General features: G+C 47.6%; 2 protein-coding genes and 1 long non-coding RNA gene across 3 annotated transcripts; 2 read left to right on the top strand and 1 right to left on the bottom strand.

The window, feature by feature from the left end:
* Positions 1-19,035: 19,035 nt before the first annotated feature.
* Positions 19,036-125,383, bottom strand: LOC134932918 (uncharacterized). Its single transcript, XM_063927774.1, has 4 exons — positions 125,370-125,383; positions 20,407-20,466; positions 20,119-20,331; positions 19,036-19,741 (listed from the first exon to the last, which is right to left on the bottom strand). Exon 4 carries the CDS (start codon positions 19,728-19,730, stop codon positions 19,074-19,076), a length of 657 nt encoding a protein of 218 aa, XP_063783844.1. The 5' UTR covers positions 19,731-19,741; positions 20,119-20,331; positions 20,407-20,466; positions 125,370-125,383; the 3' UTR covers positions 19,036-19,073.
* LOC134935455 (uncharacterized) lies at positions 44,962-46,619 on the top strand. The gene is made up of 3 exons (XR_010180153.1): positions 44,962-44,992; positions 46,259-46,345; positions 46,534-46,619. It is a non-coding gene; the product is annotated as an uncharacterized LOC134935455 (long non-coding RNA).
* A 380-nt stretch (positions 125,384-125,763) lies between the features above and the next one.
* Positions 125,764-215,522, top strand: NFYB (nuclear transcription factor Y subunit beta). Its single transcript, XM_063927775.1, has 7 exons — positions 125,764-125,927; positions 195,361-195,454; positions 196,292-196,425; positions 203,795-203,992; positions 211,361-211,442; positions 214,196-214,275; positions 215,039-215,522. The coding sequence occupies exons 2-7, from the start codon at positions 195,361-195,363 to the stop codon at positions 215,069-215,071; spliced, it is 621 nt and encodes a 206-aa protein (XP_063783845.1). The 5' UTR covers positions 125,764-125,927; the 3' UTR covers positions 215,072-215,522.
* The last annotated feature ends 37,911 nt before the right edge of the window (positions 215,523-253,433 follow it).

Below are 253,433 nucleotides of genomic sequence, written 5' to 3' on the forward strand. Positions count from 1 at the left end.
CGGTTACTGCCTAAATTGGGTGCAAATTGCAATATCTACAAAAAAACTATGTCTTGATGTAATTTCTACATTAGTACAATATCTGCAAACTTGCAGGTTTAACATTTTTGTGAACATTTATCAAAATAGATTACTTCATTCACTATGTTTACTCAAATTAAAAAACAACCCTTTTTAAAACTGTCCAGTTGTGATAGCAGATAACAGTACTGTATGTGTACGGGTGCACAGACCTCCTACTACCTAGTCACTGGAATTCTGTCTTGACCAATGTCACACTGCCAGCAGTAACTATGGAGGATGGAAGCACAGATATGTGTGCCTCAGTTCCTTTGAAGTGCTGCCCGATGGATTTCCTGTCTGCTGTCAAGACTTTTGCTGGGAAGCCTGCTGCTGATGAATCTCCATCTCCCTTCTCACCATTGGGGTTCCTGCCAGTGGGCAGGGCCGTAACTACGTGTGTGCCAAGGGGGCTTGGCACACAGCGCAGTTGCCCTGAGGGCGCAACGGCCAGCGGCATGTAATGAGTCAAATTGACTCATTACATGCCGCCGAAGTCTGCGCCGTGCTCCCCGCTGTGTAGGGAGAAGAGGACCAGCGCCGGGCAGCGGAGAGAAGGAGGAGGAGGGAGGGGGAGCAGAGAGCCGCAGCAGCGCTATTTGATTGGTAGTAAGCGCCGCTGCAGCATCCCCCTCTCCTCCTGTATTGGCTGCCCGGCGCTGCTAAGGATGCTGGGATGCGGTTCCCCAGCATCCACAGCAGCGCCAGGCAACCAATACAGGAGGAGAGGGGGATGCTGCAGCGGCGCTTACTACCAATCAAATAGCGCTGCTGCTGCTCCCTGCCCCCCCTCCCTCCTCCTCCTTCTCACCTCACACAGCCTGCACCGAGAGGAAGCTGCGCGAGGAGCCTGTCAGCGGGGAGAAGGTAAGTATATCCCCCCCCTCTCTCTCTCTCTCTCTCTCTCTCACCGTCTGCCGCAATGTGTAAAATGGGGTCTCGTCTGCCGCAATGTGTAAAATGGGGTCTCGTCTGCCGCAATGTGTAAAATGGGGTCTCGTCTGCCGCAATGTGTACAATGGGGTCTCGTCTGCCGCAATGTGTAAAATGGGGTCTCGTCTGCCGCAATGTGTAAAATGGGGTCCCGGCTGCCGCAATGTGTAAAATGGGGTCCCGGCTGCCGCAATGTGTAAAAAGGAGGCCTGGCTGCCGCAATGTGTAAAAATGGGGACTGGCTGCCGCAATGTGTAAAAAGGGGGACTGGATGCCGCAATGTGTAAAAATGGGGACTGGCTGCCGCAATGTGTAAAAAGGGGGACTGGATGCCGCAATGTGTAAAAAGGGGGACTGGCTGCCGCAATGTGTAAAAAGGGGGACTGGATGCCGCAATGTGTAAAAAGGGGGACTGGATGCCGCAATGTGTAAAAAGGGGGACTGGCTGCCGCAATTTGTAAAAAGGGGGACTGGCTGCCGCAATGTGTAAAAAGGGGGCCTGGCTGCCGCAATGTGTAAATGTGTATGTCTTACATGGGGGGGGGGCGCCACTGTCGTTTCTTGCACACAGCGCTAAAATGGCTAGTTACAGCACTGCCAGTGGGACTCCCCTCCCTACAGGCTAGTAGTAGTAAATCGCGGGCATAAAGAATAGTGTAGGGGGCGTGGCCTAATGCCGCGAGTGGGCGGGGCTACGAGCATGTTCCGAAAACATTTTACAAAAATTGATCTGGGGGGTGGGGGTGGGGTGGAGGAATGCATGCCAGAGGGGGAAGGACCGAGGATGCTGCATGCTGCAGTGGCAGGGGGCGGGGGAGGGGGGGGGGAATCCTGTCGGGGGGAATCCTGTCTACAGCAGCAAAGTCATCTGCAGATGCAGTGGGCCTATTTTGGAGGCTGGTCCTGGAGCTGCAGCTCCATCAGCCCCATTGTTAATCCGGCCCTGAGCGTATGACACCATGGGGTGCGTGTAGATAGATTTATGTGGGATGAATGTCCTGTAGCATCAGACACTAGTGGTCCTTACCTGGCCACTGAGTAAAATAATATGTTCAAAGATAGCGGTTACTGCCTAAATTGGGTGCAAATTGCAATATCTACAAAAAAACTATGTCTTGATGTAATTTCTACATTAGTACAATATCTGCAAACTTGCAGGTTTAACATTTTTGTGAACATTTATCAAAATAGATTACTTCATTCACTATGTTTACTCAAATTAAAAAACAACCCTTTTTAAAACTGTCCAGTTGTGATAGCAGATAACAGTACTGTATGTGTACGGGTGCACAGACCTCCTACTACCTAGTCACTGGAATTCTGTCTTGACCAATGTCACACTGCCAGCAGTAACTATGGAGGATGGAAGCACAGATATGTGTGCCTCAGTTCCTTTGAAGTGCTGCCCGATGGATTTCCTGTCTGCTGTCAAGACTTTTGCTGGGAAGCCTGCTGCTGAAGAATCTCCATCTCCCTTCTCACCATTGGGGTTCCTGCCAGTGGGACTCCCCTCCCTACAGGCTAGTAGTAGTAAATCGCGGGCATAAAGAATAGTGTAGGGGGCGTGGCCTAATGCCACGAGTGGGCGGGGCTACGAGCATGTTCCGAAAACATTTTACAAAAATTGATCTGGGGTGGGGGGGTGGGGTGGAGGTGGAGGAATGCATGCCAGAGGGGGAAGGACCGAGGATGCTGCATGCTGCAGTGGCAGGGGGCGGGGGGGAGGGGGGGGAGAATCCTGTCTACAGCAGCAAAGTCATCTGCAGATGCAGTGGGCCTATTTTGGAGGCTGGGCCTGGAGCTGCAGCTCCATCAGCCCCATTGTTAATCCGGCCCTGGTAGCGGCTGTATTGTGTGTGCTAGTATGCTGCGTTCGCACCCAGGAAGGATGCGTTTGCATCATGATTGACAGGCGACAGGCGTCTAAGGGCAGCAACACGACGTGGGAAGGGGGGGGGGCAATAAATGTAGGTGTGTCATAGACGGTTTTGGGGTGGCCGTTGAGGTCTCTTACATTTCTTGCAATAGGAAACATGGCACAGGACCACCTGTTATGCAGCCATGCTGTGCAGGCAGGGGTCTACCTCTATTTGATGTGATTGCAACTGAACTGCAATTGCATCGCGGGGTGGTGCCACACATGCTGGGCGGTCACAAGCATGTGAGTACGATTGCAGTTTTTGCTCCAATCAACTCTGAATCACCCCCAAGATCACAATATCCAACATCAACACCACTTGAAAAAGGGACGTATGGTATATTTTTGTGACTAACATTATATGTAATAGCACCTTTACCTGTGTTTACAGTCTCCCCCTTAATTAATGCATTGTTATTTCTAAGGGTGTGGGGACGCACTTTTGGCTGAGTAACACAAATTTAGGCTGCTTAGCGCACATTTTGAGGATTGTGTATCATTAGACTACAGTACTCTGTAAAACCCTGTGGAGTAGGTTGGTGCTAAGTAAATGAAGGATAATAAAACATCTTGGACATATAACTCTGTTAATTCATACAATAATTATCTAGTCTTCAGTAGCGACTCCAACACACTAGGTTTTCTAACATTTCTTATTTAGTCACAAATTTATTAACATGGAATATACAATTATATAGAAATATTAATTTGTCATAAAGCTCATTGATGGAAATCAGCCTGCAATGACGAGCACTGCACAATTGATCTTAAGAACTCATTGGCCACAAGTTCACCATGTACATGGTGGAAAGCACTAGGAGATTGGACAGTTAATTCTCCATGAATGTGGTGGAAAGCTCTCTGGAGATAGAACAGCTGAGTCCCCATGCGCATGGTGTATAGCACTTGGGGGATTGGACAGCTGCTCCCCGTATGTGGTGGAACATGCTCGTGTTACTGGACAACTGGATTCCTATGTGCACGGTGGAAAGCATGGGCTGCGGCAGAGGTCAGTTGAGGTTTATCCGTATCCACTGTGCAAGGCATGAAAGCTGGAAGACGTGCAAAGGGCAGCTTAGAGACTTCAGTGTCACTTTTATACTCCATGATGCAGATAATACATGAGTCTTTTGCTTCAGCCTCTGTGTAATGGTGACATGGCAATCTGTCTCTTTCTTTTATCTGGATAAAGATCTCTTGCTGAGTGGGAGTTTGTCTTGGACCTGAGATGACATTTGGTCTTGGTGTCACTATATTCTCAAGACCTCTGAGCATGTAGCGGACTTGTGGAGGGAATCTTCCCCTTTTCTCTCCTCTGACAGACCCATGTCCTACATCTCAGAGTCCATTCTCTCTGCCTATGATCTTGTTCTGTTTCTTGTATCATGTCTCGCTCCTGGATTGTGATCTGAAGAGATCGATCTATATTACAGCTATATTACAGCTATAATGCCCATAGATAAAATGTAAAAATCAATGATGATAAAGAACATGAGCTGCAGAAATAATAGGATTTTAATTACCTACCGGTAAATCCTTTTCTCGTAGTCCGTAGAGGATGCTGGGGTCCATATTAGTTCCATGGGGTATAGACGGGTCCACCAGGAGCCATTGGCACTTTAAGAGTTTAACTGTGGGCTGGCTCCTCCCTCTATGCCCCTACTACCAGACTCAGTCTACAAACTGTGCCCGAGGAGACAACATACTTCGAGAGAAGGAAATACACAGATAGTGGCGAGATTCATACCAGCTCACACAACAGGCAAATCCGGCTAACATGCCGGAAAACTCAGCAACAGCTGAAACTGTACTAAAACAGTAAATAACGCAGAACTTACCTAGGAACCAGGCAGTACTGAACTATAAAACCAATGCAGGTAAACGAAGCGCTGGGCGGGCGCCCAGCATCCTCTACGGACTATGAGAAAAGGATTTACCGGTAGGTAATTAAAAACCTATTTTCTCTTACTTCCTAGAGGATGCTGGGGTCCACATTAGTACCATGGGAATGTACCGAAACTCCCAGAACGGGAGGGAGAGCGCGGAGGCTCCTGCAAGACCGCTTGACCAAACTTGAGGTTATCAGAGGCCAAAGTATCGAACCTGTAAAACGTAGCAAACGTGTTCGACCCAGACCAAGGAGGCTGCTCGGCAAAGCTGTACAGCTGAGACACCCCGGGCAGCAGCTCGTGAAGAGCCCACCTTACGAGTAGAATGGGCCTTCACAGATTTTGGACACAGCAACCCTGTCGTAGAATATGCATGCTGGATGGTGAACCTGATCCAGCGTGAAATCGACTGCTTAGAAGCAAGACACCCAATTTTCTTGGGATCATAGAGGACAAACAGAGAGTCAGATTTTCTATGACGAGCTGTCCTCTTCACATAAATCTTCAAAGCCCGCACAACATCCAAGGCCTTTGAAGCAATTGAGGAGTCAGTAGCCACTGGCACCACAATAGGTTGGTTGATATGAAAGCTGATACAACCTTAGGCAGGAACTGTAGATGAGTCCTGAGATCCGCCCTATCTTCATGGAAGATCAGATAGGGACTTTTACAAGACAAAGGCCCCAATTCCGATACGCGTCGAGCAGAAGCTAAGGCCAACAAAGTGACCGCCTTCCACGTGAGAAACTTGATTTCAGCCTCCTGTAGAGGCTCAAACCAATCCGATTGCAGGAACTGCAACACCACATCAAGATCCTAGGGTGCCGCCGGCGCCACAAAGGGAGGCTGGATGTGCAGAACCCCTTTCAAAAAGGTCTGAACCTCAGGGAGGACAGCCAATTGTTTTTGGAAGAAAATGGACAAAGCTGAGATTTGGACTTTGATGGAACCCAATCTCAGGCCCATATCCACACCTGCTTGCAGGAAAAGGGGAAAACGTCCAAGTTGAAACTCCACCACAGGAAATTTCTTGGATTCACACCAAGAAACATATTTTTTCCAAATTCGATGGTAATGTGTAGACGTTACCCCCTTCCTAGCCTGTAGCAGGGTAGGAATAATCTCACTCGGGATATCCTTCCGAGCTAAGATCTGGCGTTCAACCTCCATGCCGTCAAACGTAGCCGTGGCAAGTCTTGATAAGCGAACGACCCCTGCAGTAGCAGATCCTCCCGAAGAGGTAAGAGCCTTGGATCTTCCAGCAGAAGATCCAGCAGATCCGCGTACCAAGCCCTCCTTGGCCAGTCCGGAGCAATGAGGATTGCCATAACCTTTATTCTTCTTACTAGTTGAAGAACTTTTGGTATCAGAGTAAGTGGAGGGAACACATACACTGATGTGAACACCCACGGTGTTATCAGTGCGTCCAACACCACCGCCTGCGGGTCTTTCGACCTGGAACAGTACCTCGCAGCTTCTTGTTGAGGCGGGAGGCCATCATCTATGTGAGGAACCCCCCCCCACCAACCGGTTACCTCCTCGAACACCTCCGGGTGGAGGCCCCACTCTCCAGGATGGAGATCGTGTCTGCTGAGGAAGTCTGCTTCCCAGTTGTCTACTCCCAGAATGAAGATTGCTGACATCGCCACCGTGTGTCTTTCTGCCCAGAGGAGGATTCTTGACACCTCTGACATTGCAGCCCTGCTCTTCGTTCCGCCTTGTCGGTTTATGTAGGCCACTGTGGTCATGCACCTGAACAGCCCGATCCTGTAGAAGGTGTGCTGCTTGCAGAAGGCCATTGTACACGGCTCTTAGCTCCAAGATGTTTATTGGGAGAAGGGATTCTTGATCCGACCACCTTCCCTGGAAGGTTTCCCCCTGAGCGACTGCTCCCCAATCTCTTAGACTTGCATCTGTGGTTAGAAGGATCCAGTACTGAACTACAAACCTTCGGCCTTCCAGAAGGTGTAGTAGTTGTAGCCACCAGAGGAGCGAAATCCTGGCTTTCGGTGACAGACGTATCCTCTGGTGCATATGTAGGTGAGATCCCGACCACTGGTCCAAGAGATCCAGCTGAAAGGATTGAGCATGAAACCTTCCATACTGCAGCCTCATAGGAGGCAACCATCTTCCCCAGAAGGCGGATGCACTGATGAACCGATACCCAGGCAGGCTTCAAGACATCCCGGACCATTGTTTGGATCACCAATGCTTTCTCCACCAGTAGAAACACCCTCTGCACTTTGAGAGCAATGGATCTTAACAACTTCTCCCTGGACGACGCCTTGATCAGGAGATCGTCCAGATACGGAATTATGTTCACCCCTTGCTTGCGAAGGAGAACCATCATCTCTGCCATCACCTTGGTGAAGACCCTCGGTGCTGTGGAGAGGCCAAACGGCAGTGCCTGAAAATGATAGTGATCGTCTAACAGTGCAAACCTGAGATATGCTTGATGCGGCGACCAAATGGGAATGTGGAGGTGCGCATCCTTGATGTCCAGGGACACCAGGAACTCCTCCTCCGTCAGTCCTGAGATGACAGCTCTCAGAGACTCCATCTTGAATTTGAACTCTCTGAGATAAGGGTTCACAGATTTTAAGTTAAGAAATGGCCGTACCGAACCATCCGGCTTCGGTATCATGAAAAGGTTCGAATAGTAACCTTTGTTCCACTGATGAGGTGGAACTGGAACAATGACCTCGGACACCACCAATTTTCGGATAGCCTCCAGAAGAATTGTTCTGTCTGCCGGCAGAGCTGGCAAGCCTGATTTGAAGAAATGGTGAGGTGGGAGAGTTTGAAACTCCAGCCTGTACCCCCCCCCGGACACTATATCCTGTACCCAAGGGTCCAGGCTGGATGGCATCCAGACGCGTCTGAAATGCCAGAGTCTCGCCCCCACCTGACCTTCCTCCAGGCCGGGCTGTCCACCGTCATGCGGAGGACTTTGGGGTACCAGAAGCAGGCTTCTGGTCTTGGGAACCTGCGGGAGCAGGCTTCTTTCCTTTAGCACGACCACCTCTGAAGAAGGTGTTAGAAGGCTTGTTCTTTCTAGGCCTCGCAGGCCGAAAGGACTGGGACGTGGCTGGTGTAAAAGGCTTCTTTGTAGCCGGTGCAGCTGAGGGGAGAAAAGGAGACTTACCCGCGGTAGCCGTGGCAATCCACGCATCCAGCGTCTCCCCAAAGAGAGCCTGACCTGTATATGGTAGGCCCTCCACACTCTTCCTGGATTCCGCGTCCGTAGACCATTGGCGCAGCCAGAGACCCCTGTGAGCCGAGATGGACATGGAGGAGATCCCCGCAGCCATGGAACCCAGATCCTTCATGGAATCTACCAGGAACTCTGCAGAATCCTGAATATTACGTAACAATAAATCAACGTCACCTTTGTCCATCGTAGTCAAGCCCTCCTGCAGAGTGACTGACCACCTGGCAATAGCTTTAGAAATCCATGCACAGGCAATAGTAGGCCGCAGTATAGCCCCTGAAGCCGTGTAAATAGATTTTAGTGTAGCATCCACCTTGCAATCTGCCGGGTCCTTCAACGCAGTAGATCCCGGGACTGGTAAAGCCACCTGTTTTGACAGCCTGGAGACAGAGGCGTCAACTATCGGCGGAGACTCCCACTTCTTTTTATCTTCCTCGGCCAGGAGGTAGAAATACTTTGTACCTTTGTTCTACCTTCCCCTGGCAGTTCCTCACCCGCCCCAGCATCAACCACGGCAGGCAGCAGCTGAAGCCACTGTAGGCGCCGGGGTGCGGCACCGCACCGCATTACAATAAAGAAATACTGCATAGGGGGGCGTGGCCTGGCTGTCTTGGAGAGTGGACGTGCTCTCCTCAGCTCCTGCACATCCAATCTCCCTATTACCCCTCTCCTTCCCTTGACCTGCACCAGGCTGCCCCGAACTCCCTCCTGTGTCTCCCTGTATGTGCCCGCAGCTGCTGTGGGGAACCCGCGGAGTCGGGGAGTGCTTTTAAGCACTCCTGCGGATTGCGGCCTCCCCCCAGCCTGAAACCAGGGACTCGAGTTTGGCGCCGGGCCGAAGTGGCGGACCGGACCCGCGATTCTGCCGAGTGCCGCGGCCTCTCTCCCGTTCCGCCTGTACCCCCCTTTACCCACACCTGGGGACTGAGGGCTGCCCGGCTAGAGGACAACTCCTGGAGGCCACAACACGAGCGGCGGCCGCCTCGCTGGAGGACACCGGGGGGCTGACTCTGCGGCCGGAGAGACCCGACACTGACGGCAGACAGCGGGACCCCTGGGGTATGTACTGATCCCTACGGCCCCTGCCTTAGGACCCGATCCTGGGGCGCTGTGGAGGCTTCCGGCGGTTCCCGGAGGTCGCGGCCTGCTCCCCGATCTGAAGCCGGGACCTTGATTTTGGCGGCGGCCCGCCCGGGAGCTCCGAGCCCGAGTTACACTCGCGGGAGGCTCCCGCGGGCGCCTGACGGTCGTCCCCCCCCTCCTCCGCCCATACCTGCTGGTTGCCCGAGCCCCCGAACACCGGGGACCCCCCTGGGAGGTTCCGGAGCTACGCCTCGCAGCACCACTGGCGGCCATCTTACAAGCCTCCCTCACTACCTACAGGCTGGGATCCCCCAGCCCTCTGGAGCACACATCATACTCCACCTGGAGGCCGTTCCCGCTACTACCCACAGACCTCCCTTCCCCCTGCTGTCCGGCCCTGGTGCTGCCCCGATCACTGGCTGGTCCATGCCCGGGGCTCATCTCTGCGGACCCTGAACAGAGGTGGTCCTTCACAGAGCTCCGCCCCCTGCGACCTCTGTCTGTTTGCCTACTCTCCGGGGCCACATGGGCCCCCTGCTCTCCTGGGGCTCCCTGGACCTACCTCACCTGCCGTGCTCGGCTGAACACACCATGATGCCTCCTTAAGACCCTCGCCTTGCCTTCCCTGGTCCTGAGCCTCGCTGCTGGAGCGCCACATTCACTCCCCACCCTGCTGTCCACCTCCTTTTTCATATGTTCACGATGACCAGAGGTGGCAAAAAGTCACAGGGGTCCGACTTCACACCATTCCTTACCAAAAAAAACACCCCGGCCAAGAGCTGATGCTCCCGGACCCCCCCCCCCCGGGGTCCCTCCGACTCGGAGGCCGAGGACGACGATCTCACGCCCCTCACCCGCAAGGACTTTCTCTCCCTCCTTAAAGAGATGCGGGATGTTTAGACCTCAGTCCAGGCTCTCCACTCCCTGAAATCCGATATTGCCGACATCGGCTCCAGAACCGATCAACTTGAACGACGAGTGGAGGAGGTGGTGTCGTTCCAGCAAACGGTCGAGACCGACTTCCATCAACTCCGCCAAGATGTCGCCCACTTGCGGGAGGAGCATGAGGACCAGGACAATAGGGTGAGGAGAGACAACCTGAGGATCCGGGGTGTCCCTGAGGAGGTCGAGGCGGCCCACCTTGACCTCTACCTCAAGCGCCTCTTTGCACATCTGTCACCTGACACCCCTGAGGAACATCTGCTCCTGGATCGAGCGCATCGAGCCCTGCGACCTCGCTCTCAGGACTCCTCCCAGCCCAGGGATGTCATTCTCCGCCTGCACTACTTCACTGCGAAGGAGGCTGTCATGAGAGAGGCCCGACGACTGGGATCTGTGACTTTCCAGAATACCCCTCTTCAGATTTTCCAAGACTTATCTCCGCTCACTCTGGCCAAACGCCGAGACTTCAAACCCGTTACTTCCCTGCTCTCCCGTCATAATGTTAAATATCGCTGGGGTTTCCCTTTTCGTATCCTGGTCTGGCACCAAGGGAAGCTCCTCTCGGCCAGGGATCTATGCGAGGCCCAAACGCTGCTCTCCAAACTGGGCATCCCCACAGCCGAACAGGATATCCATACTCAACGCCTGCCGCCGCGGACACAGCGGGACCCGATTCAGCCCCCTCGATCGGAGTGGTCTACGGTCCCGGCCTCTGCAGCCTCCCAGGCTCCGCCTCCGGTTCCCTGATGGACTTTCAGCCTTCTACTCCAATGGCTTCTCTACTTAATTTGGGTCGACCCTCCCTGGTCGCACTACCCTACCCGGGGTGCTGTTCCACTTTAGGCTCCCCATATCCTGATCTCCCGGCCCCTTAGTTACCTCAAGACTGTTCTGTTGTTATCCCCTGTTAAAATGTTATGCTGCTGATATGTTAACATGCTGAAACTTGAGTTTTTGTTCTCCATCTATCCCCCCCCCCTCTCCCTTTCCTTCCGGAGCTGGCGCTCCATCTGTCTTCTGTTCCTGTCTTCTCTCCAGCTTTCTCCCTCAGGTATCTCCAGGGGAGGCTTGCCTCCTACCTTTCGCCAAGCGGTTTGTGATCCGTAGCCCGGACCCCATGCCGCGCCCCCTTAGGGCTTTGAGCCCTCTCGCTGACCTAGGTGCCCTCCCGACACCTAGTACCCCTTTCCCCTGTCAGCACTACCGGTCCTGGCCTCTACTGCCGGATGACCAACCACCCTCCCTCCCCTCCCGGTTTCCTTTCCTTCCCCCCTCCCTTCTGACCACACTCTCTCTCGCTCTATATCCTTCTTCTCTATCTTTCTCTCTCCTTCTTCTACTTTCAGTGCTCTCCGCTCTTTCCACTCTGCCTACCTCACCGATGCTTGCCCATGGGTCTCCGGGTACTATCTTTTAATGTAAAGGGCTTGAATAGCCCCCAAAAGAGAGGTAAGCTCTTTGCCTCCCTTAAACTCCATAAAGGTGACCTGATCTTCCTACAGGAGACTCACTTCCTACATGACTCCCATCCTACCCTGCAATGTAAACCATACATTGACTCCTTCCATGCCTGCGACCACTCGGCCAAGAAACGAGGAGTTGCGATTTTATTTGCCCGCCACCTCACCTTTGAGCTTCTAGACTCATATCCCGACAAAGAGGGCCGGTTTCTCGTCTTGGTGGGGAAACTTAATAACAACCTCTGCACCCTAGCCAACGTTTATGCCCCTAACCAACGACAGGAACGATTCTTTACAAAGCTAGATAACCTACATACCCGAGTCCGGCAAGGCGACCTCATACTTGCTGGGGACTTTAACTCCGTTTTGAACCCACAGGTAGACCGCTCTCCCTCTCCCCCTACTGCGTCCTCGTCGGACTCCCTCCGCTCCAGATCTCTCCTCCGTCTCATGCGATCCCAGCTTCTCTACGACTCCTGGAGGATAAAATACTCCTCTGCCCGCGACTATACTTTCTACTCTGCCCCTCATAATTCCTATTCCCGCATTGATATGGTCCTGCTCAGCCACGATCTCGCCTTAAATCTCCACGATGCCCATATTCATCCACTGATCTGGTCAGATCATGCCCCTATCACCTGCGATCTCTCGGGTCTGGTCTCACGCCCTCGCCCCATGACATGGCGCCTTAACGACTCCCTCCTTCACAACCCTGAGATATGTTCCCATCTTCGGGACACAATCTCCGACTATTTTACCTTGAATGATACCCCCGATATCTCTAGGTCCACTCTCTGGTTGGCACACAAGGCAGTTCTTCGTGGCCATGTTATCAGCCTAGCGTCAAAAGCTAAAAAACAATCCCTCTCTCAGTTTAACAAACTCTCTATTAAACTCCACTCTCTTGAGACTCAGCATAAGGCGTCCTCCGACCAGGCTATCTTGTCCGAACTCCGTACTGTTAAGGCGGAACTTGATCTCCTTCTCACTGCACGGGTGGCCAAACGTCTTAAGTGGCTTCGCCAATCCTTTTATGAGAAGGGAGACAAAGCGGACAAGATCCTAGCGGCACGACTCCGTTCCACGAGAGCCAAAACTAATATTGTCTCTATCAGAAACTCTCTCAATCAACTTGTCCAGGACCCCGCTGCCGTTCGAGCTGCCTTCCAATCCTACTACGCTGACCTGTACAACCTCCCACCCCCCTCACCTGGTTCCTCCCCTCTCCCCCACTCCGATCTAGTCTCCCACTTTCTTTCTGCTTCTAACTTGCCTAGACTACCCCAGGACGCCATGGACCATCTTAACAGTGAGATCTCGGTGGAAGAAATTGTCCAGACTATACTCATGCAAAAAGTCGGTTAATCCCCGGGCCCGGATGGGTTCACGGCTCTTTACTACAAAAAATTCTCTGCTCTTCTCTCTCCCCACCTTCAGTCCCTGTTCAATAGGATTGTCCATGGCGACTCCTTTCCTCCTGAGATGTTGGAGGCTAGAATTGTGGTGATCCCCAAAGAAGGCAAGGACGCCCTTAACTGCGCTAGCTACCGCCCTATATCACTCCTGAACTTGGACTTGGAAAATTTTTGCTAAGATCCTGGCCAACGGCCTTAACCCATACCTCCCCTCCCTTGTTCATTACGACCAGGTGGGGTTTATCCCGGGCCGTCAGGCGAGAGATAACACCAGGCGCGCTATTGATCTTATACATATCTCGAACTCCAGGGGATCCCCCACTATCATGCTCTCCTTGGATGCTGAAAAAGCATTTGACCAGATCTCCTGGAGTTTTCTGAGTGCCGCCCTGGAGGCCTATGGCTTGTCCGGTGGCTTTCTCACTGGCGTCCTAGCACTATACTCCGCCCCCTCTGCTACAGTTTTAATCAATGGTGTCCCATCAGCCCCACTTAGCATCTCCAATGGCACACGTCAGGGTTGCCCCCTCTCGCCGCTAATATTTGCCCTCATTATTGAGCCCCTCGCTTCTCAAATTAGAGCTCACTCAGATATACACGGAATACAAGTAGGCCGCACCGACCCTAAAATCTCCCTCTTCGCTGACGACATTCTGTTTTCTCTGACCCAACCCCTTATCTCACTCCCAAACTTATTCTCAATCCTACATTCTTATAGCCTTATCTCAGGCTACAAGATCAACTACTCCAAATCCGAGGCCATGCTGCTTCATATCCCTCATCGGGAGGCTGAGTCCCTTCGCGCTAACTTTAATTTTAAATGGCAGCCCACAAAGATTAAATATCTGGGGATATACCTGACTTCTCGTTATGATTCCCTCTTCCGAGAAAACTTTCCACCCCTCACCAACACACTCCCTGACCTGACCTCCTGGAACAGTCTTTTTATTTTGTGGCTGGGCAGGATCATAGCGGTTAAAATGACCATAATCCCCAAGTGGCTTTATCTTTTCCAGACCCTCCCGGTGGCAGTCCCAGCCTCCTTACTTCGCACTATCCAACGAGCCCTTGTGCGTTTTATTTGGAACCACAGACCCCCCCGCATAGCCGCCAATACCCTGAAAAGGCCAACCTCCGCGGGAGGTAGAGGCCTTCCTGACGTCAAACTTTACTATCTCGCCTCTCACTTATCCCATATTGTAAGCTCTTATGCTCCTCCGGGATCTGTATCTTGGCTGGATATTGAAGCAGCCTTCATTGGCCTCCCGGACCTGACCCCCTTGTGGGGTCTGCCCTCCGCCTCCCGACCCCCAACCTCTAAACTTCTCCCCACTATTAAAATTAACCTTAAAACATGGGACTCCCTCTCCCTGAAGAATGGTCTCACCACTACCCCCTCGCCCTTGACCCCTATCTGGCAGAACCCTATGTTTCCTCCTGGACTCTCAACTGTGAGGTTCCGTCTATGGTTAACGCTGGGCTTCAAATTCCCGACCAACTTTGCCGATCGGGGCCAATGGCTGTCCCTGCCTGACCTCCAACAAAACACCCCTTCACACCCACTTAATCCCTTCCAATTCCTACAAATATGCCACTTTCTAGGCTCTCTCCCCTCCGACGCCCTACTTCGTGTCCTTACCCCCTTTGAAAGCTTATGCATCAACTCCCACCTCTCCAAGGGCCTAATCTCCCAACTCTACTCTCTTTTACTAGATGCCTCCCTTCCCCCCTCCCGGCCCCATGAGCTTGCATGGGAACGTGATCTTGGGCCCCCACCAGAAAGTGAAGACTGGGAGGACATGAGACTGGGGATTGCTAAATGCTCTATTGCCACTGCTTTTAAGGAAACGGCCTACAAAGTTTACTACCGTTGGTACTACACCCCTGACTGACTCAACAAACTGTTTCCGTCTTCCTCCCCTAATTGCTGGAGGAACTGCGGGGCTAGAGGCACTATGCTCCACATATGGTGGACCTGCCCGTCCATTGCTTCCTTCTGGAACCTAGTCCACTCCCTCAATTCGCTTCTGTATTCTCCTGTGCTGAAAGATCCTGTGCTGAAAGATCCTTGGATCTTTTTGCTATGCTACCCCCCCCCCCCCCCCCCCGCTAATAGCTCTTAACTGGAAGAGCCCCTCTCCACCCTCCCTTAAAACTAAAATTTGGTACATTGCCTCAATGGAAAAGATTACATACTATCTCCACGACCGAGGTCACATTTTTGACCAGGTCTGGGCCCCTTGGCTCGCTGCTGAACGTAGATTGCCATCCCCCTTCTCTTACCTCTAACTTCCTCCGCAGACCCATGGGCACTGCCTACTACTCCTCCTTCAGACCTTTCTTCTTTTCTTCTCTTCTCTCTCTTTCTTCTCCTTCCCTTTTCCCTGTCTTCTCTCGTCTCCTTCTTGACCCCCCTCTTCCTCTTCCTTCTGATCTTACTATTTCTAGGATATACACTGTGTACAGATTATACCGTGGTTCTCTCCCCCCTTATCCCCCTCTCCCTCCTCTCCTCCCCCCCCCCCCCCGAATTCTACATTTGAATCTTACTGTTTTTCCTTCATTGACTAACTTTGTTGTCTATTTGAAAATTTGTGGTTTATGCTGGACGCTGGTTCTGATGGCCAACTGTCCCATGTTTTCATGTCATGTTTTTTTTTTGCTATACTTAGCCACGTATAAATAAAGAATTTCAAAAAAAGAAATACTGCATAAACTACAGCTCCCAGCAGCCCTTGCTGCCGGAGCTCACAGAAGTAAGGGCTGCTGGGAGCTGTAGTTTATGCAGTGTTTCTTTATTGTAATGTGGCGCGGTGCCGGACTCCGGCGCCTACAGTGGCTCCAACTGCTGCCTGCCGTGGTTGTTGCCTGTTGCTGGGGCGGGTGAGGAACTGCCAGGGGAAGGGGGAACAAAGGTGCTGCCTCTTCACGTCCTTCCAATGCCCAGCATGAATGTATGTGTCTTGCCAGACGTGTGTGCTCGTTCTCACTCGGCTTCCATCTCCCTGTGTCCGTCGCGAGTGGCCAGACGGGTTCGGCTTACCGGCGCGGTGTATGGTCCCGGCTTCTGCACACAGCGGTGGAGGTTTGCCTGGTGGATGGTTTTATGCTTACAAACTGGCCCAAAGAGTGGGTCAAATTTGGTACGAGAATATCTTAACCTGTGATGTGTGTTTTTAATGATGCATTCATAAAATAAAAATGATCTGCACTATGGGCGCATTCTCCTAAAATTCTTTTTCCAGACATTTCTGCTGAAAGGGATTCTGAGCCCCTGGGGAATTGCTGCGGTGTTCGTTGCATCAGTGCTAACAGTCCAAGGGATGATCACCTGTGAACTGTAAACGATTTAATTGAAAAAACACCAGCGCACCTGTACATCGTTTTTTTACAATATATATATATTGCTCAAAGTGGGCCAGCACTATGAGCACTGACAGTGAAGACACCTGTCACCACAATTTTTTCTAATTTGGCGTTATTCACGCGCCAGTTGGAGCTCTTGAACCGGCAGCCAATCAGCTCCTGCATTTAAAGGTCTAAAGCATAAGCCTCCGTTATTAAGTGTCAGTAGGGGTCGAAACTTGAAGGACTTTCTCCTCAGACCGGATCTGCGTCCTGAGCCAGTAGAGAGAATGAACTGGCTGTCCTGTACCAAAGGTTACTTCAAGTGCCTTGGCTGTAACATATGTAGAGCAATGATTTCCGGAAAATGTTTCTGTCATCCGCACAATGGGTGTAATATTAATTTGAAACAAAGGCTCACGTGTCAGCTTGATCATGTGGTTTATTTTCTCAGTTGCCCTTGTGGCTTGCTATATGTGGGGAAAACTATACGCACTTTTAGGGAAAGGATGACCCAGCATCGATATACCATCCGGTTAGCGTTAGAAACTGGTGTGTCTGACAAGCCCGTAGCTGTACATTTTATGAAGGAACATCACCAGTTATCTCAATTGCGCTATATGATCATAGATTGGATACCTCCACTGACAAGTGGTGGTGATCGGGACCTCTTGTTGTTAAAAAGAGAAGCAAGATGGATCCATGTACTTGATACAGTTGCCCCAAAGGGCCTGAATGAGATGTACCCCTTGAATATGTTTTTGTAAAAAAAAAAATTTTTTTGATCAGGATCACTCACACTGAATCTATGGGGTATATTTACTAAGCTCCCGATTTTGACCGAGATGGCGTTTTTTCTTCAAAGTGTCATCTCGGTAATTTACTAAACACTAATCACGGCAGTGATGAGGGCATTCGTAATTTTGTGCAAGTCCAAGTTTAAAATTACGAATGAATACACCATCGGTCAAATTACGCCTGTTTAGATATGAATCACGGTCATTTACTAACCATTCGTAATTGTAATTGCTGCCGCGAAAATGCTTTCGCGGCCGCGAAAAATTACAAATCGTAATTTTTTCCTAAAAAAAAACGCGCCAGCCTTTGAAAACCGCGTTTGCATGTGTACTCAATTATCCATTACTCACACCTGAATGTTTGGCCCTATAAAAGTGTTTCAGCCACATTCTGAACTTCTCTCACTCTGAAATGGCGGCTGTGGTGTGTGGCAATGGTTTTTTGTTTGCTGTGGGATACCTTAGACTGCTCCATGAGGCTTCCAGGAATCAGGCCCAGGTAAGTGAACATGGTCAACAGGTTGTCCAGGTACCGCGGAGGCTGCGGCAGCCTCGTTTTTTTAGAGGGCGTTTAAACTTAAATGCATTGTCCGATGATAGGGTCATACAGATGTTCCGCCTAAATAGAACCAACATTTTCCACCTGTATGACCTTGTCAAACTGGGCATAGACCCTGAGACAGCACGCTCTCGCTCTGTCTCAGGCCTACACAAACTCCTGGCTGTGTTACACTTTATGGCTACTGGGAGCTTCCAGGCTGTGGCAGGCGACGTCATTGGTATCTCACAGCCCACCTTTTCAAAATATTTGATGCAGGTGAGTCTAAAAATACATATGCGGTTATGGCTAAGTGTTGCTTCTGTAAGTTGAAACACCACAGTATTGTAGAGACTACCTAACATGACACTCACCTTAGCTTCTTTAATGTCCACTCAGGTTTTGGATGTGTTGGAGCCACACATTAAAGCCTCAATCTGCTTCCCTACCGAGGAGTCGGAGTGGAGTGCTGTCAGGGTAGCTTTCTATGAGCTTGCAGGCATGCCCAATGTGCTGGGGGCCATAGATTGCACACACGTCCAGCTGAGATCACCTAAGGGCCGCCAATATATCTATACTAATAGGCATCTGGATCAATCAACTAATGTCCAGGTGGTCTGTGATGCAAAATTAAAAATTATGAGTGTTGTTGCAGGTTACCCTGGTGCCTGCCATGACTCCTTCATCCTCAGTCAGTCATCGCTCTTCGATAAATTTGAGGAGGGACAAATGCCTGATGGCTGGCTGTTGGGTATGTTGAAAATGTTTTGTGTGTATGTCTTTTAACCACAAACTAGAGTTTGGATGAGGTGAAAGAATAATCTTACATATGTACTAATGTTGACTATATATGTTTTTCAGGTGATGGGGGTTACGGCTGCTACTCTTGGCTCCTTACTCCATTGTCCCTACCTGATTCTCCTGCTGAACACAGTTACAATCATGCACATAAGGCTACGCGGAATGTGATAGAAAGATGTTTTGGTGTGCTGAAGTCACGGTTTCGGTGTCTGGATAAATCTGCAGGCCTTTTGTTGTATAGTCCCTCAAAGGTGACTAGAATTGTGTTCTGCTGCTGTTTTCTCCATAATCTGTGTTTAAGTCAACATCTGGCACATGATGAGGGAGAAAGCAGTCAGCAAGCAGAGGAGTTAGATCCATCTGGTGACAGTGTGAGTACAAATGTAGGGAGGCAGGTACGGCAAGAAGTGATCCAGCGATATTTTACAGGTCAGTTTTAAAAGGCTGTAATTATCCTTGACTCAACACTTTGCACTACTTTCTATTGTGTGTTTTGTAACTTACTGTTTGTTGTTTAGAGTGGAGTGTCCATTGTGCTTAGTTTATGCTAAAAAAACATTTGCAGTCATTTCCCTAGAAAAACATACATACATACACTGCTGCTTCGACAATGTTGGAGACGGACACAGGAAGTTGTGTGTTTGTCAAATGCAAAATTTTATTTGTAAATTAACAGATTTTTTACTTTTTGCGCTTGTGTGTGCTGGGTGCTGTATCACTGGCACGTGCTCTTGAGGAACGCCGAACAGGGGAGGTTACTGGCGTTTGGATAGGGGTCGTGGTCCCCGAGCTGGAGGTTACTTGCTGAGCTCCCATCAAAGAAATATTACTGCTTAAATTATTTAGGCTGGCAATCAGCTGAGTGTTAGTAGCAGTGTGGCTGGCTACAATCCTGGATAAGGACTCATTCACCACTTGATTGTGTTGAATGAGCTGAACGAGTGCCTGCTGATGGCGCTGTTGCTCATCTATAATGCGGGATAAATGGGCAAGCATTTGGCTGTTGTCAGCCCTAATTTGCTCCATTGAGGTAGCCATTCGCCCTACTTGTACTATCAGTCTGCCCGAGTTGCGACTAATACGCGGTAGATGATGGGGCAGACTGGCAAGGTGTTGTGTATGTGCGGTCAGGCTGGCATTGCTTTGGACCTGTTGGCTTGTCCAACTGGCCCAAAAATCATCTGGAATTTGGCTGGGAAGCGGAGCTTGTGCCAGTTGTGGACTGATGGATGCTTGGGGGATATCCTGCAACTGTATTGGCTGGCTTGGGTCAACAGCTGTAAGTTGCAGGGTGATGGTAGGCTGTTGGTCTTGGCCCTGCTGGTCCTCGTCGGCCATCAAGCTGTGCTCTGTATGGGGTGGACAACATGCAATGTTTTAATTTATTTGAATTTTCAAGGCTAATAATACACATTACTACATTTATAATACTCCTTTTTTGACTTATTAACACTTGATTTTACCTTTTTCATTTTTTTTTTTTTTTTTGGCGAAATGTTCCCGTGTGTGTGCTTAATTTTGAAACAAATCAGAATTTTTCAACCAAAGATGTTGTCGAGAACATCCACTAAGACCTTATATATTTGTAAAAGACCACCTTTAGCAATTGAAGACGGAACAACACATTGCTTGTTCTGGAAAACATGTAAACTCCAAACCAACTAACAACATATTAACTGTACTGTGTATATTATTGCTTATGTGTAAAATTTCTGATTTTACTCACCAGATAACTGAGGTGATCGGGGCTCATCACTCTGAGAACTCGCCAATAGTGCCAGTGGTGGCTGGGGTGACACTGCAGAAAGTCTTCGCCTGGGTGGGGATGATGGAGCCGCAGAATCCGAGCCAAGACGCCGTGACTTACTTGGCCTCCTGGGTAAGTGGCCCAAGCCCTGTGATGGGCGCCTTACAGGAGGTCGGCTTCCAGAAGCAGAACCTAGGTGGCCAAAAAAAAATTAATATTTTGTACTTCTATGTTTTTTCAGAATATGTGACTACAGTGAAGACTTACCTGCAATCCCAGCATCATCCTGACTTGGCTGAGGCCTGTCTGGGCGGCTGGTCTGTGTGACTGTTGAAAAAGAGACCCAAACATTATTACTATGCTTTTGTATACAAAAACCACTGCAAAGCATTATTGTACTGTAACCATCTATTAGGTTTTGATTAACCAAATTTATTTAGCTTAAGAGCTTCAAGCTTCATGATTTGGAGTTGAATATCCAAATGTACATGATGTGGCCCACAATAAATATGTTTCATTTTTGTATTTTGACTCAGATATTGCAGAGATTAACTACTTGCAAATGTAAAATTAAAAAATTGGGTTTAAAAATGCCCCGCTTTTCTGTTAGTTTTTTAAAAAAGCCTTTTTTTTAACACCAAAAAAACACACATGTTCAAGCATTATCGCCAAAAAAAAAAAATATTTAAAAAAAAAAAAAGCACATGTTTTGGCACTAAATTAAATTGTACAAATAGCCTAGGCAAGGTGGAAAAAACACATTCTAAACAAAAACACACCTTAAGGGAGCATAGGCCTGCAATATTTTTTCATTTTAAAATAAACATACTTTACCTTTTAAAAATGACATTATCTACATTTTACGGACATTTTACAAACAATATAACAAATCAAACTTACCATCCTGCGTGGGTCGGTCCGAATTCCGGACATGAGTAGCAGACACCACTTCGGAAGGAATCAATGCCCGCATAGGCTCCTCCCAGTCCCGAAAGCTTACACGGAAAGGTGGGCCACCTCCGGTTTTCCTTGCCAATTTGGCCTCTTTGGCCATCTTGGCCTTGACACGCCGCTTAATATCATAAAAACGCTTGCGGCACGTGTCCTCAGTCCGCCGCACCACACCCTCACTATTCACAGCAAGTATTACTTGCCCCCACAGGACAGACTTCCTGCGGGAGGACACCTTGGCAGCATCCTGACCAAACAATTGGCGATGGTGCTTCATCAGCTCACGCACCAACGCCATGTTTTCAGCATAGCTGAACTTTATATTCCTGCCAGTCTTGGTAGTGGTGCGTGGCTGCGGAGCCACAACACCATCACTATCACTGGAAAATACAGCAACAGGCACCCCCTCCTCCTCCTCCTCACTAACCTCCTCTCTCTCACTACCCCCCTCCACCTCACTACCAGCCTCCACCTCACTACCAGCCTCCACCTCACTACCAGCCTCCACCTCACTAACCTCCGCCACCACACTGACCTCTGAGTCGGACATGACAAACAACAAAATACACTGAAAACTCAAAACACACTCCTCCACTACTCCTACTACACACCACACAGCCAACACACACGCTCACTCACTCACAAATAATGACAAAAGACTGTAAAAAAAAAACAAGGACAAAAAATTAGACAAACTGTGAAAAAACAATACTACAAAGATCACAAGACTACTAACACACACAGTACAGCACTCAACAATCACCAAACTCCTCTCCAAATCCTCCAAAAAATCCACCAAACTCACCAACTCCAAATACACCTTCCTCTCTCCTCTCCACTAGCTAAACCCACGAGGTGCGGAGTGTTTGGGGCGTTTTTATAGTAATATGCACAGACACTCCTCCTTCACGAATACAACCAATCACGGCCGCGTGACGTAAACGAAACTTAGGAGTAAAAACGCGGCAGCAAATTCCAAATCACTGCCGTAATAGACTTGTGACGCAGTCGTAAAAAAAACACAACAACGCGGCCGCGAAAGAGCAAACGCGGCCGCAATCTACAGCAGAAAAGCACGAATGACATCGACATCGGAAGATACGGAAAATACGAATACGACAGCTTAGTAAATGAGTCGTAATCAATTCAAAAAGTTGCAATTTTGCACTGTCGATGTCAGTCGTGATTGAACTTGGGCATGATTTTGAAAAATACGAATCTTAGTAAATTTACCCCTATGAGTCTCTAAAATCTGATAAGTCCTATGGCTCTATAGTATGTATAATATGTTTAGTGTTCTGTGTTTATTGGTTTTTTATATTGGGTTTTTTACACTGTATTTTGTACCTGTAGAGTGCTATTGTGCCCTAACATTGTGCCCACTCAGTATAGATACGTGGTACCGAGTTCCATTTAAGTATAGTGGAGCGCTGTAATGTGTGCTGTTACTTCCGGGTGGCTGGTTGGCAAACGCACTAAGTGGCGGGCGGAAGTGATTTGAAGCAATTTGCTTTGTTGCCCTGGCTGGCGGCCATGCTTAGTAGCGGGCGGAAGTGATGAGCGGTAACTAATGTTGATGTGCTTCCTGCTGTGGATGTTCTCATAGCTGAGAGCTACCAGCAGCTGAGTGCTGTGGAACTATGCGTTGAGTATTCTTGTTTCTCTGGGGTGAATTGTTACATGGGAGACCAGGTGCGATTCACTTCCGGTATCCGGGCCTGGAACGCAAGTTAGTTGTTTTATAAGATTGCTCTGTAGGTTCTTTGCTATGGCTGTATACATTGAAAGCACTATATGCATAAGTTGTATTGAATAGATTACTTGGAGTTAATTACGCCCTTAGTGGCTTGTAATATGACGAAGGACTATGGTGGTCATTCCGAGTTGATCGCTCGTTATTTCTCTGACGTCCTAGTGGATGCTGGGTACTCCGTAAGGACCATGGGGTATAGACGGGCTCCGCAGGAGACTGGGCACTCTTAAAAGAAAGATTAGGTACTATATCTGGTGTGCACTGGCTCCTCCCTCTATGCCCCTCCTCCAGACCTCAGTTAGTATCTGTGCCTGGCCAGAGCTGGATGCACCCTAGGGGCTCTCCTGAGCTTCCTAGAAAAGAAAGTATTTGTTAGGTTTTTTATTTTCAGTGAGATCTGCTGGCAACAGACTCACTGCTACGTGGGACTGAGGGGAGAGAAGCGAACCTACCTGCTTGCAGCTAGCTTGGGCTTCTATGGCTACTGGACACCATTAGCTCCAGAGGGATCGAACACAGGCCCAGTCCTCGGTCGTCCGGTCCCGGAGCCGCGCCGCCGTCCCCCTTGCAGAGCCAGAAGAACGAAGAGAAGTTGAAAATCGGCGGCTGAAGACTCCGGTCTTCATTAAGGTAGCGCACAGCACTGCAGCTGTGCGCCATTGCTCCCTTAGCACACCACACACTCCGGTCACTGATGGGTGCAGGGCGCTGGGGGGGGGCGCCCTGGGCAGTAATTAGATTACCTTACTTGGCGAAAAGCACATAATACAGTCTGATAAACTGTATATGTGCATTAACCCCCGCCATTAAAGTACATAAAAGGACAGAAGCCCGCCGCTGAGGGGGCCGGGCCTTCTTCCTCAGCACACCGGCGCCATTTTCTCTTCACAGCTCAGCTGGAAGGAAGCTCCCCAGGCTCTCCCCTGCAGTATCCTGGTACACAAAGGGTAAAAAAGAGAGGGGGGGGGGGGGGGGGGCACATAAATTTAGGCGCAAAACTGTGTATATAAGCTGCTATAGGGGGAAAATCACTCAGTATAGTGTACATCCCTGTATTATATAGCGCTGTGGTGTGTGCTGGCATACTCTCTCTCTATCTCTCCAAAGGGCCTGGTGGGAGAACTGTCTTCAAATAGAGCATCCCCTGTGTGTGTGGTGTGTCGGTACGCGTGTGTCGACATGTCTGAGGTAAAAGGCTCCTCTAAGGAGGTGATAGAGCGGATATGTGTGTGGGAGGGTGTCTCCGTCGACAACGCCGACACCTGTTTGAATATGTGTAAGTGCTGAGGTAAAATGATTGCACAAAAGGTTAGGGAACAGAAAGGAAATCTACCCTGGTCTGTCCCTATGTCACAGAGTCCTTCAGAGTCTCTCTATGGCCCTCATTCCGAGTTGATCGGTCGCAAGGCGAATTTAGCAGAGTTACACACGCTAAGCCGCCGCCTACTGGGAGTGAATCTTAGCTTCTTAAAATTGCGACCGATGTATTCGCAATATTGCGATTACTAACTACTTAGCAGTTTCAGAGTAGCTCCAGACTTACTCTGCCTGTGCGATCAGTTCAGTGCTTGTCGTTCCTGGTTGACGTCACAAACACACCCAGCGTTCGCCCAGGCACTCCCACCGTTTCTCCGGCCACTCCTGCGTTTTTTCCGGAAACGGTAGCGTTTTCAGCCACACGCCCCTGAAACGCCGTGTTTCCGCCCAGTAACACCCATTTCCTGTCAATCACATTACGATCGCCGGAGCGAAGAAAAAGCCGTGAGTTAAAATACTTTCTTCATAGTAAAGTTACTTGGCGCAGTCGCAGTGCGAACTTTGCGCAAGCGTACTAAGCGGATTTTCACTGCGATGCGATGAAAAAGAACGAGCGAACAACTCGGAATGAGGGCCTATGTTCACTATCCAAAATAACAAAGTATCGACACGGAGTTTAACTCCACTGTCGACTACGATAATGCAAAGTTACAGCCAAGAGGGCTAAAAGATATTCAATATATGATTATTGGAATAAAAGATGATTTGCATATCACTGATGACTCATCTGTCCCTGACACGAGAGTACACATGTTAAGGGGAAGAATGCTGAGGTAAATTTCAATCCTCTCATGAGGAAAAAGAGCGGGAATCTCCAGACAAGAGACGGCAGCTTCCCACAAATGAATTCTCAGGCTGTATCCTTTCCCCACTAGGGCCAGGATGTGTTGAGAATCTTCCCCTTGGGTGTCCTGTTTGCACTAGCTATTCTCAGGGATCCTGCAGATAGTGTGCACATTCTAGTATACTACCAAGACCGGCGATTGTGTCGGCATGGGTTTATAGCGCTGTGGCAGTGTGGACAGGTACCTTATCAGCAGAGATTGAGACCCTAGTATGCATATATATATTTTAAGATGCTGTCTTAAGTGATAGATATATAATTATAAAGCATGCCCAAAGGGACATGAGTATTCTGGGTCCTAGAGACAAAATCTATGTCGATTTCTGCTTGACGTGTCCTGTAGAATATACATTGGACAGATGATGCCGACTCAAGAGGCATATGGAAGGCTGTGGATTGTGTGGAGAAAGGTTCTCGGGCCTGGTCTCCACAGCTATAGCTGGTAATTCTGATATTTTGCCTTATATTCCTGCACAGCCTAGGAAAGCACGACATTATTAAATGCAGCTTTTCGAATAAAGAAACAAGAAAGTCTGAGGTGCGTCCTTTCTTGTCAGAGCCGGGGGCAGAGGAAAGAAGCTGTACAACACAGCTAGTCCCCAGGAACAGAAGTCTTCCCCGGCCTCTACAAAAATCCACCGCATGTCGCTGGGGCTCCACAGGCGGAGCTAGGCCCGGAGGGGACACGCCTTCGTAAGTTCAGCCACAAGTGGGTTCATTCCCTGTTAGATCCCTGGGCAATAGAAATTTTATCGCAGGGGTACAGGCTGGACTGTGAGAAGATGCCCCCTCACCGAGGACCCGGCGGGCTTCCCCCCAAGAGAGGGAGCCAGTGTTAACTGCAATTCTTAAATTGTATCTTCAACAGGTGGTGGTCAAGGGTCCCCTCCTTTAACAAGAGGGTGTTATTATTCGACCATGTTATAATCCCAAAACCAGACGGTTCAGTTAGACCCATATTGTATTAAAATCCCTGAACATATACCTGAAAAGGTTCAGGTTCAAGATGGAATCGCTAAGAGCGGTCATTGCAAGCCTGAAATGAATCGGGACATAAGGGATGCATACCTTCGTGTCCCCATTTATCCACCTCATCAGGCGTACCTCAGAATTGCGGTACGGGATTGTCATTACCAATTTCACCAAGGTAATGGCGGATATGATGGTGCTCCTGCGGAAGCAAGGTGTCACTATTATCACATACTTGGATGATCTCCTCATAAAAGCGAGATCAAGAGAGCAGTTGCTGGACAGCGTATCACCTTCTCTGGAAGTGAAACGGCAACACGACTGGATTCTATATATTCCAAAGTCGTAGTTGGTTCCTACAGCTCATCTGTCTCGCCTAGGCATGATCCTAGACACAGACCTGAAGAGGGTTTATCTCCCGATAGAGAGAGCTCGGGAGATCATGACACTGGTCAGGAATCCATTGAAAACCAAAACAGGTGTCAGTGCATCACTGCACTCGAGTCCTGGGAAGGATGATGGCATCATACGAGGCCATCCCCTTCGGCTGGTTCCATGCAAGGACAATGGAACTTACTGGACAAGTGGTCCGGATCACATCTTCAGATGCATCGGTTAATCACCCTATCCCCCAGGGCCAGGGTGTATCTCCTGTGGCTGCGGAGTGCTCACCTTCTCGAGGGCCGCAGATTCGGCATTCAGGACTGGGTCCTGGTGACCACGGATGCAAGCCTCCGGGGGTGAGGGGCAGTTACACAGGGAAGAAAATTCCAAGGTTTGTGGTCAAGCCAACAGACTTGCCTTCACATCAATATCCTGGAACTAAGGGCCATATACAACACCCTAAGTCAAGCGGAGTTCCTGCTTCGCGACCAACCGGTTCTGATCCAGTCAGACCGCAGGGGCTCATGTAAACCGCCAGGGCGGCACAAGGAGCAGGGTGGCGAGGGTAGAAGCCACCAGAATTCTTCGCTGGGCGGAGAATCAAGTAAGCGCACTGTCAGCAGTGTTCATTCCGGGAGTGGACACGACCTCCACCCGGGAAAGTGGTGACTTCATCAGGAAGCCTTCACGCAGTTTTGCAAATTGATGGAAACTGCCTCAGGTGGACTACATGGCGTCCCACCTCAATAAAAAGATAAAAAAGGTTTTACGCTGGGTCAAGGGACTCTCAGGCGATAGCTGTGGTAGCACTAGTAACACCGTGGGTGTTCCAGTCGGTCTATATATTCCCTCCTCTTCCTCTCAGACCCAAGGGCTGAGAATTGTAATAAACGGAGGAGTGTGAACAATATTCTTTGCTCCGGATTGGCCAAGAAGGACTCGGTACCCGGAACTACAAGAAATGCTCTCAGAGGACCCATGGCCTCTGCCTCTCAGTCAGGACATGTTGCAACAGGGACCCTGTCTGATCCAAGACTTACCGCGGCTGCGTTGGACGGCATGGCGGTTGAACGCCGGATCCTAGCGGAAAATAAGATTTTACTCACCGGTAAATCTATTTCTCGTAGTCCGTAGTGGATGCTGGGAACTCCGAAAGGACCATGGGGAATAGCGGCTCCGCAGGAGACTGGGCACAACTAAAGAAAGCTTTTAGGTCACCTGGTGTGCACTGGCTCCTCCCACTATGACCCTCCTCCAAGCCTCAGTTAGGACACTGTGCCCGGACGAGCTGACATAATAAGGAAGGATTTTGAATCCCGGGTAAGACTCCTACCAGCCACACCAATCACACCGTATAACTCGTGATACTATACCCAGTTTAACAGTATGAAAACAACTGAGCCTCTCAACAGATGGCTCAACAATAACCCTTTAGTTAACAATAACTATGTACAAGTATTGCAGACAATCCGCACTTGGGATGGGCGCCCAGCATCCACTACGGACTACGAGAAATAGATTTACCGGTGAGTAAAATCTTATTTTCTCTGACGTCCTAGTGGATGCTGGGAACTCCGAAAGGACCATGGGGATTATACCAAAGCTCCCAAACGGGCGGGAGAGTGCGGATGACTCTGCAGCACCGAATGAGAGAACTCAAGGTCCTCCTCAGCCAGGGTATCAAATTTGTAGAATTTTGCAAACGTGTTTGCCCCTGACCAAGTAGCAGCTCGGCAAAGTTGTAAAGCCGAGACCCCTCGGGCAGCCGCCCAAGATGAGCCCACCTTCCTTGTGGAATGGGCTTTTACTGATTTAGGATGCGGCAGTCCAGCCGCAGAATGCGCCAGCTGAATTGTGCTACAAATCCAGCGAGCAATAGTCTGCTTAGAAGCAGGAGCACCCAGTTTGTTGGGTGCATACAGGATAAATAGCGAGTCAGTTTTCCTGACTCTAGCCGTCCTGGAAACATAAATTTTCAAGGCCCTGACTACGTCCAGTAACTTGGAATCCTCCAAGTCCCTAGTAGCCGCAGGCACCACAATAGGTTGGTTCAAGTGAAAAGCTGATACCACCTTAGGGAGAAACTGGGGACGAGTCCTCAATTCCGCCCTATCCATATGGAAAATCAGATAAGGGCTTTTACATGACAAAGCTGCCAATTCTGACACACGCCTGGCTGAAGCCAAGGCCAATAACATGACCACTTTCCACGTGAGATATTTTAGATCCACGGTTTTAAGTGGCTCAAACCAATGTGATTTTAAGAAACTCAACACCACGTTGAGATCCCAAGGTGCCACTGGAGGCACAAACGGGGGCTGAATATGCAGCACTCCTTTCACAAACGTCTGAACTTCAGGTAGTGAAGCTAGTTCTTTCTGGAAGAAAATCGACAGAGCCGAGATCTGTACCTTAATGGAGCCTAATTTAAGGCCCATAGTCACTCCTGCTTGTAGGAAATGCAGAAATCGACCTAGTTGAAATTCCACTGTTGAGGCTTTTTTGGCCTCACACCAAGCAACATATTTCCGCCATATGCGGTGATAATGCTTTGCAGTTACATCTTTCCTGGCTTTAATCAGCGTAGGAATGACTTCCTCCGGAATGCCCTTTTCCTTCAGGATCCAGCGTTCAACCGCCATGCCGTCAAATGCAGCCGCGGTAAGTCTTGGAACAGACAGGGCCCCTGCTGCAGCAGGTCCTGTCTGAGCGGCAGAGGCCATGGGTCCTCTGGGATCATCTCTTGAAGTTCCGGGTACCACGCTCGTCTTGGCCAATCCGGAACCACGAGTATTGTTCTTACTCCTCGTTTTCTTATTATTCTCAGTACCCTTGGTATGAGAGGCAGAGGAGGGAACACATAAACTGACTGGTACACCCATGGTGTCACTAGAGCGTCCACAGCTATCGCCTGAGGGTCCCTTGACCTGGCGCAATATCTCTCTAGTTTTTTGTTTAGGCGGGACGCCATCATGTCCACCTGTGGCCGTTCCCATCGATTTACAATCAGCGTGAAGACTTCTGGATGAAGTCCCACTCTCCCGGGTGGAGGTCGTGCCTGCTGAGAAAGTCTGCTTCCCAGTTGTCCACTCCCGGAATGAACACTGCTGACAGTGCTAGTACGTGATTTTCCGCCCATCGGAGAATCCTTGTGGCTTCTGCCATTGCCAACCTGCTTCTTGTGCCGCCCTGTCGATTTACATGGGCGACTGCCGTGATGTTGTCTGACTGCATCAGTACCGGCTGGTGTAGAAGCAGGGATTTTGCCTGACTTAGGGCATTGTAAATGGCCCTTAGTTCCAGAATATTTATGTGTAGGGAAGTCTCCTTACTCGACCATAGTCCTTGGAAGTTTCTTCCCTGTGTGACTGCCCCCCAGCCTCGAAGGCTGGCATCCGTGGTCACCAGGACCCAGTCCTGTATGCCGAATCTGCGGCCCTCTAGAAGATGAGCACTCTGCAGCCACCACAGCAGAGACACCCTGGTTCTTGGAGACAGGGTTATTAGGCGATGCATCTGAAGATGCGATCCGGACCATTGGTCCAACAGGTCCCACTGAAAGATTCTGGCATGGAACCTGCCGAAAGGAATTGCTTCGTAAGAAGCCACCATCTTTCCCAGGACCCGCGTGCAGTGATGCACCGATACCTGTTTTGGTTTCAGGAGGTCTCTGACTAGAGATGACAGCTCCTTGGCTTTATCCTCCGGGAGAAACACTTTTTTCTGGACTGTATCCAGAATCATACCCAGGAACAGTAGACGTGTCGTCGGAACCAGCTGTGATTTTGGAATATTCAGAATCCAACCGTGCTGGTGTAGCACCTCCTGAGATAGTGCTACTCCCACCAACAACTGCTCCTTGGACCTCGCCTTTATTAGGAGATCGTCCAAGTACGGGATAATTAAAACTCCCTTTCTTCGAAGGAGTATCATCATTTCCGCCATTACCTTGGTAAACACCCTCGGTGCCGTGGAGAGTCCAAACGGCAGCGTCTGGAATTGGTAATGGCAATCCTGTACCACAAATCTGAGGTACTCCTGGTGAGGATAGTAAATGGGGACATGCAGGTAAGCATCCTTGATGTCCAGGGATACCATGTAATCCCCCTCGTCCAGGCTTGCAATAACCACCCTGAGCGATTCCATCTTGAACTTGAATTTTTTTATGTATGTGTTCAAGGATTTCAAATTTAAAATGGGTCTCACCGAACCATCCGGTTTCGGTACCACAAACAGTGTGGAATTGTAACCCCGTCCTTGTTGAAGTAGGGGCACCTTGATTATCACCTGCTGGGAATACAGCTTGTGAATTGCCGCTAGCACAGCCTCCCTGTCTGAAGGAGTAATCGGCAAGGCAGATTTTAGGAACCGGTGGGGTGGAGACGCCTCGAATTCCAGTTTGTACCCTTGAGATACTATTTGCAGGATCCAGGGATCCACCTGTGAGCGAGCCCACTGATCGCTGACATTTTTGAGGCGGCCCCCCTACCTGGCTCCGCCTGTGGAGCCCCACCGTCATGCGGCGGACTTGGAAGAAGCGGGGGAGGACTTTTGCTCCTGGGAACCTGCTGTTTGTTGCAGCCTTTTTCCCCTACCTCTGCCTCTGGACAGAAAGGACCCGCCTTTTCCACGCCTGTTTTTCTGAGTCCGAAAGGACTGTACCTGATAAAACGGCGCCTTTTTAGGCTGTGAGGGAACATGGGGTAAAAATGCTGACTTCCCAGCAGTTGCTGTGGAAACTAGGTCCGAGAGACCATCCCCAAATAACTCCTCACCCTTATAAGGCAAAACTTCCATGTGCCTTTTTGAATCTGCATCCCCTGTCCACTGGCGAGTCCATAAGCCTCTCCTAGCAAAAATGGACAATGCACTTATTTTAGATGCCAGCCGGCAGATCTCCCTCTGTGCATCTCTCATGTATAAGACTGAGTCTTTTATATGCTCTATGGTTAGCAGAATAGTGTCCCTGTCTAGGGTGTCAATATTTTCTGACAGGGAATCTGACCACGCAGCGGCAGCACTGCACATCCATGCTGACGCAATAGCTGGTCTAAGTATAATGCCTGAGTGTGTATATACAGACTTCAGGATCGCCTCCTGCTTTCTATCAGCAGGTTCCTTGAGGGCGGCCGTATCCGGAGACGGTAGTGCCACCTTTTTAGACAAACGTGTGAAAGCTTTATCCACCCTAGGGGGTGTCTCCCAACGTGACCTATCCTCTGGCGGGAAAGGGAACGCCATTAGTAACTTCTTAGAGATTACCAATCTTTTATCAGGGAAAGCCCACGCTTCTTCACACACTTCATTTAATTCTTCTGATGGGGGAAAAACTACGGGTAGTTTTTTCTCCCCAAACATAATACCCTTTTTAGTGGTACCTGGGTTTATATCAGAAATTTGTAACACCTCTTTCATTGCTTCAATCATGCAACGAATGGCCTTAGTGGACATTAGACTAGACTCATCGTCGTCGACACTGGTGTCAGTATCCGTGTCGACATCCGCGTCTGCCATCTGAGGTAGCGGGCGTTTTAGAGCCCCCGATGGCCTTTGAGACGCCTGGACAGGCACGAGCTGAGAAGCCGGCTGTCCCGCATTTGGCATGTCGTTTCCATAAGTCCATCCACTCAGGTGTCTGCCCCGCAGGGGGTGACATCCCTTCTATAGGTATCTGCTCCGCCTCCACATCATTATCCTCATCAAACATGTCGACACAGCCGTACCGACACACCGCACACACACAGGGAATGCTCTAACAGAGGACAGGACCCACAAAAGCCCTTTGGGGAGACAGAGTGAGAGTATGCCAGCACACACCAGAGCGCTATATAATGCAGGGACTAACTGAATTATGTCCCCTATAGCTGCTGTTATATATACTGCGCCTAAATTTAGTGCCCCCCCTCTCTTTTTTACCCTTTTCTGTAGTGTAGACTGCAGGGGAGAGCCAGGGAGCTTCCTTCCAGCGGAGCTGTGAGGGAGAAATGGCGCCAGTGTGCTGAAGGAGATAGCTCCGCCCCTTTTTCGCTGACTTTTCTCCCGCTTTTTATGGATTCTGGCAGGGGTAATTATCACATATATAGCCTCTGGGGCTATATATTGTGGTATTTTTGCCAGCCAAGGTGTTTTTATTGCTGCTCAGGGCGCCCCCCCCCCCCTAGCGCCCTGCACCCTCAGTGACCGGAGTGTGAAGTGTGTATGAGGAGCAATGGCGCACAGCTGCAGTGCTGTGCGCTACCTTGGTGAAGACTGATGTCTTCTGCCGCCGATTTTCCGGACCTCTTCTTGCTTCTGGCTCTGTAAGGGGGACGGCGGCGCGGCTCCGGGACCGAACACCAAGGCCAGTTCCATGCGGTCGATCCCTCTGGAGCTAATGGTGTCCAGTAGCCTAAGAAGCCCAAGCTAGCTGCAAGCAGGTAGGTTCGCTTCTTCTCCCCTTAGTCCCTCGCTGCAGTGAGCCTGTTGCCAGCAGGTCTCACTGTAAAATAAAAAACCTAATTATATACTTTCTTTTTAGAAGCTCAGGAGAGCCCCTAGTGTGCATCCAACTTCGGCTGGGCACAAAATCTAACTGAGGCTTGGAGGAGGGTCATAGTGGGAGGAGCCAGTGCACACCAGGTGACCTAAAAGCTTTCTTTAGTTGTGCCCAGTCTCCTGCGGAGCCGCTATTTCCCATGGTCCTTTCGGAGTTCCCAGCATCCACTAGGACGTCAGAGAAAAGGGCATTCCGGATGCAGTTATTCCTACGCTGATAAAGGCTAGGAAAGACGTGACAGCAAGACTTTTTCACTGTATATGGCGAAAATAGGTTGCTTGGTGTGTGGCCGGGAAGGCCCTACAGAGGAATTCCAGGGGGGTCGATTCCTGCACTTCCTACAGTCAGGAGTGACTATGGGCCTAAAATTAGGATCCATAAAGGCCAAGATTTCGGCCCTATCCCTTTTTCTCTCAAAAAGAACTGGCTTCACTGCCTGAAGTTCGGACGTTGTTACAGGGGTGCTGCATATTCAGCCCCTTTTGTGCCTCCAGTGGCACCTTGGGATCTTAACGTGTGTTGGATTCCTAAAATCCCACTGGTTTGAGCCACTTAAGACCGTGGAGCTAAAATATCTCACGTGGAAAGTGGTCATGCTTTTGGCCTTAGCTTGGACTAGGCGGGTGTCAGAATTGGCGGCTTTGTCATGTAAAAGCCCATATCTGATCTTCCATATGGAAAGGGCAGAATGGAGGACTCGTCCCCAATTTCTCCCTAAGGTGGTATCATCGTTTCATTTGAACCAACCTATTGTGGTGCCTGCGGCTACTAGGGACTTGGAGGATTCCAAGTTGCTGGACGTAGTCCGGGCCCTGAAACTTTATGTTTCCAGGACGGCTAGAGTCAGAAAAACTGACTCGCTATTTATCCTGCATGCACCCAACAAGCTGGGTGCTCCTGCTTCAAAGCAGACTATTGCTCGTTGGATCTGTAGCACGATTCAGCTTGCACATTCTGCGGCTGGACTGCCGCATCCTAAATTGGTAAAAGCCCATTCCACGAGGAAGGTGGGCTCTTCTTGGGCGGCTGCCCGAGGGGTCTCGGCTTTACAACTTTGCCGAGCTGCTACTTGGTCGGGTTCAAACACTTTTGCAAAATTCTACAAGTTTGATACCCTGGCTGAGGAGGACCTTGAGTTTGCTCATTCGGTGCTGCAGAGTCATCCGCACTCTCCCGCCCGTTTGGGAGCTTTGGTATAATCCCCATGGTCCTTACCCATCCCCATCCACTAGGACGTCAGAGAAAATAAGAATTTACTCACCGGTAATTCTATTTCTCGTAGTCCGTAGTGGATGCTGGGAGCCCGTCCCAAGTGCGGACTCTCTGCAATACATGCTTAACTAAAGGGTTATTGTATGAGCCATCTGTTGAGAGAGGCTCAGTTATTGTTCATACTGTTAACTGGGTATAGTTATCACGAGTTGTACGGTGTGATTGGTGTGGCTGGTATGAGTCTTACCCTGGATTCCAAATCCTTTCCTAGTAATGTCAGCTCTTCCGGGCACAGTTTCCCTAACTGAGGTCTGGAGGAGGGGCATAGAGGGAGGAGCCAGTGCACTCCAGATATAGTACCGAATCTTTCTTTTAAGAGTGCCCAGTCTCCTGCGGAGCCCGTCTATACCCTATGGTCCTTACAGAGTACCCAGCATCCACTACGGACTACGAGAAATAGAATTACCGGTGAGTAAATTCTTATTTTTTTTTCCGCAATGGAGCGATTAGTCGCTAATGCGCAATGTCCGCAGTGCGACTGCGCCAAGTAAATTTGCTATTAAGTTAGGTATTTTACTCACGGCATTACGAGGTTTTTTCTTCGTTCTGGTGATCGTAGTGTGATTGACAGGAAGTGGGTGTTTCTGGGCGGAAACTGGCCCGTTTTATGGGTGTGTGCGAAAAAACGCTGCCGTTTCTGGGAAAAACGCGGGAGTGTCTGAAGAAACGGGGGAGTGTCTGGGTGAACGCTGGGTGTGTTTGTGACGTCAAACCATGAACGAAACTGACTGAACTGATCGCAGTGGCAGAGTAAGTCTCGAGCTACTCAGAAACTGCTAAGAACGGTCTATTCGCAAATCTGCTAATCTTTCGTTCGCAAATCTACTATGCTAAGATTCACTCCCAGTAGGCGGCGGCTTAGCGTGTGCAAAGCTGCTAAAAGCAGCTTGCGAGCGAACAACTCGGAATGAGGGCCTATGTGCGGCCTAGTTCCTGTGGGTGTGTCACATGGGCGGGCATTGTGAGTGCTCTACAGGTATGAATAGTTCCATTTGGGCCAGAGGTGAGATATGCTTTTTCCACTTGTGTTGAAAAAGGGACATGCTGGGCCCGAAACGTTGACATGTGCACATTTAAATATGATGTACAGATGTAGCCACCTTTATCTTGACTGTTTCTCCGCCGAGACGGGCGTTTAGTCACGCTAAGGCGATAGCTGAGTTTAATCACAGGTAGGCGCGTTGAGGCGATCTAGATACTCATCATGCATTACACATCTCCACCACTGTGTGGCTAATGCTCCACTAATCCAGTACTTTCGATCGTACAGTATAGCGGCGGATTGATCTACAGCTCTGGCAATACTGTAGGCGTAACGGGAGGCGGTGGAAAAAGTATGGAGTACTGTACTGTATGTGTATGGAGACGCAACTACAGTAATTGTGTAAAAGGAAGAATGTACAGTACAATGTATAAACACCGTGCTTTTAAAATATATGAGCGTCTGAGTTCGCTAATGCATAATGGGAATGGAGGACTGGCAGGAGGCGGAGGAAAACACTGTGCTTTACAAATGCGAGCGTCCGAGTCCTCTAAGGCATAAACCAACAGCAATGGGGCGGGGGCCGGGCGCTGTTTGCAGTACTTTCACACATGAAATTGGAAATTTCTCATGAGGCGTCGTGGGCTAGGGGTGAAGGCTCCCACCTCCCTCGCTGGGGGACCAGGGTTCGAGACCTGATGCGCTTTTTTTTTTTTTTTTTTTTTTCTGTAATAATACACTGTATTATTTTATTTACATTGTAAGACAGTCAATGGAAGGATGCACACAGGTTTCACATAAATCAAAGTACATCTGCAGGAGCGATTCTTTACGCTAAATGCACCTAAACAGCGGGAATGAAATGAGTGTATTCTGACGCTACCAACTGAGCAAAACAGTACTGTAGATCTTCAGCGTTTGTGTATTGCACAGGACCTGAATTTCCTCCCTGTGCAGGCTCCCAGGGGGGAAGGGCGATGGGGGTAGGGGGGAGACGATGGAAAATACTGTGCCTTTGAAATGCAATTACATGAGCGTCCGAGTACACTACGGCATACTGTAAACCAACACCAATGGGAAGGAAGTGCCAACCTTATTTTTAATGTGTTCCCGTGACATTCACTTTAACATTTTTTTTTTCTCTCCAATACAGTACTGTACATCCAATGGAAGGATGCACACAGGTTTCACATAAATCAAAGTACATCTGCAGGAGCGGGGCGTTTGTGTATTGCACATGACCTGCATTCCCTCCCTGTCTACTGCATGATCTGTGCAGGCTCCCATGGGGGAAGGGCAACAAGCTGGCAGGAGGCGGAGGAAAACACCGTGCTTTACAAATGCGAGCGTCCGAGTCCTCTAAGGCATAAACCAACAGCAATGGGGCGGGGGCCGGGCGCTGTTTGCAGTACTTTCACACATGAAATTGGAAATCTCTCATGAGGCGTCGTGGGCTAGGGGTGAAGGCTCCCACCTCCTTCGCTGGGGGACCAGGGTTCGAGACCTGATGTGCTTTCTTTTTTTTTTTTCTGTAATAATACACTGTATTATTTTATTTACATTGTAAGACAGTCAATGGAAGGATGCACACAGGTTTCACATAAATCAAAGTACATCTGCAGGAGCGATTCTTTACGCTAAATGCACCTAAACAGCGGGAATGAAATGAGTGTATTCTGACGCTACCAACTGAGCAAAACAGTACTGTAGATCTTCAGCGTTTGTGTATTGCACAGGACCTGAATTTCCTCCCTGTGCAGGCTCCCAGGGGGGAAGGGCGATGGGGGTAGGGGGGAGACAATGGAAAATACTGTGCCTTTGAAATGCAATTACATGAGCGTCCGAGTACACTACGGCATACTGTAAACCAACACCAATGGGAAGGAAGTGCCAACCTTATTTTTAATGTGTTCCCGTGACATTCACTTTAACATTTTTTTTTTTCTCTCCAATACAGTACTGTACATCCAATGGAAGGATGCACACAGGTTTCACATAAATCAAAGTACATCTGCAGGAGCGGGGCGTTTGTGTATTGCACATGACCTGCATTCCCTCCCTGTCTACTGCATGATCTGTGCAGGCTCCCATGGGGGAAGGGCAACAAGCTGGCAGGAGGCGGAGGAAAACACCGTGCTTTACAAATGCGAGCGTCCGAGTCCTCTAAGGCATAAACCAACAGCAATGGGGCGGGGGCCGGGCGCTGTTTGCAGTACTTTCACACATGAAATTGGAAATCTCTCATGAGGCGTCGTGGGCTAGGGGTGAAGGCTCCCACCTCCTTCGCTGGGGGACTAGGGTTCGAGACCTGATGTGCTTTCTTTTTTTTTTTCTGTAATAATACACTGTATTATTTTATTTACTTTGTAAGACAGTCAATGGAAGGATGCACACAGGTTTCACATAAATCAAAGTACATCTGCAGGAGCGATTCTTTACGCTAAATGCACCTAAACAGCGGGAATGAAATGAGTGTATTCTGACGGACTGTGCATCTTCGGTATTTGTGTATTGCATTAGACCTGTGAAGGCTCCCAGGAGGGAAGGGCGTAGGGCAAGACAGTGGAAAATACTGTGGTCAAAGAAAGGGCATATTCAAAACCAAGGGAAACTGTCACAAAGTACAGTTACTACAGTACTGTACGTTGAATGCCTGGAACGCACGACGTCTGAGACGCACGACGTCTGAGACGCTCATTGAGCATAAGGACGGTCATGGCTGCTGTACGGGACCGTCCCTATGCTCTGGGTGAGCTGCGTCTCCTCGTTCGCTGGCGGGACAGAACTCTCGCCAGCAACGAGGAGAAAGTTACAGCATACAGGAGGGCAAGTAGGGCTATCCTCCGGACTTACAACCGGAGGAGGACAGTGAGGTCTCTCCAGAGGAGATGGAGTGACCTCGTGAGGAGGACCCCAAGACGCCTGCAGGCCATAAGGGATTGTAAGTACAGTACATTACTGTAGATTACTGTACTTTAAGTTACTGTAGTTACAGGTACAGTACATTATAGCAGGGGCTGCTGTAGCAGCAGGTATCCGGTCTATACAGCACTGTACAGTATTTGTGGTAAACAAATGGTTAAACAAGGACCAAACATTAACCCGGGTCAAAAGGTCAATTTGTTTTTTGGCGTCGACCTAGATGGTGCGGCTTTTGAAATTGGTTGACACCAGTTACTGTAGGTTGACATGGTCGTTAAGTTGACATGGAAAAAGATCGACATGCGTTTTACAAAAACAATTGTTATTTTTTTAAACTTGTGTATATACAGTAGTTCTTTACAATCCACGTGGTCTACGATTGTGCAGTGTACAGTATCATGCAGTGTACAGTATATGCAATGTATCACAGTGTATCGTGCTGCGTAATTGCAGTGTGTCATGCAGTGTACATTCAGTATATGGTATTGTGCAGTGAGTGTAATGCATAGTGAATCACATCGTGCAGCAGAGCCGGCCTTAGGCATAGGCAAACTACAGTAGGCAAATGCCTAGGGCATTTGCTATGCTTAGGGGCACCAGCAGCTTCTGCTGATTAAAATGATATGCGGCATGCCTATATTTTGCGTGACTGCGGCTGTATCTGTATCTGGCTAGGGCCTGCACTGTCGTGCAGTGTACTGTATACACGTGGTAATTGCAGTTTTTTGTGCAGTGTACATTGTATCATATTTTGCAGGGAAATGTGCAGTGTAATGTGCAGTTTGTCGTATCACGCAGTGCATACACTATGCAGTGTCGTGCAGTGCATTGTGTGGTTTAATTGCAGTGTGTCGTGCAGTGTGCAGAAATTTGTGTTTCAGATAGTACAGTGTTCTAAGGGATGTTACTTTGGCAGAAATTATTCTAAGGGATGTTACAGTGGCCTAATGTGTTCTGACGTGCATTACTCTTGCATAATATGTTATAAGGTTCATGACTGTGGCAGATCTCTACTTTGTGACGTAATGTGGATATACTACTGCACTACTGTGACGTACAGTACAGTAACGTGAGTAAGGTGCTCTACTGTGTGACACAACGTGAATCAAGGACAGTACTGTGACGTGAATACGGTGCTCTACTGTGTGACACAACGTGAATCAAGGACAGTACTGTGACGTGAATAAACTGCACTACTGTGACATGACGTGAATAAGATGAATTCAGGTGAGTACTGCATCATCTGTCATGAAATCAATTTATACTGTAATGAATAGTACTGAGATGGTTAAGGGTGGGAGGGCTGCATGCTGATGTGTGTCATAATGTTTATAAGGGCAATGCTAATGTGTGTTACAATGTCTATAAAGGTAGTGTTCTGTCTAATACCCTGGACCTACTGTACTGTAGCGATACTGTAAGTGTACTGTATGTCACATTTAGAAATGTGCCCCTTAAGTTTTGAAGACAGTACAGTACACTATGCCCTCCTGAGTGATTAGGTGCAGGGTACTAGAATGAACAATTCCATTTATTGTGATGTCATAAAGATGCTGTCAATGTTGAATTTCATTGGCTGTACAGTATGCTGCCATTATACTGTATATATATTTTTACAGGGCTGGTAGCACGACGGCACAGGAGGCGGGACAGGCGCCGCCAAGCTGGTAAGTATTGTCAAATACAGTAGTGTACAGTACATAGTGATTTCTATAGTCCCAACCCCCTGTCCTGACCATCACAGATAACTCGCTGCAATCCGTTAATGTTAAGAATGTCTGTTTACAAAACTAAATGTAAATATTAAACACAAAGTATAAATAACATTGTAGATAGCTGAATACCCGTGCTTCGCTACGGGATGAGGATGGTAAATTCCAGTGATAGTTGTTTGTTAATTTACGTTTGTTGGCGATCTAGTATACAGTACTGTATACTTTAAGCATACTGTATCTTGCTTCTCTGATGCAGATTGTGTAGTGGCCGGACCCCTTTTTGGTCCTGGATACTGTACAGTACATGTTTCAAATTGACAGCTTCACTTACAGTACTGTTATTTTTTTTCCCACAGTACCACCACCACCACCACCACCACCACCACCACCTGCTGCGCTGCCAGGTATTGTGTAACGAGAATTCTGGTGCTACTGTCATCGTTACACTACTGTACATGTGTCCTGGATACTGTACAGTACATGTTTCCAATTGACAGCTTCACTTACAGTACTGTTATTTTTTTTCCCACCGTACCAACACCACCACCACCACCACCACCACCACCTGCTGCGCTGCCAGGTATTGTGTAACGAGAATTCTGGTGCGACTGTCATCGTTACACTACTGTACATGTGTCCTGGATACTGTACAGTACGTTTCCAATTGACAGCTTCACTTACAGTACTGTTATTTTTTTTCCCACAGTACCAACACCACCACCACCACCACCACCACCTGCTGCGCTGCCAGGTATTGTGTAACGAGAATTCTGGTGCGACTGTCATCGTTACACTACTGTACATGTGTCCTGGATACTGTACAGTACATGTTTCCAATTGACAGCTTCACTTACAGTACTGTTATTTTTTTTCCCACAGTACCACCACCACCACCACCACCTGCTGCGCTGCCAGGTATTGTGTAACGAGAATTCTGGTGCGACTCATCGTTACACTACTGTACATGTGTCCTGGATACTGTACAGTACATGTTTCCAATTGACAGCTTCACTTACAGTACTGTTATTTTTTTTCCCACAGGACCACCACCACCACCACCACCTGCTGCGCTGCCAGGTATTGTGTAACGAGAATTCTGGTGCGACTCATCGTTACACTACTGTACATGTGTCCTGGATACTGTACAGTACATGTTTCAAATTGACAGCTTCACTTACAGTACTGTTATTTTTTTTCCCACAGTACCACCACCACCACCACCACCTGCTGCGCTGCCAGGTATTGTGTAACGAGAATTCTGGTGCGACTCATCGTTACACTACTGTACATGTGTCCTGGATACTGTACAGTACATGTTTCAAATTGACAGCTTCACTTACAGTACTGTTATTTTTTTTCCCACAGTACCACCACCACCACCACCACCTGCTGCGCTGCCAGGTATTGTGTAACGAGAATTCTGGTGTGACTGTCATCATTACACTACTGTACATGTGTCCTGGATACTGTACAGTACATGTTTCCAATTGACAGCTTCACTTACAGTACTGTTATTTTTTTTTCCCACAGTACCAACACCACCACCACCACCACCACCTGCTGCGCTGCCAGGTATTGTGTAACGAGAATTCTGGTGCGACTGTCATCGTTACACTACTGTACATGTGTCCTGGATACTGTACAGTACATGTTTCCAATTGACAGCTTCACTTACAGTACTGTTATTTTTTTTCCCACAGTACCAACACCACCACCACCTGCCCACCAGCACCAGACTGGCACGGAGGAGGCGCCGCCACCATCCGAGAGCTCCGGAAGTGGTAATAATTATTTTTGTTACAGACACACTAGTTTCCTACAGTATTACTGTAATTTTTGTATTTTACAATACTTGTTATCTTTTACACACAGACCGCCTCGTAATTGATACGGAGGCGGAGGAGGATGTCACTTACGTTGAGTCGGGGGAGGAAGAGGAGCCAGAGTATAGTAAGTACAGTAGGATTTTCTCAAGCCCATTCTTAAAAGTATTGACCAAGTCCACTTTTATTACTTTTCAGGCAGGAATTCCAAACATGTACTGTACAGTATTTCCCTCACTGTGAAGACCCCTTTTCGCCTCTGTGCGAAATCGCCTCTACTTCAACAAGAGTTACTGTGCACGTGTCCTCTGTGTCCATCTTATCAAAAACAGTTCCTGTGTATTGTCCCCTTACTGTATACAGTATATTTGTAAAGGTTAATCATGTCCCCTCTTAATCTCCTCTTTTCCAATGTAAACATGCCTAGCCTGCCTTTCCTTGTATTCCATCTTCTCAATCCACTTCATCACTTTGGTCGCCCGCCTCTAAACCTTTTGTAGTTCCACGATATCCATTTTGTATTATGGTGCCCAAAATTGTGCATCCTACCCACCCTCCACTAGCCTAACCCTCCAATCATACTCTGAATCCACACTCTGCATTCTGAATGTCGGGATCCAGACAGCAGGTCTTTTAAATACAGTACTGTATGTCCCCTACCACTGGACAGTCATTCTGCTCCTACTGTATTATGAATATATCTCTGCCTCTTGTAGCACTGTACAATTTTGTAGTAACTGTACTCTACTGTATTTTGTTTATAATATTTTTTTATTTTCCACTCAGTAATTATTGACAGTGAGGAGGAAGAGGAGAAGAAGCCCTCTCCCCAACTTGGTAAGTAAACTGCAGTATTGTACTGTACTGTACATTGTGTTAAACCAATGGGTTGGGTTTGCGTGACCAGCAGTCAGGATTCTAGCGGTCAGGTGACCGACAGTGGCATCCTGATTGCAGCAATCCCAACAGGGTGAGGTACGGTATCCTAACCCTCCTCTACTACCCCCTGATTCTGGCCTCGACATTCTCGTCTCTGTGTGCGAAATCTACTCTCCTCCTCCAATTCCTGACTGAATTTTTGCTTTACTGTATTCAACACAGAATACAAAAGTATATTTCATGGAATTTTTGCTTTCACAGGCCCTACACTGTCACAGGCGGTGGCGGAGGAGGAGCAGGAGGACCAGGACTCTCTGTCCCTCACCACACTGCACCCATTAAGTAAGTCCAGTCCGGTACATCTTGCCTCTGTAGAGCCAGTTTGAGCAAGGAGAGATTGATTGCTTCTTTTTTTGGTGGGGGCCCAAACCAACCAGTCATTTCAGCCACAGTCGTGTGGCAGACCCTGTTTATATAACATAAGGGTGGGTGGGAGGGCCCAATCACAATTCCATCTTGCACCTCTTTTTTTTTTATCTTTGCATCATGTGATGTTTGGGGAAAATTGTTATAAGTGCCATCCTGTCTGCCACTGCACTGCCACTCCTAAATGGGCCAGGTGTTTGTGCCGGCCACTTGGGTCGCTTAGCTTAGTCATCCAGTGACCTCGGTGCAAATTTTAGGACTACAAATAATATTGTGAGGTGTTCAGAATAGACTGGAAATGAGTGGAAATTATGGTCATTGAGGTTAATAACACTATACAGTAGGATCAAAAATACCCCCAAATTCTACGATTTAAGCTGTTTTTGAGAGGTTTTTGAAAAAAAGCACCAGGATCCAAAACAAGTCCGAATCCAAAAGCAAAACACAAAACCCTAAAAATTTCCGGTGCACATCTCTAGTTTTAATAAAGTCCAGGAGGGAAACATTCTCCTAATGAAGACACTGCAAGCAATAGGACACGAGGATGTGCACGGAGACTGGAGGGGGGCGAGGTTCAGGGGGAATTTTAAGAAAAATTACTTCACAGAAAGTGCAGTGGACAAGTGGAATAGCCTCCCATCAGAGGTGATAGAGCCTAAAACAGTAGAGCTACAATATTTAAACATGCATGGAAGAGACATACATAAGGATATCCTTACAAAGAAATAAGGATCAAATAAGGTTTGATGTAAAAAAAAGGTTAAAAAAAAGAGGCAGATTAGATGGGCAAAGTGGTTCTTACAGTATTTGTCATCAAATTCTATGTTTCTGTATGCAGACCCTCCAACATGACCCGCCGCACTGCTCTGTTTCTAGACTTCCCTCTTAATTTATGATTTCCATCACCTGTGTTGAACTAGTTAAATGATAAGAATGCTGTTTCTTCACAGGTGATGGCAATAATAAATTAAGAGGGAAGTCCAGAACCAGAGCATTTTGTACCTAGTGGGGCGGGTCATGTTGGAGGGTATGTGTATTTCCTGGAATGAACCTTTTTTTTTTTTTCACATTAATGTTTTTTTTCACAGGCTTTACACTGGAACAGGCCACGGAGGAGGATGATGATGATGATGATGATGATGCGGCTGCATTTAGTGGTAAGAATTATTACTGACATTGATCTGATGCCATCAGAGTAGCACTTTTCATCAGATTTTTCTGGCAAATGCGTAGAAATCGGATGAAAATTGTTTTTGTTTGAACTGGTGATATTGCCCATACAGTAGCAACCGATCACATTCCACATTAACATTTACAGTATCTAGTTACACTTACAGACGATAATACAGTACAGTAGGTAATATTTGATTGGTTGCTACTGTATGGACAACATCCTGTTCTAAAAAAAACACCCATCTTACTCAATTTCTCTCTCTCTCTCTCTCTCTCTCTCTCTCTCTCTCACCCCTTGTCACTGTCTCTCCATTCATCTCTCTAGATACTGTCAGTGATGAATTTCCCATTAGGCACGAGAGGCACGTACTGTACCTAGTGGCGGCATCTGTTTGGGGGCCTCAGTTGGATGCTTACAGTATGCTAATACTGTCATCCCAAAAATTACCACTACAGTAACTGCTAAATATTTTAAGTGTACTGTACAATATGCACATACAGTACTGTACAGTATACATAATTCAAAGCAAAAAAGAGTTGCTACCTTATTCTAGTCATAATCACCGGCATACGGGCCACTCACAAATTTTCTGATGGTCTCTGTGGGGTCCCTTGGAATCACCATGCCTGTCACAAGCATACCTTTTTTTACCCACCTGACACTGGGCCTGGACACTAGTGTACTATTACTATACTTTTTACTGTATACTGTATCTTATAATATTCTTCTCTTTTACCCACAGACGACGAGCCAGAATACATTTTTGGTAAATATACTGTACAGTAGCAATAGTTGGTACTGTAATTACAGTATTTTTTTTCTCCAACATTATTTTAAGTCAAACTGATATGACTAACTGTATTTTATCTTTTTACAGTCCGTCGCCAACCAGTGGAGGAGACACCTGGTAATAAAATATAAATACATAATGCACTGTACTGTATTCTAACTTACTGTAACATGTATAACACTGAGCTGATCATCTTCACACCCTCTGACATAACCTTACAGTACATACTGTACTTTCTCTCTTTTTTCACCCTCTTCACTCCACAAATGCATGCTGCCTTTCCTGACTACTGATATAATAGTGTGCAGAGCGTAGCGAGGCACCGTGCCCACCGCGTGGCGAGCGAAGCAAGCATGCAAGGGCCTGCGTTCCGCTCGCCGCCCCTGTCGGGATTCCGTCGTCTGTATTTTGACCACCGGGATCCCGTCCAGCGGGATTACGTACTGATCTCCAGTCTGAGCCTGCCCTAGGCATAGGCATACTTGCCAAATGCCTAGGGGCACAAGCAGCTTCTGCTGATTAATATGATATGCAGCATGCCTACAGTATATTCTGTGTGTGACTGCGTCTGTATCTGCATACAAAATGCATTACTAATGTGCAGCATTATGTGTATAAGGGGTACTACAGTACTTTGTTGTGTAACATATACTGTAGCAAGGGCACTACTGTGTGGTCTAATGTGAACAAAGAGCAATATGATGTGATGCAATGTGAATAAGTGGGAATACTTTGAGGAGTAATGTGGTACTACTGTGTGATGTAACGAGAATAAGAGACACTATTGCATGATATGTTGTGAATAAAGTTGCAGTACTGTGTGGCGTCATTTCAGATTGGGGAATTACTGTGTGGCCATGCCCCTTCCCAGCAAGAACATGCACCGTTTTGGGATGCACACCGAATGTGCACACTGTTGCTATTTTAAACATACAGTAGGTTGGAGGAGCACCAAAACGAGGACTGCTATGGTTGAGGGGTGATGGTGCTGGGAAAGGGGTACAGGCTCAGAGGCGGAAATAGCATCTGTGCAAGGGGGCAGCATCCAAAAACTTGACTAGGGAATCATATTATTTATGGCTGGCTCTGAGTACAGTCCACTATTATTGATAGTACTCCCTACAACACCACCTACAGTACTGTAACCCTCTTTTTTCTGAAGCTGTCATGAAATGTCATGACTGCTAATACATAAATGTCTACAGTATTTGTACTGTGGTGTTTTATTCCTTTGACAATTTGTTTATGACCTATTTAGGCTAAACTCTTGTACAGTACTTTCTATTTTGAATACCAGCAATACAGTATAATACTGTACCTACAGTATACAGTAGTAATTGTATAGTATTTGAATGTGACTAATGTTTTTTTTATCCAATATAGAGCCAATGATTTATGGGGGCCCAAGACAGGGCCATGAACGGTGGGCTGGCCCAGAAGCGGGCAGGCAGCAGCCCACTTACACAAGAGGTAAACTAAAGCAATGTTTAAATTACCTCGACAGCATACAGTAGTGTTTGATTTACTGTACTGACAATACAGTACTGTACATTGTAAATAACAAGATTGTCTAATATAGAGTAAAGTACTGTATTGCCATTACTACACTGTAAAGTATTCAGTATTTGTTTTGTAATACTGTCCTTTTTTTCCCACAGAACAGTTGCAGCGTGCCATCCTGCTCCTGCGGGTGGTGGTCCACCTCTTAGTGGACCACTTTTTTAATATATTACTAAGATCGGTTTAATTTTATTTTTGTTTAATAAATATTTTTGTTATTGTACTCCATTGTATAGTATCTTTTTCTACTGTATAAGATAGGCATACTGTACACCATACAATTATCTGGCAGATAATCTGCCAGATCTGGCTGTTTGGAATGAAATTCTGGTAATGGATGAGAGCAAATGACAATCATCCATTACCATAATTTCATTCCAAACAGCCAATGTACAGGCAGCAGTTGATTGATACTGTATGCACACTTCTCCGTCTTCTTACTGTTTCATACTGTACATCTACCCCATGTGTGCTTTACAAGGAATGCAGAACGATGCATCAAGGGACATGGCAGCAGTACAGTACAGTACAATGCAAGGGACTAGGACACTATCTCACAGTACATTGAGCATACTGTACATTGTAGCAATAGCATACAGTAAGTGTGACATGTACAGTATAATACAGTGGGTGGCATGTACTGTATCACTGGGAAACTGATTAGGATCAACTGGTAATGTACAGTACCAATGGTAACCTACTGTACTGTATATACAAAGTTGTATGTACTACAAAGTGCTAGTACAGTAACAGTATGACCCTGCCTGGATGAAGCCATCAGAAGCCATAGACTCATGCCCAGTAACAGAGGGATAAAATGGGGGACACTTCTACCATGCCCCTGAAATGCCCAAGTATTCTGCCCCTCAGCAAGCTTGTGCATACAGTACAACCCCTTCTCTTGAGTCACAGTGCTCCCCAGGCCGCCACAGACACCAGTGAAACAAGATGCCTAACCAAGTTGTTTTACATACAGTATACCACTCTTAATTGAATTCCCATCATACAGTAGTACTAATTTATACAGTACAGGAAGTTGGGAATACAAACATTGGAAACCACGTCATGTTTATTTTAAGAAACACTTTATTTACGGACAAAATTTAACATTTTTATAATTTGTTTTTTTGTGGTGGGGGGTGCGGGGTAATGGTTTTTGTACTTAATTTTTTTTAGTTTTAGGTTTTATTTTTTTGAATTATTTTTCGTTTTTGTCTTTTGCTTTTTAACACTGTCGCATACGGACACCAGAATAGAGGACTGACAACAGCAGCCCCTGGATGGAAACGCAGCCCAAGGCCCCAGATGGACACAGCACAATGGACTCGGCTGCTACTGGATAGATACAGTAGCGCCCAAAAAATCAACTGGTGACAGTGAAATAAAAGGGGCAACTTGAACCAGGCCCTTACATTACCAGGAATGTGGTGAGCCAAGTTCATGCACTCCCCTTTGAGTAACCGTGCTGCTCCAAATGGATTCAGCACAGTGAATGCAGCCCCAGAAAATGTACAGGTCATACAGGTACATTGACACAATTTTTTAGCTTCAGCTGTGTGAAGCTGATGTGCTGAAGCTAGGAGGTAGGTAATGATCTGGTTTCATCATAGTGGAGCTTCCAAGTAATTTTCCTCCTCATTCTCAGCGCAGCGTTTATGGTATCCCTTATCTTCCTCTTTTCTGGAGCACCAATCCTCACGCGGCGTTCACACCTAGCCATGATGTCATGTACCAGATTTTTGGGCAGCGGAAGTTTGCCCTTGGAACCATCAAAGTTCACACGATTGGCCCACGTCAAGTATTTGTCGTATTTTACATGGTACTGGAACAGAGAATATGCATATTTCTGAATATGTCCATTTGAAGCTCTGTACAGATGGTCGTCCAGGGAAGTTGAGATGACAGCCAGGGCAATATTGTTCAGAGATCCTCCGAATGTATTGAGAAGTGGCCTGTGAGCAGGTGTGCTGGTCATCATTGGTGTTCCTGGCAACAGCACACTTGAATCCAGGCCTATTCTGCGGTCGTCCAGGCCTCCTCTGCGGTCGTCCAGGCCTCCTCTGCGGTCGTCCAGGCCTCCTCTGCGGTCGTCCAGTCTGCTGCGGTCGTCCAGTCTGCTGCGGTCGTCCAAGCCTCCTCTGCGGTCGTCCAGGCCTCCTCTGCGGTCGTCCAGGCCTCCTCTGCGGTCGTCCAGTCTGCTGCGGTCGTCCAGGCCTCCTCTGCGGTCGTCCAGTCTGCTGCGGTCGTCCAGGCCTCCTCTGCGGTCGTCCAGGCCTCCTCTGCGGTCGTCCAGGCCTCCTCTGCGGTCGTCCAGTCTGCTGCGGTCGTCCAGGCCTCCTCTGCGGTCGTCCAGTCTGCTGCGGTCGTCCAGGCCTCCTCTGCGGTCGTCCAGGCCTCCTCTGACGTCGTCCAGGCCTCCTCTGACGTCGTCCAGGCCTCCTCTGCGGTCGTCCAGGCCTCCTCTGACGTCGTCCAGGCCTCCTCTGACGTCGTCCAGGCCTCCTCTGACGTCGTCCAGTCTGCTGCGGTCGTCCAGGCCTCCTCTGACGTCGTCCAGGCCTCCTCTGACGTCGTCCAGGCCTCCTCTGACGTCATCCAGGCCTCCTCTGCGGTCGTCCAGTCTGCTGCGGTCGTCCAGGCCTCCTCTGACGTCGTCCAGGCCTCCTCTGACGTCGTCCAGGCCTCCGCTGACGTCGTCCAGGCCTCCGCTGACGTCGTCCAGGCCTCCGCTGACGTCGTCCAGTCCGCTGACGTCGTCCAGTCCTCCTCTGCGGTCGTCCAAGCCGCTGACGTCGTCCAGTCCTCCTCTGCGGTCGTCCAGTCCGCTGACGTCGTCCAGTCCTCCTCTGCGGTCGTCCAGTCCTCCTCTGCGGTCGTCCAGGCCTCCTCTGCGGTCGCCCAGGCCGCTGACTTCGTCCAGTCCGCTGCGGTCGTCCAAGCCGCTGACTTCGTCCAGTCCGCTGACTTCGTCCAGGCCTCCTCTGCGGTAGTCCAGGCCTCCTCTGCGGTCGTCCAGTCTGCTGCGGTCGTCCAGGCCTCCTCTGCGGCCGTCCAGTCTGCTGCGGTAGTCCAGGCCTCCTCTGCGGTCGTCCAGTCTGCTGCGGTCGTCCAGGCCTCCTCTGCGGTCGTCCAGTCTGCTGCGGTAGTCCAGGCCTCCTCTGCGGTCGTCCAGTCTGCTGCGGTAGTCCAGGCCTCCTCTGCGGTCGTCCAGTCTGCTGCGGTCGTACAGGCCTCCTCTGCGGTCGTCCAGTCTGCTGCGGTCGTCCAGGCCTCCTCTGCGGTCGTCCAGTCTGCTGCGGTCGTCCAGGCCTCCTCTGCGGTCGTCCAGTCTGCTGCGGTCGTCCAGGCCTCCTCTGCGGTCGTCCAGTCTGCTGCGGTCGTCCAGGCCTCCTCTGCGGTCGTCCAGGCCTCCTCTGACGTCGTCCAGGCCTCCTCTGACGTCGTCCAGGCCTCCTCTGCGGTCGTCCAGGCCTCCTCTGCGGTCGTCCAGGCCTCCTCTGCGGTCGCCCAGGCCTCCTCTGCGGTCGTCCAGGCCGCTGACTTGAACCGCTTGGTGGTGTGTTGCAATTATGGTGCGGCAAACTCCAACTTGCCATTCTTTCCTTGTTTGTTCAATGACTTTCTTCATGGCTTCTACCATCTGTTCCTTTATGCCTTCTTTAAGGCCAGCCACATCGGTCTGCAGCTGATTGACCTGTCCACCAAGTTCTGCCTCCATATTGGTCACCTTACTGAGTAGCTCCTTTAGTAAAACAGGACAGGTACACTGGCAGTCCTGCACTTTGGTGTTCACATCTGTGAAATGCAACCTTCTTCGTGGTGAATGTGTCATGTCTTCTTGTCCAGGGGTGGCTACATGGTCCAAAAAAGAAGCTTCCTGATGCTGCGTGTTTGTCACGTCCTCTAGCACCGGTATTTCCAGATTCATTGGCTGAACACTGTGATCTGCAAGAGATGGAACAATGACATCATTTGCCACACGACATATCAGCCCCAACTTATTATTCTTTGCCTTGGCATTTTTTCGTGGTTTCACCACATTTTCTTTCTGAGCCGCCTTGGCAGTTTTCTTCTTCTTTTGTGGGACTAATGCAGCAAGTTTCTGTGCCACTGAACAACAGTAAAGTGCAAATATTGTACAGTATTATACTTTTTTCCCTGTGCCTCCCAACATGAACCTCTGCAGGAGGGACAGAATGCTCTGTTACGGACTTCAGTTTAAATATACAGTATGATTACCATCACCTGTGCGAACAACTACAGGTATACTGTACAGTAGTTACTGCATTTGATAAGATACTGTGGGGGCAATGTATCTCTGGCACAGTGGGGGCAATGTATCTCTGGCACAGTGGGGGCAATGTATCTCTGGCACAGTGGGGGCATTGTATCTCTGGCACTGTGGGGGCATTGTATATTTGGCACAGTGGGGGCAATGTATCTCTGGCACAGTGGGGGCATTGTATATTTGGCACTGAGGGGGCGATGTTACTTCATCATTGGGCATTGTGTGTGTATATTATACACACAATGTCCAGTGATAAAGTAATATGTTGCTCAGAGTCTGGCCCTGCTCCCGATCCCAATTCCCACATTGCAAACGAAAATGCAGGCTTTTGTGCATGCACTAGACATATAAATAGTTTTCACCATCGAATACTTTTGATGTGATGGTTAGTAACCATTGCATCGAAAGTTTCAATGGTGGAGCATTGCCATCATATGATGGTTTGCTTTCGATGTCCATCCCTAAGATACATGCACATTACGGTATACCGAGCTGGATCGCTTAGCAACCTGACAAAATGGCCGCCGACCGTGAACCCCCAGCACGTGGCAGCGCTCGGATATGGAGTGAGATACAGTATGGTATACATTGTAGAGGCCAGGGGGCAATGCTGAAGGAGCGTCACAATCCCCTAGCTCAATTACACCGGGATAAGCGAGGTCTATGCACATTACGGTATACCGAGCTGGATCGCTTAGCAACCTGACAAAATGTCCGCCGACCGTGAACCCCCAGCACGTGGCAGCGCTCGGATATGGAGTGAGATACAGTATGGTATACATTGTAGAGGCCAGGGGGCAATGCTGAAGGAGCGTCACAATCCCCTAGCTCAATTACACCGGGATAAGCGAGGTCTATGCACATTACGGTATACCGAGCTGGATCGCTTAGCAACCTGACAAAATGGCCGCCGACCGTGAACCCCCAGCACGTGGCAGCGCTCGGATATGGAGTGAGAGATGGTATACATTTTAAAAGACACTGGGATAAATTGTACAAGCCAGGGAGCAATGCACAGGGACATTCATCATTTACGTATATAAATAATTGTAAACCGTAAATGAAAGAATTACCGGTCAAATACTGTATGAAGAAACTGTGTGAATGAGCTGGAACACGTGAGCCTAGCAGAAGTTTTAAAATGCAGAAACCGAGAGCAAATTATCAGGAGATTTCGCAAAGGTCGGAGACGATCCACACAGCAAGTCTGCTTACGAGGAAATAGCTTTGCAAAGTGGGTAGCGGGCGGTGACTGAGACGCTCTTTTATTCACATTCAAAGTACAGTACAGTATGCTTTGTGATTGGTGTAGGGATGAATGCGCCTATATTGGCACCAATCACAGCGGTAGGAATTCCTTTTGTGTGAATGTGAATAAAAGAGCGTCTCAGTCACGGCCCGCTACCCACTTTGCAAAGCTATTTCCTCGTAAGCAGACTTGCTGTGTGGATCGTCTCCGACCTTTGCGAAATCTCCTGATAATTTGCTCTCGGTTTCTGCATTTTAAAACTTCTGCTAGGCTCACGTGTTCCAGCTCATTCACACAGTTTCTTCATACAGTATTTGACCGGTAATTCTTTCATTTACGGTTTACAATTATTTATATACGTAAATGATGAATGTCCCTGTGCATTGCTCCCTGGCGTGTACAATTTATCCCAGTGTCTTTTAAAATGTATACCATCTCTCACTCCATATCCGAGCGCTGCCACGTGCTGGGGGTTCACGGTCGGCGGCCATTTTGTCAGGTTGCTAAGCGATCCAGCTCGGTATACCGTAATGTGCATAGACCTCGCTTATCCCGGTGTAATTGAGCTAGGGGATTGTGACGCTCCTTCAGCATTGCCCCCTGGCCTCTACAATGTATACCATACTGTATCTCACTCCATATCCGAGCGCTGCCACGTGCTGGGGGTTCACGGTCGGCGGCCATTTTGTCAGGTTGCTAAGCGATCCAGCTCGGTATACCGTAATGTGCATAGACCTCGCTTATCCCGGTGTAATTGAGCTAGGGGATTGTGACGCTCCTTCAGCATTGCCCCCTGGCCTCTACAATGTATACCATACTGTATCTCACTCCATATCCGAGCGCTGCCACGTGCTGGGGGTTCACGGTCGGCGGCCATTTTGTCAGGTTGCTAAGCGATCCAGCTCGGTATACCGTAATGTGCATAGACCTCGCTTATCCCGGTGTAATTGAGCTAGGGGATTGTGATGCTCCTTCAGCATTGCCCCCTGGCCTCTACAATGTATACCATACTGTATCTCACTCCATATCCGAGCGCTGCCACGTGCTGGGGGTTCACGGTCGGCGGCCATTTTGTCAGGTTGCTAAGCGATCCAGCTCGGTATACCGTAATGTGCATAGACCTCGCTTATCCCGGTGTAATTGAGCTAGGGGATTGTGACGCTCCTTCAGCATTGCCCCCTGGCCTCTACAATGTATACCATACTGTATCTCACTCCATATCCGAGCGCTGCCACGTGCTGGGGGTTCACGGTCGGCGGCCATTTTGTCAGGTTGCTAAGCGATCCAGCTCGGTATACCGTAATGTGCATAGACCTCGCTTATCCCGGTGTAATTGAGCTAGGGGATTGTGACGCTCCTTCAGCATTGCCCCCTGGCCTCTACAATGTATACCATACTGTATCTCACTCCATATCCGAGCGCTGCCACGTGCTGGGGGTTCACGGTCGGCGGCCATTTTTAGTGTGCATAGAACTCGCTTATCCACATAGGCCCCTGTGTTTTTAACTACTATATTGAGATGCACATTTCTAGGCCTACAGTATTTAATATACAGTAAGCAGCATTGTTGTTAGGCAATAACTGAAGAATTTACATACAGTACTGACATGTACTGTATGTAATGCTTGTACATCATGTCAGTCGCCCCTTATGCTGTACACTACTGTAAGTCTCACAGGGCCCATGCACTTCCAAGGAGGGTTATTTACTGTACTGCATCTGTTTCATACAGGAAACTAATTGCAGTCCATAACACTGAAGTGGTATTTTCAGTACTGTACAGTATACAATACTTAAATTTGAACATCAGGTACTGGATAGTAAACATGTACAGTATTAACTTCTATCATAAAACTCCTATGCATTTTCAGATGTGTACATTTTAGACTACAGTATTCACAAATGTTTTTTCTCCATACAGGAATTATAGTTGGACAACATGCCAGTAACTATCAACAAAACGATGAGCAAGATAATCGCCAACATGAAAAAAGAAAATAAAACCATCAAAGAGATCCATGCATGGCTCAAGGAAAGTGGCATTATAGTCACTTTAGAAACGGTGCGCTATCATGCATTCGAAAGAACAACGCCCAGATTTGTATTTCCTACAAAATGCACATGGTATGTACTGTACACTACTGTAATGTTTAAATGACTTGCTTTGTACCATAACAATTTTTTGGAAATAAAAAAAAAAAATAATCTATTGTAACTGTGATTGTGCTGTTCATGAATTCATATTTTTCATACTGTATTGTACTGTAGGAGAGTGCAACAAATTGTGGAGGAACTAACTCGTGAGGATGATGAGCGTACTGCTTTGCAAATAAAACAAATTCTCCATTCCAAGTATGACCTGGACATATCGGCCACCAGCATCAGAAGGATGCGACGGAAAATGGGATGGACCTTTGGCGCAACAAGGTAAAATACTGAAAGCAGTATAAACCATACAGTAAATGCACTGTTAATAATCCCTTGATACGTGATATAACAATGCCATAAATCATTATACAGAGTGTGTACTTTATACTACAGTATATACAGTGTGTGTGTATATACTGTATATATTCTATCCCAAAAGAGATACCTACTGTATAGGCACTCAGAGACAGCAATGAAGCATTGCCGGCTTATTGTGATGATTACATACTGTATACTGTGTGTGTGTGTGTGTGTGTGTGTGTGTGTGTGTGTGTGTATATGTACAGTATGTATATATATATATATATATATATATATATTACTCTGTATGTACCTTAATGTATGTACAGTTTAATGTATACAGTAGGTATATAATACAGTATACTGCACATACAGTCTACTGTATATACAGTAATCTGTAATTTCATAACTGTATCTGATTTCATTATTTTTGGATCTTCACAGGATATCTCCAATGATAAGAGATGTGAATAAAGAAAAGAGAGTGGAACAGGCACGGCGATGGATTGAGAGTGGTGAAACATTTGATGATGTCATTTTCACAGATGAATCGTCTATTGCCCTTGAGCGGTTCTCCAGAATGTCATTCAGGAAACGTAACCATATCTCATTAAAACCACGCCCAAAGCATCCATTGAAAGTCCATGTATGGGGAGGCATATCACGATTAGGAGCTGGTCCCCTATTATTTTTCGAAGGTACAGTACTATACTTTATTCTGTGCCTGTGTTCTGTAAAAATACATGCTGTACTGTAGAGTACATGTAACTGCACAATAAAAGGAGAAGCTTATTAATGAACAACATTTTTTGATTTCTGTAGGGATCATGGATAAGAAATTTTTCCAAGAAACAATAGTAGAGGAATGTATGGTGCCATTTGTGAATAAATATTACCCAACTCACCATAGGATATTCCAAGACAATGACCCTAAACACTCCGCCTCAGCCAAATTTATGGAAGAGAAAGGTATGAATTGGGAACGCACACCACCAGAGTGAGTATTCTTTCAACAGTGTACAAGTAAAATTTTAGATAGCACTCTAGTACTGTAAATTTATTTTTTGTTTAATAAACAGTACAATATTGTATGTTTAATTTTCTCTATTTACTGTAATGTCATTAATTTTTTCTATACGCTTTTTTTTATTTTTTATATAGATCACCAGACATGAACCCAATCGAATTAGTGTGGGCTCAATTGAAGAGGTACATTAGGAGTGTTGCAAAGCCAACAACAAAACAGCAACTGTTGGATGGGATAAGGAAATTTTGGCTAGAAGTACTCACACCTGAACATTGTAATAATTACATAAATCACCTGTATAAAGTATTACCTGTTGTAGTCGAAAGAAATGGTCAAGCCACAAATATGTAGTTCTGTACTGTATTTTCTGTTTAAAATTTTAAATTGGTGCATTATTAAAAAACATTATAAAATTGCCTTTGTCTGATTATTGCATAAACTAATGTAGAATATTATACAGTAGTAATGTTTATTGTTGTGTATGAACAGTTATTTTCAGTTTTATAAGTCCTGAATAAGAGTACTGTACATTTTGATCAGTGCAGTACATGGAATCGGATGTTGTAATATGTACTTTTTTTTACATTAATATTGATGCTTTTCCAATAAATATTCAATTTTACACTATGGTACGGTACAGTACATCAGGGTACCTGTACAATATGATACGTCATTATGGGGGAGAAATACTGTATCCACTAAATGTACAGTAAAATGTTTTTTTATTATTACAAACACACAAAGGCATCTCAGATGGAAATACAGTATGCTATACACAGCAGATAGCTTATGGTGACATAACTTCCCTACTGTATCCCCACCCATAGTCGTGGTATATTTTAGATTGCCTAATGAGACACTCCTGCAGCATTGCCAATGATTCATGTAAAACCTGTGTGCAAACAGTATCTGTATTGAATGCAAAGTACAGTAAGAGTACAGTATTATCAGAGCCATACCTGACCAACATGATGCCCTAGGCTAGATTTTGGCTGATGCCCTCTTGCACAGATGCTACGTATTGTAGTTCCGCCTCTAACCCTGCACCCCTTTCCCAGCACCATCACCCTTTTTGGCGCTCCTACCCCCTATAATCTAATTAAGAACAATGTGCACATTTAGTGCCAGCCCAAAACAGTGTACAGTATGTTCTTGCTGGGAAGGGGCATGGTAACACAATAATACCCGAAGATGAAATTACACAACACAGTACTGCAACTTTATTCACATTATATCATGCAGTAGTGTCTCTCTTATTCTCATTACATCATATCATAGTACCACATTACTCCTAACAGTATTGCCCCTTATTCACATTACACCCCACCACATTCGTCTTTATTTACATTAGACCACAGGTTCTCAAACTCAGTCCTCAGGACCCCACACAGTGCAGGTTTTTTTCTCACAGAATCACAAGTGAAAAAATTAGCTCCACCTACTGTATGGACCTTCTAAAATGTGTCAGTTAGTAATTAATACACCTGTGCACTTGCTGGTTTACCTAGGACCGAGTTTGAGAACCACTGCATTAGACCATGCAGTAGTGCCCTTTCCTTATGTTACACCAGAAAATATTGTAGTACACCTTATACACATACTGTACAGTACAGTAATGCCACACATTAGTAATGCATTTCATATTTACATTTTCTGATTTAATTTCATAGAGCCGCAGTCACTCACAGAATATAGGCATGTACTGTAGCATCTCATTTTATTCAGCAGAAGCTGATTATTCCCGTTTGGCTAGTTTGCCGTCTCTGTACAGTACAAAAAAGTTATAGTGTCAGTGAAAAAAGCACCTCATGACAGATACTGTACACAAGCGCATGTCTAAATACTGTATACTGTAAGCAGTGACATTAAGGGGTACAGTATATGCAATTGCGGTCGAATTCCGTCAGGAATACGAAAAAATGGACACGGGATCCCCCATCTTTTTAGAACCAGCACAGGGCTCTGCGCCTGGTCCTGGTGCAAAAACTAAGGGGGACAAAAAAGCGTAGGGGTTCCCCGTATTTTTGACCGGTCCCTGCGGCCATGGCATTAAATACCCAACTAGTCACCCCCTGGCCGGGGTACCCTGGAGGAGTGGGGACCCCTTAAATCAAGGGGACCCCCTCCAGCCACTCGATTATCTCTATCGCCCCTGTGTATTGTAGCTAGGGGATTGTGACGCTCCTTCAGCATTGCCCCGTAGCTTGCAAAATCTGTGCTGTTATTTGCTCCATACTGTAGCTGAGTGCCTCCTAGGAGCTACAGTACAGTAGGAGTCACAGGCGGTAACCATTTCAATTGAGTCTGCCCTGCTATAGAATTGTATGTGTACCGTACGGTGCATAGAACCTTTACAGTAGAAACTCTCCTGCAGCTTGGGGGACAAAAAGCATAGGGGTTCCACCTATTTTTTTAACCAGCACCGGGCTCCACTAGCTGGACAGATAATGCACAGCCGGGGGACACTTTTATACCGGTCCCTGCGGCCATGGAATTAAATACCCAACTAGTCACACCTGACCGGGGTACCCTGGAGGAGTGGGGACCCCTTAAATCAAGGGGACCCCCCTCCAGCCACTCGATTATCTCTATCGCCCCTGTGTATTGTAGCTAGGGGATTGTGACGCTCCTTCAGCATTGCCCCGTAGCTTGCAAAATCTGTGCTGTTATTTGCTCCATACTGTAGCTGAGTGCCTCCTAGGAGCTACAGTACAGTAGGAGTCACAGGCGGTAACCATTTCAATTGAGTCTGCCCTGCTATAGAATTGTATGTGTACCGTACGGTGCATAGAACCTTTACAGTAGAAACTCTCCTGCAGCTTGGGGGACAAAAAGCATAGGGGTTCCACCTATTTTTTTAACCAGCACCGGGCTCCACTAGCTGGACAGATAATGCACAGCCGGGGGACACTTTTATACCGGTCCCTGCGGCCATGGAATTAAATACCCAACTAGTCACACCTGACCGGGGTACCCTGGAGGAGTGGGGACCCCTTAAATCAAGGGGACCCCCCTCCAGCCACTCGATTATCTCTATCGCCCCTGTGTATTGTAGCTAGGGGATTGTGACACTCCTTCAGCATTGCCCCGTAGCTTGCAAAATCTGTGCTGTTATTTGCTCCATACTGTAGCTGAGTGCCTCCTAGGAGCTACAGTACAGTAGGAGTCACAGGCGGTAACCATTTCAATTGAGTCTGCCCTGCTATAGAATTGTATGTGTACCGTACGGTGCATAGAACCTTTACAGTAGAAACTCTCCTGCAGCTTGGGGGACAAAAAGCATAGGGGTTCCACCTATTTTTTTAACCAGCACCGGGCTCCACTAGCTGGACAGATAATGCACAGCCGGGGGACACTTTTATACCGGTCCCTGCGGCCATGGAATTAAATACCCAACTAGTCACACCTGACCGGGGTACCCTGGAGGAGTGGGGACCCCTTAAATCAAGGGGACCCCCCTCCAGCCACTCGATTATCTCTATCGCCCCTGTGTATTGTAGCTAGGGGATTGTGACGCTCCTTCAGCATTGCCCCGTAGCTTGCAAAATCTGTGCTGTTATTTGCTCCATACTGTAGCTGAGTGCCTCCTAGGAGCTACAGTACAGTAGGAGTCACAGGCGGTAACCATTTCAATTGAGTCTGCCCTGCTATAGAATTGTATGTGTACCGTACGGTGCATAGAACCTTTACAGTAGAAACTCTCCTGCAGCTTGGGGGACAAAAAGCATAGGGGTTCCACCTATTTTTTTAACCAGCACCGGGCTCCACTAGCTGGACAGATAATGCACAGCCGGGGGACACTTTTATACCGGTCCCTGCGGCCATGGAATTAAATACCCAACTAGTCACACCTGACCGGGGTACCCTGGAGGAGTGGGGACCCCTTAAATCAAGGGGACCCCCCTCCAGCCACTCGATTATCTCTATCGCCCCTGTGTATTGTAGCTAGGGGATTGTGACGCTCCTTCAGCATTGCCCCGTAGCTTGCAAAATCTGTGCTGTTATTTGCTCCATACTGTAGCTGAGTGCCTCCTAGGAGCTACAGTACAGTAGGAGTCACAGGCGGTAACCATTTCAATTGAGTCTGCCCTGCTATAGAATTGTATGTGTACCGTACGGTGCATAGAACCTTTACAGTAGAAACTCTCCTGCAGCTTGGGGGACAAAAAGCATAGGGGTTCCACCTATTTTTTTAACCAGCACCGGGCTCCACTAGCTGGACAGATAATGCACAGCCGGGGGACACTTTTATACCGGTCCCTGCGGCCATGGAATTAAATACCCAACTAGTCACACCTGACCGGGGTACCCTGGAGGAGTGGGGACCCCTTAAATCAAGGGGACCCCCCCCCTCCAGCCACTCGAATATCCCTATCGCCCCTGTGTATTGTAGCTAGGGGATTGTGACGCTCCTTCAGCATTGCCCCATAGCCTGCAAAATCTGTGCTGTTATTTGCTCCATACTGTAGCTGAGTGCTTCCTAGGAGCTACAGTACAGTAGGAGTCACAGGCGGTAGCCATTTTAATTGAGTCTGCCCTGCTATAGAATTGTATGTGTACCGTACGGTGCATAGAACTTTTACAGTAGAAACTCTCCTGCAACTTTGGCCTGCTTTATGTAAAACTTGTGGTTTATCAGCTTGCTATGCGATCGAGTCCGGTGTAACGTACTGTAATGTGCATAGACCTTGCTTACAGTATCTCTGTTTGCTAGGGGATTGTGACGCTCCTTCAGCATCGCCCCATAGCCTGCACAACTTATGCCATTTCTCATTCCATACCCGACTGCTGCCTGCCACGAGGTGGGGGTTCAGGGGTAGTGGTCACTTTGACAGTGTGCTACAGTATGCGATTGAGTCCGGTGTACCGTAATATGCAATCCTACAGTATAGTAACTTATCCCCATCGCCCCTGTGTATTTTGGCTAGGGGATTGTGACGTTACTTCAGCATTGCCCCATAGCCTGCAAAAGGGTTCAGGGGCGGCGGCCATTTTGCCAGTGTGCTATGCGATCGAGTCCGGTTACCATAATGTGCATACTGCTGTATGTATTTTAGCTAGGGGATTGTGACGCTCCTTCAGCATTGCCCCATAGTCTGTACAATTTGGACTATTACTTGCTCCGTAGCCTAGGGCCTCTGTGGGGCAAGGAGTCATACTGTAGGTGGTAGCCATTTCTATTGAGTCTGCCCAGCTACAGAATTGTATGTGTACTGTACGGAGCATAGAACCTTAACATTAGAACCACTCATGCAGCTTTGCCCTGGTTTACTGTATGTGAATAAAAAAAATAATAAAGTGTATGAAAAAAAACTAACATGCATTCGTACTGTACTGTACATGGAATCGAACCCGGGACTCTGAGTATAGGAAGCGAAACACTTCACCACTTCGCCGCAGACAAATGTATAAATCCATTGGTTTTGATTATGCTGTAATGGCTACGGGATTAGGACGATAACATACAGTACTGTACAAAATTCCGAATCTTGAGAGGCAATAGTGAACTTCTAACACACATCCATTTGCGACAGTGTACACTACTGGTTTTATGTTTTGCCTGCGGGACTTGGACGCTCACATACAGTATTCATAAAGTATTGTAGATGGATCATATACTGTATGCTGTACTATTTGCGTCTGTGTCGTATATACAGTACTGTATTAAATAATGCAGCGTAATGAGTATTTACTGTATGCAGCGTAATGAGACGCCTTAGTAAAGTAGTCCTTATTATGTATTCCAGTATTGTATTTTACGGGAGACCACACGCATGCGCAGTGGTGATTGTAAAAAGCGACATCTGGTGGCTGATCGCAGGTATTACACGTAAAGGTAACGCCAAACGCCATGTCTGCCTCCGTGCGATTAGGTACGCCTCTCTGTGACTAGGCGCGCCTCCCTACGCTGCATACGCTCTATCGGGACAAACGCCTCAGCCAGTCAAGATAAAGGTGGCTACATCTGTAAGGTATTAAAAATCATCTTGAATTTAAAGAAAGAAGACTGGTGAGTGCTCTCTCTATAGTTTTGTGTGTGTGTGTGTGTATATATATATATATATATATATATGTGTGTGTGTGTGTGTAATACACACACACACAAACATAGTTACACCCACCTTCCCTATATCAAACAAGAGGGGAGAGGGGGACCCGCATGGCCGCTATGTGTGGCCATAGCCTTACACTGCTCTAGAGCTGAAGTGTGTCGTAAATAGCAGGCACGGTTTGAACTGCCACCAAGCTCATGACCCCTGGCTCTAAAGGCGGCGTGTCCGCTCTTATGAAGAAGGCTCTGTTGCTGGACGGTCAGAGCTGAGCATCTGCCTGTCAGCAACGACATCAATCGCAGTCTGAAGCCCTTTGGGGAGTGCACGCGCACCCCGGGAGGCCCAGTGAGATGCTAAAAGCATCTCAGGGCTGCGATTGCCTCTGCCTGATTGACAGGCAGAGGCGGTCGCGTAGGTAAGAGGGGGCGTGCCAACGGGGTGGGGTGCGGTCCAGGCCGTTGTGGGGGCGGGCCTGCATAACGTCACACTCAGCTGCTGTGTCCAGGGAGCGGACTAGCCCTGTGCTGGGCGTACCCCCGCATGTCTGAGTAACTGATCGTAGATGTGCTAAATTAAACACATCTACAATCAGGTCTGAATCACCCCCTGGGTCAGACATGTGCTTGAGTCTGGACAGGGGGTGCAGGAGAACCCAGCATCATCCCTGGTTGAAAAGTATTTGTATATGACGTTGGCCCAGCGCAGCATGCGAGACGTCATTATGTCACACAACGCTGCTTAACCCTTTAGGACCCCAGGTCCAAGGCCGCCCAGCATGCCAATAGTAGCCAGCGATGCGATCACAATTAAATTGTGATCGCATTGCTGAATACGTGAAGCCATCCTGCCTCCGCAGCCTGACTGTGAAGGCAGTTGGGCGGCCGCCATTTTCCTGTTCGCATAAGTCGCGTGTGACATTACCCCGAACTGCCCCCGTTTTCCGAAGCCACACCCTTGCAATGGCGACACCTCGTCCCTGCAACGCAAAAGTCTCTGCCTGATTGTCCGGGCCACGCATGTGCAGAACAGGACCTGCGCGTGTGAACTGGCCCCCAGAATGGGAGAATGTGGTTGCATCGCCCATTGTTTAGATGTACGTAAATACTGTGAAAAATAAGATTTTACTTACCGGTAAATCTATTTCTCGTAGTCCGTAGTGGATGCTGGGGACTCCGTAAGGACCATGGGGAATAGACGGGCTCCGCAGGAGACATGGGCACTTTAAGAAAGAATTTAGATTCTGGTGTGCTCTGGCTCCTCCCTCTATGTCCCTCCTCCAGACCTCAGTCAGAGAAACTGTGCCCGGAAGAGCTGACAGTACAAGGAAAGGATTTTGGTAATCCAGGGCAAGATTCATACCAGCCACACCAATCACACCGTATAACTTGAGATAAACATACCCAGTCAACAGTATGAACAACAACAGAGCAACAGGTCAACCCTGATGCAACCATAACATAACCCTTATTTAAGCAATAACTATATACAAGCATTGCAGAAGAAGTCCGCACTTGGGACGGGCGCCCAGCATCCACTACGGACTACGAGAAATAGATTTACCGGTAAGTAAAATCTTATTTTCTCTAACGTCCTAGTGGATGCTGGGGACTCCGTAAGGACCATGGGGATTATACCAAAGCTCCCAAACGGGCGGGAGAGTGCGGATGACTCTGCAGCACCGATTGAGCAAACACAAGGTCCTCCTCGGCCAGGGCATCAAACTTGTAGAACTTTGCAAAAGTGTTTGAACCTGACCAAGTAGTCGCTCAGCAAAGTTGTAATACTGAGACCCCTCGGGCAGCCGCCCAAGAAGAGCCCACCTTCCTAGTGGAATGGGCCTTAACTGATTTTGGCAGCGGCAATACAGCCGCCGAATGAGCCTGCTGAATCGTGTTACAGATCCAGCGAGCAATAGTCTGCTTTGAAGCAGGAGCACCAAGCTTGTTGGAAGCATGCAGGATAAACAAAGACTCTGTTTTCCTGACCCTAGCCGTTCTGGCTACATAAACCTTCAAAGCCCTGACTACATCAAGCAACTCGAAATCCTCCAAGTCCGCAGTAGCCACAGGAACCACAATAGGTTGGTTTATATGAAAGGATGAAACCACTTTCGGCAGAAATTGTGGACGGGTCCGCAATTCTGCTCTATCGCATGGAAAACCAGATAGGGGCTTTTATGTGACAAAGCCGCCAACTCTGACACACGCCTAGCCGAAGCCAAGGCTAATAGCATGACCACCTTCCACGTGAGATATTTCAACTCCACCGTTTTGAGTGGTTCAAACCAGTGAGATTTCAGGAGACTCAACACCACGTTAAGATCCCAAGGTGCCACTGGAGGCACAAAAGGGGGCTGAATATGCAGCACTCCCTTTACAAACGTCTGAACTTCAGGTAGAGAAGTCAACTCCTTTTGAAAGAAAATGGATAGGGCCGAAATCTGGACCTTAATGGACCCCAATTTTAGGCCCAAATTCACTCCTGACTGTAGGAAGTGAAGGAAACGGCCCAGCTGGAATTCCTCCGTAGGGGCATTCCTGGCCTCACACCAAGCAACATATTTTCGCCATATACGGTGATAATGTTGAGCTGTCACGTCCTTCCTAGCCTTTATCAGCGTAGGAATGACCTCCTCCGGAATGCCTTTCTCCGCTAGGATCCGGCGTTCAACCACCATGCCGTCAAACGCAGCCGCGGTAAGTCTTGGAACAGACAGGGCCCCTGTTGCAACAAGTCCTGTCTTAGAGGAAGAGGCCACGGGTCCTCTGTGAGCATTTCTTACAGATCTGGATACCAAGTCCTTCGTGGCCAATCTGGAACAATGAGTATCGTTCTCACTCCTCTGTTTCTTATTATTGTCAGCACCTTGGGTATGAGAGGAAGAGGAGGAAATACATAGACCGACTGGAACACCCACGGTGTCACCAGGGCGTCTACAGCTATCGCCTAAGGGTCTCTTGACCTGGCGCAATACCTCTGTAGTTTTTTGTTGAGGCGGGATGCCATCATGTCCACCTGTGGCAGTACCCACCGACTTGCAGTCTGTGCGACGACTTCCTGATGAAGTCCCCACTCTCCTGGTTGGAGGTCGTGTCTGCTGAGGAAGTGTGCTTCCCAGTTGTCCACTCCCGGGATGAACACTGCTGACAGCGCGCTTACGTGATTTTCCGCCCAGCGAAGAATTCTGGTGGCTTCCGCCATCGCTACCCTGCTCCTTGTGCCGCCTTGTCGGTTTACATGAGCCACTGCGGTGATGGTGTCTGACTGAATCAGAACCGGTTGGTCGCTAAGCAGGGTCTCTGCTTGACGTAGGGCGTTGTATACGGCCCTTAGTTCCAGGATGTTGATGTGAAGGCAAGTCTCCTGACTTGACCACAGACCTTGGAAATTTCTTCCCTGTGTGACTGCTCCCCACCCTTGGAGGCTTGCATCCGTGGTCACCAGGACCCAGTCCTGAATGCCGAATCTGCGGCCCTCGAGAAGGTGAGCACTCTGCAGCCACCACAGGAGAGACACCCTGGCCCTGGGGGATAGGGTGATTAACCGATGCATCTGAAGATGTGATCCGGACCTCTTGTCCAGTAAGTCCCATTATAAGGTCGTCGCATGGAACCTGCCGAAGGGAATGGCCTCGTATGATGCCACCATCCTTCCCAGGACTCGAGTGCAGTGATGCACTGACACCTGTTTTGGTTTTAATAGGTTCCTGACCAGTGTCATGAGCTCCTGAGCTCTCTCTATCGGGAGATAAACCCTTTTCTGGTCTGTGTCTAGAATCATGCCTAGGAAAGGCAGACGAGCCGTAGGAACCAACTGCGACTTTGGAATATTTAGAATCCAGCCGTGTTGCCATTACACTTACAGAGAAAGTGCTACGCTGATCAGCAACTGCTCTCTTGATCCCGCTTTTATGAGGAGATCGTCCAAGTATGGGATAATTGCGACCCCTTGCTTCCGCAGGAGTACCATCATTTCCGCCATTACCTTGGTAAATATTCTCGGTGCCGTGGAGAGACCAAACGGCAACGTCTGAAATTGGTAATGACAATCCTGTACCACAAATCTGAGGTACGCCTGATGAGGTGGATAAATGGGGACATGAAGGTATGCATCCTTTATGTCCAGACACCATAAAATCCCTGTCAGCGTCCGGGGTCTTACCGGAATGCTGGGGCCGCGGGGCGGGCTTCACGGGCGGCCGGGCAGCAGCGGTGGAAGGCTGCGGCGCTGGGTTCTAGGGTACAGGCAGCGGTAATGGCGTTGAGGGGGTCCGCTCGTGGCGGCGGGACGCCGCTGCAGCAGCTCGCTCTCGCTAAGCCGTTGCCTAGGAGACCAGGGGCAATGAGCAGCATGTTGTCAGAAAAGGTCTGCATTACTGGGCGCCGCCATGTTGGAGACCAAGTTTCTGACATAATTCCTGTTCCTAGTTTTCCAACCAATCCAGGGAGACTTCTTCCTATAAAAGGGGGCTGGTTTAGGACAGGGATGCCAGTGCTTCAAGTTACAACCCTGTTGTAGGTGCTTTAGCCTGTGCTCCCAGGATTCCTGCTGTATTCTGGTACTTCTAACCCTGCTTTGCCAGTTCTCAGTTGCTGCTGCAGTTTTCCCGTTCCTAGCCTGCTGCTGCCCGTGGAGACGCTCTTGGAAAACCCGGTTCAGTAAGACCCTTTGGGCACGGATGACCCCGGGTCTCTTGCCTCGTCCTCCAAGCCACAGTCCGCAGATTCTTGCTTCCAGCCAAGTCCTCGAACCACCATTCATAGTCCTCAGCTCGTTATCTCCAGCTTCATCTTTCAAGCCACAGTCTACAGTTCTCAGTCTCCAGTCACGACCCAAACTACCGTCCACAGTTCTCAGCTCCTCTACCGCAGTTTCATCTCATAAGTCGCAGTCCACGATTCTTGTCTTCAGCCTCGTTTTACTCTCACACACAGTTCCACAGTTCTTTGTCTACGACCACGTTCTCAAGTCACCGTTCATCAACCTCAGTTTTCTACCTCTGCTCTGTACATAATAAATACTTTTCATTGACTCTCAAACTCCGCCTACATCCTTCATTGCTCCGTATCCCATGCAAAGGAACTATATCCAACCCCCTCATTTTGTTCTTCCCCAGCCTGCTACCTCTTTGGGCAAGTCTCAACTGCCAGATCCCCAAACTTTGCTAGACGTGACAGTAAGTACTGGCCCAATGGATTCGACGGGTGATCAGGCCTCAGGAGGAGATTCAACAGCGGATATCTGGTCTCGTTTAAGTAAGCAGGAGGCCACACAATCTCAAATTGTGCAGTTCATGCAGAGTATGTCCGAACGTCTCGATTCTCTCTGTGTTGCCATGACGGCTCCTCGAGTTCCTACAGCTGCTCCCACATTAGCACCTCCAGTTCCGCTTCCTCCTGTGCCAGGCCCACTTCCACGGATGCATTTGCCATCTCCCAGTAAATTCGGTGGGAATCCAAAGCAATGCCGTGGGTTTCTTAACCAGTGTGAAATCCAGTTCGAACTACAGTCGGCCAGTTTCCCATCAGCACGAACCAAGGTAGCCTATATCATTTCTTTACTTACTGGGCAAGCGTTGTAATGGGCGTCACCATTGTGGGAGAGGTCGGATCCAATCCTGTCTAACTACTCGAAGTTTGTAGCCGCCTTTCGAAGAATCTTCGACGAACCGGGCAGGACTTCTGCTGCCTCATTGGAGATCCTGCGCCTGCGTCAGGGCACGCGTACGGTCAGTCAGTACGTGATCCAGTTTCGTACTCTCTCCTCTGAACTGAACTGGAATGAGGAGGCTCTCATCGCAGTTTTCTGGAGCGGTCTCTCCAAGAAGATCAAAGATGACCTCGCGACTCAGGACGTACCTGATAAGTTGGATAAGTTAATTTCCCTATGCAATAAATTAGACTTAAGATACAGAGAACGCTGTATGGAGAAATCACGGTCAGATTGTCCCAGGCCTCAAGTCGTTCCTCCACCTCTCCGGCTGGCGCTGGGTTTTTCTTTGTCAAAAAGAAGGATGGGGGTCTGCGGCCCTGTATTGACTATAGAGGTCTCAATGACATTACAATTAAGAACAGATATCCATTACCTCTAATTCCAGAACTGTTCGACCGTGTTAAAGGAGCTACTGTATTCACTAAGCTGGACTTACGGGGAGCCTACAACCTTATACGTATTCGCCCAGGTGACGAATGGAAGACGGCTTTTAATACCCGCGACGGCCACTACGAATATCTGGTAATGCCTTTCGGCCTATGTAACGCCCCAGCCGTCTTTCAAGAATTCGTTAATTAAATCTTCAGAGATCTCCTCTATGACTGCTTGGTGGTTTACTTGGATGACATCCTCATTTTTTCTAGGGATCTGAAGACCCATCGAGAACAAGTCAAAGAAGTTCTAACTCGTTTACGGAGGAATCAACTATTTTGTAAGCTCGAGAAGTGCACCTTCGAAGTACTCACGATTCCATTCCTCGGTTACATCCTTTCAGGGCAGAAATTGCAGATGGATCCCGCTAAAGTCCAAGCGATTCTGGATTGGTCGCTTCCAGCTTCCCTTAAGGGAGTTCAACGTTTCCTGGGGTTCGCTAACTTCTACCAAAGATTCATTCAGAATTATTCCTCTGTCATAGCCCCCATAACAGCAACAACCAGGAAAGGAGCCGATCCAGCCAAATGGTCTCCAGAGGCTTTAGAAGCCTTTTCATCGTTAAAGAAGGCCTTCATGACCGCTCCTGTTCTTCGACAACCTGATCTCAGTCGTCCGTTCCTGGTGGAAGTCGATGCCTCCACGGTAGGAGTGGGAGCAGTTTTATCTCAGCTCTTCGAGGACAAGAAAGTCCATCCTTGTGCGTTCTTCTCGCGAAGATTCTCCCCCGCTGAGCAGAATTACGCTATTGGGGAACAAGAATTACTAGCAATTAAGTTAGCCTTTGAGGAGTGGAGGTATTTGTTGGAGGGAGCTCAGCATCCAATCTTGGTAACCACGGATCATAAGAACCTCCTGTATCTACAGTCAGCCCGATGTCTGAATCCACGTCAAGCAAGATGGGCACTCTTCTTTACCCGTTTCAACTTTAAACTTAGTTACCGCCCAGGGTCCCTCAACAAAAAGGCAGATGCATTATCTCATTCCTTGAGTTCTGAAGAACCCTCTGACCATTCAAAAGAACAATACATCTTAGACTCCACCTCTTTTTCAGCAACCAATACCTCTCCACTTCCTCCTCTAGGAAAGATCTTCGTTGCTCCAAATCTTCGCAAGAGACTGCTTACATGGGCTCACTCCTCCTCCTTCATGGGCCATGCGGGTGGTCATAAAACGCTCAAATTCATTCAGCGCTCCTACTGGTGGCCTCATCTCAGGACTGATGTACAGGAATTCGTGGCTGCCTGTCCAAAGTGTGCTCAGCATAAAAGTCCTAAAGGTCCTCCAGCCGGGTTACTTCATCCGCTACCTGTACCGCAAAGACCATGGACACATATTTCTATGGACTTTATTACTGATTTGCCTGTGTCTGGTGGACGGAACACCGTATGGGTCATAGTTGATCGATTTTCTAAAATGGCACACTTTGTTCCCCTGGCCAGTCTTCCATCAGCATCCCAGCTGGCAAAATTATTCATAGCAGAGATTTTTCGTCTCCATGGATTACCGGAGGAAATCGTATCTGATAGAGGTCCCCAGTTTGTGGCCAAGTTTTGGAGATCCCTATGTTCTGCTCTTGGCGTGAAATTGAATTTCTCCTCAGGATATCAACCTCAAACGGATGGTCAAACAGAAAGAGTGAACCAGGACCTGGAGACATTTCTGCGTTTATTCATGTCCTCCTCTCAGGACGACTGGCTGGACTTCCTCCCATTTGCAGAATTTGCCCATAACAATCTTTATCACTCTGCCACAAAATCTTCTCCATTTTTCATTAATTATGGTTATCATCCGAAAGTTCCTGACTTCCAACTTCTGCCTACACTCGAGGTTCCTGCCGCAGAGTCAACACTTAGACAATTTACTGAAACCTGGAAACAAATTCACAAGGCCTTGCTCAAGACATCCAAGAAGTATAAGACCTACGCAGATCTAAAGCGAAAAGCGGTACCAAGTCTTAAAGTGGGAGATCGGGTTTGGGTTTCCACACGTAACCTAAGATTGAAGGTTCCTACTAAGAAGTTTGCTCCCAGGTTTATTGGGCCCTACCCAATCGAAAGAGTTTTGAATCCTGTGGCTTACAAGGTGAAGTTACCTCCACATTTAAGAATCCCTAACGCTTTTCATATTTCTCTCTTAAAACCGTTGGTACTCAATCGATTCAGAGCTGCTCTACCTAAATCACCCAAGATCCAGTCAACACAAGGAGACGAATTTGAGATTCATAAGATCCTCGACTCCCGCAAACGATATGGTCGCCTCCAGTACCTAGTTGATTGGAAGGGATATGGACCTGAGGAAAGGTCCTGGGTAGAGGCAGAGGACGTCCATGCCCCAAGACTTCTTCGGACATTTCATGCCAAATTTCCAGCTAAACCTTCTAGGTGTCCGGAGTCCACCCGCAAAAGGGGGGGTACTGTCAGCGTCCGGGGTCTTACCGGAACGCTGGGGCTGCGGGGCGGGCTTCACGTGCGGCCGGCAGCGGCGGTGGAGGGCTGCGGCGCTGGGTTCAAGGGTACAGGCAGCGGTAATGGCGTTGAGGGGGTCCGCTCGTGGCGGCGGGACGCCGCTGCAGCAGCTCGCTCTCGCTAAGCCGTTGCCTAGGAGACCAGGGGCAGTGAGCAGCATGTTGTCAGAAAAGGTCTGCATTACTGGGCGCCGCCATGTTGGAGACCAAGTTTCTGACATAATTCCTGTTCCTAGTTTTCCAGCCAATCCAGCGAGACTTCTTCCTATAAAAGGGGGCTGGTTTAGGACAGGGATGCCAGTGCTACAAGTTACAACCCTGTTGTAGGTGCTTTAGCCTGTGCTCCCAGGATTCCTGCTGTATTCAGGTACTTCTAACCCTGCTTTGCCAGTTCTCAGTTGCTGCTGCAGTTTTCCCGTTCCTAGCCTGCTGCTGCCCGTGGAGACGCTCTTGGAAAACCCGGTTCAGTAAGACCCTTTGGGCACGGATGACCCCGGGTCTCTTGCCTCGTCCTCCAAGCCACAATCCGCAGATTCTTGCTTCCAGCCAAGTCCTCGAACCACCATTCACAGTCCTCAGCTCGTTATCTCCAGCTTCATCTTTCAAGCCACAGTCTACAGTTCTCAGTCTCCAGTCACGACCCAAACTACCGTCCACAGTTCTCAGCTCCTCTACCGCAGTTTCATCTCATAAGTCGCAGTCCACGGTTCTTGTCTTCAGCCTCGTTTTACTCTCACCCACAGTTCCACAGTTCTTTGTCTACGACCACGTTCTCAAGTCACCGTTCATCAACCTCAGTTTTCTACCTCTGCTCTGTACATAATAAATACTTTTCATTGACTCTCAAACTCCGCTTACATCCTTCATTGCTCCGTATCCCATGCAAAGGAACTATATCCAACCCCCTCATTTTGTTCTTCCCCAGCCTGCTACCTCCTTGGGCAAGTCTCAACTGCCGGATCCCCAAACTTTGCTAGACGTGACAATCCCCCCCCTTCCAGGCTTGCGATGACCGCTCTCAGCGATTCCATCTTGAACTTGAACCTTTTCAGGTATATGTTCAGGGATTTTAAATTCAATATGGGTCTGACCGAACCGTCCGGTTTCGGGACTACAACATGGTCGAATAACAACCCCCTCCTTGTTGAAGGAGGGGAACCTTGACCACCACCTGTTGAAGATACCATTTGTGAATTGCAGTTAACACTATTTCCCTCTTGTGGGGGGAAGCCGGGAGGGCCGTCGGTGAGGGGGCATCTCCTCGAAGTCCAGCTTGTATTCCTGAGACACAATATCTATTGCCCAGGGATCCAACAGGGAGTGAACCCACTTGTGGCTGAAATTTCGAAGACATGCCCCCACCGGGCCTAGCTCCGCCTGTGGAGCCCCAGCGACATGCAGTGGATTTTGTAGAGGCCGGGGAGGACTTATGTTCCTGGGAACTAGCTGTGTTGTGCAGCTTCTTTCCTCTGCCCCTGCCTCTGGCAAGAAAGGACGCACCTCGGACTTTCTTGTTTCTTTGTGATCGAAAGGACTGCATTTGATAATGTCGTGCTTTCCTAGGCTGTGCTGGAATATAAGGCAAAAGATCAGAATTACCAGCTATAGCTGTGGAGACCAGGTCCGAGATCCCTTCTCCACACAATCCTCAGCCTTGTAAGGTAAACCTTCCATATGCCTCTTGAGTCGGCATCACCTGTCCATTGCATGTTCCAAAGGACATGTCAAGCAGAAATCGACATAGTGTCGACTCTAGAACCCAGTAGACTAATGTCTCTTTGGGCATCTTTTATATATATATCTCTATATATATATATATACATACTAGGGTCTCAATCTCTGCTGATAAGGTATCTGTCCACGCTGCTACAGCGCTATAAACCCATGCCGACACAATCGCCGGTCTGAGTAGTGTACCAGAATGTGTGTAAATGGACTTCAAAGTACTTTTACTGCATGCTATCTGCAGGATCCCTGAGGATAGCTGTTAAGTCAGCGCTACCTTTTGGGCAAACGTGACACCCTAGGGGAAGATTCCCATCGTATCCTGGCCCTAGTAGGGAAAGGATACTCCCTGAGAATTCTTTGTGGGAAACTGCAGTCTCTTGTCTGGAGATTCCCGCTCTTTTTCTTCATGAGAGGAGGGAAATTTACCTCAGCTTTCTTCCCCTTAAACATGTGTACCCTTGTGTCAGGGACAGATGAGTCATCAGTGATATGCAAAACATCTTTTATTCCAATAATCATATATTGAATACTTTCCTGCCATTTTGGCTGTAACTTTGCATTATCGTAGTCGACACTGGAGTCAGACTCCGTGTCGATATCAGTGTCTATTATTTTGGATAGTGAGCATTGAGAGACTCTGAAGGTCTCTGCGACATAGGGACAGACATGGGTAGATTCCCTGTCTGTCCTCTAATCTTTTGTGCAATAAATTTACCTTAGCACTTAATTTCACATATCCAAACAGGTGTCGGCGTTGTCGACTGAGACACCACTCACACACACATTTGCTCCATCTCCTCCTTAAGAGAGCCTTTTACCTCAGACATGTCGACACACACGTACCGACACACCACACACTCAGGGAATGCTCATCTGAAGACAATTCCCCCACAAGGCCCTTTGGAGAGACAGAGAGAGAGTATGCCAGCACACACCCCAGCGCTATAAACCCAGGAATAACACAGTAACTTAATGTTAACCCAGTAGCTGCTGTTTATATAGATTTTTGCGCCTAATTATGTGCCCCCCCTCTCTTTTTACCCTCTTCTACCGTGTATCTGCAGGGGAGAGCCTGGGGAGCTTCCTCTCAGCGGAGCTGTGGAGAAAAAATGGCGCAGGTGAGTGCTGAGTAAGATGCCCCGCCCCCTCGACGGCGGGCTTCTGTCCCACTTAAATATACATTTTCTTGGCGGGGGCTCATACATATATACAGTTGGGCACTGTATATGTGTGTACTTTTGCCAAACGAGGTCCATATGCTGCCCAGTGCGCCCCCCCCTGCGCCCTGCACCCTTACAGTGACCGGAGTATGTGAGGTGTGTGGGAGCAATGGCGCACAGCTGCAGTGCTGTGCGTTACCTCAGTGAAGAACGGAGTCTTCTGCCGCCGATTTCGAAGTCTTCTTGCTTCTCATACTCATCCGGCTTCTGTCTTCCGGCTCTGCGAGGGGGACGGCGGTGAGGCTCTGGGATCGGACGACGAGGGTGAGATCCTGTGTACGATCCCTCTGGAGCTAATGGTGTCCAGTAGCCTAAGAAGCAGGACCTAGCTTCAGAGAGTAGGGCTGCTTCTCTGCCCTCTGTCCCACGATGCAGGGAGTCTGTTGCCAGTAGAGCTCCCTGAAAATAAAAAACCTAACAAAATACTTTCTCATAGCAAGCTCAGGAGAGCTCACTGAACAGCACCCAGCTCGTCCGGGCACAGTTTCAAACTGAGGTCTGGAGGAGGGACATAGAGGGAGGAGCCAGAGCACACCAGAATCTAAATTCTTTCTTAAAGTGCCCATGTCTCCTGCGGAGCCCGTCTATTCCCCATGGTCCTTACGGAGTCCCCAGCATCCACTAGGACGTTAGAGAAATATTCTAGCAGATGGCAGCACTGGCCACTGTGCGTTTGAAAGATGGCTTCGCCAAGAAAGATCAACACGAGGTGAGTATCCCACTTTACAAGTAAAATGACATACTTTATCAATTGAATTTCTGCTAAATCGTTTGTGAACTGTGGGGGTCATTCCGAGTTGTTCGCTCGCAAGCTGCTTTTAGCAGCATTGCACACGCTAAGCCGCCGCCTACTGGGAGTGAATCTTAGCTTCTTAAAATTGCGAACGAAAGATTCGCATTATTGCGAAAATACATCTCTGTGCAGTTTCTGAGTAGCTCGAGACTTACTCGGCATCTGCAATCAGTTCAGTGCTTGTCGTTCCTGGTTTGACGTCACAAACACACCCAGCGTTCGCCCAACCACTCCTCCGTTTCTCCAGCCACTCCCGCGTTTTTCCCAGAAACGGTAGCGTTTTTTCCCACACACCCATAAAACGGCCAGTTTCCGCCCAGAAACACCCACTTCCTGTCAATCACATTACGATCACCAGAACGAAGAGAAAACCTCGTAATGCCGTGAGTAAAATTCCTAACTGCATAGCAAATTTACTTGGCGCAGTGCGAACATTGCGCATGCGCATTAGCGACTAATCGCTCCGTTGCGAGAAAAAAATAACGAGCGAACAACTCGGAATGACCCCCTGTAATTGGAAGCAGGAGCCGCTAGAGGGGGACCATTGATAGCTTCACACACTGACTGTCATCCCCGCTCTAGTACTCACTGGGCAGTGGGCCAATCAGAGTTAGGAAAGGAGTTTTCATGGGTCACATCGAGGTGAAACTTTGCTCCATGTCGCGGCACCACGAAGGAAGACAAAAAAAAACCCCAAAACATTGCAGGGCTCTGTGCCATTGGATCTCCGCTATCAATGGCAAATCCATTGTCAATCAATGGTTGTTATTATTATTATCATTTATTTATTTATTTGGCGCCACAAGGTTTCAACAGTGCCCAATTACAGAATACATAAATAATCAAAACAGGAAAACAGCAACTTACAGTTGAAGACAATATAGGACAAGTATAGGGTAAACAAACATAGCTACATCAGATGACACTGAAATAAGTATCAGGGTGGCAGAGGACCGCGGGATTTGGTGCAGTTGAAGAAAATTATTAAAGTAAGAAAAAAAATAAGCACGAGGGAAGAGGGCCCTACTCGTGAGAGCTTACATTCTAAATGGGAGGGGTAGACAGACAGTGGTGACACAGACAGGGTAGACAGGCTGGCTGAAAAGACAGAAAGGGAGCTAAGGCTGGAGAGACAGTAGGGGGTCTGGAGCTTGAGAGAAAGAAGGAAAGATGGAAGAGGAGCTGGAGAGACAGAAGCGGAGCTCTGAGGCATATGAAGGGGCATGAGAGGGCTTTGGGCTGGCATATAAAAGCATTAGGGGGCTCTGAGACAACCCAAACAACAGTTTCTAGAAGATTTTTCAGCCTGGCTCCCTGTCACACTCGCGGCGCTGCGGCTGCCGCGCTTACCGCTCCGGGTGCGCTGGGTCTCCCGGCGGTCGTCGCCCCCGGTGGGCTCCGGGTCGTCGCGTCTTGCTGGCGCTGCCTCCGGCGGGTTCCCGGGGTGTGGGCGCCGCCATTGCGCCCGGCATCCACTAGAGCGTGGTGATCGGGTGACGTCCTCGGCCCCTTCCGCCAATCAGGAGAGGGCGGGAAGTTCAAAGGCAGACGCCGTACAGAGCCCCGGCGCCTGAGTATCGTCTTTTCCAATGATCACCAGTGCTAGCAGTGTTCAGCGTGTTCTCAAGCTGAACGTCTCCTGTGTTCCAGCGTTACAGAGTATCTTTCAGTGGGACATTCCCTGTGCTACCAGCGTTACAGAGTATCTCTCAGTGGGACATTCCCTGTGCTACCAGCGTTACAGTGTATCACTCAGTGGGACATTCTCTGCGTTACCAGCGTTACAGTGTATCTCTCAGAGGGACGCCTCCTGTGCTTCCAGTATTACAGGGTATCCCTAAGTGGAACGCCTCCCAAACTTCTAGAGTTACACTGAATCACAAATCCTCATTTATTTCTTCAGCATCACACACAAGTTCTTCATTCTTCTGTGTGCTTCAACATCGTTCTCAAATCCTCATTCATTTCTTCAACATCGCTCACAAGTTCTTCATTCTTCTGTGTGCTTCAACATCGTTCTCAAATCTTCATTCATCTCTTCAGCATCGCTCACAAGTTCTTCATTCTTCTGTGTGCTTCAACATCGTTCTCAAATCCTCATTCATTTCTTCAACATCGCTCACAAGTTCTTCATTCTTCTGTGTGCTTCAACATCATTCTCAAATCTTTATTCATCTCTTCAGCATCGCTCACAAGTTCTTCATTCTTCTGTGTGCTTCAATATCGTTCTCAAATCTCCATTAATTTCTTCAACATCGCTCACAAGTTCTTCATTCTTCTGTGTACTTCAGCATCGCCCCCAAGCCTTGGCCACAACTAATTCTTTAGCATTACACATCTGTTACAACGGCTAAGTTCTGCATGAGGAAAACCTACATCCGGCCATCCCTGCTCCGGCCCAGCTGTGGTTCCTCTTCCCTATCATCGGAAGAACCCCGAGTTCTCAACACTCCCAACCCAGGTCAGTGACAGTATACTCAGGCCACATGGACCCGGGGGATCGGAACCCAGAGTCAAGCGCCATCCAAAACTTGGCTTCCCGAGTTCAGAGTCAGTAGGCGGCACAGAGCCAGGTGATGCAGTATCTCCAGGAATTATCCGGCCGGCTGGATCAAATTCAGGCCACCCTGGCTTCAGTAGTTCCGGCTCCTGCTCCAGTACCCGCTCCAGTAGTCATCTCCAGTAATGTTCAATCCTCGTCTGGAACCAGGTCACGCCTTCAGCTTCCCACTCCCTCTTGCTATAATGGGAATCCAAAGAATTGCCGTGGTTTTCTCAACCAATGCGAGGTGCATTTTGAACTTCTCTCACACAATTTCCCCACGGATCGGTCCAAAGTGGCATACATTATTTCCTTGCTTGAAGGTTCAGCGTTGGATTGGGTGTCTCTGTTGTGGGAACGATCTGACCCATTGGTTTCCAGTTACACTAATTTCATAGCGTCATTCCGAAGGATTTTTGATGAGCCCGGCAGAACGACCGCTGCTTCCTCGGACCTGCTCCGAGTCCGTCAAGGCTCCCGTTCTGTGGGACAGTATGTGGTTCACTTCCAGACCATTGCCTCAGAACTACGGTGGAATAATGATGCTCTCAGGGCCGCTTTCTGGAACGGGCTCTCTGACCGTCTGAAGGATGAGCTGGTCACTAGGGATCTGCCGGATCCTTTAGAAGAGTTGATCTCACTCTGTGTCAAGGTGGATCTTCGCATGCAGGAACGAGGTGGCGAACGTTGTCTGTCGGATCGATCCAGATTCCGGCTTCTCCCACCTAAGCAAACAGTTACCCCGAGTCCGGACGAACCCATGCAAATCAACCGATCCCGGCTGTCCCCGGAAGAATGACAGCGCCGTCATGAGGGTAAACTCTGCCTCTACTGTGGAGCCGCGGATCACTTTATCAAGTTCTGCAAGTCCCGTCCGGGAAACGGGCAGGCCTAGCTTGTTCCGGAGGAGTCAAGTTAGGGGTTACATCTAAATCTTCTCCGACAGTGGATTGGCTACTCTCCGTGTCTCTGTTTTCTGAGTCCATAGCCAAACCTGTTAAGGCCCTGCTGAACTCTAGGGCTGCAGGGAATTTTGTTTCTCTTTCTTGTGTTCAGAGTCTGGGTTTACAGTTACAGTCTGTCAAACGACCTATAACGTTGACTGCCATCAATGGTACCAAAATATCTAATGGTCTTATTACAAGTCGCACAGAGCCAATCAAGCTGCAGGTCGGAGCTCTGCATCAAGAACATTTGGAGTTTCTAGTAATTCCGGAGATGCCTCACGATCTTGTTCTACCTTGGCTTAAAATTCACAACCCTCACGTCGACTGGAAGTCGTCACAAATATTGTCCTGGAGTTCGTTTTGTCACTCTAGTTGTCTCACTCCTGTTTACCCGCTCCGTGCATCTTCCAAGTCGGATGAGGAGCTCATTCCGGAGGCCTATCGGGAGTTCACAGATGTGTTCTTGGAACAGGCGGCCGATCAGTTACCACCCCATAGACCCTGGGACTGTCCCATTGAGCTTATCCCAGGGAAAATGCCACCCCGGGGACGCACATATCCCTTGTCATTACCCGAGACCCAAGCTATGTCGGACTATATCAAATCTAATCTACTGAAAGGATTCATTCGCCCCTCTACCTCCCCGGCTGGAGCAGGTTTCTTTTTCGTGAAGAAGAAGGACGGGGGGTTAAGACCATGTATTGATTATCGTGGCTTAAACGATATCACCGTTAAGAACAAATACCCTTTGCCGCTAATTACTGAGCTATTTGATAGGGTTCGTGGAGCCCACGTCTTCACTAAGCTCAAGTTAAGAGGAGCCTATAATCTGATACGTATCCGACAGGGGGACGAATGGAAGACGGCCTTCAATACCAGGGACGGGCATTACGAATACCTGGTAATGCCGTTTGGCCTCAGCAATGCCCCTGGCGTTTTTCAGGGATTTGTAAATGAAATCTTCCGAGATATGTTATACCAAAGCGTAGTGGTGTACTTGGATGACATTCTGATATTTTCTAAGAATCTTGCAGAGCACAGAGTACAGGTCTAAGAAGTACTTCTTCGCTTACGAAGGAATCGTCTCTACGGCAAGATTTCCAAATGTATCTTTGAGGTCCCTTCGATTCCGTTCCTCGGTTATGTAATCTGGGGTACGGAGCTTCGCATGGATCCGGAAAAACTCACTGCCATTCGGGACTGGACTCAGCCTCTCTCCTTGAAAGCGGTACAAAGATTCCTGGGCTTTGCAAATTACTACCAGAAATTCATTAAGGGATTTTCTACCATCGTTGCACCCATTACTGCCCTAACCGAAAAGGGGTCTGACCCAAGTCTCTGGTCTTCCGAAGCTGTAGAAGCGTTTGCCCGGTTGAAATCAGCCTTTATGTCTGCTCCGGTACTCCAACAACCGAATTTCTCAAAACCATTCTTCTTGGAAGTCGATGCTTCCTCAGTAGGCATCGGTGCCGTCCTTTCACAGTACTCTTCTGATGGGAAATTACATCCATGTGGTTTCCATTCTCGTAAGTTCTCTCCTGCTGAACGAAACTACACCATTGGAGATCAGGAACTTTTAGCAATAAAATCTGCCCTAGAAGAATGGAGGTACTTATTGGAAGGTGCTAAACACCTAATTACTATTTACACCGATCACAAGAACTTGTTGTATATCAAGACGGCCCAGTGCTTGAATCCCCGTCAAGCTAGATGGGCGCTCTTCTTCACTCGGTTCTCGTTCGTTATTAAGTACCGGGACGGGACTCTTAACGCTAAGGCTGATGCTCTGTCTCGTTCTTTAACGGCCTCGGATGAGGAGAATTCCTTTGAAAAGAGTTTAATTCTCAGTCCAGTCTCTATTTCAGCAGCTCCCACCTCTCTGGGTCCTCCTCCTGGGAGAATGTCTGTACCAGTTGATTTCGACCAAAGTTACTGCAGTGGGCTCATATCTCCAAGTTTTCCGGTCATCCTGGAGTTCAAAAAATGTGTGAATTTCTACGATGGTCATATTGGTGGGACACCATGAAGAAGGATATACAAGATTATGTCAATTCATGTCCTCAATGTGCTCAGCACAAAACTCTTCGTCTGCCTCCTGCGGGGTTGCTTCGTCCACTGTCCATTCTTAAGAAACCCTGGACCCATATTTCCATGGACTTTATTACCGAATTACCCCTCTCCAAGGACTACAATACCATCCGGGTGATTTTTGACCGCTTTTCAAAAATGGCACATTTTGTTCTGTTGACCGGTTTACCAACGGCTCCCAAGTTGGCTTTACTATTTATTCATGAACACTTCCACCTGCACGGGTTACCTCAGGAGATAGTCTCTGATCGAGGGGTACAGTTCACTTCAAGATTTTGGAGGGCCCTCTGCTCAGCCTTACAAATAAAACTCAAGTTCTCATCTGCTTACCATCCACAAACCAATGGGCAAACTGAACGTGTCAATCAAGATTTAGAGACTTTTCTCCGCGTTTATCTCTCTCCTTCACAGGACGATTGGGTGGAACTGTTACCCTGGGCCGAGTTTGCCCATAATCATCTGTACCACTCTTCCACTGGTGAGTCCCCATTCTTCATTAATTATGGATTCTATTCACGAGTCCCAGAATTACCAATTTTTCCTTCGGAGGATGTTCCTGCTGCAGCTTCCACTCTCCGGCACTTCAGTCAAATCTGGAGTAGGGTTCATGCTAATCTCAAGAAAATCTCTGGCCGCTACAAATTCTTTGCGGATAGAAAACGGCGAGCAGCTCCTCAATACAAAGTATGGCTCTCTACCCGCAATCTTCGTTTAAGAGTACCCGCTATGAAGTTTGCTCCGAGGTTCATCGGTCCTTACCCCGTTTTGCAAGTCCTGAACCCTGTTGTCTGCAAATTGGGATTGCTTTCCCACTTTAGGGTACCAAATTCTTTCCATGTTTCTCTCCTTCGTCCCCTCATTTTAAATCGGTTTCATTCGGAGTCTCCTAGCCCAACCTCGGTAGAGACTGAAGCTGGAACAGAATTTAAAATCAAAACTATTCTTGACTCTCGTTATCTTCACAAGAATTTACAGTATCTGGTAGAATGGAAAGGTTATGGTCCTGAGGAGAGGAGCTGGGTCAAAGCTTCTGAAGTCACTGCTCCCCGACTAGTCCGGATCTTTCATTCTAAACATCCAACGAAACCAGGAAAGTGTCCAGGGGCCATTCCCAGAGGAGGGGGTACTGTCACACTCACGGCGCTGCCGCTGCCGCACTTAACGCTCCGGGTGCGCTGGGTCTCCGGTGGGCTCCGGGTCGTCGCGTCTTGCTGGCGCTGCCTCCGGCGGGTTCCCGGGATGTGGGCGCCGCCATTGCGCCCAGCATCCACGAGAGCGTGGTGAGCGGGTGACGTCATCGGCCCCTTCCGCCAATCGGGTGAGGGCGGGAAGTTCAAAGGCAGACGCCGTACAGAGCCCCGGCGCCTGAGTATCGTCTTTTCCAATGATCACCAGTGATAGCAGCGTTGAGCGTGTTCCAGCGTTACAGAGTATCTTTCAGTGGGACATTCCCTGTGCTACCAGCGTTACAGAGTATCTCTCAGTGGGACATTCCCTGTGCTACCAGCGTTACAGTGTATCACTCAGTGGGACATTCTCTGCGTTACCAGCGTTACAGTGTCTCTCAGAGGGACGCCTCCTGTGCTTCCAGTATTACAGGGTATCCCTAAGTGGAACGCCTCCCAAACTTCCAGAGTTACACTGAATCTCAAATCCTCATTTATTTCTTCAGCATCACACACAAGTTCTTCATTCTTCTGTGTGCTTCAACATCGTTCTCAAATCCTCATTCATTTCTTCAACATCGCTCACAAGTTCTTCATTCTTCTGTGTGCTTCAACATCGTTCTCAAATCCTCATTCATTTCTTCAGCATCGCTCACAAGTTCTTCATTCTTCTGTGTGCTTCAACATCGTTCTCAAATCTTCATTCATTTCTTCAGCATCGCACACAAGTTCTTCATTCTTCTGTGTGCTTCAACATCATTCTCAAATCATCATTCATCTCTTCAGCATCGCACACAAGTTCTTCATTCTTCTGTGTGCTTCAATATCGTTCTCAAATCTCCATTAATTTCTTCAACATCGCTCACAAGTTCTTCATTCTTCTGTGTACTTCAGCATCGCCCCCAAGCCTTGGCCACAACTAATTCTTTAGCATTACACGTCGGTTACAACGGCTAAGTTCTGCATGAGGAAAACCTACATCCGGCCATCCCTGCTCCGGCCCAATTGTGGTTCCTCTTCCCTATCATCGGAAGAACCCCCGAGTTCTCAACACTCCCAACCCAGGTCAGTGACACTCCCACACTTCTTATCCTCTGACATCACCATCATTATGGGCGATTTTAATATAGTTCTTGACAGTCCACAATCTGTTCATGCCTCCAAACTCCTCTCTCTAACCTCCTCTCTTGGCCTCACTCAATGGTCCGACTCCTCTGCCCCCCAGGAGGGCCAATGCCTTGATCTTGTGTTCACCAGTCTCTGCTCAGTTTCTGAAATCATCATCACTCCTTTCCCTCTTTCTGATCACAACCTGATCACCTTCTCAATCTCTTCCATTACTCTAAACTCTGACACTACAAACAAGCAAGCCTCCTCTAACCCGCAGAAATACTAACAATATAAATTTTCAAAAACTTTTCACTTCTCTGCAACAACTGCTCTCACATATTTCTACATTTACCACTCCAGAGACTGCTGTATCCCACCTGCACCAGACTCTAGAGTGTGCCCTTGATGAAGTGGCTCCAGCTACCCGTCACACTCCACGTAGGCTTAGATGCCAACCGTGGCACTCTAAATCAACAAGACACCTACAAAAACTGTCACATAAAGTAGAACGTCAGTGGCGTAAATCTCAGAATCTAAGTAACTTTCTCACATATAATATAAGACCACCTACCACTCCTTTCGTCAGGCCCTGGACACTGCCAAACAAACATATTTCCAATCTCTCATCTCTTCTCATGCCACCAACCCCAAGCAACTTTTTAATACATTTAAATCACTTCTTTACCCTCCCTCACCTCCCCCACTAGCTACTATCCGTGCACAAGAACTTGCTTCCTACTTCAAGGATAGGATTGATAAAATCCGAGATGAAATGGTATGCTTTAACTCAGCCAGTTACCTGCTCAATTCCCTACCTGAACTCTCTGGCACTTTCTCTTCATTTGATCCCACAAGTGAAGATGAAGTATCAACACTTTTCATCCTCCTACTCCACTACCTCTCCTCTTGATCCTATACCCTCACAAGTCAGTAAAACTTTGTCTCCTGTGCTTATCCCAACCTTAACTAAAATCTGTAATCTCTCCCTCTATCTACTGGTATCTTTCCTTCTCTGTTTAAGCATGCAGGGATTACTCCCATTCTGAAAAAACACAATTCTGACCCAAACACTCTAACTACCGTCCCATTTCTCAGCTCCCATGTCTGTCCAAGCTACTTGAGAACTTGCCTACACTCGCCTTACACACTTTCTCAACTCCCACAACTTATTGGACCCACTTCAGTCAGGCTTTCGTGTGCAACTCTCCACAGAGATGGCACTGACCAAAGTAGTGAATGATATGGTCACTTCTAGATCGAAAGGCCATTACACACTTCTTATTCTTCTAGATCTCTCTGCTGCATTTGACACTGTTGGGTCTTCAGGACACAGCCCTTACTTGGTTCTCATCCTACCTATCAAGTCGCTCTTTCAGTGTTCACGTCTCTGATTCTACCGCTTCTTCTCTACCTCTATCAGTTGGAGTACCGCAAGGCTCAGTCTTAGGTCCTCTGTTATTCTCAATCTATACCTCATCTCTTGGTAAACTAATCAGCTCCTTCGGATTTCAGTATCATTTGTATGCTGATGATACTCAAATCTACCTATCCTCCCCAGATTTATCACCATCTGTATTGGCCCGTGTCACTGGATGCCTGTCTGCCATTTCATCTTGAATGTCATCTCGCCACCTCAAACTCAACATTTCCAAAACCAAATTCATTATTTTCTCACCAGCCAAGAGTAGTTACAAACCTGATATCTCCATAACTATTGACAATGCGACTATCCACCCTACCCCACAAGCTCGCTGCCTAGGTGTCATCCTTGACTCTGAACTGTCCTTTGTTCCACACATTCAATCTGTCTCTAAATCATGTTACATGCTTTAGCGAGCTAGCCGGGAACTACTCCTCACTCCCCGGCCAGCAGCGGCTGCGTATGACGTCACGCAGCCGCTGCGGCCCGCCCCCCATTCGGTCCGGCCACGCCTGCGTTGGCCGGATCGCGCCTACAAAACGGCAGCCAAACGCCGCCGTTTCGCCCCCTCCCGCCCATTGATCGCCTCTGCCTGTCAATCAGGCAGAGGCGATCGCTGTCCTGCTACTGCCTTCAGCCGTCCAGCTTGCGCAGGCGCATTACGGCACCGGCGCATGCGCAGCAGGGACATGAGTTCGCTCTGCTGCATTAAAACGCAGTGAGCGAACGGGTCGGAATGACCCCCATAGGCTCTCACCACTACAATCCATTTTGAATGCTGCTGAGAGGCTAATCTTCGCTAGACGTACTTCGTCTGCTGACCCCCTCGGTCAGTCCCTCCATTGGTTACCGGTATTCTACAGTGTTAAATATAAAACACTTTTACTTACATATCTATTAACCAAACTGCACCATCATACATCTCTTCACTCATCTCAAAATATCTCCCTACCGGAAACTCCGCTCTGCACAAGATCTGAGTCTCTCATCCACACGTATTACTTGTTCCCACTCAAAATTACGGGACTTTATCTGGGCTTCCCCCACTCTGTGGAATGCCCTCCCACACACAATAATACCCCTTTCACACAGACCAAAATTTCCCGGGTTATTGCACATGAACGCGCATCAACCCGGGAATTTGCTCAGTGTGAAAGGGTCCCGGGACAAAATCCCGGGAATCATGCCCCGGCATTTCAACCCTGCTATCGACCAGGTTTGGTCCCGTGATCTTCCCGGGAACCTGGTCAGTGTGAACGGTGCAGGGACATGTCCCGCCTTCCCGGGTTGCCTCTGCTGATGCTGATTGGCTATTCAGGGCACTTCCTGGTCTTGTGATTTTTCTGAGACGCGCAGAGGAAGCACAGTAGCGTGGAGGTAGGTACTTGCAGCTCTGTGGCACATCAGACCCCCGCAGCGCTTTTAAACCCCTGCAGCCCTGCAATGTCTTGGACAAATGAGGAGGTGAGGGAGCTTTTAAGCATTAGAGGGGAAGAGGAGATCCGGCGCCAGGTCACAGGCACTGTAAAGGATGCCCAGATATACCACAACATAGCAAAGACCCTGGTCTCGCGGGGCATCATCCGTAGCCAACAAGTGGTGAATAAACTGAAAACGCTTGAAAAACAGTTTAACCGCATCCATGACCACAACCGGAACAAAAGTGGGGCTACAAGGCGCAACTGGATGTTTTATGAGCAATGTGCATCAATTTTTGGCAACACTGCGCTCACTGACCACCTTCAGCCTGTCATTCTCCAGCTCTGCCACTCCCTCACCTTTTGTGGTTGCTGATGAGAGTGAGTCCAGCATGGAAAGTACCCAATGTGGGCAATCAACATCATCCCCCACACTATTCCCAGATGACCCTGTACACCATGATCTGGACTCATCCGTCAACCCGATTGATGACAGTATACCCGGCAACAGTGTGGACGCTGTGATTTGCCAGGAAACAATGTGGGCGCTCCACTCCAGGCAAATCCTCCTGTGATGCGCACCAATAGTATTTGTCCTTGCTTAGCATAATTTCTGTTCAAAACACCAACATTCCAATAAACATGAATTCTGCACTATACGCCATCATAACCGGCCACCATAAAGTTTATTGTCGCAGAGTGTATCTAGTGAAGGTGGGAGGAGGCCCAAACGCGTATGGTCACAACACTGCTCTTTCTTATATGACCTTTTACTCCCCTTGCAGTATATACAGTTCCCAAAAGGAGACACAAAGCCACCAAAGTGGAGCTTGCTGCACGGGCAATGACCACGGTACTGGTTGCAGAACTGAGCGACATGGACAACAACATGCAGCAACAGGAGGATGCCTGCCAACTCCGTTTTATAGAGGCGGAAAGGGAGCTGTAGCAATCCTTCATAACGCAGATAATGGGACACCAAGAACGCATCTTGTGCAACTACCAAGACCGCCAATTTCAGTTCCTGGAACACCTTTTGCCTCACATTCAGGGTCCCAAACTGTACCCGGCTATCCAGGCCCCTCCTGTCCCTGAACACAGTTATCCCCCGTATTCTCGAGGTCCTTACTATGACCCCCCCTAACCCTAATCCATCATCTCCAGATTGCAAAATATATAGGCAATTGCCATAGGCAGTCTCTGGACTGTATATTTTTCTTTGATAGTTTTGTGCTGTTATAAGTCACAATTGTCATATTTGGGGGTGGGGGTGGGGGGTTGGGTTTGTGTTTTTTGTGTGTTATATTAATATAAGTTTGCTATGCGTTTCCCACATTTTGTCATTTTATGCAAAGTTGCACTCTCTATATGCCTGTGCGTTTAACAGGTTACTTTTGCACCATTAAAACAAAGGATAAAACAGTGCAAACCTTTTGTTTATGTAAAATTGTTTACATTATTAATCACTTAACATCTCGTTAAGGTGGTACAAATGGTTTCCCTAATGAGTTCGGCACTAGAGGAACTCATCTTTGTGGGCCTTAAAAAGGGCCATTTCTAATGACATTCTCAGAAAATGCAGGGCCATCCCGGGTTCAGTGTGAAAGGTGGCGACCTGGGATGTCCCGGCTCCAAATGCTGGTATAAACGGGGCCAACCCGGGAATGTCCCTGCATGATCCCGGGACCGAATTCCCGGGTTAAGTCCCTGCATTTTTGGTGTGAAAGGGGTATAACTCACCACTAGTCTCCAAACCTTTAAACGTTCCCTGAAAACTCACCTCTTCTGACAAGCCTATCAAATTCCAGACCGACCCACATAACCTTCAATGCTTCCCTATCTAATTACAACCTTTCTGTATAGTCCACATAACCTCACATATTTTGTCTTCCAACATTGCTGGGTGATCATATCATACAACCCATTAAGAACCTAGCAACCTGGTGGACCATTATGCAATAGGTGCAGTAGCATCTATCTTTGTGTATCAATGCCTATTTCCCTATAGCAGGGCTGGCCAAACCAGTCCTCGAGATCTACCAACAGTACACATTTTCCAGACCACCTAGCTGGTGCACAGGTGTAGTCATTACTAATTAAGATGTGCTGCATTCATTCCTAACTGACAATTCTACAGATCTCCAGGAGGCCTGGAAAACATGAACTGTTGGTAGATCTTAAGGACCGGTTTGGCCAGCCCTGCCCTATAGATTGTAAACTTGCAAGCAGGGCCTTCCTACCTCTATGTCTGTCTGTTTTTGCCCAATTTTGTTCTATAACTGTTGTAAAGAGTGATGGTGTAGGAGCTTCCGCAGTATAGCAAATATATATTGATTCACGCTTTTTCGCATTTATTAAGATATTTACTGTTAATCACAAAATGTGTTCATGTATCCTTAAATATATTGCACAGATATTCAGAAAACTATATTTGCTGAATATCTTGTTTAAAGCATGACTTGTACAAGGACAAGGCAACATCAGATGTATCCAAGGCGGACAAAGCAACACCAGATATATCCAAGGCTAATTGGGAAGAATGTTGAAGAATGTTTTGAGTTTATGTCCGAAAGACTGATAATCACAAAACAATAACCATTTTCAAGGATGTTCTAGTTGTCAATTGGAACATTGTATGACAATTGACGTATTTCAGGTTCTGAGACATACATGGTGTATTCTGATTGGCTAAAATGTATTGGCAAGCATGATTTTGTTTAAGCTATAAATAATAAACCTATGACGGCCCCTAGCAGGTCATTTATGATTTGCTTAGGTTACACATGATCCTGTGTCATCTTTTCATTCACTGACCTCCAACCGGTTGCAAAAGGAACAGAATTCTGACTGATGACTGCAGAGAGTTTATAGACCAGACCAGAAAAGGTTAAATTACCCTAACATTTTGGGTGCTCGTCCGGGATATTCCAGCATCTCCTCCACTGGCAACAAATCCTCTGATCTTTCAGGAACCGCTGATAAAAAAAAACGGTAAGTGAGATTTAATGTGTAGATTTCTACCTGCTCACTTGACTCAGCGTTTCTTGAATGAATCTGGGGAAGTCCAGTCGGGAAGATCAGAGAATATCTTAAAGAACCCAGTGTCAGTCAGAAGTAATTTTTTAAGGTACCATACATGTATGTTATATTGTTAAATTGTGGGTAAATATCTTCAGCTAATTTGTCACAAGTGTACAGGGGGAATTAATCAAATAACCAGGAAAACTTTTACATTTTTAAAAAAAGGTGGCGTATGGCCAAGGTGTATTCTAATGCTGATATACAGTTTGAATTGATAAATAACCAAAGAGGTGTATGCAAATCTTGTACCTGTGTTGTTGTGTTAAGAAAATACAAAGGGTCTGTAGCACCGAGATTGGTGGCAATTACAAGCACTGAAGTCTCATTTGGTTATGTGGAAAATGATGATGAATTTTATTGTACAATAGGTTGTCATTTAAAAAGGGATTTGCTGGAACATTACATTGAGAATGATTGGTCTAACATCATAACCTATTGGCCTAGGAACCACATAATCCCAGGTCTAAGACCCATTTGCCCGTGCAGCCTCAAACAGCAGCCGTGCACAGAGATAACAGACATAGCAGTGAGAGGGTATCCAGAAGACAGAGAAACCAGATATAAGAGGTGGTCGAGAGTCGTCTGTCAGATATAGCACTTATTGTCATCCTTGTTTTTGGATCCTTGCACTGTTGTATGTACTCTGTCAATATGCTTTTGAAAAGGTGGGGGGAGTCGGGTGTCTGCTAAACAGTGAAACCAGTGCCAGTAACTAGATTCTCCTGCACACATTGTACTATATATATTGTATTTCCCTATGCAAGACAGTTAAGGGGTAGGATTGGGTCAGTAATAAAGAACAGCTACTGTCTGAAAGGAAACACAAGGAACAACAGGGGTACTGGTGCAAGCAGAAGTCTATATAAGCAGGGGGATAGACCCTTGGAGTGACTTAACAATAATATTAGGGACGCATCTCAGTGATCCAGTAGAAATAATCTATTATGCAGGTCTCACTTGGGGAGCAGTACTAATAGATTTTCCACCAATACAGGGAGGAAGGAGTAACACTACAACCCCAGTCATTTGTCCACAGACGGATTTAAGGAGCTCTTTAGGTACAAGGATAGAAGAGATTCTTCAGAGTCAGCGTCTCACAAGGAGATTTTAATTCCCTCATAAGGGGTTACTAAAATACCACATCAGGAGGGGTTCTGCGCACACACACCCAGGCATGGGAGCGCAGTCTGTAAAGATGTCAGGGCCCGACAAACCCGTGGATATTGTTAGTAACAGGGAGGGGAGACCCTCATAAGGGGTTACTAAAATACCACATCAGGAGGGGTTCTGCGCACACACACCCAGGCATGGGAGCGCAGTCTGTAAAGATGTCAGGGCCCGACAAACCCGTGGATATTGTTAGTAACAGGGAGGGGAGACCCTCATAAGGGGTTACTAAAATACCACATCAGGAGGGGTTCTGCGCACACACACCCAGGCATGGGAGCGCAGTCTGTAAAGATGTCAGGGCCCGACAAACCCATGGATATTGTTAGTAACAGGGAGGGGAGGAAAGCTCTGAAAGGAATAAGTAAAATTTTCAAAAGAGCAGGTTTTCCGTCAGAAGGGACACTAGACTTAGAGAAATGGGGAAAATTTGCCTCCTGTAACAAGAGTCGGATAATTAAGCATAATTGTAGAGATCAAGTATTCATCTGGATCACTGTAGCAAAATAATTAGAAGCAGAAAATAGAAGAGGAGATGAGGAAAATAATTTCCCCATTGTACCAGAGTACCCAATAGCACCACAACCAGCGTTAAACTCACTGCCTGTGATTCCAGCAACAGCACCTCCACACCATACCCCACCCCTATACTCAGACATGCATGCACACCCAGGTACCCCTAGTATGAACAGAATTGAATGTTATGCACACCAGTGCCAGCAGGAATGTACTGGTGTCTGAACGGTGAGTGATGCAAAACAAATGAACTCACAGACAGACTGGGGAATATGACATTACATACACAGAAGGTGATAGGGTAACAAAATAAACACAAAGAGAACAGAGAAGCCCAAAGGCTAAGAAACTGGGTGTCTCCCTAGTATTAGGAATGCTCAGATGGAAAGAAGCAAGATGTAGTGATTTAATACGTAGAGAACCCGAAATGCTGTTGCTAAGGGCAACAGCAAAACCCTAAAGGGTTACCAACGGGTGTGGCAGTAAACTCCTTGGTCAGAGATGGAATAATAGACACAAGGAGAGTCTCCACAATCCTAGTTCTCACTTGCAGTGCACTGGTTCAGCTTACTGCCACTAAACTGACACCTGAACACCTTGCACAGTGAGAAAGGATTTTGGCAGGCAAGTCTGAGAATACAGCCGCACACTTGCTAGGTTCACAGAGTAGCAAAAGAACCCCAGCAGGTTAAATGACTGACTCCAGTCTTACTGCTAGGTCTGGATTGGCAGAGTGTAATACCAAATCCCAAGGCCTATTTGCAGTAAGCAACAAACAAATACAAAGTTTACACAGTACAAGCTAGCTTTCAGGAACTGACTAACCAACAAAGATTCAGCAGCATCTGCCTAACCTGAGAAGAGGGTTTATATAGCAGGTGCTGTCCACGCCCCACTCAGACCTCACAGACTGTGAGCACAAAAACCAGCACCGGATCCCCTGCCGTGCACAGAGCCTGTAACCACTGCACAGCAAAAGACCCGAACCGGAGTCAAGAATCCTTTCAACAACAAACTCCCTCTGGCCACGTATCAGAAGAGGGGAAGGTCTTCCACTGGAAGAAGGATTGCTAATCGCCCGTTTTAAAAGGGAACAATGAAATGTTTTATTGATACCCAAAGAACGGGGTAGATCTAACTGAAATGCCATCGGATTGATAACCCGTGATCTTATAAGGACCGATGAACCGGGGGCCTAACTTATGAGATGGCTGTCTCAACTTCAAATTCTTGGTAGACAACCAGATGAAGTCCCCTAATTTGAAGCTGCAGGGTCTTTTCCGCTTATCAAAAACCCTTTTGGTCACTAATGACACAGACACAAGGGCTTTCTTCACTTTCCTCCAAATACCTCTAAGGACCGAAACCACAGAGGAACCACCAGGCGTGGAGTCCAGGGGGTCAAAAGAATTGGCCTTAGGATGATGCCCATACACACAAAGGAAGGGAGAGATCCCTGTAGCAGAGTGAGCCGCGTTGTTATAGGCAAACTCCGCCATGGACAGATGAGCAACCCAGTCAGTCTGACACTTGGAGACATAACACCTGAGGAACTGCTCCAAGGACTGGTTCACCCTTTCAGTCTGCCCATTAGACTGCGGATGGTAGCCTGACGACAAGCTGACAGAAATCTGGAGATCGGAACAAAATGCCCTCCAGAATTTGGCCACAAACTGGGATCCGCGGTCAGAGACCACATCAAGTGGCAACCCGTGGAGGCGCACAACATGCAGCATAAATAATTCAGACAGGCATCTGGCCGATGGCAGCCCAACCAATGGAACGAAGTGCGCCATCTTCGAAAACCTGTCAACGACAACCCAGATGGCTGTCATCCCCGAGGATTTGGGCAAGTCCACCACAAAATCCATTGAAATGTGGGTCCATGGCTTAGATGGAATAGAGAGTGGATGTAATGGGCCAACAGGAACCCCTCTAGGAGTCTTATTTCGGGCACAGATGTCACATGCCCGAACCCACTGATCCACATCCCTAGCCACCGAGGGCCACCACACCGCCCTAGATAGCAACTCCCGAGTTCTGGCAATACCCGGGTGACCTGCCGACTTCTTGGCATGGAATTCCAGGAACACTCGCTGTCTTAACCTAGGAGGCACAAACAAAAGACCTACCGGAAGGTCTGGAGGAGCTTGCTCCTGTGCTCTAATGACTAATGACAAGAGGTCTTGGGTAATGCCCACTTTAATACATGATGGGGACACAATGGGCAATGGCTCCTCGGTGGTCTCCTGGATTGGAGCAAAACTCAGCGAGAGCGCATCAGCCTTGATGTTTTTTGACCCAGAGCGATACGTTATCAAAAAATTAAAGCGAGCAAAAAACAAAGCCCATCGTGCCTGCCTGGCATTGAGGCGCTTCGCTGACTCTAAATATGCCAAATTCTTATGGTCGGTGAGAATTGAGACCACCTCGAGTGCATCCTTAATAGCCAACAATTCCCGGTTACCCACGTCATAATTCATCTCGGCAGGCGAAAATTTACGGGAAAAGTAAGCACAGGGATGAAGGCGATTATCAGACACCCCCATCTGAGAGAGCACTGCCCCAATACCCATCTCAGAGGCATCCACCTCCACCACAAAAGGACGCTCTGGATCTGGCTGTCGCAGCACCTTGGCCGAGACAAATGCCCTTTTGAGACGGGCAAAAGCCGCTTTGGCCTCACAAGACCAGTGAGCAACATCCGCCCCTTTCTTAGTGAGTGCCACCAAGGGCGCCACTATAGACGAAAATCCAGCGATAAATCGTCTATAAAAATTCGCAAAGCCCAGAAAACGCTGAAGCGCCTTCAAACTAGTGGGCTGCACCCAATCCAGGACTGCCTGTACCTTGGAACCCTCAATTTGGAAACCTTCTGGGGAGATAATATATCCTAGAAATGCGATTTGCTGAACTTCAAATTCGCACTTCTCCAGCTTCGCCCCAAGCCGGTGGTCTCTGAGTTTCTGGAGGACTAAGCGTACATGCTTCCGATGTTCCTCCAGGGAATGGGAGAAGATTAGGATGTCATCTAAGTATACAACTAAGAATCTATCCAAATATTCCCTGAGCACATCGTTCATGAAGTCCTGGAAGACTGCCGGGGCATTACAGAGCCCAAAAGGCATCACCAAATATTCATAATGCCCTGAGTGGGTATTAAAGGCAGTCTTCCATTCATCCCCCTCTCTTATTCGGATTAGATTGTACGCACAGCGTAGGTCAATCTTAGAAAAAATGGTGGCAGTACGAAGCTGGTCAAACAAGACCGAAATGAGAGGCAGTGGGTATGAGTTTTTAATCGTGATACGGTTCAATTCCCTGAAGTCGATGCAGGGTCGCAACGAACCGTCCTTTTTACCCACGAAGAAGAACCCCGACCCAACTGGAGACTGTGAAGGTCTGATAAATCCCTTAGCCAAGTTCTCCTGAATGTACTCTGCCATAGCCTGAGTCTCAGGACATGACAGGGAGTACAACCTGCTCTTGGGAAGCTTAGCATTCAGTAACAAATCAATGGCACAGTCATAGGGGCGATGGGGAGGTAGTACCTCTGCAACTCTTTTGGAGAACACGTCCGCAAAATCTGCATAACATCCTGGCAATCCTGGCAAACTTAGCTGCGAAAGCCTGACTGGAAGGCTCAAGCAACTCCTGAAACAATCAGTACCCCAACTAAGAATCTCCCCAGAGACCCAGTCAAATTGAGGATTGTGGGCCCTTAACCAGGGTAAACCCAACACCAATGGGGCAAAAGTACAGACAGTCACATAAAAGGACAATTTTTCAGAGTGTGTGGCTCCAATAGACAAAGAAATCTGGCTAGTGCAAGAGGTAATTTTACCCTGGGATAATGGTTCCCCGTTTAACCCACAAATCTCAATTTCCGATGCCAAGGGTACTAAGGGAACAGAGTGTTTCAGGGCGAATTGGCGGTCCATAAAAACCCCGTCGGCCCCACTGTCCACAAAGGCCTCAGTCTTGACAGTTTGACCGAGGATCTTCAAGGTCACCGGAATGATAAAAGTCTTCTTGGGAAATTCTGACTTCTGGCCTGACAGGATATTTACCATCACCCTCAGGCCCTGAAGTTTTCCTGCTTTCTGGGCATGATACTACCACATGACCTTTATTCCCACAGTACAAACATAACCCCTGCTGTCTCCTCCGCGTCTTCTCACGCGAGGAGAGGCGGGTAGCCCCAATCTGCATAGGCTCCTCGGAAAATTCCTCAGAGTCTGAGGTTCCCTTGGGAAAGAAGGAAACCTCAGTCTCCCTTTCAAGCCTGCGCTCTCTCAGCCGTCTATCCACCCTAATGGATAACTGCATGAGCTGATCCAAGCTATCAGGCAAGGGATATTGTACCAGTTGGTCTTTTAACTGGTTAGAAAGACCTCTTCGGTACTGGTGTCTCAGGGCTGGGTCATTCCACTGGGTATCATGGGCCAACCTCCGAAACTCCGTACAATAAACCTCAACTGGCCTTCGCCCTTGCTTAAGGATCGAAATCTGAGCCTCGGCTGAGGCCGTCTTGTCAGGGTCATCATACAACATGCCCAGTGCCGTAAAAAAAAGCATCAACACTTTTAAGCGACGGACAGTCAGGCTGCAACCCATATGCCCAGACCTGTGGGTCTCCTTGTAGCAAGGAAATCACTATGCCCACCCGCTGAATCTCCGACCCAGAAGACTGAGGCCTAAGCTGGAAATATAGCTTGCAGCTCTCCTTGAAACAAAAGAACTGCGAGCGATCTCCAGAAAAACGATCCGGGAGATTTACTTTCGGCTCCTTAACCCCTGAAGGTACTGCTGCTGCGGGAGCTCTGCCAGCGGCCTGCGAGGTGTGCATTTTAATGGACAAATCATTAAATTGTCGAGTCAGGACCTGCACCTGATCGACCACCTGTTGCAAAGTATTTTGAGGGGTATGCTCCATATTCCCACAAAATTTCAACAGGAGTATTGGGCTGCTGAATATGTTATGCACACCAGTGCCAGCAGGAATGTACTGGTGCCTGAACGGTGAGTGATGCAAAACAAATGAACTCACAGACAGACTGGGGAATATGACATTACATACACAGAAGGTGATAGGGTAACAAAATAAACACAAAGAGAACAGAGAAGCCCAAAGGCTAAGAAACTGGGTGTCTCCCTAGTATTAGGAATGTTCAGATGGAAAGAAGCAAGATGTAGTGATTTAATACGTAGAGAACCCGAAATGCTGTTGCTAAGGGCAACAGCAAAACCCTAAAGGGTTACCAACGGGTGTGGCAGTAAACTCCTTGGTCAGAGATGGAATAATAGACACAAGGAGAGTCTCCACAATCCTAGTTCTCACTTGCAGTGCACTGGTTCAGCTTACTGCCACTAAACTGACACCTGAACACCTTGCACAGTGAGAAAGGATTTTGGCAGGCAAGTCTGAGAATACAGCCGCACACTTGCTAGGTTCACAGAGTAGCAAAAGAACCCCAGCAGGTTAAATGACTGACTCCAGTCTTACTGCTAGGTCTGGATTGGCAGAGTGTAATACCAAATCCCAAGGCCTATTTGCAGTAAGCAACAAACAAATACAAAGTTTACACAGTACAAGCTAGCTTTCAGGAACTGACTAACCAACAAAGATTCAGCAGCATCTGCCTAACCTGAGAAGAGGGTTTATATAGCAGGTGCTGTCCACGCCCCACTCAGACCTCACAGACTGTGAGCACAAAAACCAGCACCGGATCCCCTGCCGTGCACAGAGCCTGTAACCACTGCACAGCAAAAGACCCGAACCGGAGTCAAGAATCCTTTCAACAACAAACTCCCTCTGGCCACGTATCAGAAGAGGGGAAGGTCTTCCACTGGAAGAAGGATTGCTAATCGCCCGTTTTAAAAGGGAACAATGAAATGTTTTATTGATACCCAAAGAACGGGGTAGATCTAACTGAAATGCCATCGGATTGATAACCCGTGATCTTATAAGGACCGATGAACCGGGGGCCTAACTTATGAGATGGCTGTCTCAACTTCAAATTCTTGGTAGACAACCAGATGAAGTCCCCTAATTTGAAGCTGCAGGGTCTTTTCCGCTTATCAAAAACCCTTTTGGTCACTAATGACACAGACACAAGGGCTTTCTTCACTTTCCTCCAAATACCTCTAAGGACCGAAACCACAGAGGAACCACCAGGCGTGGAGTCCAGGGGGTCAAAAGAATTGGCCTTAGGATGATGCCCATACACACAAAGGAAGGGAGAGATCCCTGTAGCAGAGTGAGCCGCGTTGTTATAGGCAAACTCCGCCATGGACAGATGAGCAACCCAGTCAGTCTGACACTTGGAGACATAACACCTGAGGAACTGCTCCAAGGACTGGTTCACCCTTTCAGTCTGCCCATTAGACTGCGGATGGTAGCCTGACGACAAGCTGACAGAAATCTGGAGATCGGAACAAAATGCCCTCCAGAATTTGGCCACAAACTGGGATCCGCGGTCAGAGACCACATCAAGTGGCAACCCGTGGAGGCGCACAACATGCAGCATAAATAATTCAGACAGGCATCTGGCCGATGGCAGCCCAACCAATGGAACGAAGTGCGCCATCTTCGAAAACCTGTCAACGACAACCCAGATGGCTGTCATCCCCGAGGATTTGGGCAAGTCCACCACAAAATCCATTGAAATGTGGGTCCATGGCTTAGATGGAATAGAGAGTGGATGTAATGGGCCAACAGGAACCCCTCTAGGAGTCTTATTTCGGGCACAGATGTCACATGCCCGAACCCACTGATCCACATCCCTAGCCACCGAGGGCCACCACACCGCCCTAGATAGCAACTCCCGAGTTCTGGCAATACCCGGGTGACCTGCCGACTTCTTGGCATGGAATTCCAGGAACACTCGCTGTCTTAACCTAGGAGGCACAAACAAAAGACCTACCGGAAGGTCTGGAGGAGCTTGCTCCTGTGCTCTAATGACTAATGACAAGAGGTCCTGGGTAATGCCCACTTTAATACATGATGGGGACACAATGGGCAATGGCTCCTCGGTGGTCTCCTGGATTGGAGCAAAACTCAGCGAGAGCGCATCAGCCTTGATGTTTTTTGACCCAGAGCGATACGTTATCAAAAAATTAAAGCGAGCAAAAAACAAAGCCCATCGTGCCTGCCTGGCATTGAGGCGCTTCGCTGACTCTAAATATGCCAAATTCTTATGGTCGGTGAGAATTGAGACCACCTCGAGTGCATCCTTAATAGCCAACAATTCCCGGTTACCCACGTCATAATTCATCTCGGCAGGCGAAAATTTACGGGAAAAGTAAGCACAGGGATGAAGGCGATTATCAGACACCCCCATCTGAGAGAGCACTGCCCCAATACCCATCTCAGAGGCATCCACCTCCACCACAAAAGGACGCTCTGGATCTGGCTGTCGCAGCACCTTGGCCGAGACAAATGCCCTTTTGAGACGGGCAAAAGCCGCTTTGGCCTCACAAGACCAGTGAGCAACATCCGCCCCTTTCTTAGTGAGTGCCACCAAGGGCGCCACTATAGACGAAAATCCAGCGATAAATCGTCTATAAAAATTCGCAAAGCCCAGAAAACGCTGAAGCGCCTTCAAACTAGTGGGCTGCACCCAATCCAGGACTGCCTGTACCTTGGAACCCTCAATTTGGAAACCTTCTGGGGAGATAATATATCCTAGAAATGCGATTTGCTGAACTTCAAATTCGCACTTCTCCAGCTTCGCCCCAAGCCGGTGGTCTCTGAGTTTCTGGAGGACTAAGCGTACATGCTTCCGATGTTCCTCCAGGGAATGGGAGAAGATTAGGATGTCATCTAAGTATACAACTAAGAATCTATCCAAATATTCCCTGAGCACATCGTTCATGAAGTCCTGGAAGACTGCCGGGGCATTACAGAGCCCAAAAGGCATCACCAAATATTCATAATGCCCTGAGTGGGTATTAAAGGCAGTCTTCCATTCATCCCCCTCTCTTATTCGGATTAGATTGTACGCACAGCGTAGGTCAATCTTAGAAAAAATGGTGGCAGTACGAAGCTGGTCAAACAAGACCGAAATGAGAGGCAGTGGGTATGAGTTTTTAATCGTGATACGGTTCAATTCCCTGAAGTCGATGCAGGGTCGCAACGAACCGTCCTTTTTACCCACGAAGAAGAACCCCGACCCAACTGGAGACTGTGAAGGTCTGATAAATCCCTTAGCCAAGTTCTCCTGAATGTACTCTGCCATAGCCTGAGTCTCAGGACATGACAGGGAGTACAACCTGCTCTTGGGAAGCTTAGCATTCAGTAACAAATCAATGGCACAGTCATAGGGGCGATGGGGAGGTAGTACCTCTGCAACTCTTTTGGAGAACACGTCCGCAAAATCTGCATAACATCCTGGCAATCCTGGCAAACTTAGCTGCGAAAGCCTGACTGGAAGGCTCAAGCAACTCCTGAAACAATCAGTACCCCAACTAAGAATCTCCCCAGAGACCCAGTCAAATTGAGGATTGTGGGCCCTTAACCAGGGTAAACCCAACACCAATGGGGCAAAAGTACAGACAGTCACATAAAAGGACAATTTTTCAGAGTGTGTGGCTCCAATAGACAAAGAAATCTGGCTAGTGCAAGAGGTAATTTTACCCTGGGATAATGGTTCCCCGTTTAACCCACAAATCTCAATTTCCGATGCCAAGGGTACTAAGGGAACAGAGTGTTTCAGGGCGAATTGGCGGTCCATAAAAACCCCGTCGGCCCCACTGTCCACAAAGGCCTCAGTCTTGACAGTTTGACCGAGGATCTTCAAGGTCACCGGAATGATAAAAGTCTTCTTGGGAAATTCTGACTTCTGGCCTGACAGGATATTTACCATCACCCTCAGGCCCTGAAGTTTTCCTGCTTTCTGGGCATGATACTACCACATGACCTTTATTCCCACAGTACAAACATAACCCCTGCTGTCTCCTCCGCGTCTTCTCACGCGAGGAGAGGCGGGTAGCCCCAATCTGCATAGGCTCCTCGGAAAATTCCTCAGAGTCTGAGGTTCCCTTGGGAAAGAAGGAAACCTCGGTCTCCCTTTCAAGCCTGCGCTCTCTCAGCCGTCTATCCACCCTAATGGATAACTGCATGAGCTGATCCAAGCTATCAGGCAAGGGATATTGTACCAGTTGGTCTTTTAACTGGTTAGAAAGACCTCTTCGGTACTGGTGTCTCAGGGCTGGGTCATTCCACTGGGTATCATGGGCCAACCTCCGAAACTCCGTACAATAAACCTCAACTGGCCTTCGCCCTTGCTTAAGGATCGAAATCTGAGCCTCGGCTGAGGCCGTCTTGTCAGGGTCATCATACAACATGCCCAGTGCCGTAAAAAAAAGCATCAACACTTTTAAGCGACGGACAGTCAGGCTGCAACCCATATGCCCAGACCTGTGGGTCTCCTTGTAGCAAGGAAATCACTATGCCCACCCGCTGAATCTCCGACCCAGAAGACTGAGGCCTAAGCTGGAAATATAGCTTGCAGCTCTCCTTGAAACAAAAGAACTGCGAGCGATCTCCAGAAAAACGATCCGGGAGATTTACTTTCGGCTCCTTAACCCCTGAAGGTACTGCTGCTGCGGGAGCTCCGCCAGCGGCCTGCGAGGTGTGCATTTTAATGGACAAATCATTAAATTGTCGAGTCAGGACCTGCACCTGATCGACCACCTGTTGCAAAGTATTTTGAGGGGTATGCTCCATATTCCCACAAAATTTCAACAGGAGTATTGGGCTGCTGAATATGTTATGCACACCAGTGCCAGCAGGAATGTACTGGTGCCTGAACGGTGAGTGATGCAAAACAAATGAACTCACAGACAGACTGGGGAATATGACATTACATACACAGAAGGTGATAGGGTAACAAAATAAACACAAAGAGAACAGAGAAGCCCAAAGGCTAAGAAACTGGGTGTCTCCCTAGTATTAGGAATGTTCAGATGGAAAGAAGCAAGATGTAGTGATTTAATACGTAGAGAACCCGAAATGCTGTTGCTAAGGGCAACAGCAAAACCCTAAAGGGTTACCAACGGGTGTGGCAGTAAACTCCTTGGTCAGAGATGGAATAATAGACACAAGGAGAGTCTCCACAATCCTAGTTCTCACTTGCAGTGCACTGGTTCAGCTTACTGCCACTAAACTGACACCTGAACACCTTGCACAGTGAGAAAGGATTTTGGCAGGCAAGTCTGAGAATACAGCCGCACACTTGCTAGGTTCACAGAGTAGCAAAAGAACCCCAGCAGGTTAAATGACTGACTCCAGTCTTACTGCTAGGTCTGGATTGGCAGAGTGTAATACCAAATCCCAAGGCCTATTTGCAGTAAGCAACAAACAAATACAAAGTTTACACAGTACAAGCTAGCTTTCAGAAACGGACTAACCAACAAAGATTCAGCAGCATCAGCCTAACCTGAGAAGAGGGTTTATATAGCAGGTGCTGTCCACGCCCCACTCAGACCTCACAGACTGTGAGCACAAAAACCAGCACCGAATCCCCTGCCGTGCACAGAGCCTGTAACCACTGCACAGCAAAAGACCCGAACCGGAGTATCAGCTACGCTCAGGTTACTCCGCTAGCACTTGTCTCCCGGTTGCCATGACGACGTGGCAGCACAGAGCAGGAGACCCTAACATTGAATCATCTGCAAGCTCACTAACAGTGAAATTGAAAAGAGATGAACCAGGAAAAGAGTGGCGAATAATCAGCCCTATCTTGAAAGGATCTGTGGTTGAAAACCCGAATGATTTACCTGAGCTATGTGCACAGAGTATGCCCCAGTGTCCTGATACTTTATCACAAGAAACCCCAACAAGATCAAACCAAAGAAACTGGCCACCTAAAGCTCCCCTCATGTTTAAACGAATGGTGGACACCTGGAATCAAGCTATGAGTCCAGTAAACAATAGTCCACAATCAGGAACTATAGGCGAAAGGGTGCAAATTAGAGATGAGCGGATTCGGTTTTACTCGGTTTTACTCGGTTCTCAAAACCGAATCTTATTGGCTATCCAAAACACGTGACATCCGTGAGCCAATAAGATTCGGTTTTGAGAACCGAGTAAAACCGAATCCGCTCATCTCTAGTGCAAATCAGGCGGAGAGGAGAAGCAAGGGGTCAAGACACAGCCTCTACAGCTTTTCATGCCCAGGTACATAATGTACAGAATAAAGTGATATATTTTCCAGAAAGATTGTGTCCGGTATGTCAGTTTTGCGTTCCAGAAGGATATGAACATTGCCCAAATTGTGGAAACTGGATTTCACCCCATGAACCGCCATGCCAAGATAACTATGCAACTAGAAATGCTGAAAGACGGTCATCATTGCCTATTTCTCTGTATCCAGTACAAGTGCAGAGAATACGCAACACAAATGATGCAACCAGGGTGAATGAACCATACATCGTACAGAGCCAACACCACAAACCATGGTATGGCAACGACCTCGCAAATATAGTTGCAGAGTCCCCAGATCCTAGAAAAAAAAAAACCAGCAGCATTTTATGCCTATATGGAAAGAATTCAAGCCATATGGACACCAGCATGGGTCGACTATCACCAGTTGTGTGAGGCTATACTAGGACCAGGAACAGCTCAAGCAGTGAGCACCATGGCAGTAGCAATTGCAGCAAACGATTGCCCAGCCATAGAGGCCGCCCCGGCAGAGGAAAATAGAACTATGTTCGAAAGTGGAAAGATGTACATGACAAGACTTAAGAGATGGTGTCATGCACAGACACTCAGGGCACCAGCAGCCCCAGACTTGAAACAGGAGAAGACTGAGTCCATCAGAACTTACTATGATAAAGTCACTATACGACACACTGATGAAGGATATGCAACAGATAACCCTCAACACAAAAAATTATTTTCCAGCAGCAGCAGCGATACTCAAGGAAGAGGTGGCAGACATTGTGCTTGATCATCCACTATGTATACAAGTACCTCACGCTGTAACAGAAATACTAAGTCAAGCAAAAACCAAGCATCTTTCTGCAGCCAGACTTACCAAATATGAAGTAGCGCTATTAAGCGCCTCCCATGTCACCATCACAAGATGCACTGTACTGTCAAAGTAGGAAAAATATCATGCTACACGTTGCCATATATCCACCCCATGCGCGTGCCTGCTGCACGTGCACATTCTCTCCCGTGCGTGCGGATACTCGCAGCTGCGTGATGGCGCCTCCTCGGCCATGCGCTCGAGCGCGTGGTATGTGCATTTACGGTAGAGTTTGTGTGCGTCTAGCGGGCGACTCAATCGTTAAATAATAAAACCACATAGTATGTTTTATAGATAATGTTCCCCTTAATAATGACTGTAAGTTTGTTTAATGTAACTGGTCGCTGGACAGAGGAATTCCTCTTTTCATGGTACGAAGGGTCAGACAGGGTTTGAGCAGTTGTGTTTGGTACCTAACTAAAGAACATTTTATTAGAAACAATCCGGTGCTGGTTAGGTAAAGATTAATCGCTCCTGCGTATAGTTATGTCTATTAGTAGTTTCTGGACATTTACTATATTTGCGGTTCATTATCCATGCGGCGGGAATTCTCAGATTCCCTCCCACCTGAGCAGTTTGATATAGTCACAGCCCACCTGTTCAAACTAACCTATGACCTTTTGTTATGATGCGAGGAGACATTCCTGTGTCCAATGAACAATGAGATTGTAGGTCCCTTTGTAGTATACTGTACGCAGTGTATATAAGGACAGCCAGCCTGGCCAGCTCAGTCTTCTCTCCACAAACGGTTTTCATCTTGACTAACTCGGAGCTGGTACCAGAGCTGCGCAGCGATCATTCCCCAGTGTGTGTAAGTTATTCTCTGTAACCATTCTAAATCTCTGTTTGTATTTGCCATATTCTCTCTCTCTCTCTGTTATTGTATAAGATTGTGACGATATTGTATATTTATGTGTAGTTAGCCTGCTTAGATATTGATGTTAGCCTGTAGTGTATGAACTGTTAACTGTTTTAACTTTTACATAGCTAGATATTGTTAGTAAAGGTGTTGGAACCTTAGCAAGGTATTGTGTGTTTATTACATTACTGAGAGTATTCAGAGTGTCTCAATCGCTCAAGAGGCTTTCATACAAGAGAGGTTAATTAGCATTGTATTGTGCTCACATTACAAAACCAAGGTTTACAGTACAAACTCAATCTTTCACTGTGTTGCATACAAGGTTTACTGAGTGTCATCCCGTGAGCGTCTGCGCCGCTCGTGTTCTCCTCGTGGTCACGAGCGTACGCTACGCTAGTAGCGTAGTATTACGGTAGTCGGCCGCCTATAGCGTGCTCGACACCACGCGTTAAGTTGTGAGCGAGCGTGTCGCATGTGTGTCTCGACCACGGCTAAGCGTCTGCTACGCTAAGTGCGTACCCTTACGGTACCCCATACGCCAATTGCGTACTGAGTCTCTTACCCATTTTATAGTGAATGTAATAAGATAAATAATTAGCTTTATCAATTGGCGGCTCGTCCGTCCTCCACATATCCGCACCAGCGAACACAGACTTTATCTGTCAGCAAGGGCGGGAAGGCAGTATCCCTTCGTATCAGGATACAGTAGTGCTGGCTAGATAAGCGTCTGTTTCGCTACGCTGTAGGAGTGCTGGTGGAATCCGGAACCGGAAGGTAAGAACAGTACGCTATTGTCTTTTAAAACTGTTTATTTCTGTTTTGCGCACACGCACGCACGCACACACCTGTATTTCTTTTCATTTGTGTATTTTCACACCTCACTTTCCTGTTTGCCATTTCACAATTGATAACGTGCTGAGAAAGATTTGTTGCTATTGGTAGTTAAAAGTAATATTAATACGTTAAGGAATAATTTGTAAAACACGCGCACGGCTTGCCTAAGATACAAGGAAGTTCGGTGTGGTGTTCAGTGTCAGATTGTGTTTGGGCTGTGTCCCCGGAGGGGGCGCTAGTGGGTCAGTGGAGGTAGATGGGAGAAAACGAGGAGGCTGGATAACGTTCCTGCGCATGAGCGCAATGGTATTTTATTTGGCAGATGATATAACACAGAATGGTAGCAGAAACAATAATAACAGATGAATAAAGTCAATCACTCAGTATGATAACTGAAAGTCTATGGCAATGGATGACAGATGACTTGAGAAAATAATATCCGGTAATATATAAACAGAAGAACAAGTGTTTGTGAAATGGTTCTGATTTGGAAACCAGTGCAGGTTTTAAAACAGGAAACTTAGGCAGCAAGGTGTAGAATGGCAAACCTGAGCAGAGGCAGGAGTCTGACTTCACAGTGCAGGTGATGAGGCACTGGCAGCAGCAAGCTGTATCACAGGTGGAGGAATGAAACACACCTGGAGTCAGTCTTCAACTGCAGGCTGAAGCACACAAGGTGGTGATGAGTGTGAAGCCTTATTTGCAGGTTGCAGGTATTGCTGGGCCTTGAAGTTCCACGGAGCTGTGCAGAGTAACCAGGAGTACAAGTTCTTAAGCAGAGAACCAGGAACACAGGAGGAACAGGAACAGATCCTTTCACATGGGTCGCTGGAGAGACACAAAGTCCAGGATGCCTGCAGACTGATCCTGCAGTCTCTTATGTACCCCATGGTGCACAGGGATTGGGTGAGTGAAGGAAGGTGGGTGCGGCCAAGCACCGGATTGGCCGCAGTATACTGGCTGTTTGCAGACTGTCATGGCGGCGCCCACGCCGCGGCCTAGCGGGGACGCGGCGCGCTACACGCCCGCTGTCTCAGGAGTGTTCCCAGGCCCTTGATGATGTCCCATGGCAGGGGCATAGGTGACAGGTGACCGCAGGGAGCCAGGACGGAGTCCGCAGCGGCGGACGGATGTCAGCCTGGTAAGTCGATTCCTGACATTCAGTAGATGATTACAGTTAAAGATCATCTACATTGATATAAACGTGTTAATTGTATTTCTGTGGATATACCTGGCTTGCGTACATGTGTCTCTAACAAAGGGCGGGACTAGCGTACGCGACGCAAGGGCCGACGCACGGAGCGTATATTACGCAACGGAGCGTCTGGGTACGCCCACATAATACAAATAACACGATAGTATTGTTTTAGTTAGGCGATAAGGAGGCAACGCGATAATAGCGCAAACCAATCTCAGTGTCCAAAATTTTAAGCTAATAGATCCTTCTCTAGTTGCAACTCCTCGGGATTAGCCTGCGATACTGAATGAAAGGGATTTCTGCGCAGAAACGAAAGTAAAGAGTATATGAGGTGAAAGAGTGTGTATACATATATATAAGTTTCTAAAATTTTGGGGTTGAACCACAGGAAATCATCGAGTTCTCGTGAGGTACATACGTGTAAGTGACGGCACGGTGGCTTGGGAGGCATCCCTTGTTAAACATTTAAAAAAAAGAGCATTAGAGTATAGCAGACCAGGAGGTCTACTGTAGCACAGACCAGGAGGTCCAGACAGACCAGGAGGTCTAGGTACAGCAGACTAAGAAGGCCGCTATAGATAAAGAGTAAAGAAGCACAACACCAGGAAGGGTTGGTGCGGTACCCATATAGGCCATTAAGCTCTGGCTGAAGGAATTTGCAGCCACAATTTTCGATTCTACTGGTCGCTCCGCACATAAGATTAGTTGCTTATGTGCAGAACGATTGTACCGCACGTAATTGTGTGCATTAGTTAGTAACTTGACCCAGTACCATTTGCGTACGCTAGAGGGGTCATAAACGCTATTTGTACATTCTAACGTGATTTGTGTAATTTTTTTTATTTTAAGGGAGGTTCGCTGGTCACTCGGGAATTCTCTAACAACCAATAGTTACTGGGAAGGGTTAAGTGCTCTTCGGATCACACCCACATGTTCTAGTAAATAGAGGTTCAGGTCGCAGGGGCCCTAGGTCGAGTACGCCAGCGCTAGGGCAGTGTGTGGGCGTATTGGTCGACGTGGGCGAGTGAGTGGAGGTACTCGGTAAACTTCCGCCGCCGGCCTGCCCCGGACATCTTGGAAGGTCAGAGGTAGTGAAAGCAACACCTGCAAAGATGGGGGCCAGTTGTTCAGGTAGGGGGCGATCAACCTCGGTTCGGGTTGACTTAGTAAACCGACCAATCGGGTCGGCAAGGTATGTAATGTGTGAGAAATACGGTTCACACACAGAAGTTTTGTGCGATGAATGGGAAAGAATGACTGTGCATGATGGGGAGAAGTTCCCACGGGTAGGCAGTTTTAGTCCCAAGGTGTTACAAAATCTAAGGAGAAGGATATGTCTCATTAAATCTGCAAAGAGACGGATCAAATATTATGATTATTTACAGTTATGGCAACAGGAAGGTGAAATACAAAGAGGATTGGCTCAAGCGGCTGGATCTAACCCTATCAGAAAACTGATAGCCACCGCGCCACCACCACCATACATAACGGGAGAGAAGGTGGTTACAGAGAATGGCACACTGGTGAATGATAAACATGCACTTAGTAACTGTATAAATGTTAAGAATAATGTAACCAAGATTGTTGATGCTAATATTAACCCGTGCAAGCTGTACCCTGTTTTAAACTTTCCCCAGGATTGTGACCAAGAGGATGAGCCAACAACAATATCGGCACTCTCTCTAGCAGCCACCATAGCAGAAACAACAGTGGGCACGTCCCAACCAGTAAGAGCAGTATCAAAGGCCCCTAGATACACCATACACTATGCTGAAACCATTTCACCACATGTTGTAGAATCTACTCAGAATGATGTTATTGAACTTAATCCCGTTAGGGTAATTGCAGTGCCAAATGAGAAAACTGACACTTCAGGACTCACTCCTGTCAGACACATCGCCATGCACTGCCCCTTTTCCCGAATGGAATTAAGATCAATGGTGTCTGAATTCCCTGATCCTAGGAAAGATCTAGTTGCAAGCCAGGAATACATTAGAGAGCTAGAAAATACTGTGGAGCCCAATAACAAAGACTGGCAGATATTGCTGAGGGCATGTTTACCCTCCAATGTCGACTCAGCGAGATTTATAGCTGACTGTAAATTAGATGAAGAGGTACCCCTTACGGACGTGTACAACCAAGATAATGTAAAGAGAATAAATTTACAGTTAAAAGAGTATTTTCCAGCTGTTGTCAAATGGAACAAAATTTTCTCCATCAAACAAAAAGAGGGAGAAACAGCTGCTGATTATTTTCATCGGGCACTACAGGATATGGCTAAGTATACAGACATAGAAGACATTAAGACAAATGTGAATCATAGAGAAGTAGCAGTATCTGTGTTAATGGATGGTTTAAAGGAAGTATTGAGGACGAGGGTACAGACCACCCAACCATGTTGGCGAGGTCTGTCGGTGGCTACTTTGAGAGAGGCCGCTATTGATCATGATCGGAATATCACCAGACACAGGGAGTCACAAAGTGATAAGTTAATGGCCGTAAGTATACAGGCCCTGACCACAAGGCCACCTCTGTATAAATCTCCGACCCCTGTGGGTAAGTCAAATGTGGTAACTTGTTATTACTGTCATAAAGAGGGACATTTTGCACGAGACTGTAGATCGAAAAATGCACAAAAATCATATCAACCCCCTAGACAACGACATGACACACGAAATTGGGATCAAGGACCGCAGAGACGGAGTTATGAGCCACACGCAGGGGAAACAAAAAGGTATCCCCCAAAAAGAGACTGGCAAGTCACTGATAGTTCCCATTTACCCCCTTCACAGGTAATAGCTGCCAGCGCAATGCAGGGAGGTCACCACGCACCATAGGGGCGGGGCCACACCTGTAATCTGCAGCCAGTAAAATTAATTGCGAGACTTGGAAGTGAACCCGAGGTCACAATTGATGTAGCTGGTAAATCTCTAAATTTCCTTGTAGATACGGGGGCGGCCAAGTCAGTGATAAATTCGACCGTGGGCATGAGAACCACTGGTAAAACAATTCCAGCCATGGGAGTAACAGGAGTAGTACAGCACTACCCTTTAAGCAAACCTGCAGAGATTACGATAGGGCCTCTGCATACCAAGCATTCTTTTCTGCTGGCTGCATCGGCTCCGACTAATCTCCTAGGGAGAGATTTACTGTGCAAAATGGGATGCGTCATATACTGTACTCCTGAAGGTGTGTTCTTGGACATACCCGAAAACCACGCTCAGGAAGCGCAGGATATGCTAGACTCCCCAACAAGATTAATGTCACACACTGTTGTTGTAAATAGGTGTCCGTCCAAGGTAGAGGAAATGATTTCCCAGATACCGGAATCACTTTGGACCAAGGATGGACAAGACACTGGATTAATGGCAAACGTAGCCCCAGTAGTTGTGCAAGTAAAAGATGGTAGGATAGCTCCAAAAATCCCACAATACCCTCTGAAGCCAGAGGTGGAGTTAGGAGTTTACCCTGTAATAGAGCGCTTGCTACAACAGGGCATTCTGGTAAGAACGTCCAGCACTGCCAATAGTCCCATCTTCCCTGTTAAAAAGAGTGGGGGGAGGGGTTACAGATTAGTGCAGGATCTAAGAGGGATCAACAAAATAGTTGAGAGTCAATTCCCCGTAGTGCCAAATCCAGCTGTCATCCTTATGCAAATCCCTCCCACTGCCAAATTTTTCACTGTAAATGACCTCTGCTCCGCTTTCTTCTCGGTACCTCTGCACCCTGACAGTCAATACTTATTCGCATTCACACACAGAGGAGTTCAGTACACTTGGACTCGATTACCACAAGGTTTCATAGACAGTCCAAGTATTTTCTCACAGGCCCTGCATGATTGTTTACAGTCTTTCCAACCAGAGAGTGGATCAATATTGATACAGTATGTGGATGATTTACTGCTGTGTTCAGATTCACTGGAAGCGTCCCTTCGAGATACGAAACAACTCCTGTTTCATCTTTCAGACACAGGACACAAGGTTTCCAAGGACAAGTTACAATTATGCCAAACCCGTGTGAAGTATTTGGGACACTGTCTAACACAAGGACTGAGACACCTTACCGCTGATAGAATTCAAGCAATTCGTGACATGACCCTGCCACAAACCCAGCAACAGATAAGAACATTTTTAGGAATGTGTGGGTATTGCCATAACTGGATCCCAGGTTTTTCCATACTAGCCCTACCTTTGCAGGAGATGGTCTCCTCAAACAAACCTGATCGGATTTCGCACATAGACGAGTCTGAGATGGCATTTGAGAGACTTAAACAGTGCCTAACGCAGGCACCGGCATTAGGTATGCCTGACTATGGGAAACCCTTTGAGCTGTACGGAACAGAGAGTGCTGGGTGCGCAGCAGGTGTCTTAACCCAGAAGCATGGTGATGCCAGCAGGCCGGTAGCCTACTATAGCGCTCAGCTAGATACGGTAGCGCGATCCCTCCCCACATGCTTGCGAAGCGTTGCAGCAATAGCATTGCTAGTCACAAAGAGCGAAGATGTAGTGCTAGGACACAACCTCACAATTCATACACCACATGCAGTGTCAGCCTTACTGAATTCGGCCCAAACCAGACACGTCTCATCAGCACGGTTTACAAGATGGGAATTGGCATTGATGGCCCCCGTAAACATCACCATAAGGAGATGCAGCGCATTAAATCCTGCATTGTATCTCCCAGGTGTGCCTGGACAGGCACAAAGGGTGGAGGATGAGAGTGATGGTGAAGGAGGATTTAATATAGGGGATGACACGCATGATTGTATGGAATATTTGACCCAAAATTTCACGGCAAGGCCTGACATCAGTGACAACCCACTGGAAGATGTAGATTTTACTTTCTACACTGACGGTAGTTGTCACAGACAGACGGACTCGGGAGACTTGTGTACTGGATACGCAGTCGTAGATGACCAAGGTACCATAGAAGCGGAACCGCTAGGCCCACCACACTCAGCACAAGTTGCTAAACTGGTTGCCCTAACCAGAGCATGTGAATTGGCTAAGGGAAAATCAGCCAATATTTACACAGATTCTAGGTACGCCTTCGGAGTAGTCCATGATTTCAGGGCCCTATGGAGCCTCAGAAATTTCATGACGGCAGCTGGCACACCCGTAGCGCATGCAGCCCACATCAAAAGACTTCTAACAGCGATACAGGAACCCGACAGAGTGGCTGTTATCAAGTGTAAGGCTCACACATATAGCCAAGACCCGGTATCACTTGGTAACAGCCGAGCAGACGAAGCTGCTAAATCAGCAGCAGGTAACCCCATACAAACAGATAGTACACGACTGATGGTATTTAATACTGTAAATACACAGAAATTATATGAAATGCAAAATTTGTGTTCACCACAAGAAAAGGCAGTTTGGAGGTCAAAAGGATATGGCCAGGAGTCCTCAGGACTCTGGACAGGGTAAGCCAGTGGCACCCAGAGCATACCCTCCAAGTCTAGCGGAAGCGGCACATGGGCTGACTCATCTAGGCAAAGAAGGAATGTGTAAGTTGGTAAGAGCTTATTGGTGCGCCCCAGGATTTTCTTCCCATGCGGGTAAAAGAGCGATGACATGTCTCACCTGCTTGAGGAAGAATATCGGAAAGGCAATACCGACAGAGCCATCCCATATCCCTCCGACAGATGGCCCTTTTCAGGTAATACAACTTGATTTCATACAATTGCCACCTTGTAGAAATTTAAAATATGTATTGGTCTGTATTGATGTGTTCTCAAATTGGGTTGAAGCATTTCCCGCGGCCACAAATACCGCTGTATTTACTGCAAAGAAAATTGTGCAGGAATTTGTGTGTAGGTATGGTATCCCTAGAATCATTGAAAGTGATAGGGGTACCCATTTTACAGGTGAAGTCTTTCAAACAATGTGTAAGTTGATGGGAATTAATAGTAAGCTGCACACTCCGTACCGCCCCCAGGCGAGTGCGAAGGTGGAAAGAGTAAACAGCACTATTAAAAATAAATTGAGCAAGGTAATGACTGAAACAGGACTGTTATGGCCCGAAGCTTTGCCAATTGTATTATACAGCATCAGAACCACTCCCAGGTCCCCTCTTAATCTGTCTCCTTTTGAAATTCTGCTTGGTCGACAACCCCATGTTATGATTAACCCCCAGGATGATTTGAAATGTAACAATGAAGTAACCGTAAAGTACTTGGTTAAGATGAGTAAGCAATTGAGGAATCAGAATGATAATCTAAAGTTGGTGATTCCTGATCTGCCAGACAGTAATTGTCATGACATTGAACCTGGGGATTATGTAATGATACGGAATTTTCTACGCTCAGTTTGCCTTATTGACAGATGGGAAGGACCATATCAAGTCTTATTGACCAGCACAACAGCATTGAAGGTTGCCGAGAGAGAGACTTGGGTCCATTTGTCTCATTGTAAAAAGGTCACTGACCCAGAGAGGTCCCGTGATAAAGAACAGACGGTAGAGGTTGTATCACTAGAGTGTCTGTTCAGGGAGGATTGAGACGACACCTGAGCGCTGAGAATAATAAGACCGGAAGCTTGTCGAGCCAGATTTCTTTTTCCCATTTGTTATTTTCTCCAGTTCCCACCTCCCTCCTATTTCCTTTCCCCCTTCTTATTTTTCTCCTTTTACTCCTCTAAGATGGACTTGCCCCAAGAGACTGTGATCCGGATTTTCCTGTTGACCATGATGTTGACCAGAGCAGTCTGTTTCGGTGAGAGTACCATGGAGGTCGAGAAAGGATCTGGAATGGGTTCTGATGACCAGGATGCAGGCGTAAATTTCCAAGAGCAACATAATCACCGAGTAAAGTCGAGTATCAGAAAACGATCTGGTAGCATTGACAATAGAAGGAATTGTGAAGGATTGTTAGCTGAAGAGAACTGCATCTGTAGGCATTGTGACAATATAGTTGAGGATGGGTGCATCAAGAAATGTCAGTCCAGTTTTAATGTTCACATGGACCGGCATCCATTGAGTGACTATCACTCCTTAGTGGGTAAAGTGTTAAATCAGACAGACTGTTGGGTATGCTCTCAAGTACCTCAAGGTCATAGCAAATCAAGACTAGTACCATTCCCTTTAACTGTAGGAGAGGTACTTGAGCTAAGTGGTGGGAGGCCGGTGGACAAGAGGTTAATATCTCTAGTCCTCCTAGATTGAAGCTCCACCAATATCATGTGGATAGGTCCTTAGTGTGCTTTAACATTTCCAATCCCCGAAAGCCGGGAAATTGGGAAGTGTCATGGAGTAATCAAACCATGACCTTTTCATACAGACCCGACAGAATGCCCATAGACACAGAACTTATACGCCAGATAGCCGACCATGGAAAATATTTCCGGTATAGGTACACTCTAGGAAGTAGGACCATGCGAGTTGGAGAAGTATCACCAGGATACTGTGCACATGTCGTACAACCTGATACGTGTACTAAACAGATGGGAGAATTAGGGTTAGGAGATTTCACATGGAAAATTTGTAACATGATAATGTCCTACTCCATCCCATATGTTCTCCCCGATGATGCATATTTCATATGCGGGAGGAAGGCGTATAAGTGGCTTGCCCCAAACTCAGGGACTGTGTTATATTGGAAAAGTACTGCCTGAAGTAATGACTGTAACCCATAACAAAATGAAAGATATTCACCGCAGTGCTCAAGCTCCTTATACTCACACTCATTACGAGCACGTCGTTAAACGGCACCTGATAGAGAGGACAGAGCATTCAGCCTCTGATCTGATCCATGAATCCACCGGGATTCAATTCCTACTCACGTTAGATATCACTCGTACCGCCAGAGGAGTGATAAATTATAAATATATATCTGCGCTTGCAAATTTATTAGACAATATCACCGAAATGTATGACGACACATTCAGGTATACTGGGAAAGAGTTACAGGCCTACAAAACAGAACTGGTTCAGCATAGGATGATTCTTAATTACCTCACAGCTGTGACAGGCGGGTATTGTGTTGCCCTAGCAACTCAATATGGAATATGGAATATGGAATAAGTGGGAGTTTCGAAGGAAACACAATCTCACACTCGCTGCTGTGGGTAATGAGCTGACCAGTTGGGTATCATGGTTGAACCCACGAAATTGGTTCTCGGGCTTAGGAGAATGGGCCCAAGGTATTATTATGGATGTAGGGAAATTTCTTTTGTGTATTCTGGGAGTCATCATATTGGTTGGCCTGATATTTAGATGCGTTCGGGTTTTAGCGAAGCGTAAAAGTAATACCAGGGTGATGAGTTTAAGGAGCGAAGACACTGTAACAACAACAACTAATTTGATTTATGACCCAACGACAGAGACAATGTTGTGATGAAAATGTGATTCCACGGTCCGTTTCTTTCACCCGTTTCTCCTTTGTTTTCCTCCAAGGTACAAAGACATCCGCTTGGAAGAAGAATTTGACAACCTCTTTTATACAGACCATTGATGAACTATGCTACAAGCCCCAATTTCCCTAGTGACTTTAACTTTTACGATAGCCCAACACTTAGAGACTGTAACTTTATGGACAATGGAACAACTTTTGCTCGTTATTTATAGCAAAAGCACCGAGAGACATCAGGCAACATGTACATCAAGACAAGACATCAGACAAGACCTCAATCGGCGAATGCATATTAAACTCACATAGTTTACGACTGCATTTATAATAATTGCTTCTTATCTTCACCTCTACAACCTTCAGGTAATGACACACATAGTCGATAGGGAATATAGATACAGATATCAGCACTCACATATCCCCCCATTCATGTATCATCAACTAAATGTGCTCCCCCATTTGTTGCAACCAAAAGCCGAAAAGAGCTCGGTAAAGTTTGACAGCCCATCCACAGACCCGTAATACGGGATAAGAAGGAATTCAAATGTATACTTCGCAATACCTCGAAGCTTGATTTAAAACACGTACGGCACGATGATACATGACCCCTCAAACATGGATTCATACACACATGCTTCTACTATCTCACTAGGTCATACCTTTTCCCACCTGCTCCTCTCCTCCCTTTACCCAATCATAAAATGGTATTTACATTATGACATATATTTTTCTTTTTTTTAACTGTTTTAGGAAGTGGCAGTTATTGATGACTGCCAAAGGGTGGACTGTCAAAGTAGGAAAAATATCATGCTACACGTTGCCATATATCCACCCCATGCGCGTGCCTGCTGCACGTGCACATTCTCGCCCGTGCGTGCGGATACTCGCAGCTGCGTGATGGCGCCTCCTCGGGCATGCGCTCGAGCGCGTGGTATGTGCATTTACGGTAGAGTTTGTGTGCGTCTAGCGGGCGACTCAATCGTTAAATAATAAAACCACATAGTATGTTTTATAGATAATGTTCCCCTTAATAATGACTGTAAGTTTGTTTAATGTAACTGGTCGCTGGACAGAGGAATTCCTCTTTTCATGGTACGAAGGGTCAGACAGGGTTTGAGCAGTTGTGTTTGGTACCTAACTAAAGAACATTTTATTAGAAACAATCCGGTGCTGATTAGGTAAAGATTAATCGCTCCTGCGTATAGTTATGTCTATTAGTAGTTTCTGGACATTTACTATATTTGCGGTTCATTATCCATGCGGCGGGAATTCTCAGATTGCCTCCCACCTGAGCAGTTTGATATAGTCACAGCCCACCTGTTCAAACTAACCTATGACCTTTTGTTATCATGCGAGGAGACATTCCTGTGTCCAATGAACAATGAGATTGTAGGTCCCTTTGTAGTATACTGTACGCAGTGTATATAAGGACAGCCAGCCTGGCCAGCTCAGTCTTCTCTCCACAAACGGTTTTCATCTTGACTAACTCGGAGCTGGTACCAGAGCTGCGCAGCGATCATTCCCCAGTGTGTGTAAGTTATTCTCTGTAACCATTCTAAATCTCTGTTTGTATTTGCCATATTCTCTCTCTCTCTCTGTTATTGTATAAGATTGTGACGATATTGTATATTTATGTGTAGTTAGCCTGCTTAGATATTGATGTTAGCCTGTAGTGTATGAACTGTTAACTGTTTTAACTTTTACATAGCTAGATATTGTTAGTAAAGGTGTTGGAACCTTAGCAAGGTATTGTGTGTTTATTACATTGCTGAGAGTATTCAGAGTGTCTCAATCGCTCAAGAGGCTTTCATACAATAGAGGTTAATTAGCATTGCATTGTGCTCACATTACAAAACCAAGGTTTACAGTACAAACTCAATCTTTCACTGTTGCATACAAGGTTTACTGAGTGTCATCCCGTGAGCGTCTGCGCCGCTCGTGTTCTCCTCGTGGTCACGAGCGTACGCTACGCTAGTAGCGTAGTATTACGGTAGTCGGCCGCCTGTAGCGTGCTCGACACCACGCGTTAAGTTGTGAGCGAGCGTGTCGCATGTGTGTCTCGACCACGGCTAAGCGTCTGCTACGCTAAGTGCGTACCCTTACGGTACCCCATACGCCAATTGCGTACTGAGTCTCTTACCCATTTTATAGTGAATGTAATATGATAAATAATTACCTTTATCAGTACTAAACCCAGCTACACTCCTTCCCATCAACGATTCAAAAGAGGGAAGGAGAGGGGGAAATGGTAATGATGGTGAATCGTCAGATGAGGAGGAAAATGCTGCTACAGACGCAGAAAATACAACACAATCATCTCTACATGATTGCCTAGCCCTCATGGAATTGCCACCAAGCATATCAGCACAAAAAGCAATAACTCAAGCAAAAACCCCAAGAACATTAAAAGAAATCAGAGCTTTCCTGGGCCTTATTGGTTATTGCAGAGAATGGATACCCTCAGCTTCATTACTGATGCAACCTCTATATGAATTAATAAAAAAGGAGGCGTCAGCAGAAAACAGGGACACCATTTAAGAAGCAGTAAGAAAACTAAAGCAAGCCATAATAACAGCCCCAGCATTGGGATTGCCTGAACTACAGAAGACAATTGAATGATGCTTCTTCTGCCAATATGAAGTACAAGCTTCTTCAGGTACTCCCCAGTGAACATAATGTCTCCAGAGGAAACAGCAGAAGGTATGGTTACAGTCACCTTGCCCACTGGAGAAATACGTTTGTGCCTAATGAATACTGGAGCCAGCACACGCAGAAGACAGCAGAGGGAGATACCACAAGAACTGATGATATCAGAAATTCTTAAAAGGACAGGAGATGCAAGAACTACAGTCACCAATACGAGCCCAGTTCTTGACCTCGGAGTACATGTCCAGTGACTTTGCTGGAGCACAATGTCCTAAAGCTTATCCAAGGAGAATACAGTACACACCAGCAGAAGTTTAACTTTCCAGCAACTTATCAAAGGAAAGAACAAAAAGCCATTTAGAAGCAAGTTAAAACAGAAGTTCAGTATTGACTCATTCCCGCAGTACCAGTTGTAGAAGAAAGTAAGCAATACTACTGGACCAGGATAGCCCTGTGGAGGGGCTATATCACCAAGTGATTTATCCACAAAACACACAGCTAAATACAGGATGTGAATGAACTGCTGATTGCCACCACTACTAAAAGAAGTACCAAGAAGGGGCAGTGTCCTTAGTGAAGTTTCTGGAAGAACAAGACTGCAGAGCCTCAGAAGGAGAAATTGCAGCTAGTCAAGCAAGAGGTAATCTTCCTAGGACACCCAAGGTACCCGACATCTAACAAAAGTGAGAAGGAAAAGATTCATACTGCAAGCTAAGATGCCAACTAGTGTCAAGCAAGTCAGATGATCATTCCTGGGCCTAGTAAGACACTACAGAACACGGATACCTCTAGCACCAGTCTACATGCAAGCATTGTATGACAACACTGAAAGGGAGGAGGGTCCGCATCCTACATACAGCAACAGATGAATGAAGCTATTGAACAATTGGAAACAGCAGTTGCCTCATCTCAAGCCCTAGAACTACCTGACTATTAAAGAAGGAGGCCATACATAGAAGTCCTTATGTAAAATCATGGACTGAGGTGAAGATCAGTGGCCTACAACTCAAGCAAGCTTGACAGCAGTACTCAAGGAGCACCTACCGGTATCAGAGCAGTGATAGCAGCAACAGTCCTAGAAGAGTACAAGAGCACAGACACAGTGCTGAATCAGTAGTCCTAGAAGAGGACAAGAGCACAGGCATAGTGCTGAATCATGAACTTATCATCCAGTGTCCACATGCAGGTACAGAGAAGTTTCAACAAGCAAGAACCAAACACCTGTCAGCGGCAAGGCTGACCATGTATGAAGTAGCACTGCCAAAGTGCGACAAGTAACCATCAGAAGATGTATTACCCTCAACTCAGCAACCCTTTTCCAGCATTAATCAATAAAGGTGTTGAATCTCAAGATTCAAAAGGAGGGAAAAACAGATTATCTACTGATGAATGGGAAAGCAAGAAGTTGATGATAAGGACCAGGAAGGTGGTCCAGAAGAGCTAGATACAGACAGATCATCATGGATGCATGACCAGAGGGATGGTTCAGAAGAGGAAGAGAATAATTCCAGCAATCAAAAATATTCCTTTTCCTTGTGTGGCGTTAATGGAACAAGAACCTCAATTTGCCATATGTTACATACACAGCCCTACCTAATGCTCAGCAAGAGCTATATGTGGATTGATCAAGGTACCATGAGGATGGAATTCCTTATACAGGAATAAGTGACCACTGAACATGGAGTTGTGGATTCAGGATCCTTACCATCCCAGTACAAGAGTGTGGGCCAGATATGGAAAAGCAGAGCTTCAAGAAAACAAGTGGCGAAGACATACAACATGCTTCACTGATCAGACACCAGTTCAGAGCTTTGCAAGGGCCCCAGAAAAGGTTGCAGTAATTAAGATCCAGGCACATGCAAGAAATGACACTCCTGATACAAGAAGCAACAATCTGGTAAGATGCTGAAGCCAAGAGAGCAGCAGGAAAGGCAAGTCTATCCAGTAACCATTCCAGTGCCAGACTAGAAACGCTGATAGAATTTTAGAACCAAGCAGGAGAGGGTGAGAAAGTAGCCTGTGGATAAAGAAAGCAACCAAACAACCAACCAACCAACCAGTAAAGGTAGCCATCTACACCATACAGACAGAAGTAACAGAAAGAAGCAAGGCCTCAAATGCCTGATCTACAGGATTTGAAGAAATTTCAGGAACAAGCAGGTCCTGAAGAAAAAGCAGCATGGCAAAGAAGAAGAGCCAGACAAGAAAAAGACCCTGGCTTATGAAAATTAGAAGAGAAGTTATACTTACCCAGAAGCTTATATCCACATAGGTGTTAAGTCAGCCATGGACTCACACACCTGGGAGAGGATCAAATGGAAAATTTAGTTAATGGAAGATGGATAGCTCCAGGATGTTATCTAGCCGCAACCAAGTTTGTACAAGCCTACTAGATATGTAGGCCTACTGGAAATGTCCAATCCAGGACAGAAGGTCAAGTCAATCCTTGGAGCAATCCCCAAAAAGTTATTTTCCATTTCAAAGACTGCAAATTGACTATATCTAACTGCCAAAGATGTATTGGTAGCCACAGACATTTTCAGTTATTTGCCAATGGCAAAGAGCCACAGCAAAATCAATAGCTAGAAAAATAGTTTCAGAAGTTATGTGCAGATATGGGGTACCAGAAGTTATAGAATCAGATAGCGGTACACATTTCACAGGAGAAGTCATGCAGCATATAATGAAAGATTTGGGGGTACAGCAGGCCTTCCACGTGCCTTACCGTCCCCAGGTGAGTGGGAGGGGGGAACATCTGAACTTTGACCTTAAGCTAAAACTACAGAAAATGATGACAGAAACCAAAAGAACTTGGCAAGAATGCCTACCAATAGTCTTATTCAATATTAGGACCACACCTATGAAACCTAGTAAACTGACTCCATATGAAATATTGTTTGGGTCAGCTCCAAGAACAGGTTGTTATTATCCACAACAGTTACAACATAATCATGGTGATTTAACAGGTTATGTACAGGAGGTCTGTAAAACATTGACTAACTTCCATGGCCGAGTGTTTTCTTCCATTCCAGACCCAGAAGGATCAGCTACGCATAAACTAAACCCAGGAGATTGGGTCTATTTAAAGAGACATGTGAGAAAGACCTTTGAACCAAGATATGATGGTCCATATCAAGTGCTGCTAACCATGCCTACCTCAAATTTAGGTGAAAGGTCGTGATACCTGATTACACGCCTCCCACTCGAAGAAGTTGACAGTGACTCTCCAGCCAGAAGAATGAAGTTGCTTATCCTTTGGTTGTTGTTAGGGGTAATCCCCAAGGTTTGGGCTATAAGTCCAGGGGACTGGTTTACTGAAAGGGGATAGTTTAGGCCTAGTGTAGGTAGAATAGGGAGAAAAAGTGGAATCAAAAAGAGGGGAAATGATGGTGTAGGAGCTTCCGCAGTATAGCAAATATATATTGATTCACGCTTTTTCGCATTTATTAAGATATTTACTGTTAATCACAAAATGTGTTCATGTATCCTTAAATATATTGCACAGATATTCAGAAAACTATATTTGCTGAATATCTTGTTTAAAGCATGACTTGTACAAGGACAAGGCAACATCAGATGTATCCAAGGCGGACAAAGCAACACCAGATATATCCAAGGCTAATTGGGAAGAATGTTGAAGAATGTTTTGAGTTTATGTCCGAAAGACTGATAATCACAAAACAATAACCATTTTCAAGGATGTTCTAGTTGTCAATTGGAACATTGTATGACAATTGACGTATTTCAGGTTCTGAGACATACATGGTGTATTCTGATTGGCTAAAATGTATTGGCAAGCATGATTTTGTTTAAGCTATAAATAATAAACCTATGACGGCCCCTAGCAGCTCATTTATGATTTGCTTAGGTTACACATGATCCTGTGTCATCTTTTCATTCACTGACCTCCAACCGGTTGCTAAAGGAACAGAATTCTGACTGATGACTGCAGAGAGTTTATAGACCAGACCAGAAAAGGTTAAATTACCCTAACAAGAGCAACGGAATATGCTGCGCTATATAAGAAACTGCTAATAAATAATAAATAATCTGAGACATATATAAAGGCAGGGAGGTTTGAAGAATACAAAGGGCACTTTTTTTTTTATGTGGGTACAAAATGGCCTGAAATCGGACAAATCAAATGGTTATAACCCGACTGTGGTTTTGGCCATGCCCGTCTAGGAATTGAAAAATGAAAAGTTGGTAGCCCTACAGACATAGTATGCAAATATGCCAAAAGTTTAAAATTATTTGTATAGAAAATATTTATGCTAAAGCCGGGTACACACTCAACAATGTGTATACCCAGCTGACAGCACAACCAATATAACGATATATCGGCTGTACTGTACACACTGAACAAAAATAAGAATTTACTTACCGATAATTCTATTTCTCGTAGTCCGTAGTGGATGCTGGGGACTCCGTCAGGACCATGGGGAATAGCGGCTCCGCAGGAGACAGGGCACAAAAGTAAAAGCTTTAGGATCAGGTGGTGTGCACTGGCTCCTCCCCCTATGACCCTCCTCCAAGCCTCAGTTAGGATACTGTGCCCGGACGAGCGTACACAATAAGGAAGGATTTTGAATCCCGGGTAAGACTCATACCAGCCACACCAATCACACTGTACAACCTGTGATCTGAAACCAGTTAACAGCATGATAACAGCGGAGCCTCTGAAAAGATGGCTCACAACAATAATAACCCGATTTTTGTAACAATAACTATGTACAAGTATTGCAGACAATCCGCACTTGGGATGGGCGCCCAGCATCCACTACGGACTACGAGAAATAGAATTATCGGTAAGTAAATTCTTATTTTCTCTGACGTCCTAAGTGGATGCTGGGGACTCCGTCAGGACCATGGGGATTATACCAAAGCTCCCAAACGGGCGGGAGAGTGCGGATGACTCTGCAGCACCGAATGAGAGAACTCCAGGTCCTCCTCAGCCAGGGTGTGCCCCTGACCAAGTAGCAGCTCGGCAAAGTTGTAAAGCCGAGACCCCTCGGGCAGCCGCCCAAGATGAGCCCACCTTCCTTGTGGAATGGGCATTTACATATTTTGGCTGTGGCAGGCCTGCCACAGAATGTGCAAGCTGAATTGTACTACACATCCAACTAGCAATCGTCTGCTTAGAAGCAAGAGCACCCCGTTTGTTGGGTGCATACAGGATAACAGCAAGTCAGTTTTCCTGACTCCAGCCGTCCTGGAAACATATATTTTCAGGGCCCTGACAACATCTAGCAACTTGGAGTCCTCCAAGTCCCTAGTAGCCGCAGGTACCACAATAAGCTGGTTCAGGTGAAACGCTGACACCACCTTAGGGAGAAACTGGGGACGAGTCCGCAGCTTTGCCCTGTCCGAATGGACAATCAGATATGGGCTTTTGTGAGACAAAGCCGCCAATTCTGACACTCGCCTGGCCGAGGCCAGGGCCAACAGCATGGTCACTTTCCATGTGAGATATTTCAAATCCACAGATTTGAGCGGTTTAAACCAATGTGATTTGAGGAATCCCAGAACTACGTTGAGATCCCACAGTGCCACTGGAGGCACAAAAGGGGGTTGTATATGCAGTACTCCGCTGACAAACTTCTGGACTCCAGGAACTGAAGCCAATTCTTTCTGGAAGAAAATCGACAGGGCCGAAATTTGAACCTTAATGGACCCCAATTTGAGGCCCATAGACAGTCCTGTTTGCAGGAAATGCAGGAATCGACCGAGTTGAAATTCCTCCGTGGGGGCCTTCCTGGCCTCACACCATGCAACATATTTTCGCCAAATGCGGTGATAATGTTGTGCGGTCACCTCCTTCCTGGCTCTGACCAGGGTAGGGATGACCTCTTCCGGAATGCCTTTTTCCCTTAGGATCCGGCGTTCAACCGCCATGCCGTCAAACGCAGCCGCGGTAAGTCTTGGAACAGACATGATCCTTGCTGAAGCAAGTCCCTTCTTAGTATCTCTTGAAGTTCCGGGTACCAAGTCCTTCTTGGCCAATCCGGAGCCACGAGTATAGTTCTTACTCCTCTCCGTCTTATAATTCTCAGTACCTTGGGTATGAGAGGCAGAGGAGGGAACACATACACCGACTGGTACACCCACGGTGTTACCAGAGCGTCCCAGCTATTGCCTGAGGGTCTCTTGACCTGGCGCAATACCTGTCCAGTTTTTTGTTCAGACGGGACGCCATCATGTCCACCTTTGGTCTTTCCCAACGGTTCACAATCATGTGGAAGACTTCCAGATGAAGTCCCCACTCTCCCGGGTGGAGGTCGTGCCTGCTGAGGAAGTCTGCTTCCCAGTTGTCCACTCCCGGAATGAACACCGCTGACAGTGTTATCACATGATTTTTCGCCCAGCGAAGAATCCTTGCTGCCATTGCCCTCCTGCTTCTTGTGCCGCCCTGTCTGTTTACGTGGGCGACTGCCGTGATGTTGTCCGACTGGATCAGCACCAGTTGACTTTGAAGCAGAGGTCTTCCTAGGCTCAGAGCATTGTAACTTGCCCTTAGCTCCAGTATATTTATGTGGAGAGAAGTCTCCAGACTTGACCACACTCCTTGGAAATTTCTTCCCTGTGTGACTGCTCCCCAGCCTCTCAGGCTGGCATCCGTGGTCACCAGAACCCAGTCCTGAATGCCGAATGTGCTGCCCTCTAGTAGATGAGCACTCTGCAGCCACCACAGAAGAGACACCCTTGTCCTTGGAGACAGGATTATCCGCTGATGCATCTGAAGATGCGATCCGGACCATTCGTCCAGCATATCCCACTGAAAAATTCTTGCGTGAAATCTGCCGAATGGAATCGCTTCGTAAGAAGCCACCATTTTTCCCAGGACTCTTGTGCCTTGATGCACTGACACTTGGCCTGGTTTTTAGGAGGTTTCTGACTAGCTCGGATAACTCCCTGGCTTTCTCCTCCGGGAGAAACACCTTTTTCTGGACTGTGTCCAGAATCATCCCTAGGAACAGCAGACGTGTCGTCGGAAACAGCTGCGATTTTGGAATATTTAGAATCCACCCGTGCTGTCGTAGAACTACTTGAGATAGTGCTACTCCGACCTCCAACTGTTCTCTGGACCTTGCCCTTATCAGGAGATCGTCCAAGTAAGGGATTTTAGAATAGGTCTTACCGAGCCGTCTGGCTTCAGTACCACAATATAGTGTGGAATAATACTCCTTTCCTTGTTGTAGGAGGGGTACTTTGATTATCACCTGCTGGGAATACAGCTTGTGAATTTTTTTTTTTTAATACTGCCTCCCTGTCGGAGGGAGACGTTGGTAAAGCAGACTTCAGGAACCTGCGAGGGGGAGACGTCTCGAATTTCCAATCTGTACCCCTAGGATACTACTTGTAGGATCCAGGGGTCCACTTGCGAGTGAGCCCACTGCGCGCTGAAACTCTTGAGACGACCCCCCACCGCACCTGAGTCCGCTTGTACGGCCCCAGCGTCATGCTGAGGACTTGGCAGAAGCGGTGGAGGGCTTCTGTTCCTGGGAAGGGGCTGCCTGCTGCAGTCTTCTTCCCTTTCCTCTATCCCTGGGCAGATATGACTGGCCTTTTTCCCGCTTGCCCTTATGGGGACCTGAGGCTGAAAAGACGGTGTCTTTTTCTTTATACGGCAATACTTCCATGTGCCGTTTGGAATCTGCATCACCTGACCACTGTCGTGTCCATAAACATCTTCTGGCAGATATGGACATCGCACTTACTCTTGATGCCAGAGTGCAAATATCCCTCTGTGCATCTCGCATATATAGAAATGCATCCTTTAAATGCTCTATAGTCAATAAAATACTGTCCCTGTCAAGGGTATCAATATTTTCAGTCAGGGAATCCGACCAAGCCACCCCAGCGCTGCACATCCAGGCTGAGGCGATCGCTGGTCGCAGTATAACACCAGTATGTGTGTATATACTTTTTAGGATATTTTCCAGCCTCCTATCAGTTGGCTCCTTGAGGGCGGCCGTATCTGGAGACGGTAACGCCACTTGATAAGCGTGTGAGCGTCTTATCCACCCTAAGGGGTGTTTCCCAACGCGCCCTAACTTCTGGCGGGAAAGGGTATACCGCCAATAATTTTCTATCGGGGGAAACCCACGCATCATCACACACTTCATTTAATTTATCTGATTCAGGAAAAACTACAGGTAGTTTTTTCACACCCCACATAATACCCTTTTTTGTGGTACTTGTAGTATCAGAAATATGTAAAACCTCCTTCATTGCCCTTAACATGTAACGTGTGGCCCTAAAGGAAAATACGTTTGTTTCTTCACCGTCGACACTGGAGTCAGTGTCCGTGTCTGTGTCGACCGACTGAGGTAAATGGGCGTTTTAAAGCCCCTGACGGTGTTTGAGACGCCTGGACAGGTACTAATTGGTTTGCCGGCCGTCTCATGTCGTCAACCGACCTTGCAGCGTGTTGACATTATCACGTAATTCCCAAATACGCCATCCATTCCGGTGTCGACTCCCTAGAGAGTGACATCACCATTACAGGCAATTGCTCCGCCTCCTCACCAACATCGTCCTCATACATGTCGACACACACGTACCGACACACAGCACACACACAGGGAATGCTCTGATAGAGGACAGGACCCCACTAGCCCTTTGGGGAGACAGAGGGAGAGTTTGCCAGCACACACCAAAACGCTATAATTATACAGGGACAACCTTTATATAAGTGTTTTCCCTTATAGCATCTTAATATATAAGCATATCGCCAAATAAGTGCCCCCCCTCTCTGTTTTAACCCTGTTTCTGTAGTGCAGTGCAGGGGAGAGCCTGGGAGCCTTCCCACCAGCAGTTCTGTGAGGGAAAATGGCGCTGTGTGCTGAGGAGAATAGGCCCCGCCCCCTTTTCGGCGGGCTTCTTCTCCCGTTTTTCTGACAACCTGGCAGGGGTTAAATACATCCATATAGCCCCAGAGGCTATATGTGATGTATTTTTAGCCAGTATAGGTACTTTCATTGCTGCCCAGGGCGCCCCCCCCAGCGCCCTGCACCCTCAGTGACCGTTGGTGTGAAGTGTGCTGAGAGCAATGGCGCACAGCTGCAGTGCTGTGCGCTACCTCATGAAGACTGAGAAGTCTTCAGCCGCCGATTTCTGGACCTCTTCTCTCTTCAGCATCTGCAAGGGGGTCGGCGGCGCGGCTCCGGTGACCCATCCAGGCTGTACCTGTGATCGTCCCTCTGGAGCTAGTGTCCAGTAGCCTAAGAAGCCAATCCATCCTGCACGCAGGTGAGTTCACTTCTTCTCCCCTAAGTCCCTCGTTGCAGTGAGCCTGTTGCCAGCAGGACTCACTGAAAATAAAAAACCTAATAAAACTTTTACTCTAAGCAGCTCTTTAGGAGAGCCACCTAGATTGCACCCTTCTCGGCCGGGCACAAAAACCTAACTGAGGCTTGGAGGAGGGTCATAGGGGGAGGAGCCAGTGCACACCACCTGATCCTAAAGCTTTTACTTTTGTGCCCTGTCTCCTGCGGAGCCGCTATTCCCCATGGTCCTGACGGAGTCCCCAGCATCCACTTAGGACGTCAGAGAAATATTATGAGATATATAGTCCATAGCCGCATTCCACTGCATCGAGTCGTTGCCAGGATTGTCCCATCAGGCGTGCAGCGCGCCCGAAGGGACAACCGGCAAATGACTTGTGGGAGCGCGCAATTTTCGGTACACACTATGTGCCCGATATGTAATTCCGATCTGCCGACACACTGCCTTGTGTGTACCCAGCTTAAAGCTGTGGGGGAAATATTTTCCTGCATATAGCAGACACTGCCTTTTGCATGAAAGGTCTTATAACAAAGGAGAGAACAAGAGATTAGTTGCGCTTTTCCTCATGTAATGTCAAGTAACAGGAATTTTACAGATAAAATACATATACAAACGTTATCTGCTCTTTCAAATGAGGCCACTTAAATATTAGGCACATTGGTCCTACAGGTTGTTTATATCACTGTACAATGTATTTTTCAGTGTGTGTGTGTATATATAGATATATACACATACACACATATATACTTGAGATGAGCGGATTCGTTATACACGCACACACGTGTGTACCTACAGTTATACTGAAAGAGTCTCTTACACTACCATAGAAATTACAATATATCAAACCATACAGACAACCTCTTTGGATCTTGCATAGCTGCAGGGAGGGTTACCAGTTAGCAGGAACAGCCTCTCAGCCCTGCAGCCCTGAGTAGATAGATAACAGCCGTCACTCTCTAGCTGCTGCTGCGGCTCTGGCAGGCAGAGGGAGTGCTCAATGTGCTACAGCAGCTACACAGTAGCAAGGAGTATGGACAGAGGGAGGTGTGCGCTTTACTTAGAAGAGCGCGGTTGGGGGGGAGGTGTTGGCTGGAACGCGCTCTTTCATAGCTCAGCCAGCACAGGGAGTGAAAACGATACCTCCGGAACAGCCTAAACTGTGGGAGGAATACACAGTTGCTGGAAGAGCGGAGGCTGGGGATTGGTCAGTGGGTGCAAAGCTTGGTGGCTGCGCAGTGAGAGCAGTGGAGGGGGTGTCGCCCTCCCCTTGGAACAGCAGCCCTGGAGAGTGAGCGGAGGGAGGGCAGCTCGAGTCCCGGAAGCGCCGCTCCGCGCTGGGACTGGCTCCTTCGCAGCCATTTTCTGTCCAACCAAACAGCCGATTCGTGCAGGGAGCCAACCAGGGCCGCACTGGAGGTTTGTGCCTGGCTTCGGCCAATGATCGCTAACCGATTCCTCCCTGCAGCTCAATGAAATGTCCGGAGCCGGCAGTGCGTGTGCTGCCCGCCTCATTACCGTGCCTGAGACAGCACGGAGGCACCGGGCGTCCCCGGCTTGTCACCCATTGTCAGCAGCCCGGCTGCCCGTGCCAAGATCTCCCCTCGCAGCCTCCGGACGCCTCGGCTTGTGTCCTCAGGAGACTCCGGGGATACGATGCGGCAAGGCCCGGCGACTTAGCTACTAGTCCCCGTTCCGGTGTTCACCGTGTGTGGCAGGCGGGGGTTCCCTGGGCGGGGTGCGATGTGCTACATTACCCCGGGCTGTACGCCCCGAGTGTCCGGGACGTGTGCCCCCGGGTGCCTGCCAGCCGTGGGCGCAGCTGGGCACGGTGGTGGGAGGCAGCTGGAGGGAGTGCTCGGTACCCGCCGCTAGCGGGAGGGGGGACCTGCCCTGTGCACGCCGCAGCCTCCCCTCCATTGTCTCCGTGCGGCGCTGCTGGGTATGTCTCCGGTGCCTCATATGCCGCATCCCCGGTGCCTCATCCCTGGCAGCCCCGTACACCACATCTCCGGGAGCTCTGGCCGCTGTGAGGGGTGGCTGCAGGCATGCCCTGTACAAGGCAGTGTGCTGTATGTGACACGGAGGAGCATATATACAGTGTTGCTGCATGCTTGCTGGGTTCCGTATGGTGTTATTGCATGTTTGGCAAAGGTTGCTGGTAATACGGGATTGTGTATGTACATGTCATTAGTATTTTCCCATTTGCTGCCTATACAACTGTAATGTTGCCTCCCTGCTATACAATGCAACTTGGGGATGTGGGGGCATCACTCCTGCTGTACACAATTCATTTCTTAACCCTATTATGGGATTGTTTTTCAGTTATACATTTTAGTAAGTCAATGCTTTTGCCTATGCTTCTTAAAAATGCATTTGCTGTAGGGGAGTACTGTCCACATACTGTATATTCTCTGTATACACGTGTCAGCTGTAGACTAACAAGCATTTTGTATATCCTAAGAAATCCTCAAAATTGCAAGGACAGGGTGTACAAAAATGCTTATGCATAGCCTTAGCTCTGTCTTCTTTTGTGTATATCAATAAGAGGATGGATTCTGGACACATAGATCCCAGTCCTGCCACCTTCACTTTCCTACATGGGTGGCAGTGGGTAAGTGCAGTCTGAGCTGTTCATTGCTCGGTAAACACTGTGTAACATGGGAATCAAATTAAACTTTATGCAAAAGAAAGTGATGACCGTATATATGCTGGACGCTCATGTGTACAGAATATCCTGGTGCTTTGTGATAAACCTTTCAGAACCTGCCGAGGGCACAGGAGAATCTGCAGCGTATACAGTCACAAATATTCTTGTCTTGACATGTCTAAGTACAGGTGCTCCTCACTTAACGATCGAGTTCCGCTCCTACAACTAGGTAATTAAGTGAGGAGCCACATACTTAATACATTCTGAATAAAGAAAAGGTCTAAAGCAGAGGTTCTCAAACTCGGTCCTCGGGGGCACACACAGTGCATGTTTTGCAGGTCTCCTCACAGATTCGCAAGTGAAATAATTAGCTCCACCTGTGGACCTTTTAAAATGTGTCAGTGAGTAATTAATACACCTGTGCACCTGCTGGGTTACCTGCAAAACATGCACTGTGTGCCCCTGAGGACCGAGTTTGAGAACCTCTGGTCTAAAGTAAACCCCAACTTGATAACTTTTTTTGTTTTACTTTGCATAACGCTTACATACTGTACACTATTACAGAACATAAAAATACAATCAGCGAAAATGATAAAAATTTACCAGCTGGTCGAAAGGCAGAGCGGTCACTAAACAGGTTATGTTATGTGAGGAGCATCTGTATTAGTTGAACCAGATTTAGACAAATCCTTGGAGCCAATTTGCTTAAAATTACTGTGGCACCAAAATTCTGGTGTTTGTTACTTTTGGTGTTGGGATGACCATACAAAACAAAACTGCTATTGATAGTGTCACTATATTAAGCAGTGCTTTCTCACAGGGTTTCAGTATGATTTGCTGGCACTGGTTTTCCCGGCGGTCATAATCCCAACGCTAGGATCCTGAAGACTGTAATTCCGACAGGTGTGAGATGCCCCCCTTAGTTCCTGACCCTAACCCCCCCCTCCCTTCCCACAGTCTAAACCTAACCCTCCTTCACTCGCAGCCAAACACTTAACGCTCCCTGTGGGTGCCTAACCTTCCAACTCCCCCCGTCCAACGCAGCCTAACCTCCTCGGGTGGCGGCTAAACTTATCCCCCTACCGGCCCTAAACCTTACCCAGGCGCCATACTGACTAAGGTCGGGATGCCGGCTGTTGGCATTTCAGCATCGGTCTCCTGACCTTTTTCGGGATTCTGGCACTGGCGTACTGATGGGTGCTGGGATTCCATCAGCTGGGTTCCCGATAATCGTCAAATTAACAGGAATCCTTCCCAAGGTTATTTAACGATTGAAACTGGGCCTCTAAATTATTGGAAGCCAGGATGGATGATATATTCTTCCATCACTGGACTTCCTTAATTTTCTGCAGTATTGGAGGCTATTGTCTGGTGATCTTGCTGGTCATGTGTGTAGACGGTTTGAAAGAGGGGGCTCCCGTCTTTCAATCGGGTAATCCCAAATTTCTAGGTGCCAGGATGGGGGAGAGCAGCATGACCTCCGAGGTCACCCCCCGCATTGGCAAGTGTGTATGCATGCACTTGCGATGCAGGGTTCGGTTGCCTGCCGGATAAGCTGGCCTTAGAATGCTGTTAAAGTAGTGATAATTGATCTTACTGTAAATATGCTGCAAGTGTTATTTCTGACTCTTCAACAAAAACAGTGAAGGAGTGTTTATTCAAATCGCCCATCTTTTTCATTCAGTTTAGTGAATGATCAGATCTGTGCAATCTGGCTTTAAGGCCATGTACAGGAACAATGGGCCTAATTCAGACCTAATCGTGGCCTTGCAAAATTGGGGGACGACCAGCACAGGGCTAGTCTGCCCCGCATGTCAGCCCCCCCCCCCCCCCCCTCCCTGCAGAAGTACAAAAGCATTGCACAGCGGCGATGCTTTTGCACTTCAGGAGTAGCTCCCGGCCAGCGCAACTTTTGCGTGCGGGCTGGGAGCTACTCGTTGCTGCCCTGATCACAGCAGCTGCGTGTGATGTCACGCAGCCGCTGCGGCCCGCCCTCCGCATGGTCCGGCCATGCCTGCGTTGGCCGGACCGCATCCACAAAACGCCGCCGTGCCGCCCCCTCCTGCCCAGCGACCACCTCTACCTGTCAATCAGGCAGAGGCAATCGCTAGGCAACGACAGCCGTCGCCTGTCAGCCATGCGTCGGCGCACTGCGGCACTTCTGACCTGATCGATACGCTACGATGAACAGCATATCCTGGTAGTAACAAGGGTTAAACATGGTTTCAACCCTTGACGCTGTGCGGTGTGAACGGGTTGCCAGGTCATTATGGACAGGTGGCGCATGGAGATCATCTGATCTCCAAGCGCTGCCTCTGCGAGTGTCACAGCTGACGTCACCGACCCAGAATATGCTGGGCTGGGGATGTTGCTGTGAAAGAGGCTAAGGCAGGTCGCTCCCTGGAGCCGTACACGGGTGCGACCCGCCAGATGTGGTCTGAAAGGGGTATTAGTTATGTTACCAGAAGACATTGCCAATGACTGTGGGAGTGCTCAAAGCAGGCATACACAATGCACATTTGTTGTTCCGATTTGCCCAGAACCAACCAATCAGGCCGATATCTGGTAATGTGTACCTTGCCTAAACATTATGGAATAGATTTAATAAAACTTCTATAAATGAAAGTGGAAGTGTTGCCAATCCAATTCCAGTGATCATTTTCTTTTTCTAAGAACTATAGCTAGAATCTGGTTGCTATGGGCATTTCTCTATCGTCCTAGTGGATGCTGGGGTTCCTGAAAGGACCATGGGGAATAGCGGCTCCGCAGGAGACAGGGCACAAAAAGTAAAGCTTTTCCGATCAGGTGGTGTGCACTGGCTCCTCCCCCTATGACCCTCCTCCAGACTCCAGTTAGATTTTTGTGCCCGGCCGAGAAGGGTGCAATCTAGGTGGCTCTCCTAAAGAGCTGCTTAGAGAAAGTTTAGCTAGGTTTTTTATGTTACAGTGATTCCTGCTGGCAACAGGATCACTGCAGCGAGGGACTGAGGGGAGAAGGAGTCAACTCACCTGCGTGCAGGATGGATTGGCTTCTTGGCTACTGGACATCAAGCTCCAGAGGGACGATCACAGGTACAGCCTGGATGGTCACCGGAGCCGCGCCGCCGGCCCCCTTGCAGATGCTGAAGACAGAAGAGGTCCAGAATCGGCGGCTGAAGACTCCTGCAGTCTTCTAAAGGTAGCGCACAGCACTGCAGCTGTGCGCCATTTTCCTCTCAGCACACTTCACACGGCAGTCACTGAGGGTGCAGGGCGCTGGGAGGGGGGCGCCCTGGGAGGCAAAATGAGTACCTATAAAGGCTAAAAATACCTCACATATAGCCCTAGAGGCTATATGGAGATATTTAACCCCTGCCTGATTTCTCAAAATAGCGGGAGACGAGCCCGCCGGAAAAGGGGCGGGGCCTATCTCCTCAGCACACGGCGCCATTTCCTCTCACAGCTCCGCTGGTCAGGACGGCTCCCAGGTCTCTCCCCTGCACTGCACTACAGAAACAGGGTAAAACAGAGAGGGGGGGCAAATTTATGGCGATATTTTTATATAACAAAGCAGCTATAGGGGAGCACTTATTATAAGGCTATCCCTGATATATATATAGCGCTTTTGGTGTGTGCTGGCAAACTCTCCCTCTGTCTCCCCAAAGGGCTAGTGGGTCCTGTCTTCATTAGGAGCATTCCCTGTGTGTCTGCTGTGTGTCGGTACGTGTGTGTCGACATGTATGAGGACGATATTGGTGTGGAGGCGGAGCAATTGCCAAATATGGGGATGTCACCTCCTAGGGGGTCGACACCAGAATGGATGCCTTTATTTATGGAACTACGGGATAGTGTCAACACGCTAAAGCAGTCGTTTGACGACATGAGACGGCCGGACAATCAATTAGTGCCTGTCCAGGCGACTCAAACACCGTCAGGGGCTGTGAAACGCCCTTTGCCTCAGTCGGTCGACACAGACCCAGACACAGGCGATGACTCCAGTGGTGACGGTGACGAATCAACCGTATTTTCCAGTAGGGCCACACGTTATATGATTTTGGCAATGAAGGAGGCGTTACATTTAGCTGATACTACAGGTACCACTAAACAGGGTATTATGTGGGGTATGAAAAAACTACCTATAGTTTTTCCTGAATCAGAAGAACTAAATGACGTGTGTAATGAAGCGTGGGTTGCCCCTGATAAAAAGCTGATAATTTCAAAGAAATTATTGGCATTATACCCTTTCCCGCCAGAGGTTAGGGAGCGCTGGGAAACACCTCCTAGGGTGGACAAGGCGCTAACACGCTTATCTAAACAAGTGGCGTTACCCTCTCCTGAGACGGCCGCACTTAAAGATCCATCAGATAGGAGGATGGAAAATATCCAAAAAAGTATATACACACATGCAGGTGTTATACTACGACCAGCTGTAGCAACTGCCTGGAGGGGCAGTGCGGGGGTAGTTTGGTCAGAATCCCTGATTGAAAATATTGATACCCTGGACAGGGACAATATTCTACTGTCGTTAGAACAAATAAAGGATGCATTTCTTTATATGCGTGATGCACAGAGGGATATATGCACACTGGCATCACGGGTAAGTGCTATGTCCATTTCGGCCAGAAGAGCTTTATGGACGCGACAGTGGACAGGCGATGCGGATTCAAAACGGCATATGGAAGTTTTGCCGTATAAGGGGGAGGAGTTATTTGGAGTCGGTCTATCAGATTTGGTGGCCACGGCTACAGCCGGGAAATCCACCTTTCTACCTCAAGTCACTCCCCAACAGAAAAAGGCACCGACTTTTCAACCGCAGCCCTTTCGTTCCTTTAAAAATAAGAGAGCAAAGGGCTATTCATATTTGCCACGAGGCAAAGGTCGAGGGAAGAGACAGCAACACGCAGCTCCTTCCCAGGATCAGAAGCCCTCCCCGGCTTCTACAAAAGCCTCAGCATGACGCTGGGGCTTCTCAAGCGGACTCGGGGACGGTGGGCGGTCGTCTCAAAAATTACAGCGCGCAGTGGGCTCACTCGCAAGTAGATCCCTGGATCCTGCAGATAATATCTCAGGGATACAGGTTGGAATTAGAGACAGATCCACCTCGCCGTTTCCTGAGGTCTGCTTTACCAACGTCCCCCTCCGAAAGGGAGACGGTGTTGGAAGCCATTCACAAGCTGTACTCTCAGCAGGTGATAGTCAAGGTACCTCTTCTGCAACAAGGGAAGGGGTATTATTCCACTCTTTTTGTGGTACCGAAGCCGGATGGCTCGGTAAGGCCTATTCTAAATCTGAAGTCCTTGAACCTGTACATAAAGAAGTTCAAGTTCAAAATGGAGTCACTCAGAGCAGTGATAGCGAACCTGGAAGAGGGGAACTTTATGGTATCCTTGGACATCAAGGATGCGTATCTCCACGTTCCAATTTACCCCTCACACCAGGGGTACCTCAGGTTCGTTGTACAAAACTGTCACTATCAGTTTCAGACGCTGCCGTTCGGATTGTCCACGGCACCTCGGATCTTTACAAAGGTAATGGCCGAGATGATGATTCTTCTTCGAAGAAAAGGCGTATTAATTATCCCATACTTGGACGATCTCCTAATAAGGGCGAGGTCCAGAGAACAGCTAGAGATGGGATTAGCACTGTCTCAAGAAGTGCTAAAACAGCACGGGTGGATTCTGAATATTCCAAAATCCCAGTTAATGCCGACAACTCGTCTGCTGTTCCTAGGGATGATTCTGGACACGGTTCAGAAAAAGGTTTTTCTCCCGGAGGAAAAAGCCAAGGAGTTATCCGAGCTTGTCAGGAACCTCCTAAAACCAGGAAAGGTGTCTGTACATCAATGCACAAGAGTCCTGGGAAAAATGGTGGCTTCTTACGAAGCGATTCCATTCGGCAGATTCCACACAAGAATTTTCCAAAGGGATCTGTTGGACAAATGGTCAGGGTCGCATCTTCAGATGCACCTACGGATAACCCTGTCTCCAAGGACAAGGGTGTCTCTTCTGTGGTGGTTGCAGAGTGCTCATCTATTGGAGGGCCGCAGATTCGGCATACAGGATTGGATCCTGGTGACCACGGACGCCAGCCTGAGAGGCTGGGGAGCAGTCACACAAGGAAGAAACTTCCAGGGAGTATGGACGAGCCTGGAAACGTCTCTTCACATAAACATTCTGGAACTAAGAGCAATATACAATGCTCTAAACCAGGCAGAACCTCTGCTTCAGGGAAAACCGGTATTGATCCAGTCGGACAACATCACGGCAGTCGCCCATGTGAACAGACAGGGCGGCACAAGAAGCAGGAGGGCAATGGCAGAAGCTGCAAGGATTCTTCGCTGGGCAGAGAATCATGTGATAGCACTGTCAGCAGTGTTCATCCCGGGAGTGGACAACTGGGAAGCAGACTTCCTCAGCAGACACGATCTTCACCCGGGAGAGTGGGGACTTCATCCAGAAGTCTTCCACATGCTGGTAACCCGTTGGGAAAGACCAATGGTGGACATGATGGCGTCTCGCCTCAACAAAAAACTGGACAGGTATTGCGCCAGGTCAAGAGATCCGCAGGCAATAGCTGTGGACGCGCTGGTAACGCCTTGGGTGTACCAGTCGGTGTATGTGTTTCCTCCTCTGCCTCTCATACCAAAAGTATTGAGAATTATACGGCAAAGAGGCGTAAGAACGATACTAGTGGTTCCGGATTGGCCAAGGAGGACTTGGTACCCGGAACTTCAAGAGATGATCACGGAAGATCCGTGGCCTCTACCTCTAAGGAGGGACTTGCTTCAGCAGGGTCCCTGTCTGTTTCAAGACTTACCGCGGCTGCGTTTGACGGCATGGCGGTTGAACGCCGGATCCTAAAGGAAAGAGGCATGCCGGAAGAAGTCATTCCTACTTTGATTAAAGCAAGGAAGGAAGTAACCGTGCAACATTATCACCGAATTTGGCGAAAATATGTTGCGTGGTGCGAAGATCGGAGTGCTCCGACGGAGGAATTTCAACTGGGTCGATTCCTACATTTCCTGCAATCAGGATTGTCAATGGGTCTCAAATTGGGATCTATTAAGGTTCAAATTTCGGCCCTGTCGATTTTCTTTCAAAAAGAATTGGCTTCAGTCCCTGAAGTCCAGACCTTTGTTAAGGGAGTGCTGCATATACAGCCTCCTGTGGTGCCTCCAGTGGCACCGTGGGATCTAAATGTGGTTTTGGACTTCCTAAAATCTCATTGGTTTGAACCACTAAAAAAAAGGTGGATTTGAAATATCTCACATGGAAAGTGACCATGCTTCTAGCCCTGGCTTCTGCCAGGAGAGTGTCAGAATTGGCAGCTTTATCTTACAAAAGCCCATATCTGATTTTCCATTCGGACAGGGCAGAACTGCGAACTCGTCCGCATTTTCTCCCTAAGGTGGTGTCAGCATTTCATCTGAACCAGCCTATTGTAGTGCCTGCGGCTACAAGTGACTTGGAGGACTCCAAGTTACTGGACGTTGTCAGAGCATTAAAAATATATATTGCAAGGACAGCTGGAGTCAGAAAATCTGACTCGTTGTTTATATTGTATGCACCCAACAAGATGGGTGCTCCTGCGTCTAAGCAGACGATTGCTCGTTGGATCTGTAGCACAATCCAACTTGCACATTCTGTGGCAGGCTTGCCACAGCCTAAATCTGTAAAGGCCCACTCCACAAGGAAGGTGGGCTCATCTTGGGCGGCTGCCCGAGGGGTCTCGGCATTACAACTTTGCCGAGCGGCTACGTGGTCAGGGGAGAACACGTTTGTAAAATTTAACAAATTTGATACTCTGGCTAAGGAGGACCTGGAGTTCTCTCATTCGGTGCTGCAGAGTCATCCGCACTCTCCCGCCCGTTTGGGAGCTTTGGTATAATCCCCATGGTCCTTTCAGGAACCCCAGCATCCACTAGGACGATAGAGAAAATAAGATTTTACTTACCGATAAATCTATTTCTCGGAGTCCGTAGTGGATGCTGGGCGCCCATCCCAAGTGCGGATTATCTGCATAAGTTGTACATAGTTATTGTTAACTAATTCGGGTTATTGTTAAAGGAAGCCATCTTTCAGAGGCTCCGCTGTTATCATACTGTTAACTGGGTTTAGATCACAAGTTGTACGGTGTGATTGGTGTGGCTGGTATGAGTCTTACCCGGGATTCAAAATCCTCCCTTATTGTGTACGCTCGTCCGGGCACAGTACCTAACTGGAGTCTGGAGGAGGGTCATAGGGGGAGGAGCCAGTGCACACCACCTGATCGGAAAAGCTTTACTTTTTGTGCCCTGTCTCCTGCGGAGCCGCTATTCCCCATGGTCCTTTCAGGAACCCCAGCATCCACTACGGACTCCGAGAAATAGATTTATCGGTAAGTAAAATCTTATTTTCCACTTTTTTTGTACTTTGTAGAAGTATTGATAAATCTACCACCATATTTTGAACAAATGTTAGTACCTATCAAATGCTATTTAATCCACATGGTCTAAAAAAAACTGCACATAAGTAGACATGTACACATACATGTGTGTCATTTTTGACATTGCATTTGACATACAGTGTTATTGCTCTGTGAAATGCAAAGCTGTTCCAGGGGAGTAGACAGGTTGCCCATGGTAACCAATTGGCTTTCGCTGGTGGGGAATTCAATTCTTTTTGTGGCTATGTAGCTCCCAGGTTAGAGGCAGCACATGACTGGTTATCTGTAATGGTCCTTGCACACTAGACAACGTCGCTCCGTGAGTGACGTCTAGTGTTCCCCTCCTGGGCTGTGCAGTTGGCAGTCGGCCGTACACACTGGGCGATATGACTGCTCAGTGTTGTCATGCAGCCGCCGGCTGTGCATGCAGCTCCTGGATGACAGTCCAGATCGAGCTTGCATGCACTGCCAACAGCGATGATCGTTGCCAACCCACGGGGCCGCGCATCGATCGTTGCTAGCGGCATACACACTTGCCGATAAAATGAGTGACGTCGCTCATTTTATCGGCAAATGTGTATGGGCCTTAAGTTACAAATTATTTCTCTTATGTCCTAGAGGATGCTGGGGTCCATTTAGTACCATGGGGTATAGACGGGTCCACTAGGAGCCATGGGCACTTTAAGAATTTGAGTGTGGGCTGGCTCCTCCCTCTATGCCCCTCCTACCATACTCAGTTTAGAAAATGTGCCCGGAGGAGCCGGTCACGCTGAAGGAAGCTCCTTAAGAGTTTTCTGCATTTATTTTATATTTCTCTGACATCCTAAGTGGATGCTGGGACTCCGTAAGGACCATGGGGAATAGCGGCTCCGCAGGAGACTGGGCACAACTAAAGAAAGCTTTAGGACTACCTGGTGTGCACTGGCTCCTCCCATCATGACCCCCCTCCAGACCTCAGTTAGAATCTTGTGCCCGGCTGAGCTGGATGCACACTAGGGGCTCTCCTGAGCTCCTAGTAAGAAAGTATATTTCTCTAACGTCCTAGTGGATGCTGGGGACTCCGTCAGGACCATGGGGATTAGCGGCTCCGCAGGAGACAGGGCACAAAAATAAAGCTTTAGGATCAGGTGGTGTGCACTGGCTCCTCCCCCTATGACCCTCCTCCAAGCCTCAGTTAGGTTTTTGTGCCCGTCCGAGCAGGGTGCAATCTAGGTGGCTCTCCTAAAGAGCTGCTTAGAAAAAGTTTTTAGGTTTTTTATTTTCAGTGAGTCCTGCTGGCAACAGGCTCACTGCAACGAGGGACTTAGGGGAGAAGAAGTGAACTCACCTGCGTGCAGGATGGATTGGCTTCTTAGGCTACTGGACACCATTAGCTCCAGAGGGATCGAACACAGGCCCAGCCATGGAGTCCGGTCCCGGAGCCGCGCCGCCGACCCCCTTACAGATGCCGAAAAGCGAAGAGGTCCAGAAACCGGCGGCAGAAGACTTTTCAGTCTTCATGAGGTAGCGCACAGCACTGCAGCTGTGCGCCATTGTTGTCACACACTTCACACCAGCGGTCACGGAGGGTGCAGGGCGCTGCAGGGGGCGCCCTGGGCAGCAATGAGAATACCTTGTTCTGGCTAAAAAATACATCACATATAGCCCTTGGGGCTATATGGATGTATTTAACCCCTGCCAGGTCTCACAAACTCTGGAGAAGAGCCCGCCGAAAAGGGGGCGGGGCCTATCTCCTCAGCACACAGCGCCATTTTCCTGCTCAGCTCCGCTGCGAGGAAGGCTCCCAGGACTCTCCCCTGCACTGCACTACAGAAACAGGGTAAAAAAGAGAGGGGGGGGGGCACTTTTTTTGGCGTTTTTGATATATATTAAGCTGCTATAAGGGAGACAACACTTCTATAGGGTTGTTCCTATATATTTATAGCGCTTGGGTGTGTGCTGGCAAACTCTCCCTCTGTCTCCCCAAAGGGCTAGTGGGGTCCTGTCTTCGATAAGAGCATTCCCTGTGTGTCTGCTGTGTGTCGGTACGTGTGTGTCGACATGTATGAGGACGATGTTGGTGTGGAGGCGGAGCAATTGCCGGTAATGGTGATGTCACCCCCTAGGGAGTCGACACCGGAATGGATGGCTTTATTTATGGAATTACGTGATAATGTCAGCACATTACAAAAATCAGTTGACGACATGAGACGGCCGGAAAACCAGTTAGTACCTGTACAGGCGTCTCAGACACCGTCAGGGGCTGTAAAACGCCCTTTACCTCAGTCGGTCGACCCAGACACGGACACCGAATCTAGTGTCGACGGTGAAGAAACAAACGTATTTTCCAGTAGGGCCACACGTTATATGATCACGGCAATGAAGGAGGCTTTACATATCTCTGATACTGCATGTACCACAAAAAGGGGTATTATGTGGGGTCTGAAAAAACTACCTGTAGTTTTTCCTGAATCAGACGAATTGAATGAAGTGTGTGATGAAGCGTGGGTTAACCCCGATAGAAAACTGCTAATTTCAAAGAAGTTATTGGCATTATATCCTTTCCCGCCAGAGGTTAGGGCGCGCTGGGAAACACCCCCTATGGTGGATAAGGCGCTCACACGCTTATCAAAACAAGTGGCGTTACCGTCTCCTGAAACGGCCGCCCTCAAGGATCCAGCAGATAGGAGGCTGGAAACTACCCTGAAAAGTATATACACTCATACTGGTGTTATACTGCGACCAGCCATCGCCTCTGCATGGATGTGCAGTGCTGGGGTGGTTTGGTCGGATTCCCTGACTGAAAATATTGATACCCTGGATAGGGACAGTATTTACTGACTATAGAGCATTTAAAGGATGCATTTCTATATATGCGAGATGCACAGAGGGATATTTGCACTCTGGCATCGAGAGTAAGTGCGATGTCCATATCTGCCAGAAGAAGTTTATGGACGCGACAATGGTCAGGTGATGCGGATTCCAAACGGCATATGGAAGTATTGCCATATAAGGGGGAGGAATTATTTGGGGTCGGTCTATCGGATTTGGTGGCCACGGCAACAGCCGGGAAATCCACCTTTTTACCTCAGGTCCCCTCCCAACAGAAAAAGACACCGTCTTTTCAGCCGCAGTCCTTTCGTTCCTATAGGAACAAGCGGGCGAAAGGACAGTCATATTTGCCCCGAGGCAAAGGAAAGGGTAAGAGAGTGCACCAAGCAACTTCTTCCCAGGAGCAGAAGCCCCCCCCGGCTTCTGCAAAGCCCTCAGCATGACGTTGGGGCTTTACAAGCGGACTCAGGGGCGGTGGGGGGTCGACTCAAGAATTTCAGCGCACAGTGGGCTCACTCACAGGTGGACCCCTGGATCCTGCAGATAATATCTCAGGGTTACAGGTTGGAATTCGAGAAGTCTCCCCCTCGCCGGTTCCTAAAGTCTGCTCTGCCAACGTCTCCCTCAGACAGGGCGACGGTATTGGAAGCCATTCACAAGCTGTATTCTCAGCAGGTGATAGTCAAGGTACCCCTCCTACAACAGGGAAAGGGGTATTATTCCACACTATTTGTGGTACCGAAGCCGGACGGCTCGGTAAGACCTATTCTAAATCTGAAATCTTTGAACCTGTACATACAAAAATTCAAGTTCAAGATGGAGTCACTCAGAGCAGTGATAGCGAATCTGGAAGAAGGGGACTTTATGGTGTCCCTGGACATCAAGGATGCTTACCTGCATGTCCCAATTTGCCCTTCACATCAAGGGTACCTCAGGTTCGTGGTGCAAAACTGTCATTATCAGTTTCAGACGCTGCCGTTTGGATTGTCCACGGCACCTCGGGTCTTTACCAAGGTAATGGCCGAAATGATGTTTCTTCTACGAAGAAAAGGCGTATTAATTATCCCTTACTTGGACGATCTCCTGATAAGGGCAAGGTCCAGGGAACAGCTGGGGGACGTAGTAGCACTAGCCCAAATAGTGCTGCAACAGCACGGGTGGATTCTGAATTTTCCAAAATCTCAATTGACCCCGACGACACGTCTGCTGTTCCTGGGAATGATTCTGGACACGGTTCAGAAAAAGGTGTTTCTTCCGGAGGAGAAAGCCAAGGAGTTATCCGAACTTGTCAGGAACCTCCTAAAACCAGGGAAAGTGTCTGTGCATCAATGCACAAGAGTCCTGGGAAAGATGGTGGCTTCTTACGAAGCGATTCCATTCGGCAGATTCCACGCACGAACTTTTCAGTGGGATCTGCTGGACAAATGGTCCGGATCGCATCTGCAGATGCATCAGCGGATAACCTTGTCGCCACGGACAAGGGTGTCTCTTCTGTGGTGGTTGCAGAGTGCTCATCTGTTAGAGGGCCACAGATTCGGCATACAGGACTGGGTCCTGGTGACCACGGATGCCAGTCTGAGAGGCTGGGGAGCGGTCACACAGGGAAGAAACTTCCAGGGAGTATGGTCAAGCCTGGAGATGTCTCTTCACATAAATATACTGGAGCTAAGAGCGATTTATAATGCTCTAAGCCTGGCAAAACCCCTGCTTCAGGGTCAGCCGGTGTTGATCCAGTCGGACAACATCACGGCAGTCGCCCACGTAAACAGACAGGGCGGCACAAGAAGCAGGAGAGCAATGGCAGAAGCTGCAAGGATTCTTCGCTGGGCGGAAGATCATGTGATGGCACTGTCAGCAGTGTTCATTCCGGGAGTGGACAACTGGGAAGCAGACTTCCTCAGCAGACACGATCTACACCCGGGAGAGTGGGGACTTCATCCAGAAGTCTTCCACATGATTGTGAACCGTTGGGAAAAACCAAAGGTGGACATGATGGCGTCTCGCCTCAACAAAAAACTGGACAGGTATTGCGCCAGGTCAAGAGACCCTCAGGCAATAGCTGTGGACGCTCTGGTAACGCCGTGGGTGTTCCAGTCAGTGTATGTGTTTCCTCCTCTGCCTCTCATACCAAAAGTACTGAGAATTATACGGCAAAGGGGAGTAAGAACGATACTCGTGGCTCCGGATTGGCCAAGAAGAACTTGGTACCCGTAACTTCAGGAGATGCTCACGGAAGATCCGTGGCCTCTACCTCTAAGACGGGACCTGCTTCAGCAGGGACCGTGTCTATTCCAAGACTTACCGCGGCTGCGTTTGACGGCATGGCGGTTGAACGCCGAATTCTAAGGGAAAAAGGCATTCCGGAAGAGGTCATTCCTACACTGGTAAAAGCCAGGAAGGAGGTGACTGCACAACATTATAACCGCATTTGGAGAAAATATGTTGCGTGGTGTGAGGCCAGGAAGGCCCCCACGGAGGAATTTCAATTGGGTCGATTCCTACATTTCCTGCAAACAGGATTGTCTATGGGCCTCAAGTTGGGGTCCATTAAGGTTCAAATTTCGGCCCTGTCGATTTTCTTCCAGAAAGAATTGGCTTCAGTTCCTGAAGTCCAGACTTTTGTAAAAGGAGTACTACATATACAGCCCCCGGTTGTGCCCCCAGTGGCTCCGTGGGACCTTAATGTAGTTTTGGATTTTCTCAAATCCCATTGGTTTGAGCCACTCAAATCGGCGGATTTGAAATATCTTACATGGAAAGTAACCATGCTACTGGCCCTGGCTTCAGCCAGGAGAGTGTCAGAATTGGCGGCTTTATCGTATAAAAGCCCATATCTGATTTTCCATTCGGACAGGGCAGAACTGCGGACGCGTCCTCATTTTCTGCCTAAGGTGGTGTCAGCGTTTCACCTGAACCAGCCTATTGTGGTGCCTGCGGCTACTAGCGATTTGGAGGATTCCAAGTTGCTGGACGTTGTCAGGGCATTGAAAATATATATTTCAAGGACGGCTGGAGTCAGAAAATCTGACTCGCTGTTTATACTGTATGCACCCAACAAGCTGGGTGCTCCTGCTTCTAAGCAGACGATTGCTCGTTGGATTTGTAGCACAATTCAACTTGCACATTCTGTGGCAGGCCTGCCACAGCCTAAATCTGTCAAGGCCCATTCCACAAGGAAGGTGGGCTTATCCTGGGCGGCTGCCCGAGGGGTCTCGGCATTACAACTCTGCCGAGCAGCTACGTGGTCGGGGGAGAACACGTTTGTAAAATTCTACAAATTTGATACCCTGGCTAAAGAGGACCTGGAGTTCTCTCATTCGGTGCTGCAGAGTCATCCGCACTCTCCCGCCTGTTTGGGAGCTTTGGTATAATCCCCATGGTCCTGACGGAGTCCCCAGCATCCACTAGGACGTTAGAGAAAATAAGATTTTACTTACCGATAAATCTATTTCTCGTAGTCCGTAGTGGATGCTGGGCGCCCATCCCAAGTGCGGATTGTCTGCAATACTTGTACATAGTTATTGTTACAAAGAAATCGGGTTGTTATTGTTGGGAGCCGTCTGTTCAGAGGCTCCTACGTTGTCATACTGTTAACTGGGTTCAGATCACAAGTTGTACGGTGTGATTGGTGTGGCTGGTATGAGTCTTACCCGGGATTCAAAATCCTTCCTTATTGTGTACGCTCGTCCGGGCACAGTATCCTAACTGAGGCTTGGAGGAGGGTCATAGGGGGAGGAGCCAGTGCACACCACCTGATCCTAAAGCTTTATTTTTGTGCCGTCTCCTGCGGAGCCGCTAATCCCCATGGTCCTGACGGAGTCCCCAGCATCCACTACGGACTACGAGAAATAGATTTATCGGTAAGTAAAATCTTATTTTAGGTTTTTTATTTTCAGTGAGATCTGCTGGCAACAGACTCACTGCAGCGAGGGACTAAGGGGAGAAGAAGCGAACCTACCTAACAGGTGGTAGTTTGGGCTTCTTAGGCTACTGGACACCATTAGTTCCAGAGGGATCGACCGCAGGACCCGACCTTGGTGTTCGTTCCCGGAGCCGCGCCGCCGGCCCCCTTACAGAGCCAGAAGCAAGAAGTGTTCCGGAAAATCGGCGGCAGAAGACTTCTGTCTTCAACAAGGTAGCGCACAGCACTGCAGCTGTGCGCCATTGCTCCTCATGCACACCTCACACTCCGGTCACTGATGGGTGCAGGGCGCTGGGGGGGGGCGCCCTGAGGGCAATATAAGACACCTTGGCTGGCAAATCATCACAATATATAGTTCCAGGGCTATTTATGTGATAAATTACCCCTGCCAGAATCCATAAAAAAAGCGGGAGATAAGTCAGCCGAAAAAGGGGCGGGGCTATCTCCCTCAGCACACTGGCGCCATTTTTTCTTCACAGTGCAGCTGGAAGACAGCTCCCCAGGCTCTCCCCTGTAGTTTTCAGGCTCAAAGGGTTAAAAAGAGAGGGGGGACACTAAATTTAGGCGCAATATATGTATACAAGCAGCTATTGGGGGAAAAATCACTCAGTTACAGTGTTATGCTTTATATAGCGCTCTGGTGTGTGCTGGCATACTCTCTCTCTGTCTCCCCAAAGGACTTTGTGGGGTCCTGTCCTCAGTCAGAGCATTCCCTGTGTGTGTGCGGTGTGTCGGTACGGCTGTGTCGACATGTTGGATGAGGAAGGTTACGTGGAGGCGGAGCAGAGACCGATAAATGGGATGTCGCCCCCTGTGGGGCCGACACCAGAGTGGATGGATAGGTGGAAGGTATTAACCGACAATGTCAACTCCTTACATAAAAGGCTGGATGACGTAACAGCTGTGGGACAGCCGGCTTCTCAGCCCGCGCCTGCCCAGGCGTCTCAAAGGCCATCAGGGGCTCAAAAAACGCCCGTTACCTCAGATGGCAGACAGATGTCGACACGGAGTCTGACTCCAGTGTCGACGAGGTTGAGATATATACACAATCCACTAGGAACATCCGTTACATGATCTCGGCAATGAAAAATGTGTTACACATTTCTGACATGATCCCAAGTACCACATAAAAGGGGTTTTATTTTTGGGGAGAAAAAGCAGCCAGTGTTTTGTTCCCCCATCAGATGAGTGAATGAAGTGTGTAAAGAAGCGTGGGTTCCCCCGATAAGAAACTGGTCATTTCTAAAAAGTTACTGATGGCGTACCCTTTCCCGCCAGAGGATAGGTCACGTTGGGAGATATCCCCTAGGGTGGATAAGGCGCTCACACGTTTGTCAAAAAAGGTGGAACTGCCGTCTTAGGATACGGCCACCTTGAAGGAGCCTGCTGATAAAAAGCAGGAGGCTATCCTGAAGTCTGTATATACACACTCAGGTTCTATACTGAGACCTGCAATTGCCTCAGCATAAATAGTGCTGCTGCAGCGTGGTCTGATACCCTGTCAGACAATATTAATACCCTAGACAGGGATAATATTTTGCTAACATAGAGCATATTAAAGACGTTGTCTTATATATGAAGGATGCACAGAGGGATATTTGCCGGCTGGCATCCAGAATTAATGCAATGTCCATTCTGCCAGGAGCGTATTAGAAACCCAGCAGTGGACAGGTGATGCTGCCTTTAAACGGCACATGGAGATTCTGCCTTATAAGGGTGAGGAATTGTTTGGGGATGGTCTCTGGGACCTCGTATCCACAGCAATAGCTGGGAAGAAAATTTTTTACCTCAGGTTTCCTCACAGCCTAAGAAAGCACCGTATTTTCAGGTACAGTCCTTTCGGCTTCAGAAAAGCAAGCGGGTCAAAGGCGCTTCCTTTCTGCACAGAGACAAGGGAAGAAGGAAAAAGCTGCACCAGACAACCAGTTCCCAGAATCAAAAATCTTCCCCCGCTTCCTCTGAGTCCACCGCATGACGCTGGGGCTCCACAGGTGGAGACAGGTGCGGTGGGGGCGCGTCTCGGGAACTTCAGGGACCAGTGGGCTTGCCCACATGTGGATCCCTAGGTTCTGCAAGTAGTATCACAGGGATACAGGCTGGAGTTCGAGGCGACTCCCCCTCGCCGTTACCTCACATCAGCCTTGCCTGCTGCCCTCGGAGAAAGGGAGGTAGTACTGGCGGCAATCCACAAGCTGTACTTCCAGCAGGTGAAATCAAGGTACCCCTCCTTCAACAAGGCCGGGGTTACTATTCCAAAATGTTGTGGTACCGAAACCAGACGGTTCGGTGAGACCCATTCTAAAATTGAAATCCTTGAACACTTATATACGAAGGTTCAAGTTCAAAATGGAATCGCTCAGGGCGATTATTGCAAGCCTGGAGAATTTCATGGTATCACTGGACATCAAGGATGCTTACCTGCATGTCCCTATTTACCCTCTTCACCAGGAGTACCTCAAAATTGTGGTACAGGATTGTCATTACCAATTCCAGACGTTGCCGTTGGTCTGTCCCCGGCACCGAGGTATTTACCAAGGTAATGGCCGAAATAATTATCCCGTACTTGGACGATCTCCTGATAAAGGCGAGGTCCAGGGAGCAGTTGTTCGTCGGAGTAGCACTATCTCTGGAAGTGCTACAACAGTACGGCTGGATTCTGAATATTCCAAAGTCGCAGCTGGTTCCTACGACGCGTCTACTGTTCCTGGGTATGGTTCTGGACACAGAACAGGATAAAAAGGGTTTCTCCCGGAGGAGAAGTCCAAGGAGTTGTCGTCTCTAGACAGAGACCTCCTAATACAAATACAGGTGTCGGTGCATCAATGCACGCGAGCCCTGGGAAAGATGGTAGCTTCTTACGAAGAAATTCCATTCGGCAGGTCCCATGCAAGGATCTTCCAGTGGGATCTGTTGGACAAGTGGTCCGGGTCATATCTTCAGATGCATCGGCGGATAACCCTGTCTCCAAGGGCCAGGGTGTCGCTGTTGTGGTGGCTGCAGAGTGCTCATCTTCTAGGGGGCCGCAGATTCGGCATACAGGACTGGGTCCTGGTGACCACGGATGCCAGCCTTCGAGGCTGGGGGGCAGTCACACAGGGAAGAAACTTCCAAGGACTATGGTCAAGTCAGGAGACTTCCCTACACATAAATATTCTGGAACTAAGGGCCATTTACAATGCCCTAAGTCAGGCTAAACCCCTGCTTAAACACCGGCCGGTGCTGATCCAGTCAGACAACATCACGGCGGTCGTTCATGTAAACCGACAGAGCGGCACAAGAAGCAGGATGGCGATGGCAGAAGCCACAAGGATTCTCCGATGGGCGGAAAATCATGTGTTAGCACTGTCAGCAGTGTTCATTCCCGGAGTGGACAACTGAGAAGCAGACTTTCTCAGAAGACACGACCTCCACCCGGGAGAGTGGGGACTTCATCCAGAAGTCTTCCAAATGATTGTACACCATTGGGAAAGGCCACAGGTGGACATGATGGCGTCCCGCCTCAACAAAAATATACAAAAATATTGCGCCAGGTCAAGGGACCCTCAGGCGACAGCTGTGGACGCTCTGGTAACACCGTGGGTGTACCAGTCGGTGTATGCGTTCCCTTCTCTGCCTCTCTTACCCAGGGTAATGAGATTAATAGAAGGAGAGGAGTAAGAACTATACTCATTGTTCCGGGTTGGCCAAGAAGAGCTTGGTGCCCAGAACTCCAAGAAATGATCTCAGAGGACTCATGGCCTCTGCCGCTCAGACAGGACCTGCTGCTGCAGGGGGCCTGTCTGTTCCAAGACGTACCGCGGCTGCGTTTGACGGCATGGCGGTTGAACGCCGGATCCTGAAGGAAAAGGGCATTCCGGAGGAAGTTATCCCTACGCTATTTAAAGCTAGGAAAGAAGTGAACGCAAACCATTATCACCGCATATGGCGGAAATATGTTGCGTGCTGTGAGGCCAGGAAGGCCCCAAAGGAGGAATTTCAGCTAGGTCGATTTCTGCACTTCCTACAGTCAGAGGTGACTATGGGCCTAAAATTGGGTTCCATTAAGGTCCAGATTTCGGCTCTATCGATTTTCTTCCAAAATAGAACTGGCATCACTGCCTGAAGTTCAGACTTTTGTTAAGGGAGTGCTGCATAGTCAGCCCCCGTTTGTGCCTCCAGTGGCACCGTGGGATCTCAACGTGGTGTTGGATTTCCTGAAGTCGCATTGGGTTGAGCCACTTAAATCCGTGGAGCTACAATACTTTACGTGGAAAGTGGTCATGCTGTGGGCCTTGGCGTCGGCCAGGCGTGTGTCAGAATTGGCGGCTTTGTCATACAAAAGCCCTTATCTGTATTTTATATGGATAAGGCGGAATTGAGGACTCGTTCCCAATTCCTTCCTAAGGTGGTATCAGTTTTTCATGTGAACCAACCTATTGGGGTGCCTGCGGCTACTTGGGACTTGGAGGATTCCAAGTTACTGGACGTAGTCAGGGCCCTGAAAAGTATGTTCCAAGACGGCTGGAGTCAGGAAAACTGACTCGCTATTTATCCTGTATGCACCCAACAAGCTGGGTGCTCCTGCTTCTAAGCAGACTATTGCTCGCTGGATCTGTAGCACGATTCAACTTGCACATTCTGCGGCTGGACTGCCGCACCCTAAATCTGTAAAAGCCCAATCCACGAGGAAAGTGGGCTCTTCTTGGGCGGCTGCCCGAGGGGTCTCGGCTTTACAACTTTGCCGAGCTGTTACTTGGTCGGGTTCAAACAATTTTGCAAGAGTCTACAAGTTTGATACCCTGGCTGAGGAGGACCTAGAGTTTGCTCATTCGGTGCTGCAGAGTCATCCGCACTCTCCCGCCCGTTTGGGAGCTTTGGTATAATCCCCATGGTCCTTACGGAGTCCCAGCATCCACTTAGGACGTCAGAGAAAATAAGATTTTACTCACCGGTAAATCTATTTCTCATAGTCCGTAGTGGATGCTGGGCGCCCATCCCAAGTGCGGATTGTCTGCAATACTTGTTTATAGTTATTGCCTAACTAAAGGGTTATTGTTGAGCCATCTGTTGAGAGGCTGTTATATTTCATACTGTTAAACTGGGTATAGTATCACGAGTTATACGGTGTGATTGGTGTGGCTGGTATGAGTCTTACCCGGGATTCAAAATCCTTCCTTATTGTGTCAGCTCTTCCGGGCACAGTATCCTAACTGAGGTCTGGAGGAGGGTCATGGTGGGAGGAGCCAGTGCACACCAGGTAGTCCTAAAGCTTTCTTTAGTTGTGCCCAGTCTCCTGCGGAGCCGCTATTCCCCATGGTCCTTACGGAGTCCCAGCATCCACTACGGACTACGAGAAATAGATTTACCGGTGAGTAAAATCTTATTGTTTGTTATTTTCAGGCAGGGCTGGGTGACACCAGCCTGCCTGCTTCGTGGGACTTAAGGGCCCTACAGACTGGGTGACCCGCCGCCGAGCTGCCTGACCGTCAATACGGCAGACGGGCGACCCGGCGGTGGGAGGGAGGTGACGGGGGAAGTGAAGTTTCTTCACTCCCCCCAGCTCCATAGCAATGCATGCTAATATGGACAATCTCGTCCATATTGGCCTGCATGCATAAGCGGCGGGGCACCAACGATTAACGAGCGCGGGGCTGTGCATTGTTAATCGTTGGTGCCTACACACTGCACGATATGAACGAGTTCTCGTTCATATCGCGCAGTGAGATCTGCCAGTGTGTAGGGCCATTTAGGAGGGGGCGGCCAAACCTCTTGAAGGGTTAATGGTCCCGTTCCCCACTGACAGGACACTAAGCTCCTGAGGAAACTATTTGCAAGCCCCACCACCGCGAGCGTACAGTCCTGCAGCACGCCACCACCCCTAATAGAGCCAGAAGAATAAAGAGTGGTGAGTACTGAGCCAGCGTCCCGGTTAGCGTGGCGCTGGCCATGGCACTAGGGCACGGCTTCTAAATGGGGCGGAATGCGTCTCCAGACACAGTACACAACTGTGTCTCAGTACACTGTACGCATACTGACAACAATGCCTTAAAACGGTTTCTGTCCATTTTAAGCACCAAATTCCTCAGCCAGTATAAAAAAAAAGCGGGAAGACCGCGCGCCATTAAAGGGGCTGGGCTTCACTATGAGACGATCCAGCAGCTCACCAGCGCCATTTTCCCTCTGCAGTGGACACAGACGCTGACTAACAGGGACGCGCAGCTCCTCCAATGGGACTCCAGATTACCTCAGCGGTACCAGGGGGTCATAGCAGGGGGGGAGCAATTACTAGTGTACGAAGTCCCCTATCAGGGTACTTCGTCTGCGACCCGGCTAAGCTTGGCATTAGCGGTAAGGGCGCGGTGGGGGGCTGGCTCCAAACAACTGTGTCACCCTGAAGGGCTCGTTGTGTGTTAATTGTGCTTTTAACCTTTCCTGTGTGTGTGCTGTTACATTTACATTGTCAGGCAAAGAGAGTGATTCTTGTACAGCGGAGTGTTCCTCTTCACCAGGGCCTCACTACTGGGTACTCAGGGTTCACAGAATAGCGGGATTGAACCAGAGTGGGTTAATTCTCTTAAAGGAATGATCTCCACTCTTTCTACAAAATTGTCCCACAATGAGAAAGAGACGGAATACTTAAAGGCTGTGGATGAGTTTATGAGCAGAGACTCAGTCCCCAAAACAGCTTCTCAATCCCCTCCCATTTGTCCACAAAATAGATCTCTGGCCCATATCCTGCAGTCTGACGCTGAAGGGTCAGACTTGGGGGGGGGGGGGGGGGGGGTGCGGCTCTGTCACAGGGAGCAGAGGCTCTTATATAAGCTATCAGAGATGTTCTGCATATTCCCGATAGTGCCAGAGGAGTGTGAGGAATCTTATTTTAGTGTAAAAAGGAAGTCTTAAGTCACTTTTACAGTGTCAAAGGAATTGAATACCCTGTTTGAAGAACCGTGGGTTAATCCTGATAAGAAATTTCAGATCCTTAAAAGATTGCTCTCATCTTTTCCCTTTCCTCTGGAGGATAGGGAAAAATGGGAAAATCCACCGATAGTGGATGCATCAGTCTCTAGGCTGTCACGAAAAATTGTATTGCCTGTTCCTGGTGCAGCCTCCCTGAAAGACACGGCTGATCGTAAAATTGAGACTACACTCAAATCATTGTACAGCTGCTGGGGTGGACAGAGACCCACTATTGGATGAGCATGGATCACAAATGCCATTGCAAAATGGTCAGGTAACCTAATTGAGGGATTAGATTCCTTGTCTAGGGGGGATGTTTTACTCCTGCAGCATATACAGGACTCTGCAAACTTTATGGTGGAAGCCATAAAAGAGAGAGGCTTGCTTAATGCACGCACCACCGTTATGGCAGTGTCGGCACGCAGGGGCATGTGGCTACGCCAGTGGACTGCTGATTCAGACTCCATGAAAGGCGTGGACGGCCTACCATTCACAGGAGAGGCCTTGTTTGGAGATGAACTAGACAAATGGATCTCCACAGCTACTGCGGGTAAGTTTTACGTATCTTCCATCCGCAGCCCCCCCAACCAGGAAGACTTATTCAGCTTCTAAGTTGCAGTCCTTTCGGGCGGCCAAGTTCAAGGGCAAATCCAGAGGTGCTTCTACGTCCTCCAGCGGCACTAGAGGTAAACCACGCAAACCAGTAATTGCAGGTGCTTAGGAACAGAGCTCAGGCTCTGCTTCCTCAAAGACTTCAGCATGACGGTGGACCGCAATGCCTGGAAGACTGTCAGGTGGGAGCCCGACTACAATTCTTCAGTCAGATCTGGTCAAGTTCGTGCCAGGATCCCTGGCTCATAGATCTTATTTCCGAGGGCTACAGACTGGAGTTCCAAGAGCTCCCACCTCAGACTCTTCAAATCAGGCTTGCCAGTTTCACAAGAGGCAAGTATAACTTTACAGTATGCCATCCAAAAACTGGTACAGAGTCTGATTATTCCAGTTCCCCCTCATCTGCTCAACAAGGGGTACTATTCCAACTTGTTCGTAGTACCAAAACCAGACCGTTTGGTAAGACCGATTCTCAACCTCCAGTCTTTGAACCCGTACTTATGGGTGTTCAAATTCAAGATGGCGTCTCTGAGAGCAGTAATCTCAGGTCTGGAGAAGGGGGAATTCCTAGTGTCTCTGGAGATCAAGGATGCATACCTTCATATTCCGATCTGGCCGCCTCATCAGGCTTATCTATGGTTTGCACTGCAGGACTGCCACTTCCAGTTCCAGGCCCTGCTCTTTGGTCTTTCCACGGCACCGAGGGTGTTCACCAAGGTGATGGCAGAGATGATGTTTCTACTCCACAAACAAGGAGTGAACATCATTCCGTACCTGGACGATCTCCTGATAAAAGCACCGTCCAAGGAAAGGTTGCTGGACAGCATTGGTCTCTCAACCAAACTCCTCCAGGATCACGGGTGGATTCTGAACCTTCTGAAATCTCACCTAGAGCCAACAAGGAGGCTCCCATTCCTGGGAATGATACTGGACACGGAGTCGCAGAAAGTGGTCCTTCCGTTGGAGAAGGCATTGGTGATCCAGTCGATGGTTCGGGACGTCCTGAAGCCAACCCGGGTGTCGGTGCATCTGTGCATTTGCCTTCTGGGGGAAATGGTGGCCCCTTACGAGGCTCTTCAATACGGAAGGTTTCACGCAAGACCCTTCCAGCTCGATCTGTTGGACAAATGGTCCGGATCGCATCTTCATATGCACCAGAGGATCCGTCTGTCGCCAAAAGCCAGGATCTCCCTTCTGTGGTGGCTACAGACTTCTTACCTCGTCGGAAATTCGGAATTCAGAACTGGATTCTGTTAACCACAGATGCAAGCCTCAGAGGTTGGGGAGCAGTCACTCAGGGGGTGCAGTTTCAAGGAAGATGGTCAAGTCAGGAAGTCGTTCTTCCAATCAACATTCTGGAACTCAAGGCCATATACAACGCCCTTCTGCAGGCCTCCCATCTTTTTCAAGATCGGGCCATTCAGGTCCAGTCGGCCAAAGTGACGGCAGTGACGTACATAAACCGACAGGGCGGAACGAAAAGCATAGCAGCAATGTCAGAGATGTCAAGAATTCTCCTCTGGGCAGAAAAACGCTGTGGCGTTGTTCGCATTATTCATTCCTGGAGTAGATAACTGGGAAGCAGACTTCCTCAGCAGACACAACCTGCACCCGGGGGAGTGGGGCCTTCACCCGGAAGTGTTCAGGTGCTTGTCAAGTCGATGGGGATATCCACAGATCGACATGATGGCCTCTCTGCTTAACAAGAAGCTCAAGTGGTATTGTTTCAAGTCGAGAGACCCACAGGCGGTGGCGGTAGATTCCCTGACGACTCCATGGGTCTATCAGATGGCGTACGTGTTTCCTCAACTTCCTCTGATCCCAAGAATTCTAAAGAGAATAAAAAGGGAAAAGGTTCAAGCAATACTCATTGCTCCGGACTGGCCAAGAAGGGCCTGGTACGCGGACCTTCTGGAGATGCTCCTCGAAGATCCGTGGCCTCTACCTCTTCGCGATGATCTTCGGCAACAGGGCCCGTTTGTCTATCAGGACTTACCGTGGCTACGTTTGACGGCATGGAAGTTGAACGGCTGATTCTAGCCAGAAGAGGGATCCCTAACAAGGTTATCTCGACTATGATCCAAGCCAGGAAGAGAGTAATGTCTAAGCATTACCATCGTATTTGGAAGAAATGCGTCTCTTGGTGTGACAGCAGAAATTATTCTGTGGTGGAATTTCATCTGGGACGTTTCCTGCTTTTTCTGCAGGCAGGTGTGGATGTGGGCCTGCGTCTGGGCTCCTTAAAAGTCCAGATTTCGGCCTTGTCCATTTTCTTTCAGAAACAATTGGCTTCTCTCCTTGAGGTCCAGATGTTCTTGAACGGTGTTTTGCACATCCAACCTCCCTTTGTGCCTCCTACGGCACCTTGGGATCTCAACGTGGTGCTGCAGTTCCTCCAATCGGACTGGTTTGAATCATTACAGGAGGTGGACGTAAAATATCTTACGTGGAAGACCATTACACTGTTGGCCTTGGCTTCAGCAAGACGTGTGTTGGAGTTGGGGGCTTTGTCTCATAAAAGTCCCTTTTTTTTAATTTTCCATGAGGACAGAGCTGAACTCAGAACTCGTCAGCAATTTCTTCCTAAAGTGGTGTCTGCGTTTCACATCAACCAACCTATTGTGGTTTCGGTGGTCACCGACACTTCTGCTACTTCAAAGTCGTTGGATGTTGTGAGGGCCTTTGAAGGTGTATGTGAAAAGAACAGCTCTTCACAGAAAAACGGACTCGCTGTTTGTTCTTTATGATCCCAATAAGATTGGCTGTCCTGCTGATTCAAAGCAGACAATTGCACGCGGGATCAGACTTACTATCCAGCATGCTTATTCCACGGCAGGTTTGCCATGTCTGTACAGGCCCACTCTACAAAATCTGTACAGGCCCACTCTACTAGGTTGGTGGGTTCTTCCTGGGCGGCTGCCCGGGGTGTCTTGGCTTCACAGCTCCGCCGAGCAGCTACTTGGTCAGGTTCGAAGACGTCTGATAAGTTCTACTAGTTTGATACTTTGACCAAACTGAAGGTCCTCAGAGGCCAATCAGTTCTGCAGGAACCTCAGCACTCTCCCACCCAGTTTGGGAGCTTTGGTACATCCCCATGGTACTAAATGGACCCCAGTATCCTCTAAGACCTAAGAGAAAATAGGATTTTAATTACCTACCGGCAAATCCTTTTCTCGTAGTCCGTAGAGGATACTGGGTGCACGCCCAGTGCTTCGTTCTTCTTGCAATGTTACTTGGTTAAGTAATGTTGTTTCAGCCATTGCTGTTCCTGTTTCAAATTTGGTTAGCCTGGCTTTCCTCTTGTTGGGGGTGTGTGTGCTGGTTCGGTATCTCGCCACTATCCTTATCTGTCCGTCTCTCAAAGTATGGCCGTCTCCTCTGGCCCAGTTTCCTAGACCGAGTCTGGTAGGAGTGGCATAGAGGGAGGAGCCAGCCCACACTATCAAATTCTTAAAGTGCCCATGGCTCCTAGTGGACCCATCTATACCCCACGGTACTAAATGGAACCCCAGTGTCCTCTACGGACTACGAAAAAAGGATTTACCGGTAGGTAATTTAAATCCTATTTTTACAAGTGTAATTTACTGGTGTTCATAAAGACTGTCCTTGATATGTTATTTCTTGCAATAAATAAATATAATGAATGTGTTTAAACGGTTGTAAATGGTAATTGATGGTGTCATCACTCATATGAGGATAGTTGCTTTGAAAATAGCAAGACATTTACTAGCCAGCAATGCCTGCTTTCACTGCCTTTCCTGACATTGTTGCCATATTCCTTGTACTCTGCTGTATACACTGTCTACACTGCTGCTGTCATGGTGTCGTCATATAACTAAAAATGAGCATACACTATACAATTATCTGTCAGATCATCTGTCCACTCTGACTGATTGGAATGAAAATCTGGTAATGGGAAACTGACAAACTGTCATTCAGACTAATTGGTAACCAATTTGTATGAACGACAGGTTTTGAGGGTAAGGGTCCTTTAAGCACTACCACTAATGTGCAGCTCCCCTAGCTGGAGTCCTGAGGACAGCTACTTGCACTTGGGCTCCTTTGTTCCATATATAAATTATAAGGGTTGTGATTGGTCTTCCCACTCATACTCCATCTAATGCCATCTATATGTCATTGATTTGCCATTCTGTATTAAAAAACTGCAGTGCTCAGAGAAAAATAGCTGCTTGTTGCAGGCCCCAGGGCTCTGTTTAGGTTGAAGAGCAGGTTGCTAAAGCTCCATACTACCAGCAATAATGATACAGCTTCAGATATGTCTACTCCCTTGCCTGTGATTCTTGGTTCAAAATAGTATGGTATTCTTATTTCATATGTGGCACTCATTTATGCGTTCTGTCTAAACTCATTTTGCATGTGTGCTTGTTGAATGCACCAAAAGATTTTTACATTTGTTCTCGCCTAACGTTTGTAATTTGCGTTGAAAAAAATGTTCATCTCTCTCTGGCCTGGACAAACTCCTTTGAAAAAAAAGAACCAGGGAATTTGAATAAAATCTGAAATATTTTACAGTGATTATAAACTGTGCCTGAGTATAGTTATCTGCTATTAACTCATTAGAGCAGACCTGTTGTCCCCCTTCACCGTATATTAGCCAGTGTACAGTGTAGCAGTAAGAATATCTACACCCACTGCTGTGTGCTACTCGCATTAGTGGCACAGGGACCTGCTCTTTTATACATCCAGTGTTTCCATCAGCTGCCAGTACTTGACGTGACTAGGAGGTCATCACTTGGTGATGTCTGTTCTTTAACCAACACTGGTAATGTTCTCCATGTAACCTGCAGTTTACAGACTAGCCTTTCTCGAGTCAGAAGCTTTACCCAATGAATACATTTATTTTCAGGGGGAAAAAAATATGCTTTTAAATAGCGGTGGGAGGGAGAAATCGTTTTTCTTATCTTTATTTCTACATAAGCCAGGTCTTTATCTGTACTCGCAGCATTTTTACTGAAGCAGAACCAGCCTACTTCCTTGCGTGATCTTTTTGTGGATATTGGGCCCCATTCTGGTTAGATGGCAAAATAATACGAAAAAGATGCTGGCGCATGCGTAGCGCCTGTCCTGTGCATGTGCCCGCATTTCGCATTTTCTCTATCGTCCTAGTGGATGCTGGGGTTCCTGAAAGGACCATGGGGGATAGCGGCTCCGCAGGAGACAGGGCACAAAAAGTAAAGCTTTAGGATCAGGTGGTGTGCACTGGCTCCTCCCCCTATGACCCTCCTCCAAGCCTCAGTTAGATTTTTGTGCCCGGCCGAGAAGGGTGCAATCTAGGTGGCTCTCCTAAAGAGCTGCTTAGAAAAGTTTAGCTTAGGTTTTTTATTTTACAGTGAGTCCTGCTGGCAACAGGATCACTGCAACGAGGGACTTAGGGGAGAAGAAGTGAACTCACCTGCGTGCAGGATGGATTGGCTTCTTTGGCTACTGGACATTAGCTCCAGAGGGACGATCACAGGTACAGCCTGGATGGTCACCGGAGCCTCGCCGCCGGCCCCCTTGCAGATGCTGAAACAAGAAGAAGGTCCAGAATCGGCGGCATGAAGACTCCTCAGTCTTCTTAAGGTAGCGCACAGCACTGCAGCTGTGCGCCATTTCCTCTCAGCACACTTCACACGGCAGTCACTGAGGGTGCAGGGCGCTGGGAGGGGGGCGCCCTGGGAGGCAATGAAAACCTATTTTTGGCTAAAAATACCTCACATATAGCCTCCGGGGGCTATATGGAGATATTTAACCCCTGCCAGAATCCGTTAAGAGCGGGAGACGAGGCCGCCGAAAAAGGGGCGGGGCCTATTCTCCTCAGCACACAGCGCCATTTTCCCTCACAGAAAGGCTGGAGGGAAGGCTCCCAGGCTCTCCCCTGCACTGCACTACAGAAACAGGGTTAAAACAGAGAGGGGGGGCACTAATTTGGCGTTAGAAATATATAAAAAAGATGCTATAAGGGAAAACACTTATATAATTATAGCGTTTTTGGTGTGTGCTGGCAAACTCTCCCTCTGTCTCTCCAAAGGGCTAGTAGGTCCTGTCCTCTATCAGAGCATTCCCTGTGTGTGTGCTGTGTGTCGGTACGTGTGTGTCGACATGTATGAGGACGATGTTGGTGAGGAGGCGGAGCAATTGCCTGTAATGGTGATGTCACTCTCTAGGGAGTCGACACCGGAATGGATGGCTTATTTAGGGAATTACGTGATAATGTCAACACGCGCCAAGGTCGGTTGACGACATGAGACGGCCGACAAACAATTAGTACCGGTCCAGACGTCTCAAAAACACCGTCAGGGGTTTTAAAACGCCCGTTTACTTTAGTCGGTCGACACAGACACAGACAGGGACACTGAATCCAGTGTCGACGGTGAATAAACAAACGTATTCCTTATTAGGGCCACACGTTAAGGGCAATGAAGGAGGTGTTACATATTTCTGATACTACAAGTACCACAAAAGAGGGTATTATGTGGGATGTGAAAAAACTACCGTAGTTTTTCCTGAATCAGATAAATTAAATGAAGTGTGTGATGATGCGTGGGTTCCCCCCGATAGAAAATATGGGCGGTATACCCTTTCCCGCCAGAAGTTAGGGCGCGTTGGGAAACACCCCTTAGGGTGGATAAGGCGCTCACACGCTTAACAGAACAAGTGGCGGTACCGTCTATAGATAGGGCCGTCCTCAAGGAGCCAGCTGACAGGAGGCTGGAAAATATCATAAAAAGTATATACACACATACTGGTGTTATACTGCGACCAGCGATCGCCTCAGCCTGGATGTGCAGAGCTGGGGTGGCTTGGTCGGATTCCCTGACTAAAAATATTGATACCCTTGACAGGGACAGTATTTTATTGACTATAGAGCATTTAAAGGATGCATTTCTATATATGCGAGATGCACAGAGGGATATTTGCACTCTGGCATCAAGAGTAAGTGCGATGTCCATATCTGCCAGAAGATGTTTATGGACACGACAGTGGTCAGGTGATGCAGATTCCAAACGGCACAAAGGTGTATTGCCGTATAAAGGAAGAGGAGTTATTTGGGGTCGGTCCATCGGACCTGGTGGCCACGGCAACTGCTGGAAAATCCACCGTTTTTACCCTAAGTCACATCTCTGCAGAAAAAGACACCGTCTTTTCAGCTTCAGTCCTTTCGTCTCTATAAGAGTCATATCTGCCCAGGGATAGAGGAAAGGGAAGAAGACTGCAGCAGGCAGCCCATTCCCAGGAACAGAAGCGTTCCACCGCTTCTGACAAGCTCTCAGCATGACGCTGAGACCGTACAGGACCCCTGGATCCTACAAGTAGTATCCCAGGGGTACAGATTGGAATGTCGAGACGTTTCCCCTGCGCAGGCTCCTGAAGTCTGCTTTACCAAGGTCTCCCTCCGACAAGGAGGCAGTATGGGAAACAATTCACGAGCTGTATTCCCAGCAGGTGATAATTAAATTTCTCTATCGTCCTAAGTGGATGCTGGGGTTCCTGAAAGGACCATGGGGAATAGCGGCTCCGCAGGAGACAGGGCACAAAAGTAAAGCTTTTACAGGTCAGGTGGTGTGTACTGGCTCCTCCCCCTATGACCCTCCTCCAGACTCCAGTTAGATTTTTGTGCCCGGCCGAGAAGGGTGCAATTCTAGGTGGCTCTCATAAAGAGCTGCTTAGAGAGTTTAGCTTAGGTTTTTTATTTTACAGTGATTCCTGCTGGCAACAGGATCACTGCAACGAGGGACAGAGGGGAGAAGAAGTGAACTCACCTGCGTGCAGGATGGATTGGCTTCTTGGCTACTGGACATGAAGCTCCAGAGGGACGATCACAGGTACAGCCTGGATGGTCACCGGAGCCACGCCGCCGGCCCCCTCACAGATGCTGAAGCAAGAAGAGGTCCAGAATCGGCGGCTGAAGACTCCTGCAGTCTTCTTAAGGTAGCGCACAGCACTGCAGCTGTGCGCCATTTTCCTCTCAGCACACTTCACACGGCAGTCACTGAGGGTGCAGGGCGCTGGGGGGGGGGCGCCCTGGGAGGCAAATGAAAACCTTTAAAAAGGCTAAAAATACCTCACATATAGCCCCAGAGGCTATATGGAGATATTTACCCCTGCCTAAATGTACTAAATAGCGGGAGACGAGCCCGCCGGAAAAGGGGCGGGGCCTATCTCCTCAGCACACGGCGCCATTTTCTGTCACAGCTCCGCTGGTCAGGAAGGCTCCCAGGTCTCTCCCCTGCACTGCACTACAGAAACAGGGTATAACAGAGAGGGGGGGCAAAATAAATGGCAATATATTAATATAAAAGCAGCTATAAGGGAGCACTTAATCATAAGGCTATCCCTGTCATATATAGCGCTTTTTGGTGTGTGCTGGCAGACTCTCCCTCTGTCTCCCCAAAGGGCTAGTGGGTCCTGTCTTCGTATAGAGCATTCCCTGTGTGTCTGCTGTGTGTCGGTACGTGTGTGTCGACATGTATGAGGACGTTATTGGTGTGGAGGCGGAGCAATTGCCAAATATGAGGATGTCACCTTCTAGGGGGTCGACACCAGAATGGATGCCTTTATTTGTGGAATTACGGGATAGCGTCAACTCGCTTAAGCAGTCGTTTGCCGACATGAGGCGGCCGGACACTCACTTAGTGCCTGTCCAGGCGCCTCAAACACCGTCAGGGGCTGTAAAACGCCCCTTGACTCAGTCGGTCGACACAGACCCAGACACAGGCACTGATTCCGGTAGTGAAGGTGACGAATCAACCGTATTTTCCAGTAGGGCCACACGTTATATGATTTTGGCAATAAAGGAGATGTTACATTTAGCTGATACTACAGGTACCACTAAACAGGGTATTATGTGGGGTGTGGAAAAAACTACCAGTAGTTTTTACCGAATCAGAAGAATTAAATGACGTGTGTGATGAAGCGTGGGGTGCCCCGATAAAAAACTGCTAATTTCAAAGAAGTTATTGGCTTTATACCCTTTCCCGCCAGAGGTTAGGGAGCGCTGGGAAACACCTCCTAGGGTGGACAAAGCGCTAACACGCTTATCAAAACAAGTGGCGTTACCCTCTCCTGAGACGGCCGCACTTAAAGATCCATCAGATAGGAGGATGGAAAATATCCAAAAAGGTATATACACACATGCAGGTGTTATACTACGACCAGCTATTGCGACTGCCTGGATGTGCAGTGCTGGGGTAGTTTGGTCAGAGTCCCTGATCGAAAATATTGATACCCTGGACAGGGACAATATTTTACTGTCGTTAGAACAAATAAAGGATGCATTTCTTTATATGCGTGATGCACAGAGAGATATCTGCACACTGGCATCACGGGTAAGTGCTATGTCCATTTCGGCCAGAAGAGCTTTATGGACACGACAGTGGACAGGCGATGCGTAGAGGAGTTATTTGGGGTCGGTCTATCGGATTTGGTGGCCACGGCTACGGCCGGGAAATCCACCTTTCTACCTCAAGTCACTCCCCAACAGAAAAAGGCACCGACCTTTCAACCGCAGCCTTTTCGTTCCTTTAAAAATAAGAGAGCAAAGGGCTATTCATATCTGCCACGAGGCAGAGGACGAGGGAAGAGACAGCAACAGGCAGCTCCTTCCCAGGAACAGAAGCCCTCCCCGGCTTCTACAAAAGCCTCAGCATGACGCTGGGGCTTCGCAAGCGGACTCGGGGGCGGTAGGCGGTCGTCTCAAGAATTACAGCGCGCAGTGGGCTCACTCGCAGGTAAATCCCTGGATCCTGCAGATAATATCTCAGGGGTACAGGTTGAAATTAGAGACAGAGCCACCTCGCCGTTTCCTGAAGTCTGCTTTACCAACGTCCCCCTCAGAAAGGGAGACGGTTTTGGAAGCCATTCACAAGCTGTATTCTCAGCAGGTGATAGTCAAGGTACCTCTTCTACAACAAGGGAAGGGGTATTATTCCACTCTTTTTGTGGTACCGAAGCCGGATGGCTCGGTAAGGCCTATTCTAAATCTGAAGTCCTTGAACCTGTACATAAAGAAGTTCAAGTTCAAGATGGAGTCACTCAGAGCAGTGATAGCGAACCTGGAAGAAGGGGACTTTATGGTATCCTTGGACATCAAGGATGCGTATCTCCACGTTCCAATTACCCCTCACACCAGGGGTACCTCAGGTTCGTTGTACAAAACTGTCACTATCAGTTTCAGACGCTGCCGTTTGGTTTGTCCACGGCACCTCGGGTCTTTACAAAGGTAATGGCCGAGATAATATTTCTTCTTCGAAGAAAAGGCGTATTAATTATCCCATACTTGGACGATCTCCTAATAAGGGCAAGGTCCAGAGAACAGCTAGAGATGGGTTTAGCACTATCTCAAGAGGTGCTAAAGCAGCACGGATGGATTCTGAATATTCCAAAATCCCAATTAATGCCGACAACTCGTCTGCTGTTCCTGGGGATGATTCTGGACACAGTTCAGAAAAAGGTTTTTCTTCCCGAAGAAAAAGCCAAGGAGTTATCTGACCTGGTCAGGAACCTCCTAAAACCAGGAAAGGTGTCTGTACATCAATGCACAAGAGTCCTGGGAAAAAATGGTAGCTTCTTACGAAGCAATCCCTTTCGGCAGATTCCATGCAAAGGGATCTGTTGGACAAATGGTCAGGGTCGCATCTTCAGATGCACCTGCGGATAACCCTGTCGCCGAGGACAAGGGTATCCCTTCTGTGGTGGTTGCAGGAGGCTCATCTATTGGAGGGCCGCAGATTCGGCATGCAGGATTGGATCCTGGTGACCACGGATGCCAGCCTGAGAGGCTGGGGAGCAGTCACACAGGGAAGAAATTTCCAGGGAGTGTGGTCGAGCCTGAAAAAGTCTCTTCACATAAGCATTCTGGAACTAAGAGCAATCTACAATGCTCTAAGCCAGGCGGAACCTCTGCTTCAAGGAAGACCGGTGTTGATCCAGTCGGACAACATCACGGCAGTCGCCCATGTAAACAGACAGGGCGGCACAAGAAGCAGGAGGGTAATGGCAGAAGCTGCCAGGATCCTTCGCTGGGCGGAGAATCACGTGATAGCACTGTCAGCAGTATTCATCCCGGGCGTGGACAACTGGGAAGCAGACTTCCTCAGCAGACACGACCTTCACCCGGGAGAGTGGAGACTTCATCCAGAAGTTTTCCACATGCTATTAAACCGTTGGGTAAAACCAATGGTGGACATGATGGCGTCTCGCCTCAACAAAACACTGGACAGGTATTGCGCCAGGTCAAGAGATCCGCAGGCAATAGCTGTGGACGCGCTGGTAACACCTTGGGTGTACCAGTCGGTATATGTGTTTCCTCCTCTGCCTCTCATACCAAAGGTATTGAGGATTATACGGCAAAGAGGAGTAAGACTAGTGGCTCCGGATTGGCCAAGAAGGACTTGGTACCCGGAACTTCAAGAGATGGTCACGGACGATCCGTGGCCTCTACTTCTGAGAAGGGACCTGCTTCAGCAGGGTACTTGTCTTTTTCAAGACTTACCGCGGCTGCGTTTGACGGCATGGCGTTTGAATGCCAGATCCTAAAAGGAAAAGGCATTCCAGAAGAAGTCATTCCTACCTTGATAAAGGCAAGGAAGAAAGTCACCGCGAAGCATTATCGCCGTATTTGGCGAAAATATGTTGCGTGGTGCGAGCAGCGGAGTGCTCCGATGGAGGAATTTCAACTGGGTCGTTTTCCTACATTTCCTGCAATCAGGATTGTCTATGGGTCTCAAATTGGGATCTATTAAGGTTCAAATTTCGGCCCTATCAATATTCTTCCAAAAAGAATTGGCCTCAGTCCCTGAGGTCCAGATTTTTATCAAAGGAGTACTGCATATACAGCCTCCTGTGGTGCCTAAGGTGGCACCGTGGGATCTAAATGTAGTTTTAGATTCCTCAAATCCAATTGGTTTGAACCACTAAAGAATGTGGATTTGAAATATCTCACATGGAAAGTGACTATGTTACTGGCCCTGGCTTCGGCCGGGAGAGTATCTGAACTGGCGGCTTTGTTTTATAAAAGCCCTTATTTAATTTTCCATTCGACATAGGGCAGAGCTGCGGACGCGTCCGCATTTTCTCCCTAAGGTGGTATCAGCGTTTCACCTGAACCAGCCTATTGTAGTGCCTGCGGCTACAGACGACTTGAAGGACTCCAAGTTGTTGGACGTTGTCAGAGCCTTAAAAATATACATTTAAAGGACGGCTGGAGTCAGAAAATCTGACTCGCTGTTTATACTGTATGCACCCAACAAGTTGGGTGCACCTGCTTCTAAGCAGTCGATTGCTCGTTGGATTTGTAACAAAATTCAACTTGTACATTCTGTGGCAGGCCTGCCACAGCCTAAATCTGTTAAGGCCCATTCCGCAAGGAAGGTGGGCTCATCTTGGGCGGCTGCCCGAGGGGTCTCGGCATTACAACTCTGCCGAGCAGCTACGTGGTCAGGGGAGAACACGTTTGTAAATTTTTACAAATTTGATACCCTGGCAAAGGAGGACCTGGAGTTCTCTCATTCGGTGCTGCAGAGTCATCCGCACTCTCCCGCCCGTTTGGGAGCTTTGGTATAATCCCCATGGTCCTTTCAGGAACCCCAGCATCCACTTAGGACGATAGAGAAAATAAGAATTTACTTACTGATAATTCTATTTCTCGGAGTCCGTAGTGGATGCTGGGCGCCCATCCCAAGTGCGGATTATCTGCAATACTTGTACATAGTTATTGTTAACTAATTCGGGTTATTGTTTAGGAAGCCATCTTTCAGAGGCTCCTCTGTTATCATACTGTTAACTGGGTTTAGATCACAAGTTGTACGGTGTGATTGGTGTGGCTGGTATGAGTCTTACCCGGGATTCAAAATCCTCCCTTATTGTGTACGCTCGTCCGGGCACAGTACCTAACTGGAGTCTGGAGGAGGGTCATAGGGGGAGGAGCCAGTACACACCACCTGACCTGTAAAAGCTTTACTTTTGTGCCCTGTCTCCTGCGGAGCCGCTATTCCCCATGGTCCTTTCAGGAACCCCAGCATCCACTACGGACTCCGAGAAATAGAATTATCGGTAAGTAAATTCTTATTTACCCCTCCTACAACAAGAAAAGGGGTATTATTCCACACTATATTGTGGTACTGAAGCCAGAAGGCTAGGTGAGACCTATTCTAAATCTAAAAAAATTTGAACACTTACAAAGGTTCAAATCAAGATGGAGTCACTCAGAGCAGTGATAACGAACCGGGAAGAAGGGGACTATCTGGTGTCCCGAGACATCAGGGATGCTTACCTCCATGTCCCAAATTTGCCCTTATCACTAAGGGTACCTCAGGTTCGTGGTACAGAACTGTCACTATCAGTTTCAGACGCTGCCGTTTGGATTGTCCACGGCACCCCGGGTCTTTACCAAGGTAATGGCCGAAATGATGGTTCTTCTTCGAAGAAAAGGCGTCTTAATTATCCCTTACTTGGACGATCTCCTGATAAGGGCAAAGTCCAGGGAACAGTTGGAGGTCGGAGTAGCACTATCTCGGATACTGTTACAACAGCAGGGGTGGATTCTAAATATTCCAAAATCGCAGCTGATCCCGACAACAAGTCTCCTGTGCTTAGGGATGATTCTGGACACAGTCCAGAAAAAGGTGTTTCTCCCGGAAGAGAGAGCCAGGGAGTTATCCGAGCTAGTCAGGAACCTCCTAAAATCAGTGCATCATTGCACAAGGGCCATGGTAAAAAAATGGTGACTTCCTTCGAAGCAATTCCAGTCGGCAGATTTCATGCAAGAACTTTTCAGTGGGATCTGCTGGACAAATGGTCCGGATCGCATCTTCAGATGCATCAGCGGATAACCCTATATCCAAGGACAAGGGTGTCTCTCCTGTGGTGGTTACAGAGTGCTCATCTTCTAGAGGGCCGCAGATTCGGCATTCAGTTTTGGATGTTGGTGACCACGGAGGCCAGCCCGAGAGGCTGGGGAGCAGTCACACAAGGAAAAAAATTTCCAGGGAGTGTGATCAAGTCTGGAGACTTTTCTCCACATAAATATAGCTAAGGGTAAATTTATAATGCTCTAAGCTTAGCAAGACCTCTGCTTCAAGGTCAGCCGGTATTGATCCAGTGGGATAAAACATCACGGCAGTCGCCCACGTAAATAGACAGGGCGGCACAAGAAGCAGGAGGGCAGTGGCAAAAACTGCAAGGACTTTTCGCTGGGCGGAAAATCATGTGATAGCACTGTCAGCAGTGTTTCATTCCGGGAATGGAAACTGGGAAGCAGACTTCCTCAGTAGGCACGACCTCCACCCGGCAGAGTGGGAACTTCATGGGGAAGTTTTCCACATAATTGTAAACCGTTGGGAATTACCAAAGGTGGACATGATGGCGTCCCGTCTGAACAAAAAACGGGACAGGTATTGCGCCAGGTTAAGAGACCCTCAGGCAATAGCTGTGGACGTTCTGGTAACACCGTGGGTGTACCAGTCGGTGTATGTGTTCCATCCTCTGCTTTTCATACCTAAGGTACTGAGAATTATAAGACGTAGAGGAGTAAGAACTATACTCATGGCTCCGGATTGGCCAAGAAGGACTTGGTACCCGGAACTTCAAGAGATGCTCACAGAGGACTTATGGCCTCTGCCGCTAAGAAGGGACTTGTTTCAGCAAGTACCATGTCTGTTCCAAGACTTACCGCAGCTGCGTTTGACGGCATGGCGGTGGAACGCCGGATCCTAAGGGAAAAGGCATTCAGGAAGAGGTCATTCCTACCCTGGTCAAAGCCAGAAAGGAGGTGACCGCACAACATTATCACCACATGTGGCGAACATATGTTGCGTGGTGTGAGGCCAGGAAGGCCCCACGAAGAAATTTCAACTCGGTCGATTCCTGCATTTCCTGCAAACAGGAGTGTCTATGGGCCTCAAATTGGGGTCCATTAAGGTTCAAATTTCGGCCCTGTCGATTTTTCTTCCAGAAAGAATTGGCTTCAGTTCCTGAAGTCCAGAAGTTTGTCAAGGGAGTATTGCATATACAACCCCCTTTTGTGCCTCCAGTGGCACTGTGGGATCTCAACGTAGTTCTGGGATTCCTCAAAACACATTGGTTTAAAACCAGTCAAATCTGTGGATTTGAAGCATCTCACATGAAAAGTGAACATGCTCTTGGACCTGGCCTGGACCAGGCGAGTGTCAAATTGGTGGTTTTTTTCTCAAAAAAAAAAAAAAAAAAAAAGCCCATATCTGTTTGTCCATTCGGACAGGGCAGAGCTGCGGACTCGTCCCCAGTTCTCTCCCTAAGGTGGTGTCAGTGTTTCACCTGAACCAGCTTATTGTGGTGTCTTGCGCCTACTAGGGACTTGGAGGACTCCAAGTTGCTAGATGTGGTCAGGGCCCTGAAAATATAGGTTCCAGGACGGCTGGAGTCAGGAAAACTGACTTGCTGTTATCCTGTATGCACCCAACAAACTGGGTGCTCTTGCTTTTAAGCAGACTTTTGCTAGTTGGATGTGTAATACAATTCAGCTTGCACATTCTGTGGCAGGCCTGCCACAGCCAAAATATGTAAATGCCCATTCCACAAGGAAGGTGGGCTCATCTTGGGCGGCTGCCCGAGGGGTCTCGGCTTTACAACTTTGCCGAGCGGCTATTTAGTCAGGGGCAAACACGTTTGTAAAATCCTACAAATTTGATACCCTGGCTAAGGAGGACCTGGAGTTCTCTCATTCGGTGCTGCAGAGTCATCCGCACTCTCCCGCCCGTTTGGGAGCTTTGGTATAATCCCCATGGTCCTTTCAGGAACCCCAGCATCCACTAGGACGATAGAGAAAATAAGAATTTACTTACCGATAATTCTATTTCTCGGAGTCCGTAGTGGATGCTGGGCGCCCATCCCAAGTGCGGATTATCTGCATTACTTGTACATAGTTACAAAAATCGGGTTATTATTGTTGTGAGCCATCTTTTCAGAGGCTCCGCTGTTATCATACTGTTAACTGGGTTCAGATCACAGGTTGTACAGTGTGATTGGTGTGGCTGGTATGAGTCTTACCCAGGATTCATAAATCCTTCCTTATTGTGTACGCTCGTCCGGGCACAGTATCCTAACTGAGGCTTGGAGGAGGGTCATAGGGGGAGGAGCCAGTGCACACCACCTGATCCTAAAGCTTTACTTTTTGTGCCCTGTCTCCTGCGGAGCCGCTATCCCCCATGGTCCTTTCAGGAACCCCAGCATCCACTACGGACTCCGAGAAATAGAATTATCGGTAAGTAAATTCTTATTTTCTGCTGGGGGGCCGCAGAAAATGCGATCGCCTCTTCCTGTTAATCGGGGGGGGGGGGCAATGCTCTTTCCAGGGTGGAGATGGAGCGTTGCTGGGGCGGCGACGGAGTAACTGGGGCAGGTGACGGCATGATCTTTGCGGCTGTGTGATGTCACACGCAGCCGCCGCAATCGGAAACATGACGGCGGGCCTCCTGTGCCCACAGATAAGCTGCGCCAGCAGGAGGCAACCTTAATTTCTGCTAACAAGCAGAAATTGCGATGCAATCGCACTTTCTGCTTGTTGAAGGGGGAGAGGCAGCAGTCAACAAGCTAGGCGGCCTTGCCCTGCGATGGGCGGCCCCCAGCATGCTAACAAAAGGATTGCATATTCTGCCAATTAGCAGAATGTGGAATCCTTACTTAATTAGGCCCATTGTCAGAAACCCAAAATAAATGTTGTGCTTTGAATGTTATGGATTCAGATGACTGATAGAAGTACACTGAACCAGATCGGTGTATGGGAAAAAATGCTATACTACTTTATTTTTCTAAAAGTAGAATCTGGTTTGGAAATATTTTTGTATAACATTAAATTCTGTTTTCCCATTTCAACTATCCCTCACTCAACAAGACTTTTATTTTTAAACGCATATACTTAACCTTATAGCTCAGATCTAATTTGTAGACGTTAATCTTGCCCAATGGACCACTGACCTTCATGAACTGTACACATTCCCATACATATTGTATGCACTGATTCATATTTCATTGCATATGGTACTGCAAAAGCTGTATTCAAGCTCCTTATGAACTAAAAAAAACAAAAAATCCACATAGTGTGAATGATGGGGTAGGAAACATTGAACCATGATGGCCTTGAAATTGTGTAGTAATAGCTCAAGAACATAGACAAAGTACTTGCTCAGACCCTCCAACGCATGCGTGACAGCACAAGTGTGGTTTAGATATTCAGGGTTTATTATACAAAGTGATTGGTTGCACAACCAGGCGTTTTTGATAGTGTTTATGCCTGATATCTAAAAGGGCAATGCATTTTACTAGCCATATGTAGCAGTAGCTGGTAAAAGAATTGCCCTTTTAAATATTGGGCATAAACACTATCATAAGCACCAGGTTTCCAACCCAATGTTTCCTACAAAACTAAAACTTAGACTGTGCAGCAAAAGTATGTGAACACTCAAACATCACTACTTAGGTGATGAAAATCTCATTTCAAAACAACAAACATTAATGGAGTTGGTTCCACTTCGCTCCTGCAACAGCATTGACTGTTCTGGGAAGGCTTTCTACTAGCTTCTGTGTCATGGCTGTGGGGATTCCCAGTCATTGACTCACAGGAGTATTATGAGGTTGGGGCCTGATGTTGGCATGACTGGCAATCAGCATCCAATTCATCCCAAAGTGTTCAGTCTGGTTGAGGTCCAGGCTTTGGTATGGGGTAACTTGACTTTCCTGGACAAACTTGGCAAAACGTTTTTTGACTGCGCTAAACATGGGATGATGCCATTCTGTATTGGAAAAAGGACCTTCCTCTTTGCCACAAAGTCTGAAGCCCACCATTTTCTAGAATGTCATTGTGTATTGTAGCAGAAAGATTTCTCTATCGTCCTAGTGGATGCTGGGGTTCCTGAAAGGACCAAGGGGAATAGCGGCTCCGCAGGAGACAGGGCACAAAAAGTAAAGCTTTTCCAGATCAGGTGGTGTGCACTGGCTCCTCCCCCTATGACCCTCCTCCAGACTCCAGTTAGATTTTTGTGCCCGGCCGAGAAGGGTGCAATTCTAGGTGGCTCTCATAAAGAGCTGCTTAGAGAAAGTTTAGCTTAGGTTTTTTTATTTTACAGTGATTCCTGCTGGCAACAGGATCACTGCAACGAGGGACAGAGGGGAGAAGAAGTGAACTCACCTGCGTGCAGGATGGATTGGCTTCTTGGCTACTGGACATCAGCTCCAGAGGGACGATCACAGGTACAGCTTGGATGGTCACCGGAGCCGCGCCGCCGGCCCCCTTGCAGATGCTGAAGTAAGAAGAGGTCCAGAATCGGCGGCTGAAGACTCCTGCAGTCTTCTAAAGGTAGCGCACAGCACTGCAGCTGTGCGCCATTTTCCTCTCAGCACACTTCACACGCAGTCACTGAGGGTGCAGGGCGCTGGGGGGGGGCGCCCTGGGAGGCAAATGTAAACCTATATAAAGGCTAAAAATACCTCACATATAGCCCCCAGAGGCTATATGGAGATATTTAACCCCTGCCTGTATTCACAAAATAGCGGGAGACGAGCCCGCCGAAAAAGGGGCGGGGCCTATCTCCTCAGCACACGGCGCCATTTCCTCTCACAGCTCCGCTGGTCAGGACGGCTCCCAGGTCTCTCCCCTGCACTGCACTACAGAAACAGGGTAAAACAGAGAGGGGGGGCAAATTTAATGGCAATATCTTGATATATATAAAGCAGCTATAAGGGAGCACTTAATCATAAGGCTATCCCTGTCATATATAGCGCTTTTTGGTGTGTGCTGGCAGACTCTCCCTCTGTCTCCCCAAAGGGCTAGTGGGTCCTGTCTTCGTTTAGAGCATTCCCTGTGTGTCTGCTGTGTGTCGGTACGTGTGTGTCGACATGTATGAGGACGATATTGGTGTGGAGGCGGAGCAATTGCCAAATATGGGGATGTCACCTCCTAGGGGGTCGACACCAGAATGGATGCCTTTATTTATGGAATTACGGGATAGTGTCAACACGCTAAAGCAGTCGTTTGACGACATGAGGCGGCCGGACAATCAATTAGTGCCTGTCCAGGCGCCTCAAACACCGTCAGGGGCTGTAAAACGCCCTTTGCCTCAGTCGGTCGACACAGACCCAGACACAGGCACTGATTCCAGTGGTGACGGTGACGAATCAACCGTATTTTCCAGTAGGGCCACACGTTATATGATTTTGGCAATGAAGGAGGCGTTACATTTAGCTGATACTACAGGTACCACTAAACAGGGTATTATGTGGGGTGTGAAAAAACTACCTATAGTTTTTCCTGAATCAGAAGAATTAAATGACGTGTGTGATGAAGCGTGGGTTGCCCCTGATAAAAAGCTGATAATTTCAAAGAAATTATTGGCATTATACCCTTTCCCGCCAGAGGTTAGGGAGCGCTGGGAAACACCTCCTAGGGTGGACAAGGCGCTAACACGCTTATCAAAACAAGTGGCGTTACCTTCTCCTGAGACGGCCGCACTTAAAGATCCATCAGATAGGAGGATGGAAAATATCCAAAAAAGTATATACACACATGCAAGTGTTATACTACGACCAGCTATAGCGACTGCCTGGATGTGCAGTGCTGGGGTAGTTTGGTCAGAGTCCCTGATTGAAAATATTGATACCCTGGACAGGGACAATATTTTACTGTCGTTAGAACAAATAAAGGATGCATTTCTTTATATGCGTGATGCACAGAGGGATATCTGCACACTGGCATCACGGGTAAGTGCTATGTCCATTTCGGCCAGAAGAGCTTTATGGACGCGGCAGTGGACAGGCGATGCGGATTCAAAACGGCATATGGAAGTTTTGCCGTATAAAGGGGAGGAGTTATTTGGAGTCGGTCTATCAGATTTGGTGGCCACGGCTACAGCCGGGAAATCCACCTTTCTACCTCAAGTCACTCCCCAACAAAAAAAGGCACCGACTTTTCAACCGCAGCCCTTTCGTTCCTTTAAAAATAAGAGAGCAAAGGGCTATTCATATCTGCCACGAGGCAGAGGTCGAGGGAAGAAACAGCAACAGGCAGCTCCTTCCCAGGAACAGAAGCCCTCCCCGGCTTCTACAAAAGCCTCAGCATGACGCTGGGGCTTCTCAAGCGGACTCGGGGACGGTGGGAGGTCGTCTCAAAAATTACAGCGCGCAGTGGGCTCACTCGCAGGTAGATCCCTGGATCCTGCAGATAATATCTCAGGGGTACAGGTTGGAATTAGAGACAGATCCACCTCGCCGTTTCCTGAAGTCTGCTTTACCAACGTCCCCTTCCGAAAGGGAGACGGTTTTGGAAGCCATTCACAAGCTGTACTCTCAGCAGGTGATAGTCAAGGTACCTCTTCTACAACAAGGGAAGGGGTATTATTCCACTCTATTTGTGGTACCGAAGCCGGATGGCTCGGTAAGGCCTATTCTAAATCTGAAGTCCTTGAACCTGTACATAAAGAAGTTCAAGATGGAGTCACTCAGAGCAGTGATAGCGAACCTGGAAGAAGGGGACTTTATGGTATCCTTGGACATCAAGGATGCGTATCTTCACGTTCCAATTTACCCCTCACACCAGGGGTACCTCAGGTTCGTTGTACAAAACTGTCACTATCAGTTTCAGACGCTGCCGTTTGGTTTGTCCACGGCACCTCGGGTCTTTACAAAGGTAATGGCCGAGATGATGATTCTTCTTCGAAGAAAAGGCGTATTAATTATCCCATACTTGGACGATCTCCTAATAAGGGCAAGGTCCAGAGAACAGCTAGAGATGGGATTAGCAATATCTCAAGAGGTGCTAAAGCAGCACGGATGGATTCTGAATATTCCAAAATCCCAATTAATGCCGACAACTCGTCTGCTGTTCCTAGGGATGATTCTGGACACGGTTCAGAAAAAGGTTTTTCTTCCCGAGGAAAAAGCCAAGGAGTTATCCGACCTGGTCAGGAATCTCCTAAAACCAGGAAAGGTGTCTGTACATCAATGCACGCATCTTCAGATGCACCTGCGGATAACCCTGTCTCCAAGGACAAGGGTATCTCTTCTGTGGTGGTTGCAGAGGGCTCATCTATTGGAGGGCCGCAGATTCGGCATACAGGATTGGATCCTGGTGACCACGGACGCCAGCCTGAGAGGCTGGGGAGCAGTCACACAAGGAAGAAACTTCCAGGGAGTGTGGTCGAGCCTGGAAAAGTCTCTTCACATAAACATTCTGGAACTAAGAGCAATCTACAATGCTCTAAGCCAGGCGGAACCTCTGCTTCAAGGAAGACCGGTGTTGATCCAGTCGGACAACATCACGGCAGTCGCCCATGTAAACAGACAGGGCGGCACAAGAAGCAGGAGTGCAATGGCAGAAGCTGCCAGGATCCTTCGCTGGGCGGAGAATCACGTGATAGCACTGTCAGCAGTGTTCATCCCGGGAGTGGACAACTGGGAAGCAGACTTCCTCAGAGACACGATCTTCACCCGGGAGAGTGGGGACTTCATCCAGAAGTTTTCCACATGCTAATAAACCGTTGGGAAAGACCAATGGTGGACATGATGGCGTCTCGCCTCAACAAAAAACTGGACCGGTATTGCGCCAGGTCAAGAGATCCGCAGGCAATAGCTGTGGACGCGCTGGTAACACCTTGGGTGTACCAGTCGGTGTATGTGTTTCCTCCTCTGCCTCTCATACCAAAGGTATTGAGAATCATACGGCAAAGCGGAGTAAGAACGATACTAGTGGCTCCGGATTGGCCAAGAAGGTCTTGGTACCCGGAACTTCAAGAGATGGTCACGGACGATCCGTGGCCTCTACCTCTAAGACAGGACCTGCTTCAGCAGGGACCGTGTCTATTCCAAGACTTACCGCGGCTGCGTTTGACGGCATGGCGGTTGAACGCCAGATCCTAAAAGGAAAAGGCATTCCAGAAGAAGTCATTCCTACCTTGATTAAGGCAAGAAAGGAAGTCACCGCGAAGCATTATCACCGCATTTGGCGGAAATATGTTGCGTGGTGCGAGGATCGGAGTGCTCCGACGGAGGAATTTCAACTGGGTCGTTTCCTACATTTCCTGCAATCAGGATTGTCTATGGGTCTCAAATTGGGATCTATTAAGGTTCAAATTTCGGCCCTGTCAATATTCTTCCAAAAAGAATTGGCCTCAGTTCCTGAGGTCCAGACTTTTGTCAAAGGAGTACTGCATATACAGCCTCCTGTGGTGCCTCCGGTGGCACCGTGGGATCTAAATGTAGTTTTAGATTTCCTCAAATCCCATTGGTTTGAACCACTAAAAAATGTGGATTTGAAATATCTCACATGGAAAGTGACTATGTTACTGGCCCTGGCGTCCGCCAGGAGAGTATCTGAACTGGCGGCTTTATCTTATAAAAGCCCTTATTTAATTTTCCATTCTGATAGGGCAGAGCTGCGGACGCGTCCGCATTTTCTCCCTAAGGTGGTATCAGCGTTTCACCTGAACCAGCCTATTGTAGTGCCTGCGGCTACAAGCGACTTGGAGGACTCCAAGTTGTTGGACGTTGTCAGAGCTTTAAAAATATAAATTTCAAGGACGGCTGGAGTCAGAAAATCTGACTCGCTGTTTATACTGTATGCACCCAACAAGTTGGGTGCGCCTGCTTCTAAGCAGTCGATTGCTCGTTGGATTTGTAACACAATTCAACTTGCACATTCTGTGGCAGGCCTGCCACAGCCTAAATCTGTTAAGGCCCATTCCACAAGGAAGGTGGGCTCATCTTGGGCGGCTGCCCGAGGGGTCTCGGCATTACAACTCTGCCGAGCAGCTACGTGGTCAGGGGAGAACACGTTTGTAAAATTCTACAAATTTGATACCCTGGCAAAGGAGGACCTGGAGTTCTCTCATTCGGTGCTGCAGAGTCATCCGCACTCTCCCGCCCGTTTGGGAGCTTTGGTATAATCCCCATGGTCCTTTCAGGAACCCCAGCATCCACTAGGACGATAGAGAAAATAAGAATTTACTTACCGATAATTCTATTTCTCGGAGTCCGTAGTGGATGCTGGGCGCCCATCCCAAGTGCGGATTATCTGCAATACTTGTACATAGTTATTGTTAACTAATTCGGGTTATTGTTTAGGGAGCCATCTTTCAGAGGCTCCTCTGTTATCATACTGTTAACTGGGTTTAGATCACAAGTTGTACGGTGTGATTGGTGTGGCTGGTATGAGTCTTACCCGGGATTCAAAATCCTCCCTTATTGTGTACGCTCGTCCGGGCACAGTACCTAACTGGAGTCTGGAGGAGGGTCATAGGGGGAGGAGCCAGTGCACACCACCTGATCTGGAAAAGCTTTACTTTTTGTGCCCTGTCTCCTGCGGAGCCGCTATTCCCCATGGTCCTTTCAGGAACCCCAGCATCCACTACGGACTCCGAGAAATAGAATTATCGGTAAGTAAATTCTTATTTTTCCTTTACTGGATTGGCCCAAACCAAACCACACACAAAATAGCCACAAAAACACTTCCCTCCACCAAACAGTTTACAGGAAGCTTTCTGCTGGAGTTTGCCAAAGCCAGATGGTATTGTGTGATTCTTAATTCTGAAGAAAGATTTCACTTCTTCGAAGACAAATGGCTGGGTGGAATATTAATTTGGAATACCCAGATACTTTTTCCATGTTGTGTTTATAATAAAATTACATGTTTGTGGCCTTGTCCCACCACTCCACCTTAGGCCCTTTTGTTCATCACCTGACCTCATTAGTGTTTTACGCCTCCCACTGTCACCTCTTAATTTCCTAAGGCTCAGTACACACTAGACAATGTGTACCCAGCGCGATGTTGTAAGTGATGGGACTCCGCAGCGTGGCCGGCATTGGCAAGTGCATACACTCGCTAGTGATGGCGGGGTCCATGCTGCATTCGCCCTCGCTGGCGGTCGGACCTACAGCAAGTCTGACGGAGGATGATGCATACACACCAGACGATACGAACAATATATATATTTATTGTACGATCTGGCCAATAACAGCTGGATCATACGATATATCATCTAGTGTGTACCCAACATTTCTCTTTCCTTGCATTGTAGAGGAGCAGATGGCTGTCTTTCATTGAATCTGATAACATTACTGTGAGTGACTGAGCTGCAGCATCATATCAGATGCAGGGAGGTTAGAAGTGGCAAGGATGCTGTGTGAATATACCATTATTACTTTGAATCTAATGCTTGATACACACTTATAGATATATCTGCAGGCGGATAGGGCAGTGTGCGCATACACACTGCCAGATACCTCATGACTGAAATAAAAAACTGTGCCAGCATTTACATGCGCCCTGCCCAGTTGCGCTGTCAATTACTGCCGGCTTGTGCAGCGAGTGTACGGGCGGTCTGCTGACTGCCCATACACATAGCATAATGTGCCGATATATCTTTAGATATACCGTCCATCGGCTGTGCTACAGGGCCGATGCGATACATCTGTGAACGACGCCGTTAAGACATATATCACTGGTACGCACTGACCGACGGACCAGCAATATATCGGTCGTCAATTGAACGGCTGATATCTGCAGATGTGTACGCGTCTTTACTATAATACATGGGCCCTTGTTTGTTATATATATATATATATATATATATATATATAACAATGTATATGTATATATGTGATACCAGCCTGTTGAATTATTGAACAACACAACAAGAATGTCCGCGTCGGTGGCTGTGTGCCTGAACGGAGCAACACTTGAATTGCTCTGTTGGCAGCGATCTAGTGGCTGCCAGCACACAAAATACTTGCATTCACCCCATAGAGGTGAGGTGCAGCATTAGCCTTTTATTATATAGGATATCTGTGAATATTGGTAGTGTTGCTGATTACTTCTCTATAGGAGGAGAAATCTGACACAGCAATGTAAATGACAGCTTACTACTAATTGGAGGAGCAGGTTCCCTTCCAATCAGCTGCTGGCTTTCAAGTATAAGGAGCTTGTATCCTCCATATTTACTGGCACATTGCAGTGGTATAAGTGCCATTTGCCTGGGGCAGTTATACTGAGCGTAGAGCATCCCATCAAAAGTAACCAAAGGCAGCAAGGTGTTCTTATTTTTCTTTGCATATCTAAGGATCAATTCTATCAGGACCCTGTAGAGAACCAGAAGGTTTTTTTTAAAGTGTGAGAAACAACTGTACCTACTCAGTGATAATGTCTATTACAGAACGTCAACTCTTACGCTGGGTACACATTAGACAACATTTTAAACAATTTGGATGATTTAGATGGATTGGAAGGACAAATCATTCAGTCCAATGTGTACGCTCTATCATGATACCAATGCCGTTCCCACTGGCCGTTGGTCGCTTCTACTGAGCTTTTTAAAATGCGGAAAGATTTGTAAATGTCGTTAATGACAGCATACTCCTGGATGTGGCCACTGACAATATGTTTTGTAAGACTGCACCGTGTGTATGCACTACATCGTTTGTACAGGAGTTCAAGGGAAATTGTTGACGACATCACATCATTTGCAAGTTGTATAATGTGTACTCACTTTTACAGTTACTATGAGGTGAAGGGAATTCAGCTGATAAGAGTGGGGAAATGGTAATTACATATTTATGGTGCTCTTCATTGCCTCTGTAAACGAAGGATGTGCAAACTGAAATCTAAATTGCAGTGTAAAAATAAAGCAGCCAGTATTTACCCTGCATAGAAACAAAATAACCCACTGCGATCAACTCTGAATTACCCCTGTGCTTTAGAGCCTGCTATAGATGAGCAAGTAATGAGACGTGCTAAGCATAAACAGATCCTTGGTTACTATATCGCTGGTAAGGAAGCCAATGATGGAGATGAGAGAGTACAGACAGTTGATCAGTCCGGGGGAGATGTACTAAGCAATGAAAAGAGTGGAGAAGCGAGCCAGTGGAGAAGTTGCCCATGACAACCAATCAGCATTGAAGTAACATACTGAGCATCTGATTGGTTGCAAAGGGCAACTTCTCCACTGACCCATTTCTCCACTCTTATCACTGCTTAGTACATATCTCCCTTTGTTTCCTATAACCCTAAGGTTGTGGCTAAATTCTACAAGGCTAAAGGACCTCTGGTGTCACTGCCTCGTGACCCGCGACAAGAGCAAAAATAAGATCAGAACATGAACCTTAAATGTACGCTTGCCACGCTTCGCTTACCTCCAGGTTACTAAAGGGAATAGTTATTGACGTGGATAGTGCAAGTGTAATCCCACTGATCTTGCTCCACTCCATGACGTCAGAGGTCCTTCAGCCTGCTAGCATCTAGGATACAGCAATGCTACCGTGATAGGCTGTGTCTTAGCTATTGCTGCCAATACAATATTTACTGGGCTTTATGCAGAGTTAGGAGCTAATTACAAATTCATCAATCTGCATGTATTAAGTTGTTTGCACATTTCAGTGTAAAAATAAATCTGCAAAGTACAGGTTGAGTATCCCTTATCCAAAATGCTTGGGACCAGAGGTATTTTGGATATCGGATTTTTCCATATTTTGGAATAATTGCATACCATAATGAGATATCGTGGTGATGGGACCTAAGTCTAAGCACAGAATGCATTTATGTTTCATATACACCTTATACACACAACCTGAAGGTAATTTTAGCTAATATTTCTCTAACGTCCTAGTGGATGCTGGGAACTCCGTAAGGACCATGGGGAATAGCGGGCTCCGAAGGAGGCTGGGCACTCTAGAAAGATCTTAGACTACCTGGTGTGCACTGGCTCCTCCCACTATGACCCTCCTCCAAGCCTCAGTTAGATTTCGTGCCCGGCCGAGGTTGGATGCACACTAGGGGCTCTCCTGAGCTCTTAGAAAGTTATAGTCTTAGAATTTGTTATTTTCAGTGAGACCTGCTGGCAACAGGCTCACTGCAGCGAGGGACTAAGGGGAGAAGAAGCGAACTCGCCTGCTTGCAGCCGGATTGGGCTTCTTAGGCTACTGGACACCATTAGCTCCAGAGGGATCGACTGCAGGCCCAGCCTTGATGTTCGGTCCCGGAGCCGCGCCGCCGTCCCCCTTACAGAGCCAGAAGCAAGAAGATGGTCCGGAAAATCGGCGGCATGAAGACTCTGTCTTCACCAAGGTAGCGCACAGCACTGCAGCTGTGCGCCATTGCTCCTCTCACACACTTCACACTCCGGTCACTGAGGGTGCAGGGCGCTGGGGGGGGCGCCCTGAGGCAGCAATAAAAACACCTTGGCTGGCAAAATACCTCAATATATGGCCCCAGGGGCTATATATGAGGTAAATACCCCTGCCAGAATTCCATAAAAAACGGGAGAATAGGCCGCGAAAAAGGGGCGGAGCCTATCTCCTCAGCACACTGGCACCATTTTTCCCTCACAGCTCGGCTGGAGGGAAGTTCCCTGGCTCTTCCCTGCAATTCTACAGTACAGTAAGAGGGAAAAGAGAGGGGGGGGCATTAAAATTGGCACTGTATACAGTATATTATATAAAAGCTATTAGGGACATAACTCAGTTAGTCCCTGTATATATATATATATATATATATATATATATATATAGCGCTCTGGTGTGTGCTGGCATACTCTTACTCTGTCCCCCCAAAGGGCTTTTGTGGGTCCTGTCCTCGTTTAGAGCATTCCCTGTGTGTCTGCGGTGTGTCGGTACGGCTGTGTCGACATGTTGAATGAGGAGGCTTATATGGTGACAGAACAGAGGCCGATATATGTGATGTCGCCCCCTGTGGGGCCGACACCAGAGTGGATGGATAGGTGAAAGGTATTAACCGACAGTGTCAACTCCTTACATAAAAGGGTGGATGACGTAACAGCTGTGGGACAGCCGGCTTCGCAGCCCGCGCTTACCCAGGCGTCTCAAAGGCCATCAGGGGCTCAAAAACGCCCGCTCTCTCAGATGGCAGACACAGATGTCGACACGGAGTCTGACTCCAGTGTCGACAAGGTGGAGACATATACACAATCCACTAGGAACATCCGTGACGTGATCCCGGCAATAAAAAATGTGTTATACATTTCTGACTTTAACCCAAGCACCTCTAAAAATGGGTTTTAGGTTTGGGGAGAAAAAACAGGCAGTGTTTTGTTCCCCCATCAGATGAATAAATGAAGTGTGTGAAAGCGTGGGTTCCCCCGTTAAGAAACTGGTAATTTATAAAAAGTTACTGATGGCGTACCCTTTCCCGCCAGGTGGATAAGTTACGCTGGGAGATATCCCCTAGGGTGGATAAGGCGCTCACACGTTTGTCAAAAAAGGTGGCACTGCCGTCTTAGGATACGGCCACTTTAATAGGTACCTGTTGATAAAAAACAGGAGGCTATCCTGAAGTCTGTATTTACACACTCAGGTACTAGACTGAGACCTGCAGATAGTGCTGCTGCAGCGTGGTCGGTGACCCTGTCAAACAGGGATACTAGTTGGAAAACATAAAAACATTTCTCTATCCTAGTGGATGCTGGGGTTCCTGAAAGGACCATGGGGAATAGCGGCTCCGCAGGAGACAGGGCACAAAAAGTAAAGCTTTAGGATCAGGTGGTGTGCACTGGCTCCTCCCCCTATGACCCTCCTCCAAGCCTCAGTTAGATTTTTGTGCCCGGCCGAGAAGGGTGCAATCTAGGTGGCTCTCCTAAAGAGCTGCTTAGAAAAGTTTAGCTTAGGTTTTTTATTTTACAGTGAGTCCTGCTGGCAACAGGATCACTGCAACGAGGGACTTAGGGGAGAAGAAGTGAACTCACCTGCGTGCAGGATGGATTGGCTTCTTGGCTACTGGACATTAGCTCCAGAGGGACGATCACAGGTACAGCCTGGATGGTCACCGGAGCCTCGCCGCCGGCCCCCTTGCAGATGCTGAAACGAGAAGAGGTCCAGAATCGGCGGCAGAAGACTCCTCAGTCTTCTTAAGGTAGCGCACAGCACTGCAGCTGTGCGCCATTTTCCTCTCAGCACACTTCACACGGCAGTCACTGAGGGTGCTGGGAGGGGGGCGCCCTGGGAGGCAAATGAAAACCTTTTTTGGCTAAAAATACCTCACATATAGCCTCCGGGGGCTATATGGAGATATTTAACCCCTGCCAGAATCCGTTAAGAGCGGGAGACGAGGCCGCCGAAAAAGGGGCGGGGCCTATCTCCTCAGCACACAGCGCCATTTTCCCTCACAGAAAGGCTGGAGGGAAGGCTCCCAGGCTCTCCCCTGCACTGCACTACAGAAACAGGGTTAAAACAGAGAGGGGGGGCACTAATTTGGCGTTAGAAATATATAAAAAAGATGCTATAAGGGAAAACACTTTTATATAAGGTTGTCCCTATATAATTATAGCGTTTTTGGTGTGTGCTGGCAAACTCTCCCTCTGTCTCTCCAAAGGGCTAGTGGGTCCTGTCCTCTATCAGAGCATTCCCTGTGTGTGTGCTGTGTGTCGGTACGTGTGTGTCGACATGTATGAGGACGATGTTGGTGAGGAGGCGGAGCAATTGCCTGTAATGGTGATGTCACTCTCTAGGGAGTCGACACCGGAATGGATGGCTTATTTAGGGAATTACGTGATAATGTCAACACGCGCCAAGGTCGGTTGACGACATGAGACGGCCGACAAACAATTAGTACCGGTCCAGACGTCTCAAAAACACCGTCAGGGGTTTTTAAAACGCCCGTTTACTTTAGTCGGTCGACACAGACACAGACAGGGACACTGAATCCAGTGTCGACGGTGAATAAACAAACGTATTCCTTATTAGGGCCACACGTTAAGGGCAATGAAGGAGGTGTTACATATTTCTGATACTACAAGTACCACAAAAGAGGGTATTATGTGGGATGTGAAAAAACTACCGTAGTTTTTCCTGAATCAGATAAATTAAATGAAGTGTGTGATGATGCGTGGGTTCCCCCCGATAGAAAATATGGGCGGTATACCCTTTCCCGCCAGAAGTTAGGGCGCGTTGGGAAACACCCCTTAGGGTGGATAAGGCGCTCACACGCTTATCAGAACAAGTGGCGGTACCGTCTATAGATAGGGCCGTCCTCAAGGAGCCAGCTGACAGGAGGCTGGAAAAATATCATAAAAAGTATATACACACATACTGGTGTTATACTGCGACCAGCGATCGCCTCAGCCTGGATGTGCAGAGCTGGGGTGGCTTGGTCGGATTCCCTGACTAAAAATATTGATACCCTTGACAGGGACAGTATTTTATTGACTATAGAGCATTTAAAGGATGTATTTCTATATATGCGAGATGCACAGAGGGATATTTGCACTCTGGCATCAAGAGTAAGTGCGATGTCCATATCTGCCAGAAGATGTTTATGGACACGACAGTGGTCAGGTGATGCAGATTCCAAACGGCACAAAGGTGTATTGCCGTATAAAGGAAGAGGAGTTATTTGGGGTCGGTCCATCGGACCTGGTGGCCACGGCAACTGCTGGAAAATCCACCGTTTTTACCCTAAGTCACATCTCTGCAGAAAAAGACACCGTCTTTTCAGCTTCAGTCCTTTCGTCCCTATAAGAGTCATATCTGCCCAGGGATAGAGGAAAGGGAAGAAGACTGCAGCAGGCAGCCCATTCCCAGGAACAGAAGCGTTCCACCGCTTCTGACAAGCTCTCAGCATGACGCTGAGACCGTACAGGACCCCTGGATCCTACAAGTAGTATCCCAGGGGTACAGTTTGGAATGTCGAGACGTTTCCCCTGCGCAGGCTCCTGAAGTCTGCTTTACCAAGGTCTCCCTCCGACAAGGAGGCAGTATGGGAAAAAATTCACGAGCTGTATTCCCAGCAGGTGATAATTAAATTACCCCTCCTACAACAAGAAAAGGGGGTATTATTCCACACTATATTGTGGTACTGAAGCCAGAAGGCTAGGTGAGACCTATTCTAAATCTAAAAAAATTTGAACACTTACAAAGGTTCAAATCAAGATGGAGTCACTCAGAGCAGTGATAACGAACCGGGAAGAAGGGGACTATCTGGTGTCCCGAGACATCAGGGATGCTTACCTCCATGTCCAAAATTTGCCCTTATCACTAAGGGTACCTCAGGTTCGTGGTACAGAACTGTCACTATCCGTTTCAGACGCTGCCGTTTGGATTGTCTACGGCACCCCGGGTCTTTACCAAGGTAATGGCCGAAATGATGGTTCTTCGAAGAAAAGGCGTCTTAATTATCCCTTACTTGGACGATCTCCTGATAAGGGCAAAGTCCAGGGAACAGTTGGAGGTCGGAGTAGCACTATCTCGGATACTGTTACAACAGCAGGAGTGGATTCTAAATATTCCAAAATCGCAGCTGATCCCGACAACAAGTCTCCTGTGCTTAGGGATGATTCTGGACACAGTCCAGAAAAAGGTGTTTCTCCCGGAAGAGAAAGCCAGGGAGTTATCCGAGCTAGTCAGGAACCTCCTAAAATCAGTGCATCATTGCACAAGGGCCATGGTAAAAAAAATGGTGACTTCCTTCGAAGCAATTCCAGTCGGCAGATTTCATGCAAGAACTTTTCAGTGGGATCTGCTGGACAAATGGTCCGGATCGCATCTTCAGATGCATCAGCGGATAACCCTATATCCAAGGACAAGGGTGTCTCTCCTGTGGTGGTTACAGAGTGCTCATCTTCTAGAGGGCCGCAGATTCGGCATTCAGTTTTGGATGTTGGTGACCACGGAGGCCAGCCCGAGAGGCTGGGGAGCAGTCACACAAGGAAAAAATTTCCAGGGAGTGTGATCAAGTCTGGAGATTTTTCTCCACATAAATATAGCTAAGGGTAAATTTATAATGCTCTAAGCTTAGCAAGACCTCTGCTTCAAGGTCAGCCGGTATTGATCCAGTGGGATAAAACATCACGGCAGTCGCCCACGTAAATAGACAGGGCGGCACAAGAAGCAGGAGGGCAGTGGCAAAAACTGCAAGGACTTTTCGCTGGGCGGAAAATCATGTGATAACACTGTCAGCAGTGTTTCATTCCGGGAATGGAAACTGGGAAGCAGACTTCCTCAGTAGGCACGACCTCCACCCGGCAGAGTGGGAACTTCATGGGGAAGTTTTCCACATAATTGTAAACCGTTGGGAATTACCAAAGGTGGACATGATGGCGTCCCGTCTGAACAAAAAACGGGACAGGTATTGCGCCAGGTTAAGAGACCCTCAGGCAATAGCTGTGGACGTTCTGGTAACACCGTGGGTGTACCAGTCGGTGTATGTGTTCCATCCTCTGCTTTTCATACCTACGGTACTGAGAATTATAAGACGTAGAGGAGTAAGAACTATACTCATGGCTCCGGATTGGCCAAGAAGGACTTGGTACCCGGAACTTCAAGAGATGCTCACAGAGGACTTATGGCCTCTGCCGCTAAGAAGGGACTTGTTTCAGCAAGTACCATGTCTGTTCCAAGACTTACCGCAGCTGCGTTTGACGGCATGGCGGTGGAACGCCGGATCCTAAGGGAAAAGGCATTCAGGAAGAGGTCATTCCTACCCTGGTCAAAGCCAGAAAGGAGGTGACCGCACAACATTATCACCACATGTGGCGAAAATATGTTGCGTGGTGTGAGGCCAGGAAGGCCCCACGAAGAAATTTCAACTCGGTCGATTCCTGCATTTCTTGCAAACAGGAGTGTCTATGGGCCTCAAATTGGGGTCCATTAAGGTTCAAATTTCGGCCCTGTCGATTTTTCTTCCAGAAAGAATTGGCTTCAGTTCCTGAAGTCCAGAAGTTTGTCAAGGGAGTATTGCATATACAACCCCCTTTTGTGCCTCCAGTGGCACTGTGGGATCTCAACGTAGTTCTGGGATTCCTCAAAACACATTGGTTTAAAACCAGTCAAATCTGTGGATTTGAAGCATCTCACATGAAAAGTGAACATGCTCTTGGACCTGGCCTGGACCAGGCGAGTGTCAAATTGGTGGGTTTTTTTCTCAAAAAAGCCCATATCTGTTTGTCCATTCGGACAGGGCAGAGTTGCGGACTCGTCCCCAGTTCTCTCCCTAAGGTGGTGTCAGTGTTTCACCTGAACCAGCTTATTGTGGTGTCTTGCGCCTACTAGGGACTTGGAGGACTCCAAGTTGCTAGATGTGGTCAGGGCCCTGAAAATATAGGTTCCAGGACGGCTGGAGTCAGGAAAACTGACTTGCTGTTATCCTGTATGCACCCAACAAACTGGGTGCTCTTGCTTTTAAGCAGACTTTTGCTAGTTGGATGTGTAATACAATTCAGCTTGCACATTCTGTGACAGGCCTGCCACAGCCAAAATATGTAAATGCCCATTCCACAAGGAAGGTGGGCTCATCTTGGGCGGCTGCCCGAGGGGTCTCGGCTTTACAACTTTGCCGAGCGGCTATTTAGTCAGGGGCAAACACGTTTGTAAAATCCTACAAATTTGATACCCTGGCTAAGGAGGACCTGGAGTTCTCTCATTCGGTGCTGCAGAGTCATCCGCACTCTCCCGCCCGTTTGGGAGCTTTGGTATAATCCCCATGGTCCTTTCAGGAACCCCAGCATCCACTAGGACGATAGAGAAAATAAGAATTTACTTACCGATAATTCTATTTCTCGGAGTCCGTAGTGGATGCTGGGCGCCCATCCCAAGTGCGGATTATCTGCATTACTTGTACATAGTTACAAAAATCGGGTTATTATTGTTGTGAGCCATCTTTTCAGAGGCTCCGCTGTTATCATACTGTTAACTGGGTTCAGATCACAGGTTGTACAGTGTGATTGGTGTGGCTGGTATGAGTCTTACCCGGGATTCATAAATCCTTCCTTATTGTGTACGCTCGTCCGGGCACAGTACCTAACTGAGGCTTGGAGGAGGGTCATAGGGGGAGGAGCCAGTGCACACCACCTGATCCTAAAGCTTTACTTTTTGTGCCCTGTCTCCTGCGGAGCCGCTATTCCCCATGGTCCTTTCAGGAACCCCAGCATCCACTACGGACTCCGAGAAATAGAATTATCGGTAAGTAAATTCTTATTATTAAAGACGTCGTCTTATATATGGGGGATGCACAGAGGGATATTTTGCCGGCTGGCATCCAAAATAAATGTAATGTCCATTCTGTCAGGAGGGTATTAGAGACCTGTCACTGGACAGGTGATGCTGACTTAAAAAGCGCATAGAGAGCCTTATAAGGGTGAGGAATTATTTGGGGATGGTCTCTGGGACCTCGTATCCACAGCAACTGCTGGGAAGAAATAATTTTACCTCAGGTTTCCTCACAGACAAAGGTACAATCCTTTCGGCTTCAGAAAAGCAAGCGGGTCAAATGGCGCTTCCTTTCTGTACAGAGACAAGGGTAGAGGGAAAAAAGCTGCACCAGTCAGCCTGTTCCCAGAATCAAGATTCTTCCCCCGCCTCCTGTGAGGCCACACCATGACGCGGGTGCTCCACAGGTGTAGCCAGGTACGGTGGGGGGCCGTCTCAAAAAATTTCAGCAATTAGTGGGCTCGCTCACAGGTGGATCCCTGTTTCTTTCAAGTAGTATTTCAGGGGTACAAGCTGGAATTCGAGATGTCTCCCCCCAGCCGTTTCCTAAAATATGCCTTGCTGACAACTCCCTCAGGCAGGGAGGCTGTGCTAGAGGCAATTAATAAGCGGTATTCCCAGCAGGTAATACTCAAGGTGCCCCTACTTCAACAAGGACGGGGTTACTATTCCACACGGGTTGGGGTACCGAAACCGCATGGTTCGGTGTGACCCATTTTATATTTAAAATCCTTGAACACAAAAATTCAAGTTCAAGATGGAATCGCTCAGGGCGGTTATTCCAAGCCTGGACGAGGGGGATTACATGGTATCCTGGGACATCAAGGATGCTTACCTGCATGTCCCCATTTACCATCCTCGCCAGGAGTACCTCAGATTTGTGGTACAGGATTACCATTACCAAGTCCAGACACTGCCGTTTGGACTGTACATGGCACCGAGGGTGTTTTATCAAGGTAATGGCCGAAATGTTGATACTCCTTCAAAAAAAGGGAGTTGTAATTATCCCGTACTTGGACAATCTCGTTATAAGGGCGAGGTCCAAGGAGCAGTTGGTAGTCGGGGTAGCACTATTTTGGAAAGTGCTACAACAGCATGGTTGGATTCTAAACAGTCCAAAGTCACAGCTGGTTCCTATGACACGTCTACTGTTCCTGGGGATGGTTCTGGACATAAACCAGAAATAGTGTTTCTCCCGGAGGAGAAAGCCAAGGAGTTGTCATCTCTAGTCAGAGACCTCCTGAAGCCAAAATAGGTAGCGGTGCATCATTGCACGCGAGTCCTGGAAAAAATGGTAGCTTCCTACGAAGCAATCCCATTAGGCAGGTTCCATACAAGAACTTTTCAGAGGGACCTGTTGGACAAGTGGTCCGGATCGCATCTTCCGATGCATAGGCTGATAACCCTGTCTCCAAGGACCAGGGTATCTCTACTGTGGTGGCTGCAGAGTGCCCATCTTCAAGAGGGCCGCAGGTTCGGCATACAGGACTAGGTCCTAGTGACCATGGATTCCAGCCTTTGAGGCTGGGAGGCAGTCACACAGGGAAGAAATTTCCAGGGACTTTGGTCAAGTCAGGTTATTTCCCTACACATAAATATTCTGGACCTGAGGGCCATTTACAATGCCCTGAGGCCGGCAAGGCCTCTGCTTCAAAACCAGCCGGTACTGATCCAATCAGACAACATCACGGCAGTCGCCCATGTAAACCAACAGGGCGACACAAGAAGCAGGATGGCGATGGCAGAAGCCACAAGGATTCTCCGATAGGCGGAAAATCATGTGTTAGCACTGTCAGCAGTGTTCATTCCCGGAGTGGACAACTGGGAAGCAGATCTTCTCAACAGACACGACCTCCACCCGGGAGAATGGGGACTTCCACCAGAAGTCTTCCAATAGGATTGTACACCATTGGGAAAGGCCACAGGTGGACATGATGGCGTCCCGCCTCAACAAAAAGCTATAAAAGATATTGCACCGGGTCAAGGGACCCTCAGGCGATAGCTATGGACGCTCTGGTAACACCGTGGGTGTACCAGTCGGTTTATGTGTTCTCCCCTCTGCCTCTCATACCAAAGGTACTGAGAATAATAAGAAGGCGAGGAGTAAGAACGATACTCGTGGATGGCCAAGAAGAGCTTGGTACCCAGAACTTCAAGAAATTATATCAGAGGACCCATGGCCTCTGCCACTCAGACAGGACCTGCGGCAGCAGGGGCCCTGTTTGTTCCAAGACTTACCGCGGCTGCGTTTGTCGGCATGGCGGTTGAACGCCGGATCCTGAAGGAAAAGGGCATTCCGGAGGAAGTCATTCCTACGCTTACTAAAGCCAGGAAAGAGGTTACAGCAACTCATTATCACCGCATATGGCGAAAATATGTTGCATGGTGTGAGGCCGAAAGGGCCCCAACAGAGGAATTTCAACTAGGTCGATTTCTGCATTTCCTGCAAGCAGGAGTGACTATGGGCCTTAAATTGGGTTCCATTAAGGTACAGATCTCGGCTCTGTCGATTTTCTTTCAAAAAGAACTAGCTTCAGTACCTGAAGTTCAGACATTTATAAAAGGAGTGCTGCAGAGTCAGCCCCCGTTTGTGCCTCCTGTGGCACCTTGGGATCTCAACGTGGTGTTGAGTTTCTTAAAATCACATTGGTTTGAACCACTAAAAACCGTGGATCTGAAATATCTCACGTGGAAGGTGGTTATGTTATTGGCCTTGGCTTCTGCCAGGCGAGTATCAAAGTTGGCGGCTTTGTCTTGTAAAAGCCCTTATTTGATTTTCCATATGGATAGGGCAGAATTGAGGACTCGTCCCCAGTTTCTCCCAAAGGTGGTGTCAGCGTTTCACCTGAACCAGCCTATTGTGGTGCCTAGGCTACTAGGGACTTGGAGGACTCCAAGTTGCTAGACGTTGTCAGGGCACTGAAAATATGTTTCCAGAACGGCTAGAGTCAGAAAATCTGACTCGCTGTTTATCCTATATGCACCTAACAAGCTGGGTGCTCCTGCTTCTAAGCAGACTATTGCTCGTTGGATTTGTAGTACAATTCAGCTTGCACATACTGTGGCAGGCCTGCCACAGCCAAAATCTGTCAATGCCCATTCCACAAGGAAGGTGGGCTCATCTTGGGCGGCTGCCCGAGAGGTCTCGGCTTTACAATTTTGCCGAGCAGCTACTTGGTCAGGGGCAAACACGTTTGCAAAAATTCTACAAATTTGATACCCTGGCTGAGGAGGACCTGGAGTTCTCTCATTCAGTGCTGCAGAGTCATCCGCACTCTCCCGCCCGTTTGGGAGCTTTGGTATAATCCCCATGGTCCTTACGGAGTTCCCAGCATCCACTAGGACGTTAGAGAAAATAAGAATTTACTCACCGGTAATTCTATTTCTCGTAGTCCGTAGTGGATGCTGGGCGCCCATCCCAAGTGCGGTTTATCTGCAATACTTGTACATAGTTATGGTTAACTAAATCGGGTTATTGTTGAGCCATCTGTTGAGAGGCTCTATTGTTTCATACTGTTAACTGTGTTTCATATCACGAGTTGTACGGTGTGATTGGTGTGGCTGGTATGAGTCTTACCCGGGATTCAAAATCCTTCCTTATTGTGTACACTCGTCCGGGCACAGTACCTAACTGAGGCTTGGAGGAGGGTCATAGTGGGAGGAGCCAGTGCACACCAGGTAGTCTAAGATCTTTCTAGAGTGCCCAGCCTCCTTCGGAGCCCGCTATTCCCCATGGTCCTTACGGAGTTCCCAGCATCCACTACGGACTACGAGAAATAGAATTACCGGTGAGTAAATTCTTATTTTTTAATAATTTTGTGCATTAAACAAAGTATGTGTACATTCACAGAATTCACTTATGTTTCATATACACCTTATACACGCAGCCTGAAGGTCATTTAATACAATATGTTTAATAACTTTGTGTATTAAACAAAGTTTGTGTACATTGAGCCATCAGAAAACAAAATTTCGCTATCTCACTCTCGCTCAAAAAATTCCGTATTTCGGAATATTCCGTATTTTGGAATATTTGGATATGGGATACTCAACCTGTACTTGTTCATTTCATGCAAAAGCATATTATATATGTTTTTGTCCAGGGGCAAATTGCTCCTTTATTTGCTCCCATCTGCATAAGCCCCACAATGTCTGTCATAAACTATAGCATATGGTTGGCAGACTCACCGAAACAGATTTGCAGCATGTGGATGTAATGTACCTTCCACAATAGCAACATAACTCTCCTGCATAGACCAACCCTAAAAGAACAACTGTTCATTGAAGGGGAACTTCACACCATTTCAGATCCGTCTATATTAAGAAGGGTTGCATACATATTAAGCATTTGCAGCCTCCTTGGTGACCAATGCGTGACCCAACAGTATTAATGTGACCATTTTACAAATCTGGATCTGTGTGGGGGCTCTGTCTCAAGTCTCTACTACCCAGAACAGATAATAAGAATTTACTCACCGGTAATTCTATTTCTCGTAGTCCGTAGTGGATGCTGGGAACTCCGTAAGGACCATGGGGAATAGACGGCTCCGCAGGAGACTGAGCACATCTAAAGAGAGAATTAGGACTATCTGGTGTGCACTGGCTCCTCCCCCTATGACCCTCCTCCAAGCCTCAGTTAGGACACTGTGCCCGGAAGATCTGACACAATAAGGAAGGATTTTGAATCCCGGGTAAGACTCATACCAGCCACACCAATCACACCGTATAACTCGTGATAGGAAACCCCGGTTAACAGTATGATAACAAAAGGAGCCTCTGAACAGATGGCTCGCAATAATAGCCCGATTTGTATAACAATAACTATTTACAAGTATTGCAGACAATCCGCACTTGGGATGGGCGCCCAGCATCCACTACGGACTACGAGAAATAGAATTACCGGTGAGTAAATTCTTATTTTCTCGGCCGTCCTAGTGGATGCTGGGAACTCCGTAAGGACCATGGGGATTATACCAAAGCTCCCAAACGGGCGGGAGAGTGCGGACGACTCTGCAACACCGAATGAGAGAACTCCAGGTCCTCCTCAGCCAGGGTATCAAATTTGTAGAATTTTGCAAACGTGTTTGCCCCTGACCAAGTAGCAGCTCGGCAAAGTTGTAAAGCCGAGACCCCTCGGGCAGCCGCCCAAGATGAGCCCACCTTCCTTGTGGAATGGGCTTTTACAGATTTAGGCTGCGGTAGTCCTACCGCAGAATGCGCCAGCTGAATAGTGCTACAAATCCAGCGCGCAATAGTCTGCTTAGAAGCAGGAGCACCCAGTTTGTTGGGTGCATACAGGATAAACAGCGAGTCAGTTTTCCTGACTCCAGCCGTCCTGGGAACATAAATTTTCAGGGCCCTGACTACGTCCAGTAACTTGGAATCCTCCAAGTTCCCAATAGCCGCAGGCACCACAATAGGCTGGTTCAAGTGAATAGCTGATACCACCTTCGGGAGAAATTGAGGACGAGTCCTCAATTCTGCCCTATCCATATGGAAAATCAGATAAGGGCTTTTATAGGATAAAGCCGCCAATTCTGACACACGCCTGGCTGAAGCCAGGGCCAACAGCATGACCACTTTCCACGTGAGATATTTCAAATACACAGTCTTAAGTGGTTCAAACCAATGTGATTTCAGGAACTCCAAAACCACATTGAGATCCCAAGGTGCCACTGGGGGCACAAAAGGAGGCTGAATATGCAGAACTCCCTTGACAAAAGTCTGAACTTCAGGCAGGGAAGCCAGTTCTTTCTGGAAGAAAATCGACAGGGCCGAAATCTGGACCTTAATGGACCCCAATTTGAGGCCCAACGTCACCCCTGTTTGCAGGAAATGCAGGAATCAACCCAGTTGAAATTCCTCCGTTGGGGCCTTCCTGGCCTCACACCACGCAACATATTTTCGCCAAATGCGGTGATAATGGTTTGCGGTGACATCCTTCCTGGCTTTGATCAGGGTAGGAATGACTTCCTCCGGAATACCCTTTTCCTTCAGGATCCGGTGTTCAACCGCCATGCCGTCAAACGCAGCCGCGGTAAGTCTTGGAACAGACAGGGCCCCTGCTGCAGCAGGTCCTGTCTGAGCGGCAGAGGCCAAGGGTCCTCTGAAAGCATCTCTTGAAGTTCCGGGTACCAAGCTCTTCTTGGCCAATCCGGAACCCACGAGTATAGTTTTCACTCCTCGCCTTCGTATTATTCTCAGTACCTTGGGAATGAGAGGCAGAGGAGGAAACACATAAACCGACTGGTACACCCACGGTGTTACTAGAGCGTCCACAGCGATCGCCTGAGGGTCCCTTGACCTGGCGCAATATCTTTTTAGCTTTTTGTTGAGGCGGGACGCCATCATGTCCACCTGTGGTCTTTCCCACCGGTTTACCAGCATTTGGAAGACTTCTGGATGAAGTCCCCATTCTCCCGGGTGGAGGTCGTGCCTGCTGAGGAAGTCTGCTTCCCAGTTGTCCACTCCCGGAATGAACACTGCTGTCAGTGCTAACACATGATTTTCCGCCCATCGGAGAATCCTTGTGGCTTCTGCCATTGCCATCCTGCTTCTTGTGCCGCCCTGTCTGTTTACATGGGCGACCGCCGTGATGTTGTCTGATTGGATCAGTACCGACTGGTTCTGAAGCAGGGGCCTTGCTTGGGTTAGGGCATTGTAGATGGCCCTTAGCTCCAGAATATTTATGTGAAGCGAAATCTCCTGATCTGACCACAGTCTTTGGAAATTTCTTCCCTGTGTGACTGCCCCCCAGCCCCGAAGGCTGGCATCCGTGGTCACCAGGACCCAGTCCTGTATTCCGAATCTGCGGCCCTCTAGTAGATGAGCCCTCTGCAGCCACCACAGCAGCGACACCCTGGTCCTTGCCGACAGGGTTATCCGCTGTTGCATCTGGAGATGGGACCCGGACCATTTGTCCAACAGGTCCCACTGGAAAGTCCTTGCGTGGAACCTTCCGAATGGAATTGCTTCGTACGAAGCCACCATTTTTCCCAGGACTCGTGTGCATTGATGTACCGACACCTGTCCTGGTTTTAGGAGGTCTCTGACTAGAGATGACAACTCCTCGGCTTTTTCCAGTGGAAGAAACACTTTTTTCTGGTCTGTGTCCAGAATCATTCCCAGGAACAGAAGACGTGTCGTCGGGACCAGCTGTGACTTTGGAATATTGAGAATCCAGCCGTGCTGTTGTAGCACTTCCCGAGAAAGTGCTACCCCCACTACCAACTGTTCTCCAACTGTTCTTTGGACCTCGCCTTTATCAGGAGATCGTCCAAGTACGGGATAATTAAAACTCCCTTCTTGCGAAGGAGTATCATCATTTCGGCCATCACCTTGGTAAAGACCCTCGGTGCCGTGGATAACCCAAACGGCAGCATCTGGAACTGATAGTGACAGTCCTGTACCACAAATCTGAGGTACTCCTGGTGAGGGGGGTAAATGGGGACATGTAGGTACGCATCCTTGATGTCCAGGGAGACCATGTAATCCCCCTCTTCCAGGCTCGCAATAACCGCCCTGAGCGATTCCATCTTGAACTTGAACCTTTTGATATGTGTTCAAGGCTTTTAAATTTAAGATGGGTCTCACCGAACCGTCCGGTTTCGGTACCACAAACATTGTGGAATAGTAACCCTTTCCTTGCTGAAGGAGGGGTACCTTGACAATCACTTGCTGTGAATACAGTTTTTGGATAGCCACCAACATTGCCTCCCTGGCAGAGGGAGTTGCTGGTAAGGCAGATTTTAGAAAACGGCGGGGGGGGGGGGGACGTCTCAAATTCCAGCCTGTTCCCCTGAGATACTACTTGAAGGATCCAGGGATCCACCTGTGAGAGAGCCCACTGTGTGCTGAAATTTCTGAGACGGGCCCCCACCGTACCCGGGTCCGCCTGTGAAGCCCCAGCGTCATGCTGTGGACTTACCGGACGCGGGGGAGGACTTTTGCTCTTGGGAACTGGCTGTATGCTGCAGCTTTTTCCCTCTACCTTTGCCTCTCGGCAGAAAGGACGCGCCTCGAGCCCTCTTGTGTTTTTGGGGCCGAAAGGACTGTACTTGATAATACGGTGCTTTCTTTTGCTGTGGGGTAGCTTGTGGCAAAAATGTCGATTTCCCAGCCGTAGCTGTGGAAACGAGGTCTGAAAGACCATCCCCAAACAGTTCCACCCCCTTATAAGGCAAAACTTCCATGTGCCTTTTTGAATCGGCATCACCTGACCACTGCCGAGTCCATAACCCCCTTCTGGCGGCAATGGACATTGCACTTATTTTTGATGCCAGCCGGCAAATATCCCTCTGTGCATCACGCATGTATAAGACAGCGTCTTTTATATGCTCTACTGTCAGCAAAATATTGTCCCTATCCAGGGTATCAATATTATCCAACAGGGAATCTGACCACGCAGCAGCAGCAGCACTGCACATCCATGCTGATGCAATCGCTGGTCGCAATATAATGCCCGTGTGTGTATATATAGCTTTTAGGGTAGCTTCCTGCTTTCTATCGGCAGGATCCTTTAGGGCGGCCGTATCCGGAGACGGTAGTGCCACCTGTTTTGATAAACGTGTAAGCGCTTTATCTACCCTAGGGGATGTTTCCCAACGTGACCTATCCTCTGGCGGGAAAGGGTACGCTGCCAATAACCGTTTAGAAATTATCAATTTCTTATCGGGGGAAGTCCAGGCTTCCGCACACACCTCATTTAATTCCTCAGATGCAGGAAAAACTACTGGGAGTTTTTTCTCACCGAACATAATACCCTTTTTTGTGGTACCTGGGGTACTATCAGAAATGTGTAATACATTTTTCATTGCCTCAATCATGTAACGGGTGGACCTATTGGAGGGTACATTAGTCTCATCGTCGTCGACACTGGAGTCTGTATCCGTGTCGACATCTGTGTCTGCCATCTGAGGTAGCGGGCGTTTTAAAGCCCCTGATGACATTTGAGACGCTGGAACAGTCACAAGCTGAGTAGCCGGCTGTCCTATGTCGTCAAACCTTTTATGTAAGGAGCTGACACTTCCATAAGTCCATCCACACAGGTGTCGACCCCTCAGGGGGTGACAACACATTTACAGGCATTTGCTCTGCCTCCACATCATTTTCCTCATCATACATGTCGACACAGCGGTACCGACACACAGCACACACACAGGGAATGCTCTGACAGAGGACAGGACCCCACAAAGCCCTTTGGGGAGACAGAGGGAGAGTATGCCAGCACACACCAGAGCGCTATATACCACAGGGATATCACCTATAAAGTGTGTTTTCCCCTTATAGCTGCATATATATTATACTGCGCCTAAATTTGTGCGCCCCCCCCCCCCCCCCCCTCTCTCTTTTTTACCCTTTCTGTAGTGCAGGACTGCAGGGGAGAGCCAGGGAGCAATCCTTCCAGCGGAGCTGTGAGGGAAAATGGCGCCAGTGTGCTGAGGGAGATGGCTCCGCCCCTTTTTCGGCGGGCTTTCTCCCGCAATTGTAAGATTTCTGGCAGGGGTTAATATACACCTATATAGCCTCTGGGGCTATATATGGTGTCCGTTTGCCAGCCAAGGTGTTATTTATTGCTGCTCAGGGCGCCCCCCCCCCCCCCCCCCCCCAGCGCCCTGCACCCATCAGTGACCGCAGTGTGTGGTGTGCATGAGGAGCAATGGCGCACAGCTGCAGTGCTGTGCGCTACCTTGGAGAAGACAGAAGTCTTCAGCCGCCGATTTTCCGGACCTTCTTGCTTCTGGCTCTGTAAGGGGGACGGCGGCGCGGCTCCGGGAACGGACGACGAGGTTGGGTCCTGTGTGCGATCCCTCTGGAGCTAATGGTGTCCAGTAGCCTAAGAAGCCCAAGCTACCACCACTTAGGTAGGTTTGCTTCTTCTCCCCTTAGTCCCTCGGTGCAGTGAGCCTGTTGCCAGCAGGTCTCACTGTAAAATAAAAAACCTAAATTATACTTTCTTTCTAGGAGCTCAGGAGAGCCCCTAGTGTGCATCCAGCTCAGCCGGGCACAGAAATCTAACTGAGGCTTGGAGGAGGGTCATAGGGGGAGGAGCCAGTGCACACCAGATAGTCCTAATTCTTTCTTTAGATGTGCCCAGTCTCCTGCGGAGCAGTCTATTCCCCATGGTCCTTACGGAGTTCCCAGCATCCACTAGGACGTCATGGAAAACACTTGTACTGTGTCAGCCAAGCCCCGTCTTGTGGTGCATACACACGGTGAGATTCGGGCTAAGCCTGATTCTCACTATGCGACAGGGGCTAGGTCGGCATCGCAAGCACATAATGAGTGTGCTTGCGATATTGACTGTGCGATTTTGGCTATCTCTTCTATGAGATAGTCAAAATTGACTTGCCTGCACAGTCTATCTAGGCTTACGATGCCGACCGCGCATCGAATCGGGATCGCAAGGTGTCTTTCACCTTGCGATCTGCACCAACTTTTCTTACAATTTTGACTATATAGTCAAAATTGTAAGAAAATATCTCACGGTGTGTACACACCATCTGTCTCCATGACTAAACGTGTCAGCCTGTGGCTTGGTGCACACCATGTCTTGTTCTGGCTTATCTCTATTCCTCCATTCGGATCAGTGCTATCTGTTGTATTCTAGCATGCAGTTTTATCTACTACTGCTCAATAAAGACATTTTACGCCACTGAGCACACCCCACTCCTTCACATAACCTTTAGATTTGGAGACAGGAGAAAGGAGTGGACCTCGCCATTAAACACGGTTTTGTTTAGACATGACATTTCATTGTATAGTGGTAATCTGACAGATGAGGGCTATTGTTGACATGCAAGGTCAGTGAATGCATGTACAATAGGAGTGCCTTGCCAATAGCAGGAAACCCTTTTGTAGTCTCATTTTGTCTGCATGTACTTACTATGGACCACATACTTCTGCATCACAATAGGATGCACATAGTATTTTGTTTACTTTTCCTGTTTTTGTAAATGAATATTAATAGATTAATAAATGATGCTACATAAATGTACAATAACTTCAAAAGATTGTGTTATTCTTTTCTTTAATCTTTAACCAGTAAAGGATTGGTCTGGTAAAAGAGCCATTCACTACAAAATAAAGACCGATATTTAACATATTTGTATTTTATATATTAAATCTGCACTGTCAAATGCCGTAAGCCTGAGACCATGGTGATTGCATGTTCTCTTGGTGTTTGCCCATGGGGATCTCCAAAGCAATGTGCCACTGGGCATAGCATCCATTTACAAGAGGTGTGAGGAAAAACTTGCAGTGCCGATGGGAGCGATGTGCTGTTCCAGTATGGCACAATGTGTAGAAATGAATCCGCCACTGTGAGAGAAAGCCGGAGGAGCCTCAGCTGCATGTAGGAGGAGAATATTGGTAGCACAGATTTAATAATGAGGACAGCCCTAATGATTTTTACATTTCAGTCATTCGCGAGTCCCTGTCATCAAGTGTGTGAATAATCATGGAATATAGTAATTGTCAGCAGTATTGCGTAAAATCTAGCTCCGATGTCACATGACCATTTCTACAACTTCCACAACAGTCTAAAGTTTCTATTTCCATTTGCAGATGGATGGCGATAGCTCTACAACAGATACGTCCCAGTTAGGAATTTCTGCAGACTACATTGGTGGAAGTCATTATGTAATACAACCCCATGATGGTGAGTCCCAAAGACAAATAACATATATCTTCAAGATCATAAAAGACTACTTGACCTATGTGGGCCATACATCTAAATTGCAATTCCTTGTTCTGCCAATCAGCGGTGTCCGATGTCTGCCCATTGTTGGGGCCGGCAAAATCCTACATGCTAAAAATCCCCAGCTCGCTACTTGCGATCATTTTTAGGTCTGAATCAGTGAATCGACTTTCAACTTGTTGGATTTTGCTGACCAACCCAGTCACTGGCAAAATAGGGAATTGCCTGGGTACTTGCCTGATGTATGGGACCCTTTGCACCATTTTTTTTGCAGCATACAATTGCAGTGGCCATATGCAAAAAAGAAAGTACCTGTGAATGTTGTTACATTGTTAGTTATTATTTGCTCCTCCAGCAGTTCTATTTAACTAGTAAATAATCAGAAATTGGAGTACTGTTCTAGACATAGACATTCTGCACTTGGTCACAACCTAGGATCCCCCTGCCATGTGTTTGATATTACTGTTGGCATTGCTTATTGCTATGCACATTACAACCAACAAACGCTTGCAAACAGATTATGAGCATTTTGTGTTCTTATGCTGCTTATATGGGTCACCATATGTAAATGTTGCCCACTGAGTATTACGCTGGATCGCAGTAGCTATCGGGATACCTCTGACACTTGATACTCTGGTTTGGATTTTGTATCAAGTGACTGGCATAAATGTAGTAATGTACAATACGCACCTTCCATCTACTTGACATCTACTATGTAGAAATAAGTATCGGCTGCATAATTCACAGCAGCATGACAGCATTGCTTAAGTTACCTGTACAACCTTGTAATTGTTTCAGGAGACACAGAAGACAGTTTAAATGACCCAGATGACACAAATGGCTCTAAAGAAAGTTTCAGAGAACAAGATATTTATCTTCCAATCGCCAACGTGGCAAGGATAATGAAAAACGCCATACCACAAACAGGAAAAGTAATGTCTACACATTCCACTTTTTTCACCTACCATATAGAGTAATTCTGACCGTTAAGTCAATAATATGCTTCTAAAAGAAGAGGTGTGGAGACTATATTTATTTATTGTGTGTGTATTTCCTGTAGGAAGCTTACTAGAGAAGAGCCATTCATTCCCATTTACCATAGTCTATAATTGTAGAGTATTTAACAAGTTTAGACAGTAAAATACATTTTAAAAACAGAAGTTTATTAATATGCATGACTTGTCGATCACAATTTAGTCTTTGGCAAAATGACTAGTATAATGTAGCTTCATACTGTACTATCGCACTTCTATGCAAGTACGTGTTCGTTTTCTGTCCAGCACAAGGCTGGTTCCATTGACGCCTGAGATGTGCCGTGCAGCTATAGTGCCCTTTTCAGTGACCCTTTATCCAGTTCAAAAGAAAAAAATGATGGAAGCCTCACACTTTTTTTGCTTGCTTCTTTTTTGTATTACTAAATGTAAGACGCAGTACACATGCATGTACTGTATTTCTCTTATTTACAAAAGAGTGATAGTTTTGTCCAATGGATGTCTGTTTTTATGGTAGAAGTAAGTTTCCAGAGAAGACTTAGAAGATCAGGACAAATAACAAGGGCCAAGAGCCCAGAACTACTTTTCTCATACATCCTAGGGGATACTGGGAATCCATTTAGTACCATGGGTATAGACTGGTCCACTAGGAGCCTCGGGCAGTTTAAGAATTTGATAGTGTGGGCTGGCTCCTCCCTCTATACTCAGTTTAGAAAATGTGCCTAGAGGAGCAGGTCACATCTCTAGAAACTCCTGAAGAGTTTTCTGCATTTATTTTATATGTTTGTTATTTTCAGGCAGGACTAGATGGCACCAGCCTGCCTGCTTCGTGGGACTTAGGGGGAAGAACGACCCAACCTCTTGAAGGGTTAATGATCCCGTTCCCCGCTGACAGGACAAGAGCTCCTGAGGGAACTGTTCGCAAGCCCCACCACGGCGAGCGTACAGTCCCGCAGCACGCCGCCACCCCTAACAGAGCCAGAAGAAAGAAGAGTGGTGAGTAATAAGCCGGCGTCCCAGTTAGCGGGTTGCGGGCCATTATGGCGGCACAAGGGTGTGGAGACACATGGCTTCTGAACGGGGTGGACTGCGTCTCCCGCTGTGTAAGGACACAGACGCTGAACAACGGACGCAGTACCCAGACCGGCACCAAAGCCATAAAAGGAGTCTGTCTCCATTTTATGCACTCAGACACAAACAGCCAGTATAAAAAAAGAACGGGAAGACCGCGCAACATTGGGGGGGCGGGGCTTCACTATGAGCGGATCCAGCAACTCACCAGCGCCATTTTCCCTCTGCAGCTGACACAGACGCTGACTGACAGGGACGTGCAGCTCCTCCGGAGAGACAGCGATACCAGGGGGTCATAGCAGGGGGGGAGCGGCTATTAGTGTACTAAGGGCCTAATTCAGGCCTGGTCGAATGCAGGCTATTTTTTACACTGCTGCGACCAGGTAATCGCCGCCTACAGGGAGGGGGTAATCGCTGTGCAGGGGTGCAATCGGCAGTTTCTGCACAGCCCAGGACTTACTCAGCCGCTGCGATGTTCCTGGAAGAAGCTGACGTCAGGAACCCTCCCTGGAAATGGCCGGGCACGCCTGCGTTTTCCTGGACACTCCCTGAAATGGGTGAGTTGACACCCCCAGACGGCCTCTTCCTGTCAATCTTCTTGCGTTCAGCGCTGCGAGCGCTTCCTTCGTTAGTTACGTCGCTCCGTGGTGACCGACACACCTGCGCATTGCGGCGCATGCGCCGTTCAGATCCGATCGCACGGCTGCGAAAAAAGGCAGCGTGCGATCGGGTCTGAATGACCCCCCAGGTCCCTAATCTAGGTACTTAGTCTGCGACCCAGCTAAGCTTGGCATTAGCAGGAAGGACGCCGTGTGCTGGCTCCATACTCTCTCCTCTGTGTCTCCCTGGAAGGGCTCTTTGTGGGTTAATTGTGCATTTAACCTGTTCCTGTGTGTGTGTGTGTGCTGTCACTGTTACAGTATGTCAGGCAAAGAGTGTGTTTCATATAAGGCACAGTTTTCCTCTTCTCCAGGGTGTTCACTAGTGTGTACTCAGCAGGGACGTGGGGTGAGCTAAATGGCTCAGGAGGCACTGGCTAACCCCAGAGCCAGATTTCCATACAATATATAAGCCAAATGGTACATGTGGGCATTATACACAGGTGCAGCAGTATAAACTCCTGGAAATTTGGTGAGTTTTGATCAGAGATGTGCTGAAAAGATAGACAGGGGAGGCACTGCCTCACCTGCCATAGACTTTTTACTCCAGAGTTTGGGCTATAAAAATTATTAGAATAATGCAAAGAAGATATTTCAAACAAATTATTAGTATTTTTCATATACTTTATTCAATCAAAACTCTGGTTTAAACGTAAGTGTGACAGGAAAGGCTCTGCCTCACCCCACTGCACGTCACTGGTACTCAGTGTAGTGTTCCTTCCCAGGCTATCGGGGCAGGACCAGCATGGCTGGACTCCATTAGGGGAATGATTTCCAACATTTCTACTAAATTTCCCGCAATGAGAAAAATGTATGAAAAGTTTATGAAAAGAGACTCAGTACCCAAACCAGCATCTCAGTCCCCTGCCATTTGTTTGCAAAAACGTACTTTGGCCCATATCCTGATGATGAGGGGGAGGCGGACTCAGAGCTGGGGGAGGATACTCTTTCACAGGGAATAGAGGCTCTCATAGAGGCTATCAGAGAAGTTCTGCATATCCCTGATAAGGTGACAGAGGAGAGTGAGGAATCTTATTTTAATATACAGTAAAAAAGAAATCCTCAGCCACTTTTCCTGTGTCAAAGGATATAAATACCCTGTTTGAAGAACCATGGGTTAATCCTGACAGCAACCTTTTATGGATCTGAAATTTCCTATCATCTTTTCCTCCTGAGGATAGGAAAAAATGGGAAAATCCACTGATAGTGGATGCATCAGTATCCAGGCTGTCACGAAAAATTGTATTGCCTGTCCCGGGTGCAGCCTCCCTGAAAGACGCTGCTAATCGTAAAAATTGAGACCACACTCAAATCCTTGTATACAGCTGCTGCGGTGGCCCAGAGACCCACTATAGCATGTGGGTGGACTACAAGAGCCATTGCCAAATGGTTGGGTAACCTAATTGAGGGGTTAGATACCTTACCTCAAGGGGAGATTGTTTTGCTCCTGCAACATATACAGGACTCTGCAAACTTTATGGTGGAAGCCATAAAAGAAATAGGCTTGCTCAATGCACGCACTACAGCTATGGCAGTGTCCGCACGCAGGGGTCTATGGCTACGCCAGTGGACTGCGGATGCGGACTCCAGGAAAGGCATGAAAGGCGAGGCCTTATCACAGACGAGGCGAGGCCTTATTTAAAGATTAGCGAGACAAATGGATCTCCAAAGCTACCGCGGGTAAGTCCACATATCTTTCTTCTGCAGCTCCCCCAGCTAGGAAGGTTTACTCAGGTCCCACTTTACAGTCCTTTCGGATGGCCAAGTTTAGGGGCAAACCCAGAGGTTCTTCTACAGCCACCAGAGGCGCTAGAGGTAAACCACGCAAACCAGCAACTGCTGGTTCACAGGAACAGAGCTCAAGCTCTGCTACCTCAAAACCTTCAGCATGACTGTGGACTGCGATGCCTGGAATACTGGCAGGTGGGAGCCCGACTAAAATTCTTCAGTCACATCTGGACAAGTTCGTGCCAGGATCCCTGGGTCATAGATCTTATTTCCCAGGGCTACAGACTGGAGTTCCAGGGGCTCCCACCTCACAGATTCTTCAAATCAGGCTTACCAGTTTCACAAGAGGCAAGTATAACTTTACAGGACGCCATTCAAAAACTGGTACAGACTCTAGCAATTTTTCCAGTTCCACCTCATCTGCAAAATAAGGTATTATTCCAGCTTGTTTGTAGTACTGAAACCGGACGGTTCGTTAAAACAGATTCTGAACCTCAAGTCTTCGAATCCGTGCTTACGAGTATTCAAATTCAAGATTGAGTCTCTGAGAGCGGTGATCTCAGATCTGGAGGAGGGGGAATTCCTAGCGTCTCTGGATATCAAGGATGTGTACCTCAACATTTCGATCTGGCCGCCTCATCAGGCTTATCTACGGTTTGCACTGCAGGACTGTCACTACCAGTTCCAGGCCCTGCCATTTGGTCTCTTCACGGCACCGAGAGTGTTCACCAAAGTGATTGCAGAGATGATGTTTCTACTCTGCAAACAGGTAGTGAACATAATTCTGTACCTGGACGATCTTCTGATAAAGGCACCGTTCAGGGAGCGGTTGTTGGGCAGCACTGGCCTATCAACCAGACTACTCCTGGATCATGGGTGGATTCTGAATGTACCAAAATTTCACCTGGAACCGACACAGAGGCTTCCTTTCTTGGGAATGATACTGGACACAGAGTCTCAGAGAGTGTTCTTTCCCTTGGAGAAGGCTATGGTAATGCAGTCGATGGTTCGGGCTGTCCTAAAGCCAACCCGGCTCTCGCCTTCTGGGGAAAATGGTGGCCTCTTACGAGGCGCTTCAGTACAGAAGGTTTCATGCAAGGCCCATCCAACTAGATCTATTGGACAAATGGTCCAGATCGCATCTTCACATGCACCAGAGGATCCATCTGTCGCCAAGAGCCAGGATCTCTCTTCTTTGGTGGCTACAGACTTCTCACCTCATCGGAGGTTCGGGTTTCAGAATTGGATTCTGCTAACCACAGACGCAAGCCTCAGAGGTTGGGGAGCAGTCACCCAGGGGGTGCAGTTTCAAGGAAGATGGTTAAGTCAGGAAGTCGTCCTTCCAATAAACATCCTGGAACTCAGGGCTATCTACAACGCCCTTCTGCAGGCCTCATCTCTACTTTGGAATCAGGCCATTCAAGTCCAGTTGGACAATATGATGGCGGTAACGTACATAAACCGACAGGGCGGAACGAAAAGCAGAGCAGCAATATCAGAGGTGCCAAGAATTCTCTGGGCGGAAGAACACGCCGTGGTGTTGTCAGCGGTCTTCATTCCGGGAATAGACAACTGGAAAGCAGACTTCCTCAGCAGACACGACCTGCACCCGGGGGTGTTCCAGTGGTTGATACGTCGGTGGGGATATCCACAGATCGACATGATGGCCTCTTGACTCAACAAGAAGCTCAAGCGGTATTGTTCCAGGTCGAGAGACCCACAAGCAGTGGCGGTAGACGCTCTGACAACTCCGTGGGTCTATCAGCTGGTGTACGGGTTTCCTCCACTTCCTCTGATCCCAAGAATTCTAAAGAGAATAAAAAGGGAAAAGGTTCAAGCAATACTCATTGCTCCAGCCTGGCCGCGAATGGTCTGGTACGCAGATCATCTCGGGATGCTGATCGAAGATCCGTGGCCTCTACTTCTTCGCAAGGATCTTCTGCACAGGGCCCGTTCGTCTATCACGACTTACTGCGGCTACGTTTAACGGCATGGAAGTTGAACGGCTGATTCTAGCCAGTAGAGGGATTCCTGACGAGGTCATCCCGACTATGATCCAAGCCAGGAAGGGGGTAACGTCTAAACATTACCACAGTATTTGGAAAAAGTATGTCTCTTGGTGTGAAAGCAGACAATATTCTGCGGTGGAATTTCATCTGGGATGTTTACTGCTTTTTCTGCAGTCGGGAGTGGATGTGGGCCTACGTCTAGGCTCCATTAAAGTCCAGATTTTGGCCTTGTCTATTTACTTTCAGAAACAATTGGCTGCTCTCCCTGAGGTCCAGATGTTCTTGAAGGGTGTTTTGCACATCCAACCTCCCTTTGTGCCTCCCACGGCACCTTGGGATCTCAGTCTGGTTCTGCACTTCCTCCAATTGGACTAGTTTGAACTGTTACAGGAGGTGGACATAAAGTTCCTTATGTGGAAGACCGTCACACTGTTGGCCTTGGCTTCAGCAAGACGTGTGTCGGAGCTGGGGGCATTGTCTTACAAGAGCCCCTATTTAATTTTCCTTGAGGACAGAGCTGAACTCAGGACTCGTCACCAATTTCTTCCTAAGGTGGTGTCCGCATTTCACATCAACCAACCTATTGTGTTTCCGGTTGTCCCGGACACCTCTGCTACTTCAAATTCTTTGGATTTTGTGAGGAGTTTGAAGGTATATGTAAGGAGGACAGCTCGTCACAGGAAATCGGACTCGCTGTTCTTTCTTTATGATCCCAATAAAATTGGGTGTCCTACTTCAAAGTAGTCAATTGCACGCTGGATCAGGCTCACTATCCAGCGTGCTTATTCCACGGCAGGCTTGCTGGTTCCAAAATCTGTACAGGCCTCTCTACTAGGTCGGTGGGTTCTTCTTGGGATGCTGCCCGGGGTGTATCGGCTTTACAGCTCTGCCGAGCAGCTACTTGGTCATGTTCAAACACGTTTGCAAAGTTTACAAGTTCAATACTTTGGCCTCTGAGGACCTTCAGTTTGGTCAGTTAGTTCTGCAGGAACCTCCGCGCACTCCCACCCGGTTTGGGAGCTATGGTACTAAATGGATACCCAGTATCCCCTAGGACGTAATAGAAAATAGGATTTTAATTACCTACTGGTAAATCCTTTTCACGTAGTCCGTAGGGGATAGTGGGCGCCCGCCCGGTGCTTCGGTTTTCCTGCACTGTTACTTGGTTCAGTAATCCTGTTTGGTTCAGCTGTTGCTGTTCCTGGTTTCAAGTTTTGTTAGCATGGCTTTCCTCTTGTTTTGTGTGTGCTGGTTCGTAATCTCACCACTTTTCTTATCTATCCTTCTCTCAAAGTATGTCCATCTCATCGGGCACAGTTTCCTAGACTGAGTCTGGTAGGAGGGGCATAGAGGGAGGAACCAGCGCACACTATCAAATTCTCAAAGTGACCAAGGCTCCTAGTGGACCCATCTAGACCCATGGTCCCACACAACTCGCTTGTTCAAAATCTCCACAAGAAATAATAAAGTAATGGAAGCATACGGTCATGTTTCACTTTTATCAATGATTTCGCTTTTATTGGTAATTCTGAATGTAGTGCAATCTAAAAGTCTACTTTGCTAGTTTTGTGACTCAGGGATTTTCCATGGTGTAGCAATATGCATGTGATTATAAGGAAGTGTTTTATCTGTAATTAATCACTTGGCAGAAAGCTTTTTCTCGTTAACTGTAGGAATTCTTGTAAATGCTGTCAGTTTTTGCTATTGTTTTGTACTTTACTGTTAAAACAATAACGTTCAGTCTGAGCTCTTTGGGTGCAAGAGTTTAATTGTGGAGATTTTTTTTTTTTCATAGCATCTACCCTCCTTGAATAACCTGCTTCTCACTTTTATTTTTGTCAGATCGCAAAAGATGCCAAGGAATGTGTACAGGAATGTGTCAGTGAGTTTATAAGCTTTATAACGTCTGAGGCCAGTGAGCGATGTCATCAAGAGAAGAGGAAGACCATCAATGGAGAAGACATCCTATTTGCTATGTCCACCTTAGGATTTGATAGTTATGTGGAACCATTAAAATTATATCTTCAGAAATTCAGAGAGGTTGGTACTGTGCTCATGGTGGAAGGTGCACCTCGATAGTGACCCCACTATTGGTGAACGACTATGCTCTTTGTATCTATTAGAATAGAAATGGTAAAGACTCGGTGTCCTTAATTGCAATAAATCATCACTCTCAGTAGCAGCCCTCCTGTTAATATAAATGAAAAATGCTTGTACTCTGCTACAAAATACTTTAACAGGTGCTTGCTTGTCAGATGGCAGTCACTGATGTGCACAGCCTGCTGATTGCTAGCGGTACAGTCATAGCTTCTTCCCAAACAAATCTGTGTGTATGTGTATATATGTATCATTTATATGTCTGTATATAGTAAAGATATTTGGGGATATCCTATTAGCAGCAGTGCTAATAAGAATGCCGGGGTGATCCTATTAGACCCGATGCCAGTGTCCTGATGCCCCGCCCAATGCCGGAACTTATCGGGGATCATGCTGCATAATCTGTGGTAAACAGCCCGTGGATCAGCCATAACACATGGATCCGGGAACTTAACCCGGATCCCGAACACTGGACCCTTTCCACTCAAAAAGCTGCCAGTAATTGGATAGCCCGATAATGACCATCGGTCATATGTCACGCTAGCAGACTTTTTTTTTTTTTTTTTTTTCGGGTGAAAACGTATCGGGGCTAATAGGATACCCCTCATAGGGGGTAATTCCAAGTTGATCGCAGCAGGATTTTTGTTAGCAATTGGGCAAAACCATGTGCACTGCAGGGGAGGCAGATATAACATGTGCAGAGAGAGTTAGATTTGGGTGTGGTGTGTTCAATCCGCAATCTAATTTGCAGTGTAAAAATAAAGCAGCCAGTATTTACCCTGCACAGAAATTAAATAACCCACCCAAATCTAACTCTTTCTGCACATGTTATATCTGCCTCCCCTGCAGTGCACATGGTTTTGCCCAATTGCTATCAAAAATCCTGCTGCGATCAACTTGGAATTACCCCCATAGTTGCACATTTGTGATATGACTTTTATTATATATGAGTACTTGCCAGCTGATCATTTGTAATACCATTTAGCAGACGTATCGTCATACTACCTTGGTTACATTCATGCGTAAGAAAGACACTCGGTGACTATTGGCACACATAATAGCGGGTGGTATTCATGTGACCGGCGGTCAGCAGACAGACGGTCACATGACCACCCCCCCCCCCCCCCCCCAAAAAAAAAATCCCGCCCCCTCACTATCCCGATGGTCGGTATGCTGACCAACACGACACCATATAGAGTGGGAATAGAACCCGCGCCACCGAGCTCGCAAGGGGCTTGCTGCACTGGCCCCTCCCTGCCGGTTTCCCGGCGTCTGTATGCTGACTGGCGGTCAGGAGACCATCAGTCAGCCATACCACACCCATAATAGTGTGTGAGTGTAAAGTTACAGGCTTTGTTTTATTAAATGTTTACAATTGTATCGTAGCTTAATAGATCATGCAGGGAAAATTAGGCAGACAAGAACTGATTTTGGTTGTAAGGGCAAAAGTTTCATAGTGATAACCCTCAAATGAAAAATAGAATAGAGGAAAAAAATTATTAAAATATAAAGTCCGCTCACGTGGGCGTGGCCATTCTGTTTAAACCGACCGGTCTGTGATAAAAAAAAACACTGCTGCTAGCGAACGTTTCTCTGATATTGCAATGATTATTTCATATTTTGTATTAAAAAGAATAATAAAAAAAAAAAGGTATTAGAATATTATGCATTTCATCCATGGAGAGTGAATGTAAATTAATTTCTCTAACGTCCTAGTGGATGCTGGGGACTCCGTAAGGACCATGGGGAATAGACGGGCTCCGCAGGAGACTGGGCACTCTAAGAAAGATTTAGTACTATTGGTGTGCACTGGCTCCTCCCTCTATGCCCCTCCTCCAGACCTCAGTTAGAATCTGTGCCCGGAAGGAGCTGGGTACATTTTAGTGAGCTCTCCTGAGCTTGCTATTAAGAAAGTATTTTAGTTAGGTTTTTTATTTTCAGAGAGCTTCTGCTGGCAACAGACTTTCTGCTACGTGGGACTTAGGGGAGAGAAGCAAACCTACTAACTGCGGCTAGGTTGCGCTTCTTAGGCTACTGGACACCATTATCTCCAGAGGGTTCGAACACAGGAACTTAACCTCTGTCGTCCGTTCCCGGAGCCGCGCCGCCGTCCCCCTCGCAGAGCCAGAAGACAGAAGCCGGCGGGTGAAGCAAGAAGACGTCAAAATCGGCGGCAGAAGACTCCTGTCTTCATATGAGGTAGCGCACAGCACTGCAGCTGTGCGCCATTGCTCCCACACTAACCCACACTCCGGTCACTGTAGGGCGCAGGGGGGGGCGCCCTGGGCAGCAATTGAGTACCTCCTGGCAAAAAGCAGCATATATACAGCTGGGCACTGTAATATGCATGAGCCCCCGCCATTATTTTTACACAAAATCGCGGGACAGAAGCCCGCCGCTGAGGGGGCGGGGCTTCTTCCTCAGCACTCACCAGCGCCATTTTCTCTCCACAGCTCCGCTGAGAGGAAGCTCCCCAGGCTCTCTCCTGCAGACTCACGGTAGAAAGAGGGTAAAAAGAGAGGGGGGGCACATAAATTTAGCGCATTAATCATATATACAGCAGCTACTGGGTAAACACTAAGTTACTGTGTAATTCCTGGGTTATATAGCGCTGGGGTGTGTGCTGGCATACTCTCTCTCTGTCTCTCCAAAAGACCTTGTGGGGGTCCTGTCCTCATATAGAGCATCCCCTGTGTGTGTGGTGTGTCGGTACGCGTGTGTCGACATGTTTGACGAGGGCTATGTGGAGGCAGAGCAGGTGCAGATGAATGAGGTGTCGCCGCCGACGGCGCAGACACCTGATTGGATGGATATGTGGAAGGTGTTAAATGATAATGTAAACTCCTTGCATAAAAGGTTGGATAAAGCTGAAGCCTTGGGACAGTCGGGGTCTCAGCCCATGCCTGATCCTATGTCGCAGAGGCCGTCAGGGACTCAGAAGCGCCCATTATCCCAAATTGTTGACACAGATATCGACACGGATTCTGACTCCAGTGGCGATGGCGCAAAATTGCAGCCTAAAATGGCTAAATCCATCCGCTACATGATTATAGCAATGAAGGATGTATTACACATATCAGAGGTAAACCCTGTCCCTGACAAGAGGGTTTATATGTTTGGGGAGAAAAAGCAAGAGGTGACTTTTCCCCCTTCACATGAGTTAAATGAGTTATGTGAAAAAGCGTGGGATTCTCCTGATAGGAAAGTGCTGATTTCCAAAAGGTTACTTATGGCGTACCCTTTCCCGCCAACGGACAGGATGCGCTGGCAATCCTCCCCTAGGGTAGACAAAGCTCTGACACGCTTATCTAAGAAGGTGGCCCTGCCGTCACAGGATACGGCCTCCCTAAAGGATCCTGCGGATAGGAAGCAGGAAAGTATCCTGAAGTCTGTTTATACACATTCAGGTACTCTACTGAGGCTGGCAATTGCGTCGGGCTGGATGTGTAGTGCTGTAGCAGCATGGACAGATAATCTGTCTGCGGAACTGGATACCTTGGACAAGGATACTATTTTACTGACCCTGGGGCATATAAAAGACGCTGTCCTATATATGAGGGATGCCCAGAGGGACATTTGCCTACTGGGCTCTAGAATAAATGCAATGTCAATTTCTGCCAGAAGGGTCCTGTGGACTCTGCAATGGACAGGTGATGCCGACTCAAAAAAGCACATGGAGGTTTTACCTTACAAGGGTGAGGAATTGTTTGGAGACGGTCTCTCGGACCTAGTTTCCACAGCTACGGCTGGGAAGTCAAATTTTTTGCCTTATATTCCCTCACAGCCTAAGAAAGCACCGTATTACCAAATGCAGTCCTTTCGATCACAACAAAGCAAGAAAGTCAGAGGTGCATCCTTTCTTGCCAGAGGCAGGGGTAGAGGAAAGAAGCTGCACCATACAGCTAGTTCCCAGGAACAGAAGTCCTCCCCGGCTTCCACTAAATCCACCGCATGACGCTGGGGCTCCACAGGGGGAGCCAGGAGCGGTGGGGGCGCGTCTCCGAAATTTCAGCCACCAGTGGGTTCGCTCACAGGTGGATCCCTGGGCTATACAGATTGTGTCTCAGGGATACAAGCTGGAATTCGAAGTGATGCCCCCTCACCGTTACCTCAAATCGGCCCTGCCAGCTTCCCCCATGGAAAGGGAGGTAGTGTTAGCGGCAATTCACAAGTTATATCTCCAGCAGGTGGTGGTAAAGGTTCCCCTCCTTCAACAGGGAACGGGTTACTATTCCACAATGTTTGTGGTACTGAAACCGGACGGTTCGGTCAGACCCATATTGAATTTAAAGTCCCTGAACATTTATCTGAAAAGATTCAAGTTCAACATGGAATCGGTCAGAGCGGTCATTGCAAGCCTGGAAGAGGGGGATTTTATGGTGTCTCTGGACATCAAGGATGCTTACTTGCATGTCCCCATTTATCCACCTCATCAGGAGTACCTCAGATTTGTGGTACAGGATTGTCATTACCAATTCCAGACGTTGCCGTTTGGCCTGTCCACGGCACCGAGAATATTTACTAAGGTAATGGCGGAAATGATTGTGCTCCTTCGAAAGCAAGGAGTCACAATTATCCCATACTTGGACGATCTCCTCATAAAGGTGAGTTCCAGAGAGCAGTTGCTGATCAGCGTAGCACACTCTCAGAAAGTGTTGCAACAGCACGGCTGGATTCTGAATATCCCAAAGTCGCAGCTGATTCCTACGACGCGTGATTCTGGACACAGACCAGAAGAAGGTGTTTCTCCCGGCGGAGAAGGCTCAGGAGCTCGTGACTCTAGTCAGAGACCTCTTAAAACCAAAACAGGTGTCTGTGCATCACTGCACGCAAGTCCTGGGAAAGATGGTGGCATCATACGAAGCCATTCCATTCGGCAGGTTCCATGCGAGGATCTTTCAGTGGGATCTGTTGGACAAGTGGTCCGGATCGCATCTTCAGATGCATCGGCTGATCACCCTATCACCCAGGGCCAGGGTGTCTCTCCTGTGGTGGCTGCAGAGTGCTCACCTTCTCGAGGGCCGCAGGTTCGGCATACATGGCTGGGTCCTGGTGACCTTGGATGCGAGCCTCCGAGGATGGGGGGCAGTCACTCAGGGAAGAAACTTCCAAGGGTTGTGGTCAAGTCAGGAGGCTTGTCTGCACATAAATATCCTGGAACTAAGGGCCATATACAACGCCCTGAGTCAAGCGGAGCCTCTGCTTCGCAACCAACCGGTGCTGATTCAGTCAGACAACATCACCGCAGTGGCTCATGTAAACCACCAGGGCGGCACAAGAAGCAGGGTGGCGATGGCGGAAGCCACCAGGATTCTTCATTGGGCGGACAATCACGTGCAAGCACTGTCAGCAGTGTTCATTCCGGGAGTGGACAACTGGGAAGCAGACTTCCTCAGCAGGCACGACCTAGACCTGGGAGAGTGGGGACTTCATCAAGAAGTCTTCACGCAAATTACAAATCGATGGGAACGGCCACAGGTGGACATGATGGCATCCCGCCTCAACAAAAAGCTAAAAAGGTATTGCGCCAGGTCAAGGGACCCTCAGGCGATAGCTGTGGACGCACTAGTGACACCGTGGGTGTTCCAGTCGGTCTATGTATTTCCTCCTCTTCCTCTCATACCCAAGGTACTGAGAATCGTAAGAAAAAGAGGAGTGGTACAATACTCATTGTTCCGGATTGGCCAAGAAGGACTTGGTACCCGGAACTGCAAGAAATGCTCACAGAGGACCCATGGCCTCTGCCTCTCAAACAGGACCTGTTGCAACAGGAGCCCTGTCTGTTCCAAGACTTACCGCGGCTGCGTTTGACGGCATGGCGGTTGAACGCCGGATCCTAGCAGAAAAAGGCATTCCGGAGGAAGTTATTCCTACGCTAATAATGGCTATGAAGGACGTGACAGCAAAACACTATCACCGTATATGGCGAAAATATGTTGCTTGGTGTGAGGCCAGGAAGGCCCCTACAGAGGAATTCCCGCTGGGCCGGTTCCTGCACTTCCTACAGTCAGGAGTGACACTGGGCTTGAAATTGAGGTCCATAAAAGTCGAGATTTCAGCCCTATCCATTTTCTTTCAAAAAGAACTGGATTCTCTTCCTGAGGTTCAGACGTTTGTTAAGGGAGGGCTGCATATTCAGCCCCCTTTTGTGCCACCAGTGGAACCTTGGGATCTCAACGTGGTGTTGGGTTTCCTGAAATCCCACTGGTTTGAGCCACTTAAGACCGTGGAGCTAAAGTATCTCACGTGGAAGGTGGTCATGCTGTTGGCCTTAGCTTCGGCTAGGCGTGTGTCAGAATTGGCGGCTTTGTCATGTAAAAGCCCCTATCTGGTTTTCCATATGGACAGGGCAGAATTACGGACTCGCTGTTTATCCTGTATGCATCCAACAAGCTGGGTGCTCCTGCTTCAAAGCAAACTATTGCTTGCTGGATCTGTAACACGATTCAGCAGGCTCATTCTGCGGCGGGGTTGCCGCATCCAAAATCAGTAAAAGCCCATTCCACAAGGAAAGTGGGCTCTTCTTGGGCGGCTGCCCGAGGGGTCTCGGCATTACAGCTTTGCCGAGCAGCTACTTGGTCGGGTTCAAACACCTTTGCAAAATTCTACAAGTTTGATACCCTGGCTGAGGAGGACCTTGTGTTTGCCCATTCGGTGCTGCAGAGTCATCCGCACTCTCCTGCCCGTTTGGGAGCTTTGGTATAATCCCCATGGTCCTTACGGAGTCCCCAGCATCCACTAGGACGTTAGAGAAAATAAGATTTTATTTACCGGTAAATCTATTTCTCGTAGTCCGTAGTGGATGCTGGGCGCAAAAGTCCCAAGTGCGGACTTTCTGCAATACGTGTATATAGTTATTGCTTAATAAAGGGTTATGTTATGTTGGCATCCGTGGTTGATGCTCTGTTGTTCATACTGTCAACTGGGTATGTTATCACAAGTTATACGGTGTGATTGGTGTGGCTGGTATGAGTCTTACCCTGGATTCCAAAATCCTTTCCTTGTAATGTCAGCTCTTCCGGGCACAGTTTCCTTAACTGAGGTCTGGAGGAGGGGCATAGAGGGAGGAGACAGTGCACACCAGTAGTACTAAATCTTTCTTAGAGTGCCCAGTCTCCTGCGGAGCCCGTCTATTCCCCATGGTCCTTACGGAGTCCCCAGCATCCACTACGGACTACGAGAAATAGATTTACCGGTGAGTAAAATCTTATTTTTGTGATGTTCATCCAGTCACCTATCTATGACTACTTTAATACAGAAATGAACAACCAGAGTACACAGTAATTTACCAATTTTTTCCCTTTATAAAAGGCAATGAAAGGAGAAAAGGGCATTGGCGGCACGGTTACAGCAGGTGATGGCCTTGGAGAGGAACTTACGGAGGAAGCCTTTAGTAAGTACACCAACATGCAGGAATGTCTGTGAAGGTGGTGGCTATATAAACAATAAATATATATATATATATGTATGTATGTATGTATGTATGTATGTATGTGGAAGGATGGATGGATGTTCGGCACTCCTTGTAACAAAATGTATGGTGCCCGGTGCAGGATGCAGCTGCAATGTATAGCGGTTGATGGGCGGCACTCGGAGGTCTTTAAATCAATAATCTACTGGAAACCAGATAGAGCTACGTTTCGATTTAATGAAAATCGTCGTCAGGCATAGAATATAAACATGTGAAACATACCTTTATAGATGGAGATTACCCTGTGCAAGCGTGTTGGCCGTCCGGCCTCCGGAAACTTCCGCCACGTCATCAATACCATTCCTGCCATTGATTGACGTGTGGCGTGTAAAGAGTGAGACAGAATAGAACCCGTAACCAAGGAAACCCTATCAACAAGAAACAGAAACATAGTAACGCCGTGGATGTCTAGAGTTTGGCAACAGTATCAAAAAACTAGTTACATAGGATTAATGTTTAAACTGACTTAATGATATTACCGATATCAAAGAACATACTGTGCAAACAATGGACATGCATCGGCTGGAAACGATGGTATAACTGAAAACATGAGGAGGCTTAAAACATATAATTCTTGAGAGGAGAAACGTTCTCTGTAACTAGATGAAACAATTGAGTGTCAATAGTTCATTTAAACCATGCGGAGCTACTGTATTAAGCCGGTATATCCAGCGTGCTTCTAGCTGGAGCAGAGCTCTTGCTCTATCACCGCCCCGTTTGGTTTCAGGAATTTGGTCAAGCATCTTATAGCGCAAGGCTGACAACGTGTGTCTGGCCGATTTAAAGTGCTTGGCCACCGGTTGATCTATTTGTTTTCCCTCTAATATGAGTTTGATGGCACTTCTATGCTGTGCCATTCTTTCTCGGAACTGGCAGGTGGTTTTTCCAATGTATAGTAAGTCGCAAGGGCAGCGGATACAATATACTACAAATTTGGATGTACAAGTTAGAACCTTGTTGATTTTAATTCTTTTGCCGGAATGCGGGTGTAGGATGGTGTCTCCTACTTCTAAATATAGGCATGTTGTGCATCCGAGACATTTATAATTCCCTGGTTTCCGGGTCAAAAAATGAGATGCAGTGTTCAATTTCAAATTGGAGATATCCGTGTGGACTATTGTGTCCTTAATATTCCGTCCCCGTGTATAGCAGGGTAGCAGCGAGGTCCCCGTAAGGGCTGGCAGATCTTGATCATTTTGTACCATCGGCCAGAATCTTTTTGTGCGGGAGATTATCTGATTGGTGGCTGTGGAAAAATTATTAATATATACAATAGACTGAGTGGTTTCTTTGGTATTTTTTATTTCTTTGATGGTATTACTAATTTTTGGCGTTTCCATAGCTCGCTGTCTAGCTCTGGTTAAAAGGGAATTAGAATATCCCCGTTGTAGGAATTTTCTTGTCATGATATTCATTTGTTGGAACTCATCCTCTTGATTGCTGCAAATTCGTCGTACTCTTAAGAACTGTGAGTAAGGGAATCCTTTCTTAAGTGAGGTTGGATGGTGGCTGGATGATGACAATAGATTATTGCAGTCAGTTGGCTTACTATATAAGGAAGTTTGCAATGTTCCATTATGGTGACTGACGTTAACGTCCAGGAAATGAATACTGTGTTCCTGGATCTCAAAGGTAAATTTAATATTAGCGTCCCGTACATTAATTTCTTCCATCATTGAGAGGAATTCTTGTTTGGATCCTGTCCATATCATGAATATATCGTCGATATAGCGGGTGTAGAAAGCTATCTTGCTCTTATACATCTTATAGCATCATCTTGGCGCCCTCCCTCTGCCCCCTCCTATATGCAGCATCATCACATTGAAATTTAATACATCAGTTGCTATACCAGCGTTTACCTCACGTTGTGCTGCTTCAAATAATCCATACCATACTAAAGGTCTGGATAAGACTTTGATAACATACCTGCAAAACGTGCCACCAATATTTTCTACTAAAAAGGACGATAATAAGCAATATATTATTTCTCAAAAGGCACTTTAAAACGTCATTTTCAGAAACGAGTGTGTCAGATATATTTTACACAGTTATTTATTATTTTTTGTGAGCTCTATGTCACCTAATATGCTACATGTTGCTATACTGTTTTAACGGTTATATCTGTAAGGTGTAACCAATAAAATTTTTTATTTTTTAACTATATCCTGAAAGCGCTCCCTTGATATATTTCTGTATCTTGGTGTCTATATAAAGAGGGAGTACACATAAGATCACTGTTCAACAGCAGTCTATTGGTGAATGTTTTCATGTCTCCTTTTTTCTCTCTCTCGTTCTCTCATTTACATATCTATCTATCTATCTAATAAAGTATATGTTGTGTAACTGAACACATTCATCAAAAGTTACAGAAATTTCAAAAAGTTCCTCTGCAGTGAGCTCTGCTCTTGCTGCAGCTCCCCTATGCAGCCGTGGGGGCCAGAAAAGGACAACACTTTCAATACTTGTAGAGAAGTACATAAATACTTTAGTTAATGTATATAAAGTGTTTAAAAACAATGATATTGTCATATTACTTAGTGCAGATTCTCTGCTGGGAAACCTGATTAACAGTCACTGCGGAGGGAATTTTTTGAGCTCCCTGTATGTGTGTTTGTGGTAAAGGACCCTGGATCCTTTATAGTTAGATTCTGCTAATAAATGTTTTTTCTTTATAGCAAGTCAGTTACCAGCGGGCTTAATAACTACAGATGGACAGCAACCAAATGTTATGGTTTATACAACCTCATATCAACAGGTATGTTTATGGTTTGTTTTTTCCTTTATGAAACCTTATATTTGAATGTGTCACTTTTTTGTGATGTATTTTATAAAAATGTCTTTGAAAGCCCATTAAAGTGACTTAAGTCTTATTTGATAAAACTTAGTAGTTTTAACGGGATGTAGTTATGTGACCGGCGGTCAGGAGACCGACGGTCACATAACCTCCACCTACATCTCGCCCCCTCACAATCCCGACGGTTAGCATGCCGACCAACAGGGACTATTGCTACACCCATAGAGTGGGGATAGAACTGTGGTCACTACCAAGCCCGCAGCGTGGCGAGCGCAGCGAACCCACCAGGGGCTGGTTGCGCTCAGCCCCAGCCGGCATTCCGGTGGAGGTATACTGACCGAAGGTCCCGCATACCACACCTGTTTTAACATCTGTATAATTGGTATGTATTCAAATGAGGAAAACTGATGTGGCTTAGAGCAATCAAATCATTGCAGTTTGGATACATTTTTAAATAATTATCCAAAATAGAAAGACTGTTAGTTTTATATTGCTCAGACTGCACCTGACACAGACTAAGATTCTCAATCACAATCATAGGGCTTTCTGTGCGCTTAATGCTTGACATGACTTTGATGTCAAATTCTATGTAATTCCGAACAGTAAGGCAACTTCAAGAGAGAATGCAAGCATTATTGTGTCTTTGGTAACCCTCCATGTGTATTTTGTATGCAAGTGAATGTTTAACACATAATGTTTGCTAATATATCCTCTTTCTCCTCAGATATCTGGTGTTCAACAAATCCAGTTCTCCTGATTTTTAACTTGACCGTTGTATCTGCAAACATGAGTCAGGAAGAAAGCTATATATATTTGAATGCTATGTTTGATTGCAATTGAGTGAGAGTTTTTTTTATTTGTATTTTATGTTTTTGTTTTTTAATTTAATTTTGTTTTGTATATTAAGTTGCTGTAATGTAGCTTCCTCGGGCATGTCATATAGGTTGATAAACTCCACCTTTTGTGGTCATATAGGGTGTTAAACTCCACTTTTTGTGCCCCACTCCCCCCTCCCTTCTTGAATTTTAAGTATTGGATTTTAAAACCATTTAGCCTATTACTGTTTTTTTGTACAAGAGTTGTTCTTCTGACTCCTGTATGCATTGTAAATTAATGATTTATTACTGTCTGAAATTTGTAGACAGTTTCTTATTTTCATATTGAATCATGTAACTTCTTTTGTAAATCAAATAAAGAAAATGACTTAAGTGGTTTCTTTTAATTCATCACTATTTCTTTTTATGGTTGGATTAGATACAGATAATCTGGTTACATATGTATCATATTAGTTAAATAAAATAAAAAAATCTACATCAAAATATTTATATAGAAAAGTGAATATATAAGTAAACTTTTAATGTTGAGTAACAGACCCTCAAGCTGGATTTATGCTGTAGAGACCTTCAATGGTGCTTTTCCCTATTTGAGTATAGATTATTCCTGATTCTGGTTATCTTATTCATAGCTATAACTCTTTTGAAGATCATGTTGAATAGGGGGTAGGCAACGTATGGCAGTCCAGCTAATGTGGAACTATGCATCCCAGCATGCCCTGCCACAATTTTTAAGGCAGGGCATGCTAGGATTTGTAGTTTCACAGTAGCTAGAGTGCCCACTGGTTAGACAGAAGAAAAATGTTTACAATTAAATGAATGCGCAATCATGACTAACCAAGTGTAGGGGTTCAATTCAATGAGGGGGGAGGGGATGTCATTCAAAAAAATCAGCAATGTAGATTATATTGTAATGAGTAGAATACAATAATATTCCACTAAACACTTTGTGGTTGAATGGTACTCTCCTTACTTCAAAAAAATTGACAAGTTAAAGGTAAAAGTATCCTTTTCCCACCTTCCGATGGAAAACTGAAGAATGGCAATACTGGTGAAATAGCTGTCACAGACCTATCATTAAGAGTTGGCACCAATATTGTATTCCAAGAGAGCTCAACTCCAGTCATCGAGTAACACCAATTGCATACCTCCCAACATGACCCTCTCCAGAAGGGACAGTATGCTCTGCTCCTGGACTTTCCTCTTAGTTTATGATTTACCATCACCTCTGGTGAAACACCTTTCTTATCCATTAACCTGTTCAAAACAGGTGCCGGCAATCATACATTAAGAGGAAAGTACAAGAAACAGCAGAGCATTTTGTCCCTTCCGGAGAGGGTCATGTTGGGAGTAATGCAATTAGCCATGTTTCTCTTACGTCCTAGAGGATGCTGGGGTCCACATTGTGCCATGGGGTATAGACGGATCCACCAGGAGCCATTGGAACTTTAATTTGAGAGTGTGGGCTGGCTCCTCCCTCTATGCCCCTCCTACCAGACTCAGTTTAGAAAATGTGCCCGGAGGAGCCGATCACAGCTACGGGAGCTCTCCAGAGTTTTCCTAGTAAAATCTTTATTAGAGTTTTTTATTTTACAGGGAGGCTGCTGGCAACAGCCTCCCTGCACCGAGGGACTAAGGGGGGGAGCAGTGTCAGCCCTGCGGGGTCTGAGCCACTGTCTCCGCCGACACCGAGCACCAGAGGGGTCGGATCGCTCCCCGCCATGGGATCGCTCGCCCCAGCAGCATGCCGCCACCCCCTTACAGAGCTGAAGAAGTGGCGCTGAGCCTTCCCAGGAGCGCAGATAATACTGCGCTCCCTCCCCTCTGCTGCCATCTTCACACTGGCCCCCCGCTTGCTAGGGGGGTCCCCTAGCAAGCGGGGGGCCGGTGTGAAGATGGCGGCAGAGGGGAGGGAGCACAGTATTACCTGCGCTCCTGGGAAGGCTCAGCGGTACATGGTGCGGCGCTGTGAGGGGTGCCCTGGGCCAGCGCTTACCCCCTACACTGGTCCAGAAGCCTGTCGGGGTCCTCGGATCTCAGCCAGCACGAATTCCTCAGGCCAGTATAATCCATGAAGAGCGGGAAGACAGCACCATTAAGGGGGCGGAGCTTCTCAGAGCAGACCCAGCAGCGTTTCAGCGCCTGCACAGCGCTGAGAAGGAGAATCAGGTCAGTCCACAGCAACTCCAGCTATCTGTATACGGTACCAGGGGGTTGTAGAAGGGAGGGGAGGCTGTAATACGACTGTGTGTCCTATTAAGGTGCACAGTCAGCGCTGATAAGGGGTCTCCCTTTGGTAAAAGCGCTGTGTGGGGGTTGGCTCCAATCTCTGTCTCTCTCTTACCATTCTTGGGGGAAAACTCTGTCTGCCCTCACGTGTGTGTGTGTGTGTGTGTGTGTGTGTGTGTGTGTGTGTGTGTGTGTGTGTGTGTGTGTGGAGTGTTTGGTGGTCTCCTTTAGCTATGTCCAGGGACACTGTCATATGCTGCAGAGGATTTGTCCTCCCAGGATGATCCCATTCCATGTAATCAGGATAGGACTGGTTTAACACAGATACCAGCAAGGGAGCCTCAGTGGTTTTCCTCTATCAAATCGGGGATTTCTCAGATTTCTGACAGGGTTGCAAGTAATGAATCTGCAACCCAGGTATTACAGAACTCTGTGGCAGTATGGCCGGTTTCTGGTACCTCAGGACGTTCCGCTATATACCCCCATAAGCGTGTGCTTGTGCATGTCACACAAGACGGCACGGATACCGATACTGACACCACAGATGGTGATGGGGATGTGTTGCGGGGGTCCGCATCTCTTGCAAAAGGGGTGCAATTGATGATAGCCTCTATCAGGGATGTGTTGAATATTAATGATACCACATCTGACAAGGTTGAGGAGGCCTTTTTCACTGAAAATAAAAAGCCTCGCTAACCTTCCCTGCGTCAAAGGAATTAAATGCTATATTTGAGAAAGCATGGGAAAACCCTGAGAGAAAATTCCAGATCCCTAAACGGGTACTGGTGGCGTTTCCTTTCCCTGAGGAGGATAGAAAAAAATGGGAGAACCCGCCGATTGTTGACGCATCTGTGTCCAGACTCTCAAAGAAGGTGGTTTTACCTGCTCCAGGATCTACCGCCTTAAAGGAGCCGGCTGATCGGAAAACTGATAACTCACTTAAATCAATGTACACTGCTTCAGGGGCCATATTACGTCCCACTATTGCTAGTGCATGGATTGCAAAGGCTATAGTAAAGTGGTCGGCTACCTTACTTGGGGATTTGTGGATACGATGGATAAGGATGATGTTGCATTATTTTTACGCAATATACATGATTCAGCAGGTTCTATGGTAGAATCCATGAAAGACCTGGGTTCCATGGCTGCGGGAATATCTTCCATGTATGTTTCAGTCTCGTCGGGGACTGTGGCTGTGCCAGTGGTCGGCCGACGCGGAATCCAGAAAAAGTGTGGAGTCCCTACCCTATACAGGTCAGGCTTTCTTTGGGGAAGCTCTAGACGTGTGGATATCCACGGGTACAGCGGGTAAGTCTCCGTTTCTTCCCTCAGCAGCACCTGCTCTGAAGAAATCCTTCTCTTCATCTGCAACACAGTCCTTTCGGCCTAACAAGCCTAGAAAGGCAAGAGCGTCCAATACCTTCTTTAGGGGAGGTCGAGTTAAGTCCAAGAAACCTGCAGCTGCAGGTTCCCAGGAACAAAATCCTGCTACAGGTACGCCAAAGTCCTCCGCATGACGGTGGATCGCGCGGCCTGGAGCGAGACTCAGACAGTTCAGTCAGGTCTGGGTATCGTCCGGACTGGATCCCTGGGTGTCATTTCCAGTTCCAGGCCCTGCCATTCGGCCTCTCCACAGCACCGAGGGTGTTTACCAAGGTGATGGCAGAGATGATGGTTCTCCGCAGCAAACATGGGGTGAACATCATTCCATATCTGGACGATCTGCTGATAAAGGCATCGTCCAAGGAGAAGCTGCTGCATTCTAGTGTTCTCGCAACACGCCTCCTCAAGAGTCATGGTTGGATTCTGAACCTTCCAAAGTCATATTTGGAACCAACCCAGAGGTTGTCCTTTCTGGGAATGATCCTGGACACGGAAGTGCAGAAGGTGTTTCTTCCGCAGGAAAAGGCGTTGGTAATACAGACTATGGTCCGGGATGTCCTGAAGTCAGCCCGGGTGTCAGTTCATCAATGCATTCGCCTGTTGGGAAATATGGTGGCCTCTTACGAGGCTCTCCAGTACGGGAGGTTCCACGCTCTGACCCTACAACTGGATCTTCTGGACAAGTGGTCGGGATCTTATCTCCACATGCACCAGAGAATTCGTCTTTCGCTGAAGGCCAGGATTTCGCTCCTCTGGTGGTTACACTTACCTCACCTTCTGGAGGGCCGCAGGTTCGGTATTCAGGATTGGGTCCTGCTAACCACAGATGAGTGACTGCTCCCCAGCCACGAAGGCTCGCAAGGAGTAGCTTCCCAAGGACGATGGTCAAGCCTGGAAGCCGGCCTGCCCATCAACATCCTGGAACTAAGAGCCGTCTACAACGGTCTTCTTTAGGCGACCCCTCTTCTAAGAAATCGGGCCATTCAAGTGCAGTCGGACAACGTAACAACAGTGGCTTACATAAACTAACAGGGCGGAACGAAGAGCAGAGCGGCAATGTCAGAGGTGACAAGAATACTCCTCTGGACAGAAAAACACTTGTTGGCGCTGTCAGCCATCTTCATTCCGGAAGTAGACAACTGGGAAGCAGACTTCCTCAGCAGACACGATCTCCAATCCAGGGGAGTGGGGTCTCCATCCGGAGGTATTCAAGGAAATAACAGACCTTTGGGGTCTACCCCAAATAGACATGATGACCTCTCGTCTCAACAAGAAGCTTCGGCATTATTGTTCCAGGTCGAGGTACCCACAAGCAGTGGCAGTAGACGCCCTGGTGTCTCCGTGGGTGTTCCAGTCAGTGTACGTGTTTCCACCACTCCCACTCATCCCAAGAATCCTAAAGCTCATAAGGAGAAAAAGGGTTCGAGTGATCCTCATTGCTCCAGACTGGCCAAGAACGGCTTGGTACGCGGACCTTCTGAATCTACTGCAAGAAGAACCGAGGCCTCTTCCGGAGGACCTGCTGCAGCAGGGGCCGTTCGCCTATCAAGACTTACCGCTGCAACGTTTGATGGCATGGAAGTTGAGCGTCTGATTCTTGCTCGGAAGGGCATTCCGAAGAAGGTCATTCCTACCCTGATACAGGCTAGGAAAAGGGTAATGTCTAAACAGTACCATCGTATTTGGAAGAAATAGGTCTCTTGGTGTGAATCCAAGAAGTTTCCTACAGTGGAGTTTCAACTCGGACGTTTTCTCCTCTTCCTGCAGGCAGGTGTGGATATAGGCCTGAGGTTGGGACTTGTGAAGGTCCAGATTTCAGCCCTCTCCCATCTTCTTCCAGAAACAATTGGCTGCCCTCCTTGAGGTTCAGACTTTTTTGAAGGAAGTTATGCACATCCAGCCTCCCTTTGTACCGCCTACTGACACACAATCTCAATAATGAGAATATCCCACTGATAGACTACTTCCTCGCTTAAATAAGTACCTGTGACCGATTAAAACATTTAAAGATTAATAAATCACCAGGGCCCGATGGTATTCACCCAAGGGTTCTAATGGAGCTTCACTCTGAACTGGCAAAACCGCTATCTTTGATCTTTAAGGATTCAGTTATATCAGGTATGGTTCCCAAAGACTGGCGTATAGCGGAAGTAGTGCCTATATTCAAAAAGGGAAGTAAAGCTGAACCAGGTAATTATAGACCAGTTAGTCTTACATCTATAGTGGGGAAAGTATTGGAAGGTATTCTAAGAGATAGTATTCAGAAGTTCCTTGAAGTCAATAAGGTCATTAAATGGAATCAACATGGGTTTATGAAGGACAGATCCTGTCAAACCAACTTACTTGGCTTTTATGAAACAGTAAGCGCAAACCTAGATCAGGGTAAAGACGTGGATGTAATCTTTTTAGACTTTGCCAAAGCGTTCGATACTGTACCACACATGAGACTTATCTACAAGCTACAAGAATCAGGGCTAGGAAGCACAATATGCACTTGGGTCAAAAACTGGTTAGATAACGGAGCAGCGCGTTGTGGTTAATGGATCTTTTTCAACTTGGACTGAAGTGCTAAGTGGTGTGCCGCAAAGGCTCAGTATTAGGACCGCTATTGTTCAATATTTTCATTAACGACCTAACAGAAGGTCTAGAGAGCATGGTGTCAATTTTTGCAGATGATACCAAATTGTGTAAGGCTATAAATACAGAGGAGGATGCCGAGTCTCTTCAGAATGACTTAGTTAAATTAGAAGCATGGGCAGCCAAATGGAGAATGCGCTTCAACACAGACAAGTGTAAGGTAATGCACTGCGGTAACAAGAACAAAAATTACACCTACCTACTAAATGGGGTAAAATTAGGGGATTCTGTACTGGAAAAGGACTTAGGTGTCCTCATAGATAGCAAGCGAAGCAGTAGTACCCAAAGTAGGACTGCAGCAAAGAAGGCTAATAAGATATTAGCATGCATAAAACGGGGTATTGATGCTAGGGACGAGCGTATTATACTCCCGTTAAAAAATCACTCGTGAGGCCACACCTTGAATACTGTGTACAATTCTGGGCACCGTACTACAAAAAGGATATCCTAGAGCTAGAAAAGGTTCAGAGGAGGGAGACCAAACTAATTAAGGGCATGGAGACGATGGAATACAAGGAAAGGCTTGAAAGACTAGGCATGTTTACATTGGAAAAGCGGAGACTAAGAGGGGATATGATCAACATCTACAAATATATAAGGGGACAATACACAGAGCTTGCGCGGGACCTGCTTTTGGTTAGATCAACACAGAGGACTCGTGGACACTCGCTCAGGTTAGAGGAGATTCCGCACAATACGGCGTAAAGGCTTTTCTCTGACGTCCTAGTGGATGCTGGGAACTCCGTAAGGACCATGGGGAATAGCGGCTCCGCAGGAGTCTGGGCACAACTAAAAGAAAGCTTTTAGACTACCTGGTGTGCACTGGCTCCTCCCACTATGACCCTCCTCCAAGCCTCAGTTAGATTTTTGTGCCCGGCCGAGCTGGATGCACACTAGGGGCTCTCCTGAGCTCTTAGAAAGAAAGTATAATTTAGGTTTTTTATTTTACAGTGAGACCTGCTGGCAACAGGCTCACTGCAACGAGGGACTAAGGGGAGAAGAAGCGAACCTACCTGCTTGCAGCTAGCTTGGGCTTCTTAGGCTACTGGACACCATTAGCTCCAGAGGGATCGACCGCATGGAACTGGCCTTGGTGTTCGGTCCCGGAGCCGCGCCGCCGTCCCCCTTACTGAGCCAGAAGCAAGAAGAAGTCCGGAAAATCGGCGGCTGAAGACTTCTGTCTTCACCAAGGTAGCGCACAGCACTGCAGCTATGCGCCATTGCTCCTCATACACACTTCACACTCCGGTCACTGAGGGTGCAGGGCGCTGGGGGGGGCGCCCTGAGCAGCAATAAAAACACCTTGGCTGGCAAAACAATCACAATATATAGCCCCAGAGGCTATATATGTGATAATTACCCCTGCCAGAATCCTTAAAAAAGCGGGAGAAAAGTCCGCGGAAAAGGGGCGGAGCTATCTCCCTCAGCACACTGGCGCCATTTCTCCCTCACAGTTCCGCTGGAAGGAAGCTCCCTGGCTCTCCCCTGCAGTCTACACTACAGAAAAGGGTAAAAAAGAGAGGGGGGGCACTAAATTTAGGCGCAGTAAATATTATAGCAGCTATAGGGGACATAATTCAGTTAGTCCCTGCATTATATAGCGCTCTGGTGTGTGCTGGCATACTCTCTCTCTGTCTCCCCAAAGGACTTCTGTGGGGTCCTGTCCTCTGTTAGAGCATTCCCGGTGTGTGTGCGGTGTGTCGGTACGGCTGTGTCGACATGTTTGATGAGGAAAATTATGTGGAGGCAGAGCAGATGCCTATAGAAGTGATGTCACCCCCTGCGGGGCAGACTCCTGAGTGGATGGTTTTATGGAAGGAATTACGTGCAAGTGTCGACTCCTTACACAAAAAATTTGACGACATGCCAAATGCGGGACAGCCGGCTTCTCAGCTCGTGCCTGCCCAGGTGTCTCAAAGGCCATCAGGGGCTCTAAAACGCCCGCTACCTCAGATGGCAGACGCAGATGTCGACACGGATACTGATACCAGTGTCGACGACGATGAGTCAAATCTAATGTCCACTAGGGCCATTCGTTGCATGATTGAGGCAATGAAGGAGGTATTACACATTTTACACATTTCGGCTATAAACCCAAGTACCACTAAAAAGGGTATTATGTTTGGGGAGAAAAAACTACCCCTAGTTTTTCCCCCATCTGAAGAATTAAATGAAGTGTGTGATGAAGCGTGGGCTTTCCCCGATAAAAGATTGGTAATCCCTAAAAAATTACTAATGGCGTTCCCTTTCCCGCCAGAGGATAGGGCACGTTGGGAAACACCTCCTAGGGTGGATAAAGCGCTCACACGTTTGTCTAAAAAGGTGGCACTTCCGTCTCCGGATACGGCCGCCCTAAAGGAGCCTGCGGATAGAAAGCAGGAGGCGATCCTGAAGTCTGTATATACACACTCAGGCATTATACTTAGACCAGCTATTGCGTCAGCATGGATGTGCAGTGCTGCCGCTGCATGGTCAGATTCCCTGTCAGAAAATATTGACACCCTAGACAGAGACACTATTCTCCTAACCATAGAGCATATAAAAGACTCAGTCTTATACATGAGAGATGCACAGAGGGAGATCTGCCGGCTGGCATCTAAAATAAGTGCATTGTCCATTTCTGCTAGGAGAGGCTTATGGACTCGGCAGTGGACAGGGGATGCAGATTCCAAAAGGCACATGGAAGTTTTGCCTTATAAGGGTGAGGAGTTATTCGGGGATGGTCTCTCAGACCTAGTTTCCACAGCGACAGCTGGGAAATCAGCATTTTTACCCCAGGTTCCCTCACAGCCTAAAAAAAGCGCCGTTTTATCAAGTACAGTCCTTTCGGACCCAGAGAAACAGGCGAGGAAAAGGCGGGTCCTTTCTGTCCAGAGGCAGAGGTAGGGGAAAAAGGCTGCAACAAACAGCAGGTTCCCAGGAGCAAAAGTCCTCCCCCGCTTCTTCCAAGTCCGCTGCATGACGGTGGGGCTCCACAGGCGGAGCCAGGTACGGTGGGGGCCGCCTCAAAAATTTCAGCGATCAGTGGGCTTGCTCACAGGTGGATCCCTGGATCTTGCAAGTAGTATCTCAGGGGTACAAACTGGAATTCGAGGCGTCTCCCCCCCGCCGTTTCCTCAAATCTGCCTTGCCAACGACTCCCTCAGGCAGGGAGGCTGTGCTAGAGGCAATTCACTAGCTGTATTCCCAGCAGGTGATAGTCAAGGTGCCCCTACTTCAACAAGGATGGGGTTACTATTCCACACTGTTTGTGGTACCGAAACCGGTCGGTTCGGTGAGACCCATTTTAAATTTGAAATCCTTGAACACATACATAAAAAAGTTCAAGTTCAAGATGGAATCGCTCAGGGTGGTTATTGCAAGCCTGGACGAGGGGGATTACATAGTATCCCTGGACATCAAGGATGCTTACCTGCATGTCCCCATTTATCTTCCTCACCAGGAGTACCTCAGATTTGTGGTACAAAATTGCCATTACCAATTTCAGACGCTGCCGTTTGGACTGTCCACGGCACCGAAGGTGTTTACCAAGGTAATGGCGGAAATGATGATACTCCTTCGAAAAAAGGGAGTTTTAATTATCCCGTACTTGGACGATCTCCTAATAAAGGCGAGATCCAGGGAGCAGTTGTTGGTAGGAGTAGCACTATCTCAGGAGGTGCTACACCAGCACGGTTGGATTCTGAATATTCCAAAGTCACAGCTGGTTCCGACGACACGTCTACTGTTCCTGGGAATGATTTTGGACACAGTCCAGAAAAAAGTGTTTCTCCCGGAGGAGAAAGCCCAGGAGCTGACATCTATAGTCAGAGACCTCCTGAAACCAAAACAGGTGTCGGTGCATCACTGCACGCGAGTCCTGGGAAAGATGGTGGCTTCTTACGAAGCAATTCCTTTCGGCAGGTTCCATGCCAGAATCTTTCAGTGGGACCTGTTGGACCAATGGTCCGGATCGCATCTTCAGATGCATCGGCTAATAACCCTGTCTCCAAGAACCAGGGTGTCTCTGTTGTGGTGGCTGCAGAGTGCTCATCTCCTAGAGGGCCGCAGATTCGGCATACAGGACTGGGTCCTGGTGACCACGGATGCCAGCCTTCGAGGCTGGGGGGCAGTCACACAGGGAAGAAACTTCCAAGGACTATGGTCGAGTCAGGAGGCTTCCTTGCACATAAATATTCTAGAACTAAGGGCCATTTACAATGCCCTAAGTCAGGCAAAACCCCTGCTTCTACACCAGCCGGTACTGATCCAGTCAGACAACATCACGGCGGTCGCCCATGTAAACCGACAGAGCGGCACAAGAAGCAGGACGACAATGGCAGAAGCCACAAGGATTCTCCGATGGGCGGAAAATCACGTGCTAGCACTGTCAGCAGTGTTCATTCCGGGAGTGGACAACTGGGAAGCAGACTTCCTCAGCAGGCACGACCTCCACCCGGGAGAGTGAGGACTTCATCCAGAAGTCTTCACACTGATTGTAAATCGTTGGGAACGGCCACAGGTGGACATGATGGCGTCCCGCCTAAACAAAAAACCGGAGAGATATTGCGCCAGGTCAAGGGACCCTCAGGCGATAGCAGTGGACGCTCTAGTGACACCGTGGGTGTACCAGTCAGTTTATTTGTTCCCTCCTCTGCCTCTCATACCAAAGGTACTGAGAATAATAAGAAAACGAGGAGTAAGGACAATACTCGTGGTTCCGGATTGGCCAAGAAGAGCTTGGTACCCGGAACTTCAAGAGATGATCTCAGAGGAACCATGGCCTCTGCCGCTCAGACAGGACCTGCTGCAGCAGGGACCCTGTCTGTTCCAAGACTTACCGCGGCTGCGTTTGACGGCATGGCGGTTGAACGCCGGATCCTAAAGGAAAAGGGCATTCCGGAGGTTGTCATTCCTACGCTGATTAAAGCCAGGAAAGATGTAACGGTAAAACATTATCACCGCATATGGCGGAAATATGTTGCTTGGTGTGAGGCCAATAAGGCCCCAACAGAGGAATTTCAGCTGGGTCGATTTCTGCACTTCCTACAGGCAGGAGTGACTATGGGCCTAAAATTAGGCTCCATTAAGGTACAGATATCGGCTCTGTCGATTTTTTTCCAAAAAGAACTAGCTTCACTACCTGAAGTTCAGACATTTGTAAAAGGAGTGCTGCATATTCAGCCCCCCTTTGTGCCTCCAGTGGCACCCTGGGATCTCAACGTGGTGTTGAATTTCCTAAAATCACATTGGTTTGAGCCACTAAAGACCGTGGATCTAAAATATCTCACGTGGAAAGTGGTCATGTTATTGGCCTTGGCTTCGGCCAGGCGTGTATCAGAATTGGCGGCTTTGTCATTTAAAAGTCCTTATCTGATTTTCCATATGGATAGGGCAGAATTGAGGACTCGTCCCCAGTTTCTCCCTAAGGTGGTATCTGCTTTTCACTTGAACCAACCTATTGTAGTGCCTGCGGCTACTAGCGACTTGGAGGATTCCAAGTTACTGGACGTAGTCAGGGCCTTGAAAATGTATGTTTCCAGGACGGCTGGAGTCAGGAAAACTGACTCGCTATTTATCCTGTATGCACCCAACAAACTGGGTGCTCCTGCTTCTAAGCAGACTATTGCTCGCTGGATTTGTAGCACAATTCAGCTGGCGCATTCTGCGGCTGGACTGCCGCATCCTAAATCAGTAAAAGCCCATTCTACAAGGAAGGTGGGCTCATCTTGGGCGGCTGCCCGAGGGGTCTCGGCTTTACAACTTTGCCGAGCTGCTACTTGGTCAGGGGCAAACACGTTTGCAAAATTCTACAAATTTGATACCCTGGCTGAGGAGGACCTTGAGTTCTCTCATTCGGTGCTGCAGAGTCATCCGCACTCTCCCGCCCGTTTGGGAGCTTTGGTATAATCCCCATGGTCCTTACGGAGTTCCCAGCATCCACTAGGACGTCAGAGAAAATAAGAATTTACTCACCGGTAATTCTATTTCTCGTAGTCCGTAGTGGATGCTGGGCGCCCGTCCCAAGTGCGGATTGTCTGCAATACTTGTACATAGTTGTTGTTCACAAAAGGGTTATTGTTATGAGCCATCTGTTGAGAGGCTCAGTTAAATTTCATACTGTTAACTGGATATGGTATCACGAGTTATACGTGTGATTGGTGTGGCTGGTATGAGTCTTACCCGGGATTCAAAATCCTTCCTTATTGTGTCAGCTCTTCCGGGCACAGTATCCTAACTGAGGCTTGGAGGAGGGTCATAGTGGGAGGAGCCAGTGCACACCAGGTAGTCTAAAAGCTTTCTTTTAGTTGTGCCCAGACTCCTGCGGAGCCGCTATTCCCCATGGTCCTTACGGAGTTCCCAGCATCCACTACGGACTATGAGAAATAGAATTACCGGTGAGTAAATCCTTATTTTTCACGGTAAGGACAATACGTGTTTGGAATTCCCTGCCCGAGGGAGTTGTAATGGCGGAATCTGTCAACACCTTTAAGAATGGGTTAGATAAATTCCTAATGGATAAGGATATCCAGGGGTATGGTGTATAGTCATGCATTATAGTTACTATAAATAGGGATAAAATGCAACGGCTGACAGCAGCATCAGTCAGAAATTTTTGTAAAATCATCATGCATAGGAGACCACAAATAGGTTGAACTCGATGGACAATTCTCTTTTTTCAACCTCAGATACTATGTTACTATGTTACAATGTTACAGCACCATGGGACCTTAACGTGGTGCTGCAGTTCCTCCAGTCGGATTGGTTTGAGCCTCTACAGGAGGTCGAGGTCAAATTTCTTACATGGAAGGCTGTCACTTTGTTTGCCTTAGCCTCTGCTAGACGCGTGTCCGAATTGGGGGCTTTATCCTGTAAAAGCACTTACTTGATCTTCCACGAAGATAGAGCTGAGCTCTGGACACGTCAGCAGGTTCTTCCGAAGGTTGTGTCGGCATTTCATATCAACCAACCTATTGTGGTACCAGAGGCTACTGACTTCTTAATCGCATCAAAGTCCTTGGATGTTGTAAGGGCTCTAAAGATATACAGTATGTGAAGAGAACTTCTCATCACAGAAAATCGGACTCTCTGTTTGTCCTATATGATCCCAAGGAAATTGGGTGTCCTGCTTCTAAGCAGACTATTTCTCGCTGGATTCGGTTCACTATCCAGCATGCTTATTCTACGGCAGGACTGCCGTGTCCATGATCTGTTAAGGCCCACTCTACTCGCAAGGTGGGGTCTTCCTGGGCGGCTGCCCGGGGTGTCTCGGCAGTGCAACTTTGCCGAGCTGCAACTTGGTCTGGGTCAAACACGTTTGCAAAGTTTTACAAGTTCGATACTTTGACTGGCCTCTGATGATCTGAAGTTCAATCAGTTCTACAGGAGCCTCCGTGCTCTCCCTCCCGTTCTGGGAGCTTTGGTACATCCCCATGGTACTAATGTGGACCCCAGCATCCTCTAGGACGTAAGAGAAAATAGGATTTTGGTTTCCTACCGGTAAATCCTTTTCTCGTAGTCCGTAGAGGATGCTGGGCGCCCGCCCAGCGCTTCGTTTTCCTGCAACCGTTATCTGGTTCAGTACAACTTTGTTTAGTTATGTACTGCATTGTTACTTGGTAAGTAATGTTTCAGCAGTTGCTGAGTTTTTCAAGCTGGTTAGCTTGACGTGCCTTGTATGTGTGAGCTGGTATGAATCTCGCCACTATCTGTGTTAAATCTTTCTCTCGAAGATGTCCGTCTCCTCGGGCACAGTTTCTAGACTGAGTCTGGTAGGAGGGGCATAGAGGGAGGAGCCAGCCCACACTCTCAAACTCTTAAAGTGCCAATGCCTCGGTACCCGTCTATACCCCATGGTACTAATGTGGACCCCAGCATCCTCTATGGACTACGAGAAAAGGATTTACCGGTAGGTAATCAAAATCCCATTTTTGTGGGTTTCTTGAATCATGCACAGGTAAGTTGATGTATTTTGCTGGGTCAATAGTTATCCCACCTGCTTTCACAGGCAGAAATCCTCCAACATGACCGGTTTGGAAAAGTTGAGGACCACTGTTTTCTTCAATACAGGATAAGTCACAAATCCTTATGAATTACCTGTTTTCAACAACAAGACTAAGCCACTTCTCTAGAATACATTGAATTCACCACTTGCAATTGACAGGTGGTAAATCGATGTCTTCCTCCGCTGAGTCTGACACCACTCCTAAATAAAGCAGATTCGAGAGGTTTGCTGTGTGTTCTGCTTGCCAGGACCCCTTACAGTTGCACTTTAGCCTTCTCTACTAAAGCATGAGAAGTCAGTCATTTTGCCACGCTATACTATAGAGCAAGGGTGGGCAGACTTTTGGAGTCGGTGATTTACTTTGAAAGCTGAAAAGCTTTTGTGAACTACCTAGGTGGAATAATGGTGCGCGCCCCCAAAAAGGGGCGTGGCATAACAAAAAAGGGACGTAGTCTTGCTGCACAGGGTGTAATGACTGTCTCGCACAAAATAACACATTGGCCCCCACAGGTAAAAACCTCAAACACATATGTCCCCACAGTGCCAGATACACATATGCCCCACAGTGCCAGTTATACCCCCACAGTGCCATGTGCCCACAGTGCTAGATATGACCCCACAGCGCTACATATGACCCCACAGTGCCATGTGCCCACAGTGCTAGATATGCCCCCACAGTGCCATGTGCCCACAGTGCTAGATATGCCCCCACAGTGCCATGTGCCCAAAGTGCCACATATGACCCCACAGTGCCACATATGACCCCACAGCGCCATATCACAGTGCTAGATGTGCCCCCACAGTGCCATGTGCACACAGTGCCAGATATGCCCCCATAGTGCTGCTCACCGTTTTGCTGCTGTGTGGAGAGCGCAGCGTGCGCCTCTCCTGCCTGCCGCCCTGCTCCTCAGTCTGGTCTCCGGCGGTGACGGCAGCGTGTATATCTCAATTCAGACGCCGGTCCGCGAGCTCTGATTAGCTAACGAACCGGCACCTGATTTGAGCTATACACTCTGCCATCACTGCCGGAGACCAGACTGAGGGGCAGCTTGGCAGGCAGGAGAGGCGCGCGCTGCGCTCTCCTCGCCTCGTGTGGATGGGCAGTGGGTTGCGATCGACTGGTCGCATGTCTGCGATCGACCAGTCGATCGCGATCCACTGTTTGGCCACCCCTGCTATAGAGTATGTTTAACTAAGAGTATATTTAATATATTTTACACAGGGGCGTTTTAAGAGAGGAGAGGACTTGCATGCAGCCTCCATCACGGGTCCCCTCCTCTCCGGCAGCAAGTAGACTCTGGCATAATGCATCTTCAGTGCGCATGCGCAAATCACTCTGAAAGACCAACCAGGTTTTGTCTTGTAAACATTTGCTGCTTTAAAAAACAGTACGGGTTCGGCCGGAGTCTCGGAGCTCCGGCCTTCTCGCAAGCCATTACATCCGGCCCCTGTTCTGTTTTGTGGTTTAGCTTTGTGGACCTCCTCCTCAAATTCACCACAAATTAGTATAGCACTTCAAATGCATTAATTTACAAAATAGGTTGTTTTCATGAACAATTTTGCTTCCAGCTACCATAAGCAAATTAGAGCAGGGGGATCAAGTTTTGTTCCCATTACTGTTCAAGAAATGTAATATAATTGTGGATGAAAATATTGCCATGTATATAATAGTATACAATTGGGAACAAACACAGTAATAACACGAGATAGGATGTTAATGGACAATGTGGTATGTGGGCCCTGCTTGGAAACTTAGACTATATTGAAGTTGCATATATGACGTTAAGTGCCACATATTGCATATTGGTCCAGCCAATTACAATGGTAAAAATTCATGCAAACCGTGTAAGGACTGACAGAGCAGCAGCAGCAGCAGAACAGTTTCTGGCTGGGATTAAAGGAAAAAAGAGCAAGTAACTGTGCACTTTGGCAAAACCATGTTGCACTGCAGGTGAGGCAGATATTTAGATACGAGATAGGTGTATCCAAACTCAAATCTAAATTGCAATGTAAAAATAAAGCAGTTCAGCATTTGTGGGCTACATGCAAAAGCAGAAAAAGGATGGAAACAGTGCACCCAATCAGAAAATAGGAGGCTGCCACCTCGGGGCTAAACCAATTCTCCTTTAGACAATTCTAATAGATTAAAAGCAACTTGAGTAGCTCCTTTACCAGTTCTATATGAAAGACTTCACCCCATGGTAGCAGTGTAAGAATATTCAATGACATGAGAAACAATAAATGAAAGACAAAAACAATGTTGTTAAAAAGAGACGATCTTTGGTGGGATGTAACAGTGTCCAAGAAACGTCTGAGATCGGCCGGCATCCTGCAGCTCCAGCAATCTTTGACCTTTTTTAAATGTCGGATCACTTACTTGCCAAAATCATGCCTTGTAAATGATTGCCCTTTTAAAAAATTGTCTGAGATCGGCCGGCATCCCGCACCTCCAGCGATCTTGGACGCCATTACATCCCACCCTGATTTGAAAACATAAATCCACAAATAAATTAAAATATGCATAAAGTGCCTTTGTGTTATGTAGAGCAAAGTGTCTGGTTTGTGTCCGCTTCCCACCATGTATCAGTATGGCGGTGTGTGGTAAATGACAGGGACACTGTGCACACCTGCAGTGTCGGACTGGGCCATGAAGGGCCCACCGGGGAAATGGAGTGATATGGGCCCATACTTAAGGGTGCGGTCAGCCTACAAAGGGGGTGTGGCCAGCCTCCACAGAGGCTTGAAATACACAATAGTCTAGTGCAGTGTAATGCAACATATCTACCATGTATAATACCTGTGCACAGTCTGGAACCTGATCCCTAGAGGAAGGAGTGGGCCCTCAGGCAGTGGGGCCTACCGGTGGTTTCCCTGGTACCCCTGTGGGCCAGTCCGACCCTGCACACCTGTCATTATCTGCGCACTTTGTTTAGGGTAACATACAATCGGTCAGTGGCACTGACCCTTCCAACACCTCCATCTATCGATTTCAACAGCTGCAGTTGTCGTTGCCCATTCACACCCACTATAGTGGCTGCTGCGTCTGCCATACTGCATGTGAGATCTTATGCATGCCCACTGAAGCTGGCCGGGAGGGGAGACACAGTGCATCAGCACTAGGCTGATGCACTGTGGGGGTCTAGGGGGGATCACCAGAAGGAACTGTTTTCATTCCCCCACTCTGGTACATGAGCTGTTCTTGGATCTCGTTGCTAGTGCTTCCTGCTTCACCTCAGTAGTGAGGGTCGAAGCAGAAAGATATAGCGGCACAATATGTCCCAGTATGATATATCTTCTCCAGGGCACCTGAGAGACTGTGAATGAGGCTCCCGCACTGCCAGAGCATTGAGCCCTACAACAGAGACCCACCACAGAGACCTCTCACTAAGCGGCAGTTGTCAGCTGGTCCCCAGCGCACACAGGGAGTCCTTCTGTATTTATTCCTGACAGCCACTCACACATACACATCGGACTGCAGCCGAATGCTTGGTAGTACTGGTACGTGTCTGTGACGACAGACGTGTATTGTAGCTAGAACGGCTGATTGATCCTGGAGCAACTTTCTTTATTGCAGCTTATTCTTATGACCGACAGACCATACATATTAAAACTACCAGGGGTCAGTTATTGCTGTCTGCTTAATAACTGCAGCCATGGGCTTTATTGGCTATATATTCTACATATGAGACTTTGGACACACTGGCACCAAGATGGGACGGGGGTACTAATAACTTGGGCACGGGCTTGATGGAGGAGCCAGACAACTTTGGGAAATGGGTGATGCACAGAGTCTTTGCTGACTAGTGGACATGTCTCATCTGCCCAGGAAGATGGTGCCAGACGACGAGGACAAACCCACTTCCCAGATCAAGCAAGGTAGAATGCCTGACCCCCCCCCCCCCCCCCCCCCCCCCCAATTCCGGCATGCTGACCCCGGGAGCTGGCGATGCTCTCTATAGCCCTGTTTGGGCACACTGACTTGGGTATTAACCTCTGCTCAGGATACAGCTGATTGAATATTTGCAGGCTGGGCACGATGCTGAAGTTAGCTTCTTATTCACTTCTTATTCGAGCTTATTCAGAAAATTTCGTTTTGCAAGGGTTAATGAGTCTTGGGTCACAAATTTTACCCCTGAAATCAACAGAGAGTCGTCACTTACATATGACCCACTTGTATTTTGCTTGGCCCAACGCTGTTTTGGGCATGAAATACACTGGCAAAGTGGGCACAAACACCATAATTTACCATTTTGAATAAGTAGCTGTAGTTTTGCAAGGGTTAACTAGTCTTGGGCCACAAATTTGACCCCCAAAAACAACAGAGGGTGGTCACTTGCATGTGACCCACTTGTATTTTGCCTGGCCCAATGCTGGTTTGGGCATGAAATACACTGGCAAAGTGGAGACAGACAGACAGCGACCCCCCCCCCCCCCCCCCCCCCCCATATTTTACCATTTTGAATAAGTAGCTGTAGTTTTGCAAGGGTTAACTAGTTTTTTGTTTGTACATTTTTCCTACCTTATATCTGTCTGTTTTTACCCAGTTTTGTTTTTTCACAGTTGTTTACAATTGTAAAGTTCAACGGAATTTGCTGCGCTATATAAGAATCTGATAATAGGGAGATTTATTTTCAGAACTTAACTTTGTTAAATCTCTTTCTGCGAGGTACACTGGATTCCGCAGGGAATAACATCGGGGTGTAGAGTTGGATATTGATCCGAGGCACCAACAGGCTAAAGCTTTGACTGTTCCCAGGATGCCTTGCACCGCCTCCTCTATAACCCCGCCTGCATGCACAGGAGCTCAGTTTTGTTAACCAGTTCAATGCAGTAGCAGGTAATAGATACGACAACAGTTAGTAGCCACACAGACCCACATTCTCACAACAGGAGAAGGTACCAGCGGCTAATGCCAAACAAACCCAAAGAAGCTAAGTGCGTCAGGGTGGGTGCCCTGTGGAATCCAGTGTACCTCGCCTAAAGAGATTTAACAAAGGATAAGTTCTTTCCATCAATCTCCTTTTCTGCAGCTGGGTACACTAGTATTCCACAGGGAATAACATCGGGGATGTCCTAAAGCAGTTCCTCATGGGTGGGGATGCAGTGTAGCGGGCACAAGAAACGGGCGTCCAAAGGAAGCATCCAGGGAGGCGGAAGTATCAAAGACATAGAACCTAATGAATGTGTTCACTTAGGACCACGTAGCCGCCTTGCACAATTTTTCGAGTGAGGCGCTACGGCAGGCCGTCCAACAGCCCGAGTAGAATGGGCCTTGATAGTTGCAGGAGCTGGAAGACCAGCCTGTACATAAGCTTGTGCAATCACCATTCTAATCCATCTGGCCAAGTTCTGCTTATTAGCAGGCCAGCCACGTTTATGAAAACCAAAAAGAACAAATAGAGAATCCGATCTCCTAAGGGAAGCGGTTCTCTTCACGTAGATACGAAGAGCCCGTACTACATCCAAATACCGCTCTTTGGAGGACAAATCAGGAGAGATAAAGGCCGGAACCACAATCTCTTGGCTAAGGTGGAAAGATGACACTACCTTAGGTAAATAACCAGGGCGAGTTCTAAGAACCGCACGGTCACAGTGAAAAATCAGAAAGTGTGACCGACATGACAAGGCACCCAAGTCGGAAACCCGTCTAGCAGAGGCAATAGCCAGCAAAAACAAGACCTTAAGCGTAAGCCACTTAAGGTCCACAGACTCAAGAGGTTCAAACGTAGCCTCATGCAGGGCATCTAGAACAACAGACAAATCCCAAGGAGCCACCGAAGGGACATAGGCCCTCATTCCGAGTTGTTCGCTTGTTGCCGATTTTCTCTATATTGCGATTAGTCGCTTACTGCGCATGCGCATGGTTCGCAGAGCGCATGCGCTTAGTTATTTTACTCAAAAGTTAGGTATTTTACTCACGGCATTACGAGGATTTTTCTTCGTTCTGGTGATCGGAGTGTGATTGACAGGAAGTGGGTGTTTCTGGGCGGAAACTGGCCGTTTTATGGGTGTGTGTGAAAAAACGCTGCAGTTTCTGGGAAAAACGCGGGAGTGGCTGGAGAAACGGGGGAGTGCCTGGGCGAACGCTGGGTGTGTTTGTGACGTCAAACCAGGAACAAAACTGACTGAACTGATCACAGTGGCAGAGTAAGTGTCGAGCTACTCAGAAACTGCTAAGAAATTTCTATTCGCAATTTTGCAAATCTTTCGTTCGCAATTCTGCTAAGCTAAGATTCACTCCCAGAGGGCGGCGGCTTAGCGTGTGCAATGCTGCTAAAAGCAGCTAGCGAGCGAACAACTCGGAATGAGGGCCATAGAGAGGTTGAATCCTTAGAACACCCTGAGTGAAAGTATGAACGTCAGGCAGAGACGCAATTTTTCTCTGAATCCATATCGACAAGGCTGAAATATAAACCTTGAGGGAGGCCAGACGAAGGCCTAAGTCCAGGCCCTGTTGCAGGAATGCCAAAAGTTTTGCAGTACTGAACTTGTACGCATCATAATTCTTAGCCGCAGACCAGGTGAAGTACGAATTCCAGACTCTATAATAAATCCGAGCCGAAGCTGGTTTTCAGGCTTTCAACATCGTTTGAATGACCGCCTCAGAAAAAACTTTGGCACTCAGGACGGAAGCTTCAAGAGCCACGCTGTCAAAGCCAGACGAGCCAAATCCTAGTAGACACAGGGGCCCTGAACTAGGAGGTCTGGGCATTGTGGAAGTAGAAGAGGACGCTCTATCGAGAGACCCTGTAGGTCTGAGAAGCAATGTACTCTGGGACATGCTGGAGCGAGTAGAAGTAGGATTCCTCCTTCTTGCTCGAACTTCCTTATTACCCTGGGCAGGAGTGACACCGGAGGGAACACGTACGGCAGCCAAAAGTTCCATGGAATTGCCAGTGTGTCCACGAACGCTGCTTGAGGATCCCTTATTCTTGCTCCGAAGACCGTAACCTTGTCATTGTGTCGAGACGCAATCAGGTCTACATCTGGTAGACCCCACTTGTCTACTAGGAGTTGAAATACTTCAGGATGAAGGCTCCACTCTCTGGCGTGTATGTCCTGATGACTGAGGAAGTCCGCTTTCCAGTTGAGGACCCCCAGAATGAACACTGCCGATATGGCTGGCAGATGGTGTTCTGCCCAGTGAAGGATCTTTGACACTTCCAACATTGCCATGCGGCTTCGAGTGCCGCCTTGATGGTTTATGTACGCCACCGTGGTAGCATTCTCCAATTGTACTTGAAAAGGCCTGTTCTGTACCAGAGTCAGGGCAAGTTTCAGAGCATTGAACACTGCCCGCAACTCCAGAATATTTATCGGGAGGAGAGATTCCTCCCTGGTCCACCGACCCTGAAGAGAATGTAGTTCCAACACTGCACCCCAACCCCGCAGACTGGCATCCATCGTCAGAAGTACCCAGTTGGAGATCCAGAAGGGACGACCCCTGCTCAATTGTTGGTCCTGTAGCCACCAGGTCAGTGACAGACGAACCTCTGGAGTCAAGGATATCATGTGAGATCTGATCCGGTGAGGCAGACCGTCCCACTTGGCAAGGATTAGCTTCTGCAGAGGGCGAGAGTGAAACTGAACATACTCCACCATGTCCAAAGCCGACACCATGATGCCTAGTACTTGCATCGCCGAGTGTATCGACACTCATGAGAGAGAAAGGAAGTATTGTATACTGTCCTGACGCTTCAGGACCTTCTCCTGAGACCAGAACAACCGTTGGTTGAGTGTGTCCAACAATGCCCCCAGGTGCACCATGCTCTGAGCAGGGACCAGGGAGGATTTCTTCCAGTTGATGAGCCACCCGTGGGCTTGCAGAAATTGGACCGTCAGTTCCAGATGACGGAGGAGAACCTCTGGGGAGTTTCCCAGGATAAACAAATCGTCAAGACCTGGTGGGATCCTGATACCCTAACGGCGGAGTAGGGCAATCATAACCGCCATGACCTTGTTGAAGATTTGCGGAGCCGTGGTCAGGCAAAAAGGTAAGGCCTGGAATTGATAATGTAGGTTGCCAATAGCAAACCTCAGGTTTTGTTGATGCGATATGGCAATAGGTATATGTAGGTAAGTTTCCTGTGTGTCCATAGATACCATATAGTCCATGGGCTCCAAAGCCAGAACAATAGAGTGAAGGGTTTCCATACGGAACTTGGAAACCTTCACAAAATTGTTCAAAGACTTGAGGTTTAGAATGGGCCGGGAGGATCCATTCGGTTTCGGAACTAGGAACAAAATATGGTGTTTGTGCCCACTTTGCCAGTGTATTTCATGCCCAAAACAGTGTTGGGCCAAGCAAAGTACAAGTGGGTCATCTGTAAGTGACCACCCTCTGTTGTTTTTGGGGGTCAAATTTGAGGCCCAAGACTAGTTAACCCTTGCAAAACTACAGCTACTTATTAAAAATGGCAATTTACAAAATGGTGTGTGTGCCCACTTTGCCAGTGTATTTCATGCCCAAAACAGCTTTGGGCCAAGCAAAATATAAGTGGGTCATATGTAAGTGATCACCCTCTGTTGATTTCAGGTGTCAAATTTGTGGCCCATGACTAGTTAACCCTTACAAAACTACAGCTACTTATTCAATATGGCAATTTACAAAATGGTGTGTGCCCACTTTGCCAGTGTATTTCATGCCCAAACCAGCATTGGGCCAGGCAAAATACAAGTGGGTCATATGCAAGTGACCACCCTCTGTTGTTTTCAGGTGTCAAATTTGTGGCTAAAGACTGGTTAACCCTTGCAAAACTACAGCTACTTATTCAAAATGGCAATTTACAAAATGGTGTGTGTGCCCACTTTGTCAGTGTATTTCATGCCCAAACCAGCATTGGGCCAGGCAAAATACAAGTGGGACATATGTAAGTGACCATGCATTGTTGATTTTAGGTGTCAAATTTGTGGCCCAAGACTAGTTAACCCTTGTAAAACTGCAGCTACTAATTCAAAATGGCAATTTATAAAATGGTGTGTGCCAACTTTGCCAGTGCATTTCATGCCCAAAACAGCATTGGGCCAGGCAAAATACAAGTGGGTCACACGCAAGTGACCACCCTCTGTGGTTTTTGGGGGTCAAATGTGTGGCCCAAGACTAGTTAACCCTTGCAAAACTACAGCTACTTATTCAAAATGGTAAAATATGGTGTGTGTGCCCACTTTGCCAGTGTATTTCATGCCCAAAACAGTGTTGGGCCAAGCAAAATACAACTGGGTCATATGTAAGTGACCACATTCTGTTGATTTCAGGTGTCAAATTTGTGGCCCAAGACTGGTTAACCCTTGCAAAACTACAGCTACTTATTCAAAATGGTAAAATATGCGAGGTGCACTGGATTCCGCAGGGAATAACATCGGGATGTAGAGTTGGATATTGGCCCTCATTCCGAGTTGATCGGTCGGTATTTTTCATCGCATCGCAATGAAAATCCGCTTAGTACGCATGCGCAATATTCGCACTGCGACTGCGCCAAGTAATTTAACAATGAAGATAGTATTTTTACTCACGGCTTTTTCATCGCTCCGGCGATCGTAATGTGATTGACAGGAAATGGGTGTTACTGGGCGGAAACACGGCGTTTTAGGGGCGTGTGGATGAAAACGCTACCGTTTCCGGAAAAAACGCAGGAGTGGCTGGAGAAACGGAGGAGTGTCTGGGCGAACGCTGGGTGTGTTTGTGACGTCAAACCAGGAACGACAAGCACTGAACTGATCGCACAGGCAGAGTAAGTCTGAAGCTACTCTGAAACTGCAAAGTAGTTTGTAATCGCAATATTGCGAATACATCGGTCGCAATTTTAAGAAGCTAAGATACACTCCCAGTAGGCGTAGGCTTAGCGTGTGTAACTCTGCTAAATTCGCCTTGCGACCGATCAACTCGGAATGAGGGCCATTGATCCGAGGCACCAACAGGCTAAAGCTTTGACTGTTCCCAGGATGCCTTGCACCGCCTCCTCTATAACCCCGCCTGCATGCACAGGAGCTCAGTTTTGTTAACCAGTCCAATGCAGTAGCAGGTAAAAGATACGACAACAGTTAGTAGCCACACAGACCCACATTCTCACAACAGGAGAAGGTACCAGCGGCTAATGCCATACAAACCCAAAGAAGCTAAGTGCGTCAGGGTGGGTGCCCTGTGGAATCCAGTGTACCTCGCCTAAAGAGATTTAACAAAGGATAAGTTCTTTCCATCAATCTCCTTTTCTGCAGCTGGGTACACTAGTATTCCACAGGGAATAACATCGGGGATGTCCTAAAGCAGTTCCTCATGGGTGGGGATGCAGTGTAGCGGGCACAAGAAACCCACGTCCAAAGGAAGCATCCAGGGAGGCGGAAGTATCAAAGGCATAGAACCTAATGAATGTGTTCACTTAGGACCACGTAGCCGCCTTGCACAATTTTTCGAGTGAGGCGCCACGGCAGGCCATCCAACAGCCCGAGTAGAATGGGCCTTGATAGTTGCAGGAGCTGGAAGACCAGCCTGTACATAAGCTTGTGCAATCACCATTTTAATCCATCTGGCCAAGTTCTGCTTTCTAGCAGGCTAGCCACGTTTATGAAAACCAAAAAGAACAAATAGAGAATCCGATCTCCTAAGGGAAGCGGTTCTCTTCACGTAGATACGAAGAGCCCGTACCACATCCAAATACCGCTCTTTGGAGGACAAATCAGGAGAGATAAAGGCCGGAACCACAATCTCTTGGGTAAGGTGGTGTGTGTGCCCACTTTGCCAGTGTATTTCATGCCCAAAACAGCGTTGGCCCAAGCAAAAACAAGTGGGTCACATGCAAGTGACCACCCTCTGTTGTTTTTGGGGGTCAAATTTGTGGCCCAAGACTAGTTAACCCTTGCAAAACTACAGCTACTTATTCAATATGGCAATTTACAAAATGGTGTGTGCCCACTTTGCCAGTGTATTTCATGCCCAAACCAGCATTGGGCCAGGCAAAATACAAGTGGGACATATGTAAGTGACCACGCATTGTTGATTTCAGGTGTCAAATTTGTGGCCCAAGACTAGTTAACCCTTGTAAAACTGCAGCTACTAATTCAAAATGGCAATTTATAAAATGGTGTGTGCCCACTTTGCCAGTGCATTTCATGCCCAAAACAGCATTGGGCCAGGCAAAATACAAGTGGGTCACACGCAAGTGACCACCCTCTGTGGTTTTTGGGGGTCAAATGTGTGGCCCAAGACTAGTTAACCCTTGCAAAACTACAGCTACTTATTCAAAATGGTAAAATATGGTGTGTGTGCCCACTTTGCCAGTGTATTTCATGCCCAAAACAGTTTTGGGCCAAGCAAAATACAACTGGGTCATATGTAAGTGACCACATTCTGTTGATTTCAGGTGTCAAATTTGTGGCCCAAGACTGGTTAACCCTTGCAAAACTACAGCTACTTATTCAAAATGGTAAAATATGCGAGGTACACTGGATTCCGCAGGGAATAACATCGGGATGTAGAGTTGGATATTGATCCGAGGCACCAACAGGCTAAAGCTTTGACTGTTCCCAGGATGCCTTGCACCGCCTCCTCTATAACCCCGCCTGCATGCACAGGAGCTCAGTTTTGTTAACCAGTCCAATGCAGTAGCAGGTAAAAGATACGACAACAGTTAGTAGCCACACAGACCCACATTCTCACAACAGGAGAAGGTACCAGCGGCTAATGCCATACAAACCCAAAGAAGCTAAGTGCGTCAGGGTGGGTGCCCTGTGGAATCCAGTGTACCTCGCCTAAAGAGATTTAACAAAGGATAAGTTCTTTCCATCAATCTCCTTTTCTGCAGCTGGGTACACTAGTATTCCACAGGGAATAACATCGGGGATGTCCTAAAGCAGTTCCTCATGGGTGGGGATGCAGTGTAGCGGGCACAAGAAACGGGCGTCCAAAGGAAGCATCCAGGGAGGCGGAAGTATCAAAGGCATAGAACCTAATGAATGTGTTCACTTAGGACCACGTAGCCGCCTTGCACAATTTTTCGAGTGAGGCGCCACGGCAGGCCGTCCAACAGCCCGAGTAGAATGGGCCTTGATAGTTGCAGGAGCTGGAAGACCAGCCTGTACATAAGCTTGTGCAATCACCATTCTAATCCATCTGGCCAAGTTCTGCTTATTAGCAGGCTAGCCACGTTTATGAAAACCAAAAAGAACAAATAGAGAATCCGATCTCCTAAGGGAAGCGGTTCTCTTCACGTAGATACGAAGAGCCCGTACCACATCCAAATACCGCTCTTTGGAGGACAAATCAGGAGAGATAAAGGCCGGAACCACAATCTCTTGGCTAAGGTGGTGTGTGTGCCCACTTTGCCAGTGTATTTCATGCCCAAAACAGCGTTGGCCCAAGCAAAAACAAGTGGGTCACATGCAAGTGACCACCCTCTGTTGTTTTTGGGGGTCAAATTTGTGGCCCAAGACTAGTTAACCCTTGCAAAACTACAGCTACTTATTCAAAATGGCAATTTATAAAATGGTGTGTTTGCCCACTTTGCCAGTGTATTTCATGCCCAAAACAGCTTTGGGCCAAGCAAAATACAAGTGGGTCATATGTAAGTGATCACCCTCTGTTGATTTCAGGTGTCAAATTTGTGGCCCATGACTAGTTAACCCTTACAAAACTACAGCTACTTATTCAATATGGCAATTTACAAAATGGTGTGTGCCCACTTTGCCAGTGTATTTCATGCCCAAACCAGCATTGGGCCAGGCAAAATACAAGTGGGTCATATGCAAGTGACCACCCTCTGTTGTTTTCAGGTGTCAAATTTGTGGCTAAAGACTGGTTAACCCTTGCAAAACTACAGCTACTTATTCAAAATGGCAATTTACAAAATGGTGTGTGTGCCCACTTTGTCAGTGTATTTCATGCCCAAACCAGCATTGGGCCAGGCAAAATACAAGTGGGACATATGTAAGTGACCACGCATTGTTGATTTCAGGTGTCAAATTTGTGGCCCAAGACTAGTTAACCCTTGTAAAACTGCAGCTACTAATTCAAAATGGCAATTTATAAAATGGTGTGTGCCCACTTTGCCAGTGCATTTCATGCCCAAAACAGCATTGGGCCAGGCAAAATACAAGTGGGTCACACGCAAGTGACCACCCTCTGTGGTTTTTGGGGGTCAAATGTGTGGCCCAAGACTAGTTAACCCTTGCAAAACTACAGCTACTTATTCAAAATGGTAAAATATGGTGTGTGTGCCCACTTTGCCAGTGTATTTCATGCCCAAAACAGTGTTGGGCCAAGCAAAATACAACTGGGTCATATGTAAGTGACCACATTCTGTTGATTTCAGGTGTCAAATTTGTGGCCCAAGACTGGTTAACCCTTGCAAAACTACAGCTACTTATTCAAAATGGTAAAATATGCGAGGTACACTGGATTCCGCAGGGAATAACATCGGGATGTAGAGTTGGATATTGATCCGAGGCACCAACAGGCTAAAGCTTTGACTGTTCCCAGGATGCCTTGCACCGCCTCCTCTATAACCCCGCCTGCATGCACAGGAGCTCAGTTTTGTTAACCAGTCCAATGCAGTAGCAGGTAAAAGATACGACAACAGTTAGTAGCCACACAGACCCACATTCTCACAACAGGAGAAGGTACCAGCGGCTAATGCCATACAAACCCAAAGAAGCTAAGTGCGTCAGGGTGGGTGCCCTGTGGAATCCAGTGTACCTCGCCTAAAGAGATTTAACAAAGGATAAGTTCTTTCCATCAATCTCCTTTTCTGCAGCTGGGTACACTAGTATTCCACAGGGAATAACATCGGGGATGTCCTAAAGCAGTTCCTCATGGGTGGGGATGCAGTGTAGCGGGCACAAGAAACCCGCGTCCAAAGGAAGCATCCAGGGAGGCGGAAGTATCAAACGCATAGAACCTAATGAATGTGTTCACTTAGGACCACGTAGCCGCCTTGCACAATTTTTCGAGTGAGGCGCCACGGCAGGCCGTCCAACAGCCCGAGTAGAATGGGCCTTGATAGTTGCAGGAGCTGGAAGACCAGCCTGTACATAAGCTTGTGCAATCACCATTCTAATCCATCTGGCCAAGTTCTGCTTATTAGCAGGCCAGCCACGTTTATGAAAACCAAAAAGAACAAATAGAGAATCCGATCTCCTAAGGGAAGCGGTTCTCTTCACGTAGATACGAAGAGCCCGTACCACATCCAAATACCGCTCTTTGGAGGACAAATCAGGAGAGATAAAGGCCGGAACCACAATCTCTTGGCTAAGGTGGTGTGTGTGCCCACTTTGCCAGTGTATTTCATGCCCAAAACAGCGTTGGCCCAAGCAAAAACAAGTGGGTCACATGCAAGTGACCACCCTCTGTTGTTTTTGGGGGTCAAATTTGTGGCCCAAGACTAGTTAACCCTTGCAAAACTACAGCTACTTATTCAAAATGGCAATTTATAAAATGGTGTGTTTGCCCACTTTGCCAGTGTATTTCATGCCCAAAACAGCTTTGGGCCAAGCAAAATATAAGTGGGTCATATGTAAGTGATCACCCTCTGTTGATTTCAGGTGTCAAATTTGTGGCCCATGACTAGTTAACCCTTACAAAACTACAGCTACTTATTCAATATGGCAATTTACAAAATGGTGTGTGCCCACTTTGCCAGTGTATTTCATGCCCAAACCAGCATTGGGCCAGGCAAAATACAAGTGGGTCATATGCAAGTGACCACCCTCTGTTGTTTTCAGGTGTCAAATTTGTGGCTAAAGACTGGTTAACCCTTGCAAAACTACAGCTACTTATTCAAAATGGCAATTTACAAAATGGTGTGTGTGCCCACTTTGTCAGTGTATTTCATGCCCAAACCAGCATTGGGCCAGGCAAAATACAAGTGGGACATATGTAAGTGACCACGCATTGTTGATTTCAGGTGTCAAATTTGTGGCCCAAGACTAGTTAACCCTTGTAAAACTGCAGCTACTAATTCAAAATGGCAATTTATAAAATGGTGTGTGCCAACTTTGCCAGTGCATTTCATGCCCAAAACAGCATTGGGCCAGGCAAAATACAAGTGGGTCACACGCAAGTGACCACCCTCTGTGGTTTTTGGGGGTCAAATGTGTGGCCCAAGACTAGTTAACCCTTGCAAAACTACAGCTACTTATTCAAAATGGTAAAATATGGTGTGTGTGCCCACTTTGCCAGTGTATTTCATGCCCAAAACAGTGTTGGGCCAAGCAAAATACAACTGGGTCATATGTAAGTGACCACATTCTGTTGATTTCAGGTGTCAAATTTGTGTCCCAAGACTGGTTAACCCTTGCAAAACTACAGCTACTTATTCAAAATGGTAAAATATGCGAGGTACACTGGATTCCGCAGGGAATAACATCGGGATGTAGAGTTGGATATTGATCCGAGGCACCAAAAGGCTAAAGCTTTGACTGTTCCCAGGATGCCTTGCACCGCCTCCTCTATAACCCCGCCTGCATGCACAGGAGCTCAGTTTTGTTAACCAGTCCAATGCAGTAGCAGGTAATAGATACGACAACAGTTAGTAGCCACACAGACCCACATTCTCACAACAGGAGAAGGTACCAGCGGCTAATGCCATACAAACCCAAAGAAGCTAAGTGCGTCAGGGTGGGTGCCCTGTGGAATCCAGTGTACCTCGCCTAAAGAGATTTAACAAAGGATAAGTTCTTTCCATCAATCTCCTTTTCTGCAGCTGGGTACACTAGTATTCCACAGGGAATAACATCGGGGATGTCCTAAAGCAGTTCCTCATGGGTGGGGATGCAGTGTAGCGGGCACAAGAAACCCGCGTCCAAAGGAAGCATCCAGGGAGGCGGAAGTATCAAAGGCATAGAACCTAATGAATGTGTTCACTTAGGACCACGTAGCCGCCTTGCACAATTTTTCGAGTGAGGCGCCACGGCAGGCCGTCCAACAGCCCGAGTAGAATGGGCCTTGATAGTTGCAGGAGCTGGAAGACCAGCCTGTACATAAGCTTGTGCAATCACCATTCTAATCCATCTGGCCAAGTTCTGCTTATTAGCAGGCCAGCCACGTTTATGAAAACCAAAAAGAACAAATAGAGAATCCGATCTCCTAAGGGAAGCGGTTCTCTTCACGTAGATACGAAGAGCACGTACCACATCCAAATACCGCTCTTTGGAGGACAAATCAGGAGAGATAAAGGCCGGAACCACAATCTCTTGGCTAAGGTGGTGTGTGTGCCCACTTTGCCAGTGTATTTCATGCCCAAAACAGCGTTGGCCCAAGCAAAAACAAGTGGGTCACATGCAAGTGACCACCCTCTGTTGCCCAAAACAGCGTTGGGCCAAGCAAAATACAAGTGGGTCACATGCAAGTGACCACCCTCTGTTGTTTTTGGGGGTCAAATTTGTGGCCCAAGACTAGTTAACCCTTGCAAAACTACAGCTACTTATTCAAAATGGTAAAATATGTTGTGTGTGCCCACTTTGCCAGTTTATTTCATGCCCAACACAGTGTTGGGCCAGGCAAAATACAAGTGGGTCACATGCAAGTGACCACCCTCTGTTGTTTTTGGGGGTCAAATTTGTGGCCCAAGACTAGTTAACCCTTGCAAAACTACAGCTACTTATTCAAAATAGTAAAATATGGTGTGTGTGCCCACTTTGCCAGTGTATTTCATGCCCAAAACAGCGTTGGGCCAAGCAAAATACAAGTGGGTCACATGCAAGTGACCACCCTCTGTTGTTTTTGGGGGTCAAATTTGTGGCCCAAGACTAGTTAACCCTTGCAAAACTACAGCTACTTATTCAAAATGGTAAAATATGGTGTGTGTGCCCACTTTGCCAGTGTATTTCATGCCCAAAACAGTGTTGGGCCAGGCAAAATACAAGTGGGTCACATGCAAGTGACCACCCTCTGTTGTATTTGGGGGTCAAATGTGTGGCCCAAGACTAGTTAACCCTTGCAAAACTTCAGCTACTTATTCAAAATGGTAAAATATGGTGCGTGTGCCCACTTTGCCAGTGTATTTCATGCCCAAAACAGCGTTGGGCCAAACAAAATACAACTGGGTCATATGTAAGTGACCACATTCTGTTGATTTCATGTGTCAAATTTGTGGCCCAAGACTGGTTAACCCTTGCAAAACTACAGCTACTTATTCAAAATGTTAAATTATGTTTGTGCCCACTTTGCCAGTGTATGTCATGCCCAAAACAGCATTGGGCCAGGCAAAATACAAGTGAGTCATATGTAAGAAAACCAACTCTGTTGATTTCAAGTGTCAAATTTGTTACCCAAGACTCATTAACCCTTGCAAAACTGAATGATCTGAATATGAAGCTGGAGTTCGAATAAGAAGTGAATAAGAAGTTAGAGCTTGAATAAGAAAGAATAAGAAGTGAATAAGAAGCTGGCCGAATAAGAAGCTAACTTCAGCCTCGTAGGCTGGGCTCAGTATTTTTGCATGTGCTTTTAAAGGGAACAATCTGTGCTTTTCAATTAGTGTTTAAGCATCATCTGGGGTTGTGGATTGTCCATGCCACCACCTGGGGCACAAGGAACATAAACCAGACACTTTGCAATACATAATACAGTAGAAAGGCACTCAGCACTCATGCATATTTTTTTTTATTTAATTCTGGATTTATGTTTTAACATCAGATCGGCACTGTCAATCAGGTATAGGCGTTCACATCACTGCGATGCAAGCACAAGTTGGATTCTTGCATAGAGAAGGAGCTACTCAAGTTGCTTTTAAGCTACATGCAAAAGCAGACAGTATTTATCATGCTTGCAATCATATAAATAAATGTATTTGCCTCTCTTGCATTGCAACATGGTCTGGTTCAGATACAAAGTTACTTTGTTTTTGTTTTTTACTTTTTTCACAACTCAGAATCTGCCCATTTGAGGTAAGCGTGAAAGTCTGTACTGTACTGTAGGAAATTGCAATCTACAATGCAGGAGGCTATATGAGGGCATGTGTTACAGTTTTTACAGTATCTTGTATTAGATTACAGGTATATTCTAGAAAAAAAACAACCTGTCTTCTTTAATATATGTGCAACAGGATCTTGATAGAAAATTTGATGTGGGGAACAAATGACAGTTCTGATTTAAGGATAAAGCCTAGGCCAGAGGTTCCCAAACTGTGTGCTGTGGCTCCCTGGGGTGCCTCGGGACACTTGCAGGGGTGCCCTGGGTTGGTGGTCCAGGACCAATTCAAATTATTCATGGTCAATATAATAGGCAAAACCAGTGCTGGTGGCTGCCAGTCATAAAATATGTGGTCAAACAGAAGCAAATCTTCTCCCTCACCACACAACTGACCCTAAGGATGACATATAAACGCGATCTACTTAATGTAATATTTCTTTCTACATTTCTCAATAAGAAATTTTTGGCCTAGGGGTGCCGTGAAAAAAATTCTGATATTCTAGGGCGCCGTGATTCAAAAAAGTTTGCAAACCACTGTCCTAGGCAGTAAGCTTGATAGGGTTTATTATTATGTGCTAGAGGGTCTGGGACTCCAGGTCGACAACAAAAAGGTCGACACACCTTAGGTCGACGCCAATTGGTCGACACACCTTAGGTCGACATTGACAAAAGGTCGACAGGAGCAAGGTCGACGTGGAAAAAGGTCGATATGAGTTTTTTATGTTTTTTTGGTGTTGTTTTCTTCGTAGAGTGACCGGGTACCCCAATTAGTGCACCGCTTCGCTCGCCATGCTTCGGGCATGGTGCCTTCGCTCCGCTCTGCTCGGCACAGATTACCGTTCCAATCGTAGTCCACGTGGATCGTTAAGTATGAAAAGGTTCCAAAAAAGAAAAAAAATTGTGAAAAACTCATGTCGACCTTTTTCCCTGTCGACCGTTTGTCCATGTCGACCTAAGGTGTGTCGACCTAAGTGTGTGTCGACCTTTTTGTTGTCGACCTAGAGTCCGGATACCGTGCTAGAAACAGAAATACCAAGGTAGGTTAGGTTCTGTTGGCTGATGGGAATATTAAATATTAGGATTTTGAAAGACTGAAGCTAGGTACACACTATACCAGAGGTTATCAAATGGGGTGTAGTACGGGTGACCGGAGGTCTCCTGACCGCCGGTCACCTTACCGACGACGGGATCCCGGCGGGGAGCGGCGAGTGCAGCAAGCCCCTTGCGGGCTCGCTGCGCTCGCCACGCTGCGGGCTCGGTGGCGACCTGCGGTCGCCACGGGTTCTATTCCCACTCTATGGGTGTCGTGGACACCCACGAGTGGAAATAGTCCCTGTTGGTCGGCATGCCGACCATCGGGCTAGTGAGCCGTCGGGCTCACGGAGGAGGGCATGTGACTGTCGGTCAGCCGACCGGCGGTCACATGACTACCACCCCTCAAATGCGGTCCTCAAGCCACCCCAATGGTCCAGGTTTTAAGTTTATCCATGCTTGGCCACAGGTGACTTAGTTAAATCAAATTGACTGCGGTATTAATTATCTGTGCTGAGCCATGGATATACCTAAAACCTGGACTGTTGGGGTGTCCTGAGGACCGCGTTTGAGAACCTTGACACTATACGATTATCTGTCCAATCTGGCTATTTGGAATGAAAATCTGGTAATGTATGGGAGGGGTGTGTATCAGGTGACTGCTGGCCGGGATTTCGGCCGCAGAATGCAGGAGGGGGATTAGCGTAGCAAGCCCCTTGCGGCCTCGCCATGCTGCGGGCTCTGTGGCGGTCGCCACGGGTTCTATTACCACTCTATGGGTGTCGTGGACACCCACGAATGGGAATCGTCCCTGTTGGTTGGCATGTCGACCGTCGGGATTGTGAGGGGGCGGGATGTAGGGGAGTAAGTGATAATTGATCATTTGCTCCCAAACACTGGAAAATGAACAAAAATGGTAATTCAGATAAATTTGTTAAATTAAATTTTAGGAATTTGAACAACTGTTTTTGTCCATTTTCTAGTGTTTGGGAGCAAATGATCAATTATCACTACATGGTCCATCCCCTACATGGTCAATTATTCCACACATTACCAGATTTTTATTCCAACCAGCCAGATTGGACAAATAATTGTATAGTGTGTACCTAGCTGAAGTGGCTAGTGGACATGTAGGATAAAATGGCAGAAAGACATTTAGTAATGTGAGCCAGCACAGAAGTTGAAAGCTCTGGAAAGGAAATATATATTTGGGTATCATCCACATGGAGATGATACTAAAATCCAAATTAACTTTCTAGTTTTTAAAGCGAAATTGTATAGATGGAGAATTTAAGACAACCTACTGTTAGATTGAGCAGTGTGGTACTCCAACTAATAATGGAAGGAGGGGAGTAGGAATCAGAGAAATAAACACTGAAAGAAAAGTTTAATAAGTAAGATGAGAATCCGTGTATGACCTGACCTATGGAAAGTAGCATTTGTGTGTCAAGAGAATTGTGACAAATGCATTTAAATGGTTGCAGTTTGAGCCTGGTGAGTTGATAGCAGAGAAATGAGTATATAGATTTTTATTCGAGGATCCTTTAACAATGTCCCTGTAACATTACAACTTTATAGCTTGGCATATTGTAGCTTTTGGTCACACTACAAAGTCACAGTAGTAGTTTGGTTCTAGAGAGAAGGTCCATGGTGAGGGTGTGTCTTAACTGAGAAGTTGGCAAGGAGGTATGGGATGTGGCTGTCAAAACAGTCTCTCAGCTGATGTGGTCCTGAGGTAAGAGCTTTGCCAAAAGAGGAGCATATTAACTCAGTCACCTTCAGTCAGGCTGCCAGACTACAATCTTTGAGATGTTACCCCAGCATGACCCAGTCCAGAGAAAAACTGCAAGACTGCTGTTTCCAGAAGGAGCTAGCCTACAACAGCATCAGCCTGCCCAGAGGAAACTACAAGTGGTGCACAGAACTGTTAGTGAGTGTTCAAATCAGTTTAATACAGCTGATGAAGCTATTAGGATAATTCTAAAATTGTATTTATTAAGAGGAGCTGCTAAAAATGAGAGGGTAACCCCTATTACTGTGGGTAAGAGTGAAAAATTATAAATATAGGAAGAGCTATAACTATGTACTGTACTCCATTAGTTTAGACTCAAGCTGCCAGACCATCAGGACTATCCAACAAGCTCTTTACATTTTGGAAATACATTGTCTCATTACCATAGAGCAATGGTTCTCAAACCACCTAACAGTCCAGGTTTTAAGGAGATCTATTATTGAACACAAATGGTTTAATCCAAATGAATGAGGTAATAATTAAGTCACCTGTGCTCAAGCATGGGTATTCTTAGAACATGGACTATTAGGCAGCTTTGAGGATCAAGGGACAGATGTATTAAGCCTGGAGAAGAGATAAAGCAGTGATAAGTGCAAGGTGATATTGGACCAGCCAGTCAGCTCCTGTCAATTTACATATTGGAGCTGATTGGCTGGTGCGTTATCACCTTGCACTTATCACTGCTTTATCACTTCTGCAGGCTTAATACATCTGCCCCAAAAAGTGTGGGAGCCACTGAAGTAGAGGATGATGTTTCCATCCACCCTGTTTGTATGAGATTCCCAGGTGATGCTTAAGCCCCTAGTAGCAGTCCAACAATGTATAACTATGACTACCTGTAACTGGCCTTATCCTAACGGGGGATAATCACCCAACACATACCCCCTATGAAGTGACGACCTAGGAGAAAATAAGAGCCATAGGAGGGAGTCCAGGGAAGTTCAGCTCACTGATCCATCTTCGGAAAGCATAAGATGGCAAACAAGTAGTGGTCATTCAGGGATGGAGTTAAGGAGTGTTGGAGTTAAAATACCTTGCAGTCAACTCAAATGGTGTTCCCCAGCAACTACTGTCATTTGTCCACAGCACATCAGGGAAGGAAATGGTTACTGATGCTTGACATTTTCTATTCCAGAATGTCAAGATTCCATCCAGACCTTATCGAAATCCTGTTAGGAGATTGTACTCTCCTTATGTCCTTACCACAGTGGACTACCACTTGGTATCCTGAGGCTGTCACTCTATGCATAGGAATGTAGCAGGATTCCAAACTGAGGGGGTCATTCCGAGTTAATTGCTAGCTGCTTCCGTTCGCTGTGCAGCGATCAGGCAAAAAAATTGTCACTTCTGCGCATGCGGCGCAATGCGCACGCACGTCGTACTATTACAACGAACGATGTAGTTTGACACAAGGTTTAGCGAAGCTTTTCAGTCGCACTGCTGGTCACAGAGTGATTGACAGGAAGTGGGCATTTCTGGGTGTCAACTGACCGTTTTCAGGGAGTGTGCGTAAAAAGGCAGGCATGGCTGGGCGAACGCAGGGCGTGTTCGTGACGTCAAAACAGGAACTGAATAATCTGAAGTCATCGCAAGCGCTGAGTAGGTCTGAAGGTACTCTGAAACTGCACAAAATTATTTTGTAGCTGCTCTGCGATCCTTTCGTTCGCACTTCTGCTAAGCTAAAATACACTCCCAGTGGGAGGCGGCATAGCGTTTGCACGGCTGCTAAAAACTGCTAGCGAGCGATCAACTCGGAATGACCCCCTGAGATCATAATCGAGGGATAAAGTGGGTCAATGTGTGGAGTGAAGCAACTCCGTACTTACCTCTACCACGGATGGTGGCAGCAAACCTGCAATACCCACGTTAATATCATACCACAAGCAAATTTTTGCTTACAATAGTAATGTCATAACTCCTGACTACTATGGGGAAGATGTGGAGAAGTTGCCCATAGCAACCAATCAGCAGCTCTGTATAATTTTATAGTATGCACATTGTTACTTCAATGCTGATTGGATGCCATGGGCACCTACTCCACTGGCTCACTTCTCCATTCTTTTCACTGCTTAGTCCTGCCTCCCCTCCCATGATTCTTAAGAGATCTAAATATGCATTAAACTGACACTTTCTTCTTTCATTTTACCATTTTGATAAAGTGACCAATTGTTAACTAAATTTAGTACCAAAGACATTCCTTTTTTTTCTTCTGAGCTCGCATTAACCCTTCAGACGTTAGTGTTTGAGTTGGGGGCCAGCAGTGTTTTGGGCTTCTGCAACATGGGTTACACCATGGGAATTAGTGTATTAGTGCTGGATCCCTTCCAGAAAATTGGAAGCCACCCTTACCATGCATGGACAAGATGGGGAAATATACACCACAAAGTACATTAAAAGTGTGAGCCAGGACAAAATGATTCAAGTCCAAGAGAAGTTAACATCATGAACATATGTAATTGATGATGGCTTGAGGAACCTGCCAACTTGCATGTAAAAACTGTATAAAATGGCAGCAAAACTCCATGTAATGTGTATTCCATCTGTATCTGTGTGTGCATTATTATTGCCCCCTTGTGGTACTACTCAGTATAAAACACTACTCAACAATCTTACTGAAAACATTTATCTGATGAAATGCTATGACCTACAGAGGAGAGTTGCAACTCAATTCCATTCCTCATCTACCTTGTGGTCCAGGAATCCTCTGGGTAGCACCTAGTCCAAAATAAGCCAGCAGCTACACACACCGCTCACATGAGAATGGTTCCAGGTGCCAGTGATATAGCTCAGTGGTGAGGACTACTCCCACAACTGGGGGCAACATGGTGGTGAGAAGTCAATACCAATTCTCCTATATGGTTTGTTACAGTATATGCTGTCTGGATTTAAAATACTTTTTTTTTTTTTTACTTGACTAAGCCAATGAGGCTGATCTGGCAATAATGCAGAAGTCTGCAACACACTCAGGGTGCTGACAAGTAAACCATTTATTTACTTTGAAAGGAACTCTACTCAAAAAATATTCTGCCTAATTAGATTTATTGTGCAGAGTAATACAATGTAGTAGTACCAGATGGCTTAATATCTCCTGAAATAATCTGTACAAAACTAAGGGGTCTATCTACTAAGCCTTGAGTGGAGATAAAGTGCACGGAGATAAAATACCAGCCAATCAGCTCCTAACTACCATGTCACAGGCTGGGTTTGAAAAATGACAGTTAGGAGCTGGATGGCTGGTACTTTATCTCCATCTAAGGCTTAGTAAATAGATCCCTAAGAAATTCACCGGTTTGACAGATAGTTTGTCGGTAAATGAACTTCCATTGC

The sequence above is a fragment of the Pseudophryne corroboree genome, chromosome 6 (genome assembly GCF_028390025.1).
Source record: "Pseudophryne corroboree isolate aPseCor3 chromosome 6, aPseCor3.hap2, whole genome shotgun sequence".
Lineage (NCBI taxonomy): Eukaryota > Metazoa > Chordata > Amphibia > Anura > Myobatrachidae > Pseudophryne > Pseudophryne corroboree.

Excerpts from the sequence above, each read along its gene's own strand:
- LOC134932918 (XM_063927774.1), bottom strand. The coding sequence starts at position 19,730 with ATGGCCGACGAGGACCAGCAGGGCCAAGACCAACAGCCTACCATCACC.
- NFYB (XM_063927775.1), top strand. The coding sequence starts at position 195,361 with ATGGATGGCGATAGCTCTACAACAGATACGTCCCAGTTAGGAATTTCT. Across the intron at positions 196,426-203,794 it reads CCATACCACAAACAGGAAAA|ATCGCAAAAGATGCCAAGGA; the intron begins GTAATGTCTACA and ends TATTTTTGTCAG. Across the intron at positions 214,276-215,038 it reads ATACAACCTCATATCAACAG|ATATCTGGTGTTCAACAAAT; the intron begins GTATGTTTATGG and ends CTTTCTCCTCAG.